The 248,243-nt window shown below is 48.3% G+C and overlaps 6 protein-coding genes, 2 long non-coding RNA genes and 1 pseudogene across 21 annotated transcripts; 2 read left to right on the forward strand and 7 right to left on the reverse strand.

The window, feature by feature from the left end:
* Positions 1 to 5,063: 5,063 nt before the first annotated feature.
* On the reverse strand, positions 5,064 to 86,717 carry PTPN9 (protein tyrosine phosphatase non-receptor type 9). 4 transcript variants are annotated; one of them, XM_086711255.1, is made up of 15 exons: positions 85,956 to 86,717; positions 60,940 to 61,311; positions 49,553 to 49,696; positions 46,740 to 46,829; positions 45,892 to 46,016; positions 41,269 to 41,374; positions 32,882 to 32,992; positions 30,285 to 30,613; positions 20,878 to 20,971; positions 17,333 to 17,386; positions 15,184 to 15,250; positions 10,575 to 10,653; positions 9,233 to 9,383; positions 8,601 to 8,808; positions 5,064 to 7,797 (listed from the first exon to the last, which is right to left on the reverse strand). In XM_086711255.1, exons 2-15 carry the CDS (start codon positions 61,153 to 61,155, stop codon positions 7,583 to 7,585), a joined length of 1,989 nt encoding a protein of 662 aa, XP_086567381.1. In that variant the 5' UTR covers positions 61,156 to 61,311; positions 85,956 to 86,717; the 3' UTR covers positions 5,064 to 7,582. The 4 variants fall into 4 exon arrangements, with proteins under 4 accessions (XP_086567381.1, XP_086567383.1, XP_086567382.1 ...); XM_086711257.1 differs by lacking the exon at positions 60,940 to 61,311 and having other exon boundaries at positions 85,956 to 86,716; XM_086711256.1 differs by lacking the exon at positions 17,333 to 17,386 and having other exon boundaries at positions 85,956 to 86,716.
* LOC147580334 (small ribosomal subunit protein uS8 pseudogene) lies at positions 67,042 to 72,804 on the reverse strand (annotated as a pseudogene).
* Positions 86,718 to 97,306: 10,589 nt separating the features above from the next.
* SNUPN (snurportin 1) lies at positions 97,307 to 133,380 on the reverse strand. 9 transcript variants are annotated; one of them, XM_086711262.1, is made up of 10 exons: positions 133,257 to 133,380; positions 114,732 to 114,796; positions 113,173 to 113,335; positions 111,355 to 111,502; positions 105,717 to 105,821; positions 105,405 to 105,501; positions 103,182 to 103,279; positions 101,274 to 101,351; positions 99,352 to 99,432; positions 97,307 to 97,900 (listed from the first exon to the last, which is right to left on the reverse strand). In XM_086711262.1, exons 3-10 carry the CDS (start codon positions 113,328 to 113,330, stop codon positions 97,580 to 97,582), a joined length of 1,086 nt encoding a protein of 361 aa, XP_086567388.1. In that variant the 5' UTR covers positions 113,331 to 113,335; positions 114,732 to 114,796; positions 133,257 to 133,380; the 3' UTR covers positions 97,307 to 97,579. The 9 variants fall into 9 exon arrangements, with proteins under 9 accessions (XP_086567388.1, XP_086567387.1, XP_086567386.1 ...); XM_086711261.1 differs by lacking the exon at positions 133,257 to 133,380 and adding an exon at positions 116,920 to 117,056; XM_086711260.1 differs by lacking the exon at positions 133,257 to 133,380 and adding an exon at positions 116,356 to 116,489.
* Positions 125,549 to 126,728, reverse strand: IMP3 (IMP U3 small nucleolar ribonucleoprotein 3). Its single transcript, XM_025919373.2, has one exon. It carries the CDS (start codon positions 126,627 to 126,629, stop codon positions 126,075 to 126,077), a length of 555 nt encoding a protein of 184 aa, XP_025775158.1. The 5' UTR covers positions 126,630 to 126,728; the 3' UTR covers positions 125,549 to 126,074.
* A 5-nt stretch (positions 133,381 to 133,385) lies between the features above and the next one.
* On the forward strand, positions 133,386 to 146,975 carry SNX33 (sorting nexin 33). Of its 2 annotated transcripts, none has more exons than XM_025919695.2 (2): positions 133,386 to 135,675; positions 141,608 to 146,975. In XM_025919695.2, the coding sequence occupies exons 1-2, from the start codon at positions 134,208 to 134,210 to the stop codon at positions 141,859 to 141,861; spliced, it is 1,722 nt and encodes a 573-aa protein (XP_025775480.2). In that variant the 5' UTR covers positions 133,386 to 134,207; the 3' UTR covers positions 141,862 to 146,975. The 2 variants fall into 2 exon arrangements, with proteins under 2 accessions (XP_025775480.2, XP_086567385.1); XM_086711259.1 differs by lacking the exon at positions 141,608 to 146,975 and adding an exon at positions 138,689 to 138,729.
* Positions 146,976 to 151,872: 4,897 nt separating this feature from the next.
* CSPG4 (chondroitin sulfate proteoglycan 4) lies at positions 151,873 to 192,620 on the reverse strand. Its single transcript, XM_025919764.2, has 10 exons — positions 192,335 to 192,620; positions 174,000 to 174,163; positions 169,044 to 172,586; positions 167,233 to 167,715; positions 166,695 to 166,871; positions 164,847 to 165,045; positions 164,632 to 164,766; positions 164,338 to 164,504; positions 161,019 to 161,202; positions 151,873 to 160,719 (listed from the first exon to the last, which is right to left on the reverse strand). The coding sequence occupies exons 1-10, from the start codon at positions 192,426 to 192,428 to the stop codon at positions 158,885 to 158,887; spliced, it is 6,981 nt and encodes a 2,326-aa protein (XP_025775549.2). The 5' UTR covers positions 192,429 to 192,620; the 3' UTR covers positions 151,873 to 158,884.
* A 1,708-nt stretch (positions 192,621 to 194,328) lies between these two features.
* LOC147580335 (uncharacterized) lies at positions 194,329 to 198,395 on the reverse strand. The gene is made up of 3 exons (XR_015252809.1): positions 197,811 to 198,395; positions 195,782 to 195,886; positions 194,329 to 194,637 (listed from the first exon to the last, which is right to left on the reverse strand). It is a non-coding gene; the product is annotated as an uncharacterized LOC147580335 (long non-coding RNA).
* Positions 198,396 to 202,971: 4,576 nt separating this feature from the next.
* On the forward strand, positions 202,972 to 206,887 carry CIMAP1C (ciliary microtubule associated protein 1C). Of its 2 annotated transcripts, XM_025919846.2 has the most exons (4): positions 202,972 to 203,602; positions 204,524 to 204,634; positions 205,539 to 205,652; positions 206,261 to 206,887. In XM_025919846.2, exons 1-4 carry the CDS (start codon positions 203,482 to 203,484, stop codon positions 206,740 to 206,742), a joined length of 828 nt encoding a protein of 275 aa, XP_025775631.1. In that variant the 5' UTR covers positions 202,972 to 203,481; the 3' UTR covers positions 206,743 to 206,887. The 2 variants fall into 2 exon arrangements, with proteins under 2 accessions (XP_025775631.1, XP_086567394.1); XM_086711268.1 differs by lacking the exon at positions 202,972 to 203,602 and having other exon boundaries at positions 203,612 to 204,634.
* A 30,132-nt stretch (positions 206,888 to 237,019) lies between these two features.
* Positions 237,020 to 245,276, reverse strand: LOC147580336 (uncharacterized). Its single transcript, XR_015251920.1, has 3 exons — positions 245,128 to 245,276; positions 239,269 to 239,424; positions 237,020 to 237,688 (listed from the first exon to the last, which is right to left on the reverse strand). It is a non-coding gene; the product is annotated as an uncharacterized LOC147580336 (long non-coding RNA).
* Between the last annotated feature and the right edge of the window lie 2,967 nt (positions 245,277 to 248,243).

Raw genomic sequence — 248,243 nt, forward strand, 5'->3', positions numbered from 1 at the left:
TTCTGGCCCTTTCCAAAAAAAAAGTTATCCTCAGAGAAGGAAGATAGTTCTCCCAACCACATACATACGTGCGTCCTTAACTTACACCACTGCTCAAAACTGTCACACCCACTGACATCCTGTCTCACGGGCATCACGCGTGTGTGTGCGCAAGCGCGTGCACACACACGCACCCTCATTCACAAAAAGGACTCATTTAGTTCTTTAGGGTGGTAGGTGGTGATTGAGACATTTAGGGCCTGCACTTCAGTGACTCTGCCAAAAAAAATGTCAGTGCCAGTGCCCTGCTGACAAGCTCTGCTAGCTATAGAAGACCACTGCCAGTTTGGGAATATCCAGATGAGGGGCATCTGAGACTTGCTCTCCACTCCCAACCCAAACTGCCATATAGGCTCAAGGGGAAAAAGCTCAAACTATAGGTCAGAATCTCAGTTTAGCCACTTCCTAGCTGCAAGTCTTTTACAAGTTATTTATCTTCTCAATTTCCTTATCTGCAAACTAAGAATAAGAATACCTACTTCAGTGGGCTGTGAGATTAAAAATAAAATATGCCTGGGGCACCTGGCTGAACACGGGAATCTTGATCTTGAGGTTGTGAGTTCAAGCCCCACATTGGGCAGAGAGATTACTTAATAAATAAATAAATAAATAAATAAATAAATAAATAAATAAATAAATAAATATTTAGTCAAGACTGCACAGACTTTTTTCCCCTCTATCTCCTCACTCCTCCCTCTTCTCTTGGCCATTCACATGCAAAGTTCCTGGTGCAGCAGTCTGAGGGAAGAGCTCAGGACTGGCCTAAAGGAGCCCACAATCCCATTGTGTGAAGAAACTATTTCCCTGGCAGTCAACTGGGTTAGGTTGAACATATTCCATATTCCTGATTTCTGGGTAGTTTGGAGGCTTGGAATTTTTTAGTGGGTTTTAAGATTGCTACTCACTGCCTTTCACTGAGCATTAATATACCTTTCTGGGTCATTTCCAGCCCAAATCTAAGAAGTAAGTACAACCTGACTTTACATTTTCTCCCTCTTAACTTTATTTTTTAAGTTTATTTATTTATTTTGAGGGGGGAGGGGCAGAGAGAGGGAGAGAGAAAATCCTAAGCAGGCTCTCTGTTCTGCCAGCACAGAGCCCAACGCGGGCCCTATGCGGGCCTCGACCTCATGAACCATGAGGTTGTGGCCTGAGCTGAAACCAAGAGTCAGAAGCTTAACTGCCTGAGCCACCCAGGCCCCCTGGCTTTCCATTTTCAAAATGTTTTCTTTTGTATGTCATTTGTTTGGTGATTTTATTTTATTTTTTAAAGTAGCAGTTTCCGGGGTGCCTGGGTGTCTCAGTCGGTTGAGCGTCTGACTTTGGCTCAGGTCATATCTCACAGTTGACGAGTTGAAGCCCCACGTCGGGCTCTCTGCTGACAGCTCAGAGCCTGAAGCCTGCTTTTGATTCCGTGTCTGCCTCTCCCCCGCTCATGCTGTCTCAAAAATAAAGATAAACATTAAAAAAAAAATTAAAGTAGCAGTTTCCTCCTTTCTTTGAATAGTCTTATTCAGAGCCCTAATATGTAAGAGACAAATGTGGTCCTTGCTTTGGTTGGAGACAGCCTGAAAACCAGTCTCTACTCTCACCTTCCATACACACCGCCTCTCCATCAGTACCTGGCCAGAGAACACCACCTGTGCACCTACATTTCTGATTCCTGTACATTCATCCTAACCACTCCCTAACTGACCAGGCTGTGAGAATACAGCCTGGCCATGTCTTCTGTTACTTCAGTCTATTAATCAGAATCTTTCACAAGCTTTTCATCCTCTCCTTAATGTTGGGGACTCCAAATATCTCTCCTCTCTTCTTGCTCGCCTCCTTCTCTGTTCTCACCCACTTCCTTGGCCTCTAACATTTTTTTTTTTTTATTTGAGAGAGCATGCACGAGTAGGGGAGAGGGTGAGGGAGAGAGAGAGAGAGAGAGAGAGAGAGAGAGAGAGAGAGAGGGAGGGAGTCTCAAGCAGGCTCCATGCTCACCACGGAGCCTGACACAGGGCTCAATGCAAGGCTTGAGCCCATGACTCTGAGATCATGACCTGAGCCGAAATCAAGAGTTGAATGCTCGACTGACTGAGCCACCCAGGCGCCCCAAGGCCTCTAGCTTTTATCTCGACTAAGTCCCCAATTGGCATCTCCAGCCTAACATCTCTCCTGAACGTCAGTCAGACTCCATTAGTCCATTGGCTGATGACCAAAGAATAGATATTCATTCAAGGTCAAGGAAGCAACAGACCCCTCAGGATGAAATGGCTGACCTAGGCTCAACTGAGCACCTGGTCAGTTTTGAAGCTTTAGACAAGTACATTAGCTTAGAGAAATAGCCACGTTCTGATGTGGGGCTAGGGGTGGAAGGAAGTGAGCCTGGAGTTGGGAGAGGCACTATGCCTTCTTTGACTACCTTCTATGTGCCTCTCACTGTCTTGCTTTCCTATTTTCATCTCCATCTTAGCCCTAACAACCATCAGGAACATATTACCCTGACCTGTTGAAAAGGGATCACCGCTCCCAATCTCCATCCAACACTCCGCTGGGATTCTGGTGTAGCTGGCTAGCTATGTCCGCATTGGCCTTAGCCAGAAAAAAACGTGGGTATTTAAGACTCCAGTATGCCAGCATAACTTAAGGAGAAGTTGAATTACTATGCTGTACACCTGACATTAATGTAACATGATGTGTCCGCTCTACTCAGATTTAAAAAAATAAAAAAATAAAAAGACTGCAGCATGCCAGATTTAGCTTAAAACATACAGATTTTTATGAGTGATGGTGGGGTGGAGGGAGAGTAAACACTTCCAACAGATTTCTGAGTGCTATCCTTCTTTTTGTGGAGAAGACCCAGTCTTCTCTGTGGTCAGGTAAGAGCAGCGCAGTCCGCAACACTGGATAGTCACAACTGTTGTGATGGTAACCATAGGGCAGATAGTCCCCAAGAGAAAATCAGGTTCCCTCCTGGGCAGGAGCTAAAGCTCCTGCCCTTGGTAAGAGAATGGTGGTCTGTGGGGAGTGACCAAGGCCTGAGACAAATCTAAGACCACGGCTGACAACTCTGGGACCTTGGTCGGTTCATTCCTTGACTCTGACTCACCCTGTCAGCTCCACATGGAGCAGCACAGAAGCCTTTAAGGCCTAGGGCTTGGCCTGGGAATTACAGGGGAAACCTGACCTGCTTTCTAAGTTGGGGGCCAAGTGGGGAAGGATATGAGAGAATACGGGGAAGTGGCAGCAGCTTGAAAGAAGAGACTTTTGAAAAGCTAAAACTAGGGATTGCAAGTGGGAGCTGACCCAACCAGAGAAGGGCCTGATGGTTTGTCTATAGGAATTCACACTGTCCATCAAAGAATAGCCCCTTAAGAGTTGGAGGGTCTGTAGTAGTATCATCTAATGAGGCTCCTTCTTTTACAAAAGGAAGCTAGGAGCTGGTTGGGGTTGAGTGGTGAGGCCTCAAAACTACTAAAGAGCTCAGTCACTCTAGGAAGGCTTTCTTCCTGGCGCACCTCCCCCAAGGTCTCTGATGTGTGTTTCCATATGCGTGTCTGCTTGTGCCTAGAAGAGAGGCTTTAAGAGTGGGAATCTCGGGGCGCCTGCGTGGCTCAGTCGGTTAAGTGACTCCAGTATGCCAGCATAACTCAGTCAGCCAACTTTGGCTCAGGTCATGATCTCACAGTTCAGGAGTTCAAGCCCTGTGTCAGGCTCTGTGCTGACAGCTCAGAGCCTGGAGCCTGCTTCAGATTCTGTCTCCCTCTCTCTCTGCCCCTCCCCCACTCATGCTCTGTCTCTCAAAATGGAATAAACGTTTAAAAAAAATTAAGAAAAAAGATTGGGAATCTTATCTCCCTCAAACTACAATGCTAAATAGTCCAGTTGCCCAAGAACTGGTCCCACTCTGTCATTTACCCGCATGTGATGACATGGAAATGGACACTGGTAGGCCTCCTAAATTGAGGACGCTGGGGCACCCTTCACCTCAGATGTCCCATCTTAGCTGACAGGAACAGGATGGGGGACCATCGCTAGAGGGAGTAAGTTAGGTGAAAAAAAAAACAGCACTCAAGTGGGAAGAAGCCTGAGTTGGCCTGAAATGCTCTCTCTCCCCTGAACACTTGATCTTATGTTCTCAACTGTACAGTCCAGGATTTGATAGCAGGTTCTCTTGCTTTGTTCACCAATTCTCCGGTGTGAGAGCCTTAACTTCCTCAACAGATCCAAACTCCTTCTCGGTCTTCCCCTTCCCTTCCCTCTTGAAACACCTAGCACAGGTAGGCTCACATTGGGTAGTCACTCTCTTCACAATGGTAAAAGCTACAAGTAAACTACGGCAGTAGGGGAAAGCTATTGATCCCTTGCTTTCAGATTTAGGAAACACCAATTTGCTAACCTTCCTCAGAGTCAGGAACATGGACTAAGACAATGGTTCTGAAACCTGGCTCATCCTATCTTTCAATCACTTACGAGGCAGGACCCAGGAATCTGCATTTTTATGGAGTTCTTGCCAGTCATGACCTCACCAAGGCTCAGATGTGCGACTCATGTATAACTACTGAATTTGCAGAGCGGTCTGGTTACAGCCTCTTCAAACAAAAGACAGTTCAAGACTACCTCCTCCAGATCTCTTATCATTAATCCTGTTTCCTCCACATTTCCCTAAACCCCTCTGATTTCCCAGATTTCAAGTATCTCTGTTCACCTCTTATGTTTGCTTGCCCCCAACAGAACAAAGACTCATCCAGGGAAAGGACTGGCTTAGTCTTTTATTCTACACTTCAGCTCTTGATTGAAGTGAGAAAGTCAAGAAATATGGCAGGTCAGGAGATGGATCCTTACAGGGACTCTAGTAGGAGTGAACAGCAGGTCCTTTTGAGTCAGATGACCAGGATTCTTGATTGGCTAATTAAATTTTCCTGTGCCTCAGTTTTATTTTGGTCAATACCTACCTCAAAAGGTTGTTTTGAGGGTGGTGAATAACATCTAGAAAGCGCTTTGAATAGTTTGTGGAATAGAATTAAGGACCCAGTAAATGTTGGCTGCTATGACTTTTATTAAGAACATCCCAGTATTTGCACACTCTCCAGGCCAGAACTGTCCCAACTGGGCAGGCTGTCACTGGTCAACAAGGAGTAGCTACATGGCACAGGGAGTGGTGCTACATGGACAAAGCTCCTGGTTCCATTCTAAGAGAGATGGAAGATCTTCCCACAAAGACCAGTGTACCCCTATACATGGTGTTTCCTTGGGAGGATGATCCCTTTGGTACTCTGGAGACCTCAGGACCTGACACCAGGAGGTTCTACCTGGGAGCATCAGTCCCCAACTCTGTTACCCAACATGCATCATGGGGCCAGGATCAACTACCTGGAATTTAAGAATGGTTTATGCTCTGCAAGGAGAGCTAAAAACAAAACAAAACAAAACAAAAACAAAAAAACAAAAAACCCTCTGGTTTCCTAGGACAAAACACTATCTTGATCTTTGAAAGGGCAATTCGGTGAAGACACCAAAGTCTTTGTAAGCACACCAACCTGAGCTCCAGTTCCAGAGCAAATCACTGTAATCTTCCGGACCTTACCTTCCTCATCTATACAGAAATAGAAGGTAGTGAGAATAGTAATCTCACTGGATTATTGCTAGGTTTGAATGAGGTGATGGGGGGAAAAGCACCGAGCATAAGAGATTGGCACCCAGCAAGCATTCAACTGGTGGTTCCCTTTGCCGGCCCAGAGCTAGGGCCATGGCCTATGGACAAGGTAGATGGCTCTGAGAACTGAGTCTCAGATACCCAGGCCTCGGGTCCCTCCCTGCCTCCCCATCCCTCCCGGACCAGCTCTTGGACCCCCTCCTCACCTTCCCAGCCCCAGACTGCTACTAAATTGATGAAGCTAAAAGGGTTTGATCATGTCGGTATATTTATATGTAAATACAAAACTGTATCGCTATAAGATATTGAATATGAACATTTACAATTATTTTCTGAATCTGACTCAGTCCATTGACGTTAAATACAAAATGAAGAGATTGTAAAAATAAGAATATATACATTCAAAGAGCTTATTACAGTATAAAATTATTGAGGTCTGATCAGCTGCCAACCTCATCTGTGATGGGGGAGGGTTTAGGGGTTCCTGGGATTTTCTTGGGAATGTGGAGTGCCGGGGACTCTTGACTCCATCCCTGGCACATCAGGCTGGGGAGGCTGGGAGCAGACAGGGACAGGTTGGGTGAATAGGGGGCAAACAGTGATTGCAGGGAACTGCCTCACCCAGCCAGGGGTCAAACTTTTTATTGACACAGAACCCACCCAGCTTGAGCTCCAAAGTGTGGCAGGCTGCTAGGCAGGAAGAGATGGGCATTTGAGTGGACAGGGCCAAGTTGCATAAGGAAAGGAACTTTCTAGAAAAGAAAAAGCTCACTCCCAAGGAAGGATTCTCATAGTAGTTTCCTTTCTCCCACACCTGGGTTCCCTCTCTTTCCCTCTAAGACTTCGTACCAATTGCTCTTGGCTCTGACTGCTCAGTGAGTTCATTTCTACTCCCAGACCTCAAGGCCCAAGGGACAGTGAGAGGAAAGAGGGGTCTGGAATCACAGTGGAGGTCTATTCCTCAAATTGGCAAAGTAAACAAAGTAAAATCACCAGATAAGAGCAATTCATGCTGAGTTAAACCAGTGTCACCACAAACCAGAATTCTCGGCTGCAACAGGCAGTCTCCTGGAAAGAGATAAGTCATTATGTGAGAATGAAGGCCTGTGGCAGGAGCATGAAGAGTGGATGTGTGTGTCCTCTTCCACCACTCTGCGGTCTGACAGTAAGAGATATGATCCCCAACCCCAGCTAGTCCAGGATAAACAGTAGGGTCCAAGAAGCAAGCAGTCCTGAACTGCAACACAGAACCCCAGGAACGTCTACAAAGGAGTATCTCTGTGTATATGTATTTATAGAATACGACCATATTATCACATACAATATATATTATATACACACGTACATATGGACCCATACATGTAAGTGCGCACACATACACACACACACAGAGAATGACAGAAAAGACTGGAATACACGCCCTAGGTATAAACGTGCTTGGCACTGGGGACGTTCTCTAAAGTATGTAACTTGGTCAAGCTCTCTGGGAAGGAGGGTGGATGCTCACACCAAACCTCCCCATCAAATCCTAGCAAAGGGAAGGAATGGGAAAGAGACCTCGAGAAGGAGAATGGCATTGGGAAAGGGGGGAGGGAGGTTCCTTCCCCACTTACCTCGGGGCCCCTGGCAAAAACCGATAGCCACAATTTGGTTTTAATAAGGCACAGTTCGATAGCAGGTGCTAGGAATTAAGAACACATTGCTGCTGGCCCTTTCTAGTGGCAACTTCACCACATCTATCTAGCCAAAGGGAAAGACTGCCTTGCGTGCACGAGTGCGCCAGGAGACACAAGTGTAAGGTTGGTCCATTGCTTCAGCGTAACTGGTGGCAACCTACAGGCTCAGCGGTGTCCAGGGTAGTTTAAGGAAGGATGGCCAGCAGGTAGGAGGATCGTGGGACAGTTACTGACCCTCCATGGCCAGGAGGTTGTGACTGGAGGGCACCATGCCCTCCCTCTCTGCGAACTCCAGGATTGCCTTGTAGCAAAAATAGTACTGCTCAGGGGTCTGGATGCTGAAGGCCCTCTGGGTCCTCATGCGGGACACTGTCTGGAACACATTAAGGGTGCCAAGCTCCTCCAGCTGTGCCAGGCAGATGTCCAGTGAACAGAAGGTACCTGAAGGAAGGAAAAAAGTGGTCATACCTGGTCTAGCTCTCCTGCATCCCTCCCTGTACCAAATGACCCAGGCAGGTTGGATGAATGAATTCAAAGGCAGGGTGCCTCATGGCAGGAAGCCAGCTGGCCTTAGGCCTGAAAGGATTCGAGGAGAAGGTCACTTTGGGAGTGTTGGGAGTGTTGGGAGTCCAGAGAAGTGAGAAGGCCTCTTGTCTCTCAGGACAGTATGGAGGTAACAGGAAGAGTAGGTGGAAAGGTGACAGATAGGAACTGCCTGCTTTAATCTTAGACAGAATGACAGCATTCCCACACCTGGCCCCTAATTTTCAGAGACTCCACAACTTTTCCACAGAGACCTAACACAAACCTATTCTTCCTGACTTTCTCCCAAAGGGACCTCTGAACTAGAAAGGCCAGCAGTCCCTGCAATGCACATCCCCTTAAGGCAAAAGCTGCTAACTAGCTCCAGAATGGAGAGCACAGCACAGGGTGGGGATGTCCTTAGGGAGGGGGATGGGAAAGAAGCAACAGCCCAGCTGCACTCCCTGGGACACCCAGGTGACAGTGATGGGGTCAGAAGACCATCATGCTGACGGGAGGTATAAAGCATCAAACACTAGGGGCCTGGCCTGTCAAGTGTATTCTGGCCAGTACAGCTGGCACCAGGGATACCAAACGTACATAAGGAGGAACTTTCATGGCGATTCACCACCAATGGATCAAATTCTTGCAAACTGGCAGTAAGAGCATTGTTATTACCCCCATCCTTACTGCCTCTGGAGCTGCTGCATCAGGTGCATTACCTGTCCTGCCAATGCCCGCACTGCAGTGGACCACAATGGGTGGCTCAGGGCACTGCCCTTTGGAGCGTGCACCCATGCTGCTGACGGCCAGCCTCTGCTGGTTCCTGACCACTCTTAAGAAGTCAATGAGAGAAGCTGCTGAGGAAGGGACACCATAGTCTGGCCAGCTCAGGAACTGAAAGTGGGTCACCTGGCGTTTCTGCCGTTCCTTGAATGGGAAAAGAAGCAAAAGTTAATGAGGTCATTTCTGCTTGCCCAGACTACCTTTGGCTTTTCTATATTCTCGACACCCTGGTATCCCCACCGCCAAGGTTCCTGCCTACCACCCTTAACTTCTTCCACAATCGCTTCTCTACAAACCCAAAAGAAAGGTTAAGTGTCTGGAGAGGACACAATTCTCTATATTGGAGGATTCAGATTTCTTACAATTTTTATTCCTAAGTAATGCCACTGCTGGGTTGAGACAATATGGCTCTATTGGCTCTGAGCTGAATATCCTGATCTTGTTCCCAGAAAAATGAAAGTAACTTATAAGCTGCCTGGAATCCTGCCTATTCCCTCTGGAGATTTTCTTTACAGTAAAGGTTCTCCTCCAGCTTAAAAAAAGTGAGAAAATAGAAACTGGGATTTACCTCCGTGTTGTGAATTTCTAACGTTGTTTTCTTATAATGGTTCATGTTCTCCACGCCTAGATTGGTCACCGTGAGGAAGCCGAATCGGATCCGAGAGTCTCTTTCTAAAGGCCAGTACTGGCCACACTTTCTCCTGCCGCCCTCCTCAAAGCTGAAGACAACACAGAGCAAGGTAAGCCTTCTGTCCTCCCTCTCCGCAGCAGTAAGCCCGCTGTCCCCATGATCTGCTGTACCCCTAGCAGCAATGTCATCTCTTGCATTGCTTCTAACCGGTATCTTGGCTTCTGGGCAGGAAAGGAAGAACACCTTCGTTCTAAACACATATAATGACAGCTAATTTTCTGCATGTACTCACTTAGCAGACATTTATTGAGTGCCTGCTACACCATTTGGCCCCTTTTCTGATACTTCTTGGTACTCTTCACACATCTGGGATAAATACTGGGTGGACAAAAAAAGACAGTAGAGGAAATGTGGTGGGCCAGACTGAACTCTCTGTCCTGTGTCTCAGCCGCTGTTCATTCCCTTCCCCATTACGGGCCCTGGGCTGAGAGGAGTGGGAAAGGCACAGCTCCTGGGAGCCAGCATGAGGTTTGGGTAAAGGCCTAAAATCCACGTCACTGCCCTTTAGTGGCTCCAAAGTGCTCCATGGTGGTCCTTCTTCCACCACCATCTCTCCAGATCAAAGGCAGTTGTGACAGTGCCACGAGAAGGGGAACTGAGCAAACATTTTCATTAACTTTCTTCTCCTCATCTGAAATAGGTTATCGTTACCATAATGACAATGATGATACCAATGAATTTGTGTCCTAAGGTTTTGGCAGATATGCAGACCAAAATTTCAAAAGGGTTCTTTGCATCAAGAGCTTCCCTGCCTGACCTATTATGTTTCATCTCTCTTTTTGCAATTCTCTTATAGGCAGAAATACAAATGAGCAGAAAAACGATCAAAAGTAGCAGGGAAGGGGAGAGCAGAGGGGAACCGGTAATTCAGAAGCCAGGAAGACAGCTGCCCTTTGGAAGTAGGGAGCAGATTAAAAGTGAATTACCCCACATTTCCCAGGACTTCCGTTAGTGGATGAGGCCAGGACCTTGGAATAGCCTATAACTGGCACAGGGTCACCAGAGCCATTGATTAAAGTTTTTTCAAGTTAGATCAATCAATCTCTACCATTCCCTGGCTATGTTAATTCTGGGTCCACTAAGAAAAAGCTAAAACATCTCAAACTCTTTGCCATGGCTTTTCTAATCCTCATTGTTCTAAAAGTTGAATCCCCTTTGGAATCCTCCATGCTTACAAACAGGGTGGGGGCAGAGTGCAGTTGGAAGAAAAAGGGCTCACCGGGTGGTCATGACAATCACCAGGACTTTTTGCTCCCATACCATGAGCCAGAAGTCACGATAGGTATTCTCCAAAGGGCCTAGAGTAAAAGAAGAAGACAAGGAACATAACTCTGGGAAGCCCTTCTTTCCTTCTCAGGCATTTCCGGTTTTCTCCCAACTAGTAACTCCCAAGTACAGACACCAGCTCCCTGCCCTTCTCACTACATCCCTGCTTTTCAGGGTGGTCCTTGAACCACTGGCACCAGCACTATATGCGAGAGTGTTAGAAATGTGCAATCTGGGGCTCCTGGGTCAGTTAAGCATCCAACTCTTGGTTTCCACTCAGATCATGATCTCGTGGTTTCAAGAGTCTGAACCCCACATTGGACTCTGCATAGGCAGCACGGAGCCTGCTAGGGATTCTCTCTCTCTCTCTCTCTCTCTCTCTCTCTCTCTCTCTCTCTCTCTCTCTTTGCCCTTTCTCCACTCACACTGTCTCTGTCTCTCTCAAATAAAACTAAGAAAAAGAAAAGAAAAAAGAAAGAAATGTGCAGTCTGCATTTTAACAAGATCCCAGTTGAAGCCGTAGGTAGGTTATAGTTTGAGAAATACTGTTACACACCCTCTCAAGAGCCTTACCATCAGGGCTTCAGCTGGCACATCCAGACAGATGGTATCTACTATGTACACACTTCCCGCTGCTTTCATCTCCCCTAAGCTTATAAACATCAGTAGCTTACTGAATCACTCCCCTTCCATATCCCATCATGGGTCTCCTCAGACCCAACATGCTTGCAATCCAATCTCTTCCTTCAAAATGAGCTTTCTCTCTCTACTTTCCCATGTCTGTTAACAGTACTGGCATTTGTAAATCACTCAGTTTTAAAAAGTCAACTCTGACTTATCCATTTCCTTTATCTCCCAGAGCAGCCACCAAGTCCTAGAGATTTTCTGCCTTTGAATTGGTTTTGGTTTTTATCCTTCTGTCCCCATCTTGCTCTCCCGGCCCAATTTCACTGCCACACGGACCACATCATCTTTTGCCAAAGTTACTATATCATTCTGGTTTACCTTTCTGAATAGGACTCTTTCTCTCTCAGTCTATTCTGGATGCCCCTGCCAGTTGAATCTTTCTAAAAACTTCCTTCATCACAATATAGACAGCTCTTGATGGCACAGCTGGATCAAAACGGCTTAACCATTTAATTCACATGGTCTTACATTAGTCGTTTTACTTTGTGAGAATTAAACATGTCTCGGCAAACATGGTACTGAGGGTAAGAGTCACGTTGTCAGGTTCCCTTTTTATTTTTATATTTATTTATTTTTTTTTTTTTCAGGTTCCCTTTTTAGAGTTAGAACTTCACAGGGCTGAGCGCTCAGGGGAAACCTGGAAGATACCTGTGGGCCACCAGCTCCCTTTTAATCAAGGAGCTAATCACTTGGGGTAATTCAATGTGTGATCCAACATCACCTAACCTCTTTGGGCTTCACTTTCCCAGTGCTTTTTCCTCCTCTGCTTACAGGGAAGAAGGGCAATATTAAGGGCTAATTTTGTCCTGGAAGTGTGCTGGTTTCACTGCCATTTTTGCTCAAGCCTTTTAGCAGCATTAATGTTTCATGATACTAGAATTCCCTCTTGGCAGAAGTGGACACTGCCAAAAGCATATAAAGTCTTGGAAACAAGCTAAATGTCTACCAAGAGAGGATTAGTTAAATTATGGCCTATCCCCAATTTAAGCAGTCCATAAAGGTGATTTTGTAAGACCTGTTACTTTTGCTATGAAAAGATATTCACAAGATACCATCAGATGAAAAAAGAGGTAATATATAGCAAGAGCCCATTTTGTTAGCTATTTTGTATGTCTGTATCTATTTGATCACACAGAAAACAGTTTGGAAGGAGGTGCGGCAAAATGTTAACGTTATCTCTGAGTCTTAGCGTTATGATTGAATTTCATCCCATCTTCTAAATTTTCTACAATGCACTTCCATTACCACCGGATGCATGTGAAGCAGATACTAAGAACTCCCTTTCCCCATCTCAGACTCCTGGCCTTGTCCACATCCCGCTATTCTGCACCAAGCAGCACTCATATCCTTTATCTTCCACATTTACATCACTGGCAAAAATGGTGTTGTCAATCAGCGCACCTACAACCCAGATACTACTCAGACTCACGCTTGGCAAAGAAGGGTCAGAATTTCCTCCAAGGCATCAGAGAAATTTAGAAGGGAAAACTGCACTTCCCAGATCAGTGGTTTATGCTGACATGGGTGAAACAATCCTCTGACTTGGCTTGCAAGGACTTTTGAATCAAACAGACATACGTTCAAATCCGGGCTCTCCCACTTACTACGTGTGTGATCCAACATCACCTAACCTCTTTGGGCTTCAGTTTGTTCTTGGGTTAATAAACATTCCTTGCAGAGTCTCTGTAATAATGGGATGAAGATTATATACCTAATATATAATAGATACTCTCAAGAGATGACAGACATTATTTGTAGAAATATTATTATTAATGATAATCAGAGGGGCACCTGGATGGCTCAGTTGGTTAAACATCTGATTTTGGCTCAGGTCATGATCTCACGGTTCCTGAGTTCGAGCCCCTCATCAGGCCTCTGCTGTCAGCACAGAGCCTGCTTCAGATCCTCTGTTTCCATCTCTCTCTGCCCCTCCCCAACTCACGTGCACTCCCTCTCTCTCTCAAAAATAAATATATTAAAATAAAATAAAATAAAATAAAATTTTATAATCAGAATACTCAATATAGCCAAGAAAGTTAGCCCGGCAAATCAAATCAGCCTTCTCCACATCACAAGACCCCATTTTCCAGTCCTAAGAGAGTGCTGATTCTGTCCAAAGGTGATCTATGCTTGACTCAAAAAATCTCTTTCATACTCTTGGAGGAGTTTCTTCTGGACAAGTCCTTCAAAGCTGCCCTAAAGGATCCAATCCCTGCATAAATTACAACTCTAAGCAGTGGCTTTGCCTCATAAATCCGAGAAGGAAGCATTCTGAGGCACCCTAGAGCCAATCCTCACCCTCCGTAAGTCCACCCATGCCAAGGCCATCTTCCTCAACAAAGCCCCCACTTTCAGGCAGATCACATCATATCCTGTATACCAAAAATCTTTCCTGATAATTCTCATTTCTTCTTAGGGTCTTGAAAGGACTTCTTTTGGAGGGAGTGGTCCCTTCTAGGGGGAAAATATAAACCTGTGACCATCAGACCAATTAACAATGTACCAAGAATCCATTTTTTTCTCCCTCAACTTTTACTTTGAAAAATTTGAAACTGATGAAAAGTTGGAAGAATATTACAATGTACTCATATATTCTTTAGCTAGAAAGCTATCATTTTTAGCTATCATTATAAGACATTTGTTTGTAATATACATACACAAGAATATTTTTTAACAGAACTATTTAAAAGTTAGTTCCAGACATTATGACATTTTATTCCTAAATATTTAGGCACATATTTAGAATAACAAAGACATTCTCCTATACCATTACAATAACAATACCATTAATCACACTGAAAACAATTAAACACTGATACAGTAATATTATCTAATACACAGTCTCCAATTGTCTCAAGTTTGTCCTTAATAGCTTTTTTCTCTAAACTGAGGTTCTAATCATGGGAATGTGCTTTTGGTTATCCTATCTCTTTAGTCTCCTTTAACCTAGAGCAGTTTCCTGCCTTTATTTTCCATGGCATTAACTTTGCAGGGTCTAAGCCAGTTTTCTTCTAGTATGTCCCACCATCTGGATTTGTCTGGTTTATTTTTCATGATCAGATTTAGACTTAAAAACTGGCCACAAACAATACAAGTTATGTTGTACAGTTCTCACTGTATCACAACAGAGGCATAATATCTATTACTGGTGATATTAAGTATGATCACTTGGTTAAAGAGGTAATTGCCAGATCTCTTGCTGGCCATGGTCAGCGATGGTCAAAGGGCCTAAAGCCCATAGGGTGTCTGTTACGTGCTCCTGTGTTATGATCTCTTCCCACCCTCTTTGAAGGCAACTTGGTATTCTCCTTGAGATGGCAGAGGCCAGGTCAGAAGTAGTACTGGGGCCCAAAGGAGCATTTATAGAAACTCTATATGAAATCTTCCTAGAGTCCAGTACTTCACAGTCAACTAGTATAGACTATCCATGTCAGAAGACTGCTGGGTGCTCTCTGATGGCACAGGGACCAGCAAAAGTCTCTTAGGACAGCAACACCCTTTCATAGATTGGACTGAATCTCTGAGAAGTCCCACTGCTGTTTCTGGCCTCCTGGACACAAAGAGCATCTCACTGGCCACTGAGTTCTGGTGTCCCATTCCCCTGGGTTGGTAATACACAATCCAAAAACTTGTGGCAGTGTTATATTCAAATCTCCAGTTTATCTCTGCAGTGAGTTTCCAAGCATATCTGGTACAGAAACTCTATACCTCTCCTCTGCCTTCCTGAATAACCCTCAGTCTTTATGAAAGGCCAGGAGCTAGTGGCCACAACATCACCTCAAATGATCATTTCCTTTAAAAACCATGCAATCATCTGGTGCAAGAAATCACAGGTAGATGACAAAAAACCAACTTTGAGGGGCAGACTAACTTACCTTGTGTACCAATGTAAGCATTCTTCTGCTTGTAGCCATCCATGAAACTGGCATTGATGTAATCTGTCTAATGATAAAAAGGAAATATCATTGCAGCTGTGTGGAATATACCATTTGGATGGGAAAATTATATACTAGGTAAATAAAACCCAACGTGTAGATATTCTCTTCTTGTCAGGCAGAAAGTGAGGAAAGCGTCAGTGCAAAACTTAACTTCTACAGATGTTACTGGAACAAATGGATATCCACATGCAGGAGGAAAAAAAAAAAAATCAAGCTGGCTTGTTCCTCACACTATACACAAAAACTAACTCAAAACAGATCACCTAATGTAAGAGCTAAAATTACAAAACTCTTAGAAGAAAACATAGGGTTAAATCTTTGTGACCTTGGGTTAGACAAAACCTTCTTAGCCATGACACCAAAAATACAAGCAACAAAAGAAAACCAGATACACTGAACTACATTAAAATGGAAAACTTTTGTGCTTCAAAGGACACCATCAAGAAACTAAAAAAGGGGCACCTGGGTGACTCGGTTGAGTATCTGACTCTTGGTTTCAAGCTTAGGTCATGATCTAGCAGCTTAGCTTACAGGTTCGAGACCCTTGTCGGGCTCTGCACCGACAGTGGGAAGCCTGCTTGGGATTCTCTCTCTCCTCTCTCTCTGCCCTTCCCCTGCTCATGCTCTCTCTCTCTCTCTCTCTCTCAAGATAAATAAATAAACTTAAGAAAAAAGAGTAAACCCCACACAATGCACATATTTGATAAGGGACTTGTATATAGAATATATAGAGAGCCTTCACAATTCAATATTAAAAAGACAACCCAATTTTATTTTTATTTTTTTAAATGTTTATTTATTTATGAGAGAGGAGAGAGACAGAGCACCAGTGGGGGAGGGTCAGAAAGAGAGGGAGACACAGAATCCAAAGCAGGCTCCAGACTCTGAGCTGTCAGCAATGCCCCAATGCGGGGCTCAAACTCATGAACTGTGAGATCATGACCTGAGCTGAAGTCGGACGCTCAAGCAACTGAGCCACCAGGCGCCCAGGACAACCCAATTTTAAAATGGGAAAAGGATCAGAATAGCCATTTCTCTAAAGATACACAAATGGCAATAAGCACAAGAAAAGATGCTCAACATTATGAGCCATCAGGGAAATGCAAATCAAAACCACAATAAGTGGGGCGCCTGGGTGGCTGAGTCAGTTAAGCATCCGACTCTTGATCTCAGCTCAGGTCTTGATCTCAGGATGAGTTCAAGCCCCACATTGGGCTCCACACTGGGCATGGAACCTACTTAAAAACAAAAAACAAAACACAATGAGATACCACTTCATACCCAATAGGATGCCTACAGGTACAAGTGGATAATAACAAATGTAGGCAAGGATGGTGCAAAAACTGGAACCCTCATATGCCCCTACTGGGAATGTAAAATGGTGCAGTCATGTTGGAAAACAGTCCAGTGGTTCTTCCAAAGCTTAAACACAGAGTTACCAAATGACCCAGCAATTCCACTCCTGAGGGAAATGAAAACATATGTCCACAGAAAAACTTACACAAATATTCATAACAGCATTATTCATAATAGCCAAAAAATGGTATTCACCTGCTGAATGTATAAATAAAAGTGGCACATCCATACGACGGAGTATTATTTAGCAATAAATGGAGTGAAGTACTGCTACATCCTACAACATAGATGAACCTTGAAAACATGCTGAGTTAAGAAGCCAGACACAAAAGGCCACATATTGTAAGATTCCATTGATATGAAATGTCCAAAACAAGCAAATCTCTAGAGACAGAAAGTAGACAAATTGTGGGGGAAAGGGGTGTGACTGCCAAGGGTGTGGAGTTTCTTTTTCAGGTGATAAAAATGTTCTAAGGTTGATTGCAGTGGTTGCCCAACTCTGTGAATGTAAGAAAAACTACTGAATTATACACTTTAAATGAGTAAATTGTATGGTATGTGAATTACATCTCAACAAAGATGTTAACTACCGAAAAAGGAGTCCATTAAGATTTGTAGCACTGGTTCAAAACCAAAAGGGAGGCAAGCCAAGCAACCTGAGTAGGATCATCCTGTCCATGCTGCCACACACAAAAGGCAAAGCATGACTGGAGAAGGAAGAAAGCTATACCTCATATCCAGGACCATCAACAGCATGGGCCAAACACCCAGACTCCTTTACTACCTGAATTAACACAAAGCAATAGCCAGACAAATTCAGAGGCGTCTCAATGAACAGCTCTTGACTCAATTCTCTTCTGGGGGCCTTCTCTAATCTCCCAGTGTTTTCAGGCTTATTTACTTCCACATCATTAGCTATCAGGGAAATTAAATAGGATTTAGTCTTTATTATTTTTATTATACCTTCTCACAAGATCTCTGCCAATGTCCTTTAATCCAAGCTGATAAAAGAGAAACACGGATGAAGCTACAGTGTCAAGTTTTGGTATAACTAGTTGAGGGGATCTACCAGTTACGATGAATAGCAGAGGGTGTGAAGGGATATAGGAGGACAAAAGGAAAAATGTCCAATGTTAACCTAGAGAAAGCACATACTCCACTCTACTCTGGAGAGGTCGGAGTGACTCCCCAATCCATCATTTTTTCTCCACTGGGTTCCACCACTTGGAAACCAGTCTGAATTGTCAGTATCCACAGCCACCTTGAGAAGACATCTCCATCTCATGGTCGTTACTTGAGTATGTGTCTGTTAGGCAGCCAGTCTACCTCGTCCTCCCACAAATTATTTAGTCAAGAGTTTCCCGCTTTCTCCTTTCACAGCAGTTGATTTTGACCTCATACTACTAGTGTGTTCTACTCTGACTGAGACATCTTCACTGAGCTAAGGGACCATTCGCAGCAGACCCAGCAAGCTAAAAGCCTCACTCACTCCCAACCAGACTTGCTCAATCCAGGGCCCACCACAGTCAGTCAAAGCTATCCTCTGCCCAGCCTGGCACGTTCAAGTGGTACACCCTGCAGGACCCAAGTGAGAAGGCACAGAAAGTACAAAGGATTTACCTGGTACATGCCAATCAACACTATTCTATAAGTAATATATGGTATATAGTATTATATATTATATATATATCACATATATATATATGATATATATATACTATATATATAGGATATATATATATATATACACACTTACACACACACACGGCTGTTACTTTTGGGACTTCATGCTTTGAAAAGAAATATCACCTCTTTAAAGGAAACTTACTATTTCTTTATAACCAAGGAAACCAGCTTTCAGTAAGTATCCTTGTCTCTGAGAGTACTAGGAATTAATATCAGTAATTTCAGAAGAATCATCAGAAATTAAACCTGAAAATGACCTCAGAGATAAAGTAGAGATTTTGGGGCAAACTGAAATAGCAGAGAGAACCAAACTAAGTACACTTGTTATGGGCCATGTTCAATACAAACTATGACTAATAGCTTTATAATTCTAGAAGCAAATCTGGTGAACAATTCACTCATAAACCTGAATCCTGAATCCTCCATTTACTGTAGAAATAAAGCTGTTGCCAATGTTTGCAGTAATTAAAGGAGCATAACTCAAGTGATGATCTTCAGATTAATTGCAGGATGACTAGAATAGTCTGCTGGTATACTGGGATTCACTCATTCATTCACAAATAATTTACTGAAGGTCTGATATGTACTGTTCTAGGTACTGAAGATGGAGCAGTCAAGAAGACAGGTAAATACAGATATCTGACTCCAGATCCTCAGCTCAACCATCATACTCTTACTCCTTTAGAGCATATATTATCATGATCTCAATAATAGTGATGAACTTGCTCTAAGTCAGCCAGGCTCTGAGCTAATGTTCCTGCAATAAAACCCTTTGTAAGGGTCCTGGACAGGGTTATGAATTCAGTTTATGTGCTTGAAACAGTAGGGTCAAAAGAGATAAAAACCATGATGATAGGGTCTCAACCCACATATCATATATGCCCAAATACAAGGCAATGATTTTACCAAAAATTATCCCCCAGAAAAAAGAGAGGGGATATAATAAGACCCTATAATGTATGTCATGTTAAAGGGGCACTATCTGAATTCCTTTGCTTTGAACAACAAGCTCAATCAACGCTGGGTTTTTTTAAGTAATGTCTACACTCAAAGTGGGGCTCAAACTTATAACCCTGAGATCAAGAGTCGCATGCTCTACCAACTGAGCCAGCCAGGCACCCCTCAATGGTGTTTTTTTTTTATATACATATGGAGGGCACTAGACAGAATTGGTATATCAGAAGAAAAAAGAAGAAATGTAACACATATTTAGTAATTGACCTCAAAATTCTAAGTGTTGGATGTTGCTGTAAATAATTATATTAAAAAAGACTTTTAAGGGGCACCTAGGTGGCTCAGTCGGTTGAGCGTCCCACTTTGGCTCAGGTCATGATCTCACGGCTTGTGGGTTTGAGCCCCACGTCGAGCTTTGTGCTGACGGCTCAGAGACTGAAGCTGCTTTGGATTCTGTGTTTCCCCTCTGCCTGCCCCTCCCCTGCTCACATTCTTATCTCTCTCAAAAATAAATAATAAAACATTTAAAAAAAACAAAAAGACTTTTAAGGGGCATGTCAGCACAGAGCCCATTTCAGATCTTCTGTCTCCCCTCTCTCTCTGCCCTTCCCTTGCTAGCATGCTCTCTCTCTCAAAAATAAACATTAAGGGGTGTCTGGGTAGCTCAGTCATTTAAGCATCCAACTTCAGCTCAGGTCATGATCTCACGTTTGTGGGTTTGAGCCCCGCACTGGGCTCTGGGCTGACAGCTCACAGCCTGGAGCCTACTTCAGATTCTGTGTCTCCTTCTCTCCCTGTCCCTCCCCTGCTCATGCTCTGTCTCTCAAAAACAAATTTAAAAAATAATAAAGATTTAAAAAAGGAGGACTTTAAAAAAGAATAAGTAAATGATTATACTACAGAGAATGCATAAGATATAGGATAAATGAAAAAGAAAAACCTGTGTTAGTGTTATGCTAATAGGTTTTTCTGGCTTAGGATAAACTTTTCAGTGACAATACCATACACTTAAAAGGAAATAAAAATTCTATGTGCTCTGGAAAACTGTGTTCAATTGGCTCAGGAAGTAGCTCAAATGAGGACAAAGCACTGATGTTAAAGGTGCACTTGAAGAATTTCACTAAATATCTATATTAGTATATTATAAGTGTGATTTTCAAAATGAACAGATATGATCAAATTAATACATTAAATAATATAATTAATTGACCACTTCAACTCTATCCCTAGATATTTACGTATACACTAGTTGTCCAAAATTATTTTCATATCTTCTAGATGGAAAAATCACTTACAATTAGAGTTGCCTTGTATTGATACATATATACACTCACTAACACGGAAGACCACAGAACTCTCATTTTACAACAAGTAAAAGGAGAAATCATTGAACATTTATCAAGCACCTACAATATACCAGACCTTGCCCTATCAGCATCTACATAAATTTTCCATTTAATTTCTGCTTAGTATTGTGAGATGGGTTGATAGGTAACAGACTAGTATATAGCAAAGTTAAAACTCACATCTGATCTCTCTGGCTTAGAGTCTATGTTCTTTCTGCTATGGTATCAGTAAGCCTCACTTTGGAAAGTTTCCCTCAGTGCTCCTGAAAGACAGCATTTATCTGACTACCTGAGTATAGCCACTTCGTTTTGTCAACTTCACTCTCGTTTGGTCCAGGCAGGGCACATCCCCATAGCGGTTCTTCTCTAGGTTTCCTGGAGACCTGCAGAAAATGAAATAGATAAACTAAAACAAAGACAGAGAAAAGGTGGAAGCAGTGTGTATGTGTGCATACGAAGTGTGGCAGTGCAAAGGTGGACGTCAGTCACTGTTGGCGGTGGAGACTTGGATCTGTTCATTGCCTAGCCTATCCATGGTCCATATCATTCAACATTTTTAATGATATGTATGTATTCCTGTGGAAATAAAGATATTTCCATTCGAAAGAGAAAAGGAAAGGGAAATAGGGGTACAGCACCCCCCCCCCCAAAAATCCAGCTGCTAATAAACCTAAGTCCAGTTTAACATGGTAGGTTGACAACATATGTTTGACTCCACTCCATCTAGTAGCCTCACTAAAATGACAGTAAAGGCACTAATCGGTACAAATCCCAAAAGTGACGGCAGAGACATCAGCAGACAAAGAGTGAAATCTATTTTGGCAGAGAGAAAACAGATGGAAAAATTTGGGCTGACTTCAGCCAAACAAATGCAGAAAAATAGGACCCACAGCGGTATCTACAGAGAGACACAATGGCTCACTCTCATAACTCCCACACCTTGGAAGGCAACGTGAGGCACAGGGCTAAAAACAGAGGAATAAATGAAAAGCTGAATAATAGAAAATGAGAATCCCCTGCCCTCATCTCCCTGTCCTCTCCCGTCTTACACTTATATCCTAGCTTGGACCCTACGGGCAAGAGAGTGGAGAATTCCTCTCTGGAGTAAGTGAATACCCCTACATGAAAGAATTCTATCATCTGGAATACACCAACAACTAGCTAGCTGATTAGTTAAACTTGAAGATCACCCATGCAAACAGCATTTCCAAGCAGGGTTTAAGGACTCCACTCCTAAGTATAGAGTACTTACAGCCAAGAACCTCCGTGTAACTACAGAAAGTTCCAACACAAAAAAAGAGACCAGTCAAACACATGGCAGGGAAAAAGCACAAAAGAGAATCATTAAGAGCAAGTAAGTTCTAAAAGGCTATAATTAACACCCTCAGAGAGAAAAAGATACTGTATGTATGAAAATAAGAACAGGATGCTACGAGAAAGGAACAGAGAAGAAAAGCTCTTAGAAAATAAAAATGGTATCCAAAATATAAAACTTTAATACAAGAGATGAAAGAGAAAGTTGAAGAAATTTTCCAGAATAAAACAAAAATTCAAAGTGATAAAAAATATGAGAAAATTTTAGTCAAATAAGACAATCATTCTAGGGCAGGAGTCAGCAAAGTATGGCCTGGCCAACCTGTTTTTGTAAATAGAAATTTTACTGGAACACAACCAAGCCTGTCAGTTCAGTACTAGCAGAGATTATTATACTTGCAACAAAGATTATAAGGCCCAAAAGCCTAAAATATTTACTATTTTGCCTTTCAAGAAAAAGTTTGTCAATCTCTGCTCTGGGAGATCCAACCAGGCTGATAGAAATATTCCAGAAGTAAAGAACTGATACAGTACAAGAAAAGAAAGAAAGAAAAAGAGCTAATATAAAAAAAAACAAATAGTCCTACGACTAAAGTACACAAGCCTTCAGGTGAAAGAACCTATCAAGCACCCAACAAAATGAATGAAAAAAAAAAAAGGGACCCACACCAAGCAAGGCATATCATTGTGAAATTTCTAAATGGAAAGATAGAGATTATCTAAAAATGTCCAAAAAGACTTGAGAAGGCTTAAGAATAAAATCAGATGATTTAGTAGCATTGCTACCAAATACAGAGGGATTGTTTTAAAAATTCTGTTAAACCTAACCAAAGATAATAAAAGATCTGTATGCTGAAAACTATAGAAAGCTTATGAAGGAAATTGAAGACACAAAGAAATGGAAAAACATTCCGTGCTCATGGACTGGAAGAATATATATTATTAAAATGCCAATACTACCCGAAGCTATCTACACATTCAATGCAATCCCAATCAAAATTGCACCAGCATTCTTCTCGAAGCTAGAACAAGCAATCCTAAAATTTGTATGGAACCACAAAAGACCCCGAATAGCCAAAGTAATATTGAAGAAGAAAACCAAAGCGGGAGGCATCACAATTCCAGACTTTAGCCTCTACTACAAATCTGTAATCATCAAGACAGCATGGTATTGGCACAAAAACAGACACATAGACCAATGGAATAGAGACTCCAGAATTGGACCCAAAAAGTATGGCCAACTAATCTGACAAAGCAGGAAAGAATATCCAATGGAAAAGACAGTCTCTTTAACAAATGGTGCTGGGATAACTGGACAGCAACATGCAGAAGAAGGAAACTAGACCACTTTCTAATACCATTCACAAAAATAAACTCAAAATGGATAAAGGACCTGAATGTGAGACAGGAAACCATCAAAATCCTAGAGGAGAAAGCAGTAAAAAAACCTCTCTGACCTCAGCCACACAATTTCTTACTTGACACATCTCCAAAGGCAAGGGAATTAAAAGCAAAAATGAACTATGGGGACCTCATGAAGATAAAAAGCTTCTGCACTGCAAAGGAAACAATCAACAAAACTAAAAGGCAACCAGTGGAATGGGAAAAGATATTTGCAAATGACATATCAGACAAAGGGCTAGTATCCAAAATCTATAAAGAACTCACCAAACTCCACACCCAAAAAACAAATAATCCAGTGAAGAAATGGGCAGAAAACATGAATAGACACTTCTCTAAAGACGACATCCAGATGGCCAACAGGCACATGAAAAGATGCTCAACGTCACTCCTCATCAGGGAAATACAAATCAAAACCACACTGAAATACCACCTCACACCAGTCAGAGTGGCTAAAATGAACAAATCAGGAGACTATAGATGTTGGCGAGGATGTGGAGAAATGGGAACCCTCTTGCACTGTTGGTGGGAATGCAAACTGGTGCAGCTGCTCTGGAAAACAGTGTGGAGGTTCCTCAAAAAATTAAAAATACACCTACCCTATGACCCAGCAATAGCACTGCTAGGAATTTACCCAAGGGATACAGGAGTGCTGATGCATAGGGGCACATGTACCCCAATGTTTATAGCAGCACTTTCAACAATAGCCGAATTATGGAAAGAGCCTAAATGTCCATCAACTGATGAATGGATAAAGAAATTGTGGTTTATATACACAATGGAATACTACTTGGCAATGAGAAAGAATGAAATATGGCCTTTTGTAACAACGTGGATGGAACTGGAGAGTGTTATGCTAAGTGAAATAAGTCATACAGAGAAAGACACAGACCATATGTTTTCACTCTTCTGTGGATCCTGAGAAACTTAACAGAAGACCATGGGGGAGAGTAAGGAAAAAAGAAAAAAAGTTGGAAAGGGAGGGAGCCAAACCATAAGAGACTCTTAAAAACTGAGAATAAATTGAGGGTTGATGGGGAGTGGGAGGGAGGGGAAAGTGGGTGATGGGCATTGAGGAGGGCACCTGTTGGGATGAGCACTAGGTGTTATATGGAAACCAATTTGATAATAAACTTCATATTAATAAAAAAAAAATAGAAAAAAAATTCTGTTATTATTTCCAACCTGCAATTCGATGCTCTACCAAAATTTAAGTGAAGAAAGAAGATGGGGGACCCATTAACCAAGAACCAATAAAGGAAAGTGAGGAGGGAAATCAGGACAAAGCTGAGGAGCAAGTCCAGACAACACCAACCTCAGTTGAGACTAGAGAAAAAAAAAAAAAAAAACCTAAAAATTCTGCAAGTGAGGACTCCAGGGGAAAATAAACAATCAATTCATCATGTGATATATTTGACCACTTGGAAAATACTAAGAACAGAACAGTATAAAATAAATTTAATGAAGCATAGGGGAAAAAATAAAGCTACGAACATGGAAAACTAAAAACAAATTTAAAAATTAGGTAATTAACTCCAAAAGAAACAAAAAAATTGAATTAATAAAATTTAATATATTTGATTTCCTAGAAGCCTATTTAGTTCTGCAGTAGAAAAAATTTCATAGTCATAATAATGTGAACAGTAACTACTGATTTAATAAAAAATTGTGACATAATTATATTGGAAAAACAGTCAAAAGGGAATTGGAGAAAGAGTGTAAGAGCCAAAGCTTACCAACCACAAAAATCAATAAAGATCATTATAAGGACTTTATTTACAATCATAGAAGAAATACCAAAAGAAACAACTATAAGAGTTGAAAATGGACACCTAAGGGCGTGTGTGGCTCAGTCGGTTAAGCGTCCAACTCTTGATTTCAGCTCAGGTCATGATCTCAGGGTCCTGGGATCAGGCCCCCATTGGGCTCCATGCTTAGCTTACAGAATACTAGCTTAATATTCTCTCTCTCCCTCTCTCTCTGCCCCTACCCCCTCGTGCTCACTCTAAATAAAATTTAAAAAAAAAAAAAAGAAAAGAAAAGAAAATGGACACCTAGTAGAACTGAGGGTAAGGCTAGAGACAGCCATTAATTTAATCATTTATTTTCTTTTCTTTAAAAATTTTTTAATGTTTATTTTTGACAGAGACAGAGCGTGAGTGGGAGAGGGACAGAGAGAAGGAGACAGAATCTGAAGCAGGCTCCAGGCTCCAGGCTCAGCACAAAGCCTGACTCGGGGCTCGAACCCACCACCCGTGAGATCATAACCTGAGCCGAAGTCAGATGCTTAACCAACTGAGCCACCCAGGCACCCCTCATCATTCCTTTGGTACTATTTTATAATAATATTATATTTCATTTTGTAAATGAATTATTGTAAATTCTTTCTTTTATATAACAGTTATATATAACAGCTATAAAAGTTATATATAACTTTTATAAGACAAATTCCTTATTTTATATAACAAAAAAAGGATGGAGCAAATATGGCAAAATATTAAAAATTGTCAGTATCAATTCTGGTGATAGGAAGATAGTTGTTTATCATGTTATACTCTGTACTTTTCCATATTTAAAAAAATTCCCTCTTCCCACACAAATAAGCCCAGCTGATATTTTACAAAGTTCCAAGGACAATTCACTGGAGGAAGGATTTTTCAGCAAATGGTGCTGGAGCAACTGGATAGCCACAGGCTTATACGTACATGCACAAATACACATACACGCGCATACACACACATACACGCACACATACAAAAATCAACATCAACCTAAACCTTACACTTTATACAAAAATTAATTCAAAATGGATCACGGAATTAAATAAATGCAAACATAACACTATGAAACTTTTATGTAAAAAAAAGAGAAAATCTTTGGAATCTAGGGTTAGATGTTCTTAGATTTGACACCAAGAGTGTGATCCATAAAAGGAAAAACTGATTAAAGGACTTGACCAAAATAAAACCTTTTGCTTCACAAGGGACCCTGTTAAGAGGATGAAAAGACCAGCTACAGACTAGAAGAAAATATTCACAAGCCAGTATCCAACAAAGAACCTATATCTAGAAAATGTTTTTAAAAATTCTCAAATCTCAACACTTTTTTAAAAAGTCCAAACAGAAAGTGGGCAAAAGGCACATTTTTAGAAAGAAGATATACAGATGGTAAACAAGCACATGAAAAGATGTTCAAATCATTAACTATTAGAGAAATGTAAATTATACCTACAATGGGATCTCATTATACACCTATCAGGACAACTAAGATAAAAAATAGTGGCAACATCAAATGCTGGGGAGGATGCAAAAAAAAAAAAAATGGATCATTCATACATTGCTGGGGCATATGCAGAATGGTATGACCACTCTGGAAAACATCTGGGTAGTTTCTCATAAAACTAAACATCCAATTACTAAGTGACCTAGCCATCACACTCATGGATATTTATCCCAGAGAAATGCAAGCTTATGTTCACACAAAACCTAGACATAAACGTTCATAGTAGTTTTACATGTAATAGCCAGAAACTCTAAACAACCTAGGTGTCCTTTAACAGGTGAACGGTTAAACAAACCATTCATACCATGAAACACTACCTAGCAATAACAAGGAATGAACTATTGAGACATGTAATAACAACCTGGGTGAATCTCCAAGGAATTACACTGAGAGGAAAAAGCCGATCCTAAAAGGTTCCATATAGTAGGATTCCATTTATTTTTTAATTTTTTTTTTTAACGTTTATTTATTTTTGAGACAGGAAGAGACAGCATGAATGGGGGAGGGTCAGAGAGAGAGGGAGACACAGAATTTGAAACAGGCTCCAGGCTCTGAGCTGTCAGCACAGAGCCCGATGCGGGGCTTGAACTCACGGACCGCGAGATCATGACCTGAGCCGAAGTCGGATGCTTAACCGACTGAGCCACCCAGGCGCCCCTCCATTTATTTTTTTAATGTTTACTTATTTTTGAGAGAGAGAGACTGAGTGTGAATGGGGGAAGGGCAGAGAGAGAGAGAGCGAGAGAAAAGAGTCTGAAACAGGCTCCAGGCTCTAAGCTGTCAGCACGGACCCTGATGCAGGGCTTGAACTCACGAACTGTGAGATTATGACCTAACCTGAAGTCAGATGCTTAACCAACTTAGCCACCCAGGCGCCCCAGTATGATTCCATTTATATGATAACATTTTTGAAATGACAAAATCTTAGTAATGGAAACCACATGAGTTGTTGCAGGGGTTAGGGATGGGGAAGGGTGGGACCAAGGTATGTGGTGATGTATTCTTCTGTATCTTGACTGTAGTGATGGATACACAAACCAATGTGTGGGCTAAAGATTGCATAGAACTAAACACACACACACACACACACACACACACACACACACCCCACACACACACTCTAAAACTGGGGAAATCTGAGTAGACTGGTGTATAATATCAATATCCTAGTTGTGATATTATACTATACTTTTAGAAGATATTATCATGGAAAAACTGTGGAAAGGGTGCATGTAATATCTGTTATTTTTACAACTTTATGTGAATCTACAATTATAATAAAATGATAAATTTAAAAAAAAATTTTTTTTTTCAACGTTTTTTATTTATTTTTGGGACAGAGAGAGACAGAGCATGAACGGGGGAGGGGCAGAGAGCGAGGGAGACACAGAATCGGAAACAGGCTCCAGGCTCCGAGCCATCAGCCCAGAGCCCGACGCGGGGCTCGAACTCACGGACCGCGAGATCGTGACCTGGCTGAAGTCGGACGCTTAACCGACTGCGCCACCCAGGCGCCCCGATGATAAATTTTTTTAATGTTTATTTATTTTTGAGAGAGAGAGAAGAGAGAGAGACCAAGTGAGGGAGGGGCAGAGAGAGAGGGAGACAGAATATGAAGCAGACTCCAGGTTCTTAGCGGTCAGCACAGAGCCAGATGCAGGGCTCAAACTCAGGGACCATGCGATCATGACCTGAGCCGAAGCCAGACACTCAACTGACTGAGCCACCCAGGCGCCCCTAAAATTTTTTAAAGAACATCTTTTGAAAAAATGGTGTAGGGGAGAAGAAAAGAAAGAAAGAAAGTCTCTTGGTCTATGGCATTCTGGACAACGAGTACTCTGATATCTACTTCATAATCTAGAATTCCAAGGGAGACATAGTTTGTTTTGTATAAGCAGCTTTATTGGAACTTGGTAAAAGACATAGACCTGGAGCTAATGGGGATTCTGGGTTCTGGCTCCTGAAATGGGGGGCTCATTCATTCAATAAAGAGTGAAGATTAGGAAGTCCTTCCATAGGGCTGGGAAGTATTCTCTGATGATAACATGATGGCTGGTTTGGGTGATGCCAAGAGGACAATCTAAACTTCCTTTTTTTACTGGGTGGAGGAGGACCACAGTAGAAATGACATCTCAAGGACCTCACAGCAGAAGTACCCAGAATAAGGTTAGGAATACGCAGGACAAGAATGCATGCTCTTGGAGCAGCCCAGTACTCCTCTCTGCCCAGTACTTCCTTGATTCAAAACTGTTACAAGGAGGGTTGGGAAGGTGTCTGGGTGGCTCAGTTGGTTAAGTGGCGACTACAGCTCAGGTCATCATCTTGTGGTTCGTGGGTTTGAGTCCCACGTCGGGCTCTGTGCTGACAGCTCAGAGCCTGGAGCGTGCTTCAGATTCTGTGTCTCTCCCTCTCTCTCTGTGCTTTCCCCACTCATGCTCTATCTCTCTCTGTCTCTCAACAAAAAATAAATGTTAAAAAAAAATTTTTTTTTTAAAAACTACAGGGAAAAACTAGTTGGGAGAAAGATTGGATGCATACATAGAGATTGTAACTTGGTAAGAAACAAACAGCTGTGTGGGAGAAAAGAATACCCTGCGCTTGAAAATTGCTCTGCTTTCTTGTTTTTTTCTTACTTCCCTTTGCATTCTTGCTGTTTATTGACTGATTTCTCAATTGTTTCTTCTTTCTTACTCCTCTTATCACTTTCCTAACTCATTCTTTTCCCCCTTTCCTTTTGCTAAAAGGCTCTCTCCCTGAATCTTCTTTACAGCACACTAAGCTGGACAGGAATTATAAGGGGAAAGAGGTATTCACAGAATCATGGACTCCGAAAACATTTAAGCTACACAAGTAAGTAGACATCAGAGACTAAGATCACATATTACACAGAGGAAAACCAGGGTGCAGGGAAGGGAAATAACGTGTATAAATCACAGAGGGGACTTCTGGCTATTCTGGAACTTGAGCCCGAGACAGATTCCCTGGTTTTCAACAGAGCTTCACTTGGAGAGACAGAAATTTCTGCTGCAGCCAATGAAAAAAGTGTGGCATAAATGAGAGCAGCAGTAAAGAGAAATGATCTATGCCCTATGGCCAACAATACTTACCGAGTAATTATGAACCAGTTATAAACTAGCCAGGTAGTTCTGCAGTAGAATTTGGATAGAAGGAAAATCCCACAAGGCTAAATGCCTAAGAGTTAATTCTTTTCTGTTACTGTGAATGATTTTAAATGTTCCAGTACCCTCTTCAGAAAGCAAAGTGGCTTTTTTTTTTTGGTTTGTTTTGTGTGTGTGTGTGTGTGTGTGTGTGTGTGTGTGTTTAAGAAAGTAATGTTATACTACAAATGCTCTAGGGAGAAACTGCCCAAATAGAGAGCCTACATTTTTGAGCCAACATTTTTGTTTTTTCCTAAAAACACTTGCATTTCAGAAAAATATTTTAAAATGTGTCCATTATTACATGGCTCCCTTGTCAGGACTGAAGACCTCCAGAAATTTCAAAATATGGGATACTGGCAACAAGCACCAAAGCAGGAGAGGCGTCTTTCTGGATAAGAAAATCATCATCTAAGTGAGAGTGATGCTTCGTAATGTGGAAGGGCCTCTGTTAAGGAAATGAGGTGTGGAAGGAACTGTTGCCAACACACACCAGAAGCATGTTAGTAACCGATTGTTGTCCCAAACCTTTCCTACTTACATAGAACAGTGGAAAGTGCCAACAGGGTTCTCACGGCGGATGTCTTCATACTCCTCATATATCCCCCGCTTTTGTCTGGTGCTAACATAGTCCATCAGCTCTTGGATGGTCATGGCGTGGGGACCCGGAACATGTACCGAGTCCCAGTCTAAGGCAGGAGGGAGGGAGAACAGGATGATCTCATCGAAGGGATCTGGGTGGCCGTTCATCTGGGGTAGGAATTGGAAATTCCAAGTGGCAAGGTCAATTTTGACGTATCCACCCAGGTTTTCTGGAAGGCACTCCCTGGGCAGGTGCTGGGTGACCTCAGATGTCTTTAATATCTGAATCTGAAAGGCCAAAAAGAACCATGTGAGTACGTAGGGGGGGAAAAACATAGATAAACTGAAGATAAAGAATAAATGTGTTTATATTCGATTTGAAGAAGAGGATGAGATTTGCTTGAAATACGTGGTATACTTGTGAAAGAAGTAGACTGCATTTCATCTGCCTGGGATTGAAGTCTTTTTCCCAAATGTCTGACTTCCAGGAATGTATATCAAATTCATTCCTGGAATTAGGGGTCCTTTTATAAATCTTGAAAGGATGGTACTGTGAACAAAGCCTTTATACTATTAACAAGGCTTCCCAGTGCCATCTCATGCAGGTATTTGCCTTTTTGACTACTAAGAATGCACAGGTAGTGATTTTTTTGGTCAACCCCATACTAAGGTAACCAACTCTAAGCCTGGTGCTTTACTCACAGCTCAGTATGGATGTTCTCAAAGATAGTTTTCTATGAATATAACGCAAGACCAGCCACCCAGAGACAGGGTAGCCCAGGAAAACTGCACGAAAAGTAATCCGAAATCTGCTCTCTGCTTAGACACAGCCTTACTGGACCAAATTAGCCTAGTTGGTTCTCCGTGAAATCTGCGTTGAATGGGAATGCTTGTCTCTCTTACTATTGCCTCTTCTTGGAATGTCCTCTTTTCCTCCTCAGCCTCTTCAAGGAGCAGCTTATAAAGCTCACCTCTTCTGTGATGCCCTCCCTGACTGCCAGAGACAATATTCTCCTCTGGGCTCCTTCCTGCAGAGCCACAGTTTTCTGCACTTCTGCCTCTGTGTTCCCTATCAGGACCATGAACTCCTCAAAGATAAGGAAAGTCTCACTCAATTTTTAATTTCCAGGGCCCAGAGCCTGGACTGTAAAGGTGCTCATGTATTTTGAGTTTATACGCACATTTATACTTACATAAACAAGTGCAAGAACTTGCCTAAAGAGGACTCTCAAAGAGTTACCTTGGAAAAGATCTTTCCTATTCCCAGTCACTAGGTCTCCAAGTACTTCCACAGAGCCAAACGTCTTCAGTTTTCCCCTCCAACACAAGTCTCCTCAGCTATAAAGATCTGCATTGTTATCACTAATATAACCTCATAATTCTTTTATTTTTTATTTTTTTTTTTAACGCTTATTTATTTTTGAGACAGAGAGAGACAGAGCATGAATGGGGGAGGGTCAGAGAGAGGGAGACACAGAATCCGAAACAGGCTCCAGGCTCCAAGCTGTCGGCACAGAGCCCGATGTGGGGCTCGAACTCACGGACCGTGAGATCATGACCGGAGCTGAAGTCGGCCGCTTAACCGACTGAGCCACCCAGGCGCCCCTATAACCTCAAAATTCTATATTACAAAAATCTCTAATAATATTTCACACTATATTATGACATAACTCTTATTATGTCAATGCCCTTTCTTTCAAGGGTGAGAAATGAATGAATGAATAAAACCATAATCTTTCAGTCCTGGAACATTCAGAGGATAATAAAGATAAATTTAGAAAACACTTTTGAAGTTAGGAAACAACAAGCTGTTTTCAGAGAAAATGCCAGGAATGGAAGTAGAGAGAGATAGTGAGAGATTCTCCTTTACCACCGTGGTGGTCAAAGGGACGGATTAGTATTTCCAGTTGAACAAATTCAAACACCAGTTCAACTAATGCAATTCCATTAGAGATTGTTAAATATGCATGTACAGCACTAGGCTAAATTTTGGAAGGGGGAGCTATCCTTAAGTTATCCATGGGACACACGCCTTCAGTGCTATCTTTATGCAAGTTGCTATGGAGGGAGAGTGCCAAACAACTATGTGTAGCTCCTAACTTCAAGAAACTTGGAATACAGTGGGAGAGGGAGCCTGTACTGAGCTGAGTAAAGAATAAAGCAGAGAGGGGCACCTGGGTGGCTCAATTGGTTAAGCATCTGACTTCGGCTCAGGTCGTGAACTCATGGTCTGTGAGTTTGAGCCCCACGTCAGACTCTGTGCTGACAGCTCAGAGCCTGGAGCCTGCTTCGGATTCTGTGTCTCCCTCTCTCTCTGCCCCTCCCCTGCTCATGCTCTGTCTCTCCCTGTCTCTCAAAAATAAATAAACATTAAAAAAAATTAAAAAAAAAAAGAATAAAGCAGAGAATATAAGTGGATACGTTAAGAGAAGCAGAAAGCACTTTAGGAGACAAACCAGGAGAATTTTACTGAAGGTAAAAAATTAATTGGCAGGTTTCAACAGTGGAGATGGGAATGTATCTATCCACCTCCAAATAAAACAAAGCTTGCCTTACCCTCTCCCGGACTTTGTCCTTCAGGAGGAGGCTGATGATGGAATAGGGCACTCGGAACCATATTGGTGCTCCCACGATCAGCACTTTCTTCAAACGAGCAGGAAATGCTCCCTATGGAGAACACATATGAAAATTTAAAGATATTAGTTAAAGCACACTGGAACCTGTGACCGTTCGAACGCAAAGTATAGGTTTTCTGCTCTTGTCCCCATCCTTACCCAGCAGGGGGAGTCTACAGCCTAATTTGCGTTTCATTTCAGTAACTACAGAGGTGGTTAAAAATTTTCAAATTATACACCTGACACTAATATAACACTATATGTTAACCATACTAGAATTAAAATTAAAAACTTAATAAAAAAATTAAAAGCTGGTTTACTTTTAAAAGTTATGTTATGTTCTGGGTGCCTGGGTGCCTCAGTCATTAAGCACCTGACTTTGGCTCAGGTCATGATCTTACAGTTAGTCCCACATCTTAGTCCCACATCGGGTGAGCTTGAGCACGCTTCTCTCTCTCTCTCTCTCTCTTTCTCTCTCCCTACCCCTCATGGGATTCTGTCTCTCTCTTCCCCTCATTCACTTGCACCCTCTCTCTCTCTCTCTGAAAAAAAGTTATGTTCTTATTAACATAAGCTTTATGGATCAAAAATATACTGACTTTTGTCAGCATATATGTGTGCATCCGTAAGTTCTGCTTATTAAAACTTTAAGAAAAATTAAATCATGAATAAACAGAACATGAAAGAAACATCTCTCATAACCTTTTATTCTGACATCTGTGTGTTTATAAATCATTTTTTAAGCCATCTCTTCATCTATTTTTGTATTCATTTATTCAATCAACAAATATAATCTAGTGGACACAAGGGCAAATGAGATATAAAGGCAAGGAGACACCTGATCTGCATAAAGCATAAGAATAAAAAAGTATTCATTCCTAATCCACAACTCTTGGTTTCCTTTGGTTTAATATCTCAGGCCTTCTCACGGGCAGGGATACCAGGTAATATTGGCATTACTGGAAGAAATTACTCCCAAGGAATAAAAAAACAAAAAACAAAAAAGAGGGAATTGTAGCTAAATATCTTCTACAACTTTCTCCCTATTCTTTTTCAAAAAATTGATTCTCAATTTGACATGTCACTCTCTGGCTATTCTTCCACTGATTTGGGGGGGGGGGGGGGTGCGGGTGGTCCATGAACATTCCCAATAGAGAATATACAGCATCTAGAACAAAATGCTCCATGGGCTTCTTCACTGAAGTCTGAGAAACTACCTTTCATCTCTTCCCTCAAAGATACAACAACTTATTTCAGGGCCCAAAAAGCCAAGGTCCCTTTAAACTGCCAGATCAAAAACCAGTCTGGAGAAATACCTATATTTCCACAAAATTATAAATAAAAAGCAGAAGCCATTATATTTGTTTCTTCAGAGCAAAGAACTACACACTCAGGCCTGTTCCATTTTAATGACTTTATGGCATCCACGTATACTGTTGATGGGACAGTAAATAGTTACATCTTCTAGAAGGCCTCTGGCATTACATATCCTTAAAAATGTGCATATCCTCTGATCAAGTAACTCTATCCTAAGGTAACAACCAGAAACACAAAGATTTATGAACAAAAATGTTTACTGCACCTTTATTTTTGATAGTTAAAAATAGCATTTAAAACTGGAAAGAATATATATGTCTGAAAATGGGTAGGGGCTAATAAAAATGGTATTATAATAAGATTATTACATGACCTTTAAAATGAAGATTTCAAAGATTTTTTTTACAACTTTGGAAAATGCCCACAAAATAATCCTAATTAAACTAAACAGAATCAGCTACAATCTTAATTTTGTTTAAAAAATTACACATATATTTCACAAAGAAAAAAGATTATAAAGAATTATATCAAAAGCTCAACAGAGTTTCTCTCTGATAAGTGAGATTATGAGTTGTTATTTTCTATAATACTTAGCATTACTTTTATTTTTTACAACCTTATTTAAAATGTTTATATCCTCTTTTTTTTTAAAGTAATCTCTAGGGGCACCTGGATGGCTCAGCTGGTTTGGTGTCTGACTCTTGATTTCCCCTCAGGTCATAACGTTGTAGTCTATGGGTTTGAGCCCTGCATCAGGCTCTGCAGTGACAATTCGGAGCCTGCTTGTGATTCTCTTTCTCTGCCCCCACCACTCGTGCTCTCTCTCTCCCTCAAAATAAATGAATAAACTTAAAAGAAAAGTAATCTCCATGTGCAATGTGGGGCTCGAACTCATGACCCAGGGATCAAGAGTTGCATGCTTTACCGACTGAGTCAAGCAGGTGTCCCTAAAATGTTTACATCCTTGGATCCGGTAGGCCTACTCCTAGAAATCCACAAACTATTTTATGTGCAAGATATGAATATAAAAAAGTGTTTGCTGAGAAAACTGTTTATTATAACAAACAGGAAAAAATATCCAACAACATAGAAATAGTTAAGTAAATTATTGTAAATACAGGATAGACTATCATTCAGCAATTACAAGTGTTCATAAAATAAAGTTGTTGGAGCTCACTGTATCTTGAAATTGTATGAACATAATTAAGACCATATTGAAAAACATCTAGAAGAAAGTGTCCTACACCAAAATGTCAACAGTGTTTATTTCTGCATAGTATCAAAGGCAGTATTTCTTCTTAATGTATATTAGTCTGAGTTGTCCAAATTTGTCTACAATGAAAATTTTTTCTGATTATAATAGTATTTTAACTATAAAAGGTAAATGTGAAAAAAATTAGCCACCCTATAAATAATAATCAGCATAAAAGTATAACGGTAAAAACATGTGATTTATAGTAACACTTATGCACACACACACACACACACACACACACACACACTACCTCTCTCCCTATCTTTTTCTCCCTGAAAGTCATTGGTCTTACAAACAAGATGATTTATCCTTGGTGTGTGCTGTATGTTTTTATATGTACGTATATGTATCTTTTAGCCTAGGAATAAACTACGTAAGACACATGTAAGATAAATAAAATAATTTTAAAACGTTATTGAAAGACATAACAAAAGACTTAAAAAAAAGTAGAGCATTCTTGGATTGGAGATAATAACATTATAAAGATGTCAATTCCCCCTAAAGTAATTTGTTAATTCATTATATCCAAATAAAATCTGAGAATGTTTCATTTCCCTCAAATGTGACTGAATGACTCTAAAATTCATCTAACCAAAAGGTGATGATTTTTTAAAAAAATTTCTCATCAGATTTAAAATTTGGAAAAAGTGGCTACCCTCTGGGAAATGGCACTGGGTGTATGATGAAGGGTGTCAGAGACTTTTCCCTGAATTGCTTTTTAATTGCTTTTATAATAAAGGGCTAGGAGTGCCTGGCTGGCTCAGTCAGTAAAGCATGCGACTTTTTTTTTTTTTTTAAGTTTATTTATTTATTCTGAAAGAGACAGCGCCTGTGCACAAGCAACGGGGGTGGGGGGAGGAGGAGGAGAAGGAGACGAAGAGAGAATCCCAAACAGGCTCCACGCTGTCAGCAGTATGGAACCTCATGTGGGGTTCAAACCCATGACCTGAGCCCAAATCAAGAGTCGGCTGACAGAGCCACCTCAGCGGCCCGTTTTTTTTTTTTTTTTAAGATTTTATTTCTGGGGCACCTGGGTGGCTCAGTCAGTTGTACGTTGGACTTTGGCTCAGGTCATAACCTCGAGATTCAAGAGATCGAGACCTGCATTAGGCTCTGGGCTGGCAGCATACAGTCTGCTTGGGATTTTTTCTCTCTCCCTCTCTCTGCCCCTCCTCCACTCACACACATGCTGTCTCTCAAAGATAAATAAACTTTAAAAAAAAAAAAAAAAAGAAAGATTTTATTTTTTTTTAAGTAATCTCTACATCCAACATGGGACACAAACTCACAACCCCAAGACCAAGAATTGCACACCCCACCAACTAAGCCATCCATGCGCCCCCAAGCATGTGACTCTTGATCTCAGGGTTGTAGTATGTCCCAGCCCCGTGCTGGGTGTAGAGTTTACTTAAAATAAATAAATAAATAAAATACAAACACAATACAATAAAATACAAGAAAATAAAGAAGAACTAGTTATAAAATAAAGTTTGCTTTCAATATGCATGTTATATATCAATAAATTTAAATAAAGAATACAAAAGTCATGTAAAAAGAATAAAAATGCACGGGGCGCCTGGGTGGCGCAGTCGGTTAAGCGTCCGACTTCAGCCAGGTCACGATCTCGCGGTCCGTGAGTTCGAGCCCCGTGTCAGGCTCTGGGCTGATGGCTCGGAGCCTGGAGCCTGTTTCCGATTCTGTGTCTCCCTCTCTCTCTGCCCCTCCCCCGTTCATGCTCTGTCTCTCTCTGTCCCAAAAATAAATAAAAAACGTTGAAAAAAAAATTTTTTTTAAATTTAAAAAAAAAAAAAAAAAGAATAAAAATGCAAAAACCAGTCAAAACAACTTTTAGAAATAAAAGATTGTGACAGGAATCTTGTCTTATGAGATATTAAACTTTATTATTATAAGATTAAAATAAATAAAACAGTGCATATGTTAGTCTAGATGACTAGATCAAGGGAATAGAGTATCCAGAAATGGGACAGTGAGTACCATACAGTGTAATTTAAAGGTATTATCTCAAATGAGTAGAAAAAATATATATTAGTAAATGCTGTCCAGACAGCTATTTGAAAGCAAATTATTTTATCTATAATATTATGTATCATATATGACATATATACATTTTTTTTGTTGTTCTGTTTTGTTTTTTAAGTTTATTTATTCTCAGACAGAGAGAGCCTGTGAGTTGGGTAGGGACAGAGAGAGAAAGAAAGAGAATTCTAAGTAGGCTTGCTTTGTCAGTGCAGAGCCTGATGTGGGGCCCAAACCCATGAATGGTGAGATCATGACCTGAGCTGAAATCAAGAGTTGGACGCTTAACTGACTGTGCCACCCAGGTCCCCCATGATGTATATTATTAAATAAAGTATATATAATATAGTAAAAAAAATTACAATGAAAAATAAAATATAGGTAACAAAAGACACCATAAAAATGAATAAATTATAAACTACAAAAAATGCTGCTAACACATACTTAGTAACATTCTTAATAACAAGTCTTAGAAATTAGTAAGAGATAAATACTTCTATAAAAAACTGGGTAAAATATATGAGAATAAAAAAATTTTAAATACCCCGTGGCAATGAACATGAAAATATGCTAACGCTCATCATTAATAAGAAAAACACCACATAAAAACGTGAATATGATTAAAATCCAAATAATAAGTTAATGTTGATAAGACTGGTAAAAAAAGCCTATTGATAGAAGTATAAATTTGAACTATGTTTTTAGAAGGTAATTTGGCAATATTTATCAAAATTTAAATGTGTGGTGCGCCTGGGTGGCTCAGTCGATTAAGCCTCAGACTCTTGATCTGGGATCAGGTCATGATCTCATGGTTTGTGAATTCAACCCCCATATTGGGTTCTGCGCTAATGGTGTGAAACCTGCTTGGGATTCTCTCTCTGCCTCCACTCCTCCCCCACTTTCTCCCTCTCTCTCTCAAAATAAGCTTAAAGAAAATTTAAATGTGTGAACTCATTTGCTTACAGCAATGAGAATTTGCTTATAGCAATTTATCATGAGCAAATGATTGGTCAAATATACAAAAATGTATGTAAAACAATGTTCACTGAAGCCTTTGTAACACCAAAAAAACAGCATGTCATTTTTTCTGCTTGATATATCCATAAAAAGAATACTCTTCTGCCATTTAAAAAAATGAGGAAGAGGAGCCTTGGGTGGGTTATTTGGTTGGGGTCCAACTTTGGCTCAGGTCATTATCTCACTGTTTGTGAGTTCAAGCCCAGCGTCGGGCTCTGTGCTGACAGCTCAGACCCTGGAGCCTGCTTCGGATTCTGTGTCTCCCTCCCTCCCTGCCCTACCCTGTTTAGGCTCTATCTCTATCTCTCTCTCAAAAATAAATTAAAAAAAATTTTTTTTAATAAGAAAAAAAAAAAAAAAACAACCCTGAGGGAAGGGGCACCTGGCTGGCTCAGTCTGTAGAGCATGAAACCCTTGATCCTCAGGGTTGTAAGTTCAAGCTCCAGGTTAGGTGTAAAAAAAAAAAAAAAAGCCAGGTGGGGGAAAAATGAGGAACAGCTGCATGTACTGACACAGAGCAACCCATGACATGAAAAGATGACGAAGACACGATTGTTAACTAAAAAAATGGCAAGTTAGGGGTGCCTGGGTGGCTCAGTCGGTTAAGCGTCCAACTTCGGCTCGGGTCATGATCTCACGCTCCCTGAGTTCAAGCCCCGCATCAGGCTCTGTGCTGACAGCTCAGAGCCTGGAGCCTGCTTTGGATTCTGTGTCTCCCTCTCTCTCTGCCCCTCCTCTGCTCAGGCTCTATTGTCTCTCTCTGTCTCAAAAATAAATAAAAACATTAAAAAAATTTTTAAAAATGCCAAGTTATAACCACTGAATATAGAACTCTATATTTATAAAGAAAAAAATCATGTATCATTCTCATCAATACAAAGAACTGAATCACAGCTACACGGCATAATAGGGATTTTAGTAATATGATGATGAGTGACAAACGCCAAGTGCCAGAAAACAACATGCAGCATAACATCTTCTTTATGTACTCGCTGTTATAAAGCTATAATAGTAAATAAGCACTTCTAAAAATCCAGTTTGCAGTACTCCCAAGGGAGGTCCTAGAACAAAGACTGCCGAGACTCTTAGATCAGTGTTTTTCACACTGTAGGTTCTCACTCAGTGGGTCCTTAAATTAATTTAGTGGCTCATGACTAACATTTTAAAATATGAAATAGAGGGGTGCCTGGGTGGCACAGTCAGTTGAGCTTCCGACTTCAGTTCAGGTCATGATTTCACGGTTTGTGAGTTCAGGCCCCACATCAGGTTCTCTGCTGTCAGCACAGAGCCTGCTCTGGATCCTATCTCCCTCTCGGTCTCTCTGCCCCTCCCCTGCTGGGTGCTCTCTCTCTCTCTTTCAGAATAAATAAACTTTAAAAAGAAATAAGTAAATCAATAAGAAATAGAATAATAAAGTGACTGTACATACTAAGGGTAAAGCTTGTTTTGTGAAACTTTTTTGTTTTGTTTTACAAATATATACACACAGATCCACACACCCTAATCCTAGGATTCTGAATCTAAACAGCTCTGAAAGTCTGAAGCTTTCTTTTGTAAGTTTGGTCCAAGAATTCATGGAGCAGCAAAATCTCACCTGAAATGCCATAGGCTGTTTATAGCCTTTATTTGTCTCCACTCATTCATTATGAATAACACATTTCATTGCAAAAATATATATATATATTTTTAATGTTTATTAATTTTTGAGAGAGAGAGACAAGAGACAGAGCACAAGCAGGGAGGGGCAGAGAGAGGAGACACAGAATCCAAGCAGGCTCCAGGCTCTGAGCTGTCAGCACAGAGCCCAATGTGGGTCTTGAACTCACGAGCTAAGAGATCATGACCTGAGCCGAAGTTGGAAGACCAACTGACTGAGCCACCCAGGTGCCCCTTCATTGCAAAAATATTAATGTTTGATTATAAAGTGGCATATATATCATATTATCTTTTAAAGTTCAAAACACTAAAAAAAAATAGCAAATAAACTTCAAAATGTTACAAAATGCTTCTGGACTTAAGAGTTTGAGATAAGAGGGCACCTGGGTGGCTCAGTCAGTTAAACATCCGACTTCAGCTCAGGTCATGATCTCACCGCTGATGAGTTTGAGCCCCACATTGGGCTCTGTGCTGACAGCTCAGAGCCTGGAGTCTGCTTCTGACTCTGTGTCTCCCTCTCTCTCTGCCCCTCCCCCGCTTGCATTCTGTCTCTCAAATATAAATGAACATTAAAAAAAATTTTTTTTTAAGTTTGGGATAAGAAAGTAAGGACTTATCTATATATATAACTCCACACATGTGTATAGGTCAGTGTACATACACTTTTGTATATGAAGTCAACATGTAAAACATATATCTGACTAGACTGAGACAAAAAAGTCTGAAAGTCACTAGTGAGGTGACACTTTTCAGACACTGAGCATACCTAGGCCTTCATGAATTCTTATTCTACACAACTCCAGGAGAGGGACAACCCACCTTCATGACTCAGAATGTTCCTGTGCATTTCTTATTTTAATTCCTCCCACTTCACTTTTAAGACCATTTAGTATTCTGAGGAAGCAAATATTAGTCATCATTTACAGGTGACCTTTACACTGAACATAATGTCTGCAGTTTACATCATTCCTCAGTCTCCCAAAGATTATGGAAAGAAGTATCCTAACCATTGAAGGAGAGTTGAGGGGGCCCTTTCACAGCCTTACCTTTAGCAGGTTTAGGACTTTCTTGCCAAGATCCAGCTCAAAGTTGGTATAATTAGAACCACACATGTCATAGATGAATACCAGTCCATTCCTCTGAGTTTCAAAACTGTAAACCAACCATTGAACAAAAACATTTGTAAGTAATAAGATGGATGAGGCGGGTCGAGAGCCTAGGGCAAAATCAGAGTATGGGACAGATGCGGGACCAAAATAACTACCTCCCGGAACACTGGTTTGGTTTTTGCTATGCTTCTCATGATATTGCAATTTATAATAAAAAATACATATTTGGTCTTCAGCGTGGTTGCTGGCACAGAGCTCCTAAAACTCTCGGAATTCCTAAATGAAGCGGGAGTTAAAGGTGTCTTTTGTGATGTTAATAAGAGAACTTCTGGAATGCCCCAAGCCATCACTTAAGGATGAGGGTGGTTGCCAGGGGAACTGACTAAGTGATTAGAGGGTTGGTACTTTCATCCCATACCTCCCCCTTCCCCCCTTTCCCCTCAGGGAAAGGGACTGGAGATTGAGTTCAATCTCAAACAGCCAATGGATGATTTAATCAGTCATGCCACGTGATAAAGCCTCCATGAAAACCCAAAAGGATAGGGTTTGGAGAGCTTCCTGATGGAGGTGCTGAAAGAGTGGCCCTCTCAAAGAGGGCATGGAAGCCCTGCACCCCTTTCACTAAAGCTTTCCCTATGCGTCCCTTCCGTCTAGCTGTTCTGGACTATATCCTTTTATAATAACTTGGTAACCTAGTAAGTAAAATGTTTCTCTGAGTTCTGTGAGCCACTCTAGTAAATTCACTGAAACCTTCAATCTATATAGCGTGTTGATAAGAAGCACAGGTGACAACCTGAACTTGCCACTCCCATCTGTGAATGGGGGTGGGGGTGGGGAGTAGGGGAGATAAATCTTGTAGGATTGAAAACCTTTAACCTCTGGAATCTGATCTAACAGGTAGACAGTGTCAGAACTGAGTTGATTGTAAAACACTAAGCTGGTATCTGAGAACTGCTTGGAGGTGTGGCAGAAAACCCCCACATGCTGGAATTGGAATTATGCTTATTGATGCATGTTAATCAAGTGCCAAACTCCTATGCTGGAAATGTTCCAGAGCATGTAGGTTATCAAAATTTGAACTGTTTCCTCCCAGGTTTCTGAATCTGCCTATCCAAATTTTGTAACATTCCATCTTCAACTCAAAAGCTTCCTCTTCCATAAAACCTCCCGGATAACTGTGATCGAAATGTACTGCCATCCTTTACCCCCCTGTAGCCCCATAAATCTTCCTGTGGGATTATTTTATGGCTCTTAAAGCATTTCAACTTTGTCTAGCCATCTGATTCTCTCTTAGGGGGCATAAACATGTTTTGTTCACCTCATCACTCCCAGTAGTCTCTAGCATAGTTCTTGCAAATAGGCATATAATAAATGGTCACTGAATTCTAATGCAGTGGACTGGAAGCCCACTGCTAAGAAAATACTCAGACCTGTGGGAAAATGTAAAACAAAGCTCTAAGCCCAGTGATGGGGAATCTCTTAGGACTTGGCAGAAGAGAACAAACCCACACATGGTCTTGGGAAAGCATCTTGAAAAGTAAGAGGTGGTGAGCTTATTACCAGATTGAGGTTAAGAACATGTGAAGATATGAAAAGTATTCTTCAGTTCAATCTCCTCACTGCCTAAAGACTTCTCAAAGTGCACTCTTCAACCAAGCCAAATCTTACCTGCTTCTGATCTGCACACCCAAAAGGTCATTAGAAATAAATTATATGTTTGAGATACTCACAGATGATAGCAACAGTTTTCCTATCTATTTAAAATTGAGAAGATTTTTCGGCACAAAACAATCCTAAAATCAGACATCCCAGTATTATTTTGTATCCTGATTTTTTTGCATGGTGGAAGTACCCACCCACGAAGCATTTCAAGTATCTCTAATTCTGAGGCAGACCCAAGTTTTTCCAGCAGTTTCTGAGTTTCAAATGGTCCTAACGGGTCACAGCACCAAATCTTAACTCCGTTTTTTCCCCCGCGACAAGAGAGACTATAATTCACCAAGATCAAAGATGCTGTTACATAACTGACACAATTACTAAATAGATTATCCAGGTGTAGACACTTCCCATTTTTCCACTAGCTTATCAAGGGCCAAATTCAAAGAACTATAGGTTTTCCCCTTCCAGTGCCAGCCTGCGGCAGAAGACTGAAACAAAGAGAAGTCAGTGCCGGGGAAACAGAATTTAATAAAAAGAAGGTACAGTGCAGAATGATGCAGGGTCTATATTCCCAAAAACTGCCAATCCTGTAAAGGCACGTGAAATAAATACAAATATGGTAGGACTTTTGTTTTTCTGGGTACAGAATATGAGGTTTACAATAATAGCTAATTCTGTACTAAGAACGATTGTTTTTATTCTACTAAATAAAAATTCCTGATCTGGATGCTACCCGCGAACACCAAGATGTTTAAAACATAGTCCCTGACATTTGTTTCAAAATAACTGAGGGTACAGGGTGGGTGAGAGGCTATCAATGAAATAAGATTGGTTATAGATCATTCTGAAGATAGATGATGGGTATCTGGAAGCTTATGATACCATTTACACTCCACTCAGAGATCTGAGGATTTTCTATTATGTAATGTGAAAAGGAAGATTCCCTGCCCTCATGGAACTTACAATCTAGTGGTAAACATAGAAAACAACAGTATAAGATAAATGACATCATAAGGCTATGTAAAATGCAATACAAAATAATTGGTATTAATAACTGCTGTTAAAGTCAGGGTAAAAAGAATTTTATTTATGACAGGTTAGTGTGGTAAGGGAATCAGTCATAGAAGTTGAGTCTTAAAGAAATGGCAAGATTTAGTGAAGAGGAGGGATTTCCTCCTCTTGCATCCTGGTGAAAGTTAACATAGGAAAATAAGAATTTCTACTCACTAGTGAGAATATTTTGCTTGGAGAAAAGGGTTCACATTTATTTATCTTATCTGCACCTTCTGAATAATGAAGAGTCACTAGGGTTTTTAAGAAAAGGGTGAACATCATGAAAACAGGTTTTTTTTTTCAATAAAGTTCTTTAAAAAAATTTTTTTTTTTTAGTGTTTGTTTATTTTTGACAGAGAGACAGAGTGTGAGCAGGGGAGGGGCAGAGAGAGAGGGAGACAGAATCCGAAGCAGGCTCCAGGCTCTGAGCTGTCAGCATAGAGCCTGATGCGGGCCTCAAACCCAGGAACCATGAGATCATGACGTGAGCTGAAGTCGGACACTCAACTGACTGAGCTACCTGGGGGCCCCTCATGAGAACAGTTTTAAGTATGTTTACACCCTTGTGGTTCTCCTGAGGGATCCAATCAATACTCACATTGGATAGAGCAAGCTTTGGCCACTGCCATGCCTATAGGAGAGCTCTGACTCTAAGCTGCCCAAGAAGGAAGGCCAGTGAATTTTCTGGTAAAGGCACCTTTCATTCATTCTCCTGAGCTAAAGGATTTCAAAGGAACCTATATATTCTGGAAATTATGCCTGAAGACCAATCACAGGAAAGACGAACTGAGAAATTCCACACTTCTGATTGGGCAGTACAGGGCCTCTAAGACTACTGGTCCTCTCTCCTTACCTTAGTAACTTCTCTTTTTCAAACTAATGCTGTGTGTGGTTTGGATATATCTCCCACTGAGCATCAAAAGCAGAAGCTAAATACTATGAAAGTAACATTAGGAAGGCAGCAACGAGTGAATTGGACAGCCCCACTTCAGATAATCACTTGGCTATCTGCACCCTCTCTGAGTCCACCGTATGACTGAAGTCGTACACAGCTGTCTTTCACTATCTCAGGTTTCAGCCCTCGATATATCTCTTTTAATGGCAGAGAGCTAGCCAATGACATCCAGTGCAATAACAAACTGCAAAAAAGGAAGTATGGCAAAAGGACAACATAGTAGGGTACAAATAACTCCAGTCAAGAGCAAAGAAACCAAGATGTTAGGCCTAGCTGGACTGGAATGTGATGACTAAAGGAGTCACATAACTTCTTGGGGCTTCAGTTTCATTGTCTGTAAAATAGTCGTAATACCATTTACCTTGAAGAAGGAAGGAGAAATGACCTGAGCTGATTCTTTTTGCTCATGCATCTGTTTAAAAAGATGATTTTGCTTAACTTTACACTTTTGGACTCTTCTCTCCTGAATGCTGATTCTCAAAATCCTCTAAGCTAATGACATTTTTCCTATTTTACAAAGAAACTGAGACCCTAGACTGTTTTGAAAATCAATATTCAGGGGCAAATGAGCAAAAAGAACCAGCACAAGTCACTTCCCCTTCACTCTCAATAGGTAATTCTCAATATGCTGAGGATAACTAGTCAATTGGCTTTCTCAGTTTCTGTTATCCTGAAATAGAGCCAAGCATATAAACATACAGAATACCCACCATCTTGATAGTGACTGGAAACAAGCCAAGCCCTTAAGGACATGGAATGTTTTCTATTCATAGCACTTCCCAAGGCATATCCCAGGAACATGGTGAAGGTACTGCTAAGTAAATCAAGTTAGTCAAGGACTGTCATTTCTCCATCTGGATACAGACCAAATAAAAGATAATCTTCATGCTCACCTATCTACAGCTCTGTCTAGCAAGTAAAACAGAGCCTGAAGTACCACATGTTGGACTGACTTGTGGGGATGATGCAATCTGGCAGTGAAGAGGGCAATGGAAGCTCCTGTTGGGTCCCGAACATTCTAGAGAAAAAACAAACAAACAAAAAAACCCCAAGAAATATTTTGAAACCAAATACAGTATCACAACAATCACTAAGGCTTCTCCTAGACAAAAGTTTCATATGAAGAGAACAGATGCTAGCAATACTTCTCTGACTTGCATTAGTTGCTCCAGGAAGTGAAGAAAGTTTATTTCATCCCACACCTGATGCTCAGCACCCCTTGGATCATTACTTGTTTGGTAGCAAAAAAAACTACGTTCCCTTAACTCATCAACTGCAGAGAGATTAAAGGATGGTCTACACTGGCTGCCTAGCTAATTTCCCAGATAGAATGGCAAAAGAAACACGCAGCAGGGGAAAACCACAGAATACAACCATGGTTTCCATGCTCTGCCTTAAAAGTACCATTGTATACTTATCTGAAAGGCTGTGCTCTCTAGGGGGAGGCAGCTTGTTCCAATAAGGATGGGCCTCTGAAATACTGGATACCCATCCAAAGACCTTCACTAACCTTAATGGACCAAAGAAGAAACTTTGCTGAATCTATTGTACAACTGATTCTCCATCATTTCACTTGTTACTAGAATAATCTTGTGCAAACCACATAGCTGCTTCATGTTTGCTCCCAAATGTTGAGATTCTCTAGATTCAGGATAAGGTTATCTAGGTACAAAATCCAAAGAGGACAACAGCTACAAAAGGAAGTAATGACACACTACAAGACAGGTTCATAAAGACTCACTAAGATGGTGAATTTTCCACTAAGGATCTCAGAACGGAGAGGCTCCTCATGAGGTTTCAGCTTCACAATGCCCTCCTTCCTTCGTGTTTCCTAAAAATAAAGCACAGCAACGTCAATTAGTATGGAAATACTGTATATCCAGGACGGCTTTATGTAACCATCAAATCTCAGAGATAAAGGACTTTAGAAGTCCATTAATTGGATCAGGAATTCCTTTGTAACATGCTTCAGGCCAACTGAGTGTTGTCTGAATTCTCAGCCAATCTACCTTATCAGCCTCGTAGGTATGATATTTTGCTTTAAATCACTGAGAAGCCTAACACTGAAGTCCAACTAATATGTATGGTTAGAGTGCAGGGTCAAAGTTCTTAAACATATATCAGTAGTGATATTAGAGCAGGATATTAACATATGGACTCAAACACTGGCTGGAGGCAGACATCCTCACATATCCTCTAGGCTTAGGGTTCTCCCATCTTAAAATGGAGCCATCCCTCCCCACTGATACTTTCTCCAACAAGACCTACAATGACCTCATTTTTCTTATGTCCACAGCAAGATTCTTTAAACTCATGCTCAGTTCCCCCACACTCAATCTATTGCATTCTCATTTCCCCCCAATCTAATTACCCCACTGAGAGCTCCTGCTCCAGTGGTAGGACCTTCCTTCCTGTCAGTGAACCCAGTCAGCATTTTCAGTCCTCCTTTCACATGACAAGGTTGACCACTCACATTCCCTTTTCCCTGAGACATTCTGTATCAAAGACTACTCTCTCAGTTTTCCTACTTCTTCAACTACTGCTTCTAAGTCTCTTTTGTGGGTTTTTTTTTTTTTTATTCATTTGCTCACTCAATTCACTCACTGACTCATTCATTTATTCTGCAAATATTTGTAGAGCAATTACTATGTACCAGGCACTGAGCTAAGTGCTAGGAACACATTGGTAAATGAAACAAACCAGGTCTTTGTTTATATTCTTGCCCAATTCATCCCTAAAACCAAATTCAAAGCCTTCAGAGGCAGGGCAGCACTAGAATTAGAGTGCATGCCCTACCTAAAGCACTCACATTCAACTTTTAAGACAATACTGGACCAAACGAGGCAAAAAATCTGAAGTGAAGTCCTGCCCTACACATCTTCCGATTCCTCATACTCTCCCGGGATGACCTTGCCCTTTCTCATGGCTCTGATATTCAGCTCTACTTTGGTCATTCCGAAATCTCTACTTCTGGTGCAGATTTCTTTTCTGAACCCTAGATTCACATTCCAACTTCTTAGAGAAAATGTCTATTTGGATATCCCAATGGCACTTCAAACTTAACATGGCCAAATTGAACTACTCATGACCTTGTCTCTCCACACACCTGCACTATCTCAGTGTCTCCTAAAATTAGTGAATGCTACCACCATCTACCCTGCCACCCTAATCAAAGACCTGGAACCCCTGACTCCTCTTTCCTTATACACCAGTTTAAGCAACCCTGTCCTACCAATTTTTATAAAATCTGCCCATTTTTCCTGTATCTCCCCTGACACTACACTTAATGACACCACACTCATCTTTCTCCCAGTAAGTACAATGACCATCTAACAGGTCTGTCTCCAGTATAGCCCTCCTGATCCATTCTCTAAAGCACAGTGAGAAAATCTTTCCAGGATGCAAATCTGATCAAGTTATTCTGCTGTTTTTACCTTCAATGAATTTCTCTGCCCTTAAGAAAAAACAAATACTCTACGATCTGGCCTTGTTTACTTCTTCTGTTTTTTCATTTTTTTAAAAATGTTTATTTATTTTTTAGAGAGAGAGAGAGAAAGAGAGAGAGAGCAAGCAGGAGAGGGACGGAGACAGACAGAGAGGAAGGCACAGAATCCGAAGCAGCCTCCCATCTTTGAGTTGTCAGCACAGAGCCCGATGTGGGGCTTAAACTCACGGACCGAGAGATCATGACCTGAGCTGAAGTCAGCCCCTTAACTGACTAAGCCACCCAGGCGCCCCATGGCCTTGTTTACTCCTGCTGCTCAATCTGTTGCCATGCCCCCACTCCCACTGAACATTTCTGCTCAGCTCAATTTCTGTTTTGTCACTAGGCATCTGAACTTGCTATTCTCTCTGCCATGCTCCCCTACCTGTCAGATTCCTACTCATTCTTCAGATTTTAATTTATAAGTCACTTCCTTTAAGAAGGCTTCCTTGACCCTTCTAATGAAATGTGCTTCCACAGAAGGCAGTTGTGCCCTATCATAACTTTCTATAATTGTGTGTTTACTCTCTCTTTCTAAGTAGTAATCTCTGCCCCTGGAACACAGTATGTATACAATAAACATCTGTTGGATAAATGACTGAATACTGTATGAGAATGACCCACAAGACAGGTCTAGGTAAGTGTTTAGTCTTAAACTAATCCTAGCATGCCTTATCCTCCTGTTTTGTTTTTTTAATTTAATTTTTTTTAGAGAGAGGGAGAGCACACAGGGGAAGGGCAGAGGGAAGGAGAGAGTATCCCAAGTAGGCTCCATGCCTAGCGTGGAGCCCAGTGCAACCCTGGGACCATGGCCTGAGCTGAGATCAGGAGTTGGATGCTCAACTGACTGAGCCACCCATGGGCCCTCTTCCTTTTTTAACTTAGAGAGGTTCTGTGTCTCCTCAGAGGATTTTCTAACTCCCAGGTAGGGTTCTTGGATATTGACCCACTTTTTTTTTAATGAGAGTGGGGAGAACACTCAGAGAACCACTGTGTGTAGTGTGTGGCAGAGAAAGCAGCAACACAGAGAGCCCAGCTGCCACAAGTCTGGCCCATCCCCAGCTACATACCCTGTAGGAGTGGAACAACTCTATGGCACGGAGCACATCAAACTTCCGGGCCATGAGGAACTTGACAGCCACATTCCAAGAGAGAGGGGAAACATTGTACTGAACTGTCCACTTGTTAATCTCTTCAAGAAACTGCTTGGTGGCCTGTTTGACAAAAAAAGGAAAGAAAAATTAGTTAGTAGAGAACATATTTATGGAAACAAAAAACAAAAAAGCATGAAAAAATATCATCCTTCCCTCAAGCAAATCTGAACCCAAAATTTCTACAGGGAGCAGGGAAAGACAAAAGATGGAAAACAGGTCTAAAAGCAGAAATGGTTAAAATTCATACTACACAATGAGGCCAGAAGCGAGAGTCAGGTTCAGAGAGCAGGGCTTAGCATAGGGATGCGTGAAGAAAAAGTGAGAGGGAGAGGGGAGACCAAGGCACCCAAATGGGATGCAAATTACTGGCCCCAAAGCAAAAAAAGAAAACAAAAAACAAAACAAAAAACAACCCAGCAGTTTGTTTTTGTTGTTGCTGTTGTTTTAAGATTAAAAATAAAAAAAAGGTGGACAGGCCCCTTGAAGGGTTATTGCTTAAGTGCATCATGGTACGGCAGTCTCAGCTGCTGTTTTGGTCCCACGAGCCAACTGGATACAGCAAAACCATCAGAAAATGGTTTTGGCTTTGGAATTAGTAATACTATTTGAGAGCAGCAAAACTATTATGAAGAATTTAACAAATCAAAAGGCCAACTGTTCTTTGCCGCTGACTGATCCCACAGGACCTCTTCATGCTTCACAGGGCAGCCCCCAAATCAGACACTAGTGCCCAAAGGCATTCACAGACCCTCTGGATGGTGGTTGCCAGGGGAGGGGTGGAGAGTCTCATACTGGGGGAGGAGTAGGAAATTTTCATCTTCACTCTCTGATCCCAAGCTAGCAAGATGCCTGTTTGTAGAATTCTTCCTATCTCTTGATTAACCCATGTCCTTCTATCCTTTCTCACCCTATTTCTCCTTACATTTAACCAGTTTCTGCTCTAGCCAAACTACTCTCCTGTTTCTTCAGTTTTTGAACAGGTTTTATAACAGGATTTTTTTTTTTTTTTTTAAGATTTTTTATTTTTAGAAGCAATCTCGAGGTGCCTGGGTGGCTCAGTAGGTTAAGTGTCGGACTTGGGCTCAGGTCATGATCTATCTCATGGTTCATGACTTCAAGCCCCACATAGGGCTCTGTGCTGACAGCTCAGAGCCTGGAGCCTACTTTAGATTCTGTGTCTCCCTCTCTTTCTGCCCCTCCTCCGTGTGCGCTCTCTCTCTCTCTGTTTCTCTTTCTCTCTCTCTCTCAAATAAACATTTAAAAAAAATAAAGCAATCTCTACACACATATTGGGGCTTGAACTCACAATCCCAAGATCAAGAGTCTCCAGTGACTGAGCCAGCCAGGCACCTCTACATCAGGATTTTTTGCATGCATATTCTCAACTGCTAAACACTTTCTGCAAGGCTATCTGGTCCCTTCCACCCAGACACTATTCTCACCTGCTGGTCCAAAATGTGACCAACTTGATAAGAATTCTGAAACTTAATTGATCAATCAACCCACAGTTAAGATGTATTTATTAAACTATTATGGATTCATTAACTATTTGTTAATATCTGTGCTAAGAAATACAAGGAATGGAAAAATAAGGTTTGCTTTAAAAGGTGTTAAGACCAGCCTGCTATGTGGCCATGGACAAGGTAATTCTCTCTTTAATTTTTCAATTTAAAAACAAGAGGGGAAAGGGTAACAAGCAATTGACCTACTTCAGAATCTTGGCAACAAAGTCCTACTTTTGCAAATACAATTCAAGTTGCTACATATGTGTTTAAACAACTAGCAAACTAGAGTCCCAGGAAGGTCAGCAATACCTCACAAAAGAGCGCCTATTCATCCCCCAATTTCTAGGAAAGGAAAAAGGCACTTTACAAAACCAAAGTAAAATCTAAGAGGCCTCAGGCTGCACCTGAGCTTTAGAACCTTCCAACCGAAGCAGTATAACTTACACCACTGGAAAAGGAGAGAAACAGCAAAACTAATCAGGCAAAGTGCATTAAAAGAGCCAAGAAATAAAGGCCAAGAAGAAAAGCTTTCAGATGATCACTTTGGCCCAGAACCAGTTTAAGTCGGACCAGAGCAATGAGTCCCAGAGAAGACAACAGGACAAACTTAGAATGCTCCACCAGCAAACAGTCTGAGCTGCCTCCGTGGGGTGAGTGGCCAGCATCAGAATGAGGAAAGATGGAAGGGACAAGAAGAGGAGTGGGCACAGAAAGATAGCAGAAACAAAACTTCAGCCAGCCTGGAAGGTCCCCAGGAGATTTTGTAAAGGGTATTTGTTTTTTAATTAACATATCATCCTTCAATCCAGCCTTGTCTGAAGCTGCCTGTAGAATAAAACACAGAGTAACAGTAGAACATACTTTCCCCCTTTTTCTAATAAAAACAATAAACAGACAAATCAATATGCAGGTAGGAGGGGGAAATATAGTTAAAATAGCGAGGAGGTGAAGTCATAACACATCCCATTAAGATGATTTTTCATTTTTCACAAATAAGCTATGCCTTAATAAGAGACCCATAGGAAAAAAAAGACAGAGACACACACATAGGTTTCACACACTTCTTTCAAAGTACGTACATAATACATATTGGCTTCCTACTTATACTAAATTCAGTTCCTTCAAAGTTCTTAATGTCCTGTAGCTCCCTAGAGCAGTTGCCTTGAGCTGACCTCTGTCCCCTGCTGGTCAGGATGTTATTCTTGGCTTTAAGCACGGGAACAATTCCTCCTGATCTGGCCTGACTAGGGCTTGCATGAAGAGAGTCCAGTGTACTGTAAACAGTGATGTGATATTTACAGATACAAATACACATACACACACACCATCTGTTAGGTTCAGCCTCAGATTCACCATCCTGCATCCCTCTCTCTCTTGTAGAAGAGATGAACCTCTTATTAAAGAAGTCAGAGGGGCGCCTGGGTGGCGCAGTCGGTTAAGCGTCCGACTTCAGCCAGGTCACGATCTCGCGGTCCGTGAGTTCGAGCCCCGCGTCAGGCTCTGGGCTGATGGCTCGGAGCCTGGAGCCTGTTTCCGATTCTGTGTCTCCCTCTCTCTCTGCCCCTCCCCCGTTCATGCTCTGTCTCTCTCTGTCCCAAAAATAAATAAAAACGTTGAAAAAAAATTAAAAAAAAAAAAAAAAGTCAGAAAGGATGGCCCCATCTTCAACGGGCTTTCTCTAGACAGTTAATCAGGTACCTTCCCGTTTACGCAGGAATTCAGTACAACCACTAACTATAGACCAATTTGTGGTCCTGTTGGTACCAGAAAAACAAGTCCCAGCAATTTTAATGAGCAACACACTCTTCATAAGGGATAACTGAAATTCCTGAAATTAATATTCAGTGTTATTTCCTGGTGAACAAAAGGATGAGCCAGAAGATGAGTCACAGCTTATAAAATACTTCAACTCAAGGTCAACGGTTTGAATCTATCTAGGCTTATAAGTTAACCATAACTTGTTAATACCTGTCAGCTAAGTCACGGTCACAGTTCAAACAGCTTTGGTTTTCCTTTGGGAAAAAGGTCTGAACTGGTGTATAGAAAAATTAACATAACCACTTGCAACCCTCCTCAACCCACTTTTCAGGTACCAGTAAGATTTGTTACAGCATAGTCAAAAAGCTTACTATAATTACATACTTTTCCCACAATCACATTTAAGTAGATAACAAGTTTCTTGACTATGGCCATGAAGATAAAGATACTGGGGAGCCTGCTAGAACATGGCTGAGAAATCTGTCAAGTGGATTACACCCCAGATTCTACCCACTGGTGTTAAATATGTTATTGGAGAGAACAAAACCAACAGTCTTCGGGTTACATCAAACTCCCCAGGAGCAGCTACAATTTCGAGATCAGCTCTAGGCAAAAGGCTAGCCACCCAAAAGATCACGGAAAACATGCTGGCATACTCAGTTCCAAAGTATCTTTAATCCTGTGTTCCAACACAATGTAGGAGAGAGTGAAAAAGAGCGAGACCTATAAGAAAACTGCTTTTGAAAGAAATAGAAAATTTCTGCCTCTTGGGGCTGTCAACCACCTAACCATCAGAGAACAAGTCTAGTGGGTGTGTGAGTCAGTGTGAGCAGTCATCCTCTCACTCACTGCTATGTGATATTTGGGCGTCATTTAACCTCTCTGAGCCTCAGGTCCTCATCTGTATAGATAAGGCACGAATGAGACAACTGATAGAAAAGCACCAGAGCATCTGGCACGCAGTAGGTAGTCTTGGAATGTAGGTCCATTCTTTTTCTTTACTCCAGTCATTCTACACTAAAACTTCTTTCAATTGAATTACAGTTTCTCAGAATCAAGTGACTGGTTTCTCTTCAACCTGTAGCAGTCCACTCTCTCTAATCCATTTTATCCAAAAGCATAAATTTAAATTTGAAACTTCCAGTATGTGTTCTACTGCATGACAAAAGTCTCTAAAAGAGCAACTCCTTCTGCACAATACAGAAGATGGGTTGGGAAGTATTTATAACCCCGCTCCCATCTCTAAATCCTTTTGTCCCTACTTTCAGACTACACTGCCATCCCGAGCATTAAACTGAGTAAGGACTATTTCTCATTATAATAAAGGCACAAGTTTGTGCAGGACAAACACCACGCAAAAAAATATAAGCCTCTGTGTTACCTCTGTAACAGGTTTTTGAGGTTACCTCTGTATTTCATCTAATATGCTATTTCCTCATCAGTGCATTAGTAAACTATCTTAGAAAACTTCTCTTCCGCTTGTTTCCCTGTCTCTTCTTCCTTGTGAATTGTTTTGTTATGTCTACTAATCCCTTCAATTCATATCTGCTAGGAAACAGATTCTGAGCCAACACACTAGCTTGCTACAATGCAGCAAGGTGATATTTGTTCAATTTCTGAACTGAAAACTATAATCTTTCCATTAGCCCTTTGTTATTGTGCCAAATATGGAAATAAACCTAGTTCCTTTGAATTAACATTTACTTGTTTATCTCAAATATCTTCACTTTCTTAGGAAAATTTGCCTTTCCCTAAAATGTAATTTTAAAAGAGCTAATTTTGTTGTTGTTGTTGTTGTTGTTGTTTGTAATTTTAACTCCAGTATAGTTAACATACAGTGCTGTTAGTTTCAGGTATACAATTCTATATATTACTCAGTGCTCATCAAGATAAGTGTATTCTGAACAATGCTTTTTTTTTTTTTTTTAACACTTTATTTTGAGAGAGAGAGAGAGAGAGAGAGAGCACGTGCGCATGAGCAGCAGGGAGAGGAGAGAGAATCCTAAGCAGACTCCACACTGCCAGTGCAGAGCCAGACATGGGGCTCAATCCCAGAAACTGTGAGATCATGACCTGAGCCAAAATCAAGAGTGGGACAGCCAACCAACTGAGCCACCCAGGCACTACATGGGCCAATGCTTTCCTAAATAGGACTTTACTGCATCTGGGAAGGAAAAAGCCTTAAGAAAAATTTCTGATTTTACCATGTTTGGAAACAAAGGAAAATGCAGAAAAGAAAAGGTTACCCATGATCCCATCAACCTATATAATTGTTTTTATATTTTTAATAATTAAAAAATTAAAGTCAACAGAAAAATACCAATAAATATACAATTTTCTTCATATATGTCCCACAACCCCTCCCCCCCACACACAGAATTCTTAGGGTGAAGGAAGAAGAAAGAGGGAGTATTCAAGTGTATATTGTTCTAATCCTGGCCTCTCGGGCAACCTGACATAACTAACAGCGGTAGTATTCCCTTCAAGGCAACCAAACAGTAGACCTCTTTCAGGCAGCCAGTCACGTAGTCAGGCAAACATTTACAAGTATTTGCTGACGGCCTACTCTGTGCTAAGCAGTATAGTAGCTGTTCAGTAGACACAATGTAGAGAGAGAAAGACCCTACTCTGAGCAGTTCACAGTCATTTAAATATGGAGGCAGATGTATAAGTAAATAGTCATCGTCATATAATTTTGTAAGTCTTAGGACATATTTATGAACAGAATGCTATGGAATTCACACTATCTCTAGGAGAATTTTTTTAAAAGTCTTTTTAGAGGAGTGCCTTGAAAGATGAGTAGAAATCTGCCAGGCAGACAGAAGGATTCTAGTTTGGAGAAAACAAAATGTGTAGAGGCAGAGTCAAGAAAGAATAGGAATTATTGGGGACACAGTGTAGCTGGTGTGTCCAGTTTGTATTGACAGAGAATGGTGTGAATGAGCTGACTTGGACGTAAAGCCACAATGGAAGGCCCTTTTATGCTGTGCTTCAGATTCCAGACAGAATCCTATAGACATGAAGGAGTCAATAGAGATCTTTAAGTAAAGGGATGAGATGTTAACTTTGGTCCTCCCGTGGCCCCAAAAATGATTGTTGGCAGTAGGGGAGCCAGACTGGAAAAGGAAAATTGAGCAGCAAGGAGGGAAGTTCTGTGAAGGCAGGGATGAGGTCTATTTTATTCACTAGTTCCTAGCACTACCCCTGGCACAAATATCTCTAATAACATCTCCTAATAAATATGTATGAATGAGCAACAGAACTCTGAAGAACATTATTAACATTTAGGAAGTAGAAAGAGGAGGAAGAACCAAGGAAATTTTAAGGTTTATCTTTTTTTTTTTTTTAATTTTTTTTTCAACGTTTTTATTTATTTTTTTGGGACAGAGAGAGACAGAGCATGAACGGGGGAGGGGCAGAGAGAGAGGGAGACACAGAATCGGAAACAGGCTCCAGGCTCCGAGCCATCAGCCCAGAGCCCGACGCGGGGCTGGAACTTACAGACGGTGAGATCGTGACCTGGCTGAAGTCGGACGCTTAACCGACTGCGCCACCCAGGCGCCCCTTAAGGTTTATCTTTAAAAATACTAGTGACCACTGAGTATCAAAGAAATGTAAATTAAAAAACAAGAGTTGTCAAATATCCCCTATTAAAAAAAATACCCACAGACTCTGATAACTTTTACATAATGTTCTATTAAACCTTCATGGCACAAATGGCTCCCATGTTATATAAAGTGCAGTATAATAGTGGTGCCTGGGTGGCTCAGTGGGAAGCATCTGACTTCCATTCAAGCCATGATCTCTCGGTATGGGAGTTCAAGCCCTGTGTTGGGCTCTGTGCTGACAGCTCAGAGCCTGAAACCTGCTTCAGATTCTGTGTCTCCCTCTCTCTGCCCCTCCCCTGCTCACGCTCTGTCTCTCTCACTCAAAAATAAACATTAAAAAAAAAAAAAAAGACTTTAAAGTGCAATATAATAGAGGAAGTACACCTCATAACCAAAGAGGGCTTATCCCAGGAATGTAAGGGCAGTTTAATATCAAGAGATCTATCAAAGTAATTTTTATATTAACACATACTAAGGGAGAAAAAAGTATATAACCTTCTCAACAGATGTCGAAAATGCATGGGATAAAATTCAACACCCATTATGATTTTCTTTTTTTTTTTAATTTTTTTTTTCAACGTTTATTTATTTTTGGGGGGACAGAGAGAGACAGAGCATGAATGGGGGAGGGGCAGAGAGAGAGAGAGACACAGAATCGGAAACAGGCTCCAGGCTCTGAGCCATCAAGCCCAGAGCCTGATGCGGGGCTCGAACTCACGGACCGTGAGATCGTGACCTGGCTGAAGTCGGACGCTTAACCGACTGCGCCACCCAGGCGCCCCATATGATTTTCTTTTTTAATTTTAGCAAACTAGAAATAGAGGGAAGTCTCTTAATTTGGTAAGGGTTATCTGACAGAAACTTCAGCAATCATAACATTAGATAATGAAACATTAGAATTATTTTTTTCTATTACAGACTGAAAGGCCAGGAGCCCTTTTATTACTACTACTATGCAATATTGTACTAAAGGTCATATAATGCAACCAAGACAAAAAGAAACATGGTGCATAAGAATAGGAATTTTAAAGAACAGAATAAAATCCAGAAATAATCCTATGTATATACAGGACTTTTGTATCCACTCTGTTGTATATGTATGATAAAGAGATATGCCAATTAATAAAAAAAAAAACCAAATTATATGAATTTGTTCATATATATGCATAAAATACTTATAGAAGGATACACAAAACACTGATAATATTGATCACCTCTGGAGAGAGGAACTGAATTGGGGTTGGGAAACAGGCTAGGAAACTATAAACTTTCATGCCTTTAAAATTTTAAACCATGTCCATGCATAACCAAGTCAAAAGCTAAATAAAATGTATAGATTTAAAAAGATACATTTTGGGGGCAGCTGGGTGGCTCAATTGGTTAAGCATCCAATTTCAGCTCAGGTCATGATCTCACAGTTTGTGGGTTTGAGCCCTGCATCAGGCTCTGTGCTGACTATGCAGAGCCTCCTTGGGATTCTCTCTCTCCCTCTCTCTCTCTGCCCCTCCCCCACGGTCACTGGCACTCTCTTTCTCAAAATAAACTTTAAAAAAAATATATATATATTTAAAAATTTTTTAAAGATGCCATTTCTGGGGCGCCTGGGTGGCTCAGTCGGTTGAGCGTCTGACTTCGGCTCAGGTCATGATCTCACAGCTCGTGGGTTTGAGCCCCACGTCCGGCTCTGTGCTGACAGCTCGGGGCCTGGAGCTGCTTCAGATTCTGTGTCTCCCTTTCTCTCTGCCCCTCCCCTGCTCATGCTCTGTCTCTCCCTGTCTCTCAAAAATGAATAAACGTTAAAAAAAATTAAAAAAAAATAAAGATGCCATTTCTGCCTACCAATTAACAAAATTAAAAAGACTGAAAACATACAGTATTGGTAATAATATGGGAAAGAGGTGCTTTCATACAATGTGGCAACTATATATAATCCATGCCACTTCTTTGTATCAATTTGGCACTAACCAAGCAGTTTTAAAAATGCAAACCCTATGACCCACACCACCAGTTCTAGGAATGAGTGTACAGAAACATCAGCATGAAGGTACAAAGCAGACAAACCTATATAAACATAAACACTCTTGTTGTTTCAAATATTTTGCCATTAGAAACAATGTTGCAATGAATACTGGCTATTTGAATATTCACTCTTGCTTTCTTTCTAATGACAAAATGTTAGAAACAACCTAAACCAAAAATTAATAAGAAAATGAATAAATTATGAAATGTCAATATAATGGGCCACCATGTAACCAAAACCTGTCACATTTTTGTTAAAGACACTAAAACACCCCAAACATGGCATTAATCTGTAAAACGCTGAATCAAAACCATTTACCTGTTTTTCCATTTTTACTTCTTAAAAAAAATAAAATGAAAAAATTTACATGAATTTCAAATTAAATCCAAATTAGTTCTATTTGCTTACTTAAGTTACTATCAGTATACTTATACTATAACTACTGCTACCACTAAAAATTTTCTAAAAATGAAAAAAAATTCCAAAACTCCATTGGCAGCCCTCCAAATTTCTCACCAAAAAAAAAAAAAAAGTTGGAAATTAAAACCAAATCTGTGTAGCGATTTCTAACTATAAATGGTTCTTGTTTTAAAGGCAATATTTCATTTTTTTTTTCCTTTTTTAAAAATTTTAATTCCAGTGTAGTTGTTATATTCGTTTCAGGTGTATGATAATAATGACTCAACGATTCCATAATATTACTCAGTGTTCATCAAATGTACCTTTTAAGAAAATATTTATTTATTTTTGAGACAGAGCGAGCATGAGCAGAGGAGGGGCAGAGAGAGAGGGAGACAGCGAATCCCAAGCAGGCTCTGCGATAATCCCAAATTGTGAGATCATGACCTGAGCTGAAACCAAAAGTTGGACGCTTAACTGACTGAGCCACCCAGGTGCCCCATCATCAAGGCCGTTCTTAATCATCTTCACCTATTTCACTCATTCCCCCAGCTCCCCTCTGATAACTATCTGTTTGTTCTCTATAGTTGAGAATGTTTTTTGGTTTGTCTTTTTTTCCTCTTTGTTCCTTTGTTTTGTTCCTCAAATTCCAAATATGAATGAAATCATATGGTATTTGTCTTTCTCTGACTTACTTCACTTAGCATTATACTCTCTTGCAAATGCAAGATTTCATTTTTTTTTTTTTTAATTTTTTTTTTCAACGTTTATTTTTGGGACAGAGAGAGACAGAGCATGAACGGGGGAGGGGCAGAGAGAGAGGGAGACACAGAATCGGAAACAGGCTCCAGGCTCTGAGCCATCAGCCCAGAGCCCGACGCGGGGCTCGAACTCACAGAGCGCGAGATCGTGACCTGGCTGAAGTCGGACGCTTAACCGACTGCGCCACCCAGGCGCCCCATTTTTTTTTTTTTATGACTGAATATTCCAGTGTGTGGGTATATATATATATATATATATATATATATATATATATGTATATATTTGGACATATATATATACACATACACATACATTCATGTATATATATACCCCCCCCCACACACACACATCTTCTTTATCCATTCATCAATCGATGGACACTTGGGTTGCTTCCATAATTTGCTACTGTCAATAATGCTGCAGTAAACATAGGGTTTCACGTATCCCTTTGAATTTGTGTTTTGGTATTCTCTGGGTAAATACCCAGTAGTGCGATTACTGGATCACAGGATATTTCTATTTTTAATTTTTTGAGGACCATCCATGGTGTTTTCCATAGGGTTGCACCGTCTGCATCCCCACCAACAGTGCACGAGGGTTGCTATTTCTCCACATCCTTGCCAAAACTTGTTTCTTGCGTGCGTGCGTGTGTGTGTGTGTGTGTGTGTGTGTGTGTGTTTGGCGGGGGGAGGGGAGAGGGAGGGATATACATATATATATATATATATATATATATATAGAGAGAGAGAGAGAGAGAGAGAGAGAGAGAGAGAGAGAGAGAGAATGAATCTTAAGCAGGCTCCATGCCCAGTCCAGAACAAGAAGCAGAGCTCAATCCTACCACCCTGGGATCAGGACCTGAGCCAAAATCAAGAGTCGGATGCTTAACCAACTAAGCCACCCAGGTGCCCCGTCTTGTGTTTTTTATTTTAGTCATTCTGACAGGTGTGTTTTTATTTTTAAAAAAGAAAAAAACATTTTTTCATAAAAAATGAATATACATAGATTGATTAAACAAGTAAAAAACTTAACATTTCAGTGGTTTATCATGTGCATTTCTAGTCTACCTCCAGCTGGGTCAATTCCTGGGTTGTTCTTAGAGCTGCCGAAAAATACACAAAGGAAAGCAGTGGAGGTAGTGCTTGCAATCAGACCTACTTCGTGTTATTTTTTTTTTTTTTTTAAAGTATAGTGTGCTCAAGTCTAATTGTTTCTACTCATGTAGGGGGCTGGGCAGGGATGCAAGAGCACCTGGCTCTGGGGGTTCAAACAGATCAGGTTCGGCCACTGGCTGCTGACAAAATCCAGAGGCACAGAGACGAGCGGTGGTGGAACAAGAAAGGAGTTTATTTCAGTGAGGCCAACACCGGGAAGACGGCGGACTAGCGGCTCAGACTGTCTCCAAAGTGCCGAAAATACTTCCAGGCTTATATAAGGAAAATGTGGGACAATGGTGGGTGGGTACATGCACGTGGGCAGTGAAGGTTCACTGGATCCTTGTCTTGGAGTCAATCACACGGGGTCTTGCAGGCTCAGGGCAGTTCTTGTTGCTTGAGGGGATAGTTTCGGTTCCGTCACAGGATGCTTTGCCCGCAGGGTCTCTTGCCTGAGTTAAGAGATAAGCTGGAAAGAACTTAATCAATTAGAAAGTTTGAGGTCATAATGGAGGTAGCTGAAGTTCTCTTTAACTCACTTTTTCTTCACTATCCCTATTTAACTGCTCTATTTCCATGGACCAAACTTCAAAAAAAAAATTATTTTCATTTTCTTTTTAATGTTTTCTTTTAAAAAGTCAGAGAAACTATGGGGTATTTTAATGTCTCCAATTTTTTTTTCTGCTTTTTGTGCAGGCCCTTGCTATAAGAGATTCTGTTACCTAACAAATAAAACGTGACATGCAATTCCTAAGTCCACATATTCAAATGGGTAAACATTTCTACCTTCCAGTGGTTCCCCAATTAAGTTTTCTCTACCAATATACTAAATATCAAGTCCCTTCAGAGGATACAGTAAATGTATTTCTTTATGAAAGAAATCATTAATAGGACTACTCTCAGCAATCTGGACAACAGTAGTTTGGGAACTCACAAGCAGCTGCTTAAAACAACATCCAACACAGAACACTGCACAGTGGGTATTCAAAAACTGTCTTACTTTAAAAAATATCCCACATTATCAGGTCTTTTTATTCTGGTATTCATGTACTGCAAGACATAAAATCTCTTTCTTTTACACATTAAGAGACCAAGTGAACTTCAAACTTAAAGTCCTACAAATCCCAGGGACCCCTGGCTGGCTGGCTCAGTAGTTACAGCATGTGACTCTTGATCTTGGGTTGTGAGTTGGGAGCTCCACGTTGGGCGTAGAGATTACTTAAAAATAAACAAATAAAATATAATTATAGTTTACCTTTAAAAAATGCTAAGGCCAGAAAACCATGAAGAAAGGCCTTATACAATCCTTCTGATGAAATAAAATGGGAATGGTACTAAACTCCAGACTCTTCCATCTATTACATCAAGCACTGACTGTGTAAGAACCAAGAAGAAAAAAACCTGCTATTAAAGCATTAACATCACACTAGGAACTGAAGAGCAGGAAACTCAAAGTAGGGCTGACCAAGTTTTAAGCTTCCCACAAGAGTCCAAAGCTTCAGGCAATACAGAAGGGTTAATTTAGCTATTTAATGTGAAAAGCTCTTCAGTGTTAAAAACTTCCTAACCAGCGGAAGTGAAGGGCTAGGGTTTATCAGCACACCATCAGCCAAGTGTGTGAAGGCCCCAGATCAGAAATAGTCAGGCTCTAACACCTGAGGAGCAAAAGACGTTCTCTTCCTTTCAAAAATGCTATTTCTGTCTCCCCTGGCTCAGATTCCCTTCCGAAAAAATTTTTTTAATGTTTATTTGTTCTTGAGAGAGAGAGAGAGAGAGAGACAGAGTTTGAGTGGGAGAAGGGGCAGAGACAGAGAGAATCTGAAGCAGGTTCCAGGCTCCAAGCCATCAGCACAGAGCCTGACGTGGGGCTTGAACCACAAACCATGATACCATGACTTGAGCTAAAGTCAGACGCTTAAGTGACTGAGCCACCCAGGTGCCCATCAGATTCCCTTCTATATGTAAGAGAGCATTTATCACATATTAAAGAAAGCAATTCAATCCATTCACTTCTTGCTCCTTCCAGTTCACACAGGCCAAAGAATATGGTCCAGCAAGAAATAACAAAGGTAGCAACCAGCTGTGAAGCATTAACATGCACCAAAGAAGGAACTGTACATATACTAAGTACTATTAACAACATAAAGAAAACAAAGCACCCAGAGCTTAAGCAAGCTGCCCAAGGTTACTAAACTAATAAGGACAGAGCTAAGGTGCTGAGGTTTGAATGTAAGTCTTCAAATCCTAGTCTTTCCACTTCACATGGCCTTGAGAAATACAAGACATGTTATCATTCATCTTGTCAGATAATATATATGTCACGTGTTTGCCTAGGTACAAAATTATTCTGGAAGAATATATAAGAAACCAGTAACATTGGTTGTCTCTGTCGGGGAGTTGGAGGAGACTTTCCTCACCCCTTCACGGTCCTTCTAGTTGGACTTCGAATCAACTTGACACGAGACAGATTAACAGGAGAAAATAAAATTTAATAGTGTACATATGGGGAATCCACACAGACAAGAAATCCAAAGACAATGAGGCAACAAGAAGTTTATGTGAGCTAAAGAGAGGGGTAGGTTGGAGGATACAAAGGGGAGGAAAGCCATTACAGGAAGGTGAAAAGCAGTATTTTGAAAAACAAAGGTTGCCTTATTATGCAGGTAAGTTCCTTAGGTAAAGGGGAGCCAGTTTTAATAGCTTTCTTCCAGGTATAGGCTCTCCTTTCCAATGTAAATTTAGGCAGCTGAAGACCTGAAAGAGAGCTTTTCCTGTATCTCCTCAGTTTTGATTATTTTTAACCCAAAATAAAGTTCATGCCAAAGTGGCACACCTTAGGGCAGCCTGCCAGAGGCCCCTAGGTCTCAGAGGACAACTTAGGTAGCTGAGAGACATGGCAAGAGAAGGAAATATTTACCATGTTCTCTTTCATGTGACTATATTATCTACTAAAAAAATAAAATGTGTTAATTTTATATAGCTTTCAACTAAAATATATAACAGGAATATCTGAACACACTGCTTTAAAAAGTATTTTAAACTATCCCACCAAATGATAAGTTTGTTAATAGTCTTCATATCATGGCAAAAAGGAATGAGTTTAGGGAGCTCTACAAAGGGGATTTATAGCTGCTTTTGGAACTCCTAGCTCCTAGCCCTAAACAGGGGGATGTTCCAAGCTCCTGCAGGGATTGTGCCACACTCACTTTCTTCCTGGTGGCATCTGTCAATAGCATGTTTAGTAAGCACAAGCTGGCATCTCTCCTCCAGGCTTAAAAACCTACCTCTCCAGATTAAAGTTATCAGAGGATAAAGAGCTCCCAGAGACAATGGAGGAAATGATTCAACAAGAAAACAAGGAAGTAAACATTTCTAAGTTGTCAGAAGAGAAAATGTCAAGAGGTTGAGAAACAGAAGATGGTAAGACAGAAGAGAAAAAAAGAAGAAAACAGAAATCTGGAGAATAAACAGAAGGCTCCTCACCACCAGCAAGAGCAAAATCATTCAGGTTCCCACATGGAGTCCCGGGGCAAGGGTGGGGAACAGTTGGTCACTATGAGAAAAAAACCTGAGGCAGCTTGCCAACTGCTACCCCTTCCAGTTGGTTAATGAAGTGGCAAACCAAACAACCAGAAGAAACCTGAAAAGTATTTCTAGGGAAAAAATAAGAATCTAAAGGACTTGGAGGACCCAGGGGGTGAGAGAGGTCTTAGCCAACAATGTTTATCTTTTTCCAATTGAAAGCTGAGACTTTAGGGGAAAAAAGGAGGAATGTGAATGTCTGTCAATACTGGAGTTGACTTTCCAGATCATACTGGAACATTCTTCCCCTACACCCCAACTTGGTCTACTACTTACCACTCTTTAGGTGTCCGTTCTAAATCCTACTTCTTCAAATCATGAGCAACTCTTAAATACAGAGAACTGAGGGTTGCTGGAGGGGTGTTGGGTGGGGGGATGGGCTAAATGGGCAATGGGTATTGAGAAGGATACTTGTTGGGATGAGCACTGGGGTGTTATATGTAAGTGATGAATCACTAAATTCTATTCGTGAAATCGTTATTACACTATGTTAACTAACTAGGATTTAAATTGAAACAATAAAAAATAAATTAAAAAAAGAAACAATATCCATTAAAATACATAAATAAATAAGCACACAGTATTATAAAAGCTTATGTTATTATCTGTCTGCTCCCATTAGACTATAAGCTTGGGGAGATGCACAACTGCATACTCCCCACCAAGCACAGTGCTTGGCACCATTTTAATGAGTAAATGCATAAAAAAGATTATGGGCTCTCAGTCTGCTAAATGAATGCTGTTCACGGGGAGTAGGAGGAACACGTTTGTCTGAACACTTACTTGCCAATCTGACTATGAGAACTCAAAACTGAAAATAGAGGAAAAGAGAAAAATTCCAGGATAAAACCGGACAAAAAACCAGGAATGCTATGAGAAGAAAAGCGATGGAAGAGGTAACTATTAAGTCACAAAAGAAAATACCTGCGAATTAAGTTGCCAATAGCTTAAGACATCTACAATAGAGATATCCAAAATAAATTAAAGTTTATGAATTTTATAATATGAATAAGACATGGTCACTACCAGGGAAAATTGGAGTTAATGGATTTGTGAATGCAGTACGCCAATGAATGGGCAAATCTCATTCAAATCTTAAAAAGGGAAGACCGATGGCAGTATGTCTCAAAATGATAGTCTCCAGTAGAAATCCACAAACCACACTGGAGAATTTCTGAATGAGGATACAAGAGTCAGGGACATGATACAGCCGTTGGAGTACCCTTCAGTCTGCTCAATGATGAAGAATATGGATTGTTTTCTTGACTCAGATTCCAAAACCGGTGTGGTAATAAGAATGTTAGAGATAGGGAACTTCAAGCACCTTGTCATTTGCCGAATAGGTATTTATTTTAAAGGGGGAGAAGGGGTAGAAAATTCTTGCTGACAGTTTCATCCTAAAAGGATGAGGAACTACTATACTGGACTGCATCCAAACCAAGCAGACAGACTAGTTGAAAAAGAGAAAGTAACCATGTAATCTTTGAAAGTGTGACAGCCAACAACTAAAGTGCTGTCAGAAGAAGGCAGTTAAGAGAGCAAGTCCTAGATGTGGCACCAGTAATCCTGGAGTAAAGACCCAGTTCTGCCACAGTATGTGTACCTGAGCCTGGTCAACACTCTTCAGGCCACAGTTTCCTCATCCAAAAAGGGATAATACCTGTCCATCTCATATCATCAAAAAATTGGCTGTGAAGGCATTATGTAAACCTTGCCACAGTGATTTAAATAACATTAGACCTTTAATAAAATTAGCTGTTAACAACAACTAATATTTATTGATACTGAATTCTAACTACCAGATAGTTTTACAAGGACTGTCAAGTCCTCTCAAAGGCCCTAAGGAGGTTGATACTCTTATCCATGTAGCAAGATTAGAAAACTCAGATTTCCAACTGTTAACTTGCCCAAGGTCCCCAAATGAGAAAAGTGGTGAAGGCTGCGTCAGAACACAGGTTTTCTGACTCTGGAGAGCCCACATTTTTTCCCTAAAACTTTAAAGGTTTATTTTTTAGTATTTATTTCAAGAGAGAGGGAGGCAGGGAGGGGGAGAGAGAAAATCCCAAACAGGCTCCATGCTGTCAGTGCAGATGGAGAGCCCACATTTTTATCCATTTGTTATACGCCTCTAAAAATGTACGTTTCACATAATTAAAATCTCAAAAACCTAAAATTCTAAAGAGAATACAGATGCTAGTATTTTTTACAGAAACCCTCAAAAGTGACATTCTGGGGGCGCCTGGGTGGCTCCGTTGGTTGAGCGTCTGACTTTGGCTCAGGTCATGATCTTGTGGTCCGAGAGTTCAAGCCTCTCATCGGGCTCTGTGCTGACAGCTCAGAGCCTGGAGCTTGCTTTGGATTCGGTGTCTCCCTGTCTCTCTGCCCCTCCCTCGCCCACACTTTGTCTCTGTCTCTCTCTCTCTCTCAAAAATAAACATAAAAAAAATTTTTTAAGTATTAACTAGTATGGTTGCACAGTATTCTCCATTGAGTGTAGATGTTCAAATCACATACACACGTATAAAGAAAGTGGAAGAGGGCACAGTCAAAAAGATAATAGAATGGTGGTTCTGACCTAAAGGAAAAGTGCCAGGAAAGTCACTGCCCAAAAGGCCTGTTAATAAAGCTAAGGCTAACAAAAAGGGCTCTGTGAGAACCATCTAGATCAACTCTTCTTCCATTTCTCTCTCTCTTTTTTTTTTTCAGTGAGGCATTTTCTTTGCACGTACGTATTACATCCCTAAAAAAAGAATCCCAGGATTTCCCCTCCTGTGTGTTTTTGTCTTGCTTCTTCATGGTCCATGATGCCAGCTGAGGCTGTCAGTACAATGAAACCAAACTGGCAAGACGGGAGCAGATTATTCTGCCATTTTTCTAGATCTTTGACTTGTACATCAAACCTGGAGCTTGTTTAACTCCACACTTGTTTAACCTGCCTGTGAGGTTCACAACAATTTTCCCAGCTCTGTGATCATTGATGATTTCAAATTCGCCAATGTAACCATGCTTCATCATCACAGTCAGAAATCGGATGATGACTTTGGAGCAGGGCCTAATAAGAACCTGGTGTTTGGTTTGCCTCTCTTTTCAGCATTGTTAATGCTCTTGAGAGCATCTGCCAGGACATTCATGCACACCATTATGGCAACACGGAAAGATGGCAGAAAAAGAGATCTTCCATTTCTCTATCAACAAATATCATCTTCAACTTGAAGAGGGGAAGAACAAGCCTTGTGGAAAGCAAGAACTGAAGCTCAGAATAGTAGAACCCCTGATTATTCCAAATCAGTTCAAGTCTCCAGACCTGCAAAACCTAACAATCCTGAGAATCCCAGGGGAGCCTGATGAACATCTGCTGCAGAACCTTAAGGATGAGCAAGGTTATCAAAACCTGAGAATGAGCAAACATGGTCCTAATTCCAAAGAGGGGATGTCTACTGAAGGTTACAAAAGTTCCCAGTCTCTGACATCAATCCCCAGTAGACTGTACAATTTATCTTTCTTTTACATGCATACACACCTAGCTTAGCCAATGGGTTTTTTTGTTTGTTTGTTTTTTAAAGGGCACTTTGACCTTTTAGAAAGGGGAGTAGTGATTATCAGAAATGATTTACTAAAAACAAGTCTTTCAAGAAAGAATACAACTAGACTGAAAAAGAAAGGAACGGAATATTACAGTGCTACTCAAAATGAAGTCCGCAGCACTGGCCTCACCTAGGAGCTTGTTCAGAAATGCACTCTCAGGCCCCACAACAAACCTGCTGAATCATAATCTGTTTTAACAAGATCCCCAGGTGATTCTTTTTTTTTTTTTTTAGTGTCTATTTATTTATTTATTTATTGAGAGAGAGGGGCAGGGGGAGCCATGCGAGCAGGGTAGTGGCAGAGAGAAAGGGAGACCAAGGATCTGATGCGGGCTCTGCAATGACAGCGAACTCACAAACCATGACATCATGACATCATGACCTCAGCTGAAGTCAGACACTTAACTGACAGAGCCACCAGGTGCCCGCCCCCCTCCGCCAGGTGATTCTTATATATGGTAAAGTTTGAAAATCACCAATACATGGAAGAGATTTCTGAACCTCTTGCTGAAATAGCAAGGCATTTGACAAGTGTTTCATGGTATCTTTGTTCACAGTGAGATTTCCTTCTATTAATTTGTTATATTTATTTGCTTGGCAAAATATTAAGCAGTTGACACACTTATTTTTTTTTTAATGTTTATTTATTTTTGAGACAGGGAGAGAGAGGGTACAAGCAGGGGAGGGGAAGAGAGAGAAGGAGACAGAAGACCCGAAGCAGGCTCTGTGCTGACAGCAGAGAGCCCAACACGGGGCCCGAACCCATGAACCATGAGATCATGACTGAGCCAAAGTTGGACGCTCAACTGACTGAGCCACCCAGGCGCCTGACACACTTACTTCTCATAATAACCATACAAGGTAGGTATTATTATCTGTAACTTACAGATATTAATACTAGCAAAGATTCAACAGCACTATCTGCCAAGCACTGTTCCAAGGACTTCATATATATTAACTTATTTAATCCTTATAACAACTCTTCATGGTAGGTACTATTTTTACCCACGTTTTACACGTGATGAAACTGAGGCAGAGTGAGTTTTAAGCACCTTGCTCACACTCCAGCAGAAATTTGTGGTATAGCTCTTAACCACTACTTTCTATAGCCAAGTATGCTGCCACAGTGGGGCATATGATAGCCCTGTGGGAAACTAAACAACTATACCCAAAGACAGTCCATTAAATTAAAAAAAAAAAAAAAAATCAATAGGACTGGGGGGATGAATTTTAAAGGACACAAAAAAATAAAAAGACATTAAAGAATTCCCTGAAATGAGAGAGACAAGTAGACTAATGTTTATTGAGAGCATACAGTATGCTGGGATGGGCCATAATCTAAAGTACTTTGCATTCATTTTTTATTCAACCATTCCAACAGGCCCATTTGTAGGTATTAAGGCATTTTATATATAAGGAAATAGAGGCCCAGACAAGTTAAGGACCTTGCCATGTCACACCACTTGTGATGATACGACCAAGATTCCAAAACCAAATCTGACTCTAAAGGCCATGCTCTTTCCCTTGATTTGCTCTGCATCCATACCTGGCCCGGTCCCACTGTTATAAATGACTTAGATAAGATCACTGGGTCATGCTGACAATGTAAGAGGGCCTTTAGCTAAGAGAATAAATATATTTAAAAAAATTTTTTTAACGTTTATTCATTTTTGAGAGACAGAGACAGAGCGAGAGGGGGGCGGGGCAGAGAGAGAGGGAGACACAGAACCCGAAGCAGGCTCCGGGCTATCGGCACAAACCCGACGCGGGGCTCAAACTCACAAACAGTGAGATCATGACCTGAGCTGAAGTCGGACACTCAACTGACTGAGCCACCCAGGTGCCCCAGAGAACAAATATATTTAAAACAGAACACAGATCTAAAAGATCAAAACGGGATGGAACAATGGGCAAGAATGGTATTCAAAAGCAAGAGACTTTGGAGTCAGACCGGTTTGAATGCCTGATTCTACTTCACTGTTTAGAATGCAAGCAAATTACTTAATTTGTTTGAGCCTTAATTTCTATTCTATAAAAGAGAAATTACACTTCACAGAATTGTTACAAGAGGAGAGAAAAGGTAATATTGTAAAGTTCTTGGCATATAAGGCTTAACAAAAATGTTCACAAAATGCTCAGTGAACATTAAATCTAACAGAATAAAATTTATACAGGAAAAGTGCAAGAAAATCAATTTTAGAAACACCAGAAGAAATTTAACAGGAACACGTAAGACTTAGGGATCTTAGTTAACTTGAACCTATGAGTCAATAGTTTGCCAACACTGCCAAAAATTATTGTGATTTTGGAACACATTACAGAAGCACAGTGTCCAAAACAAGTAAGCCCCAAACAAGGAGGCCATCAGACTTTATTTGTAAGACTGCCTTCAGTCCTGAGTGCTAAATTTTAAGGTTACCGGCAAATGAGAATCAATTCAGGAAAAGATCAGAAGAGTGAGAAGCTTTGAAACCACAGTAACTAGTCCCTTCCTGGTTCTATATTTCTTCCTCTTCACACAATAGCAGTTACCTGTCAACTACTTCTGTTCCTCAATAACTAACACATTCCTCCCTTCATCTTTATCTCCCTCTCCCCCTCTCCCTCTCCACACACACACCTCAAATTCAATTTTGCCCATGTCACATGGATCTGAGAGGAGTGACTTGATGACTGCTAGCTCACAACTCTAGGACCTGGCATGTCATACCTGTTGTTAACCTGGCCTTTGCCTGTAGATTAGACCTGCTGCTGCTAGTCTACACCAAATGTAACTAGCCTCTTGCTTTTTTCCTAAGATAAGCCCCACAACTTGTACTCTAGGTAACAGAGTCCTGTGTCTTTATCACATACTCAAGACACTGGAACTCTTCCTAAATGTCCATTACTCCCTGAAAGGGATACAGGTGGCCAGAGCACTTCATTAGGCAATGTCACACCTCACACCTCAGCCATTTCAAACTCATTGAATCAATACTTCCCAGCCTAAGGAGGCTCTCGGATAAACAAACTCAAGGGCAAACCTATTCATGCTCCTAAAATAGTACAAGTAGTACAGTTTACTGTACCTAAGAGGCCATTTGCAAACCTACAAAGAATGAAGCCTGCAAAAGCTGCCTGTAATCTGGCTGTCCTCACTGCAGCGCCCCATTTTCAGTTCCAATTAGAACTGGGCTCAGCTCCCTGGCAGGATTCAGACAATAAAATCTGGTAACTCCTAGGTCCAGATTATCAGGGCAACTGACATTGCAGTAACACGAGCTTCCCTATGGAATAGCCCTGTCAAAGTTGGCAGGTTTTCCTGGCTGAATCAGAACAGTCTGTGTCTCCTTTCATTCAGTACTCCCTTGGAAGCCAAGCATGTCTCTAGGGAATGCCATCTGCAGGGGACATCAGGTGTCTCAATGCCCTGTTGTTTTCAACCAGGTAGACATTGTGGTTCAATTTCTATTTCTAAAGTAGGTACAGGCTCTGCTCTTTCTTTGGATGAGAGAAACCATGGTAAATGCTAGCGTTTTGAGAACTTTGCCTTACTGTTCCTTTACCAGGGAACAGTAGAGTTCTAGTCTAGAATCAGACAATACCTGGAGCTTTCATCCAGTTCAAACTAGTTCTATACTTACAGTTCTAGAGTCAATTTGTAAATCTAGGCCTTCTCTTCCTGAAGTGAGCCTGAGTATTTAAACCCACTTTTAGATGGTTCCCCTACCAACGCAACACCCTATTCTCTAGATCACCAGTTCTCAAATTTGAGTGTGCGTTTGGAGGCTTGTTAAATATAGATTGTTGAACCTTAAGCCTAGAGTTTCTGATTCAGTAGGTCTGGGGTGGGAGTTGAATATGTGCATTTTTAAAAAGCTCTGAGGGCATGCTCACATAGCTGGTCTGGAGACCACTCTCTGAGAACCACTGCTCCGGATCAATATTTCAAGTCACTCCCACAACTATATTGGGAGTGGGGGTGGGGGAAGAGGAAGATGCTGTACAAATTGGGTCCATTTGCATCATAACATTCAGTGCTTTGTCCCACACAGAAAATTCCTTACTCTCCTACAGAGTAGAGTAGACCTTAACTGGATCTCACATGTGAAACATTCAAGAGCTTAAAAACAGACGACAATTTACATCCTAACAAATTATTAACATAGCTACATTCTGTGAGAAATGGCACTTACATAAGTGATTCTAGGCTCAAGATCAGCAGCCAAACCAGAAGTGGAATTAACACCTATTCTCTTTCCTATGCCTCACCAGCTGCATTATTCACTAACCAAAACATTAAAACCTGTAAAGCAATTAGAATAGTGCTTAACCATTATTTTATGGTGGTAAAATATACACATAATATTTATCTTTTTTCATTTTTTCAATGTGTTTTATTTTTAAGAGAGAGAAAGAGGGAGAGAGAGGGTGCACACACCAGCGGGGGAGGGCAGAGAGACAGACAGAGAGAGACCAAGAATCCTTGACTCAGGCAGGGCTCCATCCTGAAAGCACAAGTCGGGACACTTAGCCAACTGAGCCACCCAGATGCCCCTACATATAATATTCATTATTTTTACCATTCATAAGTATACAAATCAGTGGCATTAAATGCATTCACAATGGTGGGTAACCATCACCACTATCTATACCCAAACTTTTTCATCACCCCCAACAAAACTCGGTACCCATTAAACAATAATCCTCTTTCCCATCTTCCCCCGACCCTACTGCTCTACTTTCTCTCTATAAATTTGCCTATTCTAGTTACCTCATGTAAATGGAATCATATATTTCTCTTTCTGTGTCTGACCTATTTCAATAAGCATAGTGGGTTGTTGGGTTTTTTTTTTTTTTTTTTTTTAAGATTTCATTCTTAAGTAATTTCTACACCCAACATGGGGCTTGAACTCACAACCCTGAGATCAAGAGTCACCCGCTCCACTGACTAAGCCAGCCAGGTGCCCCAATAAGCAGTATTTTTGAGGTTCATCCACATGGCAACATATATCAAAATTTCATGTCTTTTTAAGGCTGAGTAATATTCCATTGTATGTATATAACACATTTTGTTTAACTATCCATCTGTCGACGGACACTCAAGTTGCTTCTACCTTTGGGTTACTGTGACTGATGCTATGACATGGACATACACCTAGAAGTAAAATTGCAGGGTTACATGGTAGTTCTACCTTTAATCTTTTAAGAAACTGTCAAACTGTTTTCCACAGTGGCTTCACCATTTTACACTCCCACCAACAATACCAATACTTGGTATTTTCTGTCTTATTTATTTACTTACTCATTTGATGTTTATTCATTTTTTGAAAGAGAGAGAGAGACAGGTAAGTCAGGGGAGGGGCAGAGAGAGAGGGAGACCCAGAATCCGAAGCGGGCTCTGTGCTGACAACAGCGAACTCAGGAACTCAGGAACTGCTGGGCTGTCAGCACAGAGCCCGATGCAGGGCTCCAACTCAAGAACCTCAAGACCATGACCTGACCCGAAGTTGGACACCTAACTGACTGAGCCACCCAGGCGCCCCTATTTTCTTTCTTTTTAAAAAAAAATTATAGCTAGAGGCACTGGATGGCTCAGCTGAGTAAGCGTCCGACTTGGGCTCAGGTCATGATCTCACAGTTCCTGAGTTCACTGCTGTCAGCCAGTCAGCACAGAGCCCGCTTAGGATTCTCTGTCCCCCTCTCTCTGCCCCTCCCCCATTTGCACTCTCCTCCAAATAAATAAATAAATATTTTTAAAAATTACAGTCATCCTGGGGTGCCTGGGTGGCTCAGTCGGTTAAGTAACTGACCAGCTCAGGTCATGATCTCACAGTTTGTGAGTTCGAGCCCCACGTCGGGCTCTGTGCTGACAGCTCAGAGCCTAGAGCCTGCTTCCGATTCTGTGTCTCCCTCTCTCTCTGCCCCTCCTCCGCTCATGCTCTGTCTCTGTCTCTCAAAAATAAATAAATGTAAAAAAAAAAATTTAAAAAAAAATTACAGTCATCCTAATAGGTAATGCTTAGTCACTATTGTTATCACAAGTTTTGACATGGGCTTTTACCAATATTGGTAGCACTATAAGGGCAGCACGACAACAATTAGAGGTCCTGACTAGAGTTTCCAAGCATTACCATTCAAAACACAAATTTCCAGTTGCTTCTAATTTTCTCACAAAATCACCTCCAAAGCTAGCATTTGCTTAGTTTGATATCAGCTATGAAAATGATGTTTTGGATGGCTAAAGAAAAAAAAAAAGATGTACAGTTATGTTTTTGAAAACAAAAGTATACTGGAAATCCTGTATATTTTAATCTTGCTAGCTGTATCACTGTTAAGTCCCTAACCTCACTAGAAATATTTTCTCATCACTTCGGGGGTTTTCCTAGCATGGAAGAGCTACACTGAGTGAAACAAACGGCTTTTCCCAAGTAAAGCTTTTCTGATGCTTGTGTATTATGTTTGAGGCTCCAGGTCTTCCTCTCGGTAACTCTTTTTCTTCCTTTATGAATCTAAGAGAGAAACGTGTGAGTATAGAAAGTGGAAAGAAGGAGAAAAAAAAATTTTTTTTGTTTTTAGGAAAAATTTTTCTCAACTTTTACACTTGGCAAGAATTGAGAAATAAACTCTAGTAGTAGCTTAAGTGCAGCCAAAACAAGAGCAAAGCGAAGGTATCATGGAAAAAAACTATTTATTTATTTATATTTTTAGGTTTATTTATTTTGGGAGAGAAGAGCATGAGAGGGGTGGGGGGCAGGGAGAGGGAGAGAATCCTAAATAGGCTCCACGCTCAGCACAGAACCCAACGCGGGGCCCAATATCCCACGACCTTGAGATCATGACCTAAGCCAAAATCAAGAGTCAGCTGCTTAACTGAATGAGCCACCCAGGCGCCAGGGAAAAACAATTTAAAAAGCTACAGTTTCAGGGGCGCCTGGGTGGCTCTGTTGGTTGAGCGTCCGACTTCGGCTCAGGTCATGATCTCATAGTTCGTGAGTTCCAGCCCCGCGTCGGGCTCTGTGCTCACAGCTTGGAGCCTGGAGCCTGCTTCAGGTTCTGTGTCTCCCTCTCTCTCTCTGCCCCACCTGCACTCTCTCTGTCTTAAAAATAAATAAAACATTTAAAAAATTAAAGAAAAAAAAAGCTACAGTTTCATCCTAGGCATGTATATTACATATGCTTCCCCATTATGCTGATTATAATACATGAAAGATTAAACTTTATATATAAAAGACTAAAGACTGGCTTCATAAAGGCAAAGGGGAGACCTATTAACATTCTGAGAGGTACAGCCAGAGACCTATATGAACCCCCAAGTTCATTAACCCCATTAAAGCATATAATTTCTTTCATAAATAAATGTACAATAACCAGCTGGTAACAATGTAGCCACTTCTCTGTAGGAAAACTTGGGAATAGCAGAAACCAGGAATCTTCAACCCCCAAGTGCCGAGAGAGCTATTTCTGGTGTATATGTATATAGGTGTGTCATACATAGAAATATGTCGGTAAAACAGACGAAGTTTACTAGAACGAGCACCGCATTTAATCAGAGTTTGTGTCCCAGTGCTGCCTCCTCGGTAAATTACTGAAAGCCTCTGAGCATCATCCCAATTATCACACAGACAATCATCCTGAGCAAAAGAATACCAGTTTCCTGGGTTGTGTGAGGAATAAATAATTCCAACATGCTTTCACTCATTCCTCAGCAAATGTATTTTGAGCTCTCACAATGTGCACTAAGGATACAGAGATGGAGATCCTGCCCTCACTGGGTATAAGAGGGCCTCTTCCTTGGTGGGTACCCCACAATTCTAGAACTGCTCAGAACTAGAGGGCAACTCCTCAAAGACAGAGAGCCCCTCATCCATGCTGATCAAGAACTTGGTACACAGTAGACAATAATGATTGCTGAATGAACAGATTTTCTGTTTATAATCTGTAAAACCTTCCTCTTGGCAGACATTAACATGAAAAGGAAGATACATAATAATCACCTCACTCACTGGAGGAACAGAAGCTCAGAAACACTTAGAGGGGAAAGCAAAACTGACACCTCCCATTATCATTACATGGCAGGGCTCAGTAATGTTCTCCTTGTCACATAAAATCCCTCCCATCCCTGAAAACCCCTGCAAATGGCTCATTTTATCGATACTCTGTGATGGTTATGCTATAAAACACAAGAGTTTTTCACTTTTCAGTACGTAAAGTTAATCCCAGAAATCAGTATCTGGGGACACATATTTGAATAAATACTAAATGTGTTAACCAAAGACTTATCTTCAACTAAAAAGCAGGAATTTGTATCTCTGTTCCTAAGAACCACAAAATTCCTTCAGATATAAACTAGGGTTCCTCGGGGAGCCTGGGTGGCTCAGTCAGTTGAGCGGATGACTGTTGATTTTGGCTAAGGTCATGACCCCAGGGTCGTGGGATGGAGCCCTGCATCAAGCTAGGTGCTGAGCATGGAGCCTGCTTAAGACTCTCTCTCCCTCCCCCCTCCACCCCTCTCCTCTGCTTGCTTTCTCTAAAAAAAAAAACAAAACTAAATTACAGAGTTTCCCAACCTTGGGACTATTGCCAGTCTGGGTCTGATAATTCTTGGTTGTGGTGGGCTCTCCTATACATTTATAGATGTTTCACAGCATTGCTAGCCTCTACCCACCAAATGCCAGTAGCACCCTCTAATTGTGACAATCAAATGTGTCTCTAGACATAGACATTTATTTGGGGCCGAGAGGGCTGTTTTGAAATCATCCTGGTTGAGAACCACTGAGATAAACCATGGAATGAGAATGTTTTCACAAATGCTGTTTAAGAAAGATAAGGAAGATGGAGCACCTGGGTGGCTCCGTCAGTTGAGCATCCAACTTTGGCTCTGGTCATGATCTCATGGATTGTGAGTTCGTTCAAGCCCCACGTTAGGCTCGCTGCTGTCAGCTTGTCAGCAGAGCCCACGTCAGATCCTCTGTTCCCTTCTCCCTTTGCCCCTCCCTCGCTTACAGTCTCTCTCAAAAAATAAATATTTTTTTTAAAAAAGAAAGATATAGAAGATAATATAAACTGTTACTCTTCGCACTCCACAAATGAGTCATTTTTAGATCAGATGACCTTTAAAGTTTTATCTGGGAAAAAAAAATTAAAAAGACAATGCTGACCAATGCACCTAAAGGTAATCTATAACCAAGAAAGATGAAATAAATCAGTGAACTAATGAATGGTGCAGAAAGTGATAACAGCATAAAATCAGCTGCAGGTATCCCCACTACCATCTTCTAGATATATTACTCATGCATGGTAACTGTCAGAAGTCAGGCAATCTTGAAATCCTCTATCTCATTGCTACAAAGTTAAATTCTTAATTATTCTTCCTTTACTTACCTGAAAAAAAATTGTTAGGTGTTGCAGAAAGAATAAGAATACTATTAGCACAACTATTTACTGAGCATTTTGTAACTGTAAGGGATGTTACTTATTTAAATTAACGTTTCCTAAAAGTTCCTTAAAAAAAGAAAACAAAACAAACTCAAAAATATAAAATAAAACTGGAGCCACAAAGGAAGCTGGGGATTCCTGAAGTTTACCTAAGACTTATTGCCATCATCTCCCAAAAGGCCCAGGTTTCACTTGCAAATAGTTCTGTTTAGAAAAAGGCTAGATTTGCATTAATTTTAAATACTGGGATCTCAGCATTTTTTAAAAAAATTTTTTTAACGTTTACTTATTGTTGAGACAGAGAGAGACAGAGCATGAACGGGGGAGGGTCAGAGAGAGGGAGACAGAATCCGAAACAGGCTCCAGGCTCTGAGCTGTCAGCACAGAGCCCGACGCGGGGCTCAAACTCACGGACCGCGAGATCATGACCAGAGCCGAAGTCGGCCGCTTAACCGACTGAGCCACCCAGGCGCCCCGGGATCTCAGCATTTTTAAAAAAATTTTTAACGTTTATTATTTGAGAGAGAGAGAGAGAGAGCGAGCATGCGCAAGCAGGGGACGGGCAGAGAGAGGGAGACACAGAATCCTGTGTCTCGGCCCTGAACCGCCAGCAGAGCCCGATGCTGGGCTAGAACCCATGAGATCATGACCTGAGCTGAAGTCAGTTACTTAACCGACTGAGCCACTCAGGCGCCCCTCAGCATTTAATAACATAATCCCACACTTATATAGTGCATGCAGCACTTTTTACAAGATGTTATTGATTTTAATGATAAAAGAAATATATGATCATTGTAGAGAACCTAAGACTATTTTTAAAAATATTAATAATGATGTATATCATTTAATTAATGATATATATAAAAGCAAATACAAACGTAAAGCTTAGCCAGTTCAAGGAATGAACAAGTAATTTACGGATTAATGTCCCTAGACACTTCAGTACTAAAGTCATAGACAGCTCTCTTTAGAATCCGCCCATCAATTCTGAGAACTCTGGTTTCATAAGAATTCCATAAAGCTAGTCATTTCTGTGCCACCTGTGCTGAATAAGACAAGAACTATGCATGTGTGTTTTGGGTGGGTTTGGTATTTCAGAGGAAACCAATACATAAAACAGAAACGGTCTTTCCTAGAGAAAAATGGAATGTTTTTCTTAGAATCAGAAACTAAAGAAAAAGTCACCTCTAACCTGTCTTGTTCTCATCATTTTATAATCTAGATCTAAGAGACAACCAGTCCTTAATAAACAAACCACTCTTCCCATGGGCTCTACGGCATCTCAGTCTCCCACCCCTGCTGCCTATCTCATGCCATTTCAGTTAGTTACTCAAGAGGTCTTTTCAAAGTCAGACATGAAAGTGCTCCTTCCAGCAGGTATAGGCCCTCCAGCACTGAAGAATACAGGCTAAAATACCTGTTCCAGGAACATCTGCTCCTACTCCGGAGGAAGAGGAATAAAAAACAGGGACTATTCCAGTGGCCAGAAAGAGCAACCAAGGAGCTCTTGTACAGAGGGATGCACAGGTGGCAAATATGATAATGACTGATTTGGAAAAGGAAAATATCCCGTTGTGTGAGACATCGAGGTGGGTGGTAGAACAAGCATGAAATGGCTGTAACTGGCACTGTAGGTTTTAGCATATGAACAGAGTTAGGACGATGGCATCTAATTTTTTTTTTAATGTGAATTTTTGAGAGAGAGAGAGAGAACATTTAACTTTTACCTCTGTGAAACAGTTCAGCTCCTTTCCAAAGGAAGTGTCTTACTTTTCAATTCATTAATTGAATTGAACCTGACTAAAAGTCAGGTTCCTAGAGAAAACCTCCAGGTTCCTTAACATCCACAAAAGTGAAGTCCAAGGCCATTGATATGCTCAGAAATTTTAACAGAGTACAATTCTCACATCCAGATGAGAGTTCACCTGATTGTTAATTACAACATCATTAGTTACTGGCAATAACGAAAATAATGAGAATTCTTCATCTTTCCGCTCTCTGGAAGGCCTCTACTTAATGTTATGAATCATCTGGTTCTTGACGTATGGATACTTCTGGGGGGACAGATGACATTTAGCACAGGACATGTGAGGCTGTGGGAAAAGGGAAGTTCTTGGCCACAAGAACCAGGACAAAAACCCTTGCCCTTGGGAAAAATGCCAAAAATCTCTGAAGTCCACTGCAAGGCAGTTAAATTTTTAGCTTCAGATGATCCCTGTTATAAGAACACAAACCACAGCATAGAATTAGAATAGGTTTTCGAAAACTATGTGATAGAGTTACAAGATAACTATTTTCTGGCATTCATATGAATCCATCCTAAGTGATAATCCCCAGGGTAAATATAAATATTTTTCTCCCTTGGGATTAGTTTAAGCTAACTTGGCTCTAAAATCTTTCACTATTCAAAAACAGAGAATATTATGATAAAGGCTAACTTTACTGAGTGCTTACAATGTAAGCCCTAACTTACTAACTTCACCATAATGCTCTGAACAACATTAACTCTAAAATAGAAATTTTCTTTAGAGGCTTTGAAAATAAATATTAGATTATTTGTTACAGCAACTTTAAAGAAATTCATGAATTATTTTTAATGTGCAAGAAGCACTATACAAGTTATTAAAACCAACTTTGGTCTAAGATGAAAATATGCGTGGTGCCTGGCTGGCTCAGTCAGTGGCACACATGACTCCTGATCTTGGGGTTGTGAGTTTGAGCCCTATGTTGGGGGTAGAGATTAATTAAAACTCAAATCTTTTTTTTTTTTAAGTTTATTTATTTTTGACAGAGAGAGAGAGAGAGAGAGAGAGAGAGAGAGAGCGTGCCAACGTGAGCTAGGGAGGGGCAGAGAGAGAGGGAGACACAGAATCCAAAGCAGACTCCAGGCTCCAAGCTGTCAACACAGAGCCTGATGTGGGGCTCGAACTCACGAACTGTGAGATCATGACCTGGGCCAAATTCAGACGTTTAACCGGCTGAGCCACCCAGCGCCCCACTTAAAAATCAAATCTTAAAAAAAGTAAAACAAGAATTTAAGATACAAAACAGATGAACATAAAGGAAGGGAAGCAAAAATAATATAAAAACAGAGAGAAAGGGGAGCCTGGGTGACTCAGTCAGATAAGTATCTGACTTTGGCTCAGGTCATCGTCTAACGGTTCATGGGTTCAAGCCCTGCGTCGGGCTCTGTGCTGACAGCTCAGAGTCTGGAGCCTGCTTCAGATTCTGTGTCTCCCTCTCTCTCTCTGCCCCTCCCTGACTCACACTCTGCCTCTCTCTGTCTCTCAATAAATAAACATTAAAAAAAATTAAAACAAAACAAAGGGAGGCATACCTTAAGAGACTCTTAAATACAGAGAACAAACTAAGGGTTGCTGGAGGGGTGTTGAGTGGGGGATGGGCTAAATGGGCAAGGGGTATTAAGGAGGACACCTGTTGGCATGAGCACTGGGTGTTCTATATACGTGATGATTTCAGGAATTGAATTTAGTGATTCATTATCACAAAAATAAATTAATTAAATAACATAAAATAAAAATATGCATAAATGCATAAGTACTTTAGAAAACTACTCTGTTCTTCTTTTCAAAGTTTATTTTTGAGAGAGAGAGAAAGCGCACATGGGAGGGGGGCAGAGAGAGAGAGAGAGAGAGAGAGAGAGAGAGAGACAGAGACAGAGGATCCAAAGCAGACTGCGAGCTGACAGCCCACAGCCCGCTGCGAGGCTCGATGCAAGGCTTGATTCAAGGCTCAAGAACTGTGAGATCATGACCTTAGCAGAAGTCCAACGCTTAACCGACTGAGCCACCCAGGCGCCTTGAAAACTACTCTATTCTTCTATCCTATTAATCACTACTGGGAAATCCATGTAAAATCAAGACCCTTAAAAGCTGTAATTTCTGAATTTGAGTATCCTTAGAATCCTAGGTGAGTCTTTAGTTTATGGTTTGATTACAAAGAGAGATTTCTCACAACTTATGCGCAAACAAATGTAACTCAGGGAGTCCCACTTAAACTTTCTGTAGGTTTTAGACATAGAACAGATGAGTAAGAGACCCCCTTTTTTACCCCCCCCCTTCAAGAAACCCTTAATTATCTTTCAAGTTAACTATAATTCAAAAATTATCAACTTCAGGTCAAGTTACAAATGTTAGTATATGCTCTGGCAAAGTGAAATTAAGACAATTAGTAACATAATAAAAATGAAGACTAATGCTGATATGTAGAAATTACCCTTCACACTGCCAAACTTATAATTTTGCCAGCCCATGAAGAAAGGCTTTTATATGAACACATTAACATACAAAACACCTAGCTTTTTAAAGTTTGGAGAGATAATATTCTTCATATTTCGTTCCATGAATAGTTATTTCTCCTATACAAAAGCTAAAGAAGATATCAAAAAATTAAATTTTTATTGTGACCACACCTCAAAATGGAGAGTTGTCAACCCTATCTTAGGGAACACATTTTTTCTCAAGAGTACTTTCATCACAATTTCTTGCATAGACTGTGTATGTCTCTGTTGGCAATAGGTCTGAGTAAAGGTCTTCCAAAATTTTTCTTCTGTGCAATTTTTAAACCATATTTTAAGACACATCATCAAAACCAAATACACATATATCAATACCCAAACCAACAAAATTAACTATTATACATGCATGTAGACATCTTAGTAAGGTAACTAGCTGCTTCATGAGAAGTTATGTAGTATAATACAGGGAACATTTGCAGTGGAGGCAGAATAACCCAGAACTGGGTGGAAATCATGGCTCCATTGCTTGCTAGCTATGTGACCTTGGGCAATTTCCTTCTCTCAGTCTGAGTTTTCTTGTTTGCAAAATGAGGTAATAATTCCAATCGTATGAGGATTAATCGTATGTGAAATGCCCAGCGCGGAGCCTGACTCAAAGCAGAAACTCAGGAAACAGTTACTGTTATTACCCTGTTGCTATTCATGTAAATTTATTAAAGGCAAAGCTCACTTTTTCTTGTAACTCAATTGTAAGCTCTGTTAATTACTGCGAACTGAAAAAATAAAGGCAAGAAACATCAGAGTTACAAATGAGAATTTGATATATCAGTTCAGCACATGCCTAGATAGGAAATGAGACTACAAAGCAATAATGATGACCTTCAGAAGTATACGTAAAAATGAACAATGTCCTTATTTTTACAAGCCCCTCAGAAAGGAGATGATGCTGTGTTCTATTCATGTACCGAACTACTCTTTGTTCCACAAGTATTTCCAGAATGTCCATACACTAAGTGCCAATCATTATGCTAGGCGATGCGCATATGGCGATGGGCAAAAGTAGACACAGTTCCAACCCTCATGGAGCTTCCAGTCATGCAATCCCACAAATAGTGTAAACTTGTGAAAAGTGATATAAAGGACAGTACATGGTACTCTAAGAGCCAGTAACATAGATCTAACTTAATTGGGGAGATCAAGGAAGGCCTTCCTGAGGAAGCAAAAGCTGAGGATGAAGAGAGAGTTAACAGTGGCAGGTGTTCCCAGACAGGGGAAAGCAGTCTGTACAAAGACCCTGTACCAGGAGAAAACAGCAAGAATGCAGGACCAAAAGGCCTGTGTGCCTGGAGGAAAGATGAGGTGTGAGAATTAGCTAGGGCTCTAGACCACACTCAGGGCCCATGCATTGTAGATCATACTCAGGAGTTGTTATATCCCAAGAGTAATGAAAAGCCACTGAAGGGTTTTAAATAAATGCCTCTTTTAGGGGCAGGGAGGCAGACTGGAGACACAATGAGATTTTCAATTTGCCTTTGCCTTCTGGAATAAGAGTAAGGAATGCAGATGATCAGGTAGGAAACAAAAGTTCTGTAAGGATACATTTAACAACAGCTTGGGGACTAGGGTGATGGTGATAGTGGAAGAAGTTGATGAATTCGAGAGATATTCAGGAAAATCTGATGATTTGTAGTGTACAGGGCCTGAGGGATAGCAAAATGTTCAAGAAACTTCTGGGTTTCTGATTCACATGACTATATACAAGAATATACCATTCAGGAGAGATCTGCTCCAGAAACATCTTTAAAGCAGTTAGTTACCTACCCCCCAAAAGGACCTAAATGCATAAATGTATTTCATTTTCGCCTGAACCTGTGTTAACCTAGTGTGATCCTTTACTTATAAGATTCCAAAAGATTGGTATTTCCGAAAAGCAAATTGACCCTCAAAAGGATAAGATGTTTCCAACACTGAAGATATCTGAAAGATTCTGCCACAAGCTTTAAAATGAGTTCTAAAATTGGTTTGAGGGGCACCTGGGTGGCTCGGTTGGTTAAGCATCCGACTTCAGCTCAGGTCATGATCTCAAGGTGTTCCTGAGTTTGAGCCCCAGGTCAGGCTCTGTGCTGACAGCTCAGAGCCTGGAGCCTGCTCTGGATGATTCTGTGTCTCCCTCTCTCTGGCCCTCCCCCCGCCTCACGCTCGCTCGCACGCTCTCTCTCTCTCTCTCTCTCAAAAATAAATAAAACATTAAAAATTTTTTGATAAGAAATAAATAAAATTGGTTTCAGCAATGGGGCAGCATTATGAAATGAATGTGTCATATCCCATGATCACTACTTAGATAAGACCAACATGAATTTGCAGCTGCTTAACATAATCTAAATAAATCATAACAGTGAAGAGTGCTCTTATGTGATATTAAACTATGAAATTTTACAATTTCATTACAATCACAATAATTGGAACTATGCTACTTTTATGTTTGCTTCAACATTTTGAAATGCTTGTAGAAAACCTGACATTTTGTAGGAAAAGGTATGATTTTAAAAACCCACATACCTTCTTGATCTTAATATAAAAATATTTTACTGTTACCATCCAGTCCTTATTAATGCCCATCACGTTTATTCACTGTAAAAGATTTCCACTAAATACAAAGATTTTACTAAACACTATAAAAGTATATGCAAATACTCTATACAGAGTAAAGCACTGACTTTATCAATATTTGCTTTCCTTGGTTTTAATTTTTTAACTTGCAACCTAATCCTGTTTTCATAGTGGAATACTAATGCCTTTAAGTCATAGAAACATAGAAACTCTAAATCTGACTAATCCAAGGAAAAGAAGTGAAAGGGGTTTTGCCACTTTAAAATCAACACCACAACCTTAGTACTGAAGTATTTCCCTAATTCTGGAAGGACAGGCTCCTTGGCCACCTGCTTGCACTAGGCCTTGACTAGCATTTTATTAACACTCAACTGCAGATACCAGGATGTTACCACTGCTCCTACAGAGCAGAATTTTTTTTTCTCTCCCATGCTGATTTTATCTCAAGGCGTGAAAAGGCAAGATAGTGGTTTGAGGCCAAATGTGAAAAATGTCATCTCCACAAATGAGGAGAAAAGTCAAGAGCTTTTTAAAAATCAGGTCTTAAGCCCATTAACTAATACTAGTTTGTAAAATCGGACTGTCTCCACCCTACAGACTGTGCTACCAAATGTGGTCCTTGGGAATAAGGGCTGGAGGGCCTGAAACGGGTTACCAGTATGGTTCATCTTTTTCTTATTTCAGGTTTTTGTTTTTTTAAACATGAAATCAGACTATGGCTATATTTGAGCATAGCTAAAGCCGGGTATCGGCAGTGCCAAGGAAGAGATAGCGAAAGTCTTTAGGGTTCCCAATCTCAGCTAGCAGATTTTCCAATCTTCCTCTGAAGGAGTGGTCCGTGTCTCCCCAGAAGGAATGTGGGGGAGGGAAAGATACAAGGGCCCTGGGCTTTTCCCTTACCCAAACCCCCAGAATGACACCGCAAACCACTTCCTCCTGGGAACTGAAGGTCATAAGCTTTAAGGGACAATGGAGCTCAACATAGGCTCCAGAAAGATGGAGACAGCGAGATGAGATGGGAGGGTGGGTAGGGAAGTGGGGGTGAGGGGATGCGCCCAGTTTGAGAGCGCTGAATAGGGCGGTCCAGTCCAGGGGCTTCGGGTGCATGAGGCCTGGGTCTTCCAGAATCTGCCCAAGTAGGCCTGCCACAGCCCTGTGAGAAGCCCGAGGGGCTCATCTGAAAATCTAGGGCATCTACGTACCCACTGCCTATCACCACTCTCCTCGGGTGAGGAGATGTTCCCCACAGGAATCCTCCCCCCAACGGGACTTTGCCTGTCCTTAAAAAACCACAAACCCTTAAGGAAAGAAGCTGAACATTTATAGGGGTGGAGGGCCCGAAGGCAAGTAGGTGTTCAGCAAACGTCGGGGGTCGAGGGTGGTGGGAGGGAAAGGGAGGCCCCCCAGTCCGAGGAACTTGAATTACCACCAGAATGGGGGGAGGGGGCGATCTGAGGCCCGTAAGCCTAAGGGACCGAAGAGGCCGGGAGCTGCGTCCCGCGGCGTCCCCCGGGTCGGGGGCTGACGGCCTGGGGCGCGGTCGCCGGGGGAAGGGGCACCCGCGGGCCGGGGGCCGTGGAGCGCGCGGCCTCCGCGGGCAGAGGCCGGCCTAGGCCTCGGGGGTCCGGACACACCCACCGCCGCGGCCGCGGCCCCGCTTACCTGCTCCTCCTCCGGGGTCAGCTCCGGCGCCATGTCGGGCTGGGGCGCGGTCGCGGGCTCCATCCCGCCGCCGCCGCCGCCGCCCGGCCGACCGAACGCGCCCGGGAGCGCCGAGAGCCCGGTGCTGCCGGCCGACGCTTCCGCGTCTCCGTGCCTCAACAGCCGGAGGCCGGCTCGCGCATGGTGGGGCCGGCGGGGCCGGGCGCCCGCGGCGGCCGGGAACGCCGCTCCTGTCTCCTGAAGGAAAAGCTCTCACAACTGTCGCTCTCTCCGGGCGGAAATCCTTTTTTATTTTCTTCTCTCCTTTCCCCGCACTCCCCCTCCTCTCCCGGAAAAAAAAAAAAAAAAAAAAAGGTGCCGGCGAAGAGCTAATAGCCAAGCGGGATTTAAAAAGGAAATACGAACTCAAGAACTTTCTAAGCCCAGAGCGGAGGGTCTCGGCGGAAATTTCCCGAAGGCCGCCGGCCTCCTCGGCGTCTGGCTCCCCCGGCCGCGCTCCGGCTCCTCCGGAGCGTGAGGCGGAGTCCTCGGGGATGCGGGCCCCGGCGACCTACGCGGCGGCCTCTCAGCCCCGTTCCTCAAAAGCCGCGGCGGCGGGAGGGAGGGAAGAGGGGAGGGAGCGAGGAAAAGGCGCCCCCCTCCGGGCTCAGGGCCAGCGCTGCGGCCGCGCCGCGTCCGCCCGAGCCCCCCGCGGCTCCATTGAGAAACTGAGCGTCTCATTCACAAACAGGCGGCGGGAGGGCCGGCCGAGCGCGGACGCTGTCCGGGAGGGGGAGACAGAGAGGAGCCCAGGCTGGGGAAACAGGGGGCGGGGGAGGGGAGACCAGAGGGACCGGCGCTGGGAGGGGCTTCGGCGACTCCCGGCTGCGAGCATGGGGTACGAGGAAGAAAGGGGCCTGAGTTTTACGGTTCAGTTCCGTGGAGGAGGAAGAGAATACATTCGTTTGAAAACGAGCTGCTGTCGGGCACCTCGCCGGGGTTATTTGCTGCTGCCCCGTCGTGTGAGGGACCCACCAATCCTCATCTGTCTCCATGTCACTTGCTGACTGGAAGACCCTGTAAAGGTTGCCTGCGACGTCCAGGAGGTCTGGTGAAGGAACAGACCCTGCTCTCACTTTCTCTTTGTTGCGCGTATCCTGTAATCCATAACCAGGATGGCTAATTTTAGTCCCTCACAAAAGCAGCATCCGATTTCAAACCTGATGCCGGAATTACACAGCCTTTGCAAACCTTGGGTTTTCACTTGGGCAATCACAGCAAAGAGCATTGAAGGGTGTTACAGGACAGTCTTGGGATCCGTAGGAGAGGCACAGGGAAGGCAGGGCAGGTCTAGTATGTTGTTGCATCATTTCAGTCCAAAAAGAAATATTCCAAAAGGGATTCAGCTAACAAGCTACAGCTAGTCCTAATGGCTGAAGCCCTGGAGAGCTAGGAGAGACATCCAAGGGAGAGGTCTTCAGACAACAGAGGAAGGTGCTCTGGCTTCTGATGCTCCTTCGAGGATTTCAGAAGCAACCACTGACTTCATCTCATTTCTGCATCATTAAAATAAGAACTTCAAGTTGCCCTTGGTTAGAAAAATGTTGTGCACTGACTCGTCACGATTTCAGATCCATGTTTTGGAACAAAGTTATTTGTGGTTTTAATTTGTTTTGATGAAATTGTTTTGAAGTTTGGTATTAGGACGTTCTTATCGAACTCTTGCACCCGGAGTAAAGAGGACCATTACGTCACTGACACCATAGAAACACCAGTGGTGTCCATCATGTGATGGACTTTTAAACTTTAAAAACCAGGAGGTTTGAACAGTAACTCTAGAGTGTTCAGTTTGGACACGGCTACTCTTTGCTGATGTAAATAGGTTTCCAAAGATCTTGAGACATTTGCTCCTACTGTGGCCTACTCTTAGTCAGCAGTGGTGGTAAGCTGTGCAGCAGTCTGAGGAAGAGAAGGGACATCTGTTCCTGCCTCGGCCAGGCTACTCCTTGTAGGCAGTGGCACAAGATATGTAAATGTTCTGAAGACATAACCTTCAGAGCAGCCCACTTATGGCTGCCAACCATAGCCTGATAGCCACATGCCCCAAGCAAGGAGGGACCTAAGCTGGCAGCTGACACCTCGCTTTTAGTTGGACTCTACCAAGAACCAACTGGTAGAAATGTACACATCATCTAAATTTGGACTTTCATTCATCTCTTTCATCGTCCCTTTGTCTGCAATGATAGTGTAATTAATCTATCATTGGTTTAGATTATGCTATTTCTTTATTGACTTAAGAGATATTATCCTGTGTGCTACTGGCTTGTGAAATATTATTATAAATTATAATTCCTGCAGTGAACCTGTGTTAAATTATTGGCAAAGATAATGTCAGTTTCTGAGCATAATTTTCCATGAATAAAACAAGAAACCCCTGGAACTTGGATCTGTTTCTTCTATCTCAGGTTATTTGCACCAATAAAGCTGACTCTTGGTTGAGTTCATCACCCCATACAAGAGTTACAGTTTCAGTACTGCAACCAGATACCTCTCTGGAAGGCAATCTATTTATTGAACAAGTATATTTTCATGCCAAGCACTGGACTTGCCAACCCCAGTACATACTGGGGTTACAACAATGAACAACACAATGGTCTCTTCCACATGTAAGGATATGGAATGATCCCTGAGTTATATTGTGAACAAGACTCGGGGTGCCTGGGTGGCTCTGTCGGATGAGCATCCGACTTTGGCTCAGGTCATGATCTCACAGTTTGTGCGTTTGAGCCCCGCATCAGGCTCTGCGCTGACAGCTTGCTCAGAGCCTGCAGCCTGCTTCTGATTCTGTGTCTCCTTCTTGCCCTCTGCCCCTCCCCCGCTCGTGCTCTATTTCTCTCTCTCAAAAATAAATATTAAAAAAAATTAAAAAAACCAAGACTCAAATAGTGTACATAATGATATCATTTGTACACACAAAAAAAGAACATATAAACTTATTTATAGATAGAAAGAGTTTGGGAGGATACAGAAGAAAGATCACTGGTTAGGGTGCCTGGGTGGTTCAGTTGGTTGAGTGTCCGACTTTGGTCATGATCTCATGGTCTGTGAGTTTGAGTCCTATGTCAGGCTCTGTGCTGACAGCTCAGAGCCTGGAGCCTGCTTTGGATTCTGTTTCCCTCTCTGCCCCTCCCCGGCTTGTACTGTGTGTGTGTGTGTGTGTGTGTGTGTGTGTGTGTGTGTGTGTCTCAAAATAAATAAACATAAAAAGAAAAAAAGAAAGAAAAAGGAAGGAAGGAAGGAAGGAAGGAAGGAAGGAAGGAAGGAAGGAAGGAAAAGATCACTGATTTGATTGTCTTTCAAGAGGAGAAGCCAGAGTCAGGAGAATAGAAGGGAAAGAGGGACTTTTCCCTATGTGGTCTTTTGCACATTTTAAGTTTTTGGTTTTCTTTTTTTTGCTAACTTTTTATTGAACTATAACATACATACAGAAAGGTGAAGCATACAGCATGGTGAGTTTTCATAAACTGAGCACACCCATATAACCAACACACAGATCAAGAAATAGAACATTCCCTTGGGGCGCCTGGGTGGCTCAGTCGGTTAAGTGTCCGACTTCGACCCAGGTCACAATCTCACGGTCTGTGAGTTCGAGCCCCGCGTCGGGGTCTGGGCTGATGGCTCTGAGCCTGGAGCCTGCTTCAGATTCTGTGTCTCCCTCTCTCTCTGCCCCTCCCCCATTCATGCTCTGTCTCTGTCTCAAAAATAAATAAACGTTAAAAAAAAAAGAAATAGAACATTCCCAACTTGCCAAAATCCCCCTAATGTCCCCTCCCAGTCACTACTCCTCAAGAGTAATTACTATTTTGGCTTCCAACAGCATAGCGTGTTTAAATCTTGCTGTGGATATATAATCTCCCCCCCACCACCAAATTTAAATAGTAACTTAAATATAGTTTTTCTCCCAGAGCAGGCGAATGGCTCTAGAACTAAGCTGGAGTAGGAAATAGCGGGACCTGAGCAAGCACACACCGCTGAGTGTACACAGGAGAAGTTTTGCCTAGTGATTCTCAGGACACCGGGGGTCAGTGATTTCTTCAAAGTCACACAGCTAGCTAATTAATTAGTGTTGGGCTAGAACCTGGATCCAGGCATTTAAAGACCTAGTACAGGCTTCAGGTGAAGAGAATTAATGAAGGGAGAGGTTTGGGGCGCCTGGGTATCTCAGTGCATTAAGCTTCTGACTTTAGCTCAGGTCATGATCTCACGATCCATGGGTTTGAGCCCCGCGTTGGGCCCTGTGCTGACTGCTCAGAGCCTGGAGCCTGCTTTGGATTCTGTGTCTCCTCTCTGCCCCTCACCTGCTCTCACTCTGCCTCTCTTTCAAAATAAATAAACATTAAATTTTTTGAAAAATTAAGAAAAATAAGTAAATAAAGGGAGAAATCTAACAGAGTGAGCTAGGAGAGAAAACTCAGCAGTGTTTTCAGAGGCACAGCTGTGTGTGGGCGTGTGGGTGTGTAAGAGAACAGCTCTCCAGAACTGCTGCCTATCACAGTCCTAACAGGACAACGTTTGGAAGTTTCTGAGCAGACACAGGGGTAACAAAACTAAGAACAAGGGAGCTGGCTGGATTTGCTTTCATCAGTAATCCTAGGAGAGTCGGAGTACAAAGGCTTGCCTTTAACTGCACACTTGAACCAACAAAATCAAGTATGGTACTATCTGTTATCATAGTCAATCAAATCTTAGGGATGCCAAATGGTTTCTAATAGCAAATGATTGGAAACAACATAATGGTCCATCAATAGAAAACTCAGTAATGAAATTACAGTACACACATACACTGAAATACTAAGTTCACATTTGTGTCCCTACCATGTGCCAGGCACTGTTCTAAATGACTTCATCTAATCTCATTATCACAGCATGAGATAGCTGAAATTATCATTTTGCAAAAAATATAAAGGTAGATCCACATGTATTGACATAGCCTCCTCAGATTTTTTAATGCTTGGCTGCAGGGCCTCGGGAGGAAGGTGAGGATAGGGTTGGGCAAATATAGGTGACAGACAAAAATCACATTTTTATTAAATTAACATGAACTGAAATCTGAAAGTAAAAAATAAATTACAAAGAGGAATGTTGGCAGGAGGGGTGTTATGAATTGTACTTTTGGTTTTTGCTTTAATTTTATTATTATTATTTTTTTTTTTTTTGAGAGAGAGAGAGAGACAAGGAGAGCACATGTGTGTAAGTAGAGGAGGGGCAGAGGGGGAGAGACTCTTAAGAAGGCTCCACACCCAGGCCCAGAGCAGAACCCGACATGGGCTCAATCTCATGACCGTGTGAGATCATGACCAAAAGATCATGACCTGAGCTGAAGTCAAGAGTTGGATGCTTAACTGACTGAGCCACCCAGGCGCCCCCTGTTTTTTGCTTTTAAAGCAAAGGGTTCAGGTCTCTGTCTAGAAACCTTATCCTCCCCTTCCTCCCACCTTCTTCACCAGACAAATCTGACTCATCCTTAAGGTCTCAACTCAAAAGTCACCTCCTCAGCAAGATCGTCATTGGCTACTCCCTACACTGAGACTCCCTGTTGCTCTCTCTCACAGTGCCCTCTTATTCTTTCATCAGAGAGCTGATCACTGTTCCTAATTGTGCCCTTGTTTCTACGTCCATCAGCCTAGTCTCTGCTGCTCTATGAGACAGTAAGCTCCAGAAAGTCAGGAACCACTTGTATCTTGTTGGCCCCTGGCCCTTCAGTATCTAGAGCCTAGTACCTAGTAGGCAGGCCTTTCTAAATCTATTGAATGAATCTATCAGTGAAGACAACCACCTTCAAAAATAAATAATAAAGGGGCACCAGGGTGGCTCAGTCGGTGAAGTGTCTGACTTCAGCTCAGGTCATAAGTTCACGATTTGGGAGTTCAAGCCCCACAGTGGGCTCTCTGCTGTCAGCGTGGAGCCTGCTTCCCTCTCTCTCCCTGCCCCTCCCCCACCTCTCAAAAACAAATAAAAACTTTTTTAAACATTTTTTGAAACAGAGGTGCCTGGGTGGCTCAGTCAGCTAAGTCTCTGACTTCAGTTCAGGTCATTATCTCACAGCTCGTGAGTTCGAGCCCCGCGTCGGGCTCTGTGCTGACAGCACAGAGCCTGGAGCCTGCTTCGATTCTGTGTGTCCCTCTCTCTCTGCCCCAGCCCATCGCATTCTGTCTCTGTCTCTCTCAAAAATAAATAAACGTTTAAAAAAAATTTTTTTTTAAATAATAAACTAAAATCCAAAGCTCCTCTCAAGCATTGCTCCAAAATATCTACTGCCTGTGGAAAAGATATATTGTGCTATACACACGTTTTGGCTATAAAAGATCCCCCAAAATTGTTACTGCTATTTTTCTAAAAGGCAAACAGACATACAGTAAATAAGTAAATAATACTGCTAACCAGAGTCTATACATTTTTTTCTTGTTTACTCATAGGCTAAATCTACCACCACTAGAATGGCTGAAGGTGAGCCCTGCAAGAAAGGTGAAAAATCTTATCCCATATAGATTACATTCCCCCATTACCCCAAATACTCTAGGGATCAGTCCTTACCTATTGCTGTTCTTGGCCATTTTTTGTTTTTTGTTTTTGTTTTTGTTTTTAATGAGAACATGAGCTGGCTCTTTCCTCATACAATTTTCTCATCTGACACCTTATGTGCCACTCCCAAATCACAGGTTAATCAGTCACTATTCTATGTTACTTCCACACCTTACACCTGTGTCTAGAGTTTACTTAACACTCTAATTATTTGCTTCCTTGTCCATTTCTCCTGCTAGATCATGAGTTCCTTGGGGGCAGGGATCATGTCTTAGTCATTACTCTTTCTTTAGAACCTAGCAAATATACAGTACCCAGTAGGTGGTACTGAATGTTTGCTAAAAGAATGGATCTGTCCTTTCTAGCCAACAAGGTCCAGTTTTTACCAAAGAATACCAAACTGGTTTGGTTACCTTGGATACTTAGTTGCTTATGAGAAAACATCGGGTATAAGAGGGAGGTACCATCTGAGTTCCACTGCTTTCACTCACTTTGACTTATGGGAGTCCAGAGCAGAAAGGACAAATTAAGTCCACAAATAGACAGAACCTTGTTTGAAACCAGTTTCAACTTCCTCCCTTATAAAAGCTTTTGTAAAGTTGCCAAAGAGAAGCAGAACTGACAGACTGGAGTTTCATCTTTTATTTCCCGGGTCTGACTGGGGAGAAAACCTGCAGGGCCAAAGCGGAGGGAGACAGAGGGCAGACTTGAAGGACCGCCAGCCGGAGGGAAGGAAGAAGGGAGGAAGTTCGCTACAAATGTTAATAGTCTGTGCCAAGTCTTAGCCAGAAGTACTATCCAGGTTTCAAATTTTGTCTCTCCTCATCTCCTGCTCAGCGAGACCCCTAACCAGCAAGATCGTGACCTGAGCTGAAATCAAGAGTCCAGATATTTAACCGACTGAGCCACCCAGAAGCTCTGCCTGAGGCCATGCTTTTTCCTTTTTTTAGTTTATTTATTTATTTTGAAAGAGACAGAGCCAGCAGAGGAGAAGCAGAGAAATGGAGAGAGAGAATCCCAAGCAAGTTCCACACTATCAGTGCAGAGCCCAACGTGGGGCTCAAACCCATGAACCGTGAGATCATGACCTGAGCTCAAATCAAGTTGGATGCTTAACCTACTGAGATACCCAGGACCCCTGGGGGAGGCTATTCTTAATTCGTCTTCACTACTGCCAACCTCTCAGCTCTCCCAGGCCCCTTCTCCTTGCCTCTGCCTTGCAGTGGACCCACTGGGGAGGGAGCCCGGGGTAAGTCACAATCAAATCAAGACCCAAGACCAAACTTCTCAGGACTTGGTGGGAAACAAAATTTTTAAATGAATTTGGTTCTTTTTTTTTTTTAATTAAAAATTTTTTTTAATATTTATTTTTGAGAGAGAGACAAAATGTGAGTAGGGGAGGGGCAAAGAGAGGGAGACAGAATTCCAAGCAGGCTCCAGGCTCCAAGCTGTCAGCACAGAGCCCTATGTGGGGCTCGAACTCATGAACTGTGAGATCATGACTTGAGCTGAAGTCAGTTGCCTAACTGACTGAGCTACCAGGCACCCCTCTGTATTTTTTTTTAAAGAGAGAGAGAGCAAATGGGGGAGAGGGGCAGAGAGAGAAAGAGAATCTTAAGCAGGCTCTACACTCAGGGTAATGCCTGAGGCAGGGCTCGATCTCACAACCACAAGATCATGACCTGAGCCAAAATCAAGAGTTAGACGCTTAACCAACTGAGCCCCACCCAGGCGCCCCTTAAAATTGGTTCTGTTTTGATGTAAAGACTGGGTGTAATCACAGAATCCTAAGACAGGGCGGAACTCAGAAATCAGTGTGTCTTACCAAAGCAAGCAGTCATACTGTTGCCAAAATCTCAAGGCTTTTCTCTACTTTTCCTGCCCTACATATCAGAAGGCATAAAACAAATGACCACATCTGCTTAAAAATATGTATTGTGAGGTTTTTACTCATTTCCTTGCTAGAAATCTATAGCTTCAATCCTGATAAGATTTCAGGTTGTCCTTTTAGGCACATTCACAGAACCACAGTTCATATTCTTAGAACTCTACAGTCTATTCAACCACCCATTAGCAGTCCACCACATACCTCCACTCAGCCTCCTCTCCAGGGTCACTACTCTATGCGGTAGAGAAGAGAGGGGCTGTCCCTCAGACTGCCTTCTCATTCCAGTTCATCATTTCATTCACCCAACCAACACTAATTAATACAAGTGCCAGGCACAATGCCAGATGAATAAGACCAGGTCTGTGACCTCAAAGAACCTGCAATCTAATAGAGGGAGTACATAGTAAGGAATTTAACCTTGCTCAAAGGGAGGGTAGCCTTTGCCCTTGGCTCCTAGAAACAAGCTCTAAGCCTTTGGAATGTCCTAAAAAAAGTGTTTACCTGGGGGTCTTTGGCCACACTAGACAGTCTAGCAATGTGATTGGGGGGAAATGAGGACTTTGGATCATGTGTTATCAGCTAGACCTCTGGAGAGGCTAGAGACTGGGGTCAGCCAATCAGGTCTATATGACCAAGTCCCAGTAAAAACTTTGGACACCAAGGCTCAGGTGAGATTCTCTGGTTGCCAATACTCCAGGAGTACCGTCACACACAGTGCCCAGGAAAGTTAATGCTGTCCATGATTCCACTGGGAGAGGACAACTGGAAGACTTGTACTTAGAATTTTTGGGACTCTGCCCCATACATTTCTTCCCTTGGCTAACAATCTGTTTCCTTTCACTGTGACAAACTACCTGTGAGTATAACAGCTTTCAGTGAGTTCTCAGTTCAGTTCAGTGAGTTCTCAGCAACACCCTCTGCCTTTCTGAGGACAAAATAAATGAATTCCAATGGATTCACTCTCTTTGTTCCTCTGCTTAAGATACAGATTCTTGGTGAGGAGCATGTGATTGGCCCATCTTGAGTCATGAGCCTGATGTTTGGCTAAAGGAAGGCAATTCCCCGAGATTATAGTCCCACCAGACCACACTGCATGGGGAAGAGATAATTCCACAAAAAAGAAACTGGTTGCTGTTCAGAAGGGTGGCCAGAAAACTAATATCCAATCACGACAACTTATTTACACAACCATCTTTGAAAGAGGTGACAGGAGGTAGTTTTATAATTCATAAGAAATATGACCTGAAGACACATTCTATTCAGTGATTGATAATATTGGCTCCTCGGTTAAAAATAGAAGGGGCACTCCTCTAAGATACATCCTTTGATCTATCATTCAACAATATCAAGTTGTGCATGGTGATAAGTTTGGCTGGTATGTTCTGTCTCCCAAGAATGTCCTTTGAGGAAGCAGTCTCTCCAGACTGCTTATTTCTGAGCAGAGCCCGGCGAAGTCTCTGTGACGCTAGCTAGTATGCACAGCTCCTGAAATGATATAGTTGGCCTGCTAAGAGTACAAACTAGAGACTTCCTTTGGAAGATCATGTAGCATCTAGACAGCCGACAACATGCTTCTTGGCAAGAGGAGCACAATGTTCCTATTGCAGAATTGACCCAAATTCAGAAAAGAGTTTATTGATGTAGGCATGCTTAAATCTGCAGCCAGCAGGATCATGGTGGCGGGGGTGGGGGTTGGGGGGGGATAGTTGTCTTCTTTCTCTGATTTTACAGAGTCAGCTTGAGCAACTCTGTAAGAGCCCAACACTGAGGCAAGTTCCACTGGTGTGCCGAATTTGTGTAATCGGGCTCTACTTAACCACGTCTGCCCAGATCTGTTCCCAGAATTAATCAACACAAAGGAACAACTGCTAGTCAGACAAGATCTGACCTGCATCCCTCTGAAATTTTGTCCACAGGACACTAGTAACTGCTGGACTAGAATAGTGAAGTCTTTTTGTCCAATAAAAGAAGTCCTAGAAAGGTGGAAAGCACTATGAGAAGCAGATCGAGGCCACAGGAAACGGGACACATTTCCTGAACACACAGCAGAAACGAATTGGTTAGTTTCAGATACTATCTTCCACTGCCACAGCTGCCAAAGAGCCTACTTGACAAATCTGAATGGATCTGGCCGGCTCAGAGCTCTTCCATGACATCAAATCTAAAACCTATGCAGAACACACAGGCCCATCTCTCTCTTCAGCCTCCTCCTGGGCAGCTCCCCAACCCTCGTTTGAACTTGAGCCGTGCTGAACCTGCTTCAGGTCCCAGAGGGAGTCCTGCCCTGCTCTGGAGGGTGCAACTGCATACCCTGCTGCCTGTGTGAGAAAGTCCCACTCTCCTGTCTGCAGAGCCCCTTCTGTCCTGCTCAGAACCTCAGTTCTGCTCCAACTTCCTCTATGGAACCTCCTCTGCTTTCCCGCCCCAAGCTCTATGCATCTTTCAGCCCTAAAGCAATGGTCTCAGCGTCCTGCTGGTGGGTGTCTTTCCTCACTGGACTGCAAACTCCTCAAGGGCAGACACCAAGTCCTGTCCCTATAATTCTCTACATCACGGGGGCCTGGCACAAGGCTTATCTTCTGGAAGGCGCAAATGTTTGTTGAAGTTGTGAATGAACTCCATTTGCATTTTATCTCTGGCAGTGTCTAAACCAAAGAAACTCGCACTTCTCAGAAGAGGGAACATATTCAAATACCAAGAACTGCAGTTCCTGGTAAGACCTTTTAGAAAATGACGTTACTAACAGCAGCAACTGGAAACTCAGCAGAATGCTTAAGTGCTAAAAACAGTGCAATGGGCCAAGACTTGAACAGTCATGGTTTAGGTAGCCCGGGTTGCGGCAGGGGGAGGGGGAGGTAGGGGAGGGTCATGGCCATCTAAAGTTTTAAGAATCACAAACACCTTCTTTCTTAAGAATTACATATATTTACATTGTAGATATCTGGGATACACTTTTCACAGGAGTTACTTCTCAAATCCCAAATCCATCCAATCTGGAAACCGCCCTCAACTGTCTGAGCCAGCATTTCAGATAGGAGATAAGCTGTTTCCAGCTGGAGTGGCTTTGGAAAGTACACTCTAAAATGAAGTCACCTGTTTGTTGTCATTGTCCTCCTCCCCAGCCTTCCTTCTGGGACCAAGCCCCATCCTGTGACTCCCCAAGGAGCCACCCTGTTTAGTTTTCCATGAGGCTCCCTGGGGGGTCAAGGCCATGGGGAGGGCTCTTCAGCTTGGGGGTAGACAGGTGTTCCAACTCATAGTGTCCACTCTCAGATGCCTTGTGTGTGACTTTCTCCTTCATGCCTTCCTGGCTCCTCTTGTGCTCAATAATCTGCTGGAGCTGCTGCCCAGCATATTCTGGCTTGGTGGTCAGTGGGCCAGCTGGCACGGCTACTCCAAGAACATCTGACACCATGTAGGGGCGCAGCCAGCCCACAAGAGGAGTGCTTCCAGGGCTGTAGTGGGTCTGCTTGTGGTAGAAGAGAAGTCCATCTACCTAGAAAAGGGGAAATCAGAGACCAAAGTGACTTCTGGGGCCATGTATTTCGAGGAGAGCCTATGCATATGGGGGCCGCTCTAATGGACCTTTCCTGGCCTTTCCTGGATCACTGCCAGTGGAAAAATAATCCTTGTTTCTCACACATGCAATTTCTCTAAATGAAGAAATGACCTAGAAATCTAAATTTTAGAAAATAAAAACATAAACAGCACTTTCCTGTTTACAGGGTGCTTGCCTACCCACTACTTCACCCTCTTACCCACCATTGAGGGTGTTTAAGATGGCACTAGGGCTAGCTCTGGGGGCCTCCCCCAAAACCCAGGCAGTATGAAGCACAAATTCAACGTGAACCCAGGTCTTCTGTCCCCAGATCCCATGTACTTTTCAGTACTCAGATGTCTCTGTAATGGGGAATGTTCTCCACACAGGGCACAAACCAGGAGAACTGGACAGGCCCCTCCAAGATGCTGGACTGCTGAACACAGGGAAAACAGGCTGTCAAGAAGCCCTGTTCCCCACACCATTGTTGGCTGCCTGACCTCCCCCTAAATTATCTGCAAGCTATGTTCTGGGAAACTCAGTTTTTCTCAACGGGAAGACCTCCTACAGTCCCACATTTTCTTTTCCGTGATTCAGTGACTCATCTCTAAAAAGCATTTATTGTCACTGGGGCATAGGGTTATAAATAAAGATGGTGTTCTTACCACCTTCTTAATTGACTCTCAGAAATGAAGGCAACTCAGCCTTTGCCATTTCCTCATTTGGGAAGCTGTGATCCTTTTAACAAAATTATATCAAGCTCAAGCAAATACTTCTGCGTGACTAGGCAGAATTTTAAAGGGTACGATGGGCAAAGGAAAGTCTGTGTGTTGAGGCTGGAGAGGATAACTGTAGATTCTGAGGATGATAAAAGGTTGCTGAGAACTGAGGAGCTTCTAGAGACATGAGACTTTTGGTGCTAAATCGAGAAAGTTCTGGACAAACCAGGACAAGCTGGTCACCCTGCCTCCACACCACTGTTCAGAAAGCACTGCCATCCCCAGCCATCATTTGCTCTTGGGAGGAAGGAAGGATAAGGAGTTTGAACCCCTGTGGTCTGTCCGTCACAGGAGCTCCCAACTTTACAGTCAGCTATGGCAGCCAGGCTTGTGGCCGAAAACAGGCACCCCAGAAGGACCTAGGAATGGAAGCCTTGTCCCTCCCTGGGCCCCCACCTCTCCACCTGTAAAATGAGGGACACAGACGAGCAGCTTTGGCATTCTGATGTCTCTAACAGAGCAGAGCTGAGGCTCTGAAGGACAGCGGCACATCTTTTTCCAGGAATCAGCTTTCAGCCCTTTTCTGATGCTTTGACACAGCAAAGTCAGAGGATATCCTAAGACATTGGGTAACCAAGCTCCCTGTGTCCTGCAGTCCCATCAGAGCAATAAAGACAATGCTTGTGTTACCTCAAAAGGGAAATCCATTGACAGCACCTGACACAGGCTCTCAGGGGTACAAGGGAAATTCTTTAGTCCTACAAATTTAAACTAAAATATAAATTACAACAAAGAATTAGCACATGTTACAAATAATATTGGTTCTAGCAAGTAAAAACTGTATCAAAGAAAAAAAGTTCAGTCTCATCCTTCCCTACCTCCCCTCCCCCACCGTATTACTGGGTTGGAGGTTCTCAACCTTGCTTTATCCACAAGAATCATCAGGGAAGCTTTTAAAAATCACTGAAGCCCATGCCTCACTCAGAGATTCTGGCTGAATTGGCCTGGGATGGGTCCCAGGCATTTTTTTTTTTTTTTTAAGCTGTCCAGTTGAGTTTAACACGCACCCAGGACTGAGAACCAGTGTCCTGTGCTAGGTTTAGGGGTTGTATGTTATTCTCGCAGCCATATGACAGTCCTACAGAAGGGCTAGAGAAGCCCCTTCCACATCAGCAAGGATTTTTAGACTGAGCAGTATAATAAAGTGATTAGGACTAAAACTCTAGTAAGTCAGATTGCTTGGGTTTGACTCCCAACTCTGCCAATCATTTCATCTGTATATGCCTCTGCTTTCCCATCTATAAAATAGGATAATGAAAGTATCTACCTCATGGGGGTTGTTGCACGGGTTCAATGACATAATACACGTAGAGTGCTTAGAACAACATTTCAGAGAGAGCAGCTCCTATGTTCCCCTTCCTCAATGCATGTTCTCCCAGGACCTTACCGATAACATCACTAGATACTGACTCCATTTACTGTCCTGTAACTGGTTACCCGATTGCTTTTAAAAGTGTTGCACGAAGTATGGGGCGCCTGGGTGGCGCAGTCGGTTAAGCGTCCGACTTCAGCCAGGTCACGATCTCACGGTCCGTGAGTTCGAGCCCCGCGTCAGGCTCTGGGCTGATGGCTCAGAGCCTGGAGCCTGTTTCCGATTCTGTGTCTCCCTCTCTCTCTGCCCCTCCCCCATTCATGCTCTGTCTCTCTGTCCCAAAAAATAAATAAACGTTGAAAAAAAAAATTAAAAAAAAAAAAAAGTGTTGCACGAAGTACAATCAAATGCCAATCTACAGGTGTTTGCTAATAAAATGCCCTGAAAATAGCTGTCGCATATTTAATCAGAGTGGATAGCAAAAGCACTTGGGCTTTCATCCTGGACTGTGGGATGTTGGGGAAGGTAGTCCCTCTCTGAGCTTACACTCTCATCTGTGAAAGGAGTCAGCTGACTAGATGAGGTCATTCTCAGCTCACATACAAGAGCAGAAGTTCTCAAAGTGTGGTCTGTGGACCAGCAGTACCAGCATCACTTGTTAGAAATACAAATTATCAGGCTTCACCCTAGCCCTACTGAATCACAAACACTGGTGAGGAGGGCCCAGGCATCTACGTTTCACCAGGCTTCCAGACGCTGCTGACGCACGTTACAGTTTGAGAACCACTGTACTGGAGTTCTAGATAGCATTATTCGAGACAGTATTATTCTAGATCACATTATTCTAGATAGCATTATTAATAATTATAAAATAATTAGCATTTTATACAACCACTATTTATTAAGTGTATACCATAAGTATGTTAAGAGAACCTGCACATTTGTATCCCTTGGTTCTTAGAACAACTCTGTAAAGTAGGTGTTATTAACCCTATTACACAGATGAAGAAACTAAGGCCAAATGAAGTCAGTAACTTTGTTAATTGTTAGTTAAAGTTAGTAATTGTTAAAGCCAAAACTGGTTCAGATCTGGATGGCTGTTAAGCCCACACCCTTCCCATTATGCCATGCTCCTTCAAAATTAAAAAGATAAGTCCATTCATAATTATTATATTTAGATAACAGACCAATCCAAGCCAATCCCCATAGAGAATCCAGCAATCCTAACACCAGGCCTTACGGGATTGAGCTTGGTTTTCTCTCCCAGTCCTTCTTCTTCTGGTAACTTTGAATGCATCCAGTAGAACCGGAAATCAGTCTGCCACAGAGGAGGGAAACAGAAAGATGAAATGCTGCTCACATCAAATGATGATGTGAACAAACACACTCCATCCGAAATAGTCATGTAGTTTCTGAAGATCTAAGCTCTTCTAGCATTGATCTCATGTCTCTTCAAACACTGCCATAAGGTCAGAAAGATACTTATATAAAATTTTTGGAGATTTTTTCTTAAAATCCAATAGGATTTTTAATGGTAGTAGAGCTGATCACTGATCACTGAAGGCCTACTATGTGGCAGGCCCCATACTAAGGACTTTACACACCCTGATTAGTACTCAACCACCCTCTGAGAGCTGGATTACCATCATCTCCATTTTACAGGCGAGCACTATGAGGCTCAGAGGGATTATATCATTTGCCCACAGAAAATACCATGGGTCCCAGGACTCTAACTCCAGAGCACATTATGTTAGCCTTTGTTTTATTTTAATTCTGAGGATTAGAAGCTACTATAGAGTTTTAACTTCTCATATATACTTCATTCTCTGAATTACTGGTATGTACCCTTCCGTAGCTATTTAGTACCTTTTGTTTCTTGTCCATTATTTTGCTTTTAAAAATTAAAAAAAACAACATCACAGTTATTTTATATATTATAGAAATATAGGTAGTTTTAGCTACCAAATTTATAAGTTGTGAATACATGTTATGAAACATCCTTCAACAGAATTAAAGGAAAATATGCTCTAGATTGAATTTATGAGATCTGAGTTTTAGGTGTGGCTCTGCACTTGAGCAAGGTACTTACCATCTGTAGCTCTTTGCTTCCATTCCTGTACGATGAGGAATGACAACGGTATTCACCTTATAGAGCTCTTGTAAGGGCTTCAATGAGATAATGCTCACAAAGTGCTCAGCAGTACAAGCCTTGGCTATTATTGTTACGAATTCAGCAGCATGCTTTGGAAAATCATGCTTTGGCTAACGGCTATGGAAAGAGGTAACCTACAGTGACAACCCATGATTCGCAGACTGGGCCTGCACAAGGATCGCCCGGAGGCTCATTAAAACATGAGTTGACCCCAGGGTTTCTGACTCAGTAGGTCTGGGAACTTACATTTCTAGCCACATTGAGAACTACTATGATACACTAATTGACAGGGAACACAAAAAATCACTACTATAAAACTGGGACAGTGACGGGGCAGTGTTGGGAGCAGAGATGGAATCTGAGGGGTTGACCTAGCCTTACTCCGATGACTGCTACTGTCACTCCTAAGAATCAACAATCTCAGAAAAATGCTGGGGGAAGGTGACGCTTCGGGGAGAATATCGGGGCCCCTCTTCACTTGGAAAATCTCCTTCCCGGGCAGGCCCCTCAGAGATTCGAGGCTTTCTGTTGAACCAAGGAGGCCCTGCTGTTTTCAGGGTCAGGATGTGGTTGTGAAGCAGTAGAGGTGGCCAGAGACTATTTGATGGTGACTTCATTCTACCTCTCTTCCTTGTGCCACCTGCACAGGTACCATCCCCACTGCCCACGGTCCTCCCCACCAGCAATCCTCCCACACTCCAGAGAGAGTGAGGGGGTGGCTGCAGCTTCTACAGAGTCCCAGCCTGCCCCTCCACTCCGTTTCTCTCTTTTCTCCCCTCAAGATTTGCTGTACTTCCCTTAGTTCCTCCTCCTTCTTTTTTTAAAACAAAGCTAATTTAAACACACTCAAAGAGGCAAGGAACATTAGATAATGTTCTTGATATACCACATCCTGTGCATACCAAGAAGCTGGTCACGTACCAAACCCACATGCTGGGCCACTTTCCCAGGAGAGGAGAAAATAGGAGAAGACATGAGGAGACTATCAATCCCTACCTGGCAGTCATAAAAAGGGTGTCCCCGCCAGCACATCACATCCAGAACATAGTAGGTCTGGTTCACCTCGCTGTAAATGCAGTCCAGAATGGTGTAGTCTGGGGACACAGAGCAGAAAGTCACTACAGGGTTCCCTTTCCAATCAGAGTTTCTTAGGGAGAAAGTTCTTTATGGCCCTTTCTTTTTTATTTTATTTCAATTATTTATTTTGAGAGAGAAAGAGAGAGACAAGGAGAGAGAGAGAATGCAAGTGGGGGGTGGGGGAGAGAGTGAGGGAGAAAGAGAGAATCCCAAGCAGGATCTGCACGGTCAGTGTGTGGACTCATGAACTGGGAGATCATACACTGAGCCAAAGTCTGACACTTAACCAACGGAGCCACCCAGATGCGCCTTCACGGCCCTTTCTCGCTCCTGGGCAGGTTAAGGGCAACTCGAGGTAGGACAGCGTGAGTGGGATCAAAGCAACCCTTAAGCCAGGTGGGAATTTTGAACTTTTATTTTCTGTATTTAATTATTTATTGACTTCAATGTTTATTTATTTGGAGAGGGTGGAGGAGGGGCAGAGAGAGAGGGAGACAACAGAATCCGAAGCAGGCTCCAGGCTCTGAGCTGTCAGCACAAAGCCCGACGCAGGGCTTGAACTCACGAACTGTGAGATCATGACTTGAGCTGAAGTCAGACGCTTAACTGACTGAGCCACCCAGTGGCCCTATTCTGAACTTTTCAATAAACTGGAACATTTACTCACCTTAGAAAAACTCCAGTCCAAAAGGCAAGTAATCTTCCATTTGAATTTACATGCCCTTTTGAGTTCCTATTGTAAGTACTATGATCTGTGTGGAATATTACCTGTAAGTAATTCTTGCCTTTAAGGACCTTATAATCCAGTGCTTGCTTCGGCAGCACATATACTAAAAACCTTACAATCCAGTGAAGGAGATAAGATGATCATAGAGAAGAGAACTGAGAGCTGAGCTGTACAACACGACCTAAGAGCAACAGGAATTCCGGAGGAGCGAGATCGGAGCAGCAGGCGATGCTGCATGGAAGAGATGGTATGTGAACACAGTCTTCTGAGATCAGAGGGTTAAAACAATAGGGCAGAGGGGAGGTGGGAGGGCATTTCAGCCTGGAGAACTGATGTGCCATGAGCAAAGGTGTAGAGGTGAAATGAACATGGTACATGTGGGAAGCAGGGAGGCAAGCCAGCTGAACAAAGCTAGGAGTGGGTATATAGCGGAGGGGAAAGACATGAGGATGGGTGAACCAAAGCTCATGTGTGAGAGGTTCTGAAAGCCAGTAGAAAAGCCTGGGCTCAGTACCAAGCACACGAGGAACCACCGAGGGAGCCTAAGCAGGCAGAAAAGAGAGCAGGCCTCAGGCCCAGCTCTGCCACCTTCTCCATGAATGACAGTGAGCAACTTATTTAACCTCCATGATCTTTGTCTCCTCAGCCGAGCTCAGGTTAGAGGGAGAGGCTAAAGTTTGGACAATGATACAGGAGAAAATATAGGAGAAAAGGGAATTTAGCAGCAAGCCCCAGCAACAGTTTATCATACTTTACACTCAGCGTTCTGAGGGACCTTTTCCCCCAAAACTGCTCGGGTCACCTTGTAATGGATGTCTGTGGGAAAGGTGTGTTGACTTTAATCCAGGGATTTGTTGCCCAGTAGGCCTCACAGGGCTGCATCTATTCTGCAACTGAGGAGGCCTGACCTTGAAGAAGATAGCTTGAATCCAGATATACTGGTTTCAAAGGTATGCTTTCAAAGTGAGTCTTTAGAGGCCCCCCGGTGGCTCAGTTGGTTGAGCACCTGACATTGGCTCAGGTCACGATCTCACAGTTTTTGAGTTCAAGCCCCACATTGGGCTTGCTGCTCTCAGTGTAGAGAGCCTGCTTCAGATCTTCCGTTCCCCCCTCTCTCTGTCCCTTCTTTACTCCTGCTCATACTCTCACTCTCAAAAATAAATAAAACATAAAAAAAAATTTTTTAAAGTGAGTCTTTAAAATACATAACCAAGGAACTTCTACTGTCTTTTACGAATTGTAAAACTTAATAAACAGGGGCATCTGGCTGGCTCAATTGGTACAGCATGTGATTCTTGATCTCGGGGTCATAAGTTCGAACCCCTGTTGGGGGTAGAGATTACTTAAAAATACATATATGTATTTCAAAAAAATTTTTTTTTCAACTTAATACATAGACAATTTTATGTAGGTACCTTTTGCTGTCGCTGAGTTTTGCCTGTTGCCTCCCGGCAGCAGGGAAGAAAACCTGTTGACACGGTAACCACTCTTGGTGTAGGCACTGGTAAAGCCCTGTGTGGAAAGTTACCATTCCCATTAGGCATCAGGTCTCACCCTCTTGCCTCACAATCTGCAGGTATCATCAGCGCAAAGATGGCTCTCAACAAATCCCTCCTGCAGAAAAGCCTTTCAATCCCCATGCCAGGTGTAGATGAGGAACACGAAGTGCAGAGAATCCTTCCCGCTACAGACTAGGCATGCTGGTATAGGGAGGGGCCACTACTCACCCTGGAGGCCACGATCAGGGCTCTTTTTCCAACAGGGCACACGACCACAATCCATTCCTGCCCCAGATCTGAAGGGACGTCAATCAACCACTCAGACAGCATCAACTGGGGACACCAAAAAATGGCATTAAAAATCAACAGGGGTGGGGTGCGTGGCTGTCTCAGTCTGTGGAATATGCGAATCTTGATCTCAAAGTTGTGAGTTTGAGCCCCACGGTGGGTGTTGGAGATTACTTAAAAAATAAAATATTAAAAAGAAAAATCAGCAGCGGTGTGCTGCTGCGACATCTGCACCAACAGAAAGTTCATATCCTATATATATAAAATGAGAATACACGTAGGCTGACAGTGCACCTGCACCTGCTTGCTCTTAGTTGACTTGTCTCAACTGACACTGACTCAATGGAGGCCACGTGAACTTCACTGTGAACTTCAACTTCTCTCCTCATCTTCATTTCCTGCATCCATAATTCTTACTACCTTGCTTCCTGTGTCTGGGTGACGGGACCCTCTTCCTCATCTTACTTTGTCCATCTGCCTGCCGTTCTCATAACTATTATGTTCTAGGGGCTATAACCTCAGAGATGAATAAGGTCCCTGACCTTGAGATGCTCTTAATCTAGATCATTTCTCAAACTGGTGACCCCAAATACCTTAGCAAAAGATTTTGGGAAAACTGCCTTAAAAAACAGGGGTGGGGGAACACGGGTGGCAAAATGAATCTGCAAAGATGAACTCTTCCACTCATGGCTCACAATCCCTCCCATCTACACAGAGACTGGCCTATCAACTACTCCCTCCCATGGAATCTCTCATCTCTCCTTCCCCTTGGCCCACAAAATGCTTAAGCCCTAATCATAAAAAACAAAACAAAAATGAAAACCTTTAATCACTTTGCGTTTCTGTTAAACTATTCCACTTTCTCCTTTTTAAAACAACTTTATATTTCTTTTTTTTATTTAAAGTTTATTTATTTTGTGAGAGAAAGCATGAGTGGGGAAGGACAGAGGGAGAGGGAGAGAGAATCCTAAGCAGGCTCCGCACCGTCATCACAGAGCTTGACTCAGAACTCAAGCTTATGAACCACAAGATCACGACCTGAGCTAAAATCAAAAGTCGGACACTTAACCGATTGAGCCATCAGGCGCCCCAACAACTTCATATTTCTTGATGCTGCCCTCCCGCCCACTCTGACACCCTCAGTCCAGATTTGCTACCCCCGCAGCCCTGCCAACAGCCATCAGTGACCTCCTCTCTCTCTTCCCTCTCCCCCACCTTGTCCTCCCGGCTCCACTCCTGTCGTGACACTGCTTGTCACCACCTCTTTGTCCTCCTTGATGCATGTTCCCTTAGCCCCATGACACGGTGCTATTCTTTTTCCTGCCAAACATTCCTCCAAATGCTCCCCCAAAGCAATGTAGAGAATGTTCAGGAGGCTGTTTTAGGTTCCCCTTCTTTTCTCTCAGATGCTGCCCCACTGGGGCTGGACCGCATTATGTTTGCAGCCTCACCTGCCATTTCTGAGAGGACACCTCCTAATTCTCCTTCTTTTTCATTTCCAAATTGCTTTCCTTTCCTCCAGACCCATATTTGCACCTGTCCAGGAGGTATCTCTTTCTCTGCTTGCTCTCTCTGTACCTTAAACTCAATGTACCCAAAACAGGACTCACTGCCTTTGGTCACCCAAGTACCTTCCATCCCTGAAACCCCCCTTTCTCTTTCTGCATCCTGTAGCCCTGTTAATAGCAACACCACTCTCTGTTACCGAATCTTAAACCAAGGCGTAATCAACACTTCCTTAAAGAATGGTACTGCTACAACACCAAAAGCACAAGTGACAAAACACAGGAGCCATAAGTAAGACTACACCAAAATTTAAAACTTTAGTGCTGCCACTGATACCAACAGCAAAATAAAAAGATAACCCACAGAATGGGAGAAAATATTGGAAATTATGGATCTGGTAAGAGACTTGTATCTAGAATATATAAAGAACTCTTACAACTTAACGATAAAAGGCAACCCAATGAAAAAGGGGCATAGACATTTCTCCAAAAAAGATATACAAATGGTTAATAAGCATGTGAAAACGATGCTGGATATCATTAGTCATTAGGGAAATGCAAAACAAAACCATGAGACACAACTTCACACCCACTAGGGTGGCTCTACTCACAAGGATGGACAATATCAAGCACTGGCAAGGTGTGGAGACACTGGAGCCCTCATACACGGCTGGTGGAAACATAAAACATTGTAGTCACTTTGGAAAACAGCCTGACAGTTCCTCAAAATGTTAAACACGGAGTTACCATATCACCTAGTGATTCCATTTCCAGGTATATACCCAAGAGAAATGAAAACATATCCACACAAAAACTTGTGTGTGAATGTTCACAGAAGCATTATTCACAATAGCCAAAAAGGGAAACAACCCTAATGGTCACCAATGGATAAATGGATAAACAAAGTGTAGTATATCTATACAACAGAAAAGATTTTTTTAATGTTTATTTATTTTTGAGAGACAGTGAGCACAGCGGGAGAGGGGCAGAGAGAGAGGGAGACACAGAATCCAAAGCAGGCTCCATCCAGGCTCTGAGCTATCAGCACAGAGCCCGACGTGGGGCTCAAACTCATGAACCCCAAGATCATGACCTGAGCCAAAGTTGGATGCTTAGCTGACTGAGCCACCCAGGCGCCCCAACAGAATATTATTTGGCAATAAAAAGAAATGAAGTTCTAACACATGCTCTAACACAGATGAACCTTGAAAACCTTATGCTAAGTGAAGAAAACCAGGCAAAAAGGGTACATCTTGTATGATTCCATTTATATGAAATGTCTAGAAGAGGCAAATCCATAGAAAAAGAAAGCAGATTACTGATTGCTAAGGGCTGGGGGAAAGGAAGAATGGGAACTGATTGCTGATGGGTATGAGGGTCCTTTTTGGGGTGATGAAATGTTTTGGAATTAGACAGTGGTAACAGTTACACAGCCCTGTAAATATATTAAAAACCACTGAATGTGTCAAAACCCTGTAAATGTGTGAATTGTATGGTATTTGTATGGTATGTGAATTTATCTCAAGGCTGTTTAAAAAAATAGTACTTGTGGGGCTCCTGGCTAAGTATTTAGGATATACTATCTCATTTAATCCTTCTAACAATCCTATGAAATAGTACTGTAAATATCCTCATCTACAGATAAGAAACCAGAGATTTAGAGAGGTTAAGTAACTTGCTTAAGGTCAACAAAAAGCCTGGCTTTGAGGTCAGGTCAATGTGACTTCAGAGCTTAAACATTTAACCACTTCTCATATTGCCTCTTCTATCCAATCTACTGTTAAATTCCATCTGTTCAACCTGGCAATACTTCTCATATTCATGACCTCATTTTCTTTACACCTTCACTGCCCTCAGCACTCATCATCAGATGGTTTTAGCAAAGTTAAGCTCCCTACTACAGTCTCTCTCTTCCAGACCCTTTTATATACACTGATGGGCATGTCATACAAAGTCTCAACTCTGTCCCTGGCTCAACAATTCTTGATGGTTCCCCGAAATCTAAACCATAGTCTAGGGGGACCTGGGTGGCTTAGTCAGTTAAGCATCCAACTCTTGATTTTGGCTCAGGTCATGATCTCATGGTTCATGAGTTTGAACCCCAAGCAGGGCTCTGTGCTGACAGTGTAAAGCCTGCTTGGGATTCTCTCTCTTCCTCTCTCTCTCTCTCTGTCCTTCTCCTGCTCATGCTCTCTCTCAAAAGAAAACAAAACAAACAAAAACCTTAAAATCAGTAAGTAAGTAAATAAATAAATAAATAAAGTCTAAACTCTTGCACATATTTCTTTGTTTTTGAACGTTTATTTGTTTTGAGAGAGAGAGAGAGAAGGAATCCCAAGCAGGCTCCTTGCTGTCAGCACAGAGCTGGACATGGGGCTCGAACTCATAAGATGTGGGATCATGACTTGGGCCGAAATCAAGAGTCTAAAGCTCAATAGACTGAGTCACCTAGGTGCCCCAAACTCAGGGCTTTTGTACTTCCCAGAATGAGTCATTTTTAAAGGATGTAATCTTTTCTAAAGGTGTAATCTCTCCACCTAGGTGGGGCTCAAATCCATAATCCCGAGGATCAAGAGTTGTGTGCTCTATTGACTGAGCCAGGCAGGCACCCCTCCTGCACCTATTTCTGCTGTATTCCTTCTCCTAAGCCTATGCTGCTCTATCCTTACTGGCCTGCATACTGCTCTCAACACACCATATACTCCTCCCACCTCAGGGCTCTTGCTCATCCTGTTCCTGCTGCCTGGAATGCACCTCTGCCTATCAATGTCCTACTCATGCTTCAAAGCTGCCTCCTCGTTCATTAACCTTTTCCTGATTTCACAACCCTACTTCCTTCCCTGTTGGAAGCTAATCTCACTTTCTTGTAGCAAAAACCACAATCTCCACTTATTCTGGGAACACAGGGGCCATTTCTGGCCCTTGTCTACCTTCCCACACACAGCCTAGCTTAATACAGGGCAGGGCCTTCAACAATGCTTGCTGAATAGAACTGAACTATACTCTGTCATAAAGGATGTTATCCATGCTGTAGTTGGGGCACAGAAAGAAGATGGGAGTGTGTGCACCCAGAAACCATATTCTAAAGGTGGGAAAGGATTCTGAGGTGACAAGACACTTGGGTTATAGAGAGAAGAATATAATAGAAAGGTAGACTCCCGATCCCACTTGGACCAATACCCTGCCTTCTGGAATACCTGGACTGCCTGGAGCACTGAACAGTTTCCATGCCTGCTTCTCCTATGGCTCCACAAACCACACCAGTTTCTTTCTGCAACCTACAGGCCACTTAGTCACGTTTGTTATAGTCAGCTGTTGTTTTACGGCCTCAACCTCACGTAGGCCAATTGGCTGGCTGGGGTGGCCGTGCAGGCTCCCATATTCAAGGGCAGCTGTACTTCCCACCTTGCACCATCTGAATGTGAAGATCCAAGACTGGCATGTTAGTTCCCTGCTTGGGAAAGACGACCAACCTAGGAGGTGGAGTGGGGCAGTGCTGGACTGTGCAGGCCCGATGCAGAACCGCTTTACAGCGACCACTAAGAAATGACAAGTGCATGCAGTCTGTTAGTGTATCAATAGCTCAGAGGTCTTCTGCAGCAGGCCGGCGACCTTTGGTTATAGTAGGGCGTAAATGTTCTCAAACCCACCAGCCACAGCCTCCCTCAGTGACCCCCAGTCAGCACATGGCACTGTAAGCCATCTCTTTTCCTAGTCCATACACTTCATGCACAGCAGCAGCTTCTTTGCTATCCCCATTCCTTTCTCCTGTCTCCTCCTCCTCTTTTTTTTTAATGTTTATTTTATTTTTGAGAAAGAGAGAGAGAGAGAGAGAGAGAGAATCAGTGGGGAGGCGCAGAGAGAGGGAAACCGAGGATCCGAAGCAGGCTCCGTGCTAACAGCAGAGAGCCCGATGTGGGGGCTTGAACTCATGAACCTCGAGATCATGACCTGAGCTGAAGTCAGACACTCAGCTGACTGAGCCACCCAGGTGCCCCCTCCTCCTCCTCTCTTTATGGCAACATTTCCTTTAGTGGGATTTGACCTGGCCTCACCTTCTCTGGACTACTCACTTGATTAGCATAGCGTTTTGGTAACTTCTTGCCAGTGTCAACGTCCATCTCTTCATCATCTTTTTTATCATCTTCTTCCTCACTCTCCATCCCTGTCCAGTCATCTTCAGCCAGTCGTCTGGCATGGTTCACGTAATCCAGCCGCTTGCTGGAGGAAAGAAGGCACAAGGACAGGCCTTTATGTCTCATAGGAAGACCCCCTACAGTGTGACGAGTTTAGCTTAATTCAAAGGCTCCAAGTTCAAGAGACCCTGGGGATTCTAGTGGAAGAGATGGTAGATTTTCCTTCATAAGGCTCAACTAGTGATGGCCCCCTCACTGGTCCTAGATAGGAAGCACCCTCTGAACACACTCAGCCTTCCTCAGAATTTCTTAAAAATGGGCCAAGTAAAACGTTGAAAGGAATTTTCAAGGTTCACTAGCTGGAAAAGCTGACCCCACTCCCACCCACCCCATTCCAGACTCCCACACCTCTACCCAGGTGATAGCTGACACTTTCCTGCCTGGCAGGCATCTAGTCCAAAGGCCCTGGGTAATTGAAGAGAAGAATCACTGAGACGTGGTGAGGAGTTTAAAACAAAGACCACTTCTGGGATTTTCCAACTTCCATAGCTTTCTGAGGAGTGGCCAGGCCTTCTTCTAGTTCTTATCTAACTTTCAAAACAGGCCTCTTAGCTTACGATTTAATCTATCTTTTACTTGTTTTTGCTTTATTGTTATCCTTCTCTCTTTTGAAAAAAACTACATATTCTAGAAAGCTTGGGCAATTAGTTAAGAAAGAATAAGAACCGTTTGGAACCTAATTGCTCCAAAGTGATCTGTAGATACCTCGTAACCTCCTGCACTTGGTTCCCTCAATGCTGAGGCAAGAAATCCACTACGGAGGCAGTGAGACCAGCTCAACTGGTTCTCCTCAGATACTCTCAGACACATGAGTTCTTGCACATTCACGTGAGGGTGCACACCAGAGAGGCATATGAAAGCACGATGGTGTTTTAATTCAAGAATAAGGAAGGGGGCACCTGGTGGCTCAGCTGGATACGCATCCAACTCTGTCTCAGGTCATGATCTAGAAGTTCATGAATGTGGGCCCTGTGTTGGGCTCTCTGCTGTCAATGCAGAGCCTACTTCCTCTGTCCACCTCTCTCTGCCCCTCCTCTCCCATCCCCTCTTTCGCTCAAAAATAAATAAATAAACATTAAAAAAAATTAGTTCTTTCTAATCCTCTATTCCTTATTACCCAGAAAAGGCCTGTGTTGTACTCAGAATACAAGGATAGGCCCTGACTTCAGAGCAGCCCAGCCTCAGACACTCCTATCCTGCTCTCTTCCCCTGCTTGCTCATCTTGGCATTGAGAATTAAGTGTATGGAAGACATTTCCTCAGATTCCCTGTGGAATTATTTGTATTGAATTCTCAAGGGCTCCACGGAAACATTCGGGCTGAAGGCAGACAGGAAGACCACACCAATGCCAGGATTCAGAGTGCAGAAGCCACACAGGGAATGTGGGGAGTGGAAGTCTGGGTGTGGCCTTCACAAGTCCCTAAATCGCAAAGCTCAATGCTGCTGCCAGGGAAAAAAGAAAAATTTAACCAAATAACTGAGCTTTTGCTTTCAAACTTCAGCCTTTCCCTATGTCTCCATCTTTTCCTAAGCTCTGGGTATAAAGGATGTCTACCTCTGCCAGGATTTACCCCTCCCAACCTCATGGGCAAGGTGTACCTACTAAGGGTCTACTTCGAAGAGACAAGCCTAGAGCCTCCTGATTGGAGGCTCCCAGCCTGGAAAGAGAAAGCAAAGAGTTAAAGCATCCCTTACGATTTCTGCAGTTCCAATAGTCGGCGGCGCCGCTCACTCTGCTCCAAGGAACTGTACTTGGACTTGTACTGGGACAGGCGGGGGTGTGGGGCAGCTGTGCTGTTCAGATCTTGAGACACAGAAAAGCTACTGGCCAGGGCTTGACTCAGCTCTTCCATCTTCCCTACAAAGGAAAACATAAGAAAATGGTTCATTCATTTCATATCACCTCCTGTGTACAGGCAGTTATGATGTAACATGATGGCTACATTCCTAAAAAAAACTCACTTGATCCAAAATCACAACTGTTTCCATGGGGAGAGAGGAAGTTAAAGGGTAAATGAGTTATATATGAGCATAACATTAATTCCTGCAGATATTTCAATAATTATCATCTTGATAGCTCTCAGTATACCGATATAAACTTATATATACATCAAGACAAATCAAGTTCACCCTGCTAACTTTTGCTTTGTCATTCATCACCAGTAGCCCGTCACTAATTTCTTTTTACCATCATTGATGTCCAGTGATGTGATCAAGTACCTAATTTTTTCCTGAGTAGTTCTAAATAGCCATTACTCAATAACTTTTAATATTAATATAACTTTTTAAAAAATGCACACATTTTATTTTATTTTATTTTATTTTATTTTATTTTATTTTAGAGAGAGAGACAATGGCGTGAGCAGGGGAGAGGGCTATGGGAGAGAGAGAGAATATCAAGCAGGCTCCACACTCAGTTCAAATCCTGACGTGGGGCTTTGATCCCATAGCCCTGAGATTATGACCTGATCCGAAATCAAGAGTTGGACACTTAATTGACTAAGCCACCCAGGTGTCCCTATTTTATTTTTTTAAGTAAGCTCTATACCCAATGTGGGGCTTGAACTCACCACAAGATCAAGAATAGTATGTTCCACCAACTGAGGAGGCCAGGCACCCCTCTAATATAACTTTCCCTTTAAAAAAAATTTTTTTTTAATGTTTATCTATTCTTACAGAGAGAGAGAGAGGCAGAGAGAGGGAGACACAGAATCTGAAGCAGGCCCCAGGCTCTGAGCTGTCAGCACAAAGCCCGATGCAGGGCTTGAACTCACGAGCAATGAGATCATGACCTGAGCCAAAGTTGGATGCTTAATTGACTGAGTCACCCAGGGGTCCCTCTAATATAACTTGCCGATGCAGATTTTACCCAATTGTTGTTTAACTTTCTAATAAATGCCAACTTACATTAGAAAATTTAGCTCCAGGAGAAATATTGGTCCTGGGCCCTTACAGCAAGACAAGAGGAGCCCCAATCCCAAACCTGGCAGTTGCTTTCTCATTGTATATTTTGTTTTGTTTGTCTGTTTTGTTTGTTTGTTTGGAGTGGACAAAAGGAAGGTTTCAGGGCTACCCATGTAGGACTCACTTGTCAAAGAGCTAGATGTAGAAGGCTACCTACCAGTTAACACCAAGGTGTGTGAAAGACTGATATGTGGTACATTTGGGAGATGGAGTAGATTGGAGACAGAGTACCCAGGTGTGCCCTAAAGAATGGGAGTAGAGAGAAAGAGGTGAATTCACATGTCACTCACCTTTCTGTGAATGAAGGTATGAAGTGGCATAGGAGCTTAGCTAAGGGTTAAAGGTGTGCCTCAGACTGTAAGAAAAAAGAACATTTAGGAGAAATCAGACTCACAAAGCTGAGCTGGCCTAACCCTTTAGGTGTAGTATAAAACAGAAGGCATCCCCAGTGCTTAAACTCCACCCCAGGCCAGGTCCCACTGCTCAGAGCACCAAAACCAACAGGTTCATTCCAGAGCCTCCATGGTTAATAACAACATTATGGGTCTCTATTTGGCAGTGAATTACTTTCCATTGCACATTTGAAGTCAGATTTCCCCCCCTAATTTGCAGCATTTTTTTTTAATTTGAGAGGAACTTAAAAAAAATTGTGGTTAGAAACCCATGACATAAAATTTATCATCTTAACCATTTTAAGTTACAGTTCAGTAGTGTTACGTACATTCACATTGTTGTGCAACCAATTTCCAGAACTCTTCTCATCTTGCAAAACTGAACCTCTATACTCATTAAACATGAAGGGAACTTTTTTTTAAATTTAAGATTGACATATGACTGGTATGGTTTCGAGGTGAATCTTTTTTTTAATTAAAAAAATATTAATGCTTATTTATTTTTGAGAGAGAGAGAGAAAGAGAGAGAAAGAGTGCAAGCTGGGGAGGGGCAGAGAGAGGGGGACAGGATCTAAGGCAGGCTTCCCGCTGTCAGCGCAGAGCCCGATTGTGGGGCTCCAACTCACAAACCACGAGATCCTGACCTGAGTCAACGTCGGAGGCTTCACCGCCTGAGCCACCCAGGTGCCCCAATGAATCTTAACATACTTGTAATGCAACCAGGGTGGCCATTTGTGGTTGAGCTGGGTGATGATTACGTGGGATTCATAATGGTATGCTATTTTCCGTATTTTCCTGTACTTGTGTACACGTCTAAACACTTCTATAACACAATCTTTTAAAGAATTCATGATGTCCTCGGCTTACCAAAGTAATGACCAAATCTGAAATACACTCATTAGGCCTTGCCATGCTTTTATCTTGGTGTGGCCTCCCGTTCCGCCAAGAATCACAAAATCATTACACACGCCTTGGATACTGGGGCGGCCCTCTGTATCTTTGTGGCTGTTCTTGGCTGGCTCCTGCTCTTTCAATCCATTCCTTGGATGGGGCTGCCTCCAAGGGTCCTGACCTTAGCCCGGGTGGTCTCAGCCAGACTCAACGCGCGTCCCCTACCGCCTCTGCTGCCTCCTCCTCCCCCCTCCGGCGCCCCCGCCTCCCACTCCCCAGGCGGGGATCTATGGCTCCACTGCTGCTTCCACGGGGCTCCAGCCCCGGGGACACTACCTGCTCCACTCGGTCGTCCTCCCCGCCACAGCCCCGCATTGCCTTTCTCTAGGAACGCGGCCCCCTAGGCCTTGCACGATTCGCCCCTCCCCCACAAAAAGTCCCTGAGGGGTCCTGGCCCGACAGCCTGTAACAGAAGAGCGGCAGCGCGCTCAAGGGGAGCCTGAGCCTGGCTTAGCCTCTCCAGGGGACGCCTCGGGAGTCCAGGAGTACCAGCCGGCCAGAGGGAGAAGCAGCCGGGAGCCGAGGGGCAATTCGGGAGCCGGCGGGGCCCAGGCTCGAACCCAGGACTCACCAGGAGGAGGTGACAGTTCCAGGAGCCGCGGCCACTGCTGACGGGGGCAGACCAATCAGCTGCTCAGGGAGGGCTGGGCCCACCCCCTTGGCCGCTGCTGCTCCGCCGGGCCCACCCGCCGCGCGCCGGGAGTTTCCGGCTCCGCCCACCATCGTGAATTCCGGGAGTGCAGCCGCCGTCCGGTCGCTCGCGGGCCGTTATTTCCGCCTTCACTGGCTGGCGCTTTTTCGGTTGGCCCAGGCAGGGGTCCTTTTGTGATGCACTGTTCGGGACCATTCCTGCCCGGTGACTTGGCCCTGCCGAGGCCTGACCACAAGCTCCTCGGGGCTCCTTTCGCCAATGGGAAGAACCCCGATCTCGGGGCTGGGCATTCAAAGCCCTCCAGGCCCTGGGTCCTGAAGCTTCCCCCAGATCGCCCGCTTTTTAGGAGTACAGGCAGTCCGCTCTCTCTCCTATGCCGGCAGTGCCGGTTGCTTGGACGACACCCCCGGCCCCCGACTCCTCACACACCCGTCTCAATTAGACATTCCCGTCCCTTTCGCTCTTACTACACCGGCGACATACCTCGATTACAGCCCGTTTGCTCAGTTTGGGAGTCTCTTTCCTACTCGGCTGTGGGCTTGGCAACGGCAGGGACCTGGCTTGATTGCTGCTTAAGAAGGCAGCGTCTGGCACAAAACGTAGCACTCAGTAGACCTTGGTGAATTCCTTGAAGGGATTACGGCAAAGGGGTAGGGAGGGGAGAAGCAGCCGAGATTTAGGAGAGATAATCAAATTAGAATGCAGCCTCTTGGAGGGAGGACTGATGAGACGCAAACTAAAGATGTGACAGCCATTTACTGAATGCTTACATTGAGCCAGACACTGCTTCACGTGCATTATCTCCTTTAATCTCCAAATAACACAAGGAAGTAGACTGAAGCTCTGAGAGGTTAAGTACTTGACCAGAATCACACAGCTTTCAAGCCAAACATTTGAACTGCTGAATGTTGGACTTACAGAGAAGTTGGATATTACTACACTACAGAAAGTACACGTTTTGAGTCCAAGGAATGCCAAGATGTTACTTGCTACATATTTTAAGTACATGACACCATCCATTTGAACAAAAAAACACAGAAGATCAGACTGATACAGAGGGTAATGGGTGCTTGGGGCCCTGAAAGACCCAATTTTTTGGGCCTCAGAATTTATGTAGGTGAGCTCTATTTTTTTTTTTTTTAATTTTTACTTATTTTTGAGAGAGAGAGAGACAGAGAGAGAATGAGTGGGGGAGGGGCAGAGAGAGAGGAAGATACAGAATCTGAAGCAGGCTCCAGGCTCTATCAGCACAGAGCCCAATGCGGGGCTCGAACATATGAACCTCAGGATCATAACCTGAGCCAAAGTCTGGCGCTTAACCGACTGAGCCACCCAGGAGCCCCAGTGAGTAGTCTGACTCTTTCAGTAGTCCGACTGAGCAAGGCTGTGCACTAGGTTATTTATTTGATGCATCCTCAAATAATAGCTCATGTTTGCCTGATTTATGAGACAGACAAAGAAAAGCCCAGGGCCCGACTTCACTAGGGAACTTTGACATCAGGATATTAAGTATTTTGTGTCCCAGAACCACCATTCTCTACCCATGACTATGGAGGTCACACTAAGTAGTCAGAACTGCACAGAAAAGAACAAAGGCCCTACACATTAAAGCAAAATGAGCTGAGGTCCAGGAAAAAGGCTCCAGTCCCTCATTCATACTCAGCTGAATAACTTCTCATATCACTGAAAAGAACAAACTAAATGGTACTTGGCCCAGGGGTTCATTTGGAGCCAGTCTGTGTTCCACAAGGGCCTGCTCTGCCTAGAACAGTGTTCTAGTTCCCCAACTATAGCCATTGGCACCTCACCTTCACAACACTGGCCACATACACATACACCTGTGCTTAATGTCTTTAAATCAATTTACTATTTTAAAAAGGCTAAACAGGGGCACCTGGTGGCTCAGACAGTCAAGTGTCTCACTTTGGCTGAGGTCACGATCTCGAGGTTCGTGGGTTCGAGCCCTGTGTTGGGCTCTGCGCAGACAGCTCAAATTTTGTGTCTCCCTCTCTCTCTGCCCCTCCCCTGCTGTGTTTTCTCTCTTTCAAAAATAAATAAATTTTAAAAAATAAAATGAAATGAAAAAATAAAAAGCTAAATAGAGGAGCCTGGGTGGCTCAGTTGGATGAGTGTGCGACTATTGATTTCAGCTCAGGTCATGATCTCATGGTTCCTAAGTTCAGGCCCTGCCTTGGGCTCTGCCCTGGCAGTGCAGAGCCTGTTTGGGATTCTACCTCCCTCTCCCTGCCCTTTCCCTGTGTGTGCAAGCATGCGCGCGCGCACACACACACACACACAGTCTCTCCCTCTCTCTCTGAAAATAAATAAACTTAAAAGAGGAACACCGTAGCATTTCTTTAAATCACTTCCCACTTTAACAAAGTATCTATAAAATATATACACTGTGAAAATAGTATATGTTATAATCTAGCTAAATACTAGTAAGTGCAGAAAACTGTGAGACTGAGGACTTTGTAAGAATCAGATTAGCAAGTGTTGGAGAAGTGACATGGAGTAACACAAACAGAACTTTTCTTTTGTACAATCAGCAAAATCCAAAGAGAACAGAAAAGGGAAGATCCACTTTCTCCATAATTCAATGTTATTTAAGGTAGAATCTACGCACCCCCTAAAATCATCCGGTAAGCGCCCCCAGGAGGAGGAATCCCTACCTAACACAGAGAAGCTTGGGAGCAGGACGGTGTCCAGCCATTTCCAAAAGAGGAGGCTCTCACTGGGAGCCCTGAGTGTCACTCTGTCATCAGTCAACAGATGTGTGTATAATGCCTACCGTTGGTTAGGTACTGTGCCACAGGAAATACCAAAATGACTCAGACTGACCCAGTCTCTGCCCTCCAGGGGCTTACAGCCCAGTTGTAAGTAGAGAAAGTTGTGTAGTAGAGAAAGGGGCTTACAGCCCAGTTGTGTAGCAGAGAAAGACAAAAGGTAGGTGCTATAGCTGCCTGCAGACCGGTGTTAAGGAGCTCAGGTGACTGGGTAGAGAGCAAGTGGGGTGGGTCCTGGGGCCAGTGTTCAGGGAACTCCTCTCAGAGATGACATTTGAGTCAAGACCTGAATGATGAAAAGGAGCCAGTCATGAGGACAGGGAGACTGACCCCATTTCCAGAGAGGCTTTGTGTGAGGGGTAGACAGAAGGCAGGGAGGAGGGAGAAGCGGTGGGAAGATGAAGTCACAGAGGCAGGTGGGACACCGAAACCTGTAGGCCGCAATGGGGAGTTTGGATTTTACCTGCATTGCAGATGGAGGTCTTCAAAGTTATGAGATAACCAAATTTGAGTTTGAAAGAGCTCACACTGGCCACTCAGTGGGGAACTGAAGCGGGCAGCAACGGATCAGGAGGCCAGTGAGCAGGGCTGGCACTAAAGTGGTGGCAGGGAGGGCTTACTGTTCTCAAAAAGGGGAGGAGGTAAATAAGAATTATACACGTGTTCAAGTCCAGTCCCCCAGCCAAGACATTCCTCTTGAGGTTACTGGAAGTGAAAGAGAATTGGAAAGGCAATAGCTTTCTCCTGATGTAATTTGATGTGATGTAAGGCCTAGGCCCTTCAATATCTTGAGGACCAGAGCTTCTCACTGCCCACTTGGAGACACCCTGTAGGAGAGGGATTCTTCAGCAGGAGGGAGACTCTGACTTGAGAGAGTGACAAAGTCATGTATTAACAGTTGTCATATGAGCCAGGATGCAGAAACTGCAGTCATAGGAGACCCTAAAGCTCAGAGGAGCCACACTTCCTCTCCTCCACTCCCACCAGGTCCCTAGGGCTCAGCTCTGGGTGAGAGGAAACATGTCAGAGAGGTTAAGGTCTTGCGTTCTGGAGCTGGATGCTTGGGTCCAAATCCAGACTCAGCTACCCGCTGGCTCTGTGGCCATGTGAGTTATTTCACCTCCATATGCTTCAGTTTTCCCCTCTGTAAAATGTGGCTAATAATAGTAACTACCTCCAAGGTGGTTATAGTTAAGTGAAATCATCCATGTAAGGTAAATCATCAAAAATCTTGTTTTATTAGTGCTTAACTTCTTGTTTTAAGATCACCTTTCCCTTAACTGACTGACATATCATGAGTAAGTTGACTTTGGGGTGCCTGGGTGACTTAGTCGACTAAGTGCTGGACTTCAGCTCAGGTCATGATCTAGCGGTTCATGAGTTCGAGCCCCGCGTCGGGCTCTGTGCTGTCAGCTAGGAACCTCCAGCTTGCTTCGGATTCTGTGTCTTCCTCTCTCTCTACCCCTCCCCCACTCGCACTCTGTGTGTGTGTGTCTCTCTCTCAAAAGTAAACATTAAAAATAAACAAACAAACAAACAAACAAACAAATAAATAAATCGACTTCTAATTAGGTGAGCCCAAGATGGTCTCTTTCTTGCAGAACAAAGTGCATGCCCATGATTTTAATCCAGGTCTTCCTGAGTCCAAAGTTCCTAATCTTTAGCCCACCAGACATTGCCTGCTCTGTATTTTAAGGGATCTCATTTTGCTCCTGATTTTCAGCCAGTGAGCTGAATGGGTGACTTGGTTCACCTCTACATTGCCCCCTCCCCATGCTAGGAAGAGTCCCAGCCCTGGATGGTGGTGGGGGCTGGTGGGGAGGAGGATATCCTCTGGAAACTGACAGTGGGGCCCATTCTCAGATGCTAAGACCAAGATCTGTCCTAACATTCATACAGCTTTCATCCTGGGTCAGGACTAAGGATTGCTGGGCCAGGCAAAGCACCCCTAATTTCTTTGCTGCCTCTTTTTAAGTGTTGACTGCACTCTTTTATATCCTCTCCTCCACAGCAAAAACTTTCAGAGCAGAGTGTGGTTCAGCCTTCTGCTATTAAAGAGAGGAGAGGGAGTGAGGCCCAGCACAAGAGGACGTGCCTCAAGTCACACTTTTAAGTCATCAGCAGGGCTAGGCCCCGGCTTCTCTTTCTTTTTGCCCACTCTTGCCTGCAGCCAGTCAGCCTCCCACCCTCTCAGTTGTTGGGAGATGATCTGGTGCGTTTGTGGTGGTGCTGGCTCTGTGCCAAGCACTGGACTAGGCACAAGGCTTGTGCTTCTCAAAGTGTGACCAGCAGCACCTTGGGCCCACTTCAGATGTGGAAGGGATGGGCTATCTTGCTACCATAATTTTTAATGGCTGTGTTTCATCATAAGGATAGCCAATACTATTTTTAAAATGTTTTATTTATTTTTGAGAGCAAGAGAGAGGGCGTGTGCACAAGTCGGGGAGGGGCAGAGAGAGAGGGGCCTAGAGGATCCAGAACAGGCTCTGAGCTTACAGCAGAGAGCCCAATGGGGGGCTGGAACTCATGACCCATGAGATCATGACCTGACCCCAAGTTGGATGCTGAACCAACTGAGCCACCCAGGCACCCTGAGGATATCCAATAACTTAACCAGTCCCCTTGGGACACATTTCCAATTTTTTGCTATTATTCTGTATTATAAATACTGTGATGAAGATCCCCGTAGCTATTTTTTTGCAAAGACCCATAATTTACTTATGCTAAATTTTTGAAAATGACATTTCTAGGTCAGAAGGTATATAATGTATGTTTCTAAGGTTCTTGATACATATTGTAAAGTTGTCCGAGAGGGTATATCAATTTGCCCTCCTGCCCACTGTGTATATACATTTTTTTTCATCCATTAGGCTTTTTTGTAACAAGTCTAGCTCCCTGCCTTTCCTGCAAGTTTCTTTTGTGACCTGGGGAGGGAAAGAAAGGAGGGGCTGAGTTTTAAGGTCTTTTTTTTTTTTTTTTTTTGCCTTCCTCTAAGCTTTAGGTTTTAACCCATGCAAGGTGCTTCTTTAAGCACTTTGTAGGAATTAAACCATTTAATTCTCTCCACAATTTTTAAAAACGTTTTAAAAAGTTTATTTATTTTAAGAGAGACAGTGGGGGAGCTGAGCGGGGAAGGGGCAGAGAGAGAGAGAGAGAGAGAGAGAGAGAGAGAGAGACTCTCTTCTGCAGTGTCAGCACCGAGACTGACTCAGAGCTTGAACTCATGAAACTGTAAGATCATGACCCGAGCCAAAATCAAGAGTCAGATGCTTAACTGACTGAGCCATGCAGGTGCTCCATTAACTTTCTTTTTTTTTTTTTAAGTAGGCTCCACAGCAATGTGGGGCTCTAACTCACCACCCTGACATTGACCCTGACATCGAGTTGCCTGTTCTACAGACTGAGCCAGCCAGGTGCTCCCCTCCATAATTTTTAATGTATTATTATTAACCATTCCCATTTTTCACTTTTTAAAAATTGTGGGGGCGCCTGGCTGGCTCATTTGGAAGAGCATGTGACTCTTGATCTCAGGGTTGTGAGTTTGAGCTCCATGCTGGGTGTAGAGATTACTTACATAAATAAATAAAACTTAAAAATATTGTGGTAAACTGTAACATAAAATTTGCCATTTTTTCTCTGCCTTCATCATGGAGCCTGCTTTGGATCCTCTGTCCACCCCTCTTTCTACCCCTCCTCTGCTCATGTTCTCTCAAAAAAAATAAATAAATAATATTTGCCATTTCAAACATTTTTAAGTGTATAACTCCATGGTGTTAATTACATTTACCATGCTGTATTCACCATCACCACTATTTCCAAAATTTTTTCATTACCCCAAACAGAAACTCTACCTGTTCAGCAATAATTCCCCATTCTTTTCACCTATCCCATATTACTACTTATTTGCAATACAGAAAATGGAGGCACAGGAACGCTAAGTAAAATAACCAATGTTACATGGCTAGTTAAGCATAGAAGCCACCATTCAGACTAGGCAGTCTGGCTCCAGAACTTGCTTTCTAAATCTGGCATAGGTTTTTTTTTGTTGTTGTTGTTTGGTTTTTTTTTAAGCCCAAATTTTCTGGTTACAGGTTATTTCTTTCATGTCTTCCCTGCAAAGAATGAAAGACTTTTCTAAAGAATCTTGTATTTTACTCCTAAATTCCTAAACCCAATTTCCTCCAAGAGAACTTTGAAGTTGTATCCATTTGGGCTACAGGTGCGGGATCTAACTACTCCAAAGGGCACATCTGTTTCCTTGTCCTGTGCAGTCTGGTAGGAGCCAGTGGTGGCTTTTAGAGCACCAAACTCTCCATGAAATCCCCAATCCTGGGAGCCCTAAGGACATTTCTCAAATGGGCTGAGATTGTGCCCAGCCACCAGAGCTCAGTGCTGAGGAGTAGGATTTCTTTTTTTTTTTTTTTTTTTTTTAAAAAGAGAGCGAGAGGGGCGCCTGGGTGGCTCAGTTGATTAAGTGTCTGACTTCAGCTCAGGTCATGATTCTTGAGTTTGAGCCCCACATCGGGCTCTGTGCTGACAGCTCAGAGCCTGGAGGCTGCTTCAGATTCTGTCTCCCTCTCTCTCTGCCCCTCCCCTGCTCATGCTCTGTCTCTCAAAAATAAATAAATGTTTAAAAAAGAATTAAAAAGGGGCGCCTGGGTGGCGCAGTCGGTTAAGCGTCCGACTTCAGCCAGGTCACGATCTCGCGGTCCGTGAGTTCGAGCCCCGCGTCGGGCTCTGGGCTGATGGCTCAGAGCCTGGAGCCTGTTTCCGATTCTGTGTCTCCCTCTCTCTCTGCCCCTCCCCCGTTCATGCTCTGTCTCTCTCTGTCCCAAAAATAAAAATAAACGTTGAAAAAAAAAAAAAGAATTAAAAAGAAAAAAGAGGGGCGCCTGAGTGGCTCAGTGGTCGAGCGTCCGACTTCGGCTCAAGTCATGATCTCACAGTTCGTGGGTTCGAGTCCCGTATCAGGCTCTGTGCTGACTGCTTGCTCAGAGCCTGGAGACTGCTTCGGATTCTGTGTCTCCTTCTCTCTCTGCCCCTCCCCTTCTCACACTTTGTCTCACTCTGTTTCTCAAAAATAAATAAATGTAAAAAAAAAAAATTAGAAGAAAAGAGAGGCAGAAAGGCAGAGGGAGAAATAGAATCTCAAGCAGGTTTCACACTCAGCATGGAGCCCGATGCATGACCCAAGCTGAAATCAAGAGTCAATTGCTCAACTGACTGAGCCACCTGGGTGCCCCCCTCCTTCCATTTCTAAAGGAATGGCACCAAAAAGAACATGGCCTTTAGAGTCAACTCTGGAATTGAACCCCAGCCTTTACAATTCTTTCTGAAGCTGAAAAGGCAGGGATAACATGACCTACCTTGCAGGGTTGTTGGGAGGAACAAATGGTAGCCACTGAGGTAGGGCCTCAGTGAGTGTTAAGCTGAGCGCTTGCTCCTTGCTCAAACCTTTATGCAGCACCTTGCTGGGGACCAATCACATTGCCTGGTGCTGCTCTTTCTCTGCTGGCTTGGAAACTCAAATTCAGGGATTCTCTCTAAACCCCTACCTGTCCCAAGGGCTGGCTGTGCCAACATTGACAGTCTTTTAAAGGGAGCATGATGCCAGCTCTGCCACTTACTGGCTATGCAGTCTTGGGCAGTTTGACCCATCTCTGCCTCAGTTTCCTCATCTGAAAAGTAGAGGATAATTGGATTCCCCGCTTCATAGCACTGTTGGAAGTATTACACAGATTAAAACATGTAATGCACTTACAGCTGTGCCTGACACATACTAGAGGCGTTTGCTAGTGTCAACCTGCCCTTTGTTTCTCTACCAAATGCTGCCTTTCACCTGGGGAAATGGAGGAGGCATACATAAAAGCCAATCCATTGGTCTTGGCAGTCTATTTATTCTCCTCGTGCAAGTCTTGGGTAAAAAGAGGTAGTCTCCCTACTTTCCAATTCCCTACCACGAAGACCATGTTTCCAGGAAACCTCCTGGGCCTCTTCTAACCGCTAGATGGCCAAGCTACAGGGTGATTATTTCCTTAGGCAAGCTAACAGCAAACACTTCAGCCCTCTAATATGGTATTTCCTGGGGCTGGAATATCAACAGGAAGTCCTGTGGGGAAGATCTCTGCCAAAACACTCATTCCCAGGAAGGGATTGGTAAACTGACAAATTTGCCCAGCCCTGTACAACATCCTGCAACCTCCACATGCGCCCCTGTGGCAGGCCTCACCACAGGCAGGTCGCTGCTGACCCAGTTCTTTTCTACTGGGTTCTTGAGCCAAGGAGCCCAGATGTGAACCTACGTGAGAAAAACAGACAGACAAAAATTTGCTCTTACAAAAGTTGGGCCATTTATTGGCATTAGGAAAGCATTCCTTTAGGCACGGGTGGGTCCCTGAATACTAATCTCACCCATTTTATGAAAACTTGAGACCAGACTCTCCATCGTCTGTACATAGCTTAATCACAAAACAAGAGCAAGTACTCGAATTAAACAGGTTTAACCAAACTGTCCTGCTACAAGATAATAAAGGGAAAGCTAGGGGGAGGGGAGGGGCTCAAAGTTCCTTCGCACTACAATGTTTCAGGTACATAATCTAACAATTCCGCAGTGCAGCACAAAACCGCTTCCCATTGTCTCTTAAATCAGTAATGTAATTATCAATAGTCCAAGGGCCAAGAAAAGTTTATGGAAAACGGCCGTACCCTTTGGCTCTGTGCGTGACCTGCTGCTGAGGGACAAAGTTCTTAAGAACCAACGACTTGGCCGATACACTCTTGGGGCAAGCGCCCTCACAGAATCTCAAGCATCAGGTCTCAGCTTTCCCATCCTCGAAAGGCAGGGACGATCGGCTAGGCCTCCAGATCGAAGTCATCGCGCTCCTCATTGTACTCCAGCACGTGCCGCTTGATCTTGGACGAGTCTACCCAGGTGACAAAGTCCTCCATGCTGCGTGTGACAAGGAAGGCGGGGTCAGTGACCACGTCGGGGCCCACGCGCACGTGGCCCTGTTCCACGAAGGCCACGGCGGCCTGGAGGTGCTGCGCCATGCGCAGCTTCAAGAGCACGGTGGGCAGTCGGCGGCGGCAGAAGGACGAGGCCGTGACGAAGTCGCAGAGCTCGAGCGAGCCGCGCGTGGGCACCAGGCCGAGAGCATACAACTTGTCCAGCAGCGCGGCCGAGGCGCGCACGCGAAACGGGTCGCGCTCGGGTAGGTCGCGCAGGCGCCGCGCCAACTCACGCACAGCCCGGCTCAGCTGGTTGTAGCGCGTGTAGTCCTCCCGCCGCTGCAGCCGATAACGCCGCAACACGCGCAGCTCGTGTAGGTTGTGGTCAGTGACCTCCCAGTTCAGGAAGTCCACCTGCTTCAGCAGCTTCTGCTCGTGGAACTTAAGCTTCCGCACCATGATGGCGGCTCCCGGTGCCGCAAGACCCGAAGCTAAAAGCACAGACAGTGGCCGCGCGGCTTCCGCTTGGGATCCCGAAGTGCAGGCCGCCCTGGGGGCCCTGGGCCAATGAAAGAAAGGCTCAAGGCCACGCCCTTGATTTCCATTGGTCAGAGTGTAGCCACGCCCCATGCATCTATCTCGCGTTTCTTCTTTTCTCGTTGGCTGAAGCCGAGTGGGAGAAGTACTGAAGAAAGGCCGGAGGTGGGGCAGCGGGCCGGGGGCGACACAGCGAGGTGTTTTTGGTTTTGTTTTTTGTTTTAAATTTCCACGAGGTCTTAAGTTACCAGAAATATATCCCCTAGTGCGGTAATCATTTCTTCTCATTCAGGCCGATGCCCTTAGGGACTCTCGGGAGTGTCTGCCCATAGAAGCTGAGGAAGCCAGTCCTGGGGAAGACGGGTGACTGCTGCGCCTGTTTGATGGGGTTTACCGTGCTAATTCATCGTCGGGTTCCTCCCACCTGGTGGGAAGTTTTCCGGATCCGGCGGACGGGAGACCGGCTGGGTAATTGCGGTCGCTCGCTACCGCCAGGTAGCCCCCAGGAGGGCGGGTGGATCCTCCCGGTCAAGTGGGGCTGAATGCAGGCGAACCTATAAAATACTGATTTCCGGGCCGCTTCTTTATACGCACTGATCGGGATCTATACGGGAGCCTCTTTGAAATATGTATTGTTAGTAGGGATGTCGGGTGGTTCAAAAAACCCAGCAAGTCTGAGAAATTCGGATATTAAGTACAAAACCAACTCCTTAGTTGAGCTCAAAGAATAAGCCTGATAGGGTGGATTTCCGTCACCCTCAGTACTGGTCACCCAGTACTGAGTTTAATAAATTTAACGCTGTTATGGCTAGTTATATCTGTAAGGTACAGTTGAGTGTAGCGCTGCAGGACTAACCTTTTTATTTGCCCAGGCCTTTGACGCCACCTAGCTTCTTCGTTGATTATTTTATTTTGTATAGTTTTCATTGTCCTTTTAATACTTGACATGTGGAAAATAATATATGTAACACGTGTAAGTTACAAACTATAATGAATACTTATGAACCCAATAGCCGGTTTAAGAAAACATCATCAGGACTATTTCATCTACCTATTCCAGCCACTCCTCCAGCCAGAGGTAATGGTATTTATTCTGAATTCTGTGTTTATTTTTGCTTTTTGTTTAAAAAGAAAAAGTAGTTTTATCATTATACATGCATCTCTAAATACATTGAGAACCTTCTTACTCAGAGTGTAGCCAGTGGACTAGCAAAGAGCTTGTTGGACATGCAGTCTCATTCCTGACCTACAGAATCAAAATCTGCATTTAACAAGATCCCCAGGTAATGTGTGTATACACACTGATTTTGCAGATGTGATTAAATTAATGATTTTGAGATGGTGAGAATATACTCAATTATCTGGATGGGTCCCATGTTATCATAAGGGTCCTTATAAGTGAAAGAGGAAGACTGAAGAGGCAGAGATGGGATGATGAAAGCAGAAGTCTGAGTGATGTGATAGCGGGTTTTAAAGATGAAAGGGAGCCAAGATCAGGGGACTGTGGGCAGCCTCTAGAAGCTGGAAAAGGCAAGGAAACGAATTTTTCCTTAGAGCCTCATGAAGGAACATGGCGCTGCTGACACTTGAGATCCAGTGAGATCCAGTTTGGATTTCTGTAAAGCCATAAGTTTGGGTTGCTTTAAGCCACTAAGTTTGTTGTAAATTGTTACAACTGCAATAGAAAACAAATACAGATTGTTTTTTTTTTCTAATTGATTTGAAGATGTTCTTTATGTGTTATGGATATTAATCCTTAGCCAGTTATATAAGGAACAAATATCTTCTCCCAGTTTGTAGTGTGTCCCCACCCTTTATATTCCCCCAGGCCTCATTCACTTCCATCCTCAATTCTTGCTCAGCATGTCTGCAGTAGGACTCTTGGTTAACTTCCTTCTCCCAGACAATAAACAAAATAAAAAATAAACTATATGTTTTAGCAAGTGATAAGCGCTATGAAACAAAATTGAGCAGGCTGTAGGAGAGCTTGGGGTGAGGAAGAGCTGTAATTTTAAATAGGGCATGTCAGGATAGGTCTTACTGAGAAGGTGATATTTTATAGGGATTTAGCCATGTGGATATCTAGTGGAAGAGTATGTCAGAAAGAGGAAACAGGGCAAATGCCTTGAGACAGGCATGTGCCTGACATGTCGGAAGAGGAGTAACAAAGCCATCCTGGCTGGAGCAGAATGGGCTAGGGAGGGGAGGAAAGGGGGTTCAGATAACAGGTTCATAGGCCTTTGCCTAAGTAAGTACTTTGCTTTTTATGTTTGTGAGATGAGGACACTGAATGGTTTTGAGCAGAGGATTGACATAGAACATATTTTAAATGGATCACTCTGACTGCCATGTTGATAATAGACTGTCAGGAGGCAGAGGTGGAAACAGAGATTGGTTGGACACTGTTGCAGTGATCTGGGTGAGAAAGATGGTGGTTGGGACCAGGAGAGCAGCAGTGAGATGTTGATGTGAGAGGAGACCCAGGATGTGGAGAGTCAAGGATGGCTCCAATTTTGGCCCGAGAAAGTGGAAGAAACTACTCATTACTTGAGATGGGGAAGGCTGCCAAGTAGAACAGGTTTGGGGGGCAATATCCAATATTGCTTGGGACATGTTGGGTTGGAGGTGTCTGTTAGACATCCCAGGGATGTCAAGGAGAAAGACATTTGAGTCTGGAATTCTAGAGAAAGGCCTAGGTTGGAGATTAAAAAATTGAGGTGTTATTGGCAGATAGATGGTGTATCAAGCCAGGGCAAGGTCATCAAAGAAATGAAGATGATAGAAAAGACAAGAGGAGCACTTTCTGTAGTCACTCTAGTTTTAAGAATTATTGGAGGGGCGCCTGGGTGGCTCAGGCAGTTGAGCATCTGACTCTTGATTTCCGCTCAGGTCTTGGAGTTCGTGAGTTTGAGCCCCACATTGGGCCCTGTGCTGACAGTGTGGAGCCTGCTCAGGATTCTGTCTCTCCCTCTCTGTCTGCCCCTCCTCTGCTCTCTAAATAAAAAATAAATAAGTAAATAAGAGAATTGTTGGAGAGAGGATAAACCGGTGAGGTAGAAGGAAAACATGGAGAGTATGGTCTCCATAATGCAAGTGAAGAAAGTATATCCAGAGGGAAGGAGTGATCAACCTGGTCCAATGCTACTGAAAGGTTGAGTTAGAGGGGAACTGAGAATAACTATTAGGTCATTGATGACTTTGACCTTGACAAGAATAGTTTCAGTGGAGTGTGAGGGTGAAAGACTGCCTAGAGGGGTTTAAGAAGAGAAAAGGAGGAGAGAAATTATAGGCAGTTAGTACAGATAGCTATTTTGAGGAACTTTGCTCAGGCACGCAAAGAGAAATGGGGCAGTAGCTGGTGGGGGAAGTAGAATTGAGAATCTATTTTTTGAAGATGTGGGTTGACTCTTTCCTCAATACTCACAGCTTGTTGGAGGCCATGCCAGTCTATTCTACCTCCATGAACTCCCAGATTTACTTCTCCCTAGCCCAGCACCCTTGCACTGTCAGGCTCTCGTCATCTCTTGTCTGCTTTGCCACTGTGTAGTCCAATGTACTCCTGCTGCCACCAGCTCAACCTGGAAACCACTGTTGCAGCTCTGTCTTACTGACTCTTTCCTAAAAGGGGAACGTTGGGTGCTTGGAGGGGGAATGGATGCTGCTTGCCGAGCTTGAATCAGGGTCCCGGCAGGAAAGAGAGAACACACTCCAATTAGAATAATGTGAGAACTGAATAAAGGGACTTTGTCGTAAGGGAGTAGGCAGGGTGTAGGGAAACCACAAAGTGCAGTTTCCTGAGACTAGTAACTAGGGGTCTGCATTACCCTAGGCTTGAAGGTCACTGGAAGGAAGGGAATGGAAGATACCTATACTGGATGGAAATCTTTGTGAGCATCAAGAGAGTTTCCCCCAAGAACCTGGAAATAAGGGTGGTCCCTGAGAGTTAGAAAAACCCACCTAAAACAGGTGTGGGAGTAAATCCAAGATGGTTGGTCTGTGAATGTGTGACTGAGGTGTTTGGGAACCAACTAAAGACTAGGATCCTAGGTGGATGAGCAGACATCCCATTGATTGTATTAAGGGAGCTAATAAAGGTAAAATGTTTACAATGGTGTCTGGCACTAATGAAGTAGTTGCTGTTTTTAGGGCCAGCTTGAAGAGAGGCTATCTGAACCCAAGAGAGATCACAGGGAATCAGTATCCCAAAAGCAGCTGGGGGGAACATACTTCAGCTCTGGTTGTAGGAGAAACAGGATAACCTGAATCCTTAAGCTCAAGGCTGGCCCTATTGCGGGGGGACAATATCTCAATGTTTCTTGGCTGAAAAACTTGTTACACCATCCCCTCTTCAAGGGGTTTCTAGATTCACTGAGCTAACCTTCTGGTAACAGGGCTTTGTGAGGAGTGGCCCAAATTGCCTTGATCTACTGATGCAAAAATTCAGGTCTACCTGACAGTTGTATTTCTGTGCTGGTAACTATACTTACTGAGGTGAGCATTTGGTTATGTATATAATTGTCAAATCACTTTGTTGTACATCTGAAACTAATATATTGTATGTCAACCAAACTTTAATTACAAATAAAAATTAAAAAAAAAATTAATACCTGCCCTTCTGGGGTTTGTACATAAGCCTTTATTCAGGTCATATGGCAGCCCTGCATAGGGAATTGGATCTACTCACTGCACCAATGAAATTGGGTTTTGGAGCCAGAGGCCTGCAAATCTCACCCCTCAAAATAGCCGAAGGTGCCACATTTAACAGCTCCACCTTATGCCAATTAATCTGCAACAAGTAGGAAGACAGAATGGAAGGTCTAGCTAGAAGGGGTAGGCAAGTTTCCAGGGCACAGCCAGGAAGAGGAGTAGGGGCTGAAGCTTTTGTCTCACCTTAGGTACCTCCTCCTCCAGGAAGCCTTCCTTGATCCTTGCTCCACCCAGGCTGGGGTAGGTGCCCTCCTATGCACATTGCAGGGTACTTGTCACACTGGGTAGGGGAGTTATCTGTTTACTTGTCCCAACATATCTGAGCTTCTGGAATGTAAGGACAATGTCTTATTTGACTTTGGACATATCTGAGCTTCTGGAATGTAAGGACAATGTCTTATTTGACTTTGTATCCAGGAGGCCTGATACAGAACTGATTACTCAGTTAATGTTTTCTTGGATGCATGATTTAATGAACGAGACAGACACAGAATAGACGAATTAAGGACAAGAGGGTGGACTGTAAACCCTAGAGGGGGGACACAACCTACTGCCTCCTTGTGTTGTAATCCCCAGTGCCCAGGACAGTGCCTGTTAGTGCCCAAAGTGTTCTGGATGGGCCAACCAAGGGTCAAATCCCCCTTGCCTCTTCCTGGAAGCCTCCGCGGACCACCCCTCTCTCCTTGCTGCTGATGGCCTATAGGAAAAAATCCAGTCTGCGTAAAGCATCACGAAACTGGGTCTTGCCTAAACTTGTTCCCTGTTGCTACATATGTAGGGTCTTGTCTTTCCCTTTGAAGGAAGTCTCCCTTGTCAGCCTTGTCTGGCTAAGGTAGTAGGACCTGTAGCGGCCAGTATCCCAGGCCTCTAAGGCTTCTTCCCAGAGGACGCCGCTGACTCCGGGGCCCACTCTGGGTCCCCCTCCGGAGAACAATCCCTAGGCTGCCCCAAGGCCCAGTGTCGCCCAGCCTCGCGGGAGTGGGGGTGGGGGAGGCAGCGGAGTGGGAGGAGGCGTCGGCGGCGGGTCTCCCTCCTAGCCCTCTTCCTTAACCCCCAACCCCGGGTGTCGGCTCTGGCGCCCTCCTCGCAAGCTCGCACTTCGCAAACTTTCGGAGTTTTCCTCCAGTTGCGTCACGGAAAAGGCAAGAGGGTGACCGAGCCCAGAAGGCGAGGCGGCGGCGGCGGTGGCGGCGGCGGCGCGGAGCGGAGCTCGAGCCCTTCGGGCGCTAGGTGTTTCCCAGCGAGGGCGGACGGGCGGGGGTCTTGGGGGATCGCGGCCCCCTAGAGCGCTGGTCGCTGTCACCCTCCCACAGCCGGATCTGGGAGCGGGCGAGTGCGGGCGAGCGCCAGAGGGAAAGAAGCGAGGAGTAGGCGGGGGCCCCGGCGCCCGAGCCCCAGGCCGCGGGAGGGCGGAGCCGGGCCGTCCCTGCCCAGCCAGGACGCACGGAAGTGCTGTGGAGTTTGCCCAATTCCCCAGCCTGCTTTTCCTCCTTCCCTCCCTCTCCCCACCCCTCACCCCCCCCCCCCCCCCCGCCCTCGGCTATTCCCTCCTTTCTCCGGACGCCACCTCCTGGAATCCCTTTTTCTGTTGTTTTGGAGCTAGCTTCTCGCTGGCGGCGCAGAGGGACTGCGAGTGTTGGACGCGGAGGCGGGCTGGGGGCTCAGCCCGCCGCCCACCGGCCGGAGCCCGCGGGGCAGAGCGGAGGACGGACAGCGAGCCGGCCGGGCGCACCATCTGCTCCCCGCAGCGCACTCCCCAAACTCCTGTTGAGTGTGTGCGTGCACGCCAGGGTTGGGGGTCTGTACGACCTGCGCGCCGGGACCGGGTACCGCGGGGATTACCTTTGGACGAGGTCCGTGGACTCAGATCAGGGTCAGCTTCAGGCTCAGAAACTGCTGAGGAAATAGGCAAACAAAAGAGGCCACTCAGCTAGTGGCCAGAAGTCGCCAGAGCGCCTCGTCGCGCCCCCTCCTTCCCTAGGGTGGGGGCCGGCCACTTGGGAGGCGGGGAGAAGGCTCCTGAACCGGCTGGGGGCTGGGGACTGGGGACTGGGTCTGGGGCCGGGGGCCAGGGCCAGAGCCGGGCCAGACCAGGCCAGGCCGCCGGGGTCGACGAGTTGGCGGCCTGTTGTGTAAGCCTCAGTCCTTGTTTTCCCCGGCCTGGCTCGTTGTGAAGCCGGACACATCCACCCTTGGACTAGATTCAAGAGGCTGCTGCTTTTCTCCATGCCCCTCTTGGATTTTCTGGATTTTTGAAAACCCAGTGGCCCAGGAGGAGGAGGAGGAAGGAGGAAGGAGCAGATCTACAGAGGAATGTGAGAGCCTCCCAAGGCCTGAGGAGCCAGAAGGAGCTGGGAGCCAGAGCTGCCCAGGGTTTCTGGAACGGTGGTTTCTGAGTGATTCTCTTCTATTTTAGAACATTGTTCCAGTGGAAAGTGTCAAGCGAATTCTTGCCCTCTCAGAGCTGATTTCTCCGAGTCACTTGACTTTTCTTCTGGGAGTGGGAGGAAGGAGAGACTCCCCGATCTGGGGTTGCCAAGGGAAGAGAGGAGGATTATGGACATGATCCCTCCCTGATCACAGGAGTGTGCTGGGAGACCTAATACTAATAGGGCAGTTAATGGGCAATGGGCATTGTTTTGAATAGTGGGAGGCTGGACAGCATCTGTGGGTGCTGAGACCCCAGCTTAGGTTGCTGACAGACTGAGTTGCTGTGACAGGCCTTGAGCTGCCCGTGCATTCTCAGCTCTGGGCAGGACCCTCTCCTCTTCCTTCTCTACCACGGGTCCAGCCATGGCACTGAAAGGCCGAGCCCTCTATGACTTCCGCAGCGAGAACAAAGAGGAAATCAGCATCCAGCAGGATGAGGACCTGGTCATCTTCAGTGAGACCTCGCTGGATGGCTGGCTGCAGGGCCAGAACAGCCGTGGTGAGACAGGGCTCTTCCCTGCCTCTTACGTAGAGATCATCCGTTCTGGTGCCAGCTCCAACCATGCCGACTATTCCAGCAGCCCAGGCTCTCTGGGCACCCAGGTGAGCTTGTATGACAGCTCCAGTGTGGCCAGTCCTTCCAGGAGTGGTGGTGGTGGTGGCTTCCTCTCGCACCAGGGCAGCTTCGAGGAAGACGATGATGATGACTGGGATGACTGGGACGATGGATGCACAGTGGTGGAGGAGCCTCGGGCCGGTGGGCTGGGCACCAACGGGCACCCCCCTCTCAACCTCTCCTACCCTGGTGCCTACCCCAGCCAGCACATGGCCTACCGGCCCAAGCCACCCCTGGAGCGACAGGACAGCCTGGCATCTGCCAAGCGTGGCAGTGTGGTGGGGCGTAACCTCAACCGTTTCTCGTGCTTCGTGCGCTCTGGGGTGGAGGCCTTTATCCTGGGTGATGTGCCCATGATGGCCAAGATCGCCGAGACATACTCCATTGAAATGGGCCCTCGTGGCCCCCAGTGGAAGGCCAACCCCCACCCGTTTGCCTGTTCAGTGGAGGACCCCACCAAACAGACCAAATTCAAGGGCATCAAAAGCTACATCTCCTACAAGCTCACACCTACCCACGCTGGCTCACCAGTCTACCGGCGCTACAAACACTTCGACTGGCTCTATAACCGCCTGCTGCACAAGTTCACTGTCATCTCCGTTCCCCACCTGCCAGAGAAGCAGGCCACAGGCCGCTTCGAGGAGGACTTTATTGAGAAGCGGAAACGTCGGCTCATCCTCTGGATGGACCACATGACAAGCCACCCCGTGCTGTCCCAGTATGAGGGCTTCCAGCATTTCCTCAGCTGCCTGGATGACAAGCAGTGGAAGATGGGCAAACGCAGGGCAGAGAAGGATGAGATGGTGGGTGCCAGCTTCCTGCTCACCTTCCAGATCCCCACAGAGCACCAGGACCTGCAGGATGTGGAGGACCGTGTGGACACCTTCAAGGCCTTCAGCAAGAAGATGGACGACAGTGTCCTGCAGCTCAGCACCGTAGCATCAGAGCTGGTGCGCAAGCACGTGGGGGGCTTCCGCAAGGAATTCCAGAAGCTGGGCAATGCCTTCCAGGCCATCAGTCATGCCTTCCAGTTGGACCCCCCCTTTAGCTCCGAGGCCCTCAACAGTGCTATTTCTCACACGGGCCGTACCTATGAAGCTGTGGGTGAGATGTTTGCTGAGCAGCCCAAGAACGACCTCTTCCAGATGCTCGACACGCTCTCTCTCTACCAGGGCCTGCTCTCCAACTTCCCTGACATCATCCACCTGCAGAAAGGTAAGAGCCAGAGTGGGCAAGAGACCCTTGCTAAGTCTGCGCTCTGCTGGGCACTGGGGATATGAGGATGGCCTAGAGGAATGGAGCAGCCCATCTAGTCTTTCTGTCTCATTCATTCATTCATTCATTCAACAGTGCATCAAGCATCTGCTGTGTGGCTAGGTGTAAGGAGATATTATTGTTCCTGGTCAGCTCTGGTTGCTGACCTCATGAAGCTCGCTGTTTACCTTTTGTTGTCCATTTGTTTGATCGTGCCTTCATTTTTTCTGTTTCTGTCTCATTTGCTCATCTGTCCATTTATGTGCCGAGCCCATCAAGGTATCAGGCTGAGTCTGGGAACGCGGAGATGACCGAGGCCCAGGCCTTGCCCTTGAGGAGCACACAGGCTTACGGGGGTCACAGACACAGATAACAAGAGCACAGAGTGGGGCCTGCCTTCCCGCTCCTCACAAGTTCCACTCCCTGCCCTTGCGGCTTCAGAGCCTGGCCTCCCTGCTGCATACCCTATCTGTGAGCTCCCTGTCTGTGTGCGGGAGGCCCCCTGTCCCCGCTTTGCAGATGAAGAAGCTGGTGTCCTAGAAGAGTGGTTGCACAGGGAGTCCCTGGCCCAGCTGAAACTGTCCCTTCCTCCTTCGCCTCCCCAGGGACACGTCCCTGTTGGCCAATTCCCAAGCCCAGCTGTGTTTTCAGTTCTCATGGCCCCCCTCTGTGGGGGAGGGACAGGATGGGCCTCTGTCTGTTAATGTTGGGCTGTCAAGGAACTGCCAGGGAAGTGACTCATCTCGGGTCACCTAGGGGCACCCGGGCTGGTCTAGGGGAGGAACAGGGGTCCAGGGCACTACCCACATGGCCCCTCTAACTCCTCCTTCCTGAGCCTGGATTCTCTTGCCTGAGCAGTGAGTTAGGGGCTGACCTGGCAGGTGGCTGAGTCCTGGGGACCACAGGCAGGGCAGATGTCAGGAGAGAGGTGTGGTCCTCCCCGGGGCTGCTTGGTAACTCAGGAAGAACGTCTGCAGGGCGTGGGGCTGGCTCCCTGGCCCCTAGGCCCTGAGGTCAGGCCTGGCTTGGTGCTGAGTTTTCCTCTGGGTGGGGCCAGGAGGCAGACCTCTGGACTGAGCCTGGGGGACAGCAAACACTAAGCTCTGCCTCAGTATCCAGGAGAGTCGGGAGTAAGCCAGCCCTGCTCTACTTTCCCGGGAGATTGACTTCTAGAACTTATCCAGCTCCTGGGCTCCTTTCTCCTCTCACTTTCTCTTCCTGCTTTCTATCTCTGCCCTTTTTCCTCACCTCTACATTCCTATCCTCCTCCCCTCTTCTATCAGCTTCAGGAGACATGTGGGGACTGTGACCTCCATCTGCTGTGTGCTCCTGGGAAGTGCCTTCCCCTCTCTGGGCCTTAGGTTGCTGATCTAGAAAACAAGGAAGGGTAGATCTAGTGAGCTCTCAGGCCTCCAAGGGGGTGAAGACAGGAGACTTCTGGGGAGGGTCTGGTTGAAAACAGAGTGATGCCTTAGAGCTGAGTCTGAGCTCTAGGGCTGGGACGTGGCTGGCAGGCTGGGGCCCAGTGGGGCAAGTGTTTCCCTGGGCGGAAGTGGAGCCACTCTCGCTGCTGTGCTACGGCCTGGGAAAGCTGGTTCAGCCAGCTCCTCGGATGGCATGTTTCTGTGTGGGCAGTGGCAGGGGAAAGCAGGGGCACAGTGATTAAATAGCTGCCCCTGTGCAGTTGCTGGGGACCTCGCCCTGGGCAGAGCTGGGGGGAGGAAGGCAATCCCATACCCAGCCAGAGTTCCCAGGCTTGTACTGAAGCAGGAAGAAGTAAAGCTGGATGGGCTTTTCTGATTCTGGGGCAGGGAGACAGAGCTGAGAGGGCTTCTACCTGAGGTCTTTCTGAGAGTGTGGGCCCAACAGGCCTCTGGGCTGGTGCATTCAACCTTAGGCAGAGGCTAACCCATCTTCTCTCACCCTGAGGACTCCTCCTCAATAGACCAAGCCCATTGGGCTTACTCTTCCTTCTTCTGGGCTTTGCGTTGCTACTCCTAGGCCTGTGGTCGGGCAAGTTAGGGAGAGAGACTTGGAATCTGGCTGAGACAGAATTGGGCAGGTTTGGGGGACCACAGCCTGATGGGGGGAGGAGGGGTTCCATGCTGGCAGTGTGGGTGGAACCCTTTCTCAGAGAAAGGAGCAGGAAAGTTGGGCCTTGGGTCCCTAGAATTCTACCTAGTCTGTCTGGACATCTGAAAGACGGCAAGAGTGTGGCAGAGGCCATGGAAGGAAACTGATGGGAGGCTCAGGTGGAATCAGGAGACCAGGATTTGGACAAATGTTGCCTCTGAGATGACCGTGAGAGCGTTATCTCCCCTCAGTGTCCACCTTAGTAAAATGGGTCATGGAGCCTGACTGGCACTGAGATGAAGCCCACCAGTCTGTCTGCCCACTGGCCCGGGCCCTGGAGCTCAGTCCAGGAGTCTCCTAAGAGGAGTAACCGTATAATTAACCATCTAAGCCAGGGAAGTTTTGGGGATGAAGGGGGCCCTAGTAATAGTTACCCTGGGATCTGGGATAAGGGGAAACAGTGACCGTCCAGGGCCCCTACCTGAGAGCCAGCCAGGGTAGGGCTATGTCCTAAGGCTCAGCACAAGCCAGGGAGGTTACAATAAGGTGGGATGATATGCAGAGCAGGAATTGGGGCCCAGGGGTGTCTGACTGCACAGCCCAGGCTGTTTCCCCTGTGCCTGACAGATGGGGTAAGGAGCTCCCCCAGGGATATGTGCATGAGCCAGAAGGGGAAGGATGAGGGAGGCTTGGGTGCTTTAGCACTGCTAACTCAGCTGGCATCCTTGCTGGGCCGGAAGCAGGCCCAGGGCTGCAGAACGTACGTGGAGGGACCATGGGACTCACAGGTTGGCCAAGGTAGAATGTCCCCTGCAGGACCAAGTGCTTGTCTGGGGGAAGAGTGGGTCCGAACCCTGTGTTCTGGGCCATCACCTAACCCTCTCTCTCCCTCCCCTCCTAGGCTTCCATAAATAAAGAGAATCATATTGCTACAAGCCCCCACCAGCTGATTGTCGCTGTCACTGAGAAGCAGTCCACACACGCTTGCGCATATTCTCTTGAGCTCTTATTCTGTCAGGTGCCATCCTAAGTGCTTTATACAGACGAGTTCAAGTTAAACCTCAACTATGCTATAGGGAAGGCACCATTATCCCATTTTTCCAAGAGTACTATACCACCAAGGGCAGTTGTCAGCAGCATCAGATCTGGTCTGGCCTGTCCCTTTTGACACCTGAGAAACCTCCAGCCCAGCAAGAGCAGTGGCTTGCTGGAGGTGACACAGCTGAGACTAGGACTCAGACCTCTTGTCCCTGACCTGGGTGGGGGCCGGGTAATTACCTCCGAGAGGTGGGGACAACATGGATTAAGGTAGGATCTTAGGAAATATGTCTGGGACCCTGGGGCTCTGAAGCTTCAGCCTCCTTTCCTGTTCATAGGATCCGGCCTGTAGGACACCTGCCAGGGCAGGAGGCTCCCCTGGGTCCTCAGCTCTCAGGTTGAGTCCTACATGGAATGTAGCAGGGATGCTAGACAGGCCTGAGCCCTGACTCCCAGCCTGTCTCTGGGGTACGTTAGTGTTAGCTGGTCCCGGCCCCAGATCTGAGTCACAGGGTGGAGAGGTGACAGAGAGCAGGGTGGGACCTCTGCCCCCCCCAACCCGCCCAGGCAGCTTTTGTCCCCCATCTTTGGCTCCCTGCCTGTCTGTGGATACCTAGCAGTTGCAGTAGATTTGTTTCTATTATTTGGGCCTCTGTCTCCTCATCAACAAAAGGAGCCTTTCTTTCCTCCAAGGCCAGAAAAGCCCTCTTGAATACAGGTCCACCCTTAGTGCACTGAGATTTTTTCAGGCAGGTGGAATCCAGGCTAGTTAGTGTCTCCTTTTCAGGTAGGATCCTTGTCGTTGTCTGGGGGCCCCACACAAATGGGGTGGCTGGGTATGAACCCTCTGCAGTAGAAGCAGTATCCACTGAGGAGGGGTATGTCTGGGCCAGGCATCCCCCGTGTGAGGGGCATGAAGGAGGCTGGGAGCCCCTAGGCAAGTCCTCCTGTCAGGGCCTCGGTTTCCTCTGTACAGTAGTGGGGTAGGGGTGGGGGTGGAGGGTGGGCAGCTGGCATCTAGGGCCTCCTTAGCTCTGAAGTCTCTTATCGGGTCCTCATCCTGGGCCTTGGGCTGAGCCCTCTTCTGCTGCCCAGGTCTGGCCGGCGGGGCTGGAACAGGAGGCGGGAGGTGGCTCAAGGAAGGTGGCAGAAGGACTGAGTGGGTTGGGAACTGGTGACTGCAGAGTTCTTCTGAGTGCTGTGTGAGCGGCCCTGGAGATTCTCCAGACTTGCGACTGTCTACCCCAGATGCCATTATTAGCCAGTTAGCCGTGCACTTGCTAACTAATATGCAACTACTTGCATAACTGCTTGTTAACTACTCCTTCTAAATCCTTCTGGAGTTATTTCCAGCATGTAGAGCCCTGGGCCTGACATACAGTGAATGACCAAAAAAAGGGATCTTGAATGCATCGGACGTCTTGAGTAAGAGTAAAAAGAGTACATCTTCAAGGCCCCCGGCATGCTGTTGGTGTGCCCTGGATGCTTTTGAAGTGCCCGGGGGTGTTCTCTCCTCTGTGCCAACCCTGCCCACAGCCTTACTCTTCTGCGCACAGTGGATTCCCTGCAGCCCCGCGAGGAGTTCGTGCCAGGCACAGGCGAACTGCCTCCTCCTCCCGGCACCTGTCCCCACTGCCTGTGATGCACAATTAGTCAAGTGCCTGTTAATTCAGAGCTGAAATTCATTCACCAACTGCTTGCTGATTCATTCAGATCTTCTAAATTGGATCCCCTGCCCAGGTTCATCCCCCGTCCCCCATCTGTCACCTGGTTATGACTAGGGCTTCCTCTGGTCCCTTTAGGCTGGTGTGGGGAGGGGCTGGGCCCGTTTGTGGGGAGACGCACACAAAAGAAAACTCCAGGTGGCCTGTGAGGTGCTGTTTTAGAGTCAATAGTGTGATGGGGGTGGGGAGAAGCCTGGAGAGGGGTCCAGAGGCATTCTGCCTTGGTACTGGGGGAGGCTCTGGTGTGGAGGTGGCCCCTGAGCCTGTTGGGGAGCCTTAAATTGTGTGTAGAGATCTAGCAGGTGGAGGTGCAAAGGTAGGAAAGAGCAGGGTGAGTTTGATGAACATGGGGCCAATTCCCAGAGGACCTCACAGCTAGGAGAATAGGCATGGGCTTTGATCTGTAAGCAGTGGGGGCCGGGGGGGGGGGTTTCTGGAGCTTTGAGTGCCCAGCTTGGCTGCTCTTCAGGTACCACAGAGAACCTCTCAGAGTCTGGGCCTGAGGTGGGAGCCCCTTAGGAGCCCCTTATAGTAGTTCAGTGAGGAACAGGTTGAATCAACTCAGCAGACATGTACCAAGTGGGCTCTCCCGTGGGCTAGGCTTTGTCCTGGGTGCCGGAGACATTGAGCTCACAGACCAGAGGAAGGCAGGCGGAGCAGCCACAGGGTGGTAAGAGCGGGGCAGATGAAAGCCCTGGGAATGCTGGGAAGTACCTAATGTGGTGGGGGGAAGGCTTCCTGGAGGAGGTGATGTCTGAGCTGATCAGGAGCCAGTGTGAGAGACGATGCTTCTGTTGGATAAAGACAGCCCTGTCCTGGAACAATGTACAGCCAGCAGGGCTGTGACAGTCTGGGTGTTGTGGGCTGTTGGCAGTGCCCCAGGTTTGGAGGGGAGTTGAGCTGGATGGAGGTGAGGGTTTGGGGAGGGTTTGTCCTGGTGGAGACACCAGGTGGAGGGTGGATAGCGCTCATGAGGGGGCTCACGGAGGGTATAGGGAGCAAATGGGGGAGACCAGAGCCCTAACTTCCCTTGTCCTCCTCCACTGTGCCCGTGCCAGGCGCCTTCGCCAAGGTGAAGGAGAGCCAACGCATGAGTGACGAGGGCCGCATGGCACAGGACGAGGCAGATGGCATTCGTAGGCGCTGCCGCGTGGTGGGCTTCGCCCTGCAGGCTGAAATGAACCACTTCCACCAGCGCCGTGAGCTCGACTTCAAGCACATGATGCAGAACTACCTGCGCCAGCAGATCCTCTTCTACCAGCGGGTAGGCCAGCAGCTGGAGAAGACGCTGCGCATGTATGACAACCTCTGATCATGTGTACCTGGCCCCCACCCTGCCCCCGGGCCTGGTCGCCGCAGCACACTCCGCTCTCTTGATCTCCCCACACCAGCAGTGGCTGGGAGGGGATGGGGTGGGCTTTGGAGGAGTCCTGGGTACCCCCGGGGAAGTCTCCCGGCCCTTAGAGGTAGGGGCACAGAAGGGGTGAGAGTGGGGTCAGGAAGCTTCTGGGCTGAGGTCTGGGCTGCTGGTCAGTTGCTTGAGGCCGGGCCACAGTCTTAGCCTCCCCTAGAACCTACAGTACTCGCTCACCTGGCTACCACCCCCTCGTTCATTCAGCAGGCACCAGGGCCTGCTGCAGCTCCGGGTCAGATGCTGGGCACCCGGGACTGCGACATGCCTGCCCTCAGGGAGTCCCCAGTAGAGGTAGGGTCAGACACAGAAACAGATGAGGGCAATGCAGAATGATTGATGGTAAATAAGGGGTTCCTGGGAGCTTAAAGAAAGAACCACTCATTCTGTTGGTCAGGAAAGGCTCCATAGAGTAGGTGATATTTGAGTAGTGTTTTGGAGAATGACAAAGACCTGCCAGACAGTAAATGGGGACAGTAGATGAGAGATGGCGGCGGGGGGGGGGGGGGAGACATTCAGAAGAGAGGAATAGCATGGGCAAGGGTGTGGAGGAATGAAAACACCCCCTCCTCCCACCTTTACTTTTCTCAAGTAAGCTTCGTGCCCCCTCGGTGGAGATTCTGGACTGTGTGATGGAGGGGAGGGATCTTCTTCCTCCTGTGTCCCTGTCCCTGCCTCACCTTGTCCCCTCTGGAGGAGCTGCGGGCCAACTCCCTCCTGTCTCCCCTCCACCTGCTGAGCCTCCATTACCCCTTGGCTAGGGGACCATGCAGCATCTTTACCCTGGGCTCAAGGTGCTGAGACAGGCCACTGACCCCAGGACGTTGGTGGCACCTTCCTGGAAAGGACACCCAGAAGTTACCAGATATTTGAGTTCACCAGCAATAGCTCTCCACATTCCGAGCAGGCTCGGGCCCCAGGCTTCCAGGGTCCTCAGACCCAGTGACTCCCGGAACCCTTCCTGTGGCACAGAGGGAAGGCCAAGGGGAAAAAGATGGGCTGGCTTGCCCACTGCCCCAGAAGCCCTGGGCCCGCACGCCCACGGCCAGCCTCACTGTGATGTCAGCCCCAGCTCCCTCCCTGGCCAGGTTGTGCTGTCTCCCACCCGTGTTTACATCCTCCAGGGGGCTATTCCTTCCCCCTAGGCCTGGGCATGGGCCAGCTGTGGGTTGGGGGAACTGATAGGTGCCACTGCTGGCCCCCCCTTGGGAGGTCATGGCCACTCCTGGCTCCTGCTGCTTGAATCTTTTTTCTTTCTCGTTTTCTTGATAAACCTTTTGCAATTAAGATAACAAAAGCATGGCTTTTTTGTTTGGATCCTGCAGGGATTGAGTGTGGGGGAAGGATGGAACCCTAAGTTTCCCTGGGAGCTATTGGATTATAAGGTTATGTTGGGCGCAAAACCTCTAAAATTTGGGGGAGGACTGTGCTGGTGGCAGGTGCTGGCTGGGGAGCTAGAGGTGGCCATGGGCCCCAGCCGGACTCACACCCCTCCCAGACCTCACTCTCCTCATCTCTCAAATGGGTGGAGTCCTGCTAGGGTTTGGCTGTGCTCTGTGATTTCAGACTGAGGGTTGCCCGAGGAAGGGATAGGAGGCCATGCCCCACACAATCTAATTGTTCCTCTCCCCAGGGAGGCATGCTCCAGCTTTGCCCTCAGGAAAGCCCTGGTCCAGGAGAGGTGGGAGGGGACTCAGAAATTGTGTCCTTCCCCAAAGAGTCCCGGGTGTCCAGGCCGGGGGTGGCTTCCATGCTGGAAACCAAGGAGGTCCTCCCCAGCGGGGCCCTCAGCGGTGTCCCAGTCAGTATGAGCAGGAATCAATGGGAAGGAGGGCAAGGGGGACTCGGTGGAGGGAGGGCTGGTAGGTTCGGGGCCTCAAGGGAGGCTTTGGCCAGGCCAGGGGCCCAGGGAGCTTGTGGCAGTGAGAGGGGGGTAAGGAATGGCCAGTGCAGTGGGGAAAGGGCAGCAAAAGCTCTCCGTTCAGGGCAGAGCACCCTCTGGCCCTAGGTCAAAATTAGGTCAGATTTGGGACTTTCTGTGGAATTTTCCCCTCCCTCCTCCCTGCCCTCCTTCCTTCATTTTCCAACCCACCCAAGGACCTTCCCGCCCTCAACCTCTTCCCAGCTTTGACCTCCAAGCAGCCTTCTGTAGAGGGAACTCTGACCACAATGGGGGAGTCTCCTTACTGAGGCCAGTCTGGGTAGGAGTGGTGGGAATTCCTTTCTTAACCCACAGTGCCTGGAAAGTCCCCTGTTTGTGCTTCCTGCCCTGGGAATAGCACGACCCTCTTGTGTCCCTTTCTTTAGAGGGGGAGCCACCTCCCATGCCTCCCAGCCTTAGGGTGAGGGAAGCAGTCTGACATTTTTCTCAGGAGGGGCTTGGACCTAGGAGGAGAGTCCAAATGTGAAGTCTTGGGACTGGCCAGGTCTATGCTGTAGGCATCCTGAGATCTCTAGGCTGGGGCAGGCCAATGTATAGTGGGGAGTGAGGATGTCACAGCCATTCTCTCTGTTTCTTTATGTCTCTGTGTAGCTTGAGGTATTGGGGGTGGGGTGTGTGTGTGTGTGTGTGGCGGGTGGAATTTGAGATGGATTTGGGCTGACTGGAGCCCTTTCAACAGGGCCCTGGGGGACCGGTAGGGGGGGTGGGGGAGCATCCTGGTGGTGGCAGAGGCTGCTGGCTGGCCTCGGTCACATGCCAGGCAGATGTTCCAGACTGAGCTGGGCCCAACTGCCTCCAATTCCCTCCCTCACTTTGCTCTGAGGGGGTTGGAGAACAAGGCCCCTCTTTCTGCCCTGGGCAGCTATCAGGACCTGGGGTGGGGGTGATGAGCCCTGATCCCTGGTCTTGGCCCAGCCCAGGAAAGGAGTTTGCTTTGTGGCCACATGTGGGGGTTGGGGATGGAGGCAGCCCTCAGATCCTGTATCCTGGCTCCCAGACACACCGGAAGGCCATGAACTGCTATGCCACGGCAGTGCCACAACTGGAGCAGAGCCAAGCCTGCGTGAGGCAGGCCGACAGGTAGTTCCGGATCCAGCTGAGCACCCCTCCTCCTTCCCGTGGCACTGCCATGTAGCCAGCCACATGTCCACGTGGTCGCAGGTATAGTCGCCTAACCCAAAGCAGGTGCAGCCACGTGCAGCCACATACCCTGCCCATAAGCATGTAGGCTTCCCCTGGCCATATGTACACGTACGCAGTCATGTGCTCACAGTTTCACTCCCAGCCACAGTGCCACACGCTGTCACACATTCACAGCCACATCCACACGTGGCCACATCCACACACATGCCATAATCCCTTCACATAGCCATACCCCATCCTCACTCACGGTCACACCGCCGTCCTACCCTCGCAGAGCGACACGCGCAGGTACTCAGACGCACGGCCCCAAGTTGCACACGCTCATAGCAAAGGTGTCACACAGGTAGCTGCTTCTAGACTGCACCTGCACCCCCTGCTGGGAGAGCCAGTGGCATCACCCATTGTACAGACAGGGATCTTGAGGTCTAGCGAGCGGCTGGCCGTGTCACCCACGGGGGGCCAGAATGTATTCAAGGGCCTGAGCTTAGCTCCCAGTAGCCCTGCGGCCAAGTCCCCAGGGCCAGTCCCTACTGCCTCCATTACCCGCTGGGTGAACCCACCCAACAAAGCTCCAGGCATCTCCTATCTCTCCAGCCAGAGCTGAGGCTGCAGCGTCCATATGAGCAAGAGCCAGGATGCGGTGGGCAGGGCCCAGGCCTGGGCGGGAGAAACATTCCTGCACCATCTCCTCCCCAAGCCTGCGAAGACTGGGCCCGCCCTGCCTGCCTGCCCGCTGACTCAGGCCTCCTGGAGCCAAGTCTGCTTGTCCCCAGCCCCCCACCAACCTGCTTCCCTACCAGCTCAGCTCCAGCGCGCCTCTGACGGCTGGGGTAGGAGACCATGAGCCCTGGCCAAAAGACCATGGGGAGAACTAAAATTTACCTCCCCCAGACATAGCTCAGAAGGGCTGATTGTGAAACCCAGTCCCAGGGTTCAGGATAGTTTAACACAAAGCCTTTTTCCTTTGGCTTGGTTTTTTGTTAGTCAAACCCTAGTGCAGTCCAGGCTGTTTAGAAAACAGAGTCTCCCATGGCTGTGGCCTCCTTGGTCCTCACAGCAGCCCTGGGAGGCGACATTATTCCATTTCACAGATGAAGGGACTGAGGCCTGGCCGGAGGGAGGATGGGGCCGGGCTGGGATCACACCCTGAGACCAAGGTGGAGCTGGACTCGAACCCAGCTCTCCAACTTCGTTCCTCAACGTCTTGACTGACTCACTTAGTTCTGAGGGAAAAGGAGCTAGCAGAGCTCCGCTCCACTGGTGAAAGAATGGGATCTGGCAGACCCAACTGCTGACATGTGATAGGGGCTTGTGGGTAGTGTGAGTCCTGCCAGCCCTCAGGGACGAAGAGGCTACAGTGGCCCTGCACGGTGGCCATGGCATTGACCCAGGACCTCCATTTACAGATGAACGTGTGTGAGGAGCATCACTTCATTTCTCTGCAACTGATTGGAATTTCTTTTCTTTTCTTTAAAAAACATTTTTTTTAATGTTTATTTTTGAGAGAGAGAGAGAGAGAGAGAGTGAGTGCAAGTGGGGGAGGGGGCAGAGAGAGAGAGAGATACACACACAGAATCCAAAGCAGGTTCCAGGCTCTGAGCTGTCAGCACAGAGCCTGATGCTGGGCTCAGACTCCTGAACCAAGAGATCATGACCTGAGCCGAAGTCAGACACTTAACTGACTCAGCCACCCACAGGTGCCCCCAGAATTTCTTTTTTTGTTTTCTCTTTCCCTCACATGATAGAAAAGGAATCTCAAGTCAGTTTGGGGACCCCTCCTTTCTGCTGGGATGCATATAAGTTTTGGGGAATGGCACTTTTCAAGACATGGGCAGGCCTCTGGCACTTTGAATTTTAGAGGCTGAATCCCACACCCTATCACACACATGAAAATTTGCCTGTGTTCCACATTAAAGGTCATTCATTTCTACTTCTTTCAGTTGGGTTCAGTTTGTTACTTGGCAATGTCTTCTTGTCTTATAGGAATAACTGTATTAATTTTGATTTTGTCTTTTTGTGTCCTGCTTTTTTTTTTTTTTTTTTCCCTGCAAACGCTGTTGTGGGTTCTTGCAGACTCTCCTGGACCATGGCACTGGGCCTGTGGTGCCCACCGTGGTCCTAGATTAGCATCGGACCCTCTGGTCATCTCCTCCACCCACCCTCTGTCTTCCCACCTTGTCCTTTGATCCCCATCAGGAGGCCTCTGTGGGTCTGGCCTTTGGTCTGTTTTGAGCACGCAGAGCTCCCTCAATCATCCTTATACCTGTGGACCTCAAGGAACCTCAGGGGGCTGCAAAAGTCCCTTCTGTGGCCTGTGGTCCCCTTTGAGGCTCATGGTCAGCATTCCACACCCCCCACTGTGCACTCAAGCACAAGAAGCTTTGGGAGGCTCTACAGATCCTATGCAACCCTTTGTCATCTGAGGTCTGGCTGCCTCCTTGGGGCTCTACCTGGGAAGAGGTCCAAGCCCCTGCTGCTCCTGGGTCTCCCAGCTTCTGGGGCTTCTACCCTCCCCCAGCTCAGGCAGCACCGTGGACACTGGATGGACATATTTTGCAACCACCCTGCATGCAAGAGATTATCAACATCATTTTACAGACCAGGAAATGGGGCCCAGTGAGGGAGGTGCTGGAATAGCCGAGCTGGTGTGAGATGGTAGCCAGGTCTGGGCAAACTGTGCTGGGAAGCCAACGATTGGTGCCTGAGGGAGGAGTTAGCCTCCTGGAGGCATCTGGGGCCTCCTCTGGGCTGACCTGATCCCCCTGGCTGCTATTTTGTCAGGAGTACAACAGGCGGGAGTAGTGTGAAGCTCCACTCCACAGCCCTGCTGCCCCCAGATAGCTACAAGTCCCCTGTTTCCTTTCCCTCCACCAGCCAGAGACAGGACCCTGGTATTGGGTGAGCGGCTGAGCCCTAGAGCAAATCCTACCCTTCACGTCCTTATTCGAGGGATGTTTCTTAATTGCTTCCTGCTTCCATTTCTCTATACCAGGAGTTGCAGATGGCTGTTAGGATTACATGAGCAAAACGCATCAGCTGGACAGTGCCTGCACATAGCAAGTGTCCAGTAAGGAGGGGCTGGGATGACCAGCCTCTGAGGAGAGCCTTGAGGGGACCTAGAGAGAGGCTGGGCCAAGAATATTGTTACCTGACTTCATAAGTGAGAGAACTGAGCGAGCCCTCTAAGGCCACACAGTAGGTAGATGGCAGGGCTGGGCCTGGGACTAGGCCCCTGACCACCTCCAGACCTTGAGCCTTGCCCCATGTTGCCACCACGTCTTCACGGGGAGCAGTCTCCTTGGGGCTGGCTGACTGTCGTGGTATTTGTCAGTCCAGGGCAGGAGGAGTTCACTGGGCTGTTCGTTGGTTGTCACATACATCATCACACACAAGAGAGCATGGCCCAAGAGTTAAGAGATGCAGGCTCATGTCAGGCCTTCCTTGGATGGATTCATCGGGCAATCTCAGGCAGGGTCACGGCTCGGTCTCAGTTTTCCTCAACGGATGTTAACAGTTGTCACAGTTACACGGGGCACGACTTCACGAGTGCGGGCATTGTCACTGCTCTAGGTGTGCTGTGTCCTTGAAGCCACACGGGCCAGCAAGGCAAGGGTGGGGCCAAGTGCCCAACAGCTAACACTGAATGGCTGCTGTGTGCTGCTAGGTGCTGGGCATCGGGCTAAGTGGCTCCCATGAGTTATCTAATTCCCCACAACTGTCTGGAAGGTGAGAATGATTGCCAACATTCCCAGCAGACGGAGGCTCAGAGGCATGGAGTCACCTGTGTGAGGTCGTACAGCTGCTCACGGCATCGCGTTGAGGCTGAAGTCTGCCTGGGCCACACTGTGCCCTTCCAAGGTGGGCAGGCTGGGGGCAGCTGTCCTGCTGGAGAGTGAATGCACTAGTGCTGGGAACGGAGGGGAGCGGGGAGATGGGCGGTAAGTGGCAGGCACTGGGTGTTGGTGGCTGTGTGCCTTCAAGTTAGCAGGTGGAAAGGCAGAGGGCTTGGCCCACAGAGCGCACAGAGCAAATATTTGTTGACTGATAGTTTTCTGTAGGGCCTCCGGCTGGAGAAGGATCTGGCCACAGAGAGTGGGCTGGGCAGATGAAGCCAGGGATAGGGAGCTGGGGGTCGGGGACAAGACTCAGGTGTCTGGGAAGGAACTGAGTCAGGAGCCTCTTTGCTTGAGGGGCCAGTATGGCGGGTGAGAGTTGGTAGGGAAATGTCAGGACTGGGTCTTGTGAGTGCCAAGGCTGAGCCGGAGAGTGGGGGGGCCCAGGCCCTGGGGCTTTTATGTGGGGTGGGGGGGGGCAGGCAGAGGAGGGGGATGGGGTCTGCGCCTGCACCCGCTATCCCAGGCTGTGTGCATCCACCTGTGTGGTCACCGAGTGCCTGTCAGCATGTGCGCCTGTGCTTGCGTGTGGGTCCCCATGGTGACACCCGTGCCCGTAGTCATTCGGCCACATGTGCTTTTCCCCATGCTCCCCAGCCTGGAAGAGCAACACCTCTCAACCTGAAGCTCAGGCCCAGACTTGCAATTGGGCTTAACTTCTCTCTTTCACTCACATTCCACATCCATCCACGAGCAAAGCCTTGTGAGCTCCTCCAAAGAGATCCCGAATCTGACCTGTGTCACCATCTTACTGGCCAATCCACCATGATGCCCGCCTGGATCACTGTGGTAGCACATCACTGTGGTAGCCTCCAAGCTGTTCTGCCTTCTCTACCTTTTTCCATCCTCCTGATGGTCCAGTAGGAGTCAGAGCCATCTCTTAAGACCATATTCTAAATCAAATCATGTCCGACCCTGCTTTCAACCTCCAGGGCTTCCTGCCATTCTTAAGTAAGCCAGATTCCAGATTGCTACCACAGCCCACAAGGTCCCTTTCTGATGGAACCTTGGACACCTGTCCCTTTGGCCACATAACTCCAGACCCACTGTACTCTTATTCCTCACCTAAGCCCAGAATGCTTACGCCTCAGGGCCTTTGCATTTGCTGGTCCCCTCTGTCTGGAATGGTCTTCCTCCCAGATGTTTGTGTGGTTTGAACCTCAGTTAATTCGAGTCGTTGCTTCAAATGTTACCTCTTTGGAGAAACCATCTCTGACCATCTAGTAAAGAGTCTTCCTAGTCCTAGCGCTCTGTCCCCTTGCCCTGCCTTACTGTTCTTTGTTTTACTTATTATCAATTGGCAATTGTATGCATTTGTGTTTCAAGTGTATACAAAAATAGAGAAACTAATATGATGGATCCCAATGTGCCCATACCATACCCTTAGCAATTACCAACCCTGGGCCAGTATTTTACTCCCCCACATCCCTTGCTTCCAGCAAACACCAGACATCACAAATTCTCATCTGCAAATAAATACTTCTGTGCAAAGTTAGATTTTAAAGATATCTGTTTGTTAGAAGGCAACCTTCGGGGGAGCTGGTGTTTGTCTTGTTCACTGCTGTATCCCCAGTGCCCAGGATGGTGCTCAACTCACAGCAGGTGACTTGGGATGTCTGCAGGGCTATGCCTCAGAACCCCCTTGTGTGGTTTCTGGTTTGCACAGGTCAACCGCTGTCAACTGAGTGCGTCTGCACGTGCCTATGTACACTGATGCATGGGGCAGTCCTGTGAATATGTGTGTGTGTGCACGTGTGTGTGTTGCAGTGGCTGGTGGCCAAAAGCATGCTTCCTCCCTGACATCATCTCCACATACCACCCCCCTTGCCCCCCAGGATCCAGGGACTTGCTCTGGGGAGTATTTCCCTCTTTCTCAGCAAGGCATGGCATAAGAAAGGGTGGGAGGGATGCATGCACCAGTCCCTGCTCATTCCTCTGGAGGGCTGGGTTTGAGGCCAGTGTGGCCTGGGGAGCCCCGCATCCTCCTCTGGCTGGTAGGGGGCTGTGCCATCCCAGGCGGTAGAATAGGCAGCCTCCTCCCTCCTGGGCACTGAAGCCCAGCCCAGTTGGGCTGGCATCAGCTGGGCAGGGGTGGGGTAGGTATGTATGAAGGGTGGTGGTATCCCAACCTGGCTGACTCCTGAGGCTCCTAGGGTGACCCCTGGGTAGTTGGGCAACTGAGCTCACTCACCTGGGTGAGAGTTCTGGCCCAGGGGCTCAGCAGTCACCCAACCCCCACCCCGGTTCTGCATCTTAAAGGGTTGGCCCTGGCAGGAGGGCAGTGTGGAAGGACATGCTTCCAGCCCAGTACCAGGTTTACTCAGGGCAGCTACTCCCTATCAGACTGTGAATTGCACGGGAGCTTCTCTCAGCCTGATCCCCAGAGCCCCTGTCTGCCCCAGGGCCAGTCTCCTGTCCCTCTGGCTCTACACCATCTTGCCCTCCCCCCATCCCTGCCCCCTGCTGTCCCCCGCCCACCCCGTCTTGTTTTGCTTTAAGCTTGGCTCTCCCTGTTCTTCAGGGCACAGCCCAGGCTCCCCCCCTTCAGGAAGGCCCTGTGTTCTGGCCCTCCCTGGGCCCACCAGGCCCATCCTCCCTCCAGCCCTGCCCTCCTCCACCGCCCTCCTCCACTGGACAGGGAGGTTCAAGTGGGACTCCTCCCTCTTGGGTCCAAGGGGTCAAGCCTCCTCCAACTTCTTCCAGATCAATGGGGTGGGGTGGAGGAAGGGAGGTCAGAGTGGCCTGTACTGAGAACTTGACCCCTTGCTGCACACCTCACTCTCCTTACCAAAGTCCAGCAAAGGAGAATGCCTTGATGTCCCTCTTTTCCAAATGGGGAATGCATTTGGCCTTCCAGGACTGAGCATTTGTTTAGCACTTACTATGTGCCAGGCACTGTTATGGCCGTAATAAATTATAGTAATAACAGTAATGTCAACTTCGAACATTTATTAAGCTTCTGTGATAGGATAGACCCATATGTTAGGCAATTCAATAATAACCACCATTATAACAGCACTAATAATAATAGTCAATATTTATTGAGCATTTACTATTGTGCCTGGTGCTGTTCTAAGAGCTTTGCCACAACACTGACCCTTTGAAAAGCAGCCTTGGTCAGATGCACTGTTTTGACAGGTTCTAATTCAGGCAGAGGAGTGGAGCCTCTGGCTAACCACACAGGATTCACGGCAGTAGGAACTGGGAAATGGGCAGAAATGAAGACAGGAGGCGGGACTGAAGGCAGAAAGCAGGTAACAAACTCTCCCAGGCCTGGCTCTGTACTTTCTAGGGTCAGATATCCCATCCACAGGTGGGTGGACTTCTACAAGTTCATTGAGTAGACACAATCACCATCTCTGCCCTCCCTCCTTCAGTTCATGGGTTCTATCCCCAGACTGAGGTTCTCAGGCAGCTCATGGGGCAGAGGGGCTGAAGTTCTGGGGCCTGGAACCTTCTTGGGGTCCAAGAACCCTGCCCAGTTGCCTAGTCCAGGAGCCACACCCACAGGGCAACCTCCCTAGCAGGGCTGACTCAGAAGGAGCCCTTCCACCCTGACTCACAGCCTTCCAGGAGTGCTCAGGCTTCACCAGCCTCGCCCACCTGTCTGCTTGCTCACCAGGCCTTTAGAAGAGGCTACACCTTCCCCAACAAGACCCAACAGGGTTCCTTCTGCTACTCTCTGGTTCTTGGAGGGCTCTGCGCTGGCCAGCATGTCTGGCGTCTCTGACCCACACACTTGCCCTGATGCCTCTAGGTGCTAGGAATCCCACTGCTGGAAGATGCATCTTTGGCATCTGGAAGGGTTTCAATCCTCCAGGAGGTATGCTGGGTGATTAAGGTGAGTCACTCCTCTAAGGTTGGGGCCCTGAGACCTCTGACTGAATGCGGGGTCCTCTGGGGGCACCCATGGCTCGACTCTGCTCTGTGCCCCTGAAGGGTGGGATCAGGTGAGCCCTGCAGTGGCAGGAGCAGCTGGCACAGGGGCCAGTGGATCCTGGAGGTTCTGACGAGGAGCTGTAGTGACAGGGGAAGGCTGAGTGTAAGGGGGTTCTGGGTTGTGTTCTCCTCCTGTCCCATTCAAACAACTTTGATTCTATCGGTGGCAGGCTCCCACATATGATTTGGTTAAAGTGTTCTGCCCATGGGCTTCCGAGTGGAGAGACGCCAGGTATCTGGTGGGGAGGAAGCCATGGGTGAGCATGGAGGAAGAGAAGTGAGTGCTGAAGGGTCTGGCAGGGACAGATTAAACCAGCGCCTTAGGAATTTAGGGCCTGGGGCCAGGTCCGCCTGGGCCCTGGAAGGGGTCTAGGGGCCAGAGCAAGCAGTTGGGAGCCCAGCCAGCATTCCTGGGGATGAGAGAAGCCAGGGGAACCAGATAGGAAGCCAGGAAAGAGGGGTCTGGGTGAGATTGGTGGTCAGAGACCTTTTGGCCTGTGGGAAGAGAGGAACTATATTCTGGTAATAGATATCTACTGAACATCTGCTATATACCTAGCCCTGGGCCAGGCTGGACACTGCTCTGATGGGCACACAGCATTGAACTATATTTACTGCAAGGTGTGGAGGGCCGGGGGCCTCAGCAACCTGGGAGGGGAGGGGAGTTGGCCCTGAAGGCACTCAGCACCAGGGCGGCACACAGCCTGGGGGCCACAGCTAGCATTTGTTCTGGGAGCCAAAAGGGACAGTTAGTGATCCAGCCCCTCTTGCTCCCCAGCCCTCTGCAGGACAGGATGGGGTACTCTGGGAGGTGCATCCCCTCCTTCTTGATCAGGCCTGGGCAGTAGCCTCGCAGGCAGTTTCTTTCCCCCTCTCCTGCTGGCTGCTGCTACTGCTCTACTGTGGGGGAGACCCGATGCACTGACTGGGGACCTTGGCTGGACCCTTCCTTTTGTCTCTCCCTCTGTAGGTGGAGCCTGGACAGGTGGGGACGGGGGGACTAGCTGGGTTGCAGAAGGCAGGTTGGTAGGGGCTGCTGCACTTTCTGGGACCTGTCTGTGGGAGATAGGGTGGGAGTGGGCTGCTTCCGCAGACCCTCCCCACTGGATCAGACCTGGCTAGCCTGGCCCTCCTCTGCTTCCCTCTTGTCCTGAGTGGAGGCTCCTGGAGCAGGAACCCCCACATCAGAGCCCTATCTGCCCAGATCTGTGGGGCACCTAGGTACTTCAAATGGGTGTGGGGAAGGATGGACAGCTTGAGGTGGAAGACAAAACTCTGGAACTAGATCACGTGGTCTGACCTCTTTCTAGCTCTGTCATTGACTGGCTGTGATCTTGGCCTGGTCTCTGCCTCTTGCAGTTCAGTTTCTCCAATCGAAGTCGAGGGGGATGACTTAAGTCAATGTGTCTTAAACTTTACTGGTTGATTGTCTAATCACCTGGACCTTGTTAAAATGCAGGGTTTGACTCAGCAGATCTGGGGTGAGGCCTGAGAGTCCTCATTTTTCTTTTTCTTTTTTAAAGATTTTTATTTTTAAGTACTATGTCCACCCAGCGTGGTGGACTCATAACCCCAAGATCAAGAGTTGCATACTCTACAGACTGAGCCAGAGTTCACAGTCCTCATTTCTAAGAAGCTCTCAGGTGCTTCTGATGCTGCTGGTCCATGGACCCACTTTGGGCAACAAAGGCTTAGACAACCCATCTAGTTTGGGCCTTCAGGACCCAGAGACTGGGTCACTTGGTCCCTCTCTGACCTCACAAGGCATCAGAAGGAAGCCTTGGGATTAGCTCTAGGTTTTGGGCTAACAGAGCTGGCAGTGCTCAGGTTGGTGGGGCACAGGGCACCACCAGCTGAGGCTGCATTTGGGTAGACAAGTTCTTTCTTGGTCACTGGTCGATTTAACCAAGGGCTACTTTTGTCTGTAGGGGGTCTTAGAACATCTGCCTTGTGAAGGAACACAGCACAACCCACAAATTATCCTGGTGGCCCTCGGAGGAGCCTGCATCCTTTATGAGGACAGCAGCTATCGGTTAAATGCCGTACCTCGTTACACCCAGATAGGAAATGTGACCAGGAGGTAGTGTGGTTATGCTTAGCTTTAGCAGCTGCATGGCTGCCCCTTCCATGGAAAGACCCGACACACTCTAAGGAGAGAAGGAGGCTGATAGAGCAAGGTGCCTTCCCACTCTGGGCTTCCCCTCACCAGCCAGTTGGCACGGCTGGGTTAGGGCACACATCGTGGTGTGGTAGTTACTTATTTGCATGTCTGGGGCTCTTCAGGAAGGGGTGGGTGGATTCCTGTGTGCATCTCCCACAGCAGTTTTGGCACAAAATTCCCTTGCCAATGCCTGACTAATCCTAGCGGTAACTATACAGAGATGGTGTTAACTACAACGGAGCCTCGGGGAGGATAAGGGCTGTGGAGAGAGGGGTCCAGCAGGTCTGGTTAATGTCCTGGCTCCATCCGTTTGCCAGGGCATCTTCACACGTTATGGCAAGGAATGGGAGACCCAACCAGAGAACTCTGGGGGCTGCCCAGGTACCTCCATCCCTTTAAGATCCTGAATCTTCAGGGCCCAGAGGAAGATGCCAACACCCCTGGCAGTTCCCATTGGTCAGGAGAGGTGCAGGGCAGGGTCAAGATCCATTTTTCTTGCTTTCTATTGGAGGATGATGGTTCCAGCTTGGTGGGGTCTACAGCTGCCATAGCAACTGTGGGCCAGCTCCTAGCATGAGGGGAGGGGCTCAAAGGGAGCCCCTTCTTTAGCATCTAATAGGCTAGACCATTTAGGGTGGTGGGCAGGACTTCTAAGCTAGGGACCCTAGGAACCCGGCCCTCTGTCAATCCCTACCCTGCTTCCCACACCCCCTCCACCACCACCCCTCCCACTGTGGGTTCACTTCTTGGCTCTGCTGATGTCAGCTTGGGTCTCTGGATGGGCAGGGAATCCTAGCCCTTGGTTCCACATGGCCAGCTCTGGGGACTGTTGGGAGGGCCACAAGTGAGGGGTACTATCTCCAGAGTTTGTGTGTGCAGCTGTATATATTGTGTGGGTGTATGTTATTATGTAGGAAGGTATTTAGGTCTGTGCTGTGCATCTGAAGGTCTAAAGGTACACAGCTATTTGCACAAGTGCAGCGTGTGTGTGTGTGTGTGTGTGTGTGTGTGTGTGTGTGTGTGTGTGAAGAGGGTCAGAGGCTCCCAAACTTTCCTAACACTTGTACACAGGCTGGCTCCTTAAAGCTAGGCGATAGTGAGTTATTTTGCAAAGTGGATAGCAACCCTTTTAAGTCTTGGGTGCATATCTGAAATCTGCAAGGGATTTGCATAAATTGAGGCCCCACATTTAGATTGGGTTCCAAGTTTGGGATTCCAGTGAAAGACCCGCTCCCAGGTCCTCATGGAGCTGCTTGCACTATGCCCTGGGTGCCAGCCCGCTGTCCAGCACAGGCTTAAAGGAGCTGGAGCAGTGTCAGCTGGTGCCAGCTCACTGGGGGCAGGGCAGGCTGGGCTGAGTGAACAGAGAGGGTGTCGTCAGTCCTCTGGGGGAAATCGGAGATAAGGCCAGATCCTGCCTGGCGGGTCTGTCACCCTTGTCTCAGCTTACACTCCCAGGGAAACTGGGTGGAGACTGGCGCCAGATATTAGGGCCCTGAGGATCTGGCCCTGAGCTCCAGGAAGAGGCAGGGAAGAACGTGGGGTGTGGTGTGGAGACACCCTTGGCAGGGCCCCTGTGTGAGGCTGGCCTGAGGGGTGCTGGAGAGACTAGGTTGTAAAAGGAAGCCAGGGCAGGATTTTGAGCCTCTGGTGTAGAGGGATCTCTATGGGGGTCCCTCTCTATGGGTCCTGGCAACTTCCTTGGGGGCAGACTCTTCAGTGTGGCAAGAAGAGCTGGCTGGGCCTCAGGGTCTGGTCTAATCTAATGCTGCTTTTCTGTGTGTGGCTGGACAACCCCCTAACCCTTTCTGACTCCCAGCCTGCCCTCGATCCTCTGGGGGCCCTTTCAGCAGTGAAATACCAGGATTCCTGGTGTCCTGCCCAAATCTTGTGAGTGAAGGAGGATCTAAGGGGATGTCGAGATGTTAAAGGGGCACTGAGAAGCGTCCCTGCAGGGAGCTGTAGGGGCAGCAGTGGAGAGGAGGGAGTTTCCTCTCTTGCCCTAGTTCCTGGTTCAGATGTTACAGATACGGAGACACAGGGAAGAGGTGACTCTGGTCCCCAGACACTGGTCAGCTGCCAAAGGCTGGTTGGGACTCTCCACCCCAATGTGGCTGTGCTCAGGTCCCCTGCTCCCACCCTGAGAGCTGCTTTTTCTCTGAGGACATCAGCCTACTGCCAGGGCAGTGTCACCTGGGACCCAGAATCTGTCCTTTTCACCTGCAACCCTGGGAGACCCTCAAAAGGGAGAGGGGCAGAAGGTGACAGCTCATTAGCAGCTCATAGAGGGTCTTCTGGAGACCCTGTATCTCGGCTCCATCTCTAACCAGATGACAGCCTCTCGGGACAGCTGGTTTTTCAGAATCCTTGCTGCTTACCCTACCTTCAAGAAGGAGCACCTTGGTCTTCTTGTTGGGGGTGGAGACCAAAAGAAACCTTTCTTGTGAAAATCTCCAGGGAGCCAAGGGAAGGCACCTGTGGCAGGCCCCTCTGTCTCTCCAGCAGTATCAGGTCCCAGCCTTGGGGTCCCTTTCTGCCCCTTGGTCTCCTCACCTTTGCTCTCTAACCTCTTGAGAGTGGGGAGGGACAAGGCTGTTGAAGCCAAAACTCAGGCAAAGAAATATATGGCTGGGACACTGAATATATCTCCTGATTTAGTTGCTTCCTTAAGCTCCTTGGAGAAGGCCTAGCCTATCTCTACTAAACCAAAGGGCTTTGGCCCCATCCCACAAAGACTCGCCCACCTGCCTACACAGGTGGGGACAGAAGAGATCTGAAAGGCCCAAGAGGTGGAAATTTAGGGCTCGAGTGGCTCTGTCTTGCCTGTTTGCTGAGGCCTGGTAGGATGGCCTGCCCCAGGGGAGTGCAGGCTGGTGTGGACAAGGACCCAGTGCATGGTCAGACAAATGACACACAGCTGTCCAGAACCTCCAAAGCACCATTTATCCAGGCCCCATGGACTTGAGTGCCCCCAATGGCTCACCCCCCAGTCCTTGGGGGAGCACAGGCATTACAGTGGCCCCTGGCCTGAGACCCTACATGCTCCTCAGCCCCGCCTGTTCCCGGGCCACAGACCCATACTGCCTACCTAGCCCTCAGCCCATCAAGGCGGGGCCCTGGGAATGAACTGGCCTCAGACCCTCCTCCATCCCACATTCTCAGGGCTCCATTAGTCTCGGCTAGCTCAACACTGTGTTAAATAGCTTCCTTGCAATCCCTCTTAAATAAACCCATTCCCAGAGCAACCTGCCTTACCTTGCACCCTGAATATATTATTCTACTGGCTTATGTCTCCTAGAGAGTGGAGGGTCTCTCTCCTCCTGCCCTCTGCTCCAGGGAATACCATCTCCCTAAAAAACTAGGGGAAAAAGTTTTCCCGTCAACCCTGGGGCAGAGACAAAGGGAGCCTTGGCTTGGAGTGGAAAAGCCTGGAATCCCTGTCCATCTTCCCTACCCTCTCTTCTCCTTGACCTCTTAGCAGCCTGGGTCAGATGTGACTTACCCAAGATCACAGACCCAGGATCCAGAGTCCTGACATATCTAGGAGATCACTCTGGTTTTGACAGCCCAGACTAGCTCCAGGGCAGGGGGACTGACTCTAAGCCTGCCTCTGACCTTGGCCCCCTTGCAGTTCTCCAGGCGTGGAGAAAGCTGGGGAGATTCCAGCTCTTGACTCTACTTGGTCCTGCACCCCTGGGACTTCCTCCCAGCACCCTCCACCTCAGATGTCCCCAGGTATCTCTGGCTCTGGGGATACTCAGACAGCACCAGGGCATGGGAGCAATGGGGCCGGGGCCTGAGCAAGCCTGTCCCTGGCCTGATCAGCATCTGGGCCCAGGCCAGGCCTCACACCCAGTACTGGCCGTTCTTGAGAGCAGGGTTGGGTGTCCGGCAGAACTGTAGGAGCTCTGGGTCAGGCTGGCCCCCTGGCGGGGGCCCCTGGCTGGGCACTGCGGTGAGTGGGATGGCTTGGCCCGGCTCTACCTTGCGGAAGGTCTCGGTGTCGCTGGCTAGGCCGTTGCGGGGCTTGGCGGTCAGCACCTGGACATCGTGCTTGCCCGTCTTGTTGCGTTTGCGGAGGTAGAAGAGCAGGGGCAAGATGAGTGCCAGGAGCAGGAGGACCAGGCACACGGGAATGATGACACTGAACATGTTGGCTTCCAGGAAGCCCAGGAAGCCCCTCCTGGCCACGGTGGGCACGGGGCTGGAGGCTAATGGGCCTGGCTCGCCCGTGGGGGTGCTGCTCTCTGGGTTCCTTGCTTCTGTCTGAGCAGCCTCGGGGAGACTGAGCAGGGCCACACTGTAGGGCCGGGCTGCATTGTAAGGCTCAGTGTCAAAGTCCAGTGAGGCCACAGCAGGGGGCACACCCCGTGCCCACAGCTCCAGAGTGAGACTGTCGCCTGCGGGGCCAGGGGACCTACCCTCTGGCCTGCCCACCTCCAGCCCCAGCCTTCCATCCTCAAGGTCCCGCTGGGTGAACTGCTCCACAAGCTGGCTGTCCCTGGGCTCCGTTCTGGCCCGGGGCACGCGGACCACGCGGCCATGCCGAGGTCCCGCCAGGAGCCGGAAATGGGGCACACTGCCCGTGCGGTTGGCCAGCTCGCCCGCATCTAGGACGGTGGAGTCCAGGCGCAGGGTGGCACCCTGGGGCCACGGCCCACCCGCCCACACTCGCAGCAGCGCCCTGACGGTGACGTTCACTGTGGCCGACGCGTTGGCACCTCTGGCCAGTGCCAGGACGCTGAAGTGGTCGCGAGAGGAGGAGAAGTTGGTGAAGGCGAAGACCACCTCCCCCTGGTCTACCTGGAGCTGGCTGAAGGCCGTGGCCGGCTGCCCGGCCACCAGGAGCTGCCCGAACCGGGGCCCCCTGGTGAGGCGGTAGGCTGCGTCTGGCTCCTCCCGGTCTGACACCACCTGGAGCTGCTCCCGGCTCAGGGAGGAGCGCCCCAGGGCCTGGGGCACCTCTAGGGGCGCGCGCAGCCACACGTCGATGGCCGCCGGCAAGACGTCCACGGCCAGGGCCACGGGCAGCGGGGGGCTGGCCCCATCAGACACGCTCAGCTGCACGATGCCGGCCACGCTGCTCCCGTTGGCCACGAAGGCCAGCCGCCCCGCGTCCACGTCGGCCTGCGTGAAGCGGATCACGGGCCCCGGGCCGGCCCCCGCCAGACTCAGGAAGCCGTTGAGGGGGGCCCGCTGCACCTCGTACTCGATCTCCCCGGGGGCCGAGTCTGGGTCCACCACACTCAGCTGGGCCCGGGAGACCGGGGCGCGGGAGCCCCGGGTGAGCCGCAGCGGCACAGAGGCCTGGGGCCGAGGCGGCCGCTCGTTCACGTCCCGCACGGTGATGGCGAAGGCCTCCGAGGTTTGGGGGCCTGAAACGGAAGCCCTCGCCGGCCCCTGGAGGTGGGCGCGGAAGCGGAAGCCGTCCTGCTGGGTGCCCCCGCCGCCGTGGGCGTAGACCAGCTGCCCTGCGGCCAGCTCGGACTGCAGGAAGTGGGGCCGCCCGGCGTCGAGGGGCTCCCCAGACACCAACAGCTGGCCCCGGGTGGGGAACTGTGTGATTTGGAAGAGTACGTCGTGCTCTGGGCGCTGGGGTGATGGAATGGTGGCCAGGAGGTTGGAGGCATCAAGGGCGTCCCTGGTGATCTCTGCCCGCTGGCCTTCAGGGACCCAAAGACCTGGAGGTGGGACATAGGCTGTGAAGGTCCTGTCCACTGAAGAAAGACCTCAGACCCTCAGACCAGGACCCCTGGGGCAAGGTTGTGTCTTCTTCCGTCAGACCAGGGACCCCAGGGTGGGGCTCAGGGTACCCTGGAGGATAAGGATCATGTCTCCTCTCTAACCTCAAAGCGTCCCCACCTACCCACGCTCCCTATAACTTTCCAGGTCCTGGGGACTGACATGGGAGCTGCTGACCCTGGCCTTGTGTCCCCTCCCCTCTCGGCCCTCCCAGTGTCTCCCAAACTTTGCTGTTCACCTTTGTTACTCCAGAGGCGGCTGGGGCGCTGGGGACAGGCAGCCTCGAAAGACACAGCCACAGCAAGGGTGGTGGCCACATCAGGGGCTGGGGGCAACGACAGCTGGAGCTCCACGGCGTCACGGACCTCCCAGAAGGGCTCAGGGGGCATCTCGTGCTCATACAGAACAGTCCCAGCATACACCTGTGGGGAGACCCCATTTTGGGATGAGAGGCGGGTTCAGCCCGTGGTGGCTGGTAGCCCCCTCCCCGGGCGGCACTGGCACTGGGCGCTCCAGTCTCCTTGATGAACTCTCGGTGCCCAGCCTCACTCTCGGCTCACCTGGCTGTGCCTCGCTCTAAGTCGGTAACCTGTGCTCTTCCTCACTAGCTCAGTGGGTCACCGTTGGCAATCGTGTGGCAGTGAGGTGACTGGCTCTGGAGCCAATGCCTTGTCAAATCTGGACCCTGCTGCCTCAGGCAAATCACCTCATCTCTCTGACCCCTGGGGAAAGCAAAATTCTATCCATGCTTCTCTCAACAGCTGGTCCTTCCACTTTTGCACTAGGTCCCTGCCCCTCTTCCCCGCCGAAGACACCAGTCTTACCATTTCCCTTCTTTCTCCTGTGGAGACAATCCAGCCCCCGCCCCCCACCCCCAACAAGGGAACAGTCTCATCATTACTCAACCCCATGTAGTTATTCTCCTCCATCTTAAAGAAAAAACTTGTGACTTCACTTTTTCCAACATTTGTCGCTCCTCCCATTTTGCTCTCCTTTACAGCAAAACTCCATAAAGAATACTCTTTAATCTCTCCCAGGCTGCTGTCTCCTGAACTCCAGACTCACATATCCACTTGCTTCCTGGCTGCTCTGTGCAGATGGACAGATCCCCTACCTGCACACCTCTCCTAGTCCCTCCCACTTCATGTGGTGGCAGCTCTGTTCTTCCAGAGGCTCAGGCTCAAACCCCTGGAGTCATCCCAGACTATTCCTTCTCTTGCATACTGTCACTTCTGGCCTGGATTATCCCCATGGCCTCCTGTGTGCCAGCTTTGACCCCTGCTCCCTCCCCCTACAGTTGTTCTTAACACAGAAGCCAGAGTGAGCCTTTTAAAATGTACGTGAGGCTATGTCACTCTTGCTCAGATAGTGCAGTGGCTCCTCATTTGGCCACAAAGATCTGACCTGGTTACCCCTGTGACCTCACCTCCTACCATTCCCACCATGGTGTCTCCATTCCAGCCACATTTGCTGTTCTCTAGGGCTGTTTGCATGTTAAACACCTAGGAATATTCCTCGTTTCCATAAAGAAATCTGCTCTCTCCCCCTTGTGATTCAAACGTGTCCTCTTGGCTTATCTTTTGTTTTTCCCTTTTAGGAGATGTAGGAACTGTTGTCCTCTTCTCAGAAAAACAGGACTTGCACAATACTAAGATGGAAACTGGGATCCCAGCATACAGGGGACTCTAGGACAGGGGGGTTGTGATGAACTGGAGAGGGGTGCCCCATCTAACAGGGGAGCCATCCATCCTTTGAAGGGGGTGAACCACAGTTCTAAAGGGGGCACAGACCCAGGCTGAAAGGGGCTGCAGACCCAGGCTGAAAGGGGCCGCTGTTCCTCAGCTGATTGTGGTAAGAGGGAACACAGCCTTTTAAGAACCTGGAAATCAGGCTTGTGTGTGTGTGTGTGTGTGTGTGTGTGTGTGTGTGGTGCGTGTGAAATCCCCCAAAGGGGATATGTTGATCATTAATTTAAAAATATTAAATGCATTGTGCAGGCCAAATAAAACACATCTGTGGACCAGATGTGGCCCATAAGGACTGTCAGCTATAACCTCTGGCCCAGGCTGAAGGGTGGCAGGAAGGAAATCGAGGCCCCTAGGAGTGGGGTGAAGGCTGGATGCCTGGGTGCAAGGAGCTTCCGTGGATGGGAGGCATCTGGCTGGGCGTGAGGCAAATCACAGGCAAGACAGGGAGGGGGTCTCTGAGCTCCGGGAGCAAACGGTGTCCTCTGGCTTAAGAAATCTTGGACTAGCAGTCAGAAGCCATAATCCTGGTTTTGTCTCTTACTAGCCACATCCTCTGAATAGTTGCCTCATATCCTTAAGCCTCAGTTTCCTTATCTGCAAAACAGGACACCTGATCTCTGACCCACTCAGCTCAGAGTATTGTGGGACAGTGTGCCGTCAAGACTACCCAGCCCTGTCCTGCCCCCTGCCCCAAAGTCGGGACAGCATCTCTGCTAGGAAGCTTCTTCCCAGCTTCTCTGGGTGGTACTGCTGCCTGGCCCCCTGGTGGCCATTCACTTCCATCCGCATATTGCTGGGGTGTGGGGAAAGCACTGTGGGTGGGGGAGGGACCCTGAAGGCCTTGTCCTGTTCCCTCCCCCTTCGTAGGCATCGGATGACAGAGGCTCCCAGGGGCTCAGGGTGCACAGCTTCTACAGCCACCAGCCTGTTGAATATCTTATATGGTGGGAAGGGGACCTGGGCAGAAGCTAGGGCTTCATGAGAACCAAAAACCTGGGGGGGATGTTGACATGAGAGACCTTTTGCCATCTTCCCTTGTTAAAGACGCCTCCTTCCCTGATGTCTGAAAGATCCTCACCTGCTGTGCCTTTGGAGCAAGCGGAGGCTGCCGGCACACAGGGCACCTCCCCCACGTAGAAGGGATATTAATTTAAGTGATGGCTGCTGGCCCCACCAGCACATTTAGCACAGAGAGTTCTGTGCTCCCAGCAACTAGCAGTGTCCCTCTTCACATGGCTGAGCGTTCTAGTTTTTACCTGGTGGCCGCTGGTGTGCTCTGGGACAGCTATGCCCTGAAGTGAGATGGCAGCATCACGTCCACTCCAGTTCCTCAGCTGCCTTGTGTCCACTCATTGGCTCCCAGGATCCACTCTGCTTCTTGCTGGCTCCTGACCTGAGCTCCAGGCTTGCACCTCTGCTCACAAGCCCAACAGCTGCCTTCATCTTGAACTCCATCCCCCCCCCCCCCAGAACCAAGCACTGCCCCTCACTAGCCACTGGGGTAAGCTGGTGTCCCCAGCTCAAAGCACCCTTTCTAGTTCCTAAGGTCCAACTGCAGCTTCCTCCTGGAAGCCATGCCCCAGGACCTTATCCCTGTTCTGGAATCCTGTAGCCCTGACCTCTTGCATCCTTCTGTCTCCCAGACTGGTGGCTCTGGGAGGGCAAGGCACGCACAGCCTGGCCTGTGGTGGGGCCGGCGAGCGTCTGCTGCTAACGATGTGGGAGCGGTGCCCCCGTGTCCACTGGCAGAGTGGGCCACCCGAGGCTGAATGGAGTCTAAGTGGTGGCTGCAGAGAGCCGGGCCCTTACCTCAGCCTGAGTGAAGTTCACCAGGGCCTCCCCAGAGCCGCCCTGCCGGGCGTGGAACAGCCGGCCCAGCCGGGGGCCCTGCACCACGCGGTAGAGCAGGTGGTGGGGGTCCGTGCCTGCACTGGAGCTGGCTCTCAGGCTCTGGCTGCTCAGCGGCTGGACCGACCCTGTGAGAGGGATAAGGGGCCTGTTGGCTTTTGACCAGGAGCCAGGGCGAGGCCTGCGACTGCTGGGAGGCAGCGTGACCCTGGGGTGTCACCCGGCCTACAGGCATGCCTATGCTCGCAGACCCACCTGGGCACACGGTCAGCGTCCGGCTGCCCTCTAGCGAGAGGAGCAGCTGCTTCTGGGCCGTCACGCGGAAGAAGTGTCCGGGGGAAGTGTGCTCACCATCGGAGAGGCTGAAGTGGAAGCCTCCGTCCAGGGCTCCTGAGGACGGGGGTGAAGTTGGGTCTTGCTGGCCCATGGTGGCTCCCCATTCTCGGGGCGTCCCACCTCTCAGTACTCACCTCTATGTGAGAACAGCACCAGCCCTCCATCTAGCTGGGCCTGCGTGAAGCTGTGGACCTCGGTGCCCGGTGCCGCCCGCAGCACTACCTGCCCATTGCTGGGCCGCTCGATGGTGTAGACCAGGTCCTCCGGTCCTGAGTCGCTGTCTGTGGCCCTGAGGGCCTCCGGAGGGAAGGGCACAGTGGCCCCCTCCCACATCTGGGGACACATGCCTGTGAAGATTCTATCCCCACCAAGCTCTCCCAACTTGTTCCTCCCTGGCCCTGAGGCCGTCATCATCGCACTGTGGCTCGGGCCCTCAGCTGTCATGGAGGCCTGTGCCATTCTGGCCCCCCCCCTCCAAAGGGCCCTCCACCCTATTCACCTTCCCCTCTCATCCCAGGGCACAGGCTCCCTTCTCTCTGTCTGCCCTAATATTGCCTTGTGCTTCAAGGCCAGCTCATGTCCCCCTCCCGCAGGAAGCCCCACCTCTTACCCTCACCAGGTTCTCCCTTCAGAGACCCCCAACCCTGACTGACTGCACTGCTTTATCTGGTTCTCACTGGCAGGGCAGAGGTCTCCCTTTAGACCCTCCACAGTGAGTCTGGGCATGGGCTGGGCACACTATGGGATGGTGAGTTTTGCCACCCCAGGTTGCTTATAAGTGGGCTCCCCTTGCAGGTGAGGCAGGGCCTGGGAGGCACAGGGCTGGAGAGGCTGATGTCCTCTCCTGTTGGGTCCTGTCCCATGCCACCGAAGCAGCACTGGGATGAGGGCTCAGGTGTTTCCAGTGCAGTCACAAGCCCCAACCAGGTGAGTGAGGGGTGTGGGCAGCCCCTCCCCATGCTCAGGGAAGGGAGTCCCCCTCAGGCTGCCAGCAGGGCAGGATCCCATTTCTGGGATCCTGTTACACAACCCCAGCTGGGTCAGCAACTTGGGCAGTGTTGGGGAGGGGGGTTCCCCTACCTGGAAAGCTGAGCCCTCTGGGATTCCAGGGCACCTTCTCCCAGCCCCAGGCTAACCGCCCCCCACCCCCACCCCCAGGGCAGAGCTCTGAAGGGGGACCACGATGTTTGGAGGCGGGGCTTTGGCCCTGGGCTCCTGGCACAAACACGGTGGACAGCACCACCTGGTGGCCAAGATGCCACACAGTGCCACCTGCCAGTGGTTCCAGAGCAGCCATCTCCCCACATTGGACCACTCCCCACAGGTACATCCTCTGCCATCAAAGATGTCCAGTGCCTCATGTCACAGACGGCCCAAGTCAGGTGAATCCTTCCATGACTCTTGTTGACCCTAGAAGCCAGCATCAAGGCCCCGCCCATCCACTATCTTATATGATCTTGGTCAAGCCATACCCTTTCTGTTCTGCTAGTAACTACTTCTGTGACCAAGGAGAAATTCTGTGACCTGGCTGGGCCTCAGCTTTGACCTCTGCTGAATGAGGGCACCACTGTTCTGCAACGATGTAAAGATCAGGGGCTTGTAAAGCCAAGCTGGGACCTTCACTTGGTGTGGGCCAAAGTAGGGACCCTAACCACTCTCCGCCTGGAGTCTACTCTTAAGGGCCTGAAAGGACATTCTTCAGGAGTTCTGGTCCTGAGCCATAGAAAGAGCCTCCTGTTGACAGTGAATCCAGGGAACAGCAAGGCCACTCACAAGGCTGCCTACTGCACTTATAAGTGTTCAATAAAATTCTCATACCTGTGTTCTATTTTCAGTGCAATAGCCCTTCTCTCTTCCCAACTAGTGAGGCATGTGGCATGGTGCCCATTTTAGAAAAGGAAACGGGCTTGGAGAGGGGAAGCTGTGGGCTGGGCCTCTCTCTTTGGGAGGGGAGGTAGGAGGTGATCCCGGGCAGCTCTCACCTTCAGGCCTGTGTTTGTGGTGAGGATGGGGGGTTGGTCATTGACGGGCAGGATGGTGATGGTGAAGGCCACCGGATGGCTCTGGCGGTCCATCTCTGAGGCATTAGCCACTAGGACAAAGCTATCTGTCAGCGTCTCACTCCCATCGTGCACATAGCGGATCAGCTGCTGTTCCACCTGTGGGCAGGCCCAAGGCTGAAGGTCAGGCCCCAGCAGGCCTGAGACCAGAGAGAGTCTCAGGCCCAGCACCCTTCATGCTCTGCCTTTGGGTGTGGGAGGAGGCTGACTCCCGCAGAGCTCCAGTTTCTGCAGGTGGAAATGGGGACAACCATTTCTCCCAGAGTGAAGGAAATGGGACAGTGGTTTCTATATGCCCAGAGACGAAGGAGTGACATAAGTCATCTGAAGCAGAGGTGCTCCATAAATGTGAACATCCTGCCTCCTCTCTGCGAACAGCCCAGACTGGGAGTTGCTGTGGCTTCCCCCACTCTGTCCCCAGAGCGGGGCTGTACCCCCAGGGCCTCCCTAATAGCTGTACCTCTTTCCAGGAGAAAGCGCCGAGGGTCCCCTCTTGAGGACCTTCCTCTCTCCGCAGGGCCCCATGCTGGGGTGGCTCTAGCACCTGCAGGTCAAGGCCTGGCAGCGTGGGGAAGTAAGGCCCCGTGACGCGGAGCAGTGGAGGGGCCAGCGTGCGGCTGCCGCCCTCGGGGACGCTGAAGTTCTGTGTCTCCAGTGGGATGGCAGCAGGCAGCACCTCCAGTTCTACACGGACACCCTCAAGGGGAGCGCCCACGCCTGAGGCCACATCCAGGGAGAAGGCATCGCTCCAGGCCTCGGGGCGGGAGTGCAGGTATAGGACCCTGCCCGCGTCCACTGCCTCCTGGGAGAAGCTCTGCACTGGGTCCAAGCTGGGTGGCTCAGCCACGGAGGCGCCGTGGGACAGCATCACCAGGTAGCCGGCGCGCGGCGGGGTCTTCACTGAGAACACGATGTCCGCCGGTGGCACTGCCTCCTGGGCTGCCTGGTTAACAGAGGGTCAGACGAGCCATCAGGGGTCACAGAAGGAGGCTGTTGTGGTCCCTAAGCGGCCAGAACAGGCTCAGTCTCCATGTCTCCCTAATTCCCCCAGGTAGTGGCCCAGACACCACTGCTTACTCAGACACGCACTCAGGTTCACACACACGACACCCAGATGTGCAGCTGGTTAGAGGGGCTGCACCTTTCACCACCCCACACCCCCAGTCACGTGATCACACAGCCCCCGAGACCCACACTCCCTGAGCGATGTGCACAATCACACAGCCCCAGATTCAGTGACACAGACATACAATATCACTACACAGATAGGTACATCTCACAAGTAATGCACGTAACACAGATGCACACACATACACAGAGGCTGTCCCTGCCCCTGCTATCACCACTACTCACCACCAGAGGGCGCTCCATCCTTCAGAGCGGCACAGTCTCCACAAACTACGTGCCTCGCGGAGCTTAAGACCCGGGTCCAGCCCCATGGCCACTGGGTGCTCCCTCACCTGATGGTCCAGCAACAAAAGGACACACTTCTCCCAAATTCACATTCCTGCTTCTGTGCCTTTTCCTGGAATACTGTCTGTATTCTAGAATTCTGTTCCCTCTGCCTGGAATACTGTCTCCTCATTCCCTATTAAAACCCCAGACTCTTCAAAGCCCGGCTCAGATGCTGCCTCCTTCATGGCAAAGCCTTTCTGATGCCAGACATGTTTAGTCAAAGTCACCCCCAAAACCCAGACAGCCAGAACCACAAGGGGCTCAGAAATTGGCAGTGTATCTGAAATTGGCAGTGTACCAGAGAGGGCAAGGACTGGCTTAAGGTCACACAGCAAGTTGGCAGGTCTGCTAGATGGCCTGTGGTTGCTCTGTGAGGTTCTTGGATGGTGAGCAGCTCTCTCCAGATCCTGAGGCCTGGTTTGGGGTCTTGGAAAAGAGCTGAGGATTCAGGAGCCTGGAGGTCAAACGAGTCTGTCTCTAAGTCTGTACCCATGAAAACCCTCCAGGGAACTTACTATTAGAATACAGACTCTCAGGCTCCACTTCAGAGATTCCTTGGGTTGGGGGGGCAGGAATCTGCATGGTTAGCCACAGCATGTACACGTGACATGTGGAGGCCCGCACAACTCACAGGCAGACACACAAACTCTCCCAGAAACTCTCAGGCATACAACATGCACGGGTACAGCCGCACACCCAAGGTGTGGACATACACCCGACCCAGGAGTCACCATGGGCACATCCCCAAACATCCGAGCACACAGGGCATGAAGGCTGGATGGAAGAGCCCCCCTTCTCTGGCCCCCGGTCCTTTACCTCCAGCTGATCCTTTCTGATCTCAGCCGCCTCCCCCTGGAAGACGTAGATCTTCTTGTGCCGGACCAGATGCAGTGGGGCCAGTGGCCCCTCTAGGGCAATGGTCACTTGCAGGGTGGCATCTGTGTGCACAGGCCCTGCCTCCACAGAGAAGGCCAGGGTGTCTCGAGGGCTAAGGCTGCCGTTGTGGCTGTAGAGAATGGCCCCGTCCAGCAGGTCCTGCTGGGAGAAGACTGTGGCTGGCTGACCAGACCGGAGCAGCTGCCCCCAGTGCGGGCCAGCCGTGACGCGGTAGCGGACCTCATCCCCACTGCGGATGTCTAGGTTGGTGTCCAGGTGGAGCACAGCTGTGTCAATGGTGCCCTGGCCTCCCTGAGGGACCACGAGGCTGGAGCCATTGGCCACATGGAGGTAGGGCTCCGAGGCCTGCACTTCGAGCAGCGCGGTGGCCTGGTGCTGCCCGTCTGACACCTGCAGCTGAATCCAGCCACGGTCGGCCCCCGAGTGCACAAACAGGACTCGCCTCTTCCTGAGGTCCTCCTGGGTGAAGCGGTAGATGGGCCGCGTGGGCTCATCCACAGCCACAATACTGCCGAAGAGAAGGTCTTTGCGGGTCAGTACCAGCTGAGTGTCGGCAAAGCCAGAGTCAGCATCACTGAAGGCCACGTCATCTGTTGTCAGCAGCCGCCGCCCACCCCTGGCCACGTGGAAGACGCGGCTGATGGTCTGCACGGGAGCGTGGTCGTTTACAGGCTGGATGGCCACGCGGAAGACGCCGCGTACCTCCTCCCAGGCCATGCCACCACTGCCCTCGCTCTGGCGGGTAGCCACAAATGGGATGTCATCTTCTGTGGTCTCAGAGTTGTCATGCTGGTAAACCAGCCGGCCCTGCAGCAGGTCCTCGTTGGTGAAGGATGTCACCGTGGCGGCCTGGTCCTGTGCCCCCCTCCAAACTAACCTCCCATGGCGGGGCCGCTCCATGACCTCATAGAGGTAGCTGGCACTGTTGAGACTCTTGACGAAGAGGTGGTCAGCAGAGAGGATACCCTCGCCACCCTCGGGCACCGAGAGGAGGATGTTGGTGAGGACGGGGGCGTCCGGGTCACCACCAATGTGGATGGGGAAGGTATAGAGTGGGGAGAAGTGTGGTGGAGCTATGACACGGAAACGGAAGATGTCCTCGACTGCCTCCGAGGCACGTGCTGTGGCCCCGTAGGTCACCCGACCGGCCTGCAGGTCATTCTGGGTGAAGCTCTGGCCATCTGACAGCCGTGTGCCCTGTAGCCGAAGATTACCCTTCCTGGGGGCCTGAACCACCTCATAGTGGAAGGTGGTGGGGCTTGGGCCTGCCTCCTCCTCCTCCAGGGTGGCTTCCAGGTGGGCTGTGGTGAGCGCCTCCTGCTGGGTGTTCTGAGTGTGCAGTGGCTCCAGCCGCAGCAGCCACACTGTGGCTCTCTGGATGGTCACTGGGAAGGACAGATTGCTCAGGATCTCCTGCCCCACCTGTACCTCCAGGGCCAGGTTCTCCACAGAGTCCTCCGTGCGATGCTGTGGGTCGGTGCTCAGGTATCTCACGCGGCCCTGCTCCACGTCCCGCTGGTGGAATGCCTGCGTGGCTCGCCACTCAGCACCCTCGGCCCCACCTGCCCCCTGCTTCTGCAGCTCCCCAAACCGCGGGGCCTCGGTGACTCGGAACAGCACGCTCACATCCTGCCCCACAGCGTTGGTCTCCACCGACAGGTTGGCGGGCAAGACAGGTGCGGCGGAGCCCTGGGCCAGGTGCAGCCCGGTGTTGTGGCGGATCTGAATGGTGGGTCGGACGGCCACCACCCTCAGGGTGGCGGGAGGGCTGGCCTGCAGCCCATCGCTGACCCGGAACGTCAGGTCCTGGGCGGGCCCACCACGGTGGACATAGACTAGGCTGCCCGCCTCCAGCTCCCGGCAGGAGAACTCGGTTGCTGGCTCCCCAGGCTGGTCTCGGCGCTCCACGGGGAGGCTGGTGGGGGTGCCAAGGAGCTGGAAGGTGAGGCCCTCGCAGGAAGAGTCTGGGTCGTAGGCCTGGAAAACCTCTGGCCCCAGCGGCTTCTGTGTGTGTTCCAGGATCACCATGAGGCTGCCGTGTGGGAAGATGACGCGGGGTGGGTCGTTGACAGGGTTTATCTGGATTGGCAGGATGTAAGTTTGGCCCCTCCGGAGGCAGGAGGGCACGGGCACCCGAGCAGTCACTGACACCTCCAGCACCAGCTGGTCGGAGGTGTCCTCAGAGCCATCATGGACGAAGCGGGCCTTGCGGTTCACCACGTCCAGGAGGGTGAACATCTTCCGTGCCTGGGCACCGGGGATGTCCAGCTCCAACTCCCCGTGGCGTGCCCCGCGGCTCACGCTGAACAGCACCTGGGATTTGCGCAGCTCGGCCTCGCTCAGGTCCAGCGTGGGCTGCACGTGCCGCCACTCAAGCCAGGCTGTGCCACCCTCGGCCACCACCAGCGGGCTGATGGTCAGCAGTTGGGTAAAGTTGGCAAAGACAGGAGGCAGCCCCGCTTCAGGCACGCAGGGCTCGGGCAGCTCCACGGCTGGCCAAGCCTCAGGTGCCAGGGTGGAGAAAGCTTCGTACGGGCCGTAGGTGTCGTCCTCGTATTCGTCTTCCTCCAGCCGGCAGCCGGCCGCCATGCTGCGAGTCAGCAAGGCCTCCCGGAGCCCCTGCCTCTGGCCATTGATGGTGAGGTCCTCCATGCAGCCCAGTAGGGAGACATTGACAGCCCCCGGCGCCAGGCCCAGGCGATGTTCCTGGAGGTGGCGAGAGGCCTCTGTGTCCAGCCCCCCAAGGAGGAGGCTGCCACGTGGGTCCAGGTAGCTGAGGACCCCACGGTTGGAAGTGCGTGTGGGGTACTGGTCCACGGAGATTTCCAGCTGGTGAGCATCCACGTGGACGCTGACCTCATGGGGTTGCCCGTCGGCCACAGGCACGCTGTTGTGGAGCAATACAGTGCCTTGGCCCTTCTCGACCACAGCCCGCAGGTGGCCCTCAAATATGTCCACATAGATGAAATCCCCATGCCGGCCCCCCGCCTGGAAGGCCAGGGGCGCCCGGTGGCTCCGAGTGGTGAGTGTAAACTCCAGGGTGCCTTCATCCCGAGTGCTCCAGGCAGGGAAGGCAGCCAGTGAGTGGGGCCCAGAGAAGCCCAGAGCCACACTGTCATCAGCAGAAAACTCTTCAGCACAGCCCTCAGGCACGTCTGGCGTTAGTGGTCGCAGGAGGTTGCGGCCATTGAGGGTGGCAGCATGGAGGCAGCCCCTCAGGGGCCGACTGGTTCCCCCCACGTAGGGCAGGCCAAGGCTTCCAGTGCCCCCCAGGAAGAGTCCATAGGGGACCTCTAGGGGAGCTCCCGGGACTGGGGCTGAGGCATTCAGGAGCCCATCAACTGACAACAAGGCCTCGCTGTCGGAAATAGTCAGCTGCACGGTGTGGAGGACGGAGTCGCTCAGCAGAGTCCCAGCTGAGGTCTGCAGCTTCAGCTCCTCCTGGCCCAGGGTGAGTCTGACCTGAGGAGAGAGGGAGGAATGCAGTGGGGATCCATCCGCTTTTACTGTAAGCACACAGTTGGTCTGCCACATTGGAGTCCCCAGAGCAGAGGGCCTGGGACAAGAGCTTCTCATGCCACCCTGTCCCCTTCCTGCCACCTCTTTACTCATCCCCCAAACGCTCACCAAAGTGATCTCTGTGCTGGGTCTGGATGGGCTCTGGGGCCTCTGATGTGAATCAGGGAATGACACGTAGCAAGATGCTTCCCTAGAGATTCAGCCTGTATTTTTAATTCTCTCCCACTTTCCTCTGAGTGAGAGCCATCAGAAAAACCACCCTGGCATCCAGAAGATTCACCCCTGGAAAAATGGGCACGTGGGAATCCCCTGGACACCTTGGGGTCACTGGGTCACTGTTCAGGGATGGGGGCCCAATCAGAAGCTCTCTGTTTTGAAGGTTAAGTAAACAAAAGCTCCTTGACCTGAGGTGAGGGATCCTTGGGGAGAGAAGAACATGGTTCTGTCTCTGTGACTTTGGCACCAGAACTGACTCAGGTGTGGCGTTCCCACAACCAGATGCTAGAATGGGTGGTGGCAGAGTGTGGGAACTGAAAGAGCAGAGAACTAAGAACTGTGGCCTTGGGAGTCCAAGTACGGAGCACCTCCACAGGGCTTTGGCATCACCGTACCCGGCAGAAGGGAAGAGCATCAGTGCCAGGCTGTACCAGGCCTTTGTTCAACAGTGACACCTTGTGGCAGTGAGAAGCAATGGCAGCAGCAGATGGATGACCACACATAGTCCTCACCCCGCTGGGGTGTGGAAACAGATGGCTTTCCCAAATCTGGACTAAGGCCTCAGGTTCTCAAACTCTTCATGGCTGGGAGGAGCCTCAAGACAGAGCCAGAAGACTCCTTGCTAATAAAGCTGGGGGTGACTTGTAGGATGAAACGGAAAAATGGAGATGCTTCGGTAGGCTGGTTGTTACCATGATGGACAGACAACGGAGCTGCAGGGTGACTGGTGCTCGGGCAGAGGGATTTGCAGGGGTTGCTGGGAGCCCAGGAGAGGGTACCCAGCCCAGGTGAGCACCTCCTGGAAGAAGCGATGTCCACACTCAAGGCGGGGCTGGGGTGAGGCAGGGCCCAGGCAGAGGGAGTGGAATGAGCGGGGGCCTGGCAGTGAGAGACCACTTGGGGGCTGGAATGCAGGCGGGTGGTGTGGTAAAGCACAAGCCCGGTCGGGGGTCGTGGGGGGAAGTGTGGGTGGAGGGCTGCAGGGCACAGCCCATCTGTGTGGGAGTCCCCCGTTTGGAGCTGCCATTGCACAGTGGAGACCTAGAGACCCCAAGGTGAAAGTGACTCACACCAGGTCACCCAACTGGCTGGGGGCCATTCAAAGCTGGAGGAGGAGGCCAGCAGGGAGATGTCACTGACCTGCAGACGTCCGGAGTAGAGTTGCAGCAGGAGGTGGTCAGCCTGGCCTGCTGCCAGGAGAAGCAAGGCTTCGGACTGGGACGTGGAGAACTGCAGCTGGAGGTCTATGTCGGTCAAAGCTGTGGCCATGGGCACCTCCAGGTGGTTCTCACCAAAGAAGGAGGCTGGGAGAGAGGGAGCTGGGGTCAAAGTTCAGACTCTTGCCTGGAGGAGGAGAGGTACTGCAGAGAACACAAGTGGGCTGGGCTGCACGGAGGGGGTTTCATGCTGGTGTGGCCGCACAGTTCTCCTATGTGGCACTGCCTTGTCACCTGCCTGGTCCTGGCACCAGAAGGCACCGCCTCACCTGTGTCCAGCCCAGACTTGGCTCCACAGGAAGTCAGACCCAGCCATTCCAAGCAACTCAGGTCTCCTCCTCAAAGGTTCCTGGAACCAGGGGCCTCTGCCAGCTCTGACTCTCCTCTCCTGGGCCCTAGAGGATTCTCCATTCTGGATCTGGTCCCTCTTGGGCCTAAAGGGAAACCATTCCTCACTGTGTCACCTGGCCTGGTGGTCGCAGCCCCCAGAAATGGAGTTCCAGGAGAACCGTTCCTACCTCAAACTGATCCCTGCTCAAATTCTTTCTACGACATGCCCCATGCTTTGGCTCTTGGGCAACACTCTCCACGCCATGACCTACCTCTGTGGGTGGGCTGGGGCCACGGCTGGGGCCTGGTGGTGGTACCCACCATCTCCGCTTCTCTCTTGGACCGTGCTCCCAGCTGTCTTTGGGGGTGGGGGTGGCAGCTCATCAGCTTGAGTCCAGAAAGGAGCAAAGGCTCTGAGGCCAGATGGAGACCATGTGCATTGCTGGACCCCAAATGGGCCAGAACTTCCTACATCACCCCATATTGCTTCCTGCTGAAGAGCTATTGATAGTCCCTGGTGAGTGGTCAGATCCGGCCCTATTGTTTCCACCACGGCTGGGGAACAACAGCTGACTTCTCCAAGCCTGGGTCTGTCTGAAGACAAGGCCTGGGAGGGGCCAAAGGTTTGGAGAGCGGGCCAGAGGGCCTCTCAGGTCCACATGGCCTAAGCAGGCCATATCTGGGGTTTCCCAAGGTCAGTGGTCACTGTGCAGGGCCCCTTTTGTCCCGCACCGGGATACCTCCTCTTTTTAAGCTGCCGCCTCCTCCAAACAGCTTCCCCAAATTAGCCTCCCTTGACCTCCAACCAGCTGCAACAATTTCTGGTTTATTCCTTTTGCAGAGATTAGGGCCAAATATAACTTTGACTCTGTCCCCAGATGTCCAGGGCTAGGGAAGGGAGGGGAGACGGGAATGGGTTAAAAAGGTGACTCATCTCTGTTGGGCTTCTCTTAAACCCCGTGTGAGTGAGTAAAGGCTGATGGCCTTGATAGGGACGATCTGGCACCAGCCCACACACGTGCCCCTGGCCAGCCTGAGCCAGCTGACATGGGTCTGAGGATGTGGCATTGGCCACTGGAGGAGTCCGGACAGATGTTCAAGAACGATAATGCTCTTCCTCTTAGGCTGAGTCGAAACCCCTTGAGTTCACTCCTCTTGCCAGAACTTGCTGGCAACGCCAGAACCTCGTCTGAGGGGCTAAAGGTATCAGATGAGAACCACCAAACCCAGCAGACCCAGCAGAGCTTGGTGCCAGTGAGGGGCAGACCAGAGAGCTGACAGGGGGCAGGCACCTGCAGGGGCGCCGTATCTGCAAGGGCGTTCCTTGATTCTTGATACCAAAATGCAGCTCACTAAGCTGAGGGCAGTCGAAAGGAAGGTCGGGGGCAAGTGGCCCCCGCAGGGTGGATCCGTCACTCTGGCAGCCTGGAGCTCATAGCAGCTGGCAAGAGCTGACTGTTAAATTTTCAGGATTTTTGCAAGCCAGGTGATGTTGCTCGGTGGGAACATTTATACAATGGAAAGAAGCAAACGCTACAAATCAGGGTTCTCTCTCCCAGAAAGCTAAAGATTCACCTGTTTGCCATGCAAGGGGAAGGGGTCCGTCTCCCTCTCCTGAGTGGGCGTGAGCTCACACACCCATCCACATTCCCTCTTATTAAGGGTGGATGCGCGACACGGTCACGGTCAGGGCCTACACCAGGCAGGAAGTGAAGTAGATGGCTGGCTCTAACCACTGAACCACCTGCCTCCAGCCCAGTGAAGTAGATGGCTGGCTCTAACCACTGAACCACCTGCCTCCAGCCCCCTCCCAGAAGGGGAGTGCGGCAGCCTGTTTGGCCTGGTTTTTCAGGCCAGAGTGGGAGGGTGGCAGGAAGTAGAGGTACTTTCCAGAGAGCTGGGGTCTGAATGAGCCTATTGAGGGGCTGGGCCCTGCTGTTTCCTGTGGGGCTGGGCAGGGAAGCGCTCACACAAGCTGCCTTGTGCTGCTGGAAGTGCACAGGCCAGGCAGCCCCCTCTCCCCAACAGAGGCCTCTGAGGTCTTGCTGGCCAGGGCTTTGGAAACTCTGACGGTGTCGTTCCCCCCACCTCCTGGTCTCCTTCTGCTGCCCCTTATCGTCTCTGATGGGCCGCATTTCCAAGAACCCAGAAACCCTGTTCTGGGAGACAGTTGGAGGGGGGCTGTGAATGAAGAAGAGACAGTGCAGGATAGAGAAGTGAGTTAGGAGTCAATCCCAGAGGGCTTCCTTGGGGAGGTGAAGGTGGTGTAGAGGAGGAGAGAGGGAGAGGAATGGGTGGTTTCAATGGGCAGCAAGGCCAAGGGAGAGACTGGCAGCAGGGATATACAGGTTCTGGGACAGTTGAAGACAGAGGAGTAGAGGGAAAAGTAGCAAGGGCCAGCCTATTCGGCCTGACTGCGGCCTCAGGGCAGTTGGGGGAGGAGAGAAGGTATCAGTGCTGCTTGGAGACTTGGCCTTGACTCTCCTGGGTCAGGAAGACCCATGATCCATCAAACACCAGTGCAGGCTTGTATCAGCTGTGTGGGCTTCCCCTGGGGCCAGGAGAAGGGGCTCAGTCTACCTCAATGTCACCATTTTGTAAAATGGGCACTCCTTCCCAGTCCCTCCTCCTGTCGTGGGGATTAGTCCCGAAGTTCCCTTTCTGGTCTGGGAAGTCTGCTCTCAGATATGGGTAGGCAGAGGGTTAATGGTGTGGGCTGCCTGGGTGGTGCCAAGACTTTAGCATGGGTCGGGGTGGGGGGGGGCGCGGGTGGGAGAGTGCCCCAAGGGGAGGGTAAGTGGGAGGGGCAGAAAGAATGCCACATGTCTGGGTTTCTCTACCTGAAAGACGGTAGGTAGGTGGGTGTCCAGGACTACATAGAGGTCTATTTTCGTGTGTGTTCCAGTGTGTGGGTGGCTGGGGGTGTGTTTTGGGTTTGCATAAGGCTGTGTGTTTGTGCATGTGTGCGCGTGTGGGCTGGGAGCTGCCAGGACAGAGCAGTGATTGTGCCCAGGCCCGTCCTGCCCCTCGGCGCTGCCCGCCGTGACTTGGCTGGGCCTGGCCCCATGAAAGGGGCCGTGTGCTCCTGGAGGGTTCCCGCCCCCCCGCCCGGCGCCCGTCCATCCCTCCCAGAGGTTTGCTGAAGGTGGAACATCCCACAGCTCCCCACCCTTCCTGCCCACGGACAGGGCGCTTCTGTCTGGGCCAAGGCAGAGTGGCTCCATCCCTCTTCCTGAGACGAGGGTTGGGGGCACAGAAAGAGCCTGTCTTTCCCCCCCAAGCCCCTTCTCAGATGGGGAGGTGAAGCTTGGGCCAACGTCCCCCAGCAAGCCACCCTCTGCCAGGGCGCAGGTTGTGCCGGCATCTCCTGTCTCCCTGGGGGCACTCCTAACGTGTTTATGAATGGGACCCGAGTCCTGCCTCTGGGGGCCCTAAGCATGAGGCTTACTTCCCTCATGATACTCTACTCTCATCTGTCAGCGGGCTCTTGGGACAAAGGGTCACCATGTGGGGAGTATCTCTGCCTATGAGGCTCCCACCGTGCTCTCCCAGGCTGGCCAGGGGCAGGGTCTCAAGCGGGGGCCCCTTTTCCAGGCACTGGGGGTGGGGGTTGCTGCAGACCTTGATCCTTTTGAGTCTTCAAAACCCCTGGGGCTAGCCACACTGTCTCTCCCTTTTTCTCTCCCTAATCTCCTCCGTCTCTGTCTTGGCCACTTAGCCACCCTGCTGCCTGTCTCTGCCTCTCCCCGTCTTTCTTTGCCGTTGGCTCTTTTTTCCCCTGCCTCGTGCCGGCTGTAACTGGGAGCACCACCCTTGCCCCAAGACAGTTTAGAGAGTGAGGCTTGGGGCCTCTTGCCTCCCCAGCCCTGCCCCCCCCCCCCCCCCCCCCCCCGCCAATCCTTGAGTGATGGCTTCCACAATGTCAAAGTTCTCTGCAGCTTTAGCAAGCAGTAGGGTGCTTGGCTTTCTCTTTTCTGACAGACAAACGGAGGCTCCAGAGGAGAAGCAGTTTGACAGAGAAGCAGAAAGCTGTCAGTTCTTGGCCCAGACACCTGTCTGAGCCCCGCCCATGCAGGCACCCCCCCACCCCACCCCACTCCCAGGCAAGCAGTCCCTGTGTGCCCTGCTCCCAACACATTCCTGGTTGCTTGGGGGCAGCCAGGAGGCCCTACAGCCAGCATGCGTCATGGGCAGCCTCAGCAGCATTCCTGATGTCTGCTGCCGCCTGACTTTATAAGGGAGGAAGTTTGGGAGTCAGAGCTGCTGGGCAGGATGGCAAGTGGGGGATGCCCAGGGCCCGGGGGCAAAGGGGGGCAGTTGGAGAGCTGGACGTGTGTATGTTGGGGAGGTGTATCCAGTGGTACTGAGATGGAGCAGTAGGTGAGAGATAGTTGGGGAGAGAAGGGGGGTCCATATTCATTCATTCATTCATTCATTCATTCATTCATTCATTCTCAAATACAGCAATGCAGCCATGGAAAAGAAGAACCAATCTGGGGGAGACAGAAGGCATGAGAAAGATTTTAAAACCTTCTCCACAAAAACTGAACTCAGGGGTCCAGACAGGCTTAAAGAAGGAGATGAAGGAGGAGAAAGCAAGAGAGACACAGAAGGCTGGATGTCGGAGCAAGCCTGAGGCTGTGGACAGGAGTGAGGAGAATGAGGCAGGGGTGCTGCCAGCCAGCTGGGGAGGGGGAGGGGTCCTGCTCTCCGGCGAAGCCAGACTTCTTCACCGTAGCTCCTTGGGGTTTGGCACCAGGTGTGCAGATCCTGTTCCAGATCCACATCCTAGGCAGACAGGGGTGAGGCTGGGAGAGTCCTTCTGAGAAGTCAGAGGGGGGCTGTGGGGGAGTGCCCTAGGAGGGCCAAGGCAGGGATGAAGGGCTCTCTGTCTCCCTTATGGGTGTAATGTGGGTGGCCCTGTGTGAGAGTAAGGATGGGCCAGGTGCCCTGCCCCAGCAGCTGGGCCCACCCTGAGGTCACCCAGGTCCTGCAGAACTCAGGCCAGATCCTCTCCCCTTGTGCCTCCAAAGGATGTGCTTTTTCTTTACCAGCTTTCTGTCCCCAAGCCAGGGCACTTCTGAGGAGGCTGGGAAGGATGGAAACTTATTTAGAACCAGAGCTACAGACCCCGGGGCCAGTGACGCTGAAGATCCCTGCACTCCCCCCTTCCATTTCAGAGCTGGGAAAGCAATGCCGTGTGCTGATACTCAGTCCCCCAGAGCATCCAAGACCTGTGCATGGTCACAGTGGGTGGCACATAGCCACGAATGTGACTGAGTGCAGGTCAGTGCCACGTATCACAGTGTATGGATGGGAGTGTGGGGCAGGTGAGGATGTGGTGCGGTGGGTCCCGTCTGGCTCTAGATACTGGACATGACCCTTCCTGAGCATGCCTGACCCTGTGCCTACTCGGTGTCAGCCCCCACCTCAGCACGTCCCAAGGCTCAGTCCTTTCAACTGAGCTATCACCAAGCTTATTACCTCTGAGAGTAACCAGGGGGAAGGTTACAGGGAAAGACTTCAGGTCAGATCAAAGGGACAACATAACCTGCTCATGGTGGTGACAATGGGATCACAAGAGCCAAGCCCAGATGCTTACTACCTGCCAGGGCTAGCTGCCTGGGAGATGCACACACACCTGCAGACTCATAGCACTCACTGCTCTGGCTCTTCTTCCTCCCTGCTTCCAGCCTGAGAGTCCATTACCCAAGGCCACCTCAGAGGCCTGCTGACCACCTGCTCCTCTCTTACCCCACAAGCCATGCCCATAGGAAAAACAGTAGTTTAGTTCAAAGTCACACGGAACTTAGACAAGTAGCTGTTCCTCTTGGCAGATAGTAGCTTCCCAGTAGAATGCGGGACGCCAGGCTCTGTGTGCTCACGGCAAATGGCCTCCTCATCTCAACCCTATGGGAACCTTGGCCGGGGTCAATGTGGGCCTGTTCCTCTACATTCCAAGAACTCTTGAACCACAGGACTCACTGTCAGGGCACTTGACCTTCTGTTCGGTTGCAAGGTCAAGGAGGCCAGGGCAGGGCAACAGTTTCCTCAGCTATTGGCTGAATCCTGACCCTGGTCCCTGGCTTCAGTGGCTCGTCCTCTAACCAAGAGCTTAGAAGCCACCCAAGCCAAGGGTATATATATATATGTATATTTATATACATATTCTTATATATATATGTATATTTATATATGTATATGTATATGTATATATATAAACATTTCCAATTTAGGGACCTCTTCTAGAAGGTGAGTATCCCTGAACTGGTGGATTAGGCGATGCTAAACTTGGTCCATAGACACTGACAGGGGCAGGGCTGGTACCCTGGGCTCCCAGCCACATGTCCCAACCCTGGGGCCATGTGTGGCACAGAGGAAGCGGGAGGGAAAATGAGAGGTTTGCTGGAAGAAGCAGCTCAGAGTCCACCCAGGCTGGAGGGCCGGGGTGGGGAGGAAGCAGGGCCTCAATGGCGTCTTTGTAGGAAGCCCGGTCGCTCCCCTAGCCTGAGGCACAAGGGGTGGGGCTGCTGTGGTATGGAGCAATTCTGAGAGGCTTTTCCTTGCCTTATAATTTTCCTCCTTGTGCAGGGAGACGGCTGGATTTCCAGGCCCTCTTCCATATCTCCTTTCCCCAGCTTTCCTGGCCCTGGGGGGGATGGGGGGGCCCTCCTCTTAGAGGGCCCAGGCTGAGGTAGGGGGTCTCGCGGGGAAGAAACAGAGCAAGGGACCTTCCTCACCTGGCATTGGGCCTGCTCAACAGCCTCTTCCCCCAACAAGGCCCCGTGAGGTAGCTCCCGTTTTACTGGTGAGGAAACTGAGGCTCAAAGGGGGCACCACCTGTGCTAAGACGTCAGGAGGAGCAGTGGCAGAGCTGGATTTGAGCCCCTGTGCTCGAGGCTCTGGAGCTGGGTGTTGTGGTATCAGGGAGGGGCATGTGTACACAGAAGCAGTGGGGGGGGGGTTATTGTTGCGTGTGAATCGGAAGTGGGGCAGCTGGAGGAGGGTGTGAGAGCTGGCCCCTTGCCTGGGGAAGACACACTTTTTCCCTTCCTGTTTTCAGGGTCTCCTGGGGTTGGGGAGTGCGAAGAAGGGAGGGGAGAGCATTTGCTTTCCATGGTTGGCTTGGCAGCCGGCCTCTCCTGGTGTGGCTGGACGCGGGTCCGGTTCTGGGGCTGGCTGGATCAGGGAGGGCTCTTCTCCAGGGCTGGCTAAGGATGGCATGTTCCAAAAGCCAGTGATAAGTGTCGGCCATGCCCACTGGGGGTCTTAGAGGTCAGGGAAGAGGGTGGAGAGGCAAGGGCGTGGGCAAGAAGCCTGGCCCAGGGGGGCTGTGGGGCCACCCCCTCTCTTGGGCTGAATCCAGAGTCAGAAAGCATGTGGAAGCCTGTTGCTCATCTTTGAGCTCCCTTTCAGCTCTGGGATGAGAAACCGTTAGGGGTAGGGCCCTTGGGGAGGTGCCTTGGGGCTTCCCCGAGCCTGGCAGACTGGGCTTGGAGACAGTGAGTGTGTGAGCTGGGAAGGGGGGTTAGCGGAAGCAATGACTGTTGGTCTGGACACAGGCCTGGACCAATTTGGCCCAGCTTGTGCTCAAGAGTCTGTGTGTCCTGGAGAAGCCACCGCTCCCTCTGCCTCAGTTGCCCTATCCGAAGGGGATAATCCCACAGGTGGAAGTCCCATGTCCAGGAGACCAGAGGAAGCAGGGGCTTGGGATGGGGACTACCTCCCCCCCTCCCCCCCCCACCGCACTCCCCCAACACCTCCTAGCCACATGCAGCCATGCTCTCTTTGGCTTCAGTCTTCCCATCTGTGCAGCCTGGATGGGGAGCCTGACACAAACCTGGCTTGCCCAGCCCAGCTCAGCCGTTAGTGGCTGATAGAGAGGTGTGGTCACTACAGCAGGTATAGTGCAGCCACTTCTGGCCTAAGAGGCCACAAGCCCAACTCTTCGGGGCTCTGGACCCACCTGCCAATGCCCCAGAGACATCTGTACCAGACATACCCAAGCCCACCCAGCTCCAGCCAGACTCAGTGTCATCTGTTCCCAAACCTGCCTGCCTTCCAGAGAAGGCCTCACCACCCACCCACTGCTGGGTGGAAATCTGAAAGTCATTTTGGACATTCTCCCTCCTCCTTCCCCATGTTCCAACCATCTTGCCCCCAAATTCTCTTTCAAATTCATCTCCCCCTCTTGCTCTTCTGTGCCATCCCACAAGGCAGATGGTCACCATCCCTTGTCTGGCTCAATGAAGTTCCTGCCTTGTTTTGCTAATAGCAGCCACAGTTAACCCAAACTGAAAGTCACTCTGTCATCTTCCCTTGTCTGGAAGCCTTCGATGGCTCCTCATTGCCCCATGATCAAGCCCCCACCCTAGTATGGCACTGAAGGTGCTGGGTGACCCTGCCCCAGCCCTGCCAGGTTTTCCTGGTCACCTCCCTTGAACACCCCACATGCCAGCCTCACTAGACCTTGGGCTGTTTTCCATCCACGACTGACAGGTCCCCACTCCCAGCCTTTGCTCAGGCTGGGCCTCCTGCCTGGCCAGCTCTTCTTCCCTCTCTGCCTGTGGAATGCCCTCCTGCTCCTTTGGACAAGACAGGAAGTCTTCCCCCACCCTTCCCTACAGCCCAAAGTTCCTTCTCTGCAAAGACGCTCAGCTGTGGCTTGGGGAGTTGTGCCACTGTGGCCTCTCTGCTAACTCCCTGTGTCTACGGAACAAGACTGGCTCTGCTTGGTGAAGGGAGATGGGAAGCAGGGGGAGGGGTCCAACGTGGGGAGAGGGGCAGCTGCGTTCTCTCTGGTTGAGCCAGCCGCAGGGGCTCCATCTGCAAGCTGGCCCCAGCTCTCTCCCCCACTGTGTCTCACCTCCCGGCTTCTCTTCAGTCCTCCTCTCCCTCCAGGACTCCAGTGCCCAGGCAGGGGGCTGGACACAATGGCTGGGGCGAGGTCGGGGACTGCCCCAGCCAGGGAGTGCTTTTCTGGGCCTGTGGTGACAGAGTCTGGTGCTTGTTTTTAAAGAAAATAGCATCAGAGCCCCTATTTATAGCTGGAGGCCATAGCCACAGACAGGAGATGGCTGGGGCTGAGGCTGTGCAGGCTCCCGCTCAGGCAGGGGCTGGGGGTGGGGCCATTCCCAGGCCCCCTGCCCCCCTTTCTCAGCCTCTGAGGAAGTGCCCGTGGGATCCTGACATCCCCTATGACAGGATGACAGCATGACAGGATGACAGGATGTAGCCTGAGCTTTGGGGTGGGGAAAGGAGGGGACTTGGGTGAGGGGATGGAAAATTTCTCTCAGGATTGGTCCCTGGGGCCCAGAGCCCCTTGTGGGAATGCGTGGAGGTGAGGGTGTGTTGTGTCTGCTGGGAAGACAAGGAAGGACCTGTTGGGGGATGCCGGATGCAGAGGCAGTGCTCTGGGTTGCCACGGGGACGGGGATGGGTGAAGGAAAGGGAACAGAGCAGGGTCAGAGGCTGAGAGACAGACACGGGGAAGAGACAGAGGGATGGGGGAAGAGAGGCCTGTAGCTTGGCTGACACCATGTGGAGAAGGGGATAGAGAAGCCAGGAGAGACTTCAAGTGGAAGCCTCTGTGCCACAGAAAGTCTTCATGGTGCTCTGGGCAGTGTGGTCAAGGTCTGAGCTGGATCCAGTAAGGAACGGCCCAAACTAAGCATCTCTGTGCCCATCACCCCAGGAGGCCAAGCCTTGCCCACTCCCACCGCTGCAGGGCCCAGGACCTGGAGACCCTCAGTCTCAGGGTGGGAGGGCCAGACCTGTTGGAGGCTAAGAAATGCTGTGGGGGCATGGTGGACCCCGATGGGCTTTGTCACCAAGATTCCCTGAAAGACGGTCCTGGGCTGATGAGGCAAGGTAGTGCCAGGGCCACTGGGGACAGGTCTGAGCCCTGGCTTGCTAGGGGGCGGATTCCCCCAGGCCTGGAGGTGTTACTGGCAGAGGCTGCGGCCTGGGCTCACACCTGCCGCCAGCCTCTATTCGGACCCCTCCCTTGGTTGTGCCGTTGGAGGCTGTGGCGTGGCTGTAGCCTGAGGCATGTGTCATGGAGCCACGGCCACAACCAGTGACTCAGACAGTTAAAAAAAGGAGCAGCTTGGAGCGGTGACTCAACTGGCTCTGGAGGGGCTGGGTGGGTCCGGCTGGTACAAAATGGGGTGGTCTGGGTTTATTTTTGGTAGGGTGGGGCTGGGGCAAGGGGGTGGAAGATGGGAACCGGGGGTGGAGGAAGGCCGCTACCCTCATCCCGGGAGAGCCCCGGCGCTTCATGCCAACTTGGGAAAATGGTTTCTAAGTGCCGGGGAGCTCAGGCAGGCTGGGCCGCCTCTCTGCCCCCCTTCCAGGCCCAGCCCACTTCGCTGTATGGCCCCAGACAAGCAGCTGGCTGTCTCTGGACAGAAGCAGAGCCCCCTGTCCTATTCTCAAGAGGCTTGAGCTCAGAATTTTACAGCTGACCTTGGGGACTGAATATTCTACCCAGAGGCCCAGAGAGGGAGAGTCTGCCCAAAGCCACACAGCAGGGCTAGGTATCCCAAGGACTGTGGTTGCACAGCTGGCTCCAGTCCCTACATCTCTCCTGCCTCAAGGCTGTCAACAGTTGGAGGGACAGGCCCCCATCTGAGTACCTGACTCTGGTGGAGCTCAGCTGGGCTTCAGATGGATGGCCGGAAGCACACGGGCGCCAGATGCTGAAAGATGGAGCCTCAGCCGGGGGCGGGTGCCTGGATTCTATTAGAACATCCGGGGAGCTGGCTGAGCTGTGCCCAGTGGTCTTTTGAGAAGAGGCTATGGGGGTGAAGGCAGAGGATGCCCACACACCGGGATCTTAACCTGAGTGCCCAGCCCCTGCCCAGCCTCTTATCTAGAGTGTACCTACAGCTGGCACTCTCTGCAGCCAGTTTCCGAGACTCACTTCCTCTCATCTCCGCCAGCTCTGGTCTCACACATACATGGACTTGGGCATCACCAACATCCCCAATGGGTCCAAGCAGCTCAAGGCAGAGAGGGTCCCTCACTCCCTCAGTCTGGATTCTGTTCCTCATGATGCAGTGACTGTGCTTAAGGAGCAGTGCAACAGCCCCATGGGAGCTGTGGAAGCCATTTCACGTCACCAGGCCCTGCCTTCCACCCTGACCTCCAGAGGGGCCCCAGGCTTGGGCAGGGAGCAGGAAAAAGATGGGTGTCTAGGCTCCCCATCCTACAAAAGTTCCCGGTGCCTGCTCATTCATTCCCACCCATCTGCTCTCAGAGTCTGAGTCTCATTTGCTCATTCTTTCAACACATACTGATTGTGTTGCACCCAGGGCCCATGATCCATCTGAGGGGCTGTTAGGCTTTGGGATGGGGCTGGGAAGGGCTGTCCTGCTGCTCCTCGCAGTGGGAGAGGTGTTTGGGCCTCTGTCCAGGGAGTTGGCCAGATGCAGGACCCCCTCCCCCTTTCTGAAGGGTTCTGGGCAGACAGCAGCTGGCTGAGAGCTCCCTTGAGAACCCACCTCCCCTTTCCCATGTCACTGAGTCCCACACAGACTTGCTCACAGGGCTGCCTCATCCAATCCCCTACTCTGGAACCTTTCTCAAAGAATCCCCTTATTGCTAGGCTGCCCCTACTGCAGAAGAAAATGGTAATAACAGAAAATGCAACCTCAGGAGCGGGTACCTACTAAGCATTTACTCTGGCAAAGGGCTTGAGTCCTCAACACACGTAGAAGGTAGGAATCATTTATCCCCATTTTACAGAGAAGACTGAAGCTCAGAAAGGTCAAATCACTTCCTGAGGTCATGCATCAAGTGGTAGGGCTGGAATTTGATCCTCGGCTCTCTAATACCGTGTTCCTTACCACTGTGTGCCTGTTCTTCTGCCTCCCCCAGCCCTGTAGAGGTTCCTGGAGCTGAGGACTCCGAGGAGGGAGAGGTGGAGTGAGTCAGGACTGAAGGGCGGGAGAAGGCACACTCTTAGCTGCTCCAAGGCACCCAAAAAGGGTGATTTGTTCCTTCCCTGACCATGGTGGGAAGTGTGTGTGTGTGTGTGTGTGTGTGTGTGTGTGTGTGTGTGTCTGGGCCTGAGGCCGGCCTGGCCAGCCTCCAACTGCAGGAGAGCTGGGCTGGCCCCAGCTGCTGTGCACAGGGAAGGGGCAGGGAGGGGTTGGAGTCGTGGGAATCAGTATCCTGGGCCCACTGATATTTATAGCTGGCCCCTCCTGAAATGTGGGTGGGGGAGGGTTGCTCTTAGGTGGGAAAGGAAGTTGGTCTCCTCTCTCCAGCCCCCACCATCTCCCCAGAGAGCAGGCTGGCCCAGGCCAGAGGCCCTGCTTCGGCCCTGGAGTTGGGGGGTATGAATCCTGAGCTGGAGGTTTCCCCCAGGATCGCTGGCTGCAGGGTTGGATACTCTCCTTGCTAGGCCTTGAGCCTGGCTGCTGAGCAACACTGTATGGTGTGTGTGTGTGTGTGTGTGTGTGTGCATACATGCATGTACATGTACCTATTGGGCATCGTACTGATGGAAGTCATGGACTAGGGGGCAGAAAGGCCTGTAACCCCATAGTGAAGGAGGGCAGGGCCCCAGGAAGGAGAAGACCAGGCTGTGGCCCTCAGCAATCAATGGGTGGAAAAGGTCCACAGAGGTGGAGGTGCTGGAGCTAGACCTTGAAGGATGAGGAGAAACAGAGAAGACCAGTTCCAGGGAACAGCTTGAACAAAGGTGGAGGAGTGCCAGGGATTATGGATTATTACCTGATGGCCGAGTTCATCAGCCACTCTTTGGGACACAGGATGACATTGAATGCCGAGGCTGATATATTGGAGGGGGAGGGAGGGCCCAGCAGGTGTCTTTGGGCCTCTACAGGATGCTCAGGAATGTCCCGTTTGTTTCTAGGAACAGCAGGAACGGGATGTTGGGGCAGCAGAGGCCAGTCCCCATCCGTAGCTGGGAGAAAGCTGGGATTGTGTTCTGCTCCCTGCCTTCAGGCCCCCAGACCTGTTCCATCCGGGAAAGGACATCTTCCAGGGGCCCTTGGTATCCGTTTTGATATGGATTCTTTGAAAGCCAAGAAGTTCTTCCTTGTATCTGACCTGAGTCTCCCCTGCTCTCAGTATGTTTCAACTCAAAGCAATTCCTTGGTTTTCAAGTCTTTTTTTCCATTTTTTTTTAAAAAGCCACAGAACACTTTGCCAAAACCACATCCTACACAAAACCCAAATCTGTAAACATGCTCATGGAGCTACTATGCGTGAATTGGGGTGGGGCCGGCTTCCCACATTCCCGGGCTTAGCCACCTCTGAATGTAAAGCCCGGAACACCTTGGGCATAGTCTGAAAACCCCTGGTTGACTCAGTGATCAATATGCCCTTCTGTGGGCTCAGTCCTGTGTGGAGCAAGGCAGTGGATACCCCTGGTCTGCCTGCAGGAAGCTGCTGGTCCTGTGGCAAGGCCACCACCCAAACCAGGACACAAGGACACAGGGCAGGGAGGCTGGCCCCCACCCTGCTAAGACTTGGTATGTGATTCTGAGAAAGTAGCCTCCCCTCCCTGGGCCCCAGTTTCCTTACGAACCATGGGGGGGACTCATCTGGGGTGGGGAAACCCTGTAGTAAGGTCTGGGGGCGGGGCAGCTCACTGACCCACCATGACTATTAAGCCATGAGGGAGACACACACTGAAATGGATTAGCACGAGCCGTGGCTGGAGGCTTGGCTCAAGCACATCGGAGCCACCAGAGCTGGCTCCACCACAGGCTGGGAATGGCTGGGTCTGGGCAGCAGCTCGGCGGGAGGAAGGAATGGTCAACAGGACAGGCACTGTTCAGAGCTTGGGGAGCCATGCCACCAGGCCACCTTGACGGCAGCCCTCAGTGCTGCTGCCCCACATCTGAGGCGATCATGGCTTCATTTGCCACCGCAACCCTCAAGGGGGGTAGGGGACTTTCCTGAAGAGGATCTGCTTATGCTGTGACAAAACAGTGAGGGTCCGGAGAGGTGGGGTATAGGGACACAGGAGCTGTTTCTCCCTTGAAGACCTGTCTCTCTTCCCTACTGGGGGGGAGGGGGTGCCTGGGCCCACTGCTGGGTGACTACCTTCCTGGCCCGATCTGGGCTGTTGTTGAGTGGTAACACTGTGGCCTGTGTGCCCAGAGAGTTGCCTAAGGCTGGGCCCGGCATTTCTGTGAGCCTCAGTTTCCTCATCTATAAAATGGGGAATGTTTCTTGACTTGCAGTGCTGCTGTGAGGCTGCGGCCCAACATGGTTAGTGTCCCCCATGGGCTGTCTCTGGAGGTAGGGGCCCAATTGTAAGATGGCTCCACCCTCTCCCTTGTTGGGAATGATGCGCCCTTCTGAGAAGCCGAGAGAGCTAGGAGCCCCTACCCTGGGGAGAATCCAAGTACAAAGTTGTTCACACAAACCCGGTTCATTCCAAAATCACTCACGTACGTTGAGTAATAATGATAATGTAGTACTGTTGAAACTGGACATATGCTGGGGCAGGGAGTACAGTGGAGGCAAGAGGGGAGCGGGGTGGGGTCAGGAGTTGGGGAGAGGCTGTGAAGGAGCAGAGGGACCAGCAGGGGAGCAGGCTCGAGTCCTGGAGGAAGGCTCTTTGTTCATTCGTTCCCGGCACTGAGTAGGAGCCACAGCACAGCACAGCACCCCCTGCCCCCCTCCTGTCCTCGCCTCCTCATCCCGGGCACCGCCCAGCCCAGGTCTGTGAGTGAGCTGGCTGTGGACATAGTTGTGCATACTCACGTGCACACCCACATCTGTGTGCGCCAGTGAGTGTGTACGTCAGGGTTATTTCCAACTCCCCCTCCCCTGCCTGCCCCCTCCTGGGCAGCTCGCCCAGTTCCCAGAAGCAGCCTATACGCTTCCTTTGAAAGCTCCACGCACAGCCTGCTCCCCTCCTGCAGTCACTGCCAGCCGCCTGGCCCACCTGGCAGCCCCCTCCACAGCCCCCGGGGCAGGCAGCACTGAAAGACCCTTCTTGTCCTGCCCTGGAGGGCAGGCGAACGTTGGGTGAGGGGTGGCTCAGTTATACTTGGTTCTTGAACAGCTTTTCCAGAGTCTGGGTGGCCCGGGCCAAGGGCCTGGCCTCTGCCCTGCCCCAGAGGCCCCAGGAGCAGTAAGCTCACCTGCGCATACACACACACACACACACACACACACACACACACACACACACGCTCGTGTGCCTCAGAGGCTGTCTCCAGTACCATTGGTACCCCAGAAGATCCCTAGAGGCAGAAGAATCTACCCTGATTCAATTCCTTGCACTTGATGCCTCCATGGCCCTGTTCTCTAAGCTGCCCCCATCAGTTCAGAGTCCTCATGCGGGGAATGCAGAACCCTCCTTACCAGGAACTCCTGCCCCACCCAGTCTGACTTCAACCTTCTTTCACCTTCTGTCTTTCAAAGTCAGCTGTGTCAGCCAGGTAAGGGGTATGGGGGCCACTGGCCCCGCGGGCTCTGTGTTCACTCTGACCTCTCAATTTTACTCATGCTGTTCCCCTGACTGGAACGCCGTCTCCACATCAGCTCAAACCCAATCTCCTGCACTGCTTGTCCCTCTGCTGAAGGCCTCCCATAGGGCTCAGAAGGAGCTGGACACCACACCTATCATCCACACCGTGTCAGCATGGCTCTAGCCTAAGGTCCCACGCAGGTGGGGAGCTCCCTCAGAGCAGGGATGGGGGCTCTTCCTGGGCTGCCAGGACCCTGTGTGGGACCTAGAACACTTTGCTCCCTTTCAGGGGTCTGAGTTTCCCAGTCTGTACCATTGGAAGTTTGGCCCAGATGGTCTCCAATGGGGCTTGATTCCCAGGCCTCATGGCCTAGGTGCTCTGGAATGTTGATGAATGTAGGGAAAACATCCCAGTGTGCCTCACTCTGATACCTGAGACCTTGAGGGCCTTTGGGCTTGGGGTTTCCAGTAAGGATGGGAGTGATGCCTTCCTCAGGTAGGGGGGCTGATCCTACCAGGAGAGGGAAGTAAGGCAGGCATGGTGACGGAGATGGGTTGTTGAAGGGGAATCTGCCTGGGAGTGGGGGAGAAGATACCAGCCCTCCTGCCCCCTCCCCACTTCCAAATTCTTCCTAAAGGTAGGGATTGGCTTAACATTATAAAACCCCACTGGTGCCATGCCACTTTTCTGCTCTAAAATCTTCATCGGTTCCTTGTTGCCAACAGAGCATAGGCTGTGGGCCGTATTCTGCCATTTAAGGATTCTGTGCCCCAGTCCAATGGCTCTTCCTGGCTTGTGCTCAAAATATGCCTTCTAACCAGGCTGCTGGTCTTCCTATCTCAACATGATCTGCTCATATCCACCTCAGTGCCTTAGCTCAGGCGGAGCTCCTGCCTAGAATACTGACCCCCTTCCCATCCTCCGAGCCTTGGCTCAAGGATCACCCTCGGCCCTGCCCCAGCTTGCCTGTCAATTTCTCTTCCCCATACTCTTCATCTGGATCTTTGCAGACATGATAGGATCTGCTGTTTGAGTTTTAATTTGCTTTTCTGTCTCCTGAAAGAGTTCAAGTTTAGCCTATCCATTTCTGTGTACTCCTCATTGCCCAGCACCATGCTTGTATGTTTTTGTTGCTGAGAAGGTATTTGAGAATGGCTCTCGGTTGAAGCCCAAGGAGATGGGGGTGCTGGAATCTCTTGGCTGGAGTCTGCAGGTTGAATAAGCACCCTTCTCCAGTCACCTCAGATGGCCCCTTCCCACCTCTCCAGAGGCCCAGCCCATCACCCAGACCCCGAGACTTTGAAGGAGGGGGTCCCTGGGAACAGAAGCAAGGAGCCTGGGGATCCAGCTCTGACTCACCCCAGTGGGGGGTCCTCCCCTGACTCATTTCCCCTCTGGGTACCTCGTGATGCTGTCCATTAGAGCCGGCTTCCCTATGTGATGGGGAGCAGGGTGTGGCCTGGGCCCCTGGAAGGGAGATTCAGGCCCTTCTGTTCAAAGTTGCTTTTGGCAATGGTCCTGAAATATGTAGGCTGAAGCCCTACATACATGAGTATGATTCATACATGGGTAGTAATGACTGATAGGCCCCGAGGCCACAGTTCTTATGGCCTTACCTCAAGGAGAATGCTGTGATCGCGGACTTCTGGCATTTAACAGAAAGGACATGCACCCTAGTGCCTCTCAGAAGGTGAACTGCCACTCAGTCTCTGCTGGGGTCAAGCACCAATGGTGGGGACAGGGAAATGTGGTGGGGGTTGCCCAGGGCTGTCTGAGGGACGAGCTCCTGCCGGGGTGCAGGATATCTGAGGGGCCCTAGGAGGCTGAGCCTGTCACTAACCAGGCCTTCTGAGTTAGGAGAGTGGGGAGAGGAGACAGGAGCTAGAGAGGAGAGCAGGAGGAAGGTGGTGAAGAGGCCATACAGTCAAATGCACCTGGGGCTGGGCAGGGTCCCAGAGTGGTTGGAGGAGACCAGAGGAAGCGGCAGGCGGGAGAGACTGAGGTACATGTGGGACCCCATGGAGGGTGGGGCAGGGTGGCTCCCTGCCCATTTCTCACCATTCCTGGCCTGGACTGCTGAGGCTGGGGTACTGGCTTTTTGCTGTCGCTGAGTGTCCTGTGGGCACCAGTGCCGTCACCAAAAGCCTGCTGGGCTCAGGGAGCCCAGACAGCATTGGGCAGCCCCACTGGGTATAGCGGACTATCCTGCACGGAGGCCACACCCTAGGCCGACCGACTGGGGCCAGCCTCAGACAGCCAGAGCCCACAGAAGCCTCAAGATGGAGAGTTATCACAGGGGGATCTTGCTTCTACCCCGGACTGGAACTCCCAGAGAGCCCAGCCTGGAATGGCAGGAGCTTGTCTCCCAGTGGGGGCTACTTCTGGGCCCTCTTGTCCCATTTTTCTACCTCAGGAGCCCCCCACAGCTCTGGCAGTCTGGGTTGGGGGTCTCAGACCCCTTACTCACCTGCGGATGAAGGTCTGGCCAACATGACCAGGGTCAAAGCCAGGGCCAGGGCCAGGGCAGGGGCTGGAGGCGGAGGCTGCTGGCCGGAGCTCATCGCGGCCCGGCTGTGCAGCAGGATTTGCGAGGAGGAGCCGAGCAGAGTGGCAGTAGGGAGCCCGTGGACACCGAAGGCGCCAAGGCGCGGGCTGAGACAAGGCTGCTCTACGCCGCGGGCTGGGGCTCTGGAGCTGCCCGCGCCGCCACCGCCTTACTTAACTCCGGGGGCGGGGCAGGCGCCGACCCGCGCTCCGGTTTCAGGCTGGGGCTCCCCCGTTGGCCCCCCTCACCCCCAACTTTCTTAAAGGGCCCGTGCTGGGCTGCCTCCTCCCCGGGCAGGGGTGAGAGGACCCTTACAGCTGCGTTAGATCCAGGCTCCACCCTGGAGTTTTGGAACAAAGTCGCAGAGGAGCCTAGATCCAAGCCCTCCCTGAGCTCTGACCCAAGGGCTCCAGGAGACCCCCTCCGGGAGGAGACCTGAGCTGGGCAAGCCCCCTCACCTACCTCACTTGTCTCACTCTTGCCCTGCAGGGATTGGTGTGTGTGTGTGTGTGTGTGTGTGTGTGTGTCTGCTCCAGGCCTACGAGGACAGCTGTCTACCACTACAGAGACTGCTTTGGGGCTGCTTTCTCTGAGGCCTCCTCGGGTCTTCATTTGGACAGAGAGGCACTGGTCTGAGGTTCTGCACTGCTCTGTGTCCTCTGGCATTGTTACCTTGACCGTCTCTACCCTGCAGAGCCTCCACTTCCCAGCCTGTAAAGGAGAGATGTTCTAGACTCTCCCACAAGGCAGGAGGGATTCTCAATCCCACAGTATCATTTGCTTCAAAATAACCCTGTGAGGTGAGTGAGAACCACTCCCCCCACCCCTCATTTTATGGAAGAGAAAACTGTGGCTCAGAGCTGGAAGTGGTTCTTACAAGGCCCGAGGGGGAGTGTAGGTCCCTGGCCCTTTGGGACTAGAACCCCGGGCATCCTAACACCTGAATGCAGGTGTCTCAACTTCCTGGGGCTGCCTCCTGGAAATCTGGCCCCGGATTTAGCTCCCACCTAAAAGCTTTTGAGCCCTGCTCCTCTTGGCCCCCCACCAGGCAACAACATCAGTCTTGTCCCAAACCACAGGAGAGAGGGCACTCCTGAGACAGAACGTCCAACCCCGGAGACTCTGCCCGCTCTCTGCCTGGCCCCAGCATCTGCATCGCCTGGCCTCAGCTTCTCTGTCCAGCAGATGGGTGGAAGAGTGCCCCAGAGTGCTGTCCCCTCCCTTCTCTCAACAGAATCCTTCTTTCACACCTGCCTGCTCTAGCCCGCTCCCACCCCCACCCCACCAGCACTCTCTTCCCAGCTCCTCCCCACCTTTAAACATTTCTTATTAAAAAAATTATAAATTATATATTATAATGTATATTATATGTATAAATATCATATATGATATTAGTTTCAGATGTACACCATAGTGGTATATATATATTACAAAAGGCTCACCACAATGAGTATAGTTACCATCTGTCATCAAAGTTATAACAATATTATCGACTATTCCCTGTGCTGTTCTTTTCATCCCCTTGATGTATTTATTTTATAACTGGAAGTTTATACCTCTTAATCCCCTTCCTATTTTGCACCCCCCCCAGTTTGTTCTCTGTATTTATGACTGTGCTTCTGTTATTGTTTGTTTGTTCATTTGTTTTGTATTTTTATTTTTATTTTATGTATTTATTTTGAGAGAGAGAGTGCGCATTTGAGCTGGGGAGGGGCAGAGACAGAGAGAGAGAGAGAGAGAGAGAGAATCTTAAGCAGTCTCCACGCTCAGTGTGGAGCCCGCCTACAGGCTCGATCTCACAACCATGAGATCATGACCCGAGCTGAAATCAAGAGTTGGATGCTTAGCCAACTGAACCACCCAGGCGCTCCTGTTTTGTTTTTTAGATTCCACATATAAGTGAAACCATATGGTACTTGACTTTGTATGACTTATTTCATTTAGCATCATACCCTCTAACTCCATTCATGTCATTGCAAAGGGCAAGGTTTTGCTCTTTTCATTTTATGGCTGAGTAATGTTGCTTTGTACATATACACAACATCTTCTTTATCCATCCATCTGCCGATGGACACTGGGGCTGCTTCCATATCTTGGCTGTTGTAAATAATGCTGCTGTGACCAGAGGGGTGCATGTAACCTTTGGAATTGGTGTTTCTGATTTCTTCTTCCTGGAAGTGGAAATATTGGATCCAGAGGTTCTGCGGTTCTGAACTGCTGAATACCTAGAAGGGAAATATTGGATCGTATGGTACTTCTAATTTTAGTTTTTTGAGGAAACTCCACACCATTTTTCAGAGTGTCCAAGCCCTCTCTTTCACTAGTGACTGTCCTCCCAAGTATAATGACACTTCATAGTTTGCAACAAAATTGAGCCCCATTTTACAGATGAAGAAACTGAGGTTGAGAGACATTAAGGGGCTTGAGCAAGTCTACACAGCTGCGAAGATGTGGAACCAGGTCTTTGACCCCAAGCCCAGTGCTCTTAACCACCACAGCGTAGTGTGATGGTGTGGTGTCTGTGTGGTGTTTGTAAATGCTGATGTTGAACCTAGGCCCTGAGTTCGAATCCCAGCTCTCCTACTTAGCTGTCCAACCTTGAACAAGTTGCTTCACCTCTCCTGTGACTCGGTTTTTTCCTTTGTAGAATTGGGTCAGTGAGGATTCCGTACACTGGTGTACCTCATGTGCCTAGCCCGGGGCTTGGCATGCAGCAGACGTTCCATAGACACTTGTCCTTTCTCTTCCTTCTCTGTAGTCCTCACGTCTTTCTGCCCCTCACAGTTTGTACACAGCTTCATACCTGTTGCCTCCCTTGATGAAAAGTCAGCCCCTTCAGGGCTGAACTTTCCCCACCAGAGGCTGAACTTTCCCCACCAGAGGCGACTGCATACAGTGGGTGCTCAATAAATGTGCACTGGGGTTGGCTAAGAAGCCGGTGCTGCTGTTTTGTGGGGATTTTGGCAAACCGAAGGACTCCCATCTGGTTCACCCTAGGAGGCCTGGGGCGGGGCTGTGCTCAGCTGGTCTCAGTGGCAGTAAAGCCATTGATTCACAACTTGTCCCTGTTTTTCCTTCTCCCCAAGTCAGCAAGGCACCTGGTCCTTGTGAGGGGTTAATTACTGGCCAAGTGCGGGCCTAGGGTTGGGGGTGCTGCCGGGAAAACTGTGCTTGGAGGAAAAGAGTTTTCTTTTTCTGAATGAAAGAAGAGGGGAAGAGAAGGCCTCTGCTTCTTTATGAATCAAAAAACTTGGGTGGAGATTTCTACCCACCCCATCTGCCCTCCCCTTCCCTCCCCCTCCCTCTCCTCCCTTCCTTCCCCCTTCCCATCTTCTCTCATCTCCCCAAATCCCACCCACGCAGACTTACCCACCACTACCGGGAGTATGTCTGTGGAGCCTCCAGACAAGTTCCCGCCCACAGCTGAGGTTCAAGTCAGGATTAGGTCGCAGCCTCCCCCTGCCTCGTTGCTAGCTAGGGAGAGAAACACAGGCCTGGAAAAATAATGGCAACAAGCACAGCAGTACTAACCCGCACTTGCTTGTCTGCTGGGCCTTCCCAGTTACAAAACATTCACCTGATCTCTTGACAACCCTGGGAAGTATGCGTGTTGGGGGATAGCATTCCCTTTGCGCTGATGAGAAAACTGAGGCTCTAGTGGAGATACAGGATGCTGGGGCTCCTGCACACAAAGCTTGGCCTTTGTTTAGCCTGTAGCCCAGGGCTGGAACCCTGGATAGGTGCTGAACGACATCATGCCAGCAGACTGGCAGAAAGTTGAGGCCCCATGTTGCTTTGGAACTGATCTCTGACCACCTCCTGCTGTCTCAAGAGCAAAGGCTGTTGGACCCGGCAGTGCCTGCTTCTCATTTGTCCCCTCCCTGGCCTCCTCAGCAGGCCTCTCTGGGACCCTGAAGGCCAGGTCCTGAGCAGAACTGACCAGGACCCACCTATGTCACGAAGTTCTCTGGCGTGGGCTGGCCAGGTGCCCTCGGTGACCGTCTCTGAGTGCCCCTGCCTTCCCGGCCATATCTCAACTTCCTCCAGGAAGCCCTCCCAGTCCTTTCTGCCTTTCCACAAACTCCCTGGAGTAGTGATCTCTTCTCCTGGTGCCTCCCAGGGCATCCCTAGCCTGGTCAGGAGGCGTTACTCAATGCCTCCCTTTCCCCTAGACTGACTTCTTCTCAGCAAAGTACTGCACAACACTTGGGGCAGGGGAGAGGAAAACCCAGAACACTCTCGAAGAATGAAAAAGGATGCTCACACCTCAGGTGAAGGAGGATTCAAAGTGTCCTGAAGCTTCAGAGACCTATGGCATGTGCTGCCTCAGTTTCTCCAAGTGATCAGCCTCTGGGAGAACAAGACAACAAAAAGCCCAGCATCACCTACTTCCCTACCGGCAGAGTTCAGCTAAGACGCTGGACACGTACTCCTGGTCACTCTCACCCTCAATGATTCTTGGACTCAGTGCCGGCTCTGGCAGCAGCTATGGCTTGGTCCTGCCCCTGGCCAACGCCTGGCAGTCTGAGCGCCTCTGTGTTTTGCACTCTGACCACATGGGCTCCACCCAGGGAACCTGTGGCCGAAGCCAGAGTGCTGGTAAATGGTGGGTACTTATGCCCCAGATGGAGTGGCGTGTGCACTGGGGTGTACTCCAGCCGCCCAGGTCCTGCCCTCAGGGAATTGGCCTTCTGCCATGAAGGACACAGAACCCAGGCCACTACTGCGCAAAGGGACACAAGCTTTTGGCCCCAGTTCCATGGCCCTGCAGTCTCATGGCCAGGGGCTCCCAGGCCTGGGCTTGTGACCCGGGCCTCTGCTGGGAGTGGTCTTGCTTCTGTTCCTGGCTGGAGGCATCCATGGGGCTCCTGTAAGTGCAGGCAGCCTGGCTCAGGAGGGGCGGGGGCAGCTATTCCCAACAATTACACAATTCAGGAGCTCAGAAGTTGTGTTTGCTGTCTTCAGGAGCCAGCTGCGAATGGGAAGCTAGTGGCAAGGCTTTGCTCTGATCGGGGGCAGGCTTTGAGCCACACCCATACCCTGCAGGGGAGACAGGGGTGAGGGGTGGTGCAGGATCCCCTCAGAGCCTCTGGTCCAAGGGGCAGGACTCATTTTCCACACCGTGTCCACAAAAGCTTGTGGCTTCAGTGGCTATGAGCAGCTGGCCACAGCTGACTCCCCTGGGGTCATGCTATTTCTAAATGTTGGTTCATGCTGTTAACCCCTGCTGTGCTCCACCAGCAGACATCAGCAGCCTGCAGAGAGTACGTCTGGGGAGGCGGGAAGGAAGAATCCTTGTCTGGATGGAAACTTTGTGAACATGCTTGCTCCGAGTCTAGCACGGGGCAGGCAACTTTGGGGGTTAGGGCAGGGCTCCTAAAAGAGGGATGTAAAATACCTGCTCAGGACGGAAATGAAGCTTGTGATGGGCGTTAGGAGACGTGGGTCTGAGCTGGCGGCTGGGCAGGGCAGTGGAAAGAATGTCGGGTCAGGAGCCAGAGGTCCAGTTCTGCCAAGCCTTTTCTGTGTGGCCTCAGGTGAGTCACTTCGCGTCTCTGCACCTCTTCTCTCATCTGTACGTTGTAGAACCGCCATGGTGCTTGCACGATGTTTTCCAGCAGAGATGCTGGCGCTTTATAAACCACGAAGGGCTGTGCCTGGTGGTTATGATGACGGCAACCGTTGATGCCAGGGTCCTACTCTCTGAGCGACTCCCAGGTGTCCCTTGAAGGAAAGGCAAGATGGACAGCCAAGAGACAGCCAGGGCACGCTGGCAGAGCTGTCTTCAGCCTGTGTGGGGCTCAGTGAGGATGCCGCCCTACATGAGAACACTGAAGTTCAGCCCCTACTGACCCCATTGGCTCGCTCTCCTTGTACAGTGAAATCCTGTGGTAGCCAGCCTCCAAGATGGCCCTCTGTCATCCCCCACCTTCTGGCATTTGCACCCGTGTTTAGCCACCTCCCACACTGAATAGGGCTGACCTGCGTGGCCACTAAGGGACTGCAGCAGTGACTGAGTGTGACTTCCAAGGTGAGGTCATAAAAGACATGGCAGCTACTGCCTTGCTCTCTTCTGACTGCTTGCTCTGCGTGCCAGCCACCATGACCTGAGGAGCCCGTGGGGGGCCCATGTGGAGAAGAACTCTGGCCTTTGGCCAACAGCCAGGACCAGTTCACCACTCATGTGAGCGAGCCATCTTGGAAATGGGTCTGCCAGCACCAGTCAAACCTTCAGATGACTGCAGCCCTTACTGCCATCTTGATTGCTGTCTTTTGAGGAGCCTGAAGCCAGAACCATCCAGCTATGCCACTTCTAAATTCCTGACCTACAGAAACTATATGCAATGGTAAACGTGTATTGCCATCTTAGGCTGTTAGGTTTTGAGGATAATTTATTATGCAGCAGCGGATAACTGATACAGACCCATCCAAGTATAAGTAGTAGTCCAGTGAGCCAGACTGGGCATGGCGCTGGGACTCTGCTCCCACAAGAAGGAACGTTTCCTTGATCAATCAATGGATCAACCCATTCATTCATTCATTCATTCATTCAACAAATATTACTTTTAAAAAATTTTATTTATCTTGAGACAGAGAGTGGGGAAGGGGCAAAGCAAGAGACTCCCAGGCAGGTTCTGTGCTGTCAGATTGTTCTCAAGAACCATGGGATCACGACCTGAGCCAAAATCAAGAGTCGGATGCTTAACCAACTGAGCCACCCAGGCGCCTCTGGGTATGTTGATTTTGAGGTGCTTGTGAGAAACCCAGTGATACAGTGTAGGCTGTAGGACGTGTGGGTCAAAGCCCCCGAGAAGGCCTGGGCCAGGGGCGCGTCTGTTTGGGAATTGTTGGAGGACAGACAGTGGGACTGAAGCAACAAGAGGGTGGGCTTCCCTGGCGAGAGGTGGGTGGGGTAAAATGACAGGAAGGCCCAGGACTGAACGCTGAGACACTAATAGTTCTCCTCTTAACCTTTTTTGGGACATAATTTCACACTTGCAGAAAAGCAACAAGACCATTACAGATGTTTCCCACATACTCTTCACAAGATTTACCAAACATTAATATTTCACCAGATATTAAATTTTCTAGGTATATATGTATTTTTTCCTGAGCTATTGGAGAGTTAAGTTGCAGACATGATGCTCCTTTATCCTTGCATACTTCGGTGGCTATTTCCTAAGAACAAGGGCCTTCTCTTTCACAACCAGACAGCCATGATCAAAATCAGGAAATTAACATTAGTACAATGTTCTTAATTAGCCACAGACCTTTGTCCAGTTTTGCCAATTTCCCCAGTAATATCCTTGATAGCAAAAGAGAATTCTGGCTGTGGCATTGCATTTTGTTGTCCTCTTTTCCTTTTTTTTTTTTTTTTAAAGTTTATTTACTTATTTTGAGAGCGAGTGGTGGAGGGGCAGAGAGCGAGAGAGAGAGAGAGAGAGAGAGAGAGAATTCTGAGCAGGCTCCGCACTGCCATCGTGGAGCCCCCATGCAGGATCCGAACTCATGAACCATGAGATCATGACCTGAGCCGAAACCAAGAGTCAGATGTTTAACCGACTGAGCCAGCCAGGGCCCCCTCATTGAGGGCCCCCTCATTGAGAAACCTCTTGAGTTTCTGTTAATCTGGAAAAGTGTTTTTCTTCGGTGTTTCTTTGTCTTTCATGACATTGCCATTTTTGCAAAGTGAATCTTGATTTGAGTTTATCTAGTTTCTTCATAATTGGATTCAGATCCTGCATCTGCAGTGGGAAGAACCCAGAAGTGATGCTGTGCCCTTGTCAGTGCCTCCCCCAGGAGGTGCAAGACATTTATCTGTCCCACTGTTGATGATGTTAATTTACATCACGTGGTTGAGGTGGTGCTTGCCAGGATTCTCCCTGTAGAGTTACTGTTTTTCCTTTTGCAATTAATAGATATATGCCAACATTGAAAGGTCAGATTGAGAAGGAGGAGCCAGGAAGAAGGCTGGGAAGGGGCAGTGGGGACATGGGGTGCTGCGGGTAGGGAGGGAGTGGTTGGTCATTTGGTCCTGGAAGCCAATCTGACGAGGGTGAGAAGTGTCCATTGGCTGCAGCTTTCCCTGTCAGGTCATAGTTTAGGCGGAGTGACGGCCTGAAGCCAGCCTGCAGAGCTGAAGAGTGAAAGGAGGCGACAACAGAGACAACAGGGAAAATGCCTCTTCGGGGAAGTTTGTCTGGACGAAGGGAGAGGGATACAGGCAGTGAAGGAGAGGTGTGTGGGGTCAGGAAGACGGTTTCTAACAGATGGAAGGGTATGTGTGATAGGAAGGGACCCAGTGAGGGGTTAGACATCTTTGATTCGGTGGAAGGAATGGGAGAAGGTCTTGATGAGCCCTCCTGAGCCCCAGGAGGGAATGGAAGCAGTAGGCGGCAGGAGCCGGTGGCCCCAACAGCAGGGTAGGGAAGGTCTGGGTAAGAGTGCTGTCTGATGGCCTATTTCCTCTGCTGAGAAGGAGGTTGGAGCAGGGGGCCGGAAGGAGGGCTGGGCAGGTAGAGGGGAATGAGCTGTGTTTGAAGCGACCTCTGGGGAGAGGGAGAGAGCAAGCCGGCCGGTGTGGTGATGGGCACTGGGCAGTGTGGAGGCCAGTGCAGGGTTCGGAAGCCACAATACTAATCCCAACAGCTTTTCGCTGCCTGGTTCAGGCAGACAAGGCAGACCTGGTGACTCAGGGCTGGGGTGTCCCGGGGGGCAGCTGGACAAGGAGGGCGGTGAAGGCAGGAGGGGACAGAAGGCCAGGGAGAAGGAGCACGGTGAGCGGTGGGGTCTCACTGCTGGCAGGCGATGTGTGCAGCCAGAGTGGCAAAGGCCAGAAGTGTAGGCTGGCACGCCTTCCAGAGGGAGGTGGATGGTCAGTGACCCGGATGGCGGTGGGAAGCCTGGTGTGTGCTGGGGAGAGGGGGCTGCGAGGGAGTGGAGGGGAGGAGTTTGGAGAGGAGGAAATCTGGGAACTGAGAGGCCAAAGGATCGGTGGTTCCCTGGAAAGCCTTGTCACCCGGGGTGATGGCAGGGGTTGGGTGGGTGGGGAAGAAAGTCATGAGCCAACACCACCAGGTTTACAAGTCAGGACAGATGGCAGCCCCGAGGAGATGAGGGGGGCACCCTGGATGCTGGAACCCTCGAGGAGTGGTACTTCTGACAGGGAGGGGGACACTGCCGGGCGAGTGCCAAGGAGACCAAAGACCTGTTCCTCCTCGGACTCTGAGGGTCGGGGGTGTGAGAGACAGGACAGCAGCTTCAGCGAGGACCAAGGGCTGTCTCCAAGGGCGAGCTAGGTCTCTGTTAAAGGCTGAAAAGAAGGGAGCATTTGGAGCAGGAGTGGGTGGTTTGTGATTGACTGGGGTCTAGTGGCTCAGTCGCCCCAAGAGAGCCATGCACACGGGTGACAGACAGGAGCAGGGCAGGGGTGTGGTAGGAAGGCTCCCTGGGTCTGAGATACTTGGAGACTCCACCCCGCCTGCCTCCCCAGACCAGGAAGGTGGAGGTCCCCGCCCCACCTCAGAGTGAGGGGACTGGCAGGGCTTGGGCCCAGCAGGCCCGCAGCCTCCTCCAGGAAAGGCTGACGAGGATGGGGGTAAGGAGGCAGCACTGCCTGTGGCCTGAGGCCAATCCCAGCCCTGCCTGGCCCGCTCTGTCCAGAAATCAGAGGCTTGGCTGCATGTGAGGGACACAGGGAGGGTCTGCTGCCACTGGGTGAGGCCCTGCCCTCTGTTTTGAGCCGTTCAGTCCCACAAGGGCTTCTGGAGTGCCAACATGCCTGGCCCTGAGTCCTCATTGCGTCTGCTGGTTGGGATGAGCTCAGAGTGTGGTTTGGTTTCCATTAGATCAGAGGCTGTGAGCCAAAGAGAGCCCTGGGTTTGTGCCCTGGTTCTGTCTCTGCTACTGATATAATGGGAGACTTTGGGTAAGTCCTTGCCCCTTTTGCGGCCTCAGTTTCTTTATTTGCATCCTGGGGCTGTGGCAGACACCCTCTCTAAAGCCAGCAGTCATCTTTTCCAGAGATGGGAGCCCCTCTTAGCTGGTTCAGATCAAATCCCCAGTCTGAGCAGCTATGAGCTGGTGGGTACAAACAGGCCCCGGGGCCCTAAAACCTGAATGTTAAGGGGGGAAGGTGTCACCAACATTTCCTCAGCCCCGGGGCTCATCTGTCAATTGTTTAGCATTTGGGTATCTTTGCTACCCCTCAGTGTTTCCTCTCAAACTACCCCTACTCTGGGGGGTACTCTCTACTAGGCACAGGAAGTGGCTTTTCAGGCCTCAGTGCCACCCCTCCGTCCTCCTTATCTGCTCCCCACTCACTGCCTGGAATGCCAGCAGCAGGTAAGCATTCCTTGAGCTAGATGTGGATCTCTAAAGACACTGCCCTGGGATAGGAGTCTGGGAAGCTAGCAGACAGTTACACCTTAGTGTGAAATAATTGCTTTGATCTTTTTCCAAGGAAAAACAGAAAAGAGGGCATATCCAGAATGGGCGGGGGGGGGGGGGGGGATAGAGGGAGGGGCAGGGGATAGAAGGCCACCCCAGGGATTGTCCGAGCTGCAGGAACCTATCCCCCAGGACCCACCCACACTTTCCATTCCTTTCCCCAACTTCAAGGCACCCAATCCATCAGGAGTGAAGAGCGGGCTCTGTCACTCCACCTCTCTCTTCTTCTAACCTGACCCAGGGTTCTGGGGACCGTCAGACTATTTAGCCTGATTGGGAGTAGGGGGCAGTGGGGCCTAGTTTTCAGGGTTCTAAAGCTGAGCTGCCATGGCAACAGGGGGAAATAAACACTCTGGGTCTCACAGTCCAAGTTCTGCGATGATGTCATCCCAAGCTCCAGCCTGCTAGGTCCTGTGGCTGGCTGCACCCCAGACAGCCGCAGCTGCTCAAGCCGGAGGATCGACTTCCTTCCCAACCCCCACGCAGCCTCTGGAGAGGGGGAGAGAGTGGACACAGGGGTTTGGGCAGGGGCCTTTGGAACAGGTTCTACACAGGTCCAGCTCCTTGCCTACTGTTTGGGTCTCTCAGTAGCTGCTGTTGCCCCCTCCTTGGCCTTAGCCATGAAGCTGGCCAAGAGGGCCAAGAACTCTGTGTTCTATGGGCAGCACCCAGAGGAGAAAGTTCAGGTGCCGTCACGGCAGGAGGTAAAGCAGACCCCTGTGATCATGGCAATGATCAAAGGTGAGAGAAGTCCCCTGCCCTGAGCCTGGGTTGATTTCTTTCTCTGCAGGGCTGCTGAAGGTGCCCCAGCCTTCCAGCCCTGCCTCCTGCCAAGTTCTAGAGGACTCTCCTCCAAGCCTACCAAAGACCTGCACCTTCAAGCTGAACCTCTGAGGCAGTATTAGCTGCTGGGAATTTTCAGGGGGGTATGGATGGGAGGGAGCATGGGGTATGAAATGCGGCCAATTTTGGAAAAAAGCTAGGGATTCAATGGAGCTTTTAGCCCACCTGTAGCTTTCCTCACTTCTCTCAAATCTTACTCTCAACTGAAAGCAGACAAACTAATTCTTATTACATTGTTAATGACTAATTGTTGCTCTATGCGGGAGGTGGTTTAGGATGAGGGAGAGAGAGAGAAAGAGAGAGAGAGAGAGAGAGAGAGAGAGAGAGAGAGAGAGAATCCTAAGCACGTTTCACGCCCATCAAGGAGCCTGATGTGGGGCTCGATCTCACAATCGTGAGATCATGACCTGAGCCAAAATCAAGTTGGACACTTAACTGGCTGAGACACCCAGGTGCCTCCAAATGGATATTTATAAGCCCCAATTTTCTCATCTGTAAGATGGGAAACACAATAGTATCCGTTTTACGGAGTTGTTGAGAGGCTTAGCTGAGATGATCCATATAAAATAGTTCGCAAGGTGTCTGGTGCAGAATATGTTCTCAACTAATTGTGACTATTATCTTTCATATTGTGCATTGCCTGTGTGAGATCAGTTGCATTTTACGTGGAAACACTGTCTTTCCCCATGGGGAAGCTCGATGGTGGGATTTGTGGCAGTGTGACATCAGTGGGAGGAGAGCCCCCAGTGTTCTCATGGCACCCTGCCTCTGACTGGGCGGGTGGGCCAAGCCTGAGGTCTGCCCCGTCCATCCTCGCAGGTCCGGGCCCTGCCAAATACCTCCGGCCATCCTGCACGGGTCATGTAGACCATGACATCTCCATGTTCCAGGAGCCAGCCTACAGTCTGCACACACGGCACTCGGAGAAGCGTGAGTGCTCGCCGTGCCCGTCATCCCTACTCGTCGGGCTTAGGGTTATCATCCTTGGATGTTTGGGGCCGCAATGAGAGGTAGGGAGCCATCATCTGTAGCCACAGGACCCTGGGAACTCGGGCCTGCCCTGAAGAGGACCCCCAGGGGGCCCGCTGGGTCCAGAAGCAAGCCAGCAGGGAGATGCCCAGGTGACCCACCCCTCTAAAGGCAACGCTGTGGGCAGCTCCCGGCTGGACCTCCTGAGGGAGCTTTGAAGGCAGGGATATTGTCACTGTACAGATGGCAGAGTACGGTCTCCTCTCTGTCTGAGCTCTGGACAGGGCACTTTAGCTGGGCAGGAATAGCTGGGGAGTGGGGGAAAATGGTAAAGAGTGGTGGCTCCCAAGGCTTCCCCGAGGGGCTTAGAGATGCTTGGAAGGGCCGGAGCAGAGAGCCACAGAGGAGCTGGGGCTTGCTGGTTGAGGCCAACGAGAGGAAGGGTGGGCAGGGGTGTTGAGGTGTGTATCTGGGGGTCTGAGATCTAGAGGCCTGCTGGGTCCCTCCTTGGGATGACACATCCTCCTCAGCAGGGGAACCCCCTGTCCGGGGCTGGGCCTCTCAGTACTAACAATAGCTACTATGTCTATTATTACCCCTTGGCACCAATCCCCGATGGGGGCTGCCCAAGCTGCCATGCAGCTGTCATTTTATCTGTTTCTTTGAGCGACTTCTGGAGACTGTTAGGTCATGCATTAAAAGCCCCATTTTGTAGATGAGGAAATCAAGGGTTGGAAAACACCCAGGGAATCGGAAGGGAGCCCTCACTTCTGTTTGGGGGAGGGGGATCTCCTCTGGAGGCAGTCCAGGCTCACCATAGAGCGGCCTCTGGGGCTGACCCGGCCTCTCTGTGGCTGTCCTGCAGGGGTCACAGACATTTGCAGCCCTGGGCCTTGCTATTTCTTCGATCCCAAAATAACTCGGTTTGGAATGTCCAGCTGCACGCAGGTCCCTATGGGAGAGCGCATCTCTAACCTGTGTAAGATGGGACAGGGGAGGCATGTGGGAGTTGGGAGGTTGGAGGATGGGGGTTCACCCTCAGGACCTGAGCAGGGACAAGCGGTAATGACTCGCCTCTGCCAGGTGTGTCTTTGGATACTGGCATCCCCCTGCAATGTTACATTAAGACACTGATGTTGTCATGTCTGTGTCACAGTACTTAGGTCTTGAAGCCAGTGTTATGCACATATGTCGCCAGGTGATGATCTGATAAAAATGTCATGGGACTCATGTTGCATCAGGGATATTGTCATGCTAATGAGCTCACAGGCCGTCGTGATTTCAGGATATTTTCTTGGTGCTGTCACAGGGAGGATGTCAGGATGCTGACATTCCAAGGGTGGCATTCTGATGACATTTGTGATTTTTATATTATGACAACAGTGTCAGTGCTGATGTCAGGATGGCCTAAGTCCCTCCCCCTGCCCATGGCCCTATGCAGGGGAGTTGATGGCCCTGCATGTTGATAAAGTGGTTATAGTGAAGTCACAGTAGGCTAACCAAGACCTCTTACCCATTAGCTGGGCACCAGGAGATGTGGCCTGGCTCCCGCCTTGAGACCCCTCCCTTCCATTCATCCACTTGCAGGCCTGAGCCCCATCCCAGCCTCCTGCCATTACAACCTAGAGAAGACCCACCCACCCGGGGAACGCAGGGCTCCCCAGTATGCTTTCGGCTACCGGTGGCCGTACCGGGTGACAGACCCCAACCCAGCCCCCAACAAGTACCAGCTGCCACTCTTGCTGGGGCCCAATAACCCTGTCAGCCGAGCTGCTCCTTGCTATAGCTTGGCCTCTGAGCACAAGAACTGGTTCTACAAGGAGAATGTGGCTGGAGGCCCTGGGCCGGCCACACGCTCCCGGCCTGAGCCCTCTGTCTACCAGAACCGCAGCCCCAGCTATAGCATGGCCAAGCGATTTGCCTACCCGATGGACCACACACCTCGGCCTGGCCCTGGCTCCCACGATGTCCAGAAGGTCACGGTGCACAAACCCCGAACACCTGCTTTCACCATGGGCGTCAAGCACTCACCCCACCTGTGCCCGCTGGTCATCGACATTCACGACTAAGGCCCCTCCTGGTGCACTCACCCACCCCTCCCCACAGAAGTTATTTTTCTGTACCAAATTGAGCAATTTACTGAGATTTTGAGTAACAGAGTTGGTGCCCGCTGTGTCTAGCTCACAGAAGGCATTAAATAAATATTTTCACTTACTTCGCTTTTTGTTTTGCAAACACTCACAGCTGCTTCCTTTGGGCCCTGCCCTGGGTGAGGGGCTGGGATACTGGGAGGCATTGTAGGGGTCCCTGTGTGGGAGAAGTTCTGTTCTGGCTCACCAGGGAGGCAGTCACGTGTTCTCCAAGAAACCCTGGGCAGCGACTCCGGAGAACCGTGTTCTAGTCCTAACTCTGCCACTAACGGCGGTGTGGCCTTGTGCAGCTCCTGTCCTCTGGGCCTCAGGTTGCCCTTTGGACAGTGAGGGGGGGAGCGTATGTCTGGAGGATGTCCAGGTTCCCTCCAGCTCCATAACTGTGTGACTCTGATCCCTGGCAGTGGTCAGTACCCAAGAGAGGAGCAGGGCAGAAGACGGAGGGGTCATCTGGCTGGGGATGGGGGTAGGAGGATTTTTCCTGGCGGGGGGGGGGACATAGGAGGACAAGAAGAGACAGTGTGTAGAAGAGAGGGTATTCTCGGGGGCGGTGAAGATGAGAGAAAAGACAGGCATGTGGGACCAAAATGTACAGGGCAGGAGCCTGGGACAGGCTCAGAGGGCAGGAGCCTGGGCTGCAGGAGGCTGGCCAATAACAGGACCAGATCGTGGGCAATTGGAGGGCACTCTGGCTTTGTCCTCAGCAAGGTGGAGCTAGATAAGATGCATCATTTGCAGAATTCTTTGGACAGCGGGAGAAGGTTGGACAGAACTGGCAGAGCCTGCAGGCTGCAGTCAGCCTAGGAGGAGGCGAAGGGGCCAAGTGGACTTCTGGGAGAAGGGTCTGTATGCCGCATATGGTCTTGGGGGAGCCGCTAGTATGTCCCCACACTCAACAGCTTAGCCCTGCAGTGCCCGGCAGAGGAGGAGCCAGGAGGGGGCAGTGTTGCCCTACTCGTGAGTCCAGTCCTGCCCACCTGCCCGCCCCACCCCATCCCTTCCAGCTTTGCAGCTTTGGGGCACATAGGTGCCAGCTCTCTGGCCTCTGTCTCCATCTCTGGGAAAGCTGGGGTCTCTGGGGCTGGCATTTGTCCTTCCTTAATTCTTCATATCCAGATCTCCCATCGGGAGTTGCCCTTGCCTCTGGGACCAGCCCCTCTCCCAGCATCCCTGTCCAGGAGGCAGAAGGGGATTTCACCCCTTTTCTGTAGCCTGGAGCCAATGGGGTGGGAGGCCAGAACTATAGAGGGAAAGGGGCCCAGGGAGGGAGGAGAGGAGGCAGAATACCCCCCAGGCCCGATGGCTCAGGCAGACGCATGTTCTTCCACAGCCGCTGCCCCAAGAATGGTGGGAGGCAGGAAGAGAGGGCCCCTCAGAACCAGTGTCGGGTGGCTCATCCTTTCGAGGGTGAGCAATATTCAGGTTTTAATTAAAATTGAAAATTGAACTGAAGAACTAACTTTGGGTAGAAAGGATCAGAGAATGTCTGTGGGATATTCAAACAACAGCAACAACACTGAGTATTTTTTAAAGGGGCTTGTAGGAAACCCCACGGGATCATACCTGACGCAGGGCCCAGAAGTTCCCTCCCCGCCACCCCGCTAGCCCCCAGGCCTGGGGTATTATGTCTGTCCTGTCCTCCCCGCTCCTCAACAAGGCTGGTCCGGGCAGCCTCGAGAGAGAACGAGGGAGCTTGGGGACCCATCTGTCTTGCAGCAGATTAGAAAGATGTCATTTTGCCGACAATGCCATTTATCACAGCGGCTGCAAAAATTAGTGATGCTTGGGCTGAAAGTACTGGATGGGGGTGGGGGCTGGCAGGTGGCAGTGGCTGATGCTCTTCTGTGTCACCAGGTCAGGGAAGCTACAGGCCAACCTTTGAATAGGGATTTTCTGATTTTGTGCCTATCCAGTTCCAAGGCCCTCCACTGGAAAAATGAGAAAGCAGAGGTCCAGAGCCAAGGAAGTAGCAGCCATATGACAAGTTGATGGCCTGTCTCTAAATAAAGGTCTAGGCTCACTCTATGACTAGGGTCTGGGGTTCAGTGTGTGACCAGACCCAGGGCTCAGTGTGTGGCTAGGTTTGGGTCGGTCTGTGACTAGAGTCAGGGCTCAATCTAGGACAGACCCTCAGCCTGGCTCCAGCTGCCACCAGATATGGGTAGGGACTGGATATTAGCCCTAAAGCTAGAATTAACACTTGGTTTGTGGTCCCAAGGGAAGGAGAGGAGGCTAGAGGACTCAGAATGAGTCTTTGGGGGATGAAGATGTTTGGGAGAGAGATGGCCTTGGGAAGAAGGGGATGCGGCCTCCGGGGAAGATGAATGGGACTTCCTTTGTGCCTCAGCCCACAAAATGACAGGGTCATTTAGCTTGAGATCGACCTTTTGATAAAGCAATCCCCATCTCTTGGCTTTGCCTCCTCTGTGGTGGTGACTGGGTAGGTTACCTGCAAGAGGTTGGTGGGCATGGCCTTCCAGGCCTGGCTGAGTGCTCACCCCACCCCTTCTGAACAACTTGGCGGGGGGCACACTTGACCTGGCAGAAATCCTTGTCTGAATAAGTGAGCATAAGTGAGCAAGGGGCAGAGAGAGAGAATCCCACCAGAGGCAGAGAGAGAGAGAGAGAGAGACAGAGAGAGACAGAGAGAGACAGAAGCGGGGCTCACCCAAAGAGAGGCTCGTGCTCACGAACTGCGAGATCATGACCTGAGTCAAAGTCTGATGCTTAACTGACTGAGCCACACAGGTGCCCCCCTGGTCTGAATGGTTGTAGGACTTAACCTGTGCCCTCAGATACTTGGGCCCTGGAGCCTGGCATGTGATGCATACAGACACGATCATTCATTTATTCATCCAATAAACATTTGCTGAGCTCCTGCCCTATGCCAGGCTCTGGCTGCACCTGGGGGTACAAAGAGATGGTGAAGGCCCAGCCATGCCCAACAGGTGTTCGGAGAGCGGCTTGCGGGGAGGATGGAAGCAGCTTTCTCTAACCGTGAGCAGACAGTGGGGTGGGGGTGAGGGTCAGTGAATGGCACGCTGCCCTCCAGAGTTTCCTCCTTTCTCTCCCGGGGCAGGAGAGGCCTGACCTTCACGGGGCATCCCCGCGGGGCGTGGTGGTAATTACACTGCAATCACATGATGCTCCTGCTCCTCGATACCGGCTGGGGCTGCTGGTCTCTGTCATTCTGTTGTGGCTGGAGAGACCCGAGTGCTAGTTGTCACTCTGGCTCCCAGGAGCTGGGAGGATGGTGACCCTGGGCCGGGAGGAAGAGGGGCCCTGCCTGGGAGACACATTGACACATCATCCACAGGCACACAGGTCGGGGTTGTGCAGAAACACATGTCCCTTGCCCACCTACACACAGAGACAAGGCACAGATTCTCCTTATAGAATGTGCTCACTTGTGCACACACACTTATGCATGCACAGACACGACACCTTACTCCTCGCACGTACAGCCCTGACACCAGACCCAAACACAGGCTTTATGCTGCACTCACAGGGAGAGACAGATACGGGCACCACACCGTACCCGACACTCACCTTTTACTACATAGGCACACCCCCTCTCCAGGCGCCTCTTTATCTCACGTGCACGCATACATCTGCTCGGGCTCAGGTGTACCTCTCACTGCCCAGGAGAAGTAAAGTAAATGATGAGAGTGCTCCCTCCCTACCATGCACAGGTGCAGACAGGGTGGGGGGTGGGGCTGTGGGAGGGGAGATTGGGTCTCCATGCTCAGGAAGGCGTTGGGGCGTGAGCTGGGGGTCAGCCCTCCAGTCTGGGGTCCTGACTCTGGATGGGGTGCATTTGGTTGGGAGCTCTCGCCCACGAAGACAAGCCAGATCCCTTCTCCCTGCCTTGAGCACTCAGAGATGCCCACTCCAGGGGCCACCCAAGGACAGGAGGACTGGCATAGGTGCTCCTGCCACCTGGCAATCCTGTTCCTGGCCCTTGCTGGGGTGTGGATGGGGGAGCTTGTTGGAGAGCACATGCCCCTGGAGTCCTGGTGCGGGTCAGAAGCCGCATCTCCAAGCTCACTGGAGGCAGAGAGTCTGCCCGGTCCTGTTCCTCCCGGCTTCTCTCCCTCTGTGTCCACGCTCTGCCATCTGGCTCTTCCCTAAGTCTTTCTGTCTCCCTCTGGCTTCCCTTTCTCTTCTCTCACTCTCCCTCTTGCTCTCCCAGTCCCTTGGCCCTGTTTATCCTCTAGAATAAAGACCGACATTTTCAATGACCCCCCAAATAACAGAGCAGTTCTCAGAGGCCCTGACAAGAGGAGGATGGTGTGGATATGTGTGGCCTATGGGTAGATGTGGGTGTGGGGGTTGGGAGGTACCCATGGTCCCACTGTCCTTTGTTTGCTTTTTCTCTTCTGGAACCTTCATTTTTTCCTGGGAGAGGGGAAGCACGTCTCCCTTCAGGGGAGGAAGGGAGACAAAAGAGAGAAATAAAAACCTGTCATCGTTGTCTTGTAAACACAGCAGGTAGTGCAGAGCAGGGGCTCAGCAGGACCGAGGGAGAGGCAGGGACAGAGAAAAAGGGGGCTGAGAGAGATGGGGAGAAAAGGTGAGCTGGGGTGAGCAGAAGCCGCTACCCCAGGGCCCAGGGCGTGTGGGCACCAGGCAGGGTTGCCAAGGGTGGAGAAGAATGAAAAGATTGACCTGGGAGAGTGGAAGGCACTCGGGGAGGGAGACCCTTAGACCCAGTGCCAGGCAGAAGGGGGCCTCAAGGCATCAGTTCTCCTCTGAACATCTCCCCCTCCCCATGCTGGGTTCTGGGGACACCGAGGAGGGTAAGATAGACAGACACATGTCTTCTCTTGTAGGGTGTAATATGTAGCTGAAACAAAGCAGCTGGGCACTTGCCATGTGCCAGGCACTTACATAAGCCGAGAGTCACAGAGTGTGGGTAACCTGTCCAGTAACGCATGGCCACGGGGGAGAGTTCCAGGATTCCAGCCCAAGTCTGTCCCTTCACGCAGCCTCCACGGGAGGCTGGAGGCTGGGAGAGAGGTTTGGACACTTGGCTCTGCCGTGATTGCTTTGTGACCTAGAACAAGTCCTCCCCTCTCTGGAACTCAGTTTCCCCATCCGAAAAAGTGTAGAGAATGCTGGCTGCTCTGTGGGGCCGGGCGGGGGGGGAGGATCACATGTCTGGATGTGGGTGGTTACCCAGCTCTGGTTCCCTGGAGGAACTGAGGGTGTAGGGGTGCAAAGAACTCCTGGTGCTGGGGTGGGACTGGCCAGCAGCGGCTGCAGCCTCTGCAGCAGGAAGGAGGCTGGACCCCGGCTTTACTCCCTGCTGCTACCCAGTGGCAAGATTTGGGTACTGCAGGGGATGGGCTTGCACGAGGGTCAGAACGGGAGGATGCCTCTAGTGAGAGTTGTCTGGTTCTCTCTGGCCCGGTTTGCAGATGCCTAGAGAGGTGAGAAGCTTGGCTGCAGGTCATCCAGGGAAGAAGCTTGGGCTGGCATTGGCTTTTAGGGCAAGGTGCTTCCCCTTAGCCCTGTGGTGCTTGGAAAGCCCCAAAGTGGCCTTAGGGCGAGAGAGGTGAAGCTCTGAATCATCTGCCTGAAGCCTCCTGCTCCAGGGATCCTTTCAGGATTTCTTCCGGCAGGAAGCAGCCTCACTCCCATCCTTCAGGCCTATATACATCCTCTCTTTGTTCCTTATGCTCTACCTGCCCTAAACTGTACCCTCTCCTCCTAGCAAATCAGGCAGTGGGGCCCTTTAAGTCATTAGGGATGGTGAAGGGCCATCTCCATCACCTAGGGAGCACCTGCTAGGAGCCCAGCTCTGTCCTGGGACTTTTCCTGCATTGTATCACTTGAATCTCATGACGACCCAGAAGGTCAGGGTCACTTTTGAGCCCATTTTTCAGGTGAGGAAGCGCAGAGATGTTGTGACTTTCAGACACGAAGTGGTGGAGGAGGGAGTCTAACCCAAGTCCATAGATTCTCCAGAGAGGAGTCCTTATTTGGAGATGAAAAGTATCCCCATCGGCACCACAGAAATCAGCTATGACCACACCTGGAAATGACTAGTCCAGGGTCTTGTGGCTCAGGTCTCAGCCACACCACTGTGCTGCTGTGTGACTTTGGGCAAAGCCATCCCTCTCTGGACCTCTGGCTCATCTGTGAAACATGTGTGTGCTAGATTCCCTCAGAGATCCATTCTGGAATTTGGCATGTCCAGCCTTGGCCCCTGCGGTGGCTCTGTTTTGAAGGACGCTGCAAAGGGGTGAGTACATGGCAGGTCTGGGAAGGTGGAACTCTGACTGGGGAGCCAGGCCCTTCAGGTGCACATCCTCGCTGGGTGTCAGTGTGTGGAACTGGGGGAATCATGGGAAGTGTGGGCTGTGAGAGCAGGACAGGGGTCCAGGTCTGGGCAGGTATAGGGTGATGGGCTGGCCCTTGGGCCTGGGAACCTTTCCCTCCGCTGTCTGCCACAGAGGGGAGTTTTTCTTGACAGGAAACAGCCTCATCAATCAGGGGCAATGGGGGGCTGACAGGCGGCCACTCCCCGCTGGCCGGGCTTGAGGCAGACTCATAAATCCCACGCCGGGCTGGGCTGTAAATTCCTGTGATTCATACCCGGCCTCTTGCCTCTTGGAGGACAGAGACATTTGGGGCTGTGGGACAGGCTGCTCTTCCCTGGGCAGGGCAGGTGGAATACCTTAATCACTGGCCTGGGGTGCTCAGCCAGCCTCCTCCCTAGGTTCCACAGGAGATGTGGCTACTGAGTCCCCAGGGCACCTCAGGCCCAGCCGGAGCCATCTCTGCTCAGACCCCCACGACCTCTGCCTTTACCATGTGCCATTTCCCTGCCCTGGCCTAACTGGCCCGATCCGCCCCAGGGGCCACATGTGTGGACACTGCCTGTGTCATCTGAGATCTCGTGGGGGCCTGTGGCCAGGAGGGACTGTCCCACTTACCCCATAGCAACTTCTGCTGTTCCACGTGACGGTCTGTCGTAGTGACGATGACGACAAGAGTGGGAACCAAGGAGCAGTCTGCGTATTTCTCATTCCAGGGGGCTTGAGGCCTTGAACCCACCCACTGCCTCTCAGAGATGGAAGGTCTCAGGGACCCTCTGACCCGGGGCTGGAGTCACTCATCAGCTTCCACCAGGACCGTTGTCATACTCAGATGCCAGTCTTTACTCTCACTTAACATTTTTCCTTAAACTGGCTCACTTTTAAAATTTAAATGTGTGTTTTAGCCTTGTCTGAAGCAATGTTTGTGAAATCAGGGGTCTGATGTGCTAGTTAAATACACACATATGCACACATATGTGAGAACATACACATGAAAATACATAGTTAAAATAGCAGATGCCCATTTCTCTGTACTATCAAAAATAGTCTTGTGTCTCACCAATGATGCATATGTCATTCTTTGAGAAAAGTGGCTCTAGTCCTCTTCTATTTTTCAGACAAGGACACCAAGGCCCAGAGAGGTATAGGAACTTGCCCAAGGTCACACAGTGCTGGGATTATCATCTGGCCCACTTGACTCCCAGCCTAGTGCTCATTTTATAGAAGTATGCTCGTTGTTTGTGGAGGGAATGACTGGTCAGGGTGTGGAGGCCTTCACTTCCCCAGAAGGACATTTGAATTCCCGGAGGCCTTTTGGAGACACAGAGGAGTATGTTAAAAGGTGGGCTTCCTGGCAGCAGGCTGATGGGCAGGCAGGCAGGCATCCTGGGTCCCCTGGTGGGACGAGCTACTGGCTCCCCTCTCTTTTTGTCCTTCCTCTTGGTGCCCAGGGCTCCTGCAGTGTCTTCAGGTCCAGGGAGGAGGTGGAGAAGGGGTCCCAGGGGAGGGAGGGGAGCAGGGCTCCACAGCAGCCCTTCCCTGGGGAGCTGCTTACTGAGGCGATAATTAGTGGTACTGGCTCCCAGGCCCGGCAAGGAGGGTGGCCTCATTAGCAGGTGCCTTCCCCTGCACCACCTCCACCTTCCTACCTCTGGGCTCCTGCCACCTGTACTGCCACTGCCACTGACTCCACCGTCATCACCCCAGAGATGCAGCACAAGGGCTCTTGCTGGAGACAGGGCCGCTGGCTCCCTGGGAGACAGGAAGGAGATGTGTGCAGGGCGGCCAGGGTGTAGGTACGCTGCACACACACACACACACACACACACACACACACAGTAGCACGTAGACACGCTCACCCACGAGCACACAATACTGTTAGATGTGCACATGCACACATGCACGCACAACACAGAGACGTATAGGTCTTTGTCCAAACAGATTTGCACGGTAATGCACATACCCAGACACACTGTACAAGCACACAGATTCGATAGACACATGTCCACAGGGAGGTGGACTTAAGTGCAAAGACATACAATGCACGCGTGCAGATGTCCGTAGGGAACGCAGACCCTCATCCATACTAGCAGACTCATGAAAGTATCCACATAAACATCCTGACCGGCGTCTCCAGACCTGTGCGTGTGGACGAACCGGCAGACCAGACATGGGAAACACGCAATAGCACGCAGCACGCCCCTGTGGGCACTGTGTGTACTTCTTCATGTGCAGGGACCCCCACACGCACACGTACATGCTGCAGAGGGCAAGCGTTATGTTTTTCCTGGAATCTAACAAGGCCTGAGGTGCTGGGGCTGGTTAATTCCCTGGGGCAAGTGAGGAGACCGGAGCTGAGGACATATTTAATTAATTCTTATCGTTGGTGACAGAGAGAGGGAAGAAAAGAGGGAAAGAGGAATGGATGGATGGAGAGAGACAGAGGGAGAAAGGGGGAGAGAGGGGGAAAGAGGGGGAGAGAGGGAGGAGAAAAGGGGCTCGCTGGAGAGGTTAAGGTGAAGGAGCAGGAGGAGGAGCATGTTCAAGAAGCTCTCAGGGGCCAGGCATTAACCCTTTCAGTTCAGAGCAGGCCCAGGGACCCCATCACTCAGTCCCATCACCAAAACCAGACGGGCCCTTCAAGGTCTGATGGTTGGACGTATGCAGAAATCTCCTTGCAGGGCTCGCTGCATGGCTCTGGGGATGAGGGGTTCACCCCATCTCTCACTTCCACAGAGTAGAAATCTGCTCCCGGAAACTCCCTACCTCAGCCCCACCTGTGCTCTGTGGGTCCGTGGCTCAGGGGCCCTCCTTTCTCAGGGCCAGGCCGGGGGGAGACATGATCACCCAAGGAGGCCCCTCCTGGATACCAGGACAGCTCCTGCCATCCCACTCCTGATCTCGGCCCCATGACGAAGTCAGGGAGACAGGGGTGGACAAGGACAGGGACTCAGAGAGAAAGCATGTGAGGCAGGAAAGGGGGGATAGGGCATAGGAGTGAGACAAAGAGACACAGGCACCAGGGGTGAAAGAGACAGAGAAAGAGACCTGAGAGCCTGAGACTGAGCCCATGAGAGCCAGACAGGCCCAGAGACACAGAGGAATTTAGAGAATCTGAGACAGGATGAGGCAGACCATAAGACATACACAGAAGTATCTGGAGATTGGGATATCTGTGGGCTGGTCAGGAGGGGGTCACCCCCCTGGGGACATGGATGGAGGAATCCCGGCCTAAAGAGGATGTTGTGTGAGCCTGTCCCGGGCACCCAACCTCTCGGAGGCTTGGCTGCTGTTCTGTAAAGAAGGGGGTGGGGACTGACCCTGTCTCTGAGTTGGTCCTGAGGTTCCAAGGAGAGGCTGGCCTGGCCCTTCGTTCCCTCCACTTCCCCCTGGGGCTTGTGGGCCTGCAGATGGAGGCGGGGGCTCTGTAGAGGCTCTGGGTCCAGGCCCCACTCGGAAGCCCCCAAACTGGCAAGCCAGGTGGAAGAGGAACGTCTCCGCGGGGCCGGTGTAATGTGCTGCAACCACGCAGTGCTGAGTGATGGAGCGTTTGCCCTGAATATTGAAAATGCATAAATATCCATTTTCAGGCACCAAGGCGGATATAAATACAGAGTGGGGGCGGTGTGCAGCCCTCAGCGGTAATTTACCAGCTCTGCTACTCCCCGTGGCACGGGCACTTACGTTTGGCCATCAGGAGCCTTTCCGAGACGGCTTTATGACCGCCGGCTGCCACCTGGGTCCCTTCTCCTGGAGAAATGGCTCTTCGGGGATGGCTGTGGGGGTGAGGGTGGGGCAAGTCTGGTCATTCCTGGGCCTGCTCCATCCTAGACCTTCAGGGCCTCTCCCACCTTCCCCTCTTCCAGCATCTTCTGACACAGGAGGGAGGAAACACATTCGTGTCAGGCCCGGTGTGCACTCAGCCCTGTGAGCTTGGATAGAATCAATCAGAGGAGCTCCAACCCTGCCTGTGGCAGCTTCCGGACTGGGAAACAGAAGCCACCATAGGTCCTGCCCTCAGGAACTCACACAAGGGGAAAGTGAGGCCCAGGGAGAAAAATCACATGACCAGTGGTGGCCACCGCATATCCTGCCCCAGCCTAGCACATCCGTAGCCCCCAGCCTAGGAGGTTAAGCAGCAGGGTCTTGGCATCAGGTTGGACAGGGGAGTCCATGGCCCTCAGGTGGGTGCCTCACTCCTCGCTGGCTTATCTGGACCCTTCTCTGTGGGCTGGCAAGTGGAGGCCCTGAGAGGCAACTCACTGTCTCTCCCAGAGCCGGAGCATGGGCACAAGGTCCCCTGACCCCTGTGGCCTGTAGTCCCGAGGAGCGTCTTCTCCTGTGAGCCGGGATGTAGGGCCCACGGCCGTGTTCAGGGAGCCTACCTTCCCACAGCAGAGAAAGGCATGGGAGGGCACAGAGCGTTCTCTGTGCTGTGGTCCTTCTAGGGTCCCCGAGGCTTCCCCGCCCTAAGCTGGGCAGTCACCTAGGTTGCCTGGGAGCGTGATTATGGGGGTCATGGGCACTGTAGCAACATCACGAACACGCGAGGCATTGTGGCGCAGGGCTTGGACACAGAACAGGGGTGGGAGTGGAGCCAGGTGGGACTGGATGGCTGGGTGGGGTGTCTGTGGAGGGAGGGCTGCGGCTGAGGCTGGGGCTGCAGAACCGTCCCTTCTGTCCTTGTCTGCTCCTCATCTCCACGGTGGCACTGTGTCTACATCCTGGCCGCTCCAGACACACGCTCTTGGCTTCTGCCTCAGTCGTGAACTGAAGACATCATGTGGAAGGTCTCAGGTCAAGTTACTTAGTGGGAGTGTCTGGCCCGAGTCGTTTCCCGCCATGCCAGAGGTCAGCAAATGTCCTCTGGGGTCAGACATTTAGGCCTACTCCCGGGTGATTCTCAGAGGGAGCCATCGGGCTGGAAGTGGGCAGTCTTACTGTGGATTGGGAGTGGGGGCAGCCACCATCACTATAGGGCAAACTAGTGGCTGAGCTGGGATTGGCCGCTTCTTTCCCCTCTTAAGAGGCCATGCTCACCCTCCACCCTCTCCAGGCCCCAGCAATGCTGACCGTATGCCAAGCATCATGCTGGGTTTATGGGGCAAACAGATGAACAGGACTCTCAGGGGCTTAGAGCCTCACGTGGGAGACAGTGTGTGCACAAATAGCCTCATAGAGGGATACAAGGAGGTCGGGTGCACAGAGGCGGGTGAATTTAGCTCTGACTAAGGCATGGGGGAATGCTTAATGGAGGGGGTGATATTTGATCTGAACCACAGTAGGATTTTAGCATGTGGTTCTGGGGTTGCTGGAAGCATCCTATCTGTATGGACATAGATAGTACAGCATATTGGCTCTGTGTGCGGGTGGGGGCAGCTAACTACTAACCAGCCTAACTAGGTCAGAAAGAGAGCCCAGAGCAATGGGAATAACCCAAAAGTGGGCAGGGCCAGCTCTTGGAGGGCCTGTGTGTCTGGCTAAGGGTGTGGCTGTTGTCCGGGTGTGGGTCCCCAGGAGAGCAGGAAGTCCTAGAGGGAGGTGAGCGGTGGGGGTGGGAGTATCTGCCTGTGTGGCAGATACGGGCCTAGGGGTCAGGACAGTCGCCATCCAGTCCTCCCTCTGGGCACCCAGGGCCTTCAGAGCTCCCAGCATGTAGAACTGGGCGGGCACACAGCCCTCTCCAACCCAGTGCCCCTGGCTGCAGCCTGATGTCAGGGCTAAAATTAGCTCTGTGGCTGCGCGGGCAGCAGAGAAACAGTCATGGGGATCGCCCCTGCCTTTCCTCCTAGAGGTAGGGATAAGGGCTGCTGAGCGTCAGTGGACACAGGCTGGACCACAGCGATGTCGGGGTTCACTGCAGCAGCAAGAACTTGGATGATCCTCTTAACTGGGCTCTGGGAACAGGAGTCTTGGGGGGCAGTAGCAGGCAGGGCCCTGCCTTTCTCTCCTGGCCACCCTTTGGCCACTATCAGCTGCCTGGGGGGTGGGGTGGCCAGGGTCTGAACTCCTGGGTCCCACAGGGCGTGGATCAGGACAGCAGCCCCTCCCCACTCACTTCTCTGTCTCTGCTTGCCCAGCTGCTTCTCTCCCGCGGTTGCCATGGGAACCACAGGTGGCTTAAGTTTGCCTGAGCCTGGCTCCCTTATGAGATGGGTAGTGGGGCAGGGCATACGGAGGGAAGCCTCAGTCTGGGCTCTGTCCATTTAGCCCCTCTTTTGGTTTCGTCCTCACTGCCTCCTTCCCCTGCATTCCCCACAGCCTTCCAGCCACCGAGTCCTGACCATTTAGCCCTGGGACTTGTCCACTCTGGAGCACTTTCCCTACCTCTGGCCGGGTCCCTCTCCTTTGGTCTGGTGTCTGAGCAACGAGCGCTTACCTTTTAGTCCCCCAGGTCCCTCCTGGCTTAACACTCTGCCCTCAAGACAAAGCCATGCTCTTGACTAGTGCCTTCTGGTCCCAGCTTCCCCTCTGCCACTCTTTCTACCCCCCATGCTTATGCTACAGCCACCCTGGGATGTTGGGTCTGAGGAATGGGTAAGAGTGTGGTGAGCCACACTTCCAGAACCACATTCTATGGAGTGGTAGTATCTTTTGCAGAGTTAATGCGTGTGCATTAAAAGTGAGTTCCATGTGGAAATATTTTGAGAAGCACTGCATATGCCTCACCTCCTGGAAATTCACGAGGCACTTTGTTACATGTTAAAGGCTTGGGCAACTCCTGCAATAAAGAAGCCTGTTTTGCTGTGTTGAACCCAGAGATTCTGAGTGTTAGCCCATAAATAAGGAACGTCTACCAACAGCTCTTGGAGCTAGTTTCCCTGGACGAGCATTTGAAAAATGCTGGTTGGGCCCTAAAGGATGGCGCCCTGCCCTTTGGGATCCGGGGTCCTGAGGCTGCTCCCCTCTGGAATGGAGGGGCCTCCCATGCTGGCACCTCTTGGAATGGAGCAGACTGAGCGCTGGAAAGCTGGGTCCATGCTTAGCACCACTCCCATCTCCTGGCCAGTGAGTGGATCAGGCAGGGTTCCTGGATGCATTCCATTTAAACTACACAACATTCTTTTAAAAACTTGACCTAGTTGCCAACATTTAAAACCTGGGAGATTCCACAACAGATTTTGAATCTTAACGTTCTCTTAAAGAACTAGAAGACCTATCAACACAGTGTGTTTATAACCCTCTGCGGAAGTGAAGAATGGCATGAACCGTTTATTACGTGCACAGCAGTGCATCTCTCTCCTGGCACTGCTGAACCCCTCAGAAAACATTAGAGTCTCTGCCCCCATCGAGGGGAGTGTGGGGCTCTTCTCAATGAGTTCCTCTTCCCTGGGGTGGGGTAAACTACCTCCCTCCCGGGCGGGTCCTTCTGCAAAGGGCTGGGGCAGGTGGGCTCCCGCTCCTCCAGAATGTACCTCACACCTCATGAAGTAATTGATACATCATGCGAATCAAGCCAACAAATCCGTCCACCCTCTGCCCCCAGGGTGCCTCCCTTGCTGTGAGGGGTGCCAGAGTGGCTGGGGGGACAGCAGGGCTGCAGAACAGGGGGGGGAAGGCCTGCCTGCAGCCTCCTCTCATGTCACTCGCCTATGGGCTCCATCGATGAGGAGACGCGAGGCAGCTGCTCAGGTCACTCTGGTAATCGGAGCGTGCTGAGTGCGAGAATCACTCCCTGCAAGAGCTAAAAGCCGAGAACAGCGAGGGACCGAGTATGAGCGCGCTGGCACTTCTGAGACAGCTCGTGGCTGTGGAGAGCCTGCTAAAAATAGCCCGCTCCCAGCTGAAGCTGGAACCCTGGAAAATCCTGCTCTGGAGGGGTGGCTGGGGCAACCCCTCCTGTGTCCCTGTGTCCCTGCCGCCCTGCTGGTGGGGTGGGGCTGGAGAGGCTGGCAAGGGCCCGCCTGCTGGGAGCCTCTTCCCCTGCCCTGGGAAGACTGTGAGGAGACAGAGCTGTGACTTGATGGCCCCTGTCTGACGGTAGTTGAGGTGGGAGGCCCAGACCTGTCTCCCCGACTCTCACGCTGTTAGGGTAAGTGAGGAATTCCCCTCTCTGAGACCAGGCACCAGGACAGGCTTCTGTCCTGGGTGGGCTAGGGGAGATCAGTAAGGAGCTCCCCTGCCCAGCTGGGCGTTCATGTTCCACAGCCCCCACTGAGACCCCTCATCAGGCTACTGACTCCAGCCGTCTTCTGCTTTGCCTGAACATGGCCTGTTCTTGGCCCCCTGCTTCTCAGCCTATTCAAACCCTCCCTACCTGAGGACTTCTCATGAATGTCTTCCCTCCTCCAGAAAGCCCCTCTGACCCTTTTGCTCAAGCCTCTCCTCCAGGCTCATTCCTCTCCCCCTGCCATCCAGTGTCCTGGGCTTCCCTTCCCACTTGTGCAGCTCCAGATGCCGGGGCACCTTGAGCAAGCCCCTGTCTCTCTCTGGGCCTCTGAGGAATCAAGGTCTAGAGCAGGCTGTGAGGCCCAGCTGGCTGGAGCCAATCATATACCTTATTGTGATGTCCGTAAGTGTCACCAGACCCCACATGAAGTCCTAGATGGGGAGGAGATTATGAGATGTGGGCGTGACCACTAGTCTAGGCCCCTGTCAAATGACTGGCCATCCATTCTCCACTCACATGCTTCCTGGGGAGGGGCCCTCACTATCTCCTGAGGCAGCCTCTTCCCCTGTCTCCTCTGCAGGGTCCTGCCTCTGCCACAAGTTCCTTGGGGGGAGGGCTCTGGCACAGAGGAGGCCTCAGAGGACAGTCCATGAAGCGGGGACCAATCCATGCTAGGGCAGGACTGCAGGGGATGGGGAAATGGAGGTTAGAGGTCCTGGGTCCCACCCAAGGTTGCCAACTCGATGCGTTTCCTCAGCCTCAGATGGAGCTGAGGGGGGAGGCAGAGGAGAGACCAGGGGGACAGTAGGGTTTAGTACTGAGGAAGGTGGGTTCTTGTCCCTGTTGGGGGTTGGCCAGTCTGGGCCAGCCTCTGCAGTGGTGCTGGGGCGCTGATGGGTGGGAAGGCTTCCCCCCTCCTTCCAAGCTTGTTCCTGAGATGTCCCTGACACAAAATCACCTTCCTTGCTGTGGGCAGCGATGACAGTGAGGGACCAGGATTTCCCACTGTTACTGAAGTGAGGGGCATGAGAAGGGCTGTGAGCACAGAGGTCCACACATCCAGGCTGGCTGGCAGTTCAGTATTGGACCAGAGCGGGTCTAGGTTAGTGGTCGACATTCTGGAGAAGCAAATCTCACTAACTGAGCAAGCTTCAGCAACAAGCTTAACCTCCTTGTGCCTCACTCAGTCCCTACATCTGTAAAATGGGGATGACAATTGTTAAAAAGAAAACCAGAGACCCCAAATGGCTTCATGCAGGTTAAGGCCCTAAGTCAGTAAACCAAGACTTAATGCCGAACCTATCTGTAGTGTCAACCCCCCAGGAATGCAACCTATAACCAGTCAACATTTCTGGTCAGCATTAGGAAATTTACTGATAGACCCCTTTTGTTCCCCTTAGGAGGGCAACCTTGCCTAAAACAATGGATTCTTTGCTAATATTTTCCTTTTTTCTGCTCCGTGTCTAGCTTTTCAGTCACCCTTTGGAGCTCCCCTCTACCAGCTAGATGGGATGCAGACTGATTCATGAATCAATGAATAAAGCCAATTAGATCTTTAAAATTTACTGTTGAATTTTTATTATTTGGCACAATACAATGTGTCTCATAGGGTTGTTGTGAAGATTTAGTGAATGTGTGTGTGTGTGTGTACATATCTCAGAGCCTGAGATATAGTGTTACACAAATGTTAATTATTATTACCAGGTCGCAGTCTTTTTTGAGAATTTGGTAAAACTTATAGACCCCTTTTCAGAAGAGACCTGTACCCACGACTCTGCATAATTTCTAGGCTTATGAACTCCCTAAAGGTCACGTGTATAAGAACATGACTGAATCTCACATGACTTTCCTTTTTTTTTTAGTTGAAACTTTTATGGTCAAAGTAACGTAGGCAAATAGTTGTAAACGTCCAAAGAGAAATGGCTGTCCTCTGCCTCACGGCCCACCTCTGAGCCCGGTCTCCTCCAGAGGCCACAACCCCAGGCAGCCATTCCCCCTGATACCTGACCTCTCCCTTTGCCCCTTGCAATGTTGGGAGCAGGGTGGCAGGCCTGTTCCCATTTCACCCCCAGGGACCGAGGAGATGGGCTTTGTCCCTCTGACTCATGCCAAGTTCTTGATTCCACCTTCTGAGTGGCTCTTAGGTCTGCCCCAGCGCCCCCGCCCGCACCCCGACCCCTTCTATCCCCGGCCCTCACTGGTCACCGCAACAACTTTCCAGTTGCAAACACCACCACCTCTCTTCCTTAAAACTCCCCAGTGGCTCCTCACTGAATGCAATGATTTTAGCATCAAGGTCGAGGACACAGAGTTATGTAAGATTCATGATGCCCAGGGTACAGAAAAAGCAGAATCCTTTGTGGTGAATATGACATCATCAAAGGGGGCCTGCGGTTGGTCCAGGGGCCTGTGAGGTCTCGAGCCCAGCCAGGCCGGCAAGCGTCCCTGGGGTGAGGGGGAAGTGGCGGGGAGGAGAGTTTGGGGGTGAAACCACTTCATGCAAATAAACCGAAATGGGGCTTCAGGGCAGGTTTGGCAAGCTGCCAGAAACAAAGGCTCTGTGTCTCCCACCTTCCCAACCTGCTGGCTTGAGGGGGGTTGTCGGGAGTGGAATCTGAGGCCCTGGACCTCGGGGCATGGGGAAAGAGACACATCTCTGAGCTCCTTCTGCCCTTCTTTACACACTTTGGTTACACTGTGTACATTGCCTACAGAATGAGATGCAGGCTCCCCTTGGGCAGGAACGCGGCTGGGTTTCCAGCTCGTGTCCAAATGACACTCCCCTTTCCTTTTCCTTTTTCCTTCTTTTTTTTTTTTTTTATTATTATTATTATTATTTTTTTTTAATTTTTTTTTTCCAACGTTTATTTATTTTTGGGACAGAGAGAGACAGAGCATGAACGGGGGAGGGGCAGAGAGAGAGGGAGACACAGAATCGGAAACAGGCTCCAGGCTCTGAGCCATCAGCCCAGAGCCCGACGCGGGGCTCGAACTCACAGACTGCGAGATCGTGACCTGGTTGAAGTCGGATGCTTAACCGACTGCGCCACCCAGGCGCCCCTCCTTTTTCCTTCTTAAATGGACCTCAGGTACACAGAACTGGGTTAATCACCACCCTGCCTATGACATACTCTCATTATTGGCCCATGCAGGGCCACTTTAATTAATTAATTTCTTTGCTTACAATGATATATTTTTGTTTACAGCAACATAGTGATGTTAAATAACAAAAATTCAACTGAGTAATTTAAAAGATCAAGTGGCTGTATTAAGCAACTTCACAATCAGGTTGCCTCCCATCTAGCACATTAGGAAGGAGCTCCATTCGGCTGCAGAAAAGATTTTTAAAGGCAGGACAAGGAAGTCATAAACAGAAAAAAGGATGATTTTGGGTGAGGTGATCTTCCTTTGGGGGGACAAAAGGGTCTTAGTAGTTATTAGCTGGGTTACCTTTTCTTCCTTTGGAGCATGGAGAGGGCCTGTGTCAAAGATTACTCTATTGGTACCCTAGAAAATTACTAATTGGTTAAGACTACATTTCTGGGGAAGTTTGAAAGTGTAATCAGGTTAGACATTAAGCCCTGGTTTGGTGACGGGGCGTAGCATTAAGTGACTCTATTTTGGGCCTCTGGGTTTTTTTTGACAGTGGAACTCAGAACTCAACCTGCGACTGGGGAGCCCGGGTGGCTCAGTTGGTTAAGCGTCCAACTTCGGCTCAGGTCATGATCCTGCACTTCCTGAGTTCGAGCCCCGCATCAGACTCCGTGTTGACAGCTCAGAGCCTGGAGCCTGCTTCAGATTCTGTGTCTCTCTCTCTCTGTGCCCCTCCCTGACTCGCACGAGCACACAGTTCCTCTCTCTCTCTCAAAAAAAAAAAAAATTAAAAAATTAAAAACAAATAAATAAAACATTAAAAATTTTAAAAATTCATTAAAAAAAAAAAAACCCTCAACCTGAGATCTCGAGCCTTAACAGTGTCTGCACCTATATTGTGCTCCTCCTTTATCACAGCCTCCTGCTTCCCCCTCAGAGGTATATACTATGCTGAATTATCTGAATTATGTGTCTATCATTCCCTAGGCTTTCTAAATACAATTTTATTACTGCATCAGTCAGGGTAGACTAGGTTATGCTGCAGTAACAAATAACTCCTAATCTCAGTGGCTTAACACAACAAAAGTTTATTTCTTGCTCATGTTACGTGACCAGCGCAGATGGGCAGAGGCCTCTGGGGTTCTGGGGTTTTGCTTTGTCACGGGAGGATAAAAACTATGCACCAGTTCTTAGATGTTTCTGCCCGAAAGTGACTGAGCACTTCAGTGACAGTTCATTGGCCAAAGCTCTTCTTCCCAAGTCTGTCCTTAATTTCAAGAGGGCATGTACCTAGAAAGAAGGAAGAACCAGAAGTCTTGTTAAGCTTGGGTAATGTCACCACAACCACGTATCTGTGCAGCCTAAATACTAAGTTTTTTATTTCAGTTGTTTATGAACTTTACAGAAAGGGCATCATGTTGTAAGTGATCTTTTCTTAAAATTGAAGTCTAATTGATACAATATTATATTAGTTTCAGGTATGCAACATAATGATTCACCATTTATATACATTATGAAATGATCACCATAATAAGTCTAGTTGTCATCTGTCACCATACAAAATTATTACAATATTATTGTCTATATTCTCTGTGCTCTACCTTACATCCCGTGACTTGGAGCTTTGTACCTCTTTTTTTTTTTTTTTTGAGCTTTGTACCTCTTGATCCCCTTTCAACCACCCTCCAACCCCTGTCTCCTCTGGCAAGCATCAGTCTGTTCTCTGTATCAATGAGTCTGGTTTTGATTTGTCTGTTCATTTATTTTGTTTTTTAGATTCTGCATTCAAAGCAAAACCGTATGATATTTGACTTTCTCTGCCTGCTTATTTCACTTAGCATAATACCCTCAAGTCCTATTCATGTTGTCACAAATGGCAAGATCTCATTCTTTCTCACGGCTGAGTAGCATCCTTTATCCATCCATCTATCGATGGACGCTTGGGTTCTCCCATCTCTTGGCTGTCGTAGCTAATGCTGCAGTGAACATAGGGGTGCGTGTGTCTTTTTGTGTTACTGTTTTTGTTTTCCTCAGATAAATACCCGGATGTGGTATTGCTGGATTGTATGCTAGTTCTATTTTTAATTTTTTGAGGACTCTCCATACTGTTTTTCATAGTGGCCGCACCAGTTTACATTAGCACCAACAGTGCACAAGGATTCCTTTTTGTCAACATCCTCACCAACAACTTGTTCTTTCTTTCTTTTTGATAATAACCATTCTGACAGGTGTCAGGTGATATCTCTTTGAGGTTTTTATTTGCATTTCCCCAATGATGAGTGATGTTGAGCATCTTTCCATGTGTCTGTCGGGCATCTGGATGTTTTCTTTGGAAAAATGTCTGTTCAGATCATCTGCCCATGTAAAATCAGCTTGTTTGAGTTTTTGGTATTAAGTTACATGAGTTATTTATAGGTTTTGAATATTAGCCCCTTAGCAGATACGCAATATGCAAGTGTTTTCTCCAGTTCAGTAGGCTGCCTTTTCATTTTGTTGATAGTTTCCTTTGCTATGCAGAAGTTTTTTATTTTATTTTATTTTATTTTATTTTATTTTATTTTTATTTCAATGTTTTTAATTTATTTTTTAGAGAGAGCACAAGTGGAGGAGGTGCAGAGAAAGAGGGGGACAGAGGATCCAAAGCAGGCTCTGTGTTGACAGCAGGGCTCAGAGTTACGAACCGTGAGATCTTGACCTGAGCTGAAGTCAGACACTCAACCAGCTGAGCCACCCAGAGTCCTTGTGCAGAAGTTTTTTAGTTTTTTTTTTTTTTTTAAATTTTTTTTAACATTTATTTATTTTTGAGATAGAGAGAGACAGAGCATGAACGGGGGAGGGTCAGAGAGAGGGAGACACAGAATCTGAAGCAGGCTCCAGGCTCTGAGCTGTCAGCACAGAGCCTGACGCGGGGCTCGAACTCACGGACCGTGAGATCATGACCCAAGCTGCAGTCGGCCGCTTAACCGACTGAGCCACCCAGGCGCCCCAGAAGTTTTTTAGTTTGATGTTGTCCCACTTGTTTACTTTTGCTTTGGTTGCCCCTTGCTTGTGGGTTAGGTCCAAAAAAAAATAATTAAGACGATGTCAAAAAGCCTATGCTTTCTTCCAGGAGTTTATGGTTTCAGGTCTCACATTTAAGTCTTTAATCTATTTTGGGTTAATTTTTGTACATGGTTTAAGAAAGTGGTCCAGTTTCATACTTATGCATGTAGCTGTTCAGTTTTCCCAACACTATTTATTGAAAAGGGTCTGTCAGCACAGAGCCTGATACAGGGCTCGAACCCATAAACCGCAAGATTATGACTGGAGCTGAAGTCAGATGTCTAACCCACTGAGCCACACAGACACCCCTAATGTCTATTTATTCTTGAGAGAGAAAGAGAGAGAGAGAGAGAGAGAGAGAGAGAGAGAGAGAGAGAGAGAGCACGTGCACACAGCAGGGGAGGGGCAGAGAGAGAAGGAGACACAGAATCTGAAGCAGGCTCCAGGCTCTGAGCTGTCAGCACAGAGCTGAACCGTGGGGCTTTAACCCACAAACCGTGAGATCATGACCTGAGCTGAAGTCAGACGCCCAATTGACTGAGCCACCCAGGTGCCTCTAAAGATTTTATTTTTGAGTATTATCTACACCCAATGTGGGGCTCGAACTCACAACCCCGAGATCAAGAGTCTCATGCTCTACTGACTGAGCCGGCCAGGTGCCCTGACATCTTGTCATTTTCAGAGTACAGGTCTTTCACCTCCTCAGTTAAATTTATTCCTAAGTGTTTTATTCTTTTGATGCCATTCTGAATGGGATTTTTGTCTTAATTTCTTTCTGCTAGGTTATTATTGGTGTATAGAAATGCGACAGATTTCTGTGTATTAATTTTGTATCCTGTGACTTCACTGAATTCATTTATTAGTTCTAACAGCTGTGTGTGTGTGTGTGGCTCTTTAGGGTTTTCTATATATAGTTTCATGTCATCTGCAAATAGTGACAGTTTTACTTCTTCCTTTCCAGTTTGGATGCTTTTTATTTCTTCTTCCTGCCTAGTTGTTCTGGCTAGGACTTCCAACACAATGTTGAATAAAAGTGGCAAGAGTGGGCATCTTTGTTTGTAGCTGACCTTAGAGGAAAAGCTTTCAGTTTTTCACCTTTGGCTATGGTGTCAGCTGTGGTCTGTCACATATGGCCTTTACTGTGTTGAGGTGTGCTTCACCTACACTTACTTTGTTGAAAGTTTTTATCATAAGTGGGTGTTGAATTTTGTCAAACGCTTTTTCTGCATCTATTGAGATCATTATATGCTTTCTATCCTTTATTTTTTAAAAAAGTTTATTTTATTTATTTTGAGAGAGAGAGAGAGGGAGAGAGAGAGAGAGGAGAGCAGAGAGAGAGGGAGAGAGAGAATCCCAAGCAAGCTCCACATTGTCATTGTAGAGCCCAATGAGGGGCTTGATCTCACGAACCGAGAGATCATGACTTGAGCCGAAATCAGTAGTTGGACACTTAATCACCTGAGCACCCCAGGCATCCTTTTATTCTTAATTTTTAAAATGTGGTGTATCATGTTGATTGCTTTGTGGAGATTGAACCCCCATTCATCCCTGGAAAAGCTCCCACTTGATCATGGTGTATGATCCTTCTAATGTCTTGTTGAATTTGGCTTGCTAATATCTTATTGAGGAGGCTCATCAGGGATATTGGCCTGTAATTTTCTTTTTCTGTGGTGTCTTTGTTTGGTTTTGGTATCAGGGTAATGTTGGCCTCATAAAATGAGAGTTTGGAAGCATTTCTTCCCCTTTAATATTTTGGAATAGTTTGAGAAGGCAGGTATTAAATCCTCTCTGAATGTTTGGTAGAACTCACCAGGGAAGCCGTCTGGTCCTGGACTTTTGTTGAAAGTTTTTTGAGTACTGATTCAGTCTCTTTACTAGTAATCAGTCTATTCAGATTTTCTATTTCTTCATGATTCAGTCTTGGAAGACTGTGTATTTCTAGGAATTTATCCATTTCTTCTAGATTGTCCAATTTGTTGATGTATAATTGTTCATAGTAGTCTCTTATGATCCTTTGTATTTCTGTGGTCTCAGTTATAACTTCTCTCTCATTTCTGATTTTATTTGTTTGAGTCCTCTCTCTTTTTTTCTTGTTGGGTCTGGCTAAAGGTTTGCCAATTTTGTTTATCTTTTCAAAGAGCCAGCTCTTAGCTCCATTGATCTTTTCTTATAAGTGATCTTCTGAGATTTACTTTTTTACTCAAGTATGTTGCTAAGATTCATCCGTACTGTTGTACATGACTGTGGTTTCTTGCATTTCACTGCAGTCCAGTATTTTTATGGAGTGACACTAACCCCATGTATCAATTCTTCTTTCAAAGTGCATTTGGGGTGTCTGACTTTTTTTTAATGTTTATTTATTTTTGAGAGAGGACGCATGATTAGGGGAGGTGCAGAGAGGGAGAGGGACAGAGGATCTGAAGCGGGCTTCGTCCTGATGGCAGCGAGCCGAGCCGATGTGGGGCTCGAACTCACGAACTGTGAGATCATGATCTGAACCGAAGTCAGATGCTCAACTGATTGAGCCACCCAGGCGCCTCTGACATTTTTTGCCATCATGAACACTGCTACTATGAACAGTCTCTTCCCAAAAAACTTTGCTTGGATTTCATGGCCCCATGCTGCAGATTTTGAGCTATTGGCAGCCCACAGGGAGTTTGGCACAGCTCTTGCCTCACCCTTCAAGGCCCCAGAACCCAGGCAGCATGGCCTCTCAGCCATGGAGGCAACTCTGCTGTTCCTCTTCACCTTCCTGCTATCCACCCCAGCTGGTGGATTGGTGAGCACGGACACAGCAGCTCTTCCGTGTGCAAAGTCTGCTTTTCCAAGTGCCTGTCTTCTTTCGGGGGGCAGGGCCATCTTACAGTTGAGGACACTGTGTCACTGGTCAGGTCCTTTCTTTTTCTAGCATGTACTTAGCTTCAGCTGTGAACCATGTACTGTACTGGGTGCTGGAGAAACATACAACAACTCATTAATTTACAAAGTGGGCATTTATTTACTTCCTTTTATGTGCCAAACGCTGTTGGGCTGAGACAAAGGCACCTGCCTTCAAGGAGCTCACAGTCTAGATGAGGAAACAGGGACACAGACACGGTACTGCACTGACTAATATATAAGATGTTCAAGTGTGCACATCGCATCACGATTTTACAAGGATTCAAAAAAATCTAAGTGTTTTTAGTCCTATATATGTGCATGTGTCTCTATGAGTCTAGCTAGCTAGTTATCTGGTGACTGTATTCTTATTTATGTAAATTCAGCATCCTCAGTACGGGAACAGAACAGGGAACCAGATCTTGATTTGTGGATTATCATTTTTAGAGATTATAAAGTTCCTAAACTAAACTAATATCCATGTTTTAAATTCTAGCTGGAACCACTTAAAAATTCCCCTAGAGAGATGAGGCAGCTCCAGCTTTTAGCTGCTTTTTTGGTTTTCTCCAAGTTCCTGTCTTTTTTTTCTCGGTGGCTGGTAGACCAAAATATCACCGCGTTGTCTTGGGAATTTAATATTAAGCTTGACCCTAATGTTACAACAGTGCCTCGGCTGCTTTTGAGCCATGGTTTACATTCGAATAGAAGATGCTGGGGGAGGAAACCCAAATTCAGCCGCTGAACGTGGCTTGTTGCTGTTTTAACTAAGCATACCTACAGGTAGTGACGCTGGAGTCTTTGCTGTGCTGCCTCGGGCTGCCCGTCCAGCTCTCCTCAAGGGGGTGCATCATCTTTTTCACCCACAAATTCAGCACCTGTCAGCATGGGCACCTTGATGCGGGTACCCCGGAGGAAGGTGGACCTAACTGTGCTTATCCTGGGAGCACAGTGGGCGAGAATTCACAGACAGGGTGGCATATCTGCCTAGTTTAAAGATCCAGGTGGCGTTAGTCAGAAAGAGAAGGGGCAGCTGGAGTCCCAGGCCAAAGGAATAGCATGTGCAAAGGCACAGAGGCATGACAAGACATGGTGCCCACAGGAGGCAGAGAGTGCTGTGCGTGGCTGAGACCAAGGGCCATTCGGGGAGGAGATATGTGCTTGTGGTGGTGTTACCTGTGCTCAGCAAGACTTCTGCATCTCCCCTTATTCTATGTACGTGCCCCCTTGATATTAGAGGGGGCGGAGGCATCGCATGGCAGCACCTGATGGAGTTTTTGGATCCTAGCAAAAAATATATATAGCATGAAGTTTATCATTTGAGTCATTTTAAAGTATACAAGTCAGCGCCATTCAGTACATTCACAATGTTGTATAAGCATCACCACTACCCACTTTAAGACCTATTTGTCCTCCCAAACAGAAATTCTGTACCCCTGAGGCAGTAACTTCCCTTCCCCCCACCTCCCCCTTGCCCCGGCCCCTGGCCATCACCGTTTTCCTTTCTGTCTCTATGAATGTGCCTATTCCAGGTACTTCATGTAAGTGGAATATTTGTCTTTTCATGTCTGGGTTATTTTACCTGGCCTAACAATCTCAAGTTTCGCCCATGTTGTAGCAAGTATCAGAATTTCATTTTCTGTTTATGGCTGAATATTATTACGCGATGGGATTTTGACTTTCTCCTGGTAGCGTTGGCATGCTGGGGGAGGGTCTCACGCAGAACGACAGAGCGGCACCTGCTGTTTAGGGTCCTCCCCAGTCCACGTGTGAGAGGACGGGGAGAAGGGTGGGGGCATGCAGGAGTCTGTGACAATAGTTTAGAATAGAATTATGACCCTTCCAGCCTGGCGTAGCCTCACCATCCCCAAGAAGCTGCTCTACCCCTCAGAAACCCCGACGGCTCTTTCTGTCTTCTGAGTATCAACGGCTGAGTCACACAATCTCTGCTATCTGCTAACTCTTTGGCTAGTGAGGACTATGCCCTAAAGTACTCCAGTAACCCCAGGCCTGGCCCCCAGTTTTTCCTTCCTCTGTCGCCCTCAGTGGACACTGGAGTTGGGGCTCAGGAAGAAAAGTCATCCTAGGTATCTATGGTGGGAGTGGTGCTTGGGGGGGGGGAGTCAGGGTCTCCTGCCACCTGCCGTCCCCTTCTCCCAGCTCTCCGACTGGATCAGGCTGCCTCCCACCAGCCACACCCCACCCCGTAACATCCCCGGCAGCTTTCTTCTCCAGAGCTGGAGTTGAAGGAGACAGAACTAGCCCCAGGGGGTGTCGATAACAGGGTTGTAATCCGGCGGGATGAGACTGAGCTCTCTGGAGTCTCATAGCATTTTTCCAACCCTGGCCACTTTATTATCATATCGCTGAGTGATGGGGCTCAGGGGAGCTGTGGTTCCAGCAGCCGGAGCGCCTGCCCCTTGCGATCCATCAAGCTACAACTGGGCTGAGCAAATTCATGCCGCTTCCTGCCCCTGTGTCTGAGCTCCTCCCGCCCCCTCCTCACTCTTCTCCTCCTCAGGCTTCCCCCCTAGGCAGTGGAGATTCGGGCCCCCATTGCTGCTGCGTGGGTCTCTGTGGAAGCTGTGCTGACCCTGGGGACTGCTTATCCTCATTGTGTGACCTTGGGCCTCGGTTTCCTCCTCAGAGCAACAAGAGGGTTGTGCCCGTTGTCCCCTTAGGTTCTTTTCAGCTGTGACAACTCGGTGACTTACGATTGTTTGAAGACTTCAAAGCAGATTGCATTGCATTTTCTTTCAAGATCATGACAGTGTGAAGGAATTGGGGGGGGGACAGAAGCAGCCATAGCATGCTGCCAGGCAACGAGGGCATCATTCTTTCTTCCCCAGGGAAACACGTTACTAGCCCCAGGCCAGTGGGCTGGTGACTGTCCTCAAGGCTGCTTTAGAGTCGAAACCATTAGGTCAGACCTTGTGGGTACATCAGATGCCATCCTGACGCAACAAATGGGGAGAAGCCCACCCAGAGAGAGGAGGGACAGAGCGGGCCCAGCAGAGAACCCAGATGCCACCTCCAGCCCCTGCTCTAGCCGTGCTCGTCTCAGATGGCTGGATGTCCGCCATGTTCTAGAAGTTCTCTGGGGGTGGGCATTTCCCAGATGAGGGAATTTACCAGTCCAGGCTTTTATGGCCATAGTATTGGGCCAAGTCATTCTAGTGGCAGGTTGTCAAGTAGGCAATATTAATTGAAGAATGGCTTGAGGCACTTGGGTGGCTCAGTCCTTTAAGCATCTGACTTCAGCTCAGGTCATGATCACACAGTTTGTGAGTTTGAGTCCTGCATGGGGCTCTCTGCTGTCAGCACCAAGCCCGCTTGGGATCCTCTGTCCTCTTCTCTTTCTGCCCCTACCCTGCTTGCTCTCTCTCTCTTTCTCAAAAATAAATAAACATTAAAAAAAACACAACAGGGGCGCCTGGGTGGCTCAGTCGGTTAAGTGTCTGACTTTGGCTCAGGTCATGCTCTCAAAGCTTGTGAATTCAAACCCCACGTCAGGCTCTGTGCTGACAGCTCAGAGCCTGGAGCCTGCTTTGAATTCTGTGTCTCCCTGCCCCTCCACCACTTGCTGTCTCTTTCTTTCAAAAAAATAAATACAAACATGCACGCACACACACAAACACACACACACACACACACACACACACACACACACACAAGAATGGCTGGGCCTCACTTTAAACGGATCCAGAGAACAATGGTTTTTTTCACAAAAACTTTCCTTCTGTTCACCTGGAAAGGGCCGTCTCTGGTCTTGTAAGCCAAGCCCTCCCACCTGACTGCCTGCAAAGGTGAGCTTCAAATGTGCTGAAGACAGCACTGTGGTGAGTGGGCCACTCTCCTGATTCTGAGATCCATCATACCCCCAGGGGGGTGTGCAGGGTGTCTCCCAGGGATGCTGGGGTTTTCTCACTTCTGGCATCTCCAGTGAGGTCATGTATTGGTCAGAATAGGTCCCAGGAAGGAGACTTGAGGGAAAGATACTTTATAACTCCCCTGAAGCTTGAAGGTGACCAGGGGAGATATGGGAAAAGCTGGGGTAGGGGACAGAGACACGGGTTCTTTTTCCAGCTGTGTCATTAACCACTGCATGACTGTGGGCGAGTCTCTGCTCCTGTGCCCCACGGTGACAGTCCCACCCTCCCTACTTCACTGGGTATTGAGAGGATAAAAATGAGGTAGGAATCCTAAAAGTATTTGACAGACTTCTATGCCCAGCTCCCTGGTCAAAACATTCAGGCCTGTATCTAAAGACCATCATCAAACCTCCAGGAAAAAATTCCCCCCAAAACTATAACTTTCAAAAGTAGGCAAAGTTAGAATGAAAATTTTTATAGCAGGTAAAGATGCAATTCTGCAGGGTGGACGTGATCCATGAAATAACTTGACTGCTGTATCTCTCTGTTTCTTTTCATTTCCTATTTAAAAAATTTTTAAAAAGTTTATTTATTTTGAGAGAGAGAGAGAGAGAGAGAGAGAGAGAGCAAGCAGAGGAAGTGCAGACAGAGGAGAGAGAGAATCCCAAGCAGGCTCTGCACTGCCAGTGCAGAGCCCAACGTGGGGCTTGAACCCATGAACCATGAGATCATGATCTGAACTGAAATCAAGAGTCAGATGTTTGACTGACTAAGCCACCCAGGCATCCCTCATTTCCTATGTGAAATAATTTCGATCTTTACTGTTTTCTTCTACTTTCTTTGGGCTTATTATTCTTTTATTCATCCCTCCTCCTTTTCTTAAATTCAAATTCTATGTAGTTAACACACAGTGTAATATTAGTTTCAGGTGTACAGTATAGTGCACTTCCATACAATACCTGGTGCTCATCACAACCAGTGAACTCCTTAATCCCTGTCACTGATTTCACCCATCCCCCCCCACCCCTTGTGGCAACCACCGGTCATTTTTTCCCTTTTTGAGTTAAACAATTCAGAGTGCTCATTTAAAATATTTCTATATTTTAACGAATTCATTTAAGGCTATACATTTACTTCTGAATGTTGCTTTAGCTGCATCTCACAAGCTATTAAGTTGTATTTATAATGGATGGTTACCCTTACATTTTATTTATTTATTTTTATTGTTTTTATTTTTTAAGTTATATTGTTTTAAAGTTATATTGTTCTTATTTATAAAGTTAGCATTGACATTATTTATTTATTTTTGAGGGAGAGGAAGAAAGAGAGCGTGATCAAGGGAGGGGCAGAGAGGCAGGGAGAGAGAGAACCCTAGGTGGGCTCCATGTTGTCAGCCCAGCCCTATGTGGAGCTCGAACTCATGAACTGTGGGATCATGACCCGAGCCGAGATCAAGAGTTGGATGCTTAACTGACTGAGTCACCCAAGTGCCCCTACTTATTTATTTTTAAACATTTTTAATAAAATAATATTAAATTATTTTAATATTTTAAATATTTGATATTTTAAATATTCTAAATATTTTATTTTTAAGTAATCTCTACACCCAAAGTGGGGCTTGAACCCACACCCCCAAGATCAAGAGTCTCACACTCCACTGATTGAGCCGGCCAGGCATCCCTACTCTTACATTTTATTTTATTTTTTTAATGTTTATTTTTGACAGAGAGAGACAGCACACATGCACAAGTGAGGGAGGGGCAGAGAGGGAGACAGAGTTGGCTTTGTACTGACAGCAGACAGCCTGATGCTGCTTGAACTCACAAACTGGAGAGCCAAAACCTGAGCCAAAGTTGGACGCTTAACAGACTGAGACCACCCAGGTGTCCCCCACTCTTACATTTTAATATATATATTTGCTTATAAGTTTTTCTAACAAAGTTCAAGGTTATTCAGTATCTTTATTGTCCATCCGGACAAGTAAGGAATTTTTAAAATTGTCTTAAATCTATGCCCTTTTTGAAAAATATAATTGCAGTTATTATTGTGATTATTACTATTATTTTATGGCCAATAGCTCAGTTTTACATATATGTGTGTGTTTATATATGTGTATATGTGTATGTGTGTGTATGTATACATATATGTATATAGTGTGTGTGTGTATATATATATATTGTGTGTGCGTATACATATATTTCTTTCTTTTTTCTTTCTTTTTTTTTTTTTTTTTACCAATTTTCTGCACTCATTCTTGTTTCTTATATCCACTCCTTCCCTTAGGTTCACTTTACATTTTGCTGAAGTATATATATATATATATATATATATATATATATATATATATACCTGGTTCTATATTTTTGACTATCGCTTCTTTTCTATCTCTTGATTCTCTTTTGGAATTCCTATTAGGTGTTTATTAGAACCTCTCAATTCTTCTTACCCTCTATTCTTCTTGATGGATCTTTTATATCTTTGCCTTTTGAAGCATGGTCTATATAAATTTCTTCCCATTAACTTGTAATTCACCAGGTTTCTCTTTGGCCATGTGTAGTCTAGACTTCATTTGATTGAAGGTTTTTTGCTTTTTTTTCCAGTGACAATATTATTTCATTCCTAAAATTTCCAGTGGGTTATTTTTTTCATGTCTATCTATTCTTGTTACATTTATGCTTACTTTTGTTTCTTGTGTTCTTGCTTCTTTTGGCAGATACCAACTTTCCTTTTTTTTTTTTTTTTTTTTTTGGAGTTCTAAATGGGCTTAGGGCAAATCGTTTTGAGATTATTACCTATTTTGTCCTTGATAAGTTCTGTTGATTTAACCTCAGTATCTTCTTTACATTTTTGAAATTGTGCTCTGCAAGCTCATCTTGATCCTGACTGACGATGTGAGGTTTGACACAAAACAACAGAATGGTTCAGAGTAATAAGTAGTTTTTTCTGTTTTTTTGGTTTTTTTTGCGGTTCCATCTTTACAGTTTGCCAGACTGTTTTCTTATATATCTTCATAATCTTTGCAAACTAAGCTGCAAGACAGAGGCTGTTATTATCTTCATTTTCCAGAGGTGGTGGCTGAGGCCCAGCCACTAAGGCAGTGCTTCTTAAAATGTAATGTGCACACGAATCACCAGGGATCTTATTAAAACACAGATTCGGGTTCAGGTGATCTGGGGGTGGGGTCCAAGATTCTGGTTTCTAACAGGTGACGTCGACGCCGCTGGCCTGAGGATCTCAATCGAGCAGGGAGGTGCCAGGGAGCTTGGCCAAATCACTCATGTCCTAAGTGACTGAATGGGAGCCTGTATCTGTCTGACTCCAAAGCCTGTTCTCTATGTCTGCTGTTCCCACCGGGAATCCGGCAATCCAACCACTTACTTTATAGGAACCAGAGTTGGAGGCTTCAGTTGGAGGGAGAGGAAGCTTTGCTTAGGGGAGGGGCTGCTTTCTTCAGCCCCAACTCCTTTCTCAAGGTTTAATGAGGAAGAAAGGGATGGAGAGGGATTGTCTTGGGGGTAGGAAGCACCACAGCCGGGCAGCTGTCAGTGGGTCTGTTGGAAAAATTAATTTTTTAATTAAAAACATCTTTTTCTCCCTCTCTTCTTTCCCCTTTGCTTTAATGTCTCAGTCTGGAGTAATTATGAGTCGCTCTGGGGAGACTGAACCTTAGAAAAATTGTTGGTGTGACTGGCGAGGAATTTATCTGATTAACTCGAGCTCAGCCTTTGAAAAAAAAAAAGCAAAAGGGAAGTAAAAAAGGAAAGAAAAAAAAAGGGAGGAGGGAAGCACCAGCTCCCAATTCTCCTTCTGGCACAAAACTTAATCACAGCGTCTGGGAGGCCAGGTGGACCCTGGACTAGCTCCCTTAGGCAAGATGGGCAGGGAGGATCGGTGCTCATTTCTGGTATTCCCTTCTCAGAGCTCCCCGCAACCCCCCCCTGCCCAAGCTCAGCCCCCGCCTGCCCCCCAAGCTTGTCCCCCAGCCCTGGGATGTGTAGGTCTGACTGGCCCAGCATGGGAGGTGATATCTTAGGGTTCTTGAGAAGCAGCCAGAAAAGGAGGCCTGAGTGTTAGAGATTTATTAAATGAGTGATCTCCACAAAGGAGTGAGGGTGGCAGGATAGGAGGGGGAGGAAGCTAGGCAAGGACTTGGGGTCTGCTCACAGCCCGTCCCAGCGGGGAGCTCTCTAAGCTCTCCACTTTGGAGCTGGAGGAGCAAGGAGCGAGGGAAGGGGTATCTGTCAGCCATAGGCTGTGGGCATAACCCCCAGTCAGCACCCTTCCCCTTCGCTGTGGGCAGCTGTGAGCTGTTAGCAGCCAGCCCTCACAGCATCTGGGGGACAAATGCAGTGGCCAGGTAAAAGGGATCTGGGTGGGGCACCAAGAGCACCTACTGCAGCTGGACTGGAGGGGGAGCCCGATAGGAGTGGGGAAGAATGGATGGGTTTACGGTCATTTAGGAGGTAGAGTTGACAGAACTTGGTGGTTGAATGAGTGGGTGACGAGCGTGAGTTGACAGGGGACTGCCAGGCTCCCGGTTTGGGTGACGGGGTACCAGACGCTAAGATAGGCACCCACAAGAAGGGTAGACCTGGTGCTGAAGGGAGAGTGATTTGTTATCTGGACATGGTGGACATTCGGATGGAGATGTTGAGCAGGCAGCTGGGTGTGCCAGGTTGAAGCAGAGGTGTGGGCGCTCTCTGTGTGGAGATGGAAGAGGGTGGGTGGGTCGGTGTGGGTGGGCTGCGGGGAGAGAAAATGCCAGGCACAAAGCCTTGGGAGTCCCCCCACAATCGGGGCCGGCAGAGGACAGGAGGTACAGCCAAAGAAGCAGGAGGAAAACCAAGGGAGTGGAATCCCTGATGCTACCTTTCCTGTCCTCTGTCTGTCTCAATCATTTGTCCCCTCCGTCAGTACATCTTTGTGGGAAGAGGCAGCCATGAGGAGTCTTGATAGACTGATTCCCTTGTGGGACCGGTGCCTGTCTTGATTTGTGGTTGTGGTCTGAGCACCTCTCACACTCCCTGGCGCATAGTAGGTACTCAGGGGAAAAACCACCAGCTGAAGAACCACCAGCTAACACTCATGTGGCACACATCATGCACGAGGCGCTCTATAGAAACTTACTTACCTCTGAGGAAGGCGCCATTACTATCCTTATCACACAGATGAAGACTCAGAGGCACAAAGAGGTTAAGTAGCTCGCCCAAGGTCATACGGATGGTAAGCGGCATCCCAGTATCCACGCTCTTAGCTCCCGTGCTAGTGACTGAGATTTGAGGCCAGCCTGTTTAAGAGCAGGGCACATCACTGCTTCACGAAGCATATGCACACATAGTCGCGTGCACATGCAGCCACGTTTGCATGCATGCAGCACCAGGGAGACACTTCTTGTCTGCTGCAGGATAGGATAGTCCACGGCCTTGGGGAGGGGGCACTTGTGTAGCCCTCTTGTCACATTGGCTCGGCCAATGCTACTTCAGATATAAGTCACTAGTCCCCGAGGACAGAGGGTTCTTGGGGGCTGGGCTAGTAGGGGGCAGGTGGAAAGCTCCGGCGTCAGGCAGGACACAAGTCCCTGAGCGTCTTTCGGCCTCAGTTTCCTCCTATGCAAAATGCGACTAGTTATACTTCTTTCCCAAGATATTTGTGAGAATTAGGAGTGCTGCATGGTGTCTGGCACACAGAGGGTACTCCTCAAATGGTGCCACATTGCGTGGAGAGGTTCTTACACCCTCATCTTCTCTTTGTCTGGTATTGGAAATTGTAAATATCGCCTGCCATAAATGGGTGTCTTGGGGCTCATAACTGCAGGCATGCCATCCGTGGAGCCGTCCAGGCGGCTGCCAAGGGGCGAGCAGGGGCTGAGGGGAGAGGCTCAGAGCTGCGAGCGTCCGGGTCTGTGCAGGGGCATCAGAGCTGGCAGTCTTTAGGCAGCCCCAGCCATGACGACCACTAGGGAGACCGCAAAGGTGACAGTGAGGACTCCTGCTGGGGCCCACCGTCAGCTCGGCTGCCCTGAGCACCCAGAGCCAGCACATTCCCAGCTGAAAGGGAAGCCATTCACATTACAGTCTATGGAGTTGGGCTCCAGAGGGGCAGCGCTGACGCGGCAAACAAGGTGATTAATGTCCCCTGGAGGCATGCAGCTGCGGCTTGAGAGCTTCAGGGTAGCAGTCTCACTGCTCCATAACTGTTGGGAAGACCTACAAAGTGGACAGCCCCTTGCCTGGATCTGCCTGCGGCATGGCACTGAGGCCAGGGCAAAAGCTGTCCTAGCCCTGCTTGGGACTACTGCCCTATTGGCACCCAGGCATCTAAGTAGTAGCCCTGAGCACACCATACCTGAAACCCTGACTTAACACATCTTCTGTCCCGGCTGCAGTCTGGGAGCTCTCAAGGGCAGGACTTGGCCCTCTGCTCTCCCTTCTCTCCTACCAAGCACAGGGCTGGGCACATGGAAAATAGAAATCATGCTAGAGGCAAACTATGAGATTAAAATACCAAAGTCTTTCATTCCTCTATTGAAGAGACATTTCCTTCTCAGCCTCCAGCTGTGCCCTGGGCCCTGCCTGGGTGGTGAAGGCTTGAGAATGGAGCAGATTGACCCTGCCGTGGAAGGGTCACAGCTTTGTGGGGGGACAGACATGTAAACACTGAGACTCCAGTGCAGCCAGAGCTATGAGAGATGGCATGCAGGAAGCCATGGGAGTACCAGGATGGAGAGAGGGGGCATCTGAGAAGGTTTCCTGGACAAGGTGATCCCTGAGTTGAAAACTGAAGGATGGATGGGGGTTTGCCTGGCAGAGTGGAAGGAAGGCATAACAGGTACTCATGCAAAGGCATAGTGGTGCATAAGGGCCAGGCCTCATGAAGGATCTGCAGGCTTGTCTGGGGGCAGAGGGAAGAGCGGGGGGCAGACCAGGTGTCAGGAGAACAGGGTCCCAGTTCTTCCCTCCCCTTCTCTTCCTTGCTTCCTCTGGGCCCCACTTTCCTCATCTGTGTAATGGGAACTGAGCTACTTCATCCCCAAAGCCCATTCAGCTTGGAAACTTTCAGACAACCTTCCAGGAACTTGTCTGGGTATACAGGAGCTGGGACCCTCTGGGGAATGCTTATAGGTTTGTTCTGGTTAATCCAGGCTTAACTCTCTGGGTACCAAAAATATTTACTCTATTACAAGTATTTCTGCCTCCTCATAAGCTAAGTTGGGCCCCTCTGCCTGGGAACACCAAGGTTGGGATCTGCTGGGACGGCTGAAACTCCACCGGGAGTGGTCCTCTTTGGCTTGCCTGGGCGAGGGGGGCAACTTTGAGCTTCGGAAGGGAGTTCATCCAAGTACTACTATCTCCTTTTACAGGGACTGCTACCTCGCGGTCTCTGTTTCTTCCCTTTATAAACATCGCCAGCCAATCAGCTCACGCCTTCCCCCCTCTGAGCTGGAACTGACCAATCACACTGGATTTAGTTACGCCGTTGCTAGTTGCTGAAGGCTACCTCCCCAACGCAGAAGGGTTTGGGTTTTAAAAGTCTAATCCTGGGTCTGGAGCTCATCCAGGAGGTTGGGTGCGGGGAGGGGGGTTGGGGGGGGGGCGGGAGATGGATTTAGGATTTCCTGAGAGCAGTGTCCAGTTGGCTCTGCCCACCATCAGAACTCCTGCAACTCAGGAGGACGGAGCACTCTGCCCAGGGCAGTCCTGGAGAACTTCCAGGAGGGGGCGCCGAAGGAAGGGTTTTCAGACTCAGCTTTGGCGTCCTTTTCTCCGGAAGGGGTGCCCTCCTCTGTCCCCTGCTGGCAGTCTCAGCACTCCCGTCCTGGCAGCGTTGGGACACCTCCCTGCCCCTCTGCCAGTCCTGGCACTGTCCTGATCCTTACGAGCCACCCTGCTCTAGGACCCCTTTCTTCTCTCGCTCACACATACTCAGGGTCATGCAGAGTGTTGGGAGTCAGTATTACCCGCCCTCCCACCACGCCCCCCCCCCCCCCCCCCCAGTAATGGTCCAGATGCTCCTGTCTGGCTCCATAGGCTAGGGTTGGAAGGGACCCCCAAAATATGACATGGGGAATTCAGAGAAAAGGGGAGGCGGGGAGCATTGTGTGAACAAAGGCTTGGGATGTGTATGAGAATGTATCCATGTATATCTGCCTGTATACCCACCATGTGCGCATATGCTGGTGCTTCCATGCACATGCCTTGAGCACACATGTGCATGTGTGTTAAATGCCAAGAAAGGATATTGGTTGGTGCCTCCTTGTCTTGGACTTGTAGATTTTCTCACCTCCCTGCAGTCTTCCCATGAGAAGCCTGGTGTCTTGGGTCCTGGGTTCTAGTTCCCTGCACACTCAGGCCCCTGAGCCCTATCCCCATCCAGTCCCCGCACCATCCAATGCAGCGACTTCTTGATGAAAATATTGATGAGATTAACAAACAGCAGAGCCAGCATCACCTCAAAGTGAAGAAAATCCAACTCAATCCGTCAGAGTTCCCACTATCAGGGCTGCTGGCAGCCCACAGGCCACCTAGTTTTACTTCTTCTGGGCCCTAGGTGGAGGGTGCTGCTCCCACAAAGGATGTCAATCAAAAGGGCCCAGAGAGGATAGAGGGGTGAATAAAATCAGTGCCCCCCTCTGCCCCAGGCTCTTGGGCCTTGTTCCTCTGAGCAGCCTCGGATCCTCCTCTGTGCTCAGGCTAGTCCCTTCTGGGTGGAGCCAGGTTTCTTCTCATAGAAGGACCTGCTGTGTTATCTGGGTATATTGAGGGGTCAGTTCACTGACCTGGGGCAGGAGGAGGAGGCCTGGCCTGAGGTCAGGGCCTGGCCTCACCAAAGACTCTGTCCTCTCTGAGCCTCAGTTTCTGCATCTATAAAAAGGGACTCCTGATCCCTGAGGCTCAGATGAGGGAAGATGGGCAGGGTCTCTGTGACCTGTGAATTGCTGGGTCCACATTGGGAGCATATCTAAGGGCATAAGCCAGAGATGGCAAATGTTTGGTCCATGGACTGCTTTTGAAAAATTGAACATTTAAAAAATGGACAGTTTCTGAGGAAAGACTGGCTTTTGGCTTCTCTTGAAAAATCAGCAGGCCTATTTCTGGTTACCTGACCCCTGGGTGAAGTGACCCCTGGCCCTTTCAGAAAAGGCTGACATTTCAGATGGGGTCTTCCCCAGTGACCCAGACAAATGAGTGGCCTCTATTCAGGTAGGGGAGGAGGGCACAGCTGCCTCCTGGACCCCTCAGTGCACACCTCCTCTCTGTCCCCTGCCCCTCAGCCCAGCTGTGCTCTGGGAGCCTGATTTTCTGCCAGGCAGGGAGCAAGGAAGAAGTTGAGCCTTGGTTGTGACTGCTTTTCATCCTCCTCCATTGCCTTGACCATTGCCCACATGGCATATCCTTTCAAGACCCAGGGAGCCAGCTGGGAAGGTTCTTCCAGAGCAGGTGTAAGCTAGTCCAGATATTCATTTCCTCCTTACTCCCTCAGTGAGACTCCCTTGTACTCAGGCAAAGGTTTGTGCTGTGGCCAGCCCTGTGGGATCAACCATTTGAGGCAGGGCCAGGAGAGCCACTCTCATCAGACTGGAAAAGGGAGTTCTTGATCCATCTGTCTTCAGCTATGTGACCTTGGGAAAATAACTTAACCTCTCTGGGCTAAGTTTCCTCACCTGTAAAATACCTACTTCCATGGGCTGTCACAAGGATCCAATGGGATTAAGTGTAAGATAATTTCCTGACACAGGTCAGGCACACAGGAAGTACTTAATAAGTGTTTGCTGAAGGGAGGAGTTGAGGGTCCTCAGGCCTAGCAGTGGAGCCTGCATTGTTGCTCTTTAGTGGAGCCTGAGTAACGGGGTCCTGTGGCTGGCTGGGGCTGGATGTGCTGACAAGAGTAAAGGGCCTCTTCCTTGAGACTTTGCCCCTTCTGGACTGGGATAACTGGGAGAAGGTGGGAGGGGGAAGAAAAGAAAAAGGGGTAGGTCCTTCTCTTTCCCTATCCTCTACCGTTGTAGTTGGGACACAGCTCTTTCCTCATGAGTTGGGCCCCGTCCTTGAATGGGGAGGGTCCCTGCCTTCTTCAATCACTAGAATCTTGCTGCCTGGTTCTTGACTGAGATATAGAGTCTCAGGAGCCCAGCGAAGCAGGATGTAGAGGTAACAGATGGCTCCATAACCAACTGGAGTTAACTCATGAGGTTGCCCCTTCAGAACTTGTGAAGGGTGGGTATGAAGACTGAGCAAGACACTGTACCCAGTTTTTAACTTGCAAGCACAGGTAGGACAGGGATATTCCAGGTCCATCAGTGGGGGCGGTTTAGGAGAGGGAGGATCTGAGTAGCCTTTGAAAGGAGGGCCTCTCTCCTCCTTCTCCTTAATGCTTCCATCTTTCAGGCATAGCAATGGAGACCACTGCCTTCTCACTGGATGTGCTTTCTGGAGCCACAAGCTGGGGGTGAACATCTGGGTCCCACAGGAGAGGGGCTGCTCAGGGGAGATAATTGTAGTGATAATGGCAATTAATGACATTTACTGAGCACCTGGGCTGTATACCTCCTGCCACACTTACCCCAATTCCAGGGCTATATAGCCCAGCTCACCTCAGTGTGGCACAGCCTTTACGTGAAAATTCAGATGGGAACAGAGCCACCAACAGAGAAGAGGGACAGGTGCATTATTTCATGAACTTCACAAAAGGATTCTCCTTGGTGGTGGTGGTGAATCTAAGAAATAGCTCCTGTGTGTGTTTATGATAATAGTCCATGTCTAAAATGTTGATTTACCTGTCTGGTTTTAAAGAACGTGTTCAGAGAACTAAGCTTTGGGGTCTACAGACGCCCTGCCCATCCGTACGCTGGAGAGGTATTTCAGGACGCTGGAGAGTGCTCTGAACAAGGAGGGTGCGTGGAATGAGGAGTTGGGTTTTTCAGAACAGGTTCATCCTGCCAAGTCATCATATGCATGGGACCTGGGCCTAGGGCCCTGGGGACATGACTTACCCAAGTAATTTAGTAAGTCAGTGGTTTCGTGTTTCCGTGTGGCCTGACTGCCTGGGACCGTGTCCTTCAGAACAGAAGCAAAAGTAGGGGCAGTCCAGCTTGCCTCTCTGTGCTGAGTCTGCAAAGACACAGGTGTCACTTTCTGCACTCTAAAAAGCATATGCAAATAGGAGTATTGTAAGTTGAATCCTACCCCCAGCACCCTGGGTGGCTCTGGGCTTGGGGGCAGTAGTTGGCTGTTTTGATGGGCAAGGTGGTGAATGGTTATAGTCATGACCTCTGCAACCTCACTGTTTGAAACTGAATCTTGGCTCTGCCTCTCCCAGGCTGTGCGAATTTGGGCACATTGCCTAACTTCTCCATTCTTCAGTTTCCTTATCTGTAAAAGGGGTATGATAAAGCACCTACTTTATAGGGTGTTATGAGAATTAAACATAATATATAAAGCACTGAAGGGAATGTTTGGCATGTGGTTAGTACAGTAAAATGTTATTATTTTAAAACCCAAGCATTTCTGCCTCAGGTCTGATGCAAGACCCATGGTATCCCTGGTCTTGCTTATAGGGTCAGACTTGGAAGAAGCAAATGTTTCCTGGGCTTGTAAGCTGTTGGAGTGTCTAGGAAGCACTGGTTTGGGAACTGGGAGGACCAAGTGCCCTAGGCCAGGGGCTCTGGAACTTGGAGGGGAGGTTCGATTCTGGCACCAGCTCTCTCCCTGCTCCTTCTTCATAGAGGTTTCAAGCATGGTCTTGAGCAGCCAGCAAGGTCTAGACTCAAATCTTGGCTCTGGGGCTTATGGGTAATGACCTTGGGCAAGTCATTATTTGACTATTAGAGACTCATCCGTGTCTGGCTATAACGACACACTTAACATGGTTATTCAGAGGATGAAATGAGAAAATGTAGGTAAAGACCAAGCACAGACGCTGTAAGGGCTTTGTAGTAGTGGCTGTCACATGGCTGTCTTCCGGATGTCTCTGTTTCATTTTGGGTCTCTGCCACTCCCCTCTCCCTCCTGACGGATGAGGTTCTTACTTCTTATGGACTTCCTGGCTTAGTTCAATCCAGAGGATGTGGGCATCTCTGGAATCAGCCCATCCAGGCCCAAACCTCAGAGAGAGGCTTTTATTTTATTTTTTATTATTTTTATGTTTATTTCTGACAGAGAGAGAGACAGAGAGAGAGTGAGTGCACGCATGTGTGCGTGAATGACTGGAGGGGGAGGGGCAGAGAGAGAGAGAGAGAGGGAGACAGAGGATCCAAAGCAGGCTCTGCTCTGACAGCACAGAATCTGATGTGGGGCTCGAACCCACAGGTTGTGAGATCATGACCTGTGCCGAAGTTGGATGCTTAACTGACTGAGACACCCAGGCACCCCCAGACAGAGGCTTTTAAAAGATAAGAGAGGTGCTGGTCTTTCGTGGCCCATTTCTTGTAGGCTCACCCCTTCTCTAGGCTTTGCCTTAGCAGAAATGCCCTGGATTTCTAAACAGCTCCTTTGTCCCATAGCCCTGGGCAGACACCGTCCTCCACCTCCAGCTCTGCCCCATTCCAATAGCAAGTGGTGAAACATTTATCCTATTAACAGCTCAGATTTGACAAGTGTGAACTGGGTGGGTTCTAGGTCTTATCACATAGGTTGTCTCATTTATAATTAGCTTTTAATTAGCATCTACTTTGTGTTTGGCAATGTGGGAAGCACTTTACACATCTTTTCTTATTTAATCACTCAACTGCCTATAGAGGTAGCTATTATAACTAATTTTATTTTACAGGAGAGTAAACTGAACGCTGGACGGGTTCAGTGATGCTTGGGTCACAGGGAGGGGGGTCTTGAAGCTGCGGGGAAGAAGTTTGTAAAGTACTTCACAAAGTGCCCAGCATGTGGAACTGACTCAATAAAAGATGGCCAGCCCTGTCCATCCTAAGTTCCCTTTCCAGAACCCCTAACTGAGATGGCTCCTCTTCCTGCCCTCTATCCCATCCTGGTACCAGCTCTTCTAAGAATGCATTAGTTTGCATTTGAGCTAGGCACAATGGTGGAATTTCAGGTACTGTGAGTTGAGTAGAGGTGATGGGAGGGGGCGGGGAGGACACAGAAAATGGCCACTGACTCCACTCATGGCTAAGGCTCCTTTTGTTTTGCTCTTGTGGTCATGTCCAAGAGGGACATCCAGGGGCCCGGCTGCCGAGTCAACATGAAGTGATGTCTGGTTGTCATGAGTTCTCATTAGTGGATTATTCATTCTGTCTGGGAATTTGAACACAGCCTCATCCCCTCACTCCTCCCCTGCAGCTTCTCTGGGACTAGGGTGGGGGTAGGGCCAGGACTTCAAGGGCTTCAGATTCCCTTCTGTCACTATCACAGGGTCTGGCCTGGACTATGACCTCTCTGAGATACCCATCGGGGCCACAGAGGAGACCTGGCTTCTCAATGTGGCTCTGCTATGGGCAACTCACCTTCGGACTCAGGGCAGGTCTTTGTCCCTCTTTGGACTTCAGTGTCTTCATCTGTAAAATGGGACGATAGGACTGGCTGTTCTCTGAGGCTTTCCCAGCCCTCTCATGCAGTAAATACCACAGAGAATCCCTCTCCCTGCTTTACCTGCCTATTAGAGAATATGTAGAAGGTGGGGACAGAGGACCTGAGGTAGAATAGGATTTGAGGAATGAAGCAGAGGGAGGAGTCTCAGTGGTTTCTAGCACTCCCGGCTTGAGCAATTGGTTGATTGGGGTGTTTATTGAGAGAAGGGAGAAAAAGAGGCAAGAGTGGCTATGGGGAGGGATGATGAATTCATTTTTGGATCCATTGGACTTGAGATATTTAAGGGATGGGCCTAAGCTAAGCCAACATGGAGGCGAGATTGGATTTGAACCAGGGTTATCTGTATCAAGGCCCATGTTCTCTCTAGCACACCACCCCAGGCAGAGTGTGCGGTGCTCACTTGAGCTACTGAGGGCCAAGAAAGGGTCAGAGAGGGCTCATGTTCAGGGCAGGGCCAGCAGCTGGGAATATTAGTGGTAGGGGAAAGCAGAAGGCTTAATCAGGGAGAGCCTCCTGGAGGAAGAAATTGAATGTTATGTTCTATAGATATCATGAGAGGGTGAGGTCCGAA

This window comes from Puma concolor, chromosome B3 (genome assembly GCF_028749965.1).
Source record: "Puma concolor isolate L17-30 chromosome B3, mPumCon1.1.hap2, whole genome shotgun sequence".
Classification (NCBI taxonomy): Eukaryota; Metazoa; Chordata; class Mammalia; order Carnivora; family Felidae; genus Puma; species Puma concolor.

What these genes read in the sequence shown, in the direction of transcription:
- PTPN9 (XM_086711255.1), bottom strand. Translation starts at nt 61,155, where the DNA reads ATGTACCCACCCACCATTGTCCCACATTTTCCTTATATAAGCCTGGAA. An exon ending in CTAGACAGAGCTGTAGATAG is followed by an intron (nt 41,375 to 45,891) that starts GTGAGCATGAAG and finishes GTTGGTTTACAG; the next exon opens with TTTTGAAACTCAGAGGAATG. An exon ending in AAGTCCTAAACCTGCTAAAG is followed by an intron (nt 32,993 to 41,268) that starts GTAAGGCTGTGA and finishes TGTTCTCCATAG; the next exon opens with GGAGCATTTCCTGCTCGTTT.
- SNUPN (XM_086711262.1), bottom strand. Translation starts at nt 113,330, where the DNA reads ATGGAAGAGCTGAGTCAAGCCCTGGCCAGTAGCTTTTCTGTGTCTCAA. An exon ending in CTATTGGAACTGCAGAAATC is followed by an intron (nt 111,503 to 113,172) that starts GTAAGGGATGCT and finishes TCTTTCCTCCAG; the next exon opens with CAAGCGGCTGGATTACGTGA. An exon ending in ACCCTTTTTATGACTGCCAG is followed by an intron (nt 101,352 to 103,181) that starts GTAGGGATTGAT and finishes CCTCTGTGGCAG; the next exon opens with ACTGATTTCCGGTTCTACTG.
- IMP3 (XM_025919373.2), bottom strand. Translation starts at nt 126,629, where the DNA reads ATGGTGCGGAAGCTTAAGTTCCACGAGCAGAAGCTGCTGAAGCAGGTG.
- SNX33 (XM_025919695.2), top strand. Translation starts at nt 134,208, where the DNA reads ATGGCACTGAAAGGCCGAGCCCTCTATGACTTCCGCAGCGAGAACAAA. An exon ending in CATCATCCACCTGCAGAAAG is followed by an intron (nt 135,676 to 141,607) that starts GTAAGAGCCAGA and finishes TGCCCGTGCCAG; the next exon opens with GCGCCTTCGCCAAGGTGAAG.
- CSPG4 (XM_025919764.2), bottom strand. Translation starts at nt 192,428, where the DNA reads ATGAGCTCCGGCCAGCAGCCTCCGCCTCCAGCCCCTGCCCTGGCCCTG. An exon ending in TCAGAAAGGATCAGCTGGAG is followed by an intron (nt 167,716 to 169,043) that starts GTAAAGGACCGG and finishes TCTGTTAACCAG; the next exon opens with GCAGCCCAGGAGGCAGTGCC. An exon ending in CCACAAACACAGGCCTGAAG is followed by an intron (nt 165,046 to 166,694) that starts GTGAGAGCTGCC and finishes ATGTGTCCCCAG; the next exon opens with ATGTGGGAGGGGGCCACTGT.
- CIMAP1C (XM_086711268.1), top strand. Translation starts at nt 204,391, where the DNA reads ATGGGGAAGCTCGATGGTGGGATTTGTGGCAGTGTGACATCAGTGGGA. An exon ending in CACACGGCACTCGGAGAAGC is followed by an intron (nt 204,635 to 205,538) that starts GTGAGTGCTCGC and finishes GCTGTCCTGCAG; the next exon opens with GGGTCACAGACATTTGCAGC. An exon ending in AGAGCGCATCTCTAACCTGT is followed by an intron (nt 205,653 to 206,260) that starts GTAAGATGGGAC and finishes ATCCACTTGCAG; the next exon opens with GCCTGAGCCCCATCCCAGCC.